The sequence below is a fragment of the Rhinoraja longicauda genome, chromosome 5 (assembly GCF_053455715.1).
Source record: "Rhinoraja longicauda isolate Sanriku21f chromosome 5, sRhiLon1.1, whole genome shotgun sequence".
NCBI classification, from domain to species: Eukaryota; Metazoa; Chordata; class Chondrichthyes; order Rajiformes; family Arhynchobatidae; genus Rhinoraja; species Rhinoraja longicauda.
In genome coordinates, this window is record NC_135957.1 from 45214055 (window position 1) to 45441626 (window position 227572).

General features: G+C 41.3%; 6 protein-coding genes and 3 long non-coding RNA genes across 12 annotated transcripts; 7 read left to right on the forward strand and 2 right to left on the reverse strand.

The window, feature by feature from the left end:
* Positions 1 to 2754: 2754 nt before the first annotated feature.
* Positions 2755 to 39932, forward strand: LOC144593598 (mitochondrial inner membrane protein Mpv17-like). Of its 4 annotated transcripts, XM_078399421.1 has the most exons (10): positions 2755 to 3004; positions 4446 to 4528; positions 19099 to 19214; positions 19985 to 20077; positions 23471 to 23566; positions 25665 to 25697; positions 26087 to 26139; positions 27513 to 33119; positions 36178 to 36368; positions 39365 to 39482. In XM_078399421.1, coding segments are annotated over exons 1-8 (546 nt in total). In that variant the 5' UTR covers positions 2755 to 3002; the 3' UTR covers positions 27583 to 33119; positions 36178 to 36368; positions 39365 to 39482. The 4 variants fall into 4 exon arrangements, with proteins under 4 accessions (XP_078255547.1, XP_078255546.1, XP_078255550.1 ...); XM_078399420.1 differs by having other exon boundaries at positions 27513 to 36368; XM_078399424.1 differs by lacking the exon at positions 19985 to 20077 and having other exon boundaries at positions 27513 to 36368.
* Positions 39933 to 48782: 8850 nt separating this feature from the next.
* LOC144593599 (uncharacterized) lies at positions 48783 to 53910 on the forward strand. The gene is made up of 4 exons (XR_013547271.1): positions 48783 to 48881; positions 50996 to 51028; positions 51418 to 51470; positions 52112 to 53910. It is a non-coding gene; the product is annotated as an uncharacterized LOC144593599 (long non-coding RNA).
* Positions 53911 to 70418: 16508 nt separating this feature from the next.
* LOC144593986 (UI-like) lies at positions 70419 to 71016 on the forward strand. The gene has a single exon (XM_078400130.1). The coding sequence runs from the start codon at positions 70419 to 70421 to the stop codon at positions 70917 to 70919; it is 501 nt and encodes a 166-aa protein (XP_078256256.1). The 3' UTR covers positions 70920 to 71016.
* An 8866-nt stretch (positions 71017 to 79882) lies between these two features.
* Positions 79883 to 85010, forward strand: LOC144593600 (uncharacterized). Its single transcript, XR_013547272.1, has 4 exons — positions 79883 to 79981; positions 82096 to 82128; positions 82518 to 82570; positions 83212 to 85010. It is a non-coding gene; the product is annotated as an uncharacterized LOC144593600 (long non-coding RNA).
* A 16508-nt stretch (positions 85011 to 101518) lies between these two features.
* LOC144593987 (UI-like) lies at positions 101519 to 102116 on the forward strand. Its single transcript, XM_078400131.1, has one exon. It carries the CDS (start codon positions 101519 to 101521, stop codon positions 102017 to 102019), a length of 501 nt encoding a protein of 166 aa, XP_078256257.1. The 3' UTR covers positions 102020 to 102116.
* Positions 102117 to 110982: 8866 nt separating this feature from the next.
* On the forward strand, positions 110983 to 114550 carry LOC144593988 (uncharacterized). Its single transcript, XR_013547313.1, has 4 exons — positions 110983 to 111081; positions 113196 to 113228; positions 113618 to 113670; positions 114312 to 114550. It is a non-coding gene; the product is annotated as an uncharacterized LOC144593988 (long non-coding RNA).
* Positions 114551 to 119540: 4990 nt separating this feature from the next.
* On the reverse strand, positions 119541 to 182736 carry trim54 (tripartite motif containing 54). Its single transcript, XM_078400133.1, has 9 exons — positions 182569 to 182736; positions 181729 to 181901; positions 177807 to 177978; positions 177497 to 177592; positions 144388 to 144621; positions 144251 to 144273; positions 142351 to 142475; positions 140672 to 140755; positions 119541 to 119618 (listed from the first exon to the last, which is right to left on the reverse strand). Exons 1-9 carry the CDS (start codon positions 182734 to 182736, stop codon positions 119608 to 119610), a joined length of 1086 nt encoding a protein of 361 aa, XP_078256259.1. The 3' UTR covers positions 119541 to 119607.
* uts1 (urotensin 1) lies at positions 132619 to 133216 on the forward strand. The gene has a single exon (XM_078400132.1). It carries the CDS (start codon positions 132619 to 132621, stop codon positions 133117 to 133119), a length of 501 nt encoding a protein of 166 aa, XP_078256258.1. The 3' UTR covers positions 133120 to 133216.
* An 11856-nt stretch (positions 182737 to 194592) lies between the features above and the next one.
* dnajc5ga (DnaJ (Hsp40) homolog, subfamily C, member 5 gamma a) lies at positions 194593 to 225959 on the reverse strand. The gene is made up of 6 exons (XM_078399425.1): positions 225841 to 225959; positions 212423 to 212544; positions 209322 to 209535; positions 207389 to 207551; positions 199644 to 199711; positions 194593 to 197106 (listed from the first exon to the last, which is right to left on the reverse strand). The coding sequence occupies exons 2-6, from the start codon at positions 212530 to 212532 to the stop codon at positions 197101 to 197103; spliced, it is 561 nt and encodes a 186-aa protein (XP_078255551.1). The 5' UTR covers positions 212533 to 212544; positions 225841 to 225959; the 3' UTR covers positions 194593 to 197100.
* Between the last annotated feature and the right edge of the window lie 1613 nt (positions 225960 to 227572).

Genomic DNA, 227572 nt, shown 5'->3' on the forward strand with positions numbered 1-227572 from the left:
TTAAGAGGGAGTTAGATGTGGCCCTTTTTGCTAAAGGGATCAGGGGGTATGGAGAGAAGGCAGGTACAGGCTACTGAGCTGGATGATCAGCCATGATCATATTGAAAGGCGGTGCAGGCTCGAAGGGCCGAATGGCCTACTCCTGCACCTATTTTCTATGTTTCTATGATCCTCACTCGTCCCTTCTTACTCCCTGCCCTATCCCCATGTACGTTCCCCTGTAAGGACCTATTCCTACACTTCCTCTCTCACTTTTATCCACATCCACCAGTAATCATGATGAGGTCTCCTTTACACTGGTGGGGCCAATAGTAAACTAGGTCACTGCTTTGTCAAACATTTGTACTCTGCCAAGACCTGCTGGAGCTCTGAGTTGCTAACCATTTAACCCCCTCCCATTCCCTTACTGAACTTTTTGTCCTTGAAACAGAATTGGAAGAGCAGCACCTTGTATTGCACTTGGGTAGGTTATAACCTAATGGTATGAAGACTGAATTTTCCAACTTCATAATCCCTACCCCACCCAACAACTCTCCCATCTCCTAGTCCTAAATGTCCTTTTATCTCTTCTTTCCCCTCGCTGTTCCCTTAAAAGCATATCTCTTCCTTGGCACAATTCCCTCTGACTTTGATAGACACAAAATGCTGGAGTTACTCAATGGGTCAGGCAGCATCTCTGGAGAAAAAGGATGGGTGTCGTTTTGGGTTGGATCCCTTCTTCCTGAACAAAAACCACCCTTTTTCTCCAGAGATTACTGCCTGACCCGCTGAGTTACTCTAACATTTTGTGTCTATCTTTAGTATAAACCAGCATCTGCAGTTCCTTGTTTCTTCATTCCCTCCGACTTTTTTGCTTTCTGAACACCTTTTGAAGATTGTGTAAGAAAATAACTGCAGATGCTGGTACAAATCGAAGGTATTTATTCACAAAATGCTGGAGTAACTCAGCAGGTCAGGCAGCATCTCAGGAGAGAAGGAATGGATGACGTTTCGGGGCGAGACCCTTCTTCAGACTTTTGAAGATTAATATTTTCACTCGTTGGTATCTACCCACCACCTGTTGGGGAGTCAAAGAGAGGCCTCACGGTTCCCAATCTGCATGGTCTCTTTTTAGTTCCTTGATGTCCTCTGGGGTCAGCAGTTTGACATTCAACTTCTACGTACCTTCAGGTCCTCCTGTAGGTAGCAAGAGTTCTAAATGGTTGGAGTCAAAGAAAAACACTGGCTTGATGTTAGTGGATCAGACCATGAAGGCCTTGAAGAGGAGCTTTGTTAGGGATCAGGCTGAGCTCTCTGGTCTTCGACGAGGTGATTGTGCTCTGAAGGTGACACCCAGTTTTGCATCGGACCATTTCCACCAGGAGTCTGCAGGTGCTGTTCATTCTGAAGCGTCCAGCGGCATCGATGATGCAGTTAAAAAAGTCACCAGCTTTGGATGTGACAGCACACACTCATATCTACCTTGATTGACGTCATTCAGTGGGACAAGCAGCATCTATGGAAAAATAATGGGTGATGTTTCAGGTCGAGACCCTTCAGACTGGAAATCAGCATCTGCAGTTCATTTCCGACACGTCTACCTTCCCCTTGGCTAGGTACTACAAGGCATTAACACGCCACGTAGTACTTTCGGCACTGCCCACGTTCAAATTATGCCAGTTTTATCTGCATTGTGGTCCTGGAGGTCAGATTTCTCCAACATCGTTCATTCTCGATTATCATGGACCCTCATATCCACATCGTTAGTGAACATAGATAGCACTGTTTCTGAGCTCAAATACTGCAAGAGATCACCCTCAGGAAACGGTCTATTATGGCAAAGCTGGTTAACCTGCTGCGTTCCTTCGGCACTTTGTGCCTTTTTCTTGTGAATGGGTGCTTGTTGGTCGGCATGGATATAGGCGTCTTCCCGTGAAGTATATTTGTAAGAACACTCTTGCACCGAGGGGCGTGTGAAACTGGATCCAAACACATTACAGTAATTTAAAAAAAACTAGGACATGCACTAGAAGATTAAAAAAATGCTAGGCTTGGTGTTGGTGAAAAGAGGGTTCTAAACTGGTAAATGTAGACGCAATAAACTGCTGATGTTGGTTTACAAAAAAAAACACGAAGTGCTGAAGGAGGTCAGAAGGTTAGGAACCAGATTTGTCAGAAGAGACCCTGCCTCCTGAGGGAGATTCCTCGCAGTACCTGAGCCTGGAAAAACAGGTACAATTCGGAAAGATTCTGACCCCAAAAGTCACCTATCCAGGTTCACCAGAAATGCTGTCCCACCCGCTGAGTCACTCTCGAACTTTGTGTCTTTTTTTCTATAAACTAACTCCTTTCCAGGGGCCTGTGCTGTTTAACTATCAGTTTTCAGGACTAGGCTGATTAAGTAATAAGTCTGAAGAAGGGTCTTGAGCCGAAATGTCACCCATTCCTTCTCTTCAGAGATGCTGCCTGTCCCGCTGAGCAGCTCCAGCACTTTGTGTCTATCTTAAATAAAACAATCCGATTCCCAATGGCGTGAGCAGTCGATGAAGACCATCACAGCAATGTAGTTGAACTGGGTTGCTAAAGCAACGCTGCAGTCCTCAGTTTAATGCAATTGAAGAAGGGACCCGCAATGTCTCCTGTCCACGTTCTCCTGAGATGCTGCCCGTCCCGCTGAGCAGCTACAGCACTTTGTGTGTTTTTAATGCAATTTGTTTAGCAGCTTATGGTCAAAGTAGCGGCGGAAGTGACGCGTGGGACATTTGCTACAGGATGTCGGGCTCCGGGTCGGGGCGGGCGCGTGCTCCGGGTCGGTCGGAGCGGCGCCGCTCGCTGAATGTTGCAGCTTCCACCGGCCGCTCCTGGTTATTGCCGACCGGCACCTCTGCTCTGCTCTGCCCGTCTTCAAACATCCCAAGGCCATTCGCCGGATTGGAAAGCTCCAGCGGAGAACAGCCCTGAAGGAACTTTAACTTCCATTTCTTCCACACACCCCCCTTCAATCTTACCTTAAAATTGGAACAATGTGAGGTTTTACTGTATTTTAAGAAAAATTAAATAGGGTATCCTATCCAACATTAAAAATGATATTTGGCCCAGTCAGTTGTTAAGCAGTTGAATTGGAAAGCGGTTATTCCAATGCTGTTTTTAAGGGGGTTGTGTAGTTGGATGCTGTTTCTCAAAATGAATCGGTGTTTGACGTAGATTCCATGAACGCTCAGTGTAATTTGGGTTAATTATAGTTTTCTTTCCATTGATGAAACCGTTTTTCCAATTGCTTTCAGTTATATAGGGTATGGACCATAAATATTTTGTGTAATGCCCATTTAAAAAAATATATATATCGTATGTTCGGTTTTAAAGAAAGCAACACCAGTTGGCGAAATGGATTTTCATAGAGAAATAGAATTTAAAGTGGGCGACGACCTTTGATCAGAACACGATGGACATTCCTAACTTTTCGTCACCCTGCAACTTTTATTCTCCACATGTTTGCCGGACCCGAATTTTAGCAGCGTTTTTTAAAGTTTTATTTTGGATTTCCAAAACTTGCAATTTGCGTTTTGGTAAAATGGACTTGAATGAAACATCTTGGAGTTGCTGTCCTTAGTTGATGATTTATGCTGTTTCCACGGAAACTTTCTAAGTAAAATCTGTTGAACCTTCATATTAATTTCAAAGACGCATCTCATAGATTTAGTGTTGATACTGGTCTTATAGATTTAGTGTTGATACTGGTGAGAAAACTACCTGCCATCAACAACTCTGGAGCTGCCCGAAATGTTTGATAAACTTAAACGTTCACCAAAAAATCATACATTATGTCATTTTCTATTCTTTGAACATGGAAGGTAGTTAGAATACAATTCAAGTTCTTCATTATTACAACAAAATAAGCAATTTGACATAAAGTTTTCTATTTCCTATTTACCATGGCTAATATCAGTGCGTCGGAAGTCCATAACATTTCCAATTTATATAATTATATCCATTTACTTATTCATAATCAGCATTACAATTAGAGGGGAAAAGTCACTCTATCTTAAAGTTGATTGCAACCATCTGTGTTTGCTTTTTTTCAGCTTTCTAATATCTACAGTATTTTGCTTTAAGGTAGAGGATTCAAATGTGGTGAAGTCACTGCCTTAATTTTGTTTTACCATATCGAGAAATCTAAATAAATGAAATCAGTACTTCCACATAGTTATGTCAAATGTAAAATATGCTGTAATTAGATTGGTAATGTTAACCTAAGAAATGCATTGCTATTGTTTGGAGATTTGTAATACTGCCCTGTATTTTGTGGTTCCATTGGAAAAGACACTTTTTTTAATATGAATTCAAAGCTGATTGAATTTTGTTGCTGTTGAGCACTCCCATGTGATATTGATGGTTATTTTAGGAAGAAATGTCTCTTTGTTATAGTGGACATGATATTGATATATATTTTCTTGTTTTCTACATAGGTTACAAGGACTAAAATTAGTATGGCGAACGTATCAACAATTGCTGACTAAACATCCCTGGAAAGTCCAAATACTGACTGCGGGTAATGTATTGTAATGAATGTTGGCCTAATTTCAGTTTCAGCAGAGTGATGCAAGATCTCATTGCGTGGTACAACACAATGGGCCCTGCAGCCCACCATGTCTATACTAATCATTATACTTCTTGATATTTGTCCCGTTTACCCACGTTTGACCCAATTCCTTATTGTCTTCAAGTACTTGCTAGATGCTGCTTAAGTGTTGTGAGAGCACTTCAGGAATCATTTTCAGATTCTAGCCATTCTCTGTAAAAAAAACTCCTCATCAGATCCTCGCAACATTATCTCGCATTAACTGTGCATTCTTACTTCAGATACACCCACCTTAGGAACAATATTCTTACCATCTTCCCAGTCTATTCTCATAATTTTGTATACCTCTATCAGAAAACCTCTTGGCCTTCTCTGCTCCAGGAAAGTCAAATACAGCCTATCCAATCTCTCTTCATACCAATCCAGGCAACATCCCAATGAATCTCCTCTGTACCCCTCTGGAATGGCACAATACCATCAGGTGTGACGTACCCAATATTTTATAAAAGTGTGGAAACACAAGAGACTGCAGATGCTATAATTTTGTGCAAAACGATAAACTGGCAGAGGAATTCAGCATACCAGACAATATCTGTGGAGGGCGATGTTTTGGTTTGGGACATATCTTCAGACTGATGGAATAGAGGAGAGAAAGCTGGGAGACAGAGGTGAGGTGAAGGAGTTGGGCAAGAACTAGCACAAGATAGGTGATTTGTGGTGAGGAAGTAGGTAGTGACCAAGACTAGCGAGGTGGTATAAGAAAATTACTGCAGATGCTGGTACAAATCGAAGGTATTTATTCACAAAATGCTGGAGTAACTCAGCAGGTCAGGCAGCATCTCAGGAGAGAAGGAATTCCTTCTCTCCTGAGATGCTGCCTGACCTGCTGAGTTACTCCAGCATTTTGTGAATAAAAGACTCTCCTCCCCTCCCCCCCACTCCATCTCCCTCAACCCCCCCTTATACTCCCTCCTTCCCTCCCTTCCCCTCCCTCCTTCCCTAGGAGATAGATTTAAACTTTAAAATGTGAATAACTTTAAAAATATAACACCGATTTCAATGGTGTTCCTTCTCTCCTGAGATGCTGCCTGACCTGCTGAGTTACTCCAGCATTTTGTGAATAAAAGACTAGTGAGGTGGATGCATAAGGCATGTGGAATCAGATAAGAAGGAAGATGGGGTGTGACATGAAGAATCAGAGGGAGAAATAGTGGGGGTGGAAGAGAATGGGGAGGGAGGACAGGGAAAAATGGAAAATGTGGTGCCCGGTGTAGGGAGAGGTGGAAGATGTGCAGATGGAGAAGGGGAAGGAACTGGGCAATTGGGGCAGGAGAATGGAAAGAAAGGTGTGCATGGAGGTGGGGGGGTTTACATGAAATTGGGGAATTCAATGTTCTTGCTGTTAGGTTGTAGGCTACCCAAACAGAATACAAGTACTGTTCTTCCAGTTTGCGTGTGCCCTCACTTTGGCAGCAGAGGAGGCAGTAGAAACGCTGGTTTGGAAATGGAAAGTGGAATTAAAATGGTCAGCATCCGGGCATTTATAAAGTTGTAACAGGACATCACAGTTCTTATACTCTTAAGCATCCTGTATGCTTTCACCACCCTATCTACATGTACTTCCACTTTGTAGGATCTATGGACTTTAACCCCAGTCGTGTTCATCTACACACCCTTACTATTTATTGCATGTTGGAAGTGGAAAACAAAAACTTAGTGAAAAGCAGTCATTTGAAGGATCTTTTCAGACTTCACCTTTTTAGTATAAAGCTTGCAGAAATCTGGTTCTGACATGCGAAAGGATTTGTTACTGTGCTTTCAGCTTTTAGTTGCAGATTTGAAAGTCAAATAAAACGGCTAATCTGCAGTGATTTCTGTAGCTCTACTATGTACTTCTACTTCTGTAGATCTACATTAAAATGTTTCTGATTTTCTGTGTATCTCAGTGTGACCTAGTTTCACACATTAACAGATTGCCAAGAAGATGAAAAAAGATTGAAACTTAACTACTCCATGTTCTCCAGAGATGTTGCCTGACCTGCTGAAGTACTCCAGCACTTTGTCTCCTTTCGTAAACCATCTGCAGTTTTTTGTTTCTACGAGTCAAACTCAGACTCGATACAAGCGTTGCACGCTTTTCAGAAAAGTAAGCTTCATGATCGTGGTTTTAGATGGAACTAGACCAAGTGGACCCGTTGGGCCCAAACCTCTCCTGCATTGGTGCAGGGCCCAAACCTCTCCTGCATTGGTGCAGCACCCTCCCCCCCACTCCATCTCCCTCAACCCCCCCTTATACTCCCTCCTTCCCTCCCTTCCCCTCTCTCCCTAGGAGATAGATTTAAACTTTAAAATGTGAATAACTTTAAAAATATAACACCGATTTCAATGAAACTTCTTCCATTAGCACCAAAGGGACAACAGTGAGTAAGGTGGGCTGTAGTTCAGGAACAAACAAACAAACAAACAAATGAGAGTTTTAGTATATAGATTATAATTAAACAGTTTCAGCAGGGACTAGAGGAAAACGTTACTTTCCTTAAAGGAATGGTAACGATTGCAATACTTCAGAAGAAGAATATGAGTGGATAAGACTGCTGTGACTTCTAATCTAATTTTCGTAACTGATGTGGATGTGTGGATTCACAAAAATCTGTGAAACATCAGAATAGAGTAACTGCCAAAAGTACATCTTGTTCTTGCTTTCTCAACAAAATTAGTCAATGTAATGGAAGTGAAAGGGAACAGCTCCCTCTGGGCATTCTAGATTATAGAATCATCTTTGGTTAAAATATTATTTTACTCACTCCCTATTCTTTACCTGCCTCAATGCTAACATTATTTTTTTATAAGTCAGAAATTCATGCAATCAAGGAAATGTAATGATGGAAAGCAAGGAGATGGCGGATGAATTAAACAGATGTTTTGCACTAGTATTTGCAATGTATAATACAAGTAGCTTCCCAGAAACATCTATAAAGTTGGAACATGAAACAAGATGCTGGTTTACACAAAATGACATAGTGCTTGAGTATCTCAGAGGATTACTCTCCCTATGTTGAGAATTGGAAAGGAGGGAGGAACTTGGGGAAAGCTACAATCATCGGTATAGTGGTCCTAAGCATGTTGTTGATGCTGCAGGCTGACAAGTCTCAGATCCTCGTAAACTTCATCTTAGGATCTTTTTAAAAAAGGTTCCCAATGAAACGGTTTAAATTTAAATTCCTAATGAAACGGTTTAAATTTAAATTTTCTAAAATACCCTAATTCTGGGAAGGCTCCATTTGATTGGAAAATAGCAATTAGAATTCCTTTGTTGAAAGAGGGAAATAGAGAGCAGGTAACTGGATTAGTTAGCTTGAACAAAACAAAGTGCTGGAGGAACTCAGCGAGTCAAGTTGCATCTTGGTAGCGAATAGACAGATGACGTTTTGGGTTTGGACCCTTCTTCAGGCCCAAAACCTAACCCGTCTATTCCCACCACAGATGCTGCTTGACCTGCTCAGTTCCTTCATTCCTTTTTGTCAAGATTTCAGCATCTGCAATTTCTTGTGCCTCCACATTTGTTAGCTTAATGTCTGTTACGGGGAAAATGTTAGAAACATTTATTAAAGATGTTATTGCAGGGCACTTGGGATGATTTAGGGTCATTGGGCAAAGTCAACATGTTTTTATGAAAAAATAATATTTGACCAGTTTAATGTTCTTTGATGTAATTGGCTGTAGATAAAGGGAAGTTGGCAAATGTACAGTTTGATCCAGAAAGACTCTGATCAGAGACTGCATCAAAGGTTGTCATAGAAAATAGAAACTCATAGTGTAGGAATTAACATATTGATGTGGGTAGAAGATTGGCACAGTAAACAGTAGGTTTAGATCTTTTTCTAGTTGGCGAGATGTAATAAGTGGTGTGCCGCAGGAAGTGGTGCTGTGACCTAATGTTATTTACAATTTGCATAAGTGACTTGGCTGAAGCACTGAAGGTATATTTGCTAAATTTGTTGATGCAAAGATAGGTAGAAAAGTTAGTTATGAAGAGGAAAAGAGGGAGACAGGTTAAGTGAGTGGACAAATATCTGACATGAAGTAAACTGAGGGCAAGAAATTTGGTAGGAGAAATAATACATGTTAGAATAGTGAGAGATTGGAGTAATTTGGTTGTTCCAGTGCATGATTAACCAAATTATTAGCGTTCAAGTAACAGGTAATTAGTAAGCATAGTCTTAACGTTGGCTGGGCAGGAGTGTAGAGCTATGATTACAATTGTATCTTCCTTAATCTTACTGAATGACAGCTGGCTTGAACAGCCTGGTAACTGACTGGCAAGCAGCCATTAATTAGAGACGGTGGAACTTGAAGGGAGGTACCAGCAGAAGATAGACAAGTGATTACAGAAATTATAAAAATATTGTATAATAAACCAATATCTTTAAGAATAGGTCTGTAAATAAAGAGTGAAGTTAAAAGCAGTTTAGGATCGAAATGTTCTGTGCGGACAGAAGGTAATTTCATGCACAAGCTGGTTTCCTATGAAAACAAGTATAAGTGCTTAATAAAATATAAATCCATCGGTCATCCTTATTACTAAATGGTCTGGGAGAATAATGTAGAAAGGATGGATCGGGTGGTTAAATTTTAAGGCATTGGGAAGGGTACAAAAGAGATTTACTAAAATGGTGTCAGTGGTGAGATGCCTGAGAATTGTGGAGAGATTAGAGATGCTGTGTTCTCCTTAAAGAAGGCAAAGTTAGATAGAGATGTGACAAATGAACACTTTTGATAAGGTACACACACTTGACACGAGTTGATAACCATAAGACACAATGGTCCTTTTCACCACACCAGCCTCTGCACCAGCATAATCCATTGGCTTACTGCAACTTGCCTGGCCCTCTGAGATTTTCAGCGGTTTTTCCCCTCTCATCAACCCCTTTCTGCTTTCCACAGGTACCACTCTCTCCATGACTCCCTGGTTTATTTGCTTACCCAGGCATTTTCCCCAACAACTGTAGGAGGTGTAACATCTGTCCCAGTACCACCTCCATCTAGACACTTAAACAGGCCTAACAGGCAAGACAAAATTCATCTGTACCTCCTCCAACCAGGGCTACTGCAGAGTGGGTGACCACTTTGCTAAGCACCCACATGAACATTGCATTCTCCAATTTCAGGTAACCTGACCTCTCCCCTCTTCTACTCAGCCCCTCCTACCCCTTTCTCCTACTCTACCCAGGTCCTCTCTCTCACAAACACCTCATTCCAATATCACCTAGCCCCCTTGCATCCAGTTCATTCCCCTCTCCATTCCCCAACTCCATATTCACTGTTCACTTCTATTCACCATCCTTCCCTCATTTGGTTCCACCCTTTCTTATCAGATTCCACCACCTTCAGTACTTTGGTACCTGCACATCGCCACCTACAACCTCCATCACCCTTTCCTCCCCACCATTTGTTAATCACCCCTCTTCACATGGATCCACCTATTGCTTTCCAGCTCTTGCCCCATTCCTCCCCATCGCCTCTATAAACTGGCTATTTCCCCTTGACTCTGCCCAGATGAAGGGTTTTAACCCAAAAGTTTCAACTGTCCATTTCCCGCACAGATGCTCCGTGGTCTGCTGTGTCCCTCGACAGATTTTTCTTCCAGATTGCTGCTATCTATAATAGATTGTGTCCTCTTGTTAATTTGTTTGTTAACACTAGAGGGCAAACCATCTCAAGTACTTTTGCTGAACAGATATTTCAACTTAAAACTGGGAACACTGCTAATTATTGGAATCAGCAATTAGAATCTGCAGATTGCATGGCATTTGAATCCATGCTTCATTGTGGACAGGTGTGTTGTTACATTAGATGTACTAGAGTGAATGATGAAATAAAAGGCATTCTTGAGTTATTGAACTATTGTCATTAAGTGTAGAATCATTCAGTAAACTTCATTTTTGGCTGTGGCTATGCAAAGTTTTATAGCTTAGCTGTCACTTTATTATCTCTTTGGTGGCAGGACGTGTGGTGGAACACAACATGATGTGGTAAAAATCCCCGTTATTCCACAGATCCTGTTGTAAAGGATTGCTCTAGGAAAACGGCACTCTGTAATTTTGTTCACTGGTCAGTGGAAGGCAGAGGGTGAAGACCACCAAACACAGATTCTGGACGAACAGCTGGGGAAAATTACCAGCTTACTGACATGGCAGTGGTTTCTGTGCTTTTCAATACCCAGCAAGAATCGTGTAATGGAGCATCATTGCCTTGCCGCAGAAAGTTTGCTGCACCTTGTCAGAGTGCTCCAATGAACCGGATTTCCATTGCAAATGATCCTGTGTCTATTTGAGAAAAGGCCTGGGCAAACTGTACTTCGCTTAATATCAGTAAAGCAAAGAGGACATGTTGGATGAAACAGCAGGTCATGTCTGTGAAGAGAAAATTACTTAAATTCGTAGTAATGTGTGCAAATATATTTTTTTTGTCATGCAAAGACATTTTCCCATCCCCCCACTTTTCTCCCACACTAAGAGGATACCAAGTTCAGGTCATGGCCTGTACTGAGTTAACTTTGACCGGGACAACAGTTGATGGGCCCAGCACAGTAAACAATAATCAACCTTCTTTTGAAAACATTCAATGTTTAACAGATTACGTGCGTACAGTTTCAGATGCCTTTGATTTCTTCTTTTTATTGTCACAGCCTGGGTAATAATTGCTATTATTGTCTCCCTTCTGGTGATTTAAGTTAAGCTTTGCACAAACTAGGAATCACATTTTAACCTGTCTCAATTTGGTTTCAGTTTTTTGTAATTCTCATCAGTTATGACATATTACTTAGAAACCATCACGGTGGGTTGGGAGGACTTTATTTGCTCTATGTTTTCCTTTTTATTGGTATTTTGATCTTGGTAATTTGAAATAAAATTAATTGTCATTGTTTGATTTGTTCAATTAGATTGGTTGAGCTTATAGGACTTGGTATTACAATCCCTACTGTAATCGGCACCTTCTTAATCTCTTGAGTGGGGGTAGGGGTAAAGACTTCATTGGGGTCATCAGATGGGCACCCTCCTTCCTTGGTGTTTCGTTGATAGGCCCACGACACCTCCAGAGAGCTCAATGGTGATACTTGACGTCCCAGGTGCGCTCCCCTCCATTTTTACCCCTGTTGCTGGTCATTTGCAGCCCAGTTGGAGTCTTTCCTCTTCAGCTATAGCCAGTTGCTGCTTCGCTCGGCAGCCTCTGACAGCGACCTGACAGCTTGCCGGAAGGCCTGTCCTCGGACTCCCATTCCCTTCAGGAGTCTGGTTGTTGACATGGCTACAAACCCTCTACCACCAACCTCTACAGGGAGCACCTGGGCATGCCAGCCGTGTTGTTTTGCCTCAATAGACAATAGACAATAGGTGCAGGAGTAGGCCATTCAGCCCTTCGAGCCAGCACCGCCATTCAATGCGATCATGGCTGATCACTCTCAATCAGTACCCCGTTCCTGCCTTCTCCCCATACCCCCTCACTCCGCTATCCTTAAGAGCTCTATCCAGCTCTCTCTTGAAAGCATCCAACGAACTGGCCTCCACTGCCTTCTGAGGCAGAGAATTCCACACCTTCACCACCCTCTGACTGAAAAAGTTCTTCCTCATCTCCGTTCTAAATGGCCTACCCCTTATTCTCAAACTGTGGCCCCTTGTTCTGGACTCCCCCAACATTGGGAACATGTTATCTGCCTCTAATGTGTCCAATCCCCTAATTATCTTATATGTTTCAATAAGATCCCCCCTCATCCTTCTAAATTCCAGTGTATACAAGCCCAATCGCTCCAGCCTTTCAACATACGACAGTCCCGCCATTCCGGGAATTAACCTAGTGAACCTACGCTGCAAGCCCTCCATAGCAAGAATATCCTTCCTCAAATTTGGAGACCAAAACTGCACACAGTACTCCAGGTGCGGTCTCACCAGGGCCCGGTACAACTGTAGAAGGACCTCTTTGCTCCTATACTCAACTCTTGTTACGAAGGCCAACATTCCATTGGCTTTCTTCACTGCCTGCTGTACCTGCATGCTTCCTTTCATTGACTGATGCACTAGGACACCCAGATCTCGTTGAACTCCCCCTCCTCCTAACTCGGCTGCTATGTCTGAATACTTCAGGCATTTTCATTCATGCGCCTCACCAACTGCAGCCTCCCAAGGCACAGTTAACTCCATGATGTACAGGGACTTCTGTAAGGTTGACCACAAGATCAGGTCCGGCCTGAGATTAGTTATGATGATCTCTGGTGGAAATATGCGCTTCTGATCTAGATCAGCCTGCCGGGCAGTGTCCAGGAGGGTCGATTCCTTTCTTGCAAATGGCTTCTCTGGAAGTTGTCCTGCTCTTACAAAATGGGTGGTTTTCAAGAAATCAGGCATTGGGGGAGGGAGGGCATTGGTGGTAGTTCTCCTTCCTTCCAAGGTAATCGCCAGCTGTCGCAGGACCTAATTGTACCTCCATGAGCAGCGGCCTTGTGAAAGACTGGTTTTGCAACCAGTGAGGATGTGCCTTAATGTTGCTGGGGTTTGGCAGAGAGAACATGATGGATCTTCTCCAAACCACTGGTTCAGGTTCTTGGGTGTGGGAAGAACATCGTAGGAGGCTCTGATGATGAAGCTAAGACAGCTTCCTTCCATCTCCCACAGATCCTTCCAGTTAAGCCTATGATGCTCCAGGTTTTCCCAGGTAGTCCACTGGCCCTGTTTGGACTGTGAGACTGCCTTTGCGCATCTCTCTGCCTCCTCTTGCTGACGGATCTCAGCAACTACCAACTTTCTTCTCTGGATGGATGTTGCCTTGTGCCATGTGGGTCGACTTGTCCCAAGTCCAATCCCACCTCTTCCCTGCTGCACCTGTCCTACAATGTCTCTGTGCCTGAGAGCAGATTTTGCTTGCTGAACAGCCTCCGATGGGGTCCACTTCCTCCCAGTTGCCAGTCTGGGAGCAGCCGCTCGTACCGCATCATCTTGAGACTCGGTCAGGGTCATGTCCAGCCTCACTTTGGTGCATTTGTATTCTTCTGTGAGGCTAGAGACAGGCAATTCCAGAGCGCTGTGTCCATACAAGCCAATATTGCTGAGGCAACGCGTGAGTCCAAGCCACTTCTTGACGTATGAACTGACTGTTCTCTCCAGCTTCTCGACTTTGGTGATGGGGACCTCGTAGACCGTCAGAGGCCACATCAGATGGGGGAGCAATCCAAACTGCAGGCACCACAGTTTCAGCTTGCCAGGAAGCATGGTCTTGTCTATGCTGGCAAGGCCTTTGATGGTTTCTTCCCTCAGTTGGTCACACTGGTGTGAGTCTTTGAGGCTTGCATTGTACCATCGCCCTAAACTCTTGACTGGCAGTTCTGACACCATCGGAATGGGTTTTTCATCAATGAGGAATCTGTGGTCTACGATTTTTCCTCTAATGACGGATATGCTTTGGGATTTGCTGGGTTTCAACTTCATCCGGGCCCATGTTATGTTCGCATGAAGCTTTTCCAACAGGCGCTTGGTACATGCAATGGTTGAGGTCAGGGTGGTCATGTCATCCATGTATGCATGAGGTGGCCGCTCCCAGACTGCAGCCGCTCTCCACCTACGACCCACTTGGAAGCTCGGATGATCACTTCCATCGCCATGGTGAAGGCTAGTGGGGAGATGGTGCAACCTGCCATTATTCCCACTTCCAATTAGATTCAGTGGTTTAGTTTGCCAAAACGTTTCAATGTGGAGCATATGTAATATTCACCCAACATTTGCAGCTTTGTGCTGCTGCAAGTAAGAATTTCATCATTACATTTCAGGACATATAAAAATAACAAATTTTGACTCTCGCTTGTCTTGACGGCTACAGAATGATGTATGTCAGGTACATATGTTAGGAGAGATTCATTGAATGATTAATGTTATAAAATGTCAGCACCATTTCACTGACAACATGCAGCTCTTGAGCCTGTGTTTACAGAAAGTTATATTTATACTTTTTTCATTTTTTGAATGAATAGTTTCCCAATGGTTCTAAATTTACCTTTCTTGTTAAATTTATTTGGGATTTACTCTTTGTGCACCATTTACTTTATTTTCTAAACATCTGAATTTATTCTTATTAATTTAGCTACTTGTATTAGTTATCTTTTCAGATGGACACACCAAATAAAAAACACTCCATTCATCATGTCCATTCCAGTTCAATTAGATTCTGGTGATTTAAAAAAGCCCAACATCACTGAGCCCATATCCCTTAATTTCAGTCTTTCAAAAACGCTATTGATCCCTGTCTTGAATATACAGCAATCCCTGTTTTTAATGGACCCTTTATTTTGGTTATAGTGGATGGACCTGCCAATGCCAACAACGACTCGCACAGCCAGCCGGCTACTTACAGACGTGGCTCGCAAAGTGCATCGGTGAACCCTTCTTCACCCACCTCACAGACCAATTGACGGGGCTCTTGTTGCGGCTCACGTTGTAGCCCCTAGGGATAGCATGTTCTTCGACGCTGCCATCGACAGGGCGTGTTTGATCACTGTGAGGATCCCTCCCCTTTCACCAGCTGCCGCTTCTTCCTGTTGGTCGTCGCTTTGTCCGTTTCCCCCCTCCACTGCCGCCGCCGCCTCCTTCCATTGCTCTGTCCACTCCGCCTCCTCTCCTTGAGTCGCCGACATCATCCACCTTGAAAGATGTCTGCGGAGGAGAAGAAGGCAGCGGTGGAAAAGGGTGCAGCAGAGTGAACAATGCAATAGGAGGAGGAGATGTTTGTGGAGCGGGGAGCATACAAAATCACAGGCGACAGAAAGAAGTGGCAGCAGGCATGAGGGGAGGCAGGTCCATGGTGACAGAGTGCATCTTGTCATTGGCAGTGGCCTGAAGAAAGTGCTGTCCCCAGGGGCTACAGCGTGAGCTGCAACAATAATTGCATCAACCGGACTGTGCAGTGGGTGACAAAGGGCTTGCTGGTGCAGACCAGTGGCATCGGTGCCTAGTTTTAAGGCAAAACAACACACAGTGCTAGAGTAACTCAGCAGACCGAATCAATCTGAAGAAGGGTCCCACCGTCTCCTATCCATGTTCTCTTGTGATACTGGCTGATCTGCTTAGTGTGTGGGTGTGTGTGTGTGGCGGTGGGGATGTGGGTGTGGGGGGGCGGGTGTGGGGGGGCTGTGCGCACGGTAGGGGGGATATTTCTGGGGGTGGGGTGTGGGGGGGGTTGTAGGTGTGGGGGGTTGTAGGTGTGGGTATGTTGAACTGGCATGGGGAATTAAGTCTAAGATGAGAACTTATCTCTTCTAGTACCTGAATTCATAGTGAATTTTACTTTGTGATTTTTGTACATCCATATTCTACAGCATGTCATCTCTTTTGAGATCTTTCCTCATTATTAAATAACAGGAAGATTTTCAAAGAAGGTTTCATGCACATGGATAAGTTAGATACTAAAGATTTGTCAGAACCTAATGCTTCAACCAATTGTAGGAGAAAGAGTAAGCAGCAGACAGACTTTTGTTATCGACTGCAGCTCCTTACAAAGGAAACAAAACTTGGTATTTGAAAGTTTTTGCCCATTAAATTTTCTTCAACTTTTTATTAGTGTTTATTTGTTCTGGAAATTGAATGCTATTTCATTATAGTCAAATCTCTCTTCATTTCTACAAGTTTTTAATAGATCAATCCATCTCTAAAAGAGCAACATGTGTTGGTTTCTGCCTCAGAAGGCAGTGGAGGCCAATTCTCTGAATGCATTCAAGAGAGAGCTAGATAGAGCTCTTAAGGTTAGCGGAGTCAGTGGGTATGGGGAGAAAGCAGGAACGGGGTACTGATTGAGAATGATCAGCCATTGATCACATTGAATGGCGGTGCTGGCTCAAAGGGCCGAATGGCCTCCACCTGGACCTATTGTCTAGTACGTACAGCAAGCTACAAACTATAAAGAGCTGATGATATTTTCTGCCATTCAGATGTAACTTATAACTAATAGAGTCTCCAATAAAACTGTGCCAGAATTGGCTGTAAAATATTCTGAATGTGACATCAGAAGCGACTAATGTCAAGATAAATTGGAAAATTTGTGTAAGTAGTCCAAGTCCAAATGTCAGATACTGGGACCACGGAAAAATAACACAAACATCTTTAAAACATAAGTAGCGCTGCTTCAAATCATAAATCATGTCAGAAATAAAAATAGTCAAATTTGTAATAAAATGAATGCTATTGCTGGAAACATTTGATAAGAAATCTTTTTAAGTTTAAAAAGTGGAAGATAATAAATTGTTCAAAGTATTTGATAATAAGGATGAGGCTAAATGTGGGGATTATTTTATTTTGTATTCAAAATAGCAAGGATAAATTAGTTCAGACAACTGAATAAAATTCATAATAATATCTTCAAACCTCATTTAGAGGTAGTTTTGCTGTAACATTTTTGAAAGATGAAGTTTTGTATACAATCAAACTCTTTAAACTTAATTTTGTAGCGTTACTGTGGCCTCTGGAATATAGAGAACTATTTCAGAAGATAACTTTCAGACATGTCAAGGTTCTGTTCGAGAGAATTGTACTAAATAAACGCAAATATCGTCCTACAGCCCATACAGGTGAGGCAAGAGTTCATCTGCACCTCTTCAAAACTGGTCTTGTGCTTTTGATGCTGTCATTGTGGCCTAATCTTGAATGGATGAGGCAACTGTTTTGCAGAACACCTCAGCTATGCCTACAACAGCTATCTCAAACTTCCAGTTGCACATCATAACTTTCCTTCCCACTCCCACACCAACTGTGTGTCTTTGGCCTTCCCCATTACCGTGGAGCCAGAAATTGGAAGAACAACATTTCATATTCTACTCTGGTGGCTTACAGCCCAATGATATGAACAATTAATTTTCCAATTTCAACCCACACCCCAGTGCCCTCCACCCACCCACACACGCACACCTTTCCACCTAGTGTTCCTCTCCTTTGTTCATCCTTCCCATTTCCTTTCCCCCCCCCTCCCCTGGTTCCCATCTGCTTCCACATATCTCCTATCTGCCTATATTCCCTCACTCTTCACTTGTCTATACTCTGGCAATCTTTCCTATTCCCCTTCAATCCTAATACAAAGTCGGGACTCAAAACATCGACTTGTGCCTTTTGCCTCCGCAGGTGCAGTTTGAACTGAGTTCTTCCAGTTTTCTGCCTTTTGATCTTTGTATCCCTGCAGGCTGAAAGTTTTGCCCATTTAGATTTTCTGCCTCCTAGATTGTTTTTTTGGTCCACTGACCTTTCAACCGGTATCACTGACACTGCTCCGAGATTCAACTACTTTACACTTAGTGACTCATTATGAATGGTTCAATGAACAATTCATGCTATGGAAATGAGTGTAATTGTTTGAAAATTCAAAAATATTAGCGCGAGGGAAAGAAAATGGTGCAGGGGAGTTAGAAATTGGTGGGATTGGAATGGTGAGATTTCTGTGGAGTTATCCAGGCAGATTGGACCGTTAGCTGGCACATTTCAGGTTTATGCTTTGTAGCGAATGGAAAGACTGCTAGGTGGGAGGTGAGTCATTTCCAAGAGGATATACAGCTTTTAAATTCCTGGATATACAGCTTTTAACTTGCTCTTGTAACCAAAATATTTAGGTAACTGGGTCAGTTGTGTTTCAAAGCAGTGTTGAACCCCGTGATGTTGCTGTTGATGGTAACACCATTGAATTTCAATGGAGATAGTTAGGCTTGTGCATTGGAGCTGGTTGTTGCCTGGCACTTGAATGATGTGGATGTTTATTGCCACAGCCCATTCTGAATGTTTCACATGACTTAGACACAAGAAGCTGGAGTGACTCAGCGGGACAGGCAGCATCTCTGGAGAGAAGCAATGGGTGACGTTTTGGGTCGAGACCCTTCTTCAGACTAGCATCTGCAGTTCCTTCTTACACGTTTCACAGGACTTGCTGCATGCAGCACAGCTGCTTCACTTTATTTGAAGTGTAATGGAAAAGCAGCACTTGAGACCGGAAGTGGGCCCTGTGGCCCTTCGATAATGTTCTACCATTCAGTAAAATCACATCCGATTTAAAATTGCAATCCCATATTCCCACTCCATTCCCTTGCCTCGTGTCTGGAAATTTAATCTATTTTAAGATTTAATCTATTTTAAGGGGCTGCACGGAGGTTCAATGGTAGAGTTGCTGCCGTACAGCGCCAGAGATTTGGGTTCAATCCTGACTACGGGTGCTGTCTTTAGAAAGTTTGTACGTTCTCCCCGTGACCACGTGGGTTTACCCCCGACGCTCCAGTTTCCTCCCACACTCCAAAAACGTACAAGTGTATAGGCTAATTAGCTTGGTATAATTGTAAATTGTCCCAAGTGTGTGTTGGAAAGTGTTAGTGTGCGGGGTGATCACTGGTCAGCACGGACTCCTGTTTCTGCGTTATATCTCTAAACTACACTTAAAGATATTAAACTAAATCCCACAAGAGGAAACACTTTCCACATCCATCCTGCCAATCAATTTAAAATTTTTTTTGATGCTCTTTGATTTTGTAGGTTGTACATGTGGTTTAAGTGATATCATTTCACAGCAACTGGTTGAACGGCGAGGTTTATCAGATCACAACATAAAGAGGACAATAAAGATGACTACTGTTGGATTAATTTATGTGGTAAGTCTACAAATTATGAGGTGAATGTTAAATTAGGGAATTAATAAAACACGTTTCTAGATTTACTTTGGGAAGTAATTTGATTGCAGAAGATAGAATATCACAAAGCCATTATCTCTGTAATTGGGATAAAGCGATCTCATCTGTTTTGGACTTGCATAACAAATAGAGAGCAATTTACAATTTTGCTGATTGTGCAAAGTTGGTGCCATGGCTAGTAATGTAAATGATAATGGAATGCAAAGAAACAGCAATAGATTATGTGAGGTGATGAAACTGATAAATCAACCACTGCCCATATGTGGGAGCATCCTGAATATTTTTCCATGTGGTGAAAGTTTAAGGGTGGCACATTGTGCAGCTGGCAGGGTTGCTGCCTCACAGCTCTAGAGACCCAGGCTGGCACCTGACCTCGAATGCTGCCCGTGAGGAGTTTACATATTCTCCCTGTCTCCGCGGGGATTCCTCCAGTTGTTCCAGTGGCTTGTAGCTTAATTTGACTATAAATTTCCTCACAGTGTGTAAGAAGTTGGTGAGAAATTGGAATAACTTAGAGTGTGAACAGGTGATCAATGGTTGGCTTGGACACGGTGGGCTGTAGAGCCGATTTCTATATGCTATGATATTTTAATTAAACTAAATTAAAAAGCTGGAGAAAATGGAGGTGTCGGTTGGCACAATGTACAAGTAGGTTACAAATCAATCAATCAGAAATGTTAATGGAAATTGCATTCCTTGGTAACTTTTGCTTGTTATGATCCTTTCCCCAGGGTCCTATTCTTTGCAAATGGTACAGGTATCTCGATCAACTGATAGTTGAAAAAACCAAAACTGCAATTTTTAAGAAAATGCTACTTGATCAGGTCAGTCTAAGAAAATTATTTGCCTGGAAAAAATACCCAAAGGTGAGAGGGGAAAGATTTAATAGGAACCTCAGGGGCAACTTTTTCACTAAGAGGATAGTGGGCATATAAAATGAGCTTCCAGTTAAGGCGGGTACAATAATATTTAAAAGACATTTGGACTGGTGCACAGATAGGAATGGCTTAGAGGGAAATAGGCCACATGCAGGCAAATGGAACTTGCTTAGAAGGGGTATCTTGGTCAGCTTGGACAAGTTGGGCTGAGTGGCCTGTTTCTGTGCTGTCGGCTATGATTCTAAAATGCCTTGCAGGAAGAAGTTAATCCATTGTTCCAAGATCCAGCAATATAAAAATAATATTTAAGAAAAATTTAGCACAAGAATCAGATACCTGATCTGACAAGTGAGATATTGGTCATTCTACCAGCTTTGGAGAAAAGGAGTTGAGGCAGAAAAAAATATACCAGGATGATCATCTGCAGAGAAAAAAATGAAGAGAGCTGTGTGAGCTAGCTTCAGTATTGCATATTGGTGATCACTGCAGACCTCCCAACCCTTCTGAATTTGGCAGAAAGTTTCCGCTTTCTTATTTCATTTCTACCATTCCGAATTCGCCTCACATTTTTCGCGAAACAAATGTCTTGCCCTGCCCCTCGCCCCGCCGCTCGCCCGGCCTCCAGCCACTCGCCTGGCCTCCAGCCACTCGCCTGGCCTGGTCTCGCTTCGCCGCATAGCGTGAGGCCCGTTGATGTTGAGAGGGGATGGGGTGGGTGAATGGGGGGGGGCAGGGGAGGGGAGTGAGGGTCGGGGGGAGGGGAGTTGGGTGGTGGGGCAGAGGAAGGGAGGGGGAGTGGGGGTAGCGGAGGAGGGGTGGGGGTGGAGTGGGGGGAGGGTAGTGTGGGGGGAAATGGACCGTTGTGATTTGCTGTTGACCACTGGAGCAAGTATGTCTTCAATGACATTAGGTACGTGCAGTTTTAAATGAAACTCTTTTTTCATAACTTCGTCATAGATTTTATGACCATTGTTCTTTTATTCAATACCAAGAGAATTGGGATGTGTAAGGAAAAAGCAAAATAGAAAAAACAAAACAATATTTTTTTTTCTGTGTTGTAAAAAGTATTTCTGTTCAATAACCTTTCTGTAAATAGCAGAGTACACTCATGATAGGCCTGACATTGTACATGTAGTCCAAGAACTACAGACTGTTGGAAATAATAGTCGTTTATCACATATGAATATAGCGCAACGCGTATGCGCATTTGGCGTGCATACTTTTATTTTGCTCAAAACTTACATTACGTGCCATATTATGAATTTTGATGTAAAATTCTGAATTTTTGACATCAAAATGATGAATTTGGAAAATCAAATGTTGGGAGGTCTGTCACTGAAACGGGGGAAGCCCACTCGTCCCCTCGAATTATTCAGTAAGATCATGGCTAATTTGATTTAAACCTCCTATCTGCCCACCCACTGACCCCTATGTTGCCCACCTCCCTCCAATCAGCTCCTTGTTTATCGAGTATCTATCCTCCTCTGGCTTAGAAATAACCAGACACTGCCTTCATTGCTCTTGGAGGAAAAGACTTCCAATTTCTCAAACCTCTATGAAACAGAGACACAAACCTTGGGTCTGAAATGGGCAACAGGGAGCCCTACTTTCAGATTCTCCCACTTCCATTTCAGAGGGGCTATCAAGCCCCTCATGATCTTTCAATTTTCAAAATTCCAGTAAATACAAGTCCAATGGAAGAAATTCACAAAAGGTTTATTACAATGTACTGACATCCTTCTTTAGGCAATAAGGCATTGCACACCACTCCAATGTGGTCGCAACAGTGCATTGTTTCACTGAAGCATTGACTCTTATTTTTGGATTCAATTGTCCGAGAAATAGATAAGATACTGTGAGATTTCCTAATTATTTGTTGTACCAACATAATTTTTGTGAATCATGCAGGAGGACTCCAGATTCCAACTTTTCTCAGAACATTGAAAAAAGCATATCTATGAGATGCTTTTCTTTATTTTACTTGCTAAAATTGACAATTTCACATTTGCCCAGATTATACTCTATTTAGCAGATCTTTGCCCAATCACCAACCTATCTATATCTGTTTGTAGTCAACTTCTCTCCTCTTCACAACTTAGTAGATAAATTTCCTGTTGACACACAGGAGGCTAAAAAGTAAGAATATCTCCAGTGCCTTAATCCAATTCATTTACATACAGTGCCTTCCATAATGTTTGGGCCAAAGACCCATCATTTATTTATTTGCCTCTGAACTCCACAATTTGAGATTTGTAATGAAAAAAGTCGCATGTGGTTAAAGTACACATTGTCAGATTTTAATAAAGTCCATTTTTATACAGTTTGGTTTCACCATTGAGAAATATCCCCACTTCAGCATATTCGACTTGCTCCTCCCCACGCCTGTCTGTTATTGCTAAACTTATGTATTGTACATTCGCTGGTTCCCCATTATTTTCAGCATTTTACTTCAAACAATCTCAATAAAATGGTCTTGCATGATTTCCCTTTCTCCAAGCTTTGAATTTACCTGATTATCTTACTTTGTTTTAAGTGCCTTGCTATAATGTTGAGGTTACCAATTTATCTTTTCAGTGAGGGAATCCCCTTCCTTTGGGATTCTTGTCTCTTAAAATATGGTATTTTCTCCTCTTGAGCAAAATGAGACTTTCTCCACGAAATATTGCATTTTTTGTCCTCGTCCAACATGTAACGCATTTTCAAAACCTCAGTAAACTTAATTTGAAGTTCATTTAAACTTTTCTAAGGAGGAATCCAGGAATTAAACCCCGGTTTTGCATTTAAAATGTGAGCTCCATGAATATACACTTATGCTGCCTTTGAGTTAAACATTTTAACTTTGCATTTTCATTTGTCTCTGTCAGGGCATGATGGATGTGATCACATGTATGTTCCTTTTATTCCAGGCATCAAAAAATGACATGCACTTTGCACAAGAATTGTCATATGATATACATTTAGTTGAAATGTTACTTTTATTGTGAAAAACTGATCTTTGCTCTCTTCCCGGCAGAGAAGTACAATCTCATTATTTTTTCACGTATCATAGACTTGAAGTTAGTAAACAAAAACCACAGTGCTAAAGGTTGTTTCACTTTTTTTCCTCAGGTTTTTATTCTTTTAATGATATTTTAAAATTAAATGCTTTATTTTCAAATAGTCCTTTTGAGGACATGATTAGCCAGATTGAGCACCAATACCAGTTCATTCATACATGAGTTGAAATGAGAAGTAACAACCTGGTAGTTGGCTCAAGGTTGCTTGACGTGTCAGGCCTATGTGGCCATTGCAAGTTTATAAATTATAGGATAATTTAAAAAATATTTTCTTTTGTTCCAGTTTGCGCTTGCGCCTTGTTTCTTGGCTGGTTTCATGGTAGTGACTGGGGTCCTGGGCGGGCTTTCACGGGAAAAAATATATTTGAAATTCGAGCAGGTGAGTAATATTAACTTGTATCCTTCAAAAGTTGAATTGATTTTAAATATTGATTCAAAACTGCAGACATCATCTAGTTTATTAGGTACATGAGAGGTAGGGTTCTGAGGGCTACGGGGAAGGCTAATTGGATACATTTTAAGTGATCTTCTGCTTTGGAATTTTGTGATTTGTTTTTGAACAGTCCAGAATTAAACAAAAAACATCAGAATGCCCATAAAGGGCCTGTCCCACTTTAGGCGATTTTAAGGCGACTGCCGGGTGTCGTGGGCACGATCGTGAGGAGTCTTCCAAGAATCGTAGTGGATCTCAGCGCGTCGCTGAGAAATCTTCCGGAGTGAAATTTCTCGGCGACACCTGGCTTGTCGCCAGGTAATGTTGCTTATTGCGGGCGCTGTTGCCAGGTTCTCTTAGATGCATTAAGAAGCCCATTATATTAAAATAAGTAAAGTCATTTCAAAATACCATAAAATGCTTGTGTTTAACCAATTTATTTACCGTCAGGACATTTGACAGGTAGATTGGAGGCGACAGTTTGACGGTCAGGTAAGCGTGGGAATTTTGCGATGTTTATGACCATCAGCCATTACATTTAAAGTGGGCTCCCAACCCAGATATGCAATCCAGAAACCAGATGTGCATCTCCCGTACATTTTCAAAGAATGCCCACACACTTTTCACAAAAATCCACTTAACCACTTTAAAAAAAATAAAAATTAATACAGCTATTAGAAAACTGGAAGTAAATCCAGTTTATGCCTTGTTACAGTGATGCTTGGTTTTTATGTAACCCATACATGATGTTATAATTCAAAACTCTCAAGTACTTACCGACTTGTCAGTGATTTCAGCGAAAATTAGGATGCCGGAGAAGCATTGACAGCGTGGGAATTTCGGGATGTTTTCAAAAACGCTGTAATCTCGACCTGACTCGGCATTGTCGTCGGGTAAAAGAAAAGTTTGGCGATCTGCTACGACTTTGACAGTCACCGGCAGTCGCCTTAAAATCGCCTAAAGTGGGACAGGCCCTTAATTCAACCCCACACAGGCATTAAAAAAAAGTTTTTTAATAAGAGTTCCTTCTGGTCTTCATTAAGATGGTAACTGATCTTTCTTTGCTGCGTATTCCCTTTTGATATATTTTTAGTTAACAAGAATCTATCTCAAATTTAAAGGTGACAATTGACCTTACATCAATAGCCATTTGTGGAAGTGCTCCATACTTGCATCACCCCCTGCATTGAGAGCTTACTCCACTCCTTGAAAACCTTAACCTTTTAAATTTTCTGTACCTGTCGTGCCCTTTCAATATGAACTAACACTCTTTAGATTGCGTTTTACCAGCTATATGCCACTTTGGAAACTTTTTTTCTACCTTTTTTTTAATTTAATGACCTCACATTTCCATATTTTTACCTAATTTGCTACAATTTTCCCATTCCCAATAATATCTCATTAATTATTCTGCTTCACTTTCTTTTATCCCCATTACTATGTTTATTAGTACACTAAGTAGCTGCAACCTCATCTCAGAAATGTTGTCGATGGCATTTCTGAGAAGTTATTGATGAGGTAAGGTTGTTGATCTTGTTTGCTTGGTGAAATAATAATCTGATGCCAGCACCTCACAGTAAGAAAGCAACAGTATTGTGCAAAAATACTTCTGGAGTGTCTTTTATCTTGGTGAAGTGCAATTTGGATTAAAAATCTTATCTTGCCAATTGTCACACATATTGAAAAAGATAAAGTTATGGCAATAGTGATTACATTGGCAGAATTAACAGGGAAGATTTTTTGTTGAAATCTGAGTAAATTTGCAATTTGAAAGATTAAAATTGCTTTCAAAATGCCATTTGGGGAAATAAGTATGGGAAGGATTTTTGCAACATGTACATTGTTTCAGTTTTCTGACAGCAACTTGGATTCTATTACAAGGATACTAAATTAATGTCAAATTTTACATTTATTTTTGCTTTTTTTATTTTTGCCTTTCAAAGTTGTGCAAAGATTCATACAATTTGATAATAGCTTTATAGTAACCAAAATTTGATCTTCAATGTTAGCAAATGACTTTAATTTTATCTGATCTCTTTTTCAGAATTATAAAACTACAATGATGTCAAACTATTGTGTAAGTAAAGAAATTCATTGCAAATAATCCATGGAGCATTCAAGTAGTTTTATTGTTAACTCATTGGAAAAGAGTTGAAATTTGCAACTTCGCTAGACTTGGTTGCTGCCTTTTATTGCTTAAATCTAGAATTCCAATACTGCTTGGAAAGTGTAGCAAGAAAGGGGGGTCAGAACTGACTATATTTTCCTATGAAATTCAGTTTTAGGGCTTCTGTTATTTGTACATGTATTTCAATTCAAAATTCTGGTGTGAAATTTAAAAGCTAAAATCCAAACATTAATTTTCATGGGCCTATCAACAACCAACATTACTTTGTTTTCATCAGTTAAACTTAAAGATTTTTTTACTTTTTTTATAAATGTTCTAAAAATTACTCTCTTTTAAAGATCTGGCCAGCTGCACAACTGCTGAATTTCTACTTTATATCACTGCAAAACAGGTAAAAACAAAAATGCTCATTGAATTTATTAATCAAAAAGATATCCATTAATTTCCATTATCACTGAGTCCCTGGTAGAAAGGATTGCAGGTGAGATTTCTTGTATTGCCTTAGTTTAGTTTAGTTAACAGATACAGCAAGGAAACAAGCCCTATGGCCTACCGGGTCTGCACCGACCAACGATCCCCGCACATTGACACTATCCTACACACTCGGGACAATTTACATTTATACCAAGCCAATTAGCCTACAAACCTGTACGTCTTTGGAGTGTGGGAAGAAACCGAAGATCTCGGAGAAAACCCATGCTGTTAAGGGGAGAACGTACAAACTCCGTGCAGACAGCACCCGTAGTCGGGATCAAACCCGGGTCTCCCATCTGCATGCGCTGTAAGTCAGCAACCTCCACCACTGTGCTGCCCAGTAAATCCACTTTAAACGGGTGGACATAGTCCACCTATTAATTAAGAATGTAGTCCACCTGCCTCTGAGTGCAATGCCAAACCCATAAAAAACAAATTGGAGTGAGTGAAGCCGCAAGAAATTCTTAGACATATGTGGGATAATACTTAACTCCTTATTGCATGCTGATACTCTGCACTTTATCCATTAACAAATGCATTAAGAACAAGAAGCACAAGAATTTGTGCATGTTATTTACCTAGATGTAAAATAATTTAAGAACAACTAGACCCATCAAACCTAATCTGAAATTCAATATCTGGGCTGAATATCTACACTAGCACGATCCTACCCTTAACCCCCATGTTCTCTGGTTCGCATGGTTGACCAAATGTTCCTCAGCTTAGTCTTGAAAAGAAAGATTAGTTTCCCTTGGGGATTAAAAAAAAATGTCATCTGATTATAGTTAACTAAATATAAACTGAAATAAATAATTAATATGAAATGAAACCTCAAGCTGCCTTGATTGTTCTTGCTTTTCACCAAGTTTATCTTCACCAGATGTGCCCATTGTATTCAATCCAATTTCCACGGGAGAAATCAGCCTGGTCCAAGAACTTTCTAATTGGAGACACTTTCATTTCCCAGGCCATCTTTTATCTTATCTGAACACAGTTTTTGCTTTTATTGGTTTATTATTATGTGTAAAGAAAAAAAAAATGTTTTTGTGTGCTTTCCCAATCAGACCACATAATAAGTACAAAAGATGGTGCAAAGAGAAAAATAACTTGAGGGGTGCAGTATGCAGTGCCACAGCATTATAGTATTATGGCTCCAGGGACAGAACAGATTTTTAAAAAGTGCAAGGCCTGCAATGAAGTGGACTGGGTGATTGGGATTACTTCTTTCATTTAAATTGAGAAATAAAAAAGGCATATAATCTGAATTGCTGTTTCTTTAATTTAATACAGGTTGGCAGTTGTTCAGATTGTTGCCCTGATGTGGAATACCTACCTATCCTGGATGGCAAATAGACCATGAAAGATTTACCCGAATCATCAATTAATTCCCACTTCAGTAGCAAAAGACTGAATTTTCTTAACCATTTGACACAATATTTTAATATGTTATCGCTGTAGAGGAAAGCTGCCATAATTGCGGAGAGTGTGTTGGGAAATTAACCTTTCATGGTATTTGGTTTGTTTGCATTGAATCGGCTATGTATTAGACTGAAATAGCAAATCCTCTTCCCAACTCAGTTCTTGAGTCTGTTAACTGTGGAAAAGGAAAAGATGGCAAACACTACTGTTAACTAAATCTCCTAGAAAAAAACGAGCAACAGTTTATCAGAACATCCATAAATATGTATAAGATTATTCTGGAGACCTAGTTTTAAATTAACTTTTATGATGGTGTATGTTTGCTACGTCAAGATATTTTTGAATGAATTTGTAACATTAATAAGAAATATCTTATTACCTTCTACAGTAGTCTGAATATGCTAAGTTCCTTGCCTCTCCGCCCCCATTCACGATTACAATTAAATGAGTACCCAATTGAAATTAAACCTTGAGGGATAAAACTGGAGTAAAATATAGGTTGAACACCGATTTTCCTGCAACTGGTTGTCCACCCATCCCTGTAATCCGGAAAAAATTACGAGAGCTCTGTTGAATTTCCATGATCGGCCACAGAAGGCATCGCGAAGGGCGTGTGCTCTTTCTGATCGTGTCCCTCTGTTGTGAAAGAATCAACTTCACTACTTCACAAAGACAATGCAGTAAAACCCTTGTTTTATAGACCCCCTTATAGCAGATGTCATATGTAGCGGTCAGACCTGCCAACCCATCCCCAGCCCGTTTGAGGCCCGACTTCCGGCCCCACTCCCAACTTGCAACATGCACCAGCGAGCCCCCCTTCTCCCACCAAAAAAACACAAAGTGCTGGAGTAGCTCAGTGGGTCAGGATCTCTGGAGAACACGGATAGGTGACATTGGGACCCTTTCCCAGACTGATTCAGTTAGCTGAGTTACCCCAGCACTTTGTCTGTTTCACTTTAAAACTAGGCGCTGAAACCGCTGGTCTGCACCAGCAAGCATTTCTTCACATGGTTGTTGGTGCGGCTCACATTGTGGCCCCTGGTCACAGAGCTTTCTTCAGATTGCCCCCACTGACAGGACGTGCTCGGTCAACGTGGGGCTCCCTCCCCTCTCGCCTGCTGTTGCTTCCATGGTGGAGTATGTCAGTGACTCTGGGGGAGTAGGTGCCATGGGGGAAGGGAGGGGATGCGGGAGGGCCAGTTGACCTGAACAAAGAGCTGTCCCCAGGAGCTATAATGTGAGCCAAAACAACAGCTGTCCCCCGGGGTGAACATGGGCTCGCTGGTGCACTTTGCGAGTCGGGAGCCGGGACTCTAAGCGGCCGGGGAGACGGTGGGAGCCAGGAATGGGTCGCCAGGTCATGACATTCAGATTCAGTTTTACATTTTATATTTATTTTATTTAAGTTTCTGGCACTCCACGGAGTTTTAGAGACACTGGAGGGGTGTCATTAGCAGGAGAGGGGTGCATTGTCCATTCATTATCACGTGACCTCTGTGGGTCCAGAAAAACGGATAATCTAGAAAGGCTCTGAAACCAAAGGTGCCAGAAAATCGGTGTTTAACCTGTAATGGATGGATTTGAAGTTGCCCCAAGTGTCAACCAGGCGAATATCAACTGAACAAATAGGAGAATAAAAAACATTGTGTAGTTTAAAATAAATTTTAACTTTTAATAAAATGAATTAAATATTTGGATTTTTTAAAAGACAAATTGCATTATAGCTGTTAGAAAATGTAAAATTGTTTCTCTTTTACTTTTTCGTAATCTTAGGAAAGAGTTAAATCACAGACCTTAAGGAGTGAGTGATTGGAGGGTGTGGGGGGATGCAGATGGAGCAGTTGTGCAGGAGTAGGTCTTTTGATCCTGACAGGGACAAACAGAGTTTGGGGAGATTAGATGAGGCACATGCCATGAAAAATCAGCCAACTGGGAAACAAATGGGAAATTGATGAAAGAATATGCTCTGCTGACTTGCATGTATTCAAGGGGTACAAATTAGCCTGGGGGACCTTTTGCAGAAGAAAGTGGCGTGCAAACTCACTTGGCTGCACCAAGAGGAGGCTGCGCGAAGAATTGGAAACTGGATCCTGTAAAGGTCTGGACCATATTAGCTAAGGGATGGAATCCCAACATTGGGTTGGGAATATCTGGTACGATAATGGCGATGCCTGTCAGAGGGCCTTTGACCAGACTCCAGACTGGTCTCATCTGTCTGATCAGGACCCACCAAAAGTGTTCTGGGTTAGACCCTCCAGTTTAAATTCCATTTGGAATATTTTGGAGGACCAAGAACCCAAGAACCATGATTGCTAGGAAAATAACCCATGTCACTGAAGGAGGTGATGGATGGGAAAATTACACTGTGTATAGAGATGATCATAGAGACTATAGTTCAAAAGCATTAATCATTTTGGCCAACAGATTCTGGCAAAAGCCACTGGAAACGTTATTGGCCTGACTTGCATTTGTGGGATACAGGGGTGAGGTCTGACTTGCTTTTCAGGAGGCTTGGAGTGTATGTATACGCTGGGCTCTCCCTCTTTTTTATGAGTGACATTCTGGGCTAGGACCCAATTCATTATAGGCAGTTCTGGTCTTAATATAACTTTTCCCGAACTGGTTTGGAATTTTGTTTCTAGTAGCGCCCAGTAGCTGTTTCCCCATCAGGGTATATCGCTGGGCTGTATCTGGCATTGTTCTAGTCCAGAACCCCAAGGCACACGGTTCCTGCCTTGTTTCTGCCATAAACTTCAAACTGCAATGTTTTCTCACACGAAAACTTGCAGTTCAAAAGGGATACCTTCTTGCCTGGGGGCTGGGGATAAAGCCTGTTCTAGTGCAATCTTAGCAGCCTTGAAGGCACTTGTTTGTTTTGGTCCACATTCAAACTCTGCCTTTTTCTGGGTGACAACTTATAATGGCTTTAATAGAAATGTTTAGATTTCTTAAATTACCAATGATTTGAAGTACAAGTAGAAAATGGAAAAATAATTGAAGAGGTATTTTGTTTATTTTAAAAGGCTTTCTATAAAGATGGATCAATTATTATTAAATTTGCAGATAATTAGTTTTTAATTGTATAATATAATAAGCATGATATACTACTCGGAAACATTCACTGGCTAGCTGAGGCTTGTAGATATGAGTAAAACTGATGCCCTGATTGATATTTCCTTTTTTTTTTGTCTGACAGTTATTGTACTGTTAGTTTGAAATTGATTCATTTTAGGAAGTGAAATTAGGACAATTTATTAAACATTACAAACATTAATTGTTACAGCGTGGCAAGCAAATTTAAAAGTTGAAAGATATCAAGCATGTTTTGAGCTGTAGGTAGACACAAAATGCTGGAGTAACTCAATGGGACAGGCAGCATCTCTGGAGAGGAGGAATGGGGACATGTCGGGTCGAGAAGGGGTCTCGACCCAAAACGTCACCCATTACTTCTCTCCAGATTTTGTGTCTACCTTCAATTTAAACGAGCATCTGCAGTTCTTTCCTACACATGTTTTGAGCTGTGATGTGCAGAAGATATTTTGGGGCGAATTGGTTATAAATTAAGATGCCATTGTAAAACATAACAGAACCTTCACAGTAAAAAAACAGATTGAATCATTCATTTCAACCAGACGGTAATATTTGAATTTGAAAACAACCGTGTCCTGGTGCAAGAATATAAATGAAATTTAAATTTACTTTTAGGATATATCCTGCATGACATCTTTGTACTGTGTTCCAATTAAATTTTGTTTTGTTATCATCCCACGTATCAAAGGTATGCCCTTTTACAGGTAATTGGGGTGGGAGAATAATCTTAATTGTCACTTAATTTTACTGATTTCCATCATTACATAGCAATAGTGACTTTTTTAAATTGTGGAAGGGAGGATATGATACTCTGTTAACATGATAATTTCAATGGATAATGGTAAGTAACTTGCACTGCTCCAGGTACAAGAAAATCTGAACTGAAAGCCGAGTGAATCTCAGAAAGACAACTATTCCTTGCTCGGTTTGACGAAGGTTCCCAACCGAAACATCATCCATCCACATTTTCCAGAGCTGCCTCACCCGCTTATTTATTCCACCACTTTGTGCCTTTTTTTGTAAACCATTGTCTGCAGTTCCTTATTTCTACATTCTTCACAAGTATTCTAATCTGGTTGTTTTCTTATAAAAGAAAACCTCCAATGATTCCAATATAAATAATTTTGAATGTATTTCTTTTTTTTTACTCATAGCAGACTTGTTGCTATTAGATTTTACAAAGACATTAACTGCTAAGCAGGAAGACTGCAAGCCACAAATATCTGGCAACCTTTGGTGTTTTTTTTAACCTTTAACAATGTCAGTTGGTATTGTTCAAGAGGATCACTTATATCCATCTACTGTGATGTCATCAATATGGTTGAGCAATGAACAAGCACATTGAAGAATTATCACAGAGAGCAAACCAGCAAAAGAAAACTCACTTTTTGTAAATAATGTTGGAACTATTTAATAGTGTGTGAAATTAACATTGGAGCCTACTCAAAAATAATGTAAATTCTTATTTATTTAATGGTTATTTTGAAATATGAAGAATTGCAATTCACATGCAGAAAATTCATTTCTTGGCCCAGAGAAAATGCCAAGCTTAATGCATAGCTTAAATGCTGCTAGCAGCCGATGTACCAACATGTAAATATTTCTGCTAATTTTATGGTCAGAATAGTCTAACTCCTAGAGTTCACTGGTTGATGAGAAGGCTCTGCAGATGGTTTGTGGGTACACCTTTGGAGGATCCAGGTATCACCGACAGCAGTTTATTTGGTTTCCATATTTAACTGTGGGTATGTTTACTCCAGAAAATTGCTGTCACTTTCACAGAATAATGACTACAAACAGTGTTAGTTTTGCTCTTATTACAGCTTCATTTCAGAAGTTAACTAGCCGTGTGGAAATGCTGATTTTAATCTGTACACAGTGATTCTGTCTATCAGAAAGCGAGTGTTAGTTCTTTTGGTGTTAAATGGTAATTTATATTATCAACTAAAACAAAAGATGTTGGCATTTTGGAAAAACCTTTTATAATTTAATTCTTGATACCATGGAACCTAAGCGCATTCTAGGAGCACTAGAAATAAAGACAGAAGTTGCTGGAAACATTCAACTGATCAGGCAGCATCTGTGGAAAGAGAAAGTATATGTCGGAAATGGGAAATAAACTGCGATTATTTAAAAAAATACAATCCCATTTCCACTAAACCTATACCGCAGTGTAAAACCTGACCACTTGGTGTACAAAATGATCACAATCATGTGACAACTGCTTCTTGAGCTTTTTGTAACTGGAAACAGTTTCCACCTGCTCTGTCTTGTGAGTAGAAATGAACATTGTACAATTATCAGGGAATATTCTACTCTGACCTATTGATGGAAGCAAAGTTATTGAAGAAACAGCTGAACACGATGAAGCATCTGCCTTCAAGCAAGGTACGTGTCAGCCAATGAAGTATTTACCTTGTACAATTAATCAGAAAGCAAATTAGTAATGTTGTTTACCTGCTGTCACTTGTGTTACGACTGACTGAACCATAAAGACACTTTTTATGTATGCAATGCCAATTTTACAGGTTTAGATATTCAGGTAATAAAAATGGCTATAAACTATGTTGCAGCAAATAGATCTGTCAGGAATTGTGTGATAAGAGATGACCTATCCACAGTGAGTGGTTCAGATTAACCTAACATACAAAATTGTAGTCTGTTAGTTATTGCTTCCAATAATATTATTGCAGAGGAAAGGATAACAAGTTATGCCACCGGCTGCTGTTGTAAGCAGGATTGGGAAGTTTCAAAGAGAGCAATATTTAAATATGGATAATTTACAAAAATATTTTCCAGTTGAGCTGATATATATACTTAAAGGGCCTGTCCCACTTAGGCGATTTTAAGGCGACTGCCGGCGACTAGGCTGTCGCTGGCACGATCGTGAGGAGTCTTCCAAGAATCGTGATCTCAGCGCGTCGCTGAGAAATCAACCGGAGTGAAATTTCTTGGCGACAGCTGGCTTGTCGCCAGGTATTGTTGCTTATTGCGGGCGCTGTCACATGCTGTCCCCAGGTTTGCTAGGTTCTCTTAGATGCATTTAGAAGCACATAATATTAAAATAAGTAAAGTCATTTCAAGATACCATAAAATGCTTGTGTTTAACCAATTTATTTACCGTCAGGACATTTGACAGGTAGATTGGAGGCGACAGTTTGACGGTCAGGTAAGCGTGGGAATTTTCACGATGTTTATGGCCATCAGCGATCACATTTAAAGTAGGCTCCCAACCCAGATATGCAACCCAGAAACCAGATATGCATCTCCCGTACATTATCAAAGAATGCCCACACACCTTTCACAAAAATCCATTTAACCACTTTTAAAATTAAATCTCTTAATACTTCTATTAGTAAACTGGAAGTCAATCCAGTTTATGCCTTGTACCGTGAAGCTTGGTTTTCAAGTAACCGGGGCAAGATGTTATATTTCAAAACTCTCAAGTACTTACCGACTTGTCAGTGATTTCAGCGAAAATTAGGACGCCGGAGAAGCATTGACAGCGTGGGAATTTTGCGATGTTTTTGAAGACAGTGTAATCTCGACCTGACTCGGCATTGTCGTGGTCATCGGGTAAAATAAAATGTTGGCGATCTGCTACGACTTTGACAGTCGCCTAAGTGGGACAGGCCCTTAAGTTACCAAATAAGTGAGGTGACAGGCATGAATTGACAGCTTAATCTGATGGGGGATTAAGTAATTTGAACATTTGTTTTTTTTTTAAATTACTGACTGAAAATATAGAAAAATCAGACTAGAAGGAGATGACTTTTAAAGCTATTGGTTCATTTCTTTTTCTGGATTTCACTCACAGTTCTCAATTAAGTTTACCTTAACTTGCTGATTAGTCTTTGGTGATGCTTTCAGCACCAGAATTATATATTCAAACCAATGTTTTAAACACAGCAGTGAACTTTGGGTATTTGTAGAACTTGTAGCAACCTAAAGAAATGCAGGAGAATGTTGCAATTTAGTTCATGTTACTCAAAGTGAGACTGCTATATATACACATTGTCTTTGGTTTTATAAATAAGTTAATGGTAAACTTTTGGTTTTACTAGGAGACGGAGTTAGGAGTAAAATTAAAGGATCCCTGAGAACTTGTATACAGCAGAATTCAAGCTGTATGAAACTTTATTATTGCATTGTTACCACTTTCTTTTATTCTCGTAAATTTCAACTATTAGTGAAACAACAGATTAAAAAAATAACTACCAGCACGTTATGTGATGTTAATTATAAACATGGGATAGATATAGGAAGAGGGTCAATCACTTGGAAACAGTTCAGTACCATAAATTAAAACGGGTAACATTAGATGAAGCATTTATCTGCAAGTTGCTAAGTTTAGAAGATTTTGAAGATCGAATTTGTTTATATTTGTTTGTTATTATTCGTATATACACGTATAATAGCAACTAGTCCAACATTTCATGGTTGTCGTTTAAATCAGTTTTATTTGATGTTAAAGATGCTTTTATTTATTTTTTTGGAATTTAGAAGGAATTCTAGGATTTTGATCAAGTGACTACAGGAAAGATGACATATTTCCAAGTTAGAATGGTGTAAGACTTGATGGGTGTGGAAGGTGTTCCTGTACACCTGCTGCCCTTGTCCTTGATAGTGCAGGCAATGGATTTGTTCCTGTGGTGTGTAAAGCTTGTGCCCATTTCTTATCAGAAGAGTCTCAACCCGAAATGTCACCGATTCCTTCTCTCCAGAGATGCTGCCTGGCCTGCGGAGTTACTCCAGCTTTTTGTGTCTTATCATTAATACACGGTCTATCTCACTGCTGAAGCCTTGAAGTGGAGACTTCAAATCTAGCATAAACTTTTAAATATCGTGAAGGCTTTTCTTTCAGATTGAATATGGAGTTATTCTTTCTGGTAGATTGCTTAATTACTTGTCATTGGAATTGCTGAATACAGGAAAACTGGCTTAGTTTGTTCATTTAGTCACCATCTTCCTCGCCCTTCTAACATTACCTCGCAGAAGCCATTCCCATTCAACACATCCCTACCCAACACATTGTCTCACAACCCATTCCAAAAAAACTCCTTCCTGCCATGTACATCACTTTAAACCCGCCCATCTCTCCCATACTATCTGATCACTTTCGACCCAAACCAACTGCCGAGCACCTACCTGACTGACATTCTAGCCCCATCTCTCAATGATGAATTAACTGGGCACACGGATCATAGTTTTACCCCCTGAGCCAGCTGGAGCTCGGTCCTGTTGTCATCAACAACGTGTAAAATACAGCTTTAAAAAAAAAATAGCAATGCAAGTTGAAGATCTCATTTGCCCATTAGTTGTAAATGCTAAAAATCGCATCACGTAAAACAGGTGAATTACTGTGGCACCAGCTGCGCGCCAGTATTTGTCCAGTTAAATTTTATTAGATGCGCCTTGGAGCGTGATGACTTTTACCGTGTTTTAGTGTTCCAGATAACCAACCATTGATGTTTTGTGGCACATCATCTGTGCATTTACAAGCAATGTCCGCAGTTACACTGACGTCAACTCAACTCCTTGGATCATGTATAAAGCTGGGGGCGATCCTGTGGACACTGGTAGTCAATGACCTAAAACCTCCAACTCTAGACCACTGACCAGCGCCAGGACGGGCAGGTGAGTGGCCAAACATTTTGCTCTCCTAACAGGAGCTGCTCCAATTCTAATCCGACTGAATTGCCACAATATCTAAAGGCAGGGGGTTGTTCAGTGTTTTGAGCTGATTCGCATTTACCCTGTGACTTCCAGTAAAGTGCAGGTACGTGGGCAAACATCGATTACGCTCCTGTAATCTGTGACAGTAGCTGCAACGAGACTGATCCACCTCAATTACTGGCACCTAGGCACCTCCTTGTCATCCACTCATCTAAAAGAGTGACTGATTTAAAAAAAAGGTTATTTAGCATGATATTGCTTATGTACTCGATGTTCTCTATTTATAGTTGTGAGTATAATTTGGACTGAGCACATTGTTCATATTTATATTGATATTTAAGTAAAAATAAAGGGAAGAAAATTGGGTAATAGAATCATTAGAGACTGACTCAGAATGGATTTCTAAAGATTATAGCTGTTTTAATAACTGTACTAGCAGTACATTTGAATTACAAAAGTTCAATTGATATTTAACTTAATTGTCTCAAATTTCTTTAGCATTAATATGCAACTTTAAATGTGCAGGGCTTGGATGATGAGGGAAATTGTGGCTTTGGTCAAGAGTAAGGAGGCTGCTTGGGACAGGTATAGGCAGCTGGGATTAAGTGTATCTCTGGAAGAGTTTCGGGAACTACAAAGCAAACTAAAAATGGAAATCACAGGGAAAAAGGGAGATAGCTCTGGCAGATAGTATTAAGGATAAAAGGGTAATTAGAGAGAGTGGGGCCTTTCAGGAATGAAATCAGTCATCTCTTGTGGAGACACGAGATTGGCAAGGACCTCAGTTTTTACCGTGGAGAAAGACAGGAGAACTGAGGAACTTGGGGCAGTCAATGGAAGTTATCTGAGAGCAGTCAGTGTTACGGTCGAAGAGATGCTGAAGGTCTTGACTTGCATGAAGGTAGATAGATCTCCTGGGCCAGATCAGATATATCCGCTGACACTGGGAAACTGGAGAGGAAATTGCAGAAGCCCTGGCTAAAATTTACGTTATAAAATGCAGGAGAGGTACTGGAAGACTGGAGGTTGGCAAATGTTGTGCCTTTATTCAAGAAGGGCTGCAAGGAAAATGCTGGGAACTATAGATCAGTGAGCTTAACATCTGTAGTTGGAAAGTTACTAGAGAGTATTCCGAAGGATAGGATATACACACATTTAAATGGACAAGGGCTGATTAGGGAGAGTCAGCGTGGATTTCTGCATGGGAGATCGTGTCTCACGAATCCAATTGAGTTTTTGAAGATGTGACCAAAAAGGTTGATGAGGGCAGAGCTGTACATGTATATATGGACTTCAGCAAAGCATTCGACAAGGTTTCAAATGCTCTGGAAGGTTCATGTGGGATCCAAGGAGAGGTAGCTGAATGGGTAGAAATTTGGCTTAATGGAAGGAAGCAGAGGTTGCTTCTCGGACTGGAGGTCTATGACCAGTGGTGTGCCTCAGGGTTTGGCGCTGGGCCCATTACTGTTTATTATCTATATCAATGATTTGGATGAGAATGTACATGGCAAGATTAGCAAGTTTGCAAATTATACAAAAGTGGATGGTATTGCAGATAAGGAAGATGAATGTCAAAAATTGCGGCATGATTTGGTCACCACATTATATAAAGGATGTGATAGCTTTGGAGAGGGTGCAGAGGAGATTCACCAGGATGCTGCCAGGGATGAAGGGCCTCGGCTATGAGGAGAGACTGAGCAGACTGGGGTTGTTTTCCCTGGAGCAGAGAAGGCTGAGAGGGGACATGATCGAGGTGTACAAGATCATGAGGGGCATAGATAAGGTAGATGGCGAGGAACTTCTTCCACTGGTGGAAGGTTCAACAACGAGGGGACATAGATACAGGGTAAGGGGAGGGAGGTTTCGGGGGGATGTGAGAAATAACTTTTTCACCCAGAGGGTGGTTGGAGTCTGGAACTCACTGCCTGGGGTGGTGGTGGAGGCGGGAACACTCACAACGTTTAAGAGGTATTTGGATGGGCACTTGAAATGCTACAACATTCAGGGCTACGGTCCAAATGCGGGAAAATGGGATTAAAATTAGACTGTGTTTGATAACGGGCGGCGCGGACACGATGGGCCGAAGGGCCTCTTTCTGTGCTGTAGGACTCTATGACTCTATGATCTTGATTGGTTGGCCAGGTGATGTAATTTAACATAGAGATATGTGATGTGTTGCATTTTGTAAAGTCTAACATGGGCAGGTCCTACACAGTGAATGGTAGAGCTCTGAGGAATGCTTCTAGAGCAGAGGAATCTAGGTACATTGTACCTTGAAGGTGATGTCACAGGTAGATAGGGTGGTGAAAAAGCACATTGGCTTTCATCAGTTAGTATTGAGCATAGAAGTTGAAAGGTCGGTAAGCTGCCATCTGCATCCAAGTGTCCATCATCAATGAATGTGCAGTGAGGTGGCCATCACCACAGCAATTCTGTGATAGAGCCCACTCCCACTGCTGTCAGCTGGGAAAAGCTATGAGTGATCTTAAGTTTTAAATGCATCTGGTATTCAGTGAGAGTTCAAAACTTGAATGATAAAGTTAAATCATTTTTTTTTCTTCAAGTTAATGAAGGGCACAGTAAACACAAAATGTTTAAAAGATCTTGCCCACAACTTTGACTCCTAAGTTTTGTATTCATGCACTATGTCTCTATTATGATGCAAATTCCCCAATATACAGTGAATACTGTATAAAGGAAGAGGTGCAACTTTTGTTTTTTCAAATTCACTTAAATTTGTCAGCTGGAATGATGTATACCATTAAAAATAGCACCTTTCTGTGATTAGCGGTAAAACCAAAGAGTTTACAAGGGGAATAACTCAATATAAATCACTTGTGGGGAAACCCTTACCAAGTGCTGCCATACCTTAGGAAGTCGGATTTTATTGTAACTCTTGGTGTTTGTTTTCAGATTTCCAGCCAGCATGACATCAACACCTTTGGTTTTCATTGCAGCCTGTTGTCTTCTGGTCACCCACATCTCTCTTGCTACGTGTCATGCTGCAGACCCGAGTATTGTCAACAGATTAGGTTCCAATGCCAGCGCAGATATTGATGAAGAAAATGATCAATTTCTTTCCCACATCCTGAGGGAGAAGTTACTCCAGGTTTTGGAACAGAATCCAAATAACATGCAGATTCACTCTCCAGTATCGTTGGATGGGATTCTGAATGAAATCCCTGATAAAGAAGCCAATCGCCTCCTGCAGGAACTTCTCCGAAACACAGAAACACCTGCGTCTACTCGAGAAGCAGGCCATGATATGGTGCCAGCTTTTGCTGAACGCTCAAAGAGATCTGAACCGGTCAATTCCTTGGATCTCACGTTTCACCTCTTGAGGGAAAGGATTAAGATGGCTAACAAAGACAAGCAACGGATGCAAGAAGAGAAAAATCGCAAAATTATGGACATTATTGGCAAGTGATGTACATGTAGAATCTAGCAGTGTATCTTGTCAAGTTAGACACTTAATTTTTTTCCCCAAAGATTCATCCAAATTCCCAAACCGCTAACCAAATCTGTCTTGTGTAAATTCAAAATATGTTCTATACAAAATTTATCAAATAAATAGAATATTCATGAAAATGTGCAGCATCAATTAGTTGTCATTTTCTAAAAGCATTATTTTGACTAACATATTTTCAAAGGCAAATGGCTATCTACTAAACAGACTAATCAAGAATTAGAGGGCATCGGTTGAAGGTGAGTGGAGAAAGATTTAAAAATAATCCGTGGGTAATTTTTTTGCACAGATGGTGGTATATATATGGAACAAGCTGTCAGGGGAAGTAGTTGAGGCATGTATAATAACAATATTTATGACATTTGGACAGGTAGGAAAGGTTGAGAGTAATGGTGACTACTTAAGCTATCTTTGAAATAAATATTTTAATAACATCTTTGAAATAAACTATCCATCGTCTTCATCCAACATAAGCATGTTGTTACAGTGGCTGAGTAGGTGTATCGGGCTTTTTCTCCAGGTCTTAACATAACATTCCAAAATTTGTTTTAAAAGGAATCTGACAGAACTTCTGAAAGACAAATAGAGTTGCAAAATAATTTGGTAAAGAAGCATGCTTGACCAAAGCAAGCGTACGGAGCAATTTGTACTAATGTTATCCAATATTACCTCTTCCAATTTCACTGGACACACAAGGAACTGCAGGTGGCGGTTTACAAAAATCCCCATAAAGTGCTGAGTAACTGGAAAACATGGATAGACGATGTTTCGGGTCGGGATCCTAATTCAGTTTGTGGTGGGGGTTAGGGGAATCTGAACGAGAGGAGGGGGCTTGACAAGGGCTAGGTGGCAAGTTAAAGGGGGATGCAGTGGAGTGTTAATTGGCAGATGGTTAGCCAAAGGGCCAGAGATGAAAAGACAAAAAGTGTGAGATAAGGAGCTAACAATAGAGAGGTGTGAATTGTGAATCCAGAAGAAGAAACATAGGTGGAAGGGAACAAATAGGCACAACTCCAGGCAGGGCATGAGGAGGAGAGGGGAAAACAGAGATGGGGGAGATTTGTTTGTAAGTTAGTTACCTAAAATTGGAGGTCAATGTTCATACCAATTATGTTATAAGCTACCCAAGGTGCTATACCTCCAGTTTGCATGTGGCCTCCCTCTAACAATGGAGGAGGACCAAGGCAGAAATGTCAATATGGAAATGGGAAGTGGTTTGCAATCAGTGAAATCAATTTCAATCTATTCCCTGCCACACAGAGATTCACAACCACAACAACATCTATGTCAACACTTCCTGACTTGCCGGTTAATCACCCAGCTGACAAGATTTATTAAATTTTACCTTAAAATAATATTTTCACATCTCAATTGCCCATTTCCTTTCCAAGAGCCCTACTGTCACCTCTCATATCATAACACCCACAACTCAACCCCTTTCTACTGTAAATAGAGTTTTAGTTAAGGTTTTTCAGTGTCCAAAAACTTAATTCCTCCAAAGAAAGTAAGGATGAAACAACTTGAGGAACTGCAATGAAGTATGATTCAAACACATTGTTGTCACCTTGGTAACTAATCTGATGTGTGGACAACAAAAGAATAAAATATAAAATTTGACTTAGTTAATACTGCATTCTTTAAAAATGTTTCATTAAGCAGAATTTTGTAAATCAAAGACTGGGTGAAATATTTTATGGGTATTTCAATACAGCTTTAAGTAGATTTGTACACATTGGCCTGTAACCACAAAAGCCATGAACATCATAGCAAAGGTTCTTAAATTGACGAATTACTGTACCTCTTTCATACTTTAAATGATGCATTGTTTAATTCCAGCACATATTTTCTTTGCTGGATTACACTCAAGTTGTTAAATTCAACATCTATAGAAATTGGTTAAAGAAAATAACAGGTTATGTTGAACTCTATAAACTTTTCATATGAATAGAATCTCTATCGGTTATAGAACTGAAGGAATATTAATTAGCTGGTACTACCATGAGCATTTCAACACAAGATATATTCACACTAGGTATACAGTACAAATCATGAAAGAATAAAATTATTTTAATAATATTTAATAATAAATGCATGAATAAAAGTGATTACAAGAGAGGAATCAAGATTATCACCAGGCCTGAAGAAGGGTCTCGACCCGAAATGTCACACATTCCTTCTCTCCCGAGATGCTGCCTATCCCGCTGTTAGTCCATTGTTTTGTGTCTACCTGTTATCACCCGATCTATCTTTAACCTTGTGCTTCTGTGAGTTTTATTATTGAGAAACAAAAATTCAAGCACTTTTTGGGGAGGATAACAAATATTTAAACAGCAAAACAATGTCAAAACTGACTTTACTTGCAAGTTAACTCCAAATTTAAGTGATGAACTATATGGCAAGCACTCACCTAAATGGTTTTAATCCGTGAAGCAGGCTCTACTCCAAGTGCAGCTCTAGTATGGTCTTAGTTATTGATTTGCAGATATTTTCACAATTAAAAATAATTTCACTTAATGATGCCAATTAAAAACAGATTCACTACAGTTCTCATAAGTTTTCTTTGAGCTGTGTACCGAGCATAAAAAATTGAGAGCTCATTGAGCCTGCTTAATATTTAATACCATGGTACTTTAGTACATTCTCCCCAATTTGGTGACAATATCAAAGATATAGAGTATATATATTCCTTCCTTTAATCCTGAACAGTCAACTTCCTAGTTCCACGTATGACCTCACCAAAGCCCTGTACAATTGCTGTAAGGCTTATTTTTGTATTGTGAACAGCAGTGCAACAATACATCTGATACCAAAAAATCTACATCACCATTCTCCCACTCTCCAACTTTGTCTCGATTTTTCTATCACATCATATAGTTTTGGAACATAGTCAAGGTTGTATCAATGGAATACTATGAAAAAAATTACTTCTAACTGGACTTAAAAATTACAATAAATTTAATGTGAAGAAATAATACCACTTATCTATGAATACAATTGCCTGAAAATTCTAATCTAACAAAATGCAAAAAAAAAACATATGTTGCATTTTATTTCCTTTAAGGGAGACTGAATATTGCCAAATTAATATTATCCTAAAGTTTATAGGAGTACTTAACATTTAATTTTTTTAGTTAAGCATTTAAGATTATTTGGTCTAATTGAGAAATCAGTGTTGTATTGATTACTTTACAATGCTATGATAGGCGAGCTAAAGAAAAGTGAATGTGATTTTGCAAACTTGTCTAATCATCACTATTCATTCAGTATCAAAACATGTGTGAACCTTATTTCCCATGCAAATCAAAAGTTTGCTTCATGGGTTTGGTCTTCAATCTCCTCAAGGGTGACTTCAGTATTGACCTAAGGGAAATAATAGAATTGTTATCTATCAATGAACTTTTGTTCTGGCTGAGAATCCAAAATCATCTTGGAACTTTTCCTTTAAAGTTAATAATTTTAGAATATGTTTTGATCAATCATGGTTAGAGAGATTGTTACAGTTATTTCATTTATTAACCTTTTTTAAAAAACTCACTCTAATGTAGATGAAGTCTTAAATGCACTGTTCAAAAATATCAGCATGGGCTATTATGCAAGGTGGCTCATGACTGACCCCTCTATTCATTTAATATTACAAAAAGGGAAATAAAACATAAGAAATTTGTTTCTTATTTAATGACCAGAGAATATTGTTATTTGAATTTTATGAGATATTCTTCCATTTTAGTATTTACAATAAAATCTCCATTGCTATTTTGTTTTAAATGTGTTTAACAGGGGTTCAGTGTCTTTATAAAATAACAAAGGTCAGTATAAAATAAATAGGACCAGTCAAGCTCAAGAAGAGACACCATGCTGCATCAAATGACATAACAAACATCTTACATATCCAGACCTTCTACCGACCATCCAAAATAAAGGTTTATGCAAGAGATACTTTTTACAATTCATTAAAAAATGCAGTTTCAACGTGTGTAAAAGTATACGATGAGCTGAATTATATGTAACTCAACTGTTTAAAAAGGGAACAAGGCAAAGAAAGTAAATTATAAGCCGCTTCGCCTGACTTCAGTCGTTGGTGAGATTCTAGAGTCCATTATCAAGGATGCGGTTTCGGGCTACTTGGAACCACATGATAAAATAGGTGGAAGTCAGCAAAGATCTTGCCTGGCATATCTGTTGGAATTCTTTGAGGAGGTAACAAGCAGGATAGACAAAGGAGAGTCAGAGAGAATATTGTTGGAATTTCACATCAGGCTGCTGGACAAGATAAGAGCCAGGGTACTAGCTTGGATAGAAGATTGATTGACTGGCAGAAGGCAAAGAATGGGAATAAAGGGGGCCTTGTCTGGTGAGCGCCCAGTGACTAGAGGGGTTCCACAGAGGTTGCTCTTGGGTCCGGTATTTTTCATGTAATGTGTTAATGATCTGGATGATGGAATTGATGGCTTTGCGGACAATATATGAAGATAGGTGGTGGGGCATATAATGTTGAGGAAGCAGGGAATCTGCAGAAGGACTTGGACAGGTTGCAAGAGTGGGCAAAAAAGTGGCAAATAGAACACAGTGTAGCAAGGCGCAAGGTCATGCACTTTGGTAGAAGAAATAAAGGTGAAGACTATTTTATAAATGGAGAGAGAATTCAGAAATTGGAGATGCAAAGGGACTTGGGAGTGCTGGTGCAGGATTCCCAAAAGGTTAATTTGCAGGTTGAGTCGTTAATAGGGAAGGCAAATGTAATGTTAGCATTCATTTTGAGGGGAGTAAAATATCATAAGTGATAGGAGCAGAATTAGGCCATATGGCCCGTCCAGTCAGTTCCGCCATTTAATCATGGCTGATCTATCTCTCCTCCTAACCCCATTCTTCTCCCCATAACCCCTGGCACCCGTACTAATCAAGAATCTATCTTTGCCTTGACTTGGCCTTCACAGCCTTCTGTGACAAAGAATTTCACAGATTCACCACCCTCTGACTAAAGAAATTCCTCCTCATCTCCTTCCTCGAGAAACATCTTCAATTCTGAGGCTATGATCTCTGGTCATAGACTCTCCCACCAGTGGAAACATCCACTCTATCCAAGCCTTTCACTATTCGAAAGCAAGGATGTAATGCTGAGACTTTATAAGGTGCTGGTCAAACCACATTTGGGATATTGTGAGCAGTTTGGGGCCCCATATTTGAGGAAGGATGTGTTGGTGTTAGAGAGGTTCCAGGAATAGTTTACAAGAATGATCCTGGGGATGATTGGATTAACGTATGAGGAGCATTCGATGGCTCTGGAATTGAGAAGGACGAGGAGGGATTGCATACTGAATAATGAAATGTCTATCTAGAATGGACTTGGAGGTCATTTTCAGTAGTAGAAGAATCTAGGACCAGAGGGCACAGATTCAAAATAAAAGGACATACTTTTAGATTGGAGATGAAGAGGAATTTCTTTAGCCAGAGTGTGGTGAATCTGTGGAATTCATTGCCATAGACGGCAGTGCCAGCCAAGTCATTAGGTATTTTGTAAAATGGAGATTGATAGGTTCTTAAGTATGGGGAGAAGGCACGAGAATGGGGTTGAGAAGGAAAAATAGATCAGTCATGGCGGAGAATACTCGATTGGCCGAATGGCCTAATTCTGCTCCTATGTTTTATGAACTTATGAACTCTGATGATGAATGAAACAGCCAGACTTACTTATTAAAACTTAAGTTGTGGGTGAGGGATGAATGAATTTGTCAGTTTCTCTCAACGACAAAATCACTTAAAAGACAATAAATTATTTTGCATCATAGATGCAGTTTTGTTGGTATTTTGTGATAAACAAGATCCACAAAAGAGCAATGAGACAAATTGATAACCAAAGTCTGTCAATGATCAGATTGGGTTGGTTTCTCGCCAAGCATGGCATTCTATACAGCATTCTCCCTGGAATAATTGCAGTAAATTGTATATTCAAATCTCATCACTACATCCTCAAAGGCCATTAAAAGTAGAACTACTGTAAAAGTACAGGTGCATAGTTCCTTGAAGGTTGAGTCGCAGGTAGATAAGGCGGTCAAAAAGGCTTTTGGCACATTGGCCTTCATTATTTTTGGGTGAAAAAAATAATTATGTGCATGGCACTGCCATTTTTCAGCATGCAAATCAAACAGTAATTTGTGGTGAGAAAGATATAACCCATGAAATAAGATTAACTTATTTTCTTTAATATTTCTGCTGCTGCATTGTTAGTTTTGAGAAAATGATAAGATATGGGGTATGGGTGGCACAGTGAGATAGCTAGTAGAGCAGTTCATAAGTGATAGGAGCAGAATTAGGCCATTTGGCCCATCAAGTCTACTTTGCCATTCAAGCATGGCTGATCCATCTTTCCCTCTCAACCCCATTCTCCCCACAACCCCTGACACCCGTATTAATTAAGAATTTATCAAGCTCTGCCTTAAAAATATCCATTGACAGCCTCCACAGTCTTCTGTGGCAACAGATCCCATAGATTCACCACCCTCTGAGCAAGTATGTCTTCAATGACATTAGGTACGTGCAGTTTTAAATGAAACTATTTTTTCATAACTTCGTCATAGATTTTATGACCATTGTTCTTTTATTCAATACCAAGAGAATTGGGATGTGTAAAGAAAAAGCAAAATAGAAAAAACAAAACAATATTTTTTTTTCTGTGTTGTAAAAAGTATTTCTGTTCAATAACCTTTCTATAAATAGCAGAGTATACTCATGATAGGCCTGACATTGTACATGTAGTCCAAGAACTACAGACTGTTGGAAATAATAGTCGTTTATCACATATGAATATAGCGCAACGCGTATGCGCATTTGGCGTGCATACTTTTATTTTGCTCAAAACATACATTACGTGCCATATTATGAATTTTGATGTAAAATTCTGAATTTTTGACATCAAAATGATGAATTTGGAAAATCAAATGTTGGGAGGTCTGTCACTGAAACGGGGGAAGCCCACTCGTCCCCTCGAATTATTCAGTAAGATCATAGCTAATTTGATTTAAACCTCCTATCTGCCCACCCACTGACCCCTATGTTGCCCACCTCCCTCCAATCAGCTCCTTGTTTATCGAGTATCTATCCTCCTCTGGCTTAGAAATAACCAGACACTGCCTTCATTGCTCTTGGAGGAAAAGACTTCCAATTTCTCAAACCTCTATGAAACAGAGACACAAACCTTGGGTCTGAAATGGGCAACAGGGAGCCCTACTTTCAGATTCCATTTTCAAAATTCCAGTAAATACAAGTCCAATGGAAGAAATTCACAAAAGGTTTATTACAATGTACTGACATCCTTCTTTAGGCAATAAGGCATTGCACACCACTCCAATGTGGTTGCAGCAGTGCATTGTTTCACTGAAGCATTGACTCTTATTTTTGGATTCAATTGTCCGAGAAATAGATAAGATACTGTGAGATTTCCTAATTATTTGTTGTACCAACATAGTTTTTGTGAATCATGCAGGAGGACCCCAGATTCCAACTTTTCTCAGAACATTAAAAAAAAGCATATCTATGAGATGCTTTTCTTTATTTTACTTGCTAAAATTGACAATTTCACATTTGCCCAGATTATACTCTATTTAGCAGATCTTTGCCCAATCACCAACCTATCTATATCTGTTTGTAGTCAACTTCTCTCCTCTTCACAACTTAGTAGATAAATTTCCTGTTGACACACAGGAGGCTAAAAAGTAAGAATATCTCCAGTGCCTTAATCCAATTCATTTACATACAGTGCCTTCCATAATGTTTGGGCCAAAGACCCATCATTTATTTATTTGCCTCTGAACTCCACAATTTGAGATTTGTAATGAAAAAAGTCGCATGTGGTTAAAGTACACATTGTCAGATTTTAATAAAGTCCATTTTTATACAGTTTGGTTTCACCATTGAGAAATATCCCCACTTCAGCATATTCGACTTGCTCCTCCCCATGCCTGTCTGTTATTGCTAAACTTATGTATTGTACATTCGCTGGTTCCCCATTATTTTCAGCATTTTACTTCAAACAATCTCAATAAAATGGTCTTGCATGATTTCCCTTTCTCCAAGCTTTGAATTTACCTGATTATCTTACTTTGTTTTAAGTGCCTTGCTATAATGTTGAGGTTACCAATTTATCTTTTCAGTGAGGGAATCCCCTTCCTTTGGGATTCTTGTCTCTTAAAATATGGTATTTTCTCCTCTTGAGCAAAATGAGACTTTCTCCACGAAATATTGCATTTTTTGTCCTCGTCCAACATGTAACGCATTTTCAAAACCTCAGTAAACTTAATTTGAAGTTCATTTTAACTTTTCTAAGGAGGAATCCAGGAATTAAACCCCGGTTTTGCATTTAAAATGTGAGCTCCATGAATATACACTTATGCTGCCTTTGAGATAAACATTTTAACTTTGCATTTTCATTTGTCTCTGTCAGGGCATGATGGATGTGATCACATGTATGTTCCTTTTATTCCAGGCATCAAAAAATGACATGCACTTTGCACAAGAATTGTCATATGATATACATTTAGTTGAAATGTTACTTTTATTGTGAAAAACTGATCTTTGCTCTCTTCCCGGCAGAGAAGTACAATCTCATTATTTTTTCACGTATCATAGACTTGAAGTTAGTAAACAAAAACCACAGTGCTAAAGGTTGTTTCACTTTTTTTCCTCAGGTTTTTATTCTTTTAATGATATTTTAAAATTAAATGCTTTATTTTCAAATAGTCCTTTTGAGGACATGATTAGCCAGATTGAGCACCAATACCAGTTCATTCATACATGAGTTGAAATGAGAAGTAACAACCTGGTAGTTGCCTCAAGGTTGCTTGACGTGTCAGGCCTATGTGGCCATTGCAAGTTTATAAATTATAGGATAATTTAAAAAATATTTTCTTTTGTTCCAGTTTGCGCTTGCGCCTTGTTTCTTGGCTGGTTTCATGGTAGTGACTGGGGTCCTGGGCGGGCTTTCACGGGAAAAAATATATTTGAAATTCGAGCAGGTGAGTAATATTAACTTGTATCCTTCAAAAGTTGAATTGATTTTAAATATTGATTCAAAACTGCAGACATCATCTAGTTTATTAGGTACATGAGAGGTAGGGTTCTGAGGGCTACGGGGAAGGCTAATTGGATACATTTTAAGTAATCTTCTGCTTTGGAATTTTGTGATTTGTTTTTGAACAGTCCAGAATTAAACAAAAAACATCAGAATGCCCATAAAGGGCCTGTCCCACATTAGGCGATTTTAAGGCGACTGCCGGGTGTCGTGGGCACGATCGTGAGGAGTCTTCCAAGAATCGTAGTGGATCTCAGCGCGTCGCTGAGAAATCTTCCGGAGTGAAATTTCTCGGCGACACCTGGCTTGTCGCCAGGTAATGTTGCTTATTGCGGGCGCTGTTGCCTGCTGTCCCCAGGTTTGCTAGGTTCTCTTAGATGCATTAAGAAGCCTATTATATTAAAATAAGTAAAGTCATTTCAAAATACCATAAAATGCTTGTGTTTAACCAATTTATTTACCGTCAGGACATTTGACAGGTAGATTGGAGGCGACAGTTTGACGGTCAGGTAAGCGTGGGAATTTTGCGATGTTTATGACCATCAGCCATTACATTTAAAGTGGGCTCCCAACCCAGATATGCAATCCAGAAACCAGATATGCATCTCCCGTACATTTTCAAAGAATGCCCACACACTTTTCACAAAAATCCACTTAACCACTTTAAAAACATTTTTTTTTAATACAGCTATTAGTAAACTGGAAGTAAATCCAGTTTATGCCTTGTTACAGTGATGCTTGGTTTTTATGTAACCCATACAAGATGTTATAATTCGAAACTCTCAAGTACTTACCGACTTGTCAGTGATTTCAGCGAAAATTAGGATGCCGGAGAAGCATTGACAGCGTGGGAATTTCGGGATGTTTTCAAAAACGCTGTAATCTCGACCTGACTCGGCATTGTCGTCGGGTAAAAGAAAAGTTTGGCGATCTGCTACGACTTTGACAGTCGCCGGCAGTCGCCTTAAAATCGCCTAAAGTGGGACAGGCCCTTAATTCAACCCCACACAGGCATTAAAAAAAAGTTTTTTAATAAGAGTTCCTTCTGGTCTTCATTAAGATGGTAACTGATCTTTCTTTGCTGCGTATTCTCTTTTGATATATTTTTAGTTAACAAGAATCTATCTCAAATTTAAAGGTGACAATTGACCTTACATCAATAGCCATTTGTGGAAGTGCTCCATACTTGCATCACCCCCTGCATTGAGAGCTTACTCCACTCCTTGAAAACCTTAACCTTTTAAATTTTCTGTACCTGTCGTGCCCTTTCAATATGAACTAACTCTTTAGACTGCGTTTTACCAGCTATATGCCACTTTGGAAACTTTTTTTCTACCATTTTTAAATTTAATGACCTCACATTTCCATATTTTTACCCAATTTGCTACAATTTTCCCATTCCCAATAATATCTCATTAATTATTCTGCTTCACTTTCTTTTATCCCCATTACTATGTTTATTAGTACACTAAGTAGCTGCAACCTCATCTCAGAAATGTTGTCGATGGCATTTCTGAGAAGTTATTGATGAGGTAAGGTTGTTGATCTTGTTTGCTTGGTGAAATAATAATCTGATGCCAGCACCTCACAGTAAGAAAGCAACAGTATTGTGCAAAAATACTTCTGGAGTGTCTTTTATCTTGGTGAAGTGCAATTTGGATTAAAAATCTTATCTTGCCAATTGTCACACATATTGAAAAAGATAAAGTTATGGCAATAGTGATTACATTGGCAGAATTAACAGGGAAGATTTTTTGTTGAAATCTGAGTAAATTTGCAATTTGAAAGATTAAAATTGCTTTCAAAATGCCATTTGGGGAAATAAGTATGGGAAGGATTTTTGCAACATGTACATTGTTTCAGTTTTCTGACAGCAACTTGGATTCTATTACAAGGATACTAAATTAATGTCAAATTTTACATTTATTTTTGCTTTTTTTATTTTTGCCTTTCAAAGTTGTGCAAAGATTCATACAATTTGATAATAGCTTTATAGTAACCAAAATTTGATCTTCAATGTTAGCAAATGACTTTAATTTTATCTGATCTCTTTTTCAGAATTATAAAACTACAATGATGTCAAACTATTGTGTAAGTAAAGAAATTCATTGCAAATAATCCATGGAGCATTCAAGTAGTTTTATTGTTAACTCATTGGAAAAGAGTTGAAATTTGCAACTTCGCTAGACTTGGTTGCTGCCATTTATTGCTTAAATCTAGAATTCCAATACTGCTTGGAAAGTGTAGCAAGAAAAGGGGGTCAGAACTGACTATATTTTCCTATGAAATTCAGTTTTAGGGCTTCTGTTATTTGTACATGTATTTCAATTCAAAATTCTGGTGTGAAATTTAAAAGCTAAAATCCAAACATTAATTTTCATGGGCCTATCAACAACCAACATTACTTTGTTTTCATCAGTTAAACTTAAAGATTTTTTTACTTTTTTTATAAATGTTCTAAAAATTACTCTCTTTTAAAGATCTGGCCAGCTGCACAACTGCTGAATTTCTACTTTATATCACTGCAAAACAGGTAAAAACAAAAATGCTCATTGAATCTCTGGTTCGCTTGGTTGACCAAATGTTCCTCAGCTTAGTCTTGAAAAGAAAGATTAGTTTCCCTTGGGGATTTCCCTTGGGGATTAAAAAAAAATGTCATCTGATTATAGTTAACTAAATATAAACTGAAATAAATAATTAATATGAAATGAAACTTCAAGCTGCCTTGATTGTTCTTGCTTTTCACCAAGTTTATCTTCACCAGATGTGCCCATTGTATTCAATCCAATTTCCACGGGAGAAATCAGCCTGGTCCAAGAACTTTCTAATTGGAGACACTTTCATTTCCCAGGCCATCTTTTATCTTATCTGAACACAGTTTTTGCTTTTATTGGTTTATTATTATGTGTAAAGAAAAAAAAAATGTTTTTGTGTGCTTTCCCAATCAGACCACATAATAAGTACAAAAGATGGTGCAAAGAGAAAAATAACTTGAGGGGTGCAGTATGCAGTGCCACAGCATTATAGTATTATGGCTCCAGGGACAGAACAGATGTTTAAAAAGTGCAAGGCCTGCAATGAAGTGGACTGGGTGATTGGGATTACGTCTTTCATTTAAATTGAGAAATAAAAAAGGCATATAATCTGAATTGCTGTTTCTTTAATTTAATACAGGTTGGCAGTTGTTCAGATTGTTGCCCTGATGTGGAATACCTACCTATCCTGGATGGCAAATAGACCATGAAAGATTTACCCGAATCATCAATTAATTCCCACTTCAGTAGCAAAAGACTGAATTTTCTTAACCATTTGACACAATGTTTTAATATGTTATCGCTGTAGAGGAAAGCTGCCATAATTGCGGAGAGTGTGTTGGGAAATTAACCTTTCATGGTATTTGGTTTGTTTGCATTGAATCGGCTATGTACTAGACTGAAATAGCAAATCCTCTTCCCAACTCAGTTCTTGAGTCTGTTAACTGTGGAAAAGGAAAAGATGGCAAACACTACTGTTAACTAAATCTCCTAGAAAAAAACGAGCAACAGTTTATCAGAACATCCATAAATATGTATAAGATTATTCTGGAGACCTAGTTTTAAATTAACTTTTATGATGGTGTATGTTTGCTACGTCAAGATATTTTTGAATGAATTTGTAACATTAATAAGAAATATCTTATTACCTTCTACAGTAGTCTGAATATGCTAAGTTCCTTGCCTCTCCGCCCCCATTCACGATTACAATTAAATGAGTACCCAATTGAAATTAAACCTTGAGGGATAAAACTGGAGTAAAATATAGGTTGAACACCGATTTTCCTGCAACTGGTTGTCCACCCATCCCTGTAATCCGGAAAAAATTACGAGAGCTCTGTTGAATTTCCATGATCGGCCACAGAAGGCATCGCGAAGGGCGTGTGCTCTTTCTGATCGTGTCCCTCTGTTGTGAAAGAATCAACTTCACTACTTCACAAAGACAATGCAGTAAAACCCTTGTTTTATAGACCCCCTTATAGCAGATGTCATATGTAGCGGTCAGACCTGCCAACCCATCCCCAGCCCGTTTGAGGCCCGACTTCCGGCCCCACTCCCAACTTGCAACATGCACCAGCGAGCCCCCCTTCTCCCACCAAAAAAACACAAAGTGCTGGAGTAGCTCAGTGGGTCAGGATCTCTGGAGAACACGGATAGGTGACATTGGGACCCTTTCCCAGACTGATTCAGTTAGCTGAGTTACCCCAGCACTTTGTCTGTTTCACTTTAAAACTAGGCGCTGAAACCGCTGGTCTGCACCAGCAAGCATTTCTTCACATGGTTGTTGGTGCGGCTCACATTGTGGCCCCTGGTCACAGAGCTTTCTTCAGATTGCCCCCACTGACAGGACGTGCTCGGTCAACGTGGGGCTCCCTCCCCTCTCGCCTGCTGTTGCTTCCATGGTGGAGTATGTCAGTGACTCTGGGGGAGTAGGTGCCATGGGGGAAGGGAGGGGATGCGGGAGGGCCAGTTGACCTGAACAAAGCGCTGTCCCCAGGAGCTATAATGTGAGCCAAAACAACAGCTGTCCCCCGGGGTGAACATGGGCTCGCTGGTGCACTTTGCGAGTCGGGAGCCGGGACTCTAAGCGGCCGGGGAGACGGTGGGAGCCAGGAATGGGTCGCCAGGTCATGACATTCAGATTCAGTTTTACATTTTATATTTATTTTATTTAAGTTTCTGGCACTCCACGGAGTTTTAGAGACACTGGAGGGGTGTCATTAGCAGGAGAGGGGTGCATTGTCCATTCATTATCACGTGACCTCTGTGGGTCCAGAAAAACGGATAATCTAGAAAGGCTCTGAAACCAAAGGTGCCAGAAAATCGGTGTTTAACCTGTAATGGATGGATTTGAAGTTGCCCCAAGTGTCAACCAGGCGAATATCAACTGAACAAATAGGAGAATAAAAAACATTGTGTAGTTTAAAATAAATTTTAACTTTTAATAAAATGAATTAAATATTTGGATTTTTTTAAAGACAAATTGCATTATAGCTGTTAGAAAATGTAAAATTGTTTCTCTTTTACTTTTTCGTAATCTTAGGAAAGAGTTAAATCACAGACCTTAAGGAGTGAGTGATTGGAGGGTGTGGGGGGATGCAGATGGAGCAGTTGTGCAGGAGTAGGTCTTTTGATCCTGACAGGGACAAACAGAGTTTGGGGAGATTAGATGAGGCACATGCCATGAAAAATCAGCCAACTGGGAAACAAATGGGAAATTGATGAAAGAATATGCTCTGCTGACTTGCATGTATTCAAGGGGTACAAATTAGCCTGGGGGACCTTTTGCAGAAGAAAGTGGCGTGCAAACTCACTTGGCTGCACCAAAAGGAGGCTGCGCGAAGAATTGGAAACTGGATCCTGTAAAGGTCTGGACCATATTAGCTAAGGGATGGAATCCCAACATTGGGTTGGGAATATCTGGTACGATAATGGCGATGCCTGTCAGAGGGCCTTTGACCAGACTCCAGACTGGTCTCATCTGTCTGATCAGGACCCACCAAAAGTGTTCTGGGTTAGACCCTCCAGTTTAAATTCCATTTGGAATATTTTGGAGGACCAAGAACCCAAGAACCATGATTGCTAGGAAAATAACCCATGTCACTGAAGGAGGTGATGGATGGGAAAATTACACTGTGTATAGAGATGATCATAGAGACTATAGTTCAAAAGCATTAATCATTTTGGCCAACAGATTCTGGCAAAAGCCACTGGAAACGTTATTGGCCTGACTTGCATTTGTGGGATACAGGGGTGAGGTCTGACTTGCTTTTCAGGAGGCTTGGAGTGTATGTATACGCTGGGCTCTCCCTCTTTTTTATGAGTGACATTCTGGGCTAGGACCCAATTCATTATAGGCAGTTCTGGTCTTAATATAACTTTTCCCGAACTGGTTTGGAATTTTGTTTCTAGTAGCGCCCAGTAGCTGTTTCCCCATCAGGGTATATCGCTGGGCTGTATCTGGCATTGTTCTAGTCCAGAACCCCAAGGCACACGGTTCCTGCCTTGTTTCTGCCATAAACTTCAAACTGCAATGTTTTCTCACACGAAAACTTGCAGTTCAAAAGGGATACCTTCTTGCCTGGGGGCTGGGGATAAAGCCTGTTCTAGTGCAATCTTAGCAGCCTTGAAGGCACTTGTTTGTTTTGGTCCACATTCAAACTCTGCCTTTTTCTGGGTGACAACTTATAATGGCTTTAATAGAAATGTTTAGATTTCTTAAATTACCAATGATTTGAAGTACAAGTAGAAAATGGAAAAATAATTGAAGAGGTATTTTGTTTATTTTAAAAGGCTTTCTATAAAGATGGATCAATTATTATTAAATTTGCAGATAATTAGTTTTTAATTGTATAATATAATAAGCATGATATACTACTCGGAAACATTCACTGGCTAGCTGAGGCTTGTAGATATGAGTAAAACTGATGCCCTGATTGATATTTCCTTTTTTTTTGTCTGACAGTTATTGTACTGTTAGTTTGAAATTGATTCATTTTAGGAAGTGAAATTAGGACAATTTATTAAACATTACAAACTTTACAAACATTAATTGTTACAGCGTGGCAAGCAAATTTAAAAGTTGAAAGATATCAAGCATGTTTTGAGCTGTAGGTAGACACAAAATGCTGGAGTAACTCAATGGGACAGGCAGCATCTCTGGAGAGGAGGAATGGGGACATGTCGGGTCGAGAAGGGGTCTCGACCCAAAACGTCACCCATTACTTCTCTCCAGATTTTGTGTCTACCTTCAATTTAAACGAGCATCTGCAGTTCTTTCCTACACATGTTTTGAGCTGTGATGTGCAGAAGATATTTTGGGGCGAATTGGTTATAAATTAAGATGCCATTGTAAAACATAACAGAACCTTCACAGTAAAAAAACAGATTGAATCATTCATTTCAACCAGACGGTAATATTTGAATTTGAAAACAACCGTGTCCTGGTGCAAGAATATAAATGAAATTTAAGTTTACTTTTAGGATATATCCTGCATGACATCTTTGTACTGTGTTCCAATTAAATTTTGTTTTGTTATCATCCCACGTATCAAAGGTATGCCCTTTTACAGGTAATTGGGGTGGGAGAATAATCTTAATTGTCACTTAATTTTACTGATTTCCATCATTACATAGCAATAGTGACTTTTTTAAATTGTGGAAGGGAGGATATGATACTCTGTTAACATGATAATTTCAATGGATAATGGTAAGTAACTTGCACTGCTCCAGGTACAAGAAAATCTGAACTGAAAGCCGAGTGAATCTCAGAAAGACAACTATTCCTTGCTCGGTTTGACGAAGGTTCCCAACCGAAACATCATCCATCCACATTTTCCAGAGCTGCCTCACCCGCTTATTTATTCCACCACTTTGTGCCTTTTTTTGTAAACCATTGTCTGCAGTTCCTTATTTCTACATTCTTCACAAGTATTCTAATCTGGTTGTTTTCTTATAAAAGAAAACCTCCAATGATTCCAATATAAATTATTTTGAATGTATTTCTTTTTTTTTACTCATAGCAGACTTGTTGCTATTAGATTTTACAAAGACATTAACTGCTAAGCAGGAAGACTGCAAGCCACAAATATCTGGCAACCTTTGGTGTTTTTTTTAACCTTTAACAATGTCAGTTGGTATTGTTCAAGAGGATCACTTATATCCATCTACTGTGATGTCATCAATATGGTTGAGCAATGAACAAGCACATTGAAGAATTATCACAGAGAGCAAACCAGCAAAAGAAAACTCACTTTTTGTAAATAATGTTGGAACTATTTAATAGTGTGTGAAATTAACATTGGAGCCTACTCAAAAATAATGTAAATTCTTATTTATTTAATGGTTATTTTGAAATATGAAGAATTGCAGTTCACATGCAGAAAATTCATTTCTTGGCCCAGAGAAAATGCCAAGCTTAATGCATAGCTTAAATGCTGCTAGCAGCCGATGTACCAACATGTAAATATTTCTGCTAATTTTATGGTCAGAATAGTCTAACTCCTAGAGTTCACTGGTTGATGAGAAGGCTCTGCAGATGGTTTGTGGGTACACCTTTGGAGGATCCAGGTATCACCGACAGCAGTTTATTTGATTTCCATATTTAACTGTGGGTATGTTTACTCCAGAAAATTGCTGTCACTTTCACAGAATAATGACTACAAACAGTGTTAGTTTTGCTCTTATTACAGCTTCATTTCAGAAGTTAACTAGCCGTGTGGAAATGCTGATTTTAATCTGTACACAGTGATTCTGTCTATCAGAAAGCGAGTGTTAGTTCTTTTGGTGTTAAATGGTAATTTATATTATCAACTAAAACAAAAGATGTTGGCATTTTGGAAAAACCTTTTATAATTTAATTCTTGATACCATGGAACCTAAGTGCATTCTAGGAGCACTAGAAATAAAGACAGAAGTTGCTGGAAACATTCAACTGATCAGGCAGCATCTGTGGAAAGAGAAAGTATATGTCGGAAATGGGAAATAAACTGCGATTATTTAAAAAAATACAATCCCATTTCCACTAAACCTATACCGCAGTGTAAAACCTGACCACTTGGTGTACAAAATGATCACAATCATGTGACAACTGCTTCTTGAGCTTTTTGTAACTGGAAACAGTTTCCACCTGCTCTGTCTTGTGAGTAGAAATGAACATTGTACAATTATCAGGGAATATTCTACTCCTCTGACCTATTGATGGAAGCAAAGTTATTGAAGAAACAGCTGAACACGATGAAGCATCTGCCTTCAAGCAAGGTACGTGTCAGCCAATGAAGTATTTACCTTGTACAATTAATCAGAAAGCAAATTAGTAATGTTGTTTACCTGCTGTCACTTGTGTTACGACTGACTGAACCATAAAGACACTTTTTATGTATGCAATGCCAATTTTACAGGTTTAGATATTCAGGTAATAAAAATGGCTATAAACTATGTTGCAGCAAATAGATCTGTCAGGAATTGTGTGATAAGAGATGACCTATCCACAGTGAGTGGTTCAGATTAACCTAACATACAAAATTGTAGTCTGTTAGTTATTGCTTCCAATAATATTATTGCAGAGGAAAGGATAACAAGTTATGCCACCGGCTGCTGTTGTAAGCAGGATTGGGAAGTTTCAAAGAGAGCAATATTTAAATATGGATAATTTACAAAAATATTTTCCAGTTGAGCTGATATATATACTTAAAGGGCCTGTCCCACTTAGGCGATTTTAAGGCGACTGCCGGCGACTAGGCTGTCGCTGGCACGATCGTGAGGAGTCTTCCAAGAATCGTAGTGGATCTCAGCGCGTCGCTGAGAAATCAACCGGAGTGAAATTTCTTGGCGACAGCTGGCTTGTCGCCAGGTATCGTTGCTTATTGCGGGCGCTGTCACATGCTGTCCCCAGGTTTGCTAGGTTCTCTTAGATGCATTTAGAAGCACATAATATTAAAATAAGTAAAGTCATTTCAAGATACCATAAAATGCTTGTGTTTAACCAATTTATTTACCGTCAGGACATTTGACAGGTAGATTGGAGGCGACAGTTTGACGGTCAGGTAAGCGTGGGAATTTTCACGATGTTTATGGCCATCAGCGATCACATTTAAAGTAGGCTCCCAACCCAGATATGCAACCCAGAAACCAGATATGCATCTCCCATACATTATCAAAGAATGCCCACACACCTTTCACAAAAATCCATTTAACCACTTTTAAAATTAAATCTCTTAATACTTCTATTAGTAAACTGGAAGTCAATCCAGTTTATGCCTTGTACCGTGAAGCTTGGTTTTCAAGTAACCGGGGCAAGATGTTATATTTCAAAACTCTCAAGTACTTACCGACTTGTCAGTGATTTCAGCGAAAATTAGGACGCCGGAGAAGCATTGACAGCGTGGGAATTTTGCGATGTTTTTGAAGACAGTGTAATCTCGACCTGACTCGGCATTGTCGTGGTCATCGGGTAAAATAAAATGTTGGCGATCTGCTACGACTTTGACAGTCGCCTAAGTGGGACAGGCCCTTAAGTTACCAAATAAGTGAGGTGACAGGCATGAATTGACAGCTTAATCTGATGGGGGATTAAGTAATTTGAACATTTGTTTTTTTTTTAAATTACTGACTGAAAATATAGAAAAATCAGACTAGAAGGAGATGACTTTTAAAGCTATTGGTTCATTTCTTTTTCTGGATTTCACTCACAGTTCTCAATTAAGTTTACCTTAACTTGCTGATTAGTCTTTGGTGATGCTTTCAGCACCAGAATTATATATTCAAACCAATGTTTTAAACACAGCAGTGAACTTTGGGTATTTGTAGCAACCTAAAGAAATGCAGGAGAATGTTGCAATTTAGTTCATGTTACTCAAAGTGAGACTGCTATATATACACATTGTCTTTGGTTTTATAAATAAGTTAATGGTAAACTTTTGGTTTTACTAGGAGACGTAGTTAGGAGTAAAATTAAAGGATCCCTGAGAACTTGTATACAGCAGAATTCAAGCTGTATGAAACTTTATTATTGCATTGTTACCACTTTCTTTTATTCTCGTAAATTTCAACTATTAGTGAAACAACAGATTAAAAAAATAACTACCAGCACGTTATGTGATGTTAATTATAAACATGGGATAGATATAGGAAGAGGGTCAATCACTTGGAAACAGTTCAGTACCATAAATTAAAACAGGTAACATTGGATGAAGCATTTATCTGCAAGTTGCTAAGTTTAGAAGATTTTGAAGATCGAATTTGTTTATATTTGTTTGTTATTATTCGTATATACACGTATAATAGCCACTAGTCCAACATTTTATGGTCGTCGTTTAAATCAGTTTTATTTGATGTTAAAGATGCTTTTATTTGTTTTTTTTGGAATTTAGAAGGAATTCTAGGATTTTGATCAAGTGACTACAGGAAAGATGACATATTTCCAAGTTAGAATGGTGTAAGACTTGATGGGTGTGGAAGGTGTTCCTGTACACCTGCTGCCCTTGTCCTTGATAGTGCAGGCAATGGATTTGTTCCTGTGGTGTGTAAAGCTTGTGCCCATTTCTTATCAGAAGAGTCTCAACCCGAAATGTCACCGATTCCTTCTCTCCAGAGATGCTGCCTGGCCTGCGGAGTTACTCCAGCTTTTTGTGTCTTATCATTAATACACGGTCTATCTCACTGCTGAAGCCTTGAAGTGGAGACTTCAAATCTAGCATAAACTTTTAAATATCGTGAAGGCTTTTCTTTCAGATTGAATATGGAGTTATTCTTTCTGGTAGATTGCTTAATTACTTGTCATTGGAATTGCTGAATACAGGAAAACTGGCTTAGTTTGTTCATTTAGTCACCATCTTCCTCGCCCTTCTAACCTTACCTCGCAGAAGCTATTCCCATTCAACACATCCCTACCCAACACATTGTCTCACAACCCATTCCAAAAAAACTCCTTCCTGCCATGTACATCACTTTAACCCCGCCCATCCCTCCCATACTATCTGATCACTTTCGACCCAAACCAACTGCCGAGCACCTACCTTGTTGTGATATTGCCTGGGACTACTTTGTGTATCCCAAGGACTACTTTGTTTGCATGTGCAGGAGTGCGTATATAAGAGGTTGGTGTGAGGGGAGGAGCCAGCGCTGCCGTTGCAGCTGCGGCTTGCCTGCAGTCCGTCTGTCTTTTGTGTTTTTTGTTATTTTTGTCTGAATTGTAGTTTAATATGATGTAGTGTTGTATGTTATGTTTTGAGGGGGGGGTGGGAGGGAACGGGAACTGTAACATTCTCTCTCCCGAACGGAGACGTGACCTTTGTTCTGTGTCGTGTCTCCGTTCCCGTTGCGGCCTACCACCGGCCATGCACCTGGGACCACCTGGGTCTCTGGTTCGCAGAGCCCGCGGTCCGGACTCACCACCTGCGGCGCTGGCTGCCTGCGGATGCTGCGGGAACGGCTGCGACTCGTCTCCGGAGGCTCCGGCGCGGGCCGCGTGGACGTCGGAAGCCCGCAGACCCCTGGATGGGGGCCGACATCGGGAGCTCCGGCAGCGGCAGAGGCAGCGTGTTCGCCCGCCCCGAATCGCGGGGCTTGGGTCGGCCCGCCGCGGACCTTTCACCATCCGGCGCGGCCTGAAATAGGCCGCGGACCTTTCACCGCCCAGCGGGGGCTTCAATATCGGGAGCCCCGACCGCCCTGACGTGGCAACGACAACAGCCTGACCGCGGGACAAGACGGCAGGGAAGAGAAAAAGACATTTTGGCCTTCCATCACAGTGAGGAGGGACTGGAGGAGACTCACTGTGATGGATGTTTCTTTTTGTTTGGTGTTAGTTGTGATTGTATGTGTTATTGCATTTTTATTGATTAATCTTATTGGTCTTATTGTTCAACTGCGGGTAATGTTTCATTTTACTACACATTTATGTGTATGTAACAAATAAACGACTATTGACTATTGATATTGACTCTGGATCCAGATGACCACGGAATAAACAGCCTGGAGTTGAGCTCCAGCATTGTAACCTTTTATACACGTGTACTTGTGGTCCGTCCAGAGTCACTAAAGGTACAACAGGTACCTGACCACGAAGTACAACATGGTGGCAGCGGTTTGGTGATTTGCCTAGAAAGGTAAAGAGAAACCCAAGCGGAAAAGGTTCACAAGTAAAAAAAAAAAATTTAAAAAAAAATTTAAATTTAAAAGATTTTTTTTTTGGTGAAAACTATACTACGAAAATAATTAAACTAGTGCCCTAGGGGAAAGAAACAGAAATAAAAAGTAGTTTCCAGCTCGTACGGGACGCTGGATTACCTCTCGACAGGGCCAACAGTGTATGTGCACTTACCTGATCTGTAGTCAGCGAGCGCTGAGCTGCCGACGGGACGTTGCAAGCTGCTGAGGGAGGTGTGTGAAGGCCCACACCGACGACGACACCGTCACCGACAGGGACCGGTGAGACCCGACATCGCGGGGGAGTGCAGAGTCCGGTGAGACCTGGCATCGCGGGGGAGTTCGGCGACCGGAGGGACCGACCACCCACGGAGGCGCGACGACCGGTAAGGCCGAGGCACTGCATCCTTACCCAGGCGCGGCGACCGGTGAGTCGGGAAGGCCCTGGGCCCGAGGCAGCGGCAGCACGCGTCGACTGAGCAGCAGCGGCCGGGAGCACCTGTGGGCGGGGCCAACGCGCACCGCAGCCGAGGCCCGATCGCAACGCGGTTACAGCAGCTGGGAGCTGCATCGTTGCGAGCCCATCGTTGCGGGCCCATCGTTGCGGGCCCATCGTTGCGGGCCCATCGTTGGAGCCCATAGTTGCGGGCCCATCGTTGCGAGCCCATCGTTGCGAGGCAGATCATCACAGTGGAGCAGCGACCTTCACCCATCTAGAGCCTACGCTACGCTGATCTACACGGCCAGTCTGCTTCTTGAAGAGAAGATTTGGACATTGCTTTGTGTGCTTATCTGTGTGTAATACTGCAAGATTACTGTTTGCATTTGATACTATGGTATATGTATGTTTATTTCTGTGAATGCATATAGTGCTATAGATTTGCTGATAGCAAGGGTTGGGGTCCTGTGATACGGTTGTTTTTGGTTTTATTTATAATTGTTCAAGTTACCGTGTTTCCGCCATATAGTGCAAATAATATGTCTCGGTTACCTGAAATGAACTGGCAAGTGCTGGACATCCCCACTGAGTTCTCCCTGTTCAAGGAAAGGTTGCAACTGTGCCTGGAAGACTTAGAAGTTGCATCGGAATCTAAGCAGGCCACGAAGATAAAAATCGCTTTGGGAGTGGAAGGCCTTCGTCGTTTGAATGCGTCAGGTCTGAGTGTGGAGGATCGGAGCAAACCGGAGTGCATATGGGCATTTTTTGAGGACCAGCTGAGGACGAAGGTAAATTTCAGGGTCCACAGGTTGGAGTTGATGCGGTATCGCCAGAAGCCGGGGGAGTTGCTTGCTCAGTTTGTGACCCGGTGTCGCGAAAAAAGCCTCCAGTGTGACTTCACTGAGCAGGAACTCACTGACAGAGTCATGGAGTTGGTAATCACGTCCACGCCCCATGAAGGTCTACAGCGAGAGCTTATACAGAAGCCTAAAGGTCACACCATTCCAGAGGTGCTTACGTTAGGCAGGCAGTATGAGGCCATTGCAGCGGGCAGACAGCGCATTGCAAATTTAGAGCCCGGGTCTAGCCATATTGATGCTGTCAAGACACGAGGGTCGACGAAACAGAAGTCGCAGGATGAGAGACAAAACCCTTGTGGCTACTGTGATTTGTTTCATAAGCCCAGGCAATGCCCGGCGTATCGCGACACATGCAAGAAGTGTGGCAAGAAAGGGCATTGGGCAAAATGCTGTAGGAATAAAGTGGATCCTGTGCGCCCATCTAAATGGTCCAGGGGCAAATACAAGCGAGTTGACGAGGTGCAGCAGCAGTCCCATGACGGTGATGCATCGTGCTGTGACAGTCAAGAGGAAGGATCGGATATGTATGTCCATAATATCACCATTTCAGGTATGGACAGGATGCCTCCAATGGGTGATGAGGCATTTGCGGTGTTGAACATCAAATGCCCGTCAATGAAGGGGCAACATCGACTGAAGGTGAAGATAGACACCGGGGCTGGAGGAAATACTCTTCCCCTTCGGATCATACGAGACATGTATCCCAATGACAAATACAAGCAGCACCTACGACCATGCAAAGTCCGTCTGACAGCATATAATGGGACGGAAATCATGTGTGTTGGCACTATATCCGTTTCGTGCCGATACCAAGGGTCGATGTGGTGTCCTCAGGAATTTTTTGTGGTAGACGTGGCAGGATCCGCTGTCATCGGCCTCCCAGGTATTAAGCAACTTCAGGTTGTCACGATACATGCTATGGGACCAGAGGAGCACCCATCAGATGCTCGGAAGGAGCAAGACAGTTTCAACTCGGTGGGGGACCTAATGAAGAGGTGGCCTAATCAGTTTGATCGGATTGGCAACTTCAAGGGGCCAGCCACCCTTCATCTCAAGGAGGAGGCCACATCACACATTGATGCGCCAAGGAAAGGTAGTATCCATCTCAAAGACAAGTTGCGGGCTGAGTTGGACAAAATGGAAGATGATGGAGTCATCCGAAAGGTAACTCACCATACGGACTGGTGCAGTTCAATAACCACCTCCGTTAAGAAGGATGGGTCAATCAGGGTATGCCTAGACCCGAAGCGTTTGAATGCAAGTCTCAAACGTTGCCCGCACAAGATCCAGACACTTGAGGAGATCAATCCGGCTTTTGCCAATGGGAAATTGTTCTCCAAACTCGATGCTAAAGCGGGTTATTGGTCTGTCCGACTTGATGAGGCTAGCCAGGAACTTACCACGTTCCGCACGCCTTTTGGCAGGTATTGCTATAGGAGGTTGCCTTTCGGTTTGTCGGTGAGTCAGGATATATTCCAGCAGCGTATGGACACGATCATAGAACAGGTTCCTGGATGCGTCTGCATTGCGGATGATATTGTCATAGTGGGATCCACAGCGCAAGAACATGATTATAATCTACAGAAGCTGTTAGAGGCAGCGTCCCGGGAAGGGCTAGCTTTCAACAGTGCTAAGTGCGTAGTGAAGGCTAACTCCATCAACTTCTTCGGGACAATGTATTCAGACACAGGCATTCGGCCAGATCTTGGTAAGGTGCAGGACATTCATAAGATGCCAACACCACAAGATAAGGAAGATTTACAACGGTTCCTGGGGATGATGAATTTTTTATCGCCCTACATCCCAAAGTATGCTGACCTGGTCGCCATTTTGAGGGATTTGTTGAAGAAAGATGTCCCATTCTTGTGGCAAGAAGACCACCAAACGGCGTTCTGTAACCTGAAGAGCTGCATACAGGGGGAATCTGTCCTCCAGTACTATCGCCCTGATGCTCCTGTCACCCTTGAGGTAGATGCGTCAATGAAAGGAGTGGGAGCATGCCTTTCGCAGGAAGGACGGCCTGTTGCGTACGCTTCGAAGGCACTGTCTTCATGCCAGTCCAACTACTCCAATATTGAACGCGAGACCCTTGCATTGGTTTTTGGCATCACAAGGTTTCATACATACCTATTTGGGCGGGATTTTAAGGTGCTGACTGATCACAAGCCTCTTGTCACTATCTGCGGCAAACCACTCACGAGTGCCCCACCCCGACTGCAGCGGTTGCTCATCAAGGTGCAAGGATACAACTTCACCATAGAGCACAGACCTGGGGCTGAGATGATCATTGCTGACACTCTCAGCAGGCTGCCCAATCCGGAGAAGACAGAGAGCATAGATCTCGATGTACATGTAGAGAGCATCTTCTTCGACAACATCGAGGACACGCTAGGTGTCGACTTGATACACTTCGGCAAACTCAAAAGGGTGGAGCTGCAGACAGAAACTTGTCGTGACCCTATACTGCATAGGGTTATGCAGTATGTCCATTCCGGATGGCCGGCGACCCTACAGGAGATACCTACCGACCTGCGGCCCTACTGGTTTTTTCGAGATGAGTTGGGCATGTCAAATGGGGCCATTTTCAAAGGACGGCAAGTAGTCATTCCTGAGTCGATGAGACAGGATGTATTGCAGCAACTTCATGTTGGCCACCAAGGCATTGAGAAGACGAGACTTCTAGCGAGACAAATGGTCTATTGGCCCAACATGAACCAACACATTGATGACCTTGTCCGAAGGTGTAGTCCGTGCCAGATGCACATGCCAGAGCAAATGAGGGAAACACTCATGCCACATGAGATACCAGTCACACCTTGGACCAAAATAGCAATGGACATGTTTGAAATTGACAACGTTCAATATCTTGTCATGGTGGATTACCATTCCAAGTTTCCGGTGGTCAACCGACTGACTAGCACCACGAGTGCCATGGTTGCTAATATGGTGACTGGAATGTTTGGTCTGCTAGGAGCACCGACGGAGATCATCTCCGACAATGGTCCACAATTTGTGGGTGAAGCTTTCCAGTCCATGTGCAAGCAATGGGGAATCACCCATACAACGTCGTCGCCTAGGTACCCTCAGTCGAATGGGCTGGCTGAGCGCATGGTACGAACGGTGAAGTCTGTTATCAAGAAGTCCTTGGCAACGAGACAGAGTGTAGCAGCAGCTTTACTCAACTTGCGCACTACACCGATTGATTCCAAGTTACCGTCACCGGCGGAGATGATGTTTGGAAGACAGATTCGGACGCCTCTCCCCACGAACCTTGACATGAACAAGGCATACGAAGGGCAGAGGACCTTTGAGCGACTTGAGGAGCGTAAGCAGAATATGAAGGCACAGTTTGACAGTTCGGTCAAGAGACATGACTTGTTGCCATTGCACGCTGGACAGAAGGTCCGGGTTCTGGATAAAGCGAATCAGGTCTGGGTTCCAGCAGAAGTGAGATCGGTCTGCGACGAACCCCAGTCAAGGTCTTACATTATTGAGACGCCGAATGGAAATCGGTTCAGGAGGAATCGAGTGCAGTTGAGAGATCTTCCACTGGAGAAGCCAGGGGTTGGTCCCCATTGTGTCCCCCCAGCCAGCGATAGGGTTGAGACCCAATGTGAAGCGGAGGAACGACCGGCCCGTAATGATGATGGGGATTATGTGACACGCTCGGGACGTGCCAGTAAGAAACCTGCACGTTACCGTTGATATTTGTTAATGTTTTATGGTGTTTCAAAAAAACGTTTGTGTTTAGAGTTTGTTGTTACATATATATATATATATATATATTTATTTTATAAGACAAGGGGGATGTTGTGATATTGCCTGGGACTACTTTGTGTATCCCAAGGACTACTTTGTTTGCATGTGCAGGAGTGCGTATATAAGAGGTTGGTGTGATTGGGTGGTCACTCTGGATCCAGATGACCACGGAATAAACAGCCTGGAGTTGAGCTCCAGCATTGTAACCTTTTATACACGTGTACTTGTGGTCCGTCCAGAGTCACTAAAGGTACAACAGGTACCGGACCACGAAGTACAACATACCTGACTGACCATTCTAGCCCCAGCACTCAGTGATGAATTAACTGGGCACACGGATCATAGTTTTACCCCCTGAGCCAGCTGGAGCTCGGTCCTGTTGTCATCAACAACGTGTAAAATACAGCTTTAAAAAAAAATAGCAATGCAAGTTGAAGATCTCATTTGCCCATTAGTTGTAAATGCTAAAAATCGCATCACGTAAAACAGGTGAATTACTGTGGCACCAGCTGCGCGCCAGTATTTGTCCAGTTAAATTTTATTAGATGCGCCTTGGAGCGTGATGTCTTTTACCGTGTTTTAGTGTTCCAGATAACCAACCATTGATGTTTTGTGGCACATCATCTGTGCATTTACAAGCAATGTCCGCAGTTACACTGACGTCAACTCAACTCCTTGGATCATGTATAAAGCTGGGGGTGATCCTGTGGACACTGGTAGTCAATAATCCAAAACCTCCAACTCTAGACCACTGACCAGCGCCAGGACGGGCAGGTGAGTGGCCAAACATTTTGCTCTCCTAACAGGAGCTGCTCCAATTCTAATCCGACTGAATTGCCACAATATCTAAAGGCAGGGGGTTGTTCAGTGTTTTGAGCTGATTCGCATTTACCCTGTGACTTCCAGTAAAGTGCAGGTACGTGGGCAAACATCGATTACACTCCTGTAATCTGTGACAGTAGCTGCAACGAGACTGATCCACCTCAATTACTGGCACCTAGGCACCTCCTTGTCATCCACTCATCTAAAAGAGTGACTGATTTTTAAAAAAAAGGCTATTTAGCATGATATTGCTTATGTACTCGATGTTCTCTATTTATAGAGGTTGTGAGTATAATTTGGACTGAGCACATTGTTCATATTTATATTGATATTTAAGTAAAAATAAAGGGAAGAAAATTGGGTAATAGAATCATTAGAGACTGACTCAGAATGGATTTCTAAAGATTATAGCTGTTTTAATAACTGTACTAGCAGTACATTTGAATTACAAAAGTTCAATTGATATTTAACTTAATTGTCTCAAATTTCTTTAGCATTAATATGCAACTTTAAATGTGCAGGGCTTGGATGATGAGGGAAATTGTGGCTTTGGTCAAGAGTAAGGAGGCTGCTTGGGACAGGTATAGGCAGCTGGGATTAAGTGTATCTCTGGAAGAGTTTCGGGAACTACAAAGCAAACTAAAAATGGAAATCACAGGGAAAAAGGGAGATTGCTCTGGCAGATAGTATTAAGGATAAAAGGGTAATTAGAGAGAGTGGAGCCTTTCAGGAATGAAATCAGTCATCTCTTGTGGAGACACAAGATTGGCAAGGACCTCAGTTTTTACCGTGGAGAAAGACAGGAGAACTGAGGAACTTGGGGCAGTCAATGGAAGTTATCTGAGAGCAGTCAGTGTTACGGTCGAAGAGATGCTGAAGGTCTTGACTTGCATGAAGGTAGATAGATCTCCTGGGCCAGATCAGATATATCCGCTGACACTGGGAAACTGGAGAGGAAATTGCAGAAGCCCTGGCTAAAATTTACGTTATTAAATGCAGGAGAGGTACTGGAAGACTGGAGGTTGGCAAATGTTGTGCCTTTATTCAAGAAGGGCTGCAAGGAAAATGCTGGGAACTATAGATCAGTGAGCTTAACATCTGTAGTTGGAAAGTTACTAGAGAGTATTCCGAAGGATAGGATATACACACATTTAAATGGACAAGGGCTGATTAGGGAGAGTCAGCGTGGATTTCTGCATGGGAGATCGTGTCTCACGAATCCAATTGAGTTTTTGAAGATGTGACCAAAAAGGTTGATGAGGGCAGAGCTGTACATGTATATATGGACTTCAGCAAAGCATTCGACAAGGTTTCAAATGCTCTGGAAGGTTCATGTGGGATCCAAGGAGAGGTAGCTGAATGGGTAGAAATTTGGCTTAATGGAAGGAAGCAGAGGTTGCTTCTCGGACTGGAGGTCTATGACCAGTGGTGTGCCTCAGGGTTTGGCGCTGGGCCCATTACTGTTTATCATCTATATCAATGATTTGGATGAGAATGTACATGGCAAGATTAGCAAGTTTGCAAATTATACAAAAGTGGATGGTATTGCAGATAAGGAAGATGAATGTCAAAAATTGCGGCATGATTTGGTCACCACATTATATAAAGGATGTGATAGCTTTGGAGAGGGTGCAGAGGAGATTCACCAGGATGCTGCCAGGGATGAAGGGCCTCGGCTATGAGGAGAGACTGAGCAGACTGGGGTTGTTTTCCCTGGAGCAGAGAAGGCTGAGAGGGGACATGATCGAGGTGTACAAGATCATGAGGGGCATAGATAAGGTAGATGGCGGGGAACTTCTTCCACTGGTGGAAGGTTCAACAACGAGGGGACATAGATACAGGGTAAGGGGAGGGAGGTTTCGGAGGGATGTGAGAAAGAACTTTTTCACCCAGAGGGTGGTTGGAGTCTGGAACTCACTGCCTGGGGTGGTGGTGGAGGCGGGAACACTCACAACGTTTAAGAGGCATTTGGATGGGCACTTGAAATGCTACAACATTCAGGGCTACGGTCCAAATGCGGAAAAATGGGATTAGAATTAGACTGTGTTTGATAACGGGCGGCGCGGACACGATGGGCCGAAGGGCCTCTTTCTGTGCTGTAGGACTCTATGACTCTATGATCTTGATTGGTTGGCCAGGTGATGTAATTTAACATAGAGATATGTGATGTGTTGCATTTTGTAAAGTCTAACATGGGCAGGTCCTACACAGTGAATGGTAGAGCTCTGAGGAGTGCTTCTAGAGCAGAGGAATCTAGGTACATTGTACCTTGAAGGTGATGTCACAGGTAGATAGGGTGGTGAAAAAGCACATTGGCTTTCATCAGTTAGTATTGAGCATAGAAGTTGAAAGGTCGGTAAGCTGCCATCTGCATCCAAGTGTCCATCATCAATGAATGTGCAGTGAGGTGGCCATCACCACAGCAATTCTGTGATAGAGCCCACTCCCACTGCTGTCAGCTGGGAAAAGCTATGAGTGATCTTAAGTTTTAAATGCATCTGGTATTCAGTGAGAGTTCAAAACTTGAATGATAAAGTTAAATCAAAAAAAAAATTCAAGTTAATGAAGGGCACAGTAAACACAAAATGTTTAAAAGATCATGCCCACAACTTTGACTCCTAAGTTTTGTATTCATGCACTATGTCTCTATTATGATGCAAATTCCCCAATATACAGTGAATACTGTATAAAGGAAGAGGTGCAACTTTTGTTTTTTGAAATTCACTTAAATTTGTCAGCTGGAATGATGTATACCATTAAAAATAGCACATTTCTGTGATTAGCGGTAAAACCAAAGAGTTTACAAGGGGAATAACTCAATATAAATCACTTGTGGGGAAACCCTTACCAAGTGCTGCCATACCTTAGGAAGTCGGATTTTATTGTAACTCTTGGTGTTTGTTTTCAGATTTCCAGCCAGCATGACATCAACACCTTTGGTTTTCATGGCAGCCTGTTGTCTTCTGGTCACCCACATCTCTCTTGCTACGTGTCGTGCTGCAGACCCGAGTATTGTCAACAGATTAGGTTCCAATGCCAGCGCAGATACTGATGAAGAAAATGATCAATTTCTTTCCTACATCCTGAGGGAGAAGTTACTCCAGGTTTTGGAACAGAATCCAAATAACATGCAGATTCACTCTCCAGTATCGTTGGATGGGATTCTGAATGAAATCCCTGATAAAGAAGCCAATCGCCTCCTGCAGGAACTTCTCCGAAACACAGAAACACCTGCGTCTACTCGAGAAGCAGGCCATGATATGGTGCCAGCTTTTGCTGAACTCTCAAAGAGATCTAAACCGCTCAATTCCTTGGATCTCACGTTTCACCTCTTGAGGGAAAGGATTAAGATGGCTAACAGAGACAAGCAACGGATGCAAGAAGAGAAAAATCGCAAAATTATGGACATTATTGGCAAGTGATGTACATGTAGAATCTAGCAGTGTATCTTGTCAAGTTAGACACTTAATTTTTTTCCCCAAAGATTCATCCAAATTCCCAAACCGCTAACCAAATCTGTCTTGTGTAAATTCAAAATATGTTCTATACAAAATTTATCAAATAAATAGAATATTCATGAAAATGTGCAGCATCAATTAGTTGTCATTTTCTAAAAGCATTATTTTGACTAACATATTTTCAAAGGCAAATGGCTATCTACTAAACAGACTAATCAAGAATTAGAGGGCATCGGTTGAAGGTGAGTGGAGAAAGATTTAAAAATAATCCGTGGGTAATTTTTTTGCACAGATGGTGGTATATATATGGAACAAGCTGTCAGGGGAAGTAGTTGAGGCATGTATAATAACAATATTTGACATTTGGACAGGTTGAGAGAGATTGGAAAAGGTCTTCATCAAGTAATGGTGACTACTTAAGCTATCTTTGAAATAAATATTTTAATAACATCTTTGAAATAAACTATCCATCGTCTTCATCCAACATAAGCATGTTGTTACAGTGGCTGAGTAGGTGTAAGGGGCTTTTTCTCCAGGTCTTAACATAGCATTCCAAAATTTGTTTTAAAAGGAATCTGACAGAACTTCTGAAAGACAAATAGAGTTGCAAAATAATTTGGTAAAGAAGCATGCTTGACCAAAGCAAGCGTATGGAGCAATTTGTACTAATGTTATCCAATATTACCTCTTCCAATTTCACTCTGGACACACAAGGAACTGCAGGTGGCGGTTTACAAAAATCCCCATAAAGTGCTGAGTAACTGGAAAACATGGATAGACGATGTTTCGGGTCGGGATCCTAATTCAGTTTGTGGTGGGGGTTAGGGGAATCTGAACGAGAGGAGAGGACTTGACAAGGGCTAGGTGGCAAGTTAAAGGGGGATGCAGTGGAGTGTTGATTGGCAGATGGTTAGCCAAAGGGCCAGAGATGAAAAGACAAAAAGTGTGAGATAAGGAGCTAACAATAGAGAGGTGTGAATTGTGAATCCAGAAGAAGAAACATAGGTGGAAGGGAACAAATAGGCACAACTCCAGGCAGGGCATGAGGAGGAGAGGGGAAAACAGAGATGGGGGAGATTTGTTTGTAAGTTAGTTACCTAAAATTGGAGGTCAATGTTCATACCAATTATGTTATAAGCTACCCAAGGTGCTATACCTCCAGTTTGCATGTGGCCTCCCTCTAACAATGGAGGAGGACCAAGGCAGAAATGTCAATATGGAAATGGGAAGTGGTTTGCAATCAGTGAAATCAATTTCAATCTATTCCCTGCCACACAGAGATTCACAACCACAACAACATCTATGTCAACACTTCCTGACTTGCCGGTTAATCACCCAGCTGACAAGATTTATTAAATTTTACCTTAAAATAATATTTTCACATCTCAATTGCCCATTTCCTTTCCAAGAGCCCTACTGTCACCTCTCATATCATAACACCCACAACTCAACCCCTTTCTACTGTAAATAGAGTTTTAGTTAAGGTTTTTCAGTGTCCAAAAACTTAATTCCTCCAAAGAAAGTAAGGATGAAACAACTTGAGGAACTGCAATGAAGTATGATTCAAACACATTGTTGTCACCTTGGTAACTAATCTGATGTGTGGACAACAAAAGAATAAAATATAAAATTTGACTTAGTTAATACTGCATTCTTTAAAAATGTTTCATTAAGCAGAATTTTGTAAATCAAAGACTGGGTGAAATATTTTATGGGTATTTCAATACAGCTTTAAGTAGATTTGTACACATTGGCCTGTAACCACAAAAGCCATGAACATCATAGCAAAGGTTCTTAAATTGATGAATTACTGTACCTCTTTCATACTTTAAATGATGCATTGTTTAATTCCAGCACATATTTTCTTTGCTGGATTACACTCAAGTTGTTAAATTCAACATCTATAGAAATTGGTTAAAGAAAATAACAGGTTATGTTGAACTCTATAAACTTTTCATATGAATAGAATCTCTATCGGTTATAGAACTGAAGGAATATTAATTAGCTGGTACTACCATGAGCATTTCAACACAAGATATATTCACACTAGGTATACAGTACAAATCATGAAAGAATAAAATTATTTTAATAATATTTAATAATAAATGCATGAATAAAAGTGATTACAAGAGAGGAATCAAGATTATCACCAGGCCTGAAGAAGGGTCTCGACCCGAAATGTCACACATTCCTTCTCTCCCGAGATGCTGCCTATCCCGCTGTTAGTCCATTGTTTTGTGTCTACCTGTTATCACCCGATCTATCTTTAACCTTGTGCTTCTGTGAGTTTTATTATTGAGAAACAAAAATTCAAGCACTTTTTGGGGAGGATAACAAATATTTAAACAGCAAAACAATGTCAAAACTGACTTTACTTGCAAGTTAACTCCAAATTTAAGTGATGAACTATATGGCAAGCACTCACCTAAATGGTTTTAATCCGTGAAGCAGGCTCTACTCCAAGTGCAGCTCTAGTATGGTCTTAGTTATTGATTTGCAGATATTTTCACAATTAAAAATAATTTCACTTAATGATGCCAATTAAAAACAGATTCACTACAGTTCTCATAAGTTTTCTTTGAGCTGTGTACCGAGCATAAAAAATTGAGAGCTCATTGAGCCTGCTTAATATTTAATACCATGGTACTTTAGTACATTCTCCCCAATTTGGTGACAATATCAAAGATATAGAGTATATATATTCCTTCCTTTAATCCTGAACAGTCAACTTCCTAGTTCCACGTATGACCTCACCAAAGCCCTGTACAATTGCTGTAAGGCTTATTTTTGTATTGTGAACAGCAGTGCAACAATACATCTGATACCAAAAAATCTACATCACCATTCTCCCACTCTCCAACTTTGTCTCGATTTTTCTATCACATCATATAGTTTTGGAACATAGTCAAGGTTGTATCAATGGAATACTATGAAAAAAATTACTTCTAACTGGACTTAAAAATTACAATAAATTTAATGTGAAGAAATAATACCACTTATCTATGAATACAATTGCCTGAAAATTCTAATCTAACAAAATGCAAAAAAAAAACATATGTTGCATTTTATTTCCTTTAAGGGAGACTGAATATTGCCAAATTAATATTATCCTAAAGTTTATAGGAGTACTTAACATTTAATTTTTTTAGTTAAGCATTTAAGATTATTTGGTCTAATTGAGAAATCAGTGTTGTATTGATTACTTTACAATGCTATGATAGGCGAGCTAAAGAAAAGTGAATGTGATTTTGCAAACTTGTCTAATCATCACTATTCATTCAGTATCAAAACATGTGTGAACCTTATTTCCCATGCAAATCAAAAGTTTGCTTCATGGGTTTGGTCTTCAATCTCCTCAAGGGTGACTTCAGTATTGACCTAAGGGAAATAATAGAATTGTTATCTATCAATGAACTTTTGTTCTGGCTGAGAATCCAAAATCATCTTGGAACTTTTCCTTTAAAGTTAATAATTTTAGAATATGTTTTGATCAATCATGGTTAGAGAGATTGTTACAGTTATTTCATTTATTAACCTTTTTTAAAAAACTCACTCTAATGTAGATGAAGTCTTAAATGCACTGTTCAAAAATATCAGCATGGGCTATTATGCAAGGTGGCTCATGACTGACCCCTCTATTCATTTAATATTACAAAAAGGGAAATAAAACATAAGAAATTTGTTTCTTATTTAATGACCAGAGAATATTGTTATTTGAATTTTATGAGATATTCTTCCATTTTAGTATTTACAATAAAATCTCCATTGCTATTTTGTTTTAAATGTGTTTAACAGGGGTTCAGTGTCTTTATAAAATAACAAAGGTCAGTATAAAATAAATAGGACCAGTCAAGCTCAAGAAGAGACACCATGCTGCATCAAATGACATAACAAACATCTTACATATCCAGACCTTCTACCGACCATCCAAAATAAAGGTTTATGCAAGAGATACTTTTTACAATTCATTAAAAAATGCAGTTTCAACGTGTGTAAAAGTATACGATGAGCTGAATTATATGTAACTCAACTGTTTAAAAAGGGAACAAGGCAAAGAAAGTAAATTATAAGCCGCTTCGCCTGACTTCAGTCGTTGGTGAGATTCTAGAGTCCATTATCAAGGATGCGGTTTCGGGCTACTTGGAACCACATGATAAAATAGGTGGAAGTCAGCAAAGATCTTGCCTGGCATATCTGTTGGAATTCTTTGAGGAGGTAACAAGCAGGATAGACAAAGGAGAGTCAGAGAGAATATTGTTGGAATTTCACATCAGGCTGCTGGACAAGATAAGAGCCAGGGTACTAGCTTGGATAGAAGATTGATTGACTGGCAGAAGGCAAAGAATGGGAATAAAGGGGGCCTTGTCTGGTGAGCGCCCAGTGACTAGAGGGGTTCCACAGAGGTTGCTCTTGGGTCCGGTATTTTTCATGTAATGTGTTAATGATCTGGATGATGGAATTGATGGCTTTGCGGACAATATATGAAGATAGGTGGTGGGGCATATAATGTTGAGGAAGCAGGGAATCTGCAGAAGGACTTGGACAGGTTGCAAGAGTGGGCAAAAAAGTGGCAAATAGAACACAGTGTAGCAAGGCGCAAGGTCATGCACTTTGGTAGAAGAAATAAAGGTGAAGACTATTTTATAAATGGAGAGAGAATTCAGAAATTGGAGATGCAAAGGGACTTGGGAGTGCTGGTGCAGGATTCCCAAAAGGTTAATTTGCAGGTTGAGTCGTTAATAGGGAAGGCAAATGTAATGTTAGCATTCATTTTGAGGGGAGTAAAATATCATAAGTGATAGGAGCAGAATTAGGCCATATGGCCCGTCCAGTCAGTTCCGCCATTTAATCATGGCTGATCTATCTCTCCTCCTAACCCCATTCTTCTCCCCATAACCCCTGGCACCCGTACTAATCAAGAATCTATCTTTGCCTTGACTTGGCCTTCACAGCCTTCTGTGACAAAGAATTTCACAGATTCACCACCCTCTGACTAAAGAAATTCCTCCTCATCTCCTTCCTCGAGAAACATCTTCAATTCTGAGGCTATGATCTCTGGTCATAGACTCTCCCACCAGTGGAAACATCCACTCTATCCAAGCCTTTCACTATTCGAAAGCAAGGATGTAATGCTGAGACTTTATAAGGTGCTGGTCAAACCACATTTGGGATATTGTGAGCAGTTTGGGGCCCCATATTTGAGGAAGGATGTGTTGGTGTTAGAGAGGTTCCAGGAATAGTTTACAAGAATGATCCTGGGGATGATTGGATTAACGTATGAGGAGCATTCGATGGCTCTGGAATTGAGAAGGACGAGGAGGGATTGCATACTGAATAATGAAATGTCTATCTAGAATGGACTTGGAGGTCATTTTCAGTAGTAGAAGAATCTAGGACCAGAGGGCACAGATTCAAAATAAAAGGACATACTTTTAGATTGGAGATGAAGAGGAATTTCTTTAGCCAGAGTGTGGTGAATCTGTGGAATTCATTGCCATAGACGGCAGTGCCAGCCAAGTCATTAGGTATTTTGTAAAATGGAGATTGATAGGTTCTTAAGTATGGGGAGAAGGCACGAGAATGGGGTTGAGAAGGAAAAATAGATCAGTCATGGCGGAGAATACTCGATTGGCCGAATGGCCTAATTCTGCTCCTATGTTTTATGAACTTATGAACTCTGATGATGAATGAAACAGCCAGACTTACTTATTAAAACTTAAGTTGTGGGTGAGGGATGAATGACTTTGTCAGTTTCTCTCAACGACAAAATCACTTAAAAGACAATAAATTATTTTGCATCATAGATGCAGTTTTGTTGGTATTTTGTGATAAACAAGATCCACAAAAGAGCAATGAGACAAATTGATAACCAAAGTCTGTCAATGATCAGATTGGGTTGGTTTCTCGCCAAGCATGGCATTCTATACAGCATTCTCCCTGGAATAATTGCAGTAAATTGTATATTCAAATCTCATCACTACATCCTCAAAGGCCATTAAAAGTAGAACTACTGTAAAAGTACAGGTGCATAGTTCCTTGAAGGTTGAGTCGCAGGTAGATAAGGCGGTCAAAAAGGCTTTTGGCACATTGGCCTTCATTATTTTTGGGTGAAAAAAATAATTATGTGCATGGCACTGCCATTTTTCAGCATGCAAATCAAACAGTAATTTGTGGTGAGAAAGATATAACCCATGAAATAAGATTAACTTATTTTCTTTAATATTTCTGCTGCTGCATTGTTAGTTTTGAGAAAATGATAAGATATGGGGTATGGGTGGCACAGTGAGATAGCTAGTAGAGCAGTTCATAAGTGATAGGAGCAGAATTAGGCCATTTGGCCCATCAAGTCTACTTTGCCATTCAAGCATGGCTGATCCATCTTTCCCTCTCAACCCCATTCTCCCCACAACCCCTGACACCCGTATTAATTAAGAATTTATCAAGCTCTGCCTTAAAAATATCCATTGACAGCCTCCACAGTCTTCTGTGGCAACAGATCCCATAGATTCACCACCCTCTGAGCAAGTATGTCTTCAATGACATTAGGTACGTGCAGTTTTAAATGAAACTATTTTTTCATAACTTCGTCATAGATTTTATGACCATTGTTCTTTTATTCAATACCAAGAGAATTGGGATGTGTAAAGAAAAAGCAAAATAGAAAAAACAAAACAATATTTTTTTTTCTGTGTTGTAAAAAGTATTTCTGTTCAATAACCTTTCTATAAATAGCAGAGTATACTCATGATAGGCCTGACATTGTACATGTAGTCCAAGAACTACAGACTGTTGGAAATAATAGTCGTTTATCACATATGAATATAGCGCAACGCGTATGCGCATTTGGCGTGCATACTTTTATTTTGCTCAAAACATACATTACGTGCCATATTATGAATTTTGATGTAAAATTCTGAATTTTTGACATCAAAATGATGAATTTGGAAAATCAAATGTTGGGAGGTCTGTCACTGAAACGGGGGAAGCCCACTCGTCCCCTCGAATTATTCAGTAAGATCATAGCTAATTTGATTTAAACCTCCTATCTGCCCACCCACTGACCCCTATGTTGCCCACCTCCCTCCAATCAGCTCCTTGTTTATCGAGTATCTATCCTCCTCTGGCTTAGAAATAACCAGACACTGCCTTCATTGCTCTTGGAGGAAAAGACTTCCAATTTCTCAAACCTCTATGAAACAGAGACACAAACCTTGGGTCTGAAATGGGCAACAGGGAGCCCTACTTTCAGATTCCATTTTCAAAATTCCAGTAAATACAAGTCCAATGGAAGAAATTCACAAAAGGTTTATTACAATGTACTGACATCCTTCTTTAGGCAATAAGGCATTGCACACCACTCCAATGTGGTTGCAGCAGTGCATTGTTTCACTGAAGCATTGACTCTTATTTTTGGATTCAATTGTCCGAGAAATAGATAAGATACTGTGAGATTTCCTAATTATTTGTTGTACCAACATAGTTTTTGTGAATCATGCAGGAGGACCCCAGATTCCAACTTTTCTCAGAACATTAAAAAAAAGCATATCTATGAGATGCTTTTCTTTATTTTACTTGCTAAAATTGACAATTTCACATTTGCCCAGATTATACTCTATTTAGCAGATCTTTGCCCAATCACCAACCTATCTATATCTGTTTGTAGTCAACTTCTCTCCTCTTCACAACTTAGTAGATAAATTTCCTGTTGACACACAGGAGGCTAAAAAGTAAGAATATCTCCAGTGCCTTAATCCAATTCATTTACATACAGTGCCTTCCATAATGTTTGGGCCAAAGACCCATCATTTATTTATTTGCCTCTGAACTCCACAATTTGAGATTTGTAATGAAAAAAGTCGCATGTGGTTAAAGTACACATTGTCAGATTTTAATAAAGTCCATTTTTATACAGTTTGGTTTCACCATTGAGAAATATCCCCACTTCAGCATATTCGACTTGCTCCTCCCCATGCCTGTCTGTTATTGCTAAACTTATGTATTGTACATTCGCTGGTTCCCCATTATTTTCAGCATTTTACTTCAAACAATCTCAATAAAATGGTCTTGCATGATTTCCCTTTCTCCAAGCTTTGAATTTACCTGATTATCTTACTTTGTTTTAAGTGCCTTGCTATAATGTTGAGGTTACCAATTTATCTTTTCAGTGAGGGAATCCCCTTCCTTTGGGATTCTTGTCTCTTAAAATATGGTATTTTCTCCTCTTGAGCAAAATGAGACTTTCTCCACGAAATATTGCATTTTTTGTCCTCGTCCAACATGTAACGCATTTTCAAAACCTCAGTAAACTTAATTTGAAGTTCATTTTAACTTTTCTAAGGAGGAATCCAGGAATTAAACCCCGGTTTTGCATTTAAAATGTGAGCTCCATGAATATACACTTATGCTGCCTTTGAGATAAACATTTTAACTTTGCATTTTCATTTGTCTCTGTCAGGGCATGATGGATGTGATCACATGTATGTTCCTTTTATTCCAGGCATCAAAAAATGACATGCACTTTGCACAAGAATTGTCATATGATATACATTTAGTTGAAATGTTACTTTTATTGTGAAAAACTGATCTTTGCTCTCTTCCCGGCAGAGAAGTACAATCTCATTATTTTTTCACGTATCATAGACTTGAAGTTAGTAAACAAAAACCACAGTGCTAAAGGTTGTTTCACTTTTTTTCCTCAGGTTTTTATTCTTTTAATGATATTTTAAAATTAAATGCTTTATTTTCAAATAGTCCTTTTGAGGACATGATTAGCCAGATTGAGCACCAATACCAGTTCATTCATACATGAGTTGAAATGAGAAGTAACAACCTGGTAGTTGCCTCAAGGTTGCTTGACGTGTCAGGCCTATGTGGCCATTGCAAGTTTATAAATTATAGGATAATTTAAAAAATATTTTCTTTTGTTCCAGTTTGCGCTTGCGCCTTGTTTCTTGGCTGGTTTCATGGTAGTGACTGGGGTCCTGGGCGGGCTTTCACGGGAAAAAATATATTTGAAATTCGAGCAGGTGAGTAATATTAACTTGTATCCTTCAAAAGTTGAATTGATTTTAAATATTGATTCAAAACTGCAGACATCATCTAGTTTATTAGGTACATGAGAGGTAGGGTTCTGAGGGCTACGGGGAAGGCTAATTGGATACATTTTAAGTAATCTTCTGCTTTGGAATTTTGTGATTTGTTTTTGAACAGTCCAGAATTAAACAAAAAACATCAGAATGCCCATAAAGGGCCTGTCCCACATTAGGCGATTTTAAGGCGACTGCCGGGTGTCGTGGGCACGATCGTGAGGAGTCTTCCAAGAATCGTAGTGGATCTCAGCGCGTCGCTGAGAAATCTTCCGGAGTGAAATTTCTCGGCGACACCTGGCTTGTCGCCAGGTAATGTTGCTTATTGCGGGCGCTGTTGCCTGCTGTCCCCAGGTTTGCTAGGTTCTCTTAGATGCATTAAGAAGCCTATTATATTAAAATAAGTAAAGTCATTTCAAAATACCATAAAATGCTTGTGTTTAACCAATTTATTTACCGTCAGGACATTTGACAGGTAGATTGGAGGCGACAGTTTGACGGTCAGGTAAGCGTGGGAATTTTGCGATGTTTATGACCATCAGCCATTACATTTAAAGTGGGCTCCCAACCCAGATATGCAATCCAGAAACCAGATATGCATCTCCCGTACATTTTCAAAGAATGCCCACACACTTTTCACAAAAATCCACTTAACCACTTTAAAAACATTTTTTTTTAATACAGCTATTAGTAAACTGGAAGTAAATCCAGTTTATGCCTTGTTACAGTGATGCTTGGTTTTTATGTAACCCATACAAGATGTTATAATTCAAAACTCTCAAGTACTTACCGACTTGTCAGTGATTTCAGCGAAAATTAGGATGCCGGAGAAGCATTGACAGCGTGGGAATTTCGGGATGTTTTCAAAAACGCTGTAATCTCGACCTGACTCGGCATTGTCGTCGGGTAAAAGAAAAGTTTGGCGATCTGCTACGACTTTGACAGTCGCCGGCAGTCGCCTTAAAATCGCCTAAAGTGGGACAGGCCCTTAATTCAACCCCACACAGGCATTAAAAAAAAGTTTTTTAATAAGAGTTCCTTCTGGTCTTCATTAAGATGGTAACTGATCTTTCTTTGCTGCGTATTCTCTTTTGATATATTTTTAGTTAACAAGAATCTATCTCAAATTTAAAGGTGACAATTGACCTTACATCAATAGCCATTTGTGGAAGTGCTCCATACTTGCATCACCTCCTGCATTGAGAGCTTACTCCACTCCTTGAAAACCTTAACCTTTTAAATTTTCTGTACCTGTCGTGCCCTTTCAATATGAACTAACTCTTTAGACTGCGTTTTACCAGCTATATGCCACTTTGGAAACTTTTTTTCTACCATTTTTAAATTTAATGACCTCACATTTCCATATTTTTACCCAATTTGCTACAATTTTCCCATTCCCAATAATATCTCATTAATTATTCTGCTTCACTTTCTTTTATCCCCATTACTATGTTTATTAGTACACTAAGTAGCTGCAACCTCATCTCAGAAATGTTGTCGATGGCATTTCTGAGAAGTTATTGATGAGGTAAGGTTGTTGATCTTGTTTGCTTGGTGAAATAATAATCTGATGCCAGCACCTCACAGTAAGAAAGCAACAGTATTGTGCAAAAATACTTCTGGAGTGTCTTTTATCTTGGTGAAGTGCAATTTGGATTAAAAATCTTATCTTGCCAATTGTCACACATATTGAAAAAGATAAAGTTATGGCAATAGTGATTACATTGGCAGAATTAACAGGGAAGATTTTTTGTTGAAATCTGAGTAAATTTGCAATTTGAAAGATTAAAATTGCTTTCAAAATGCCATTTGGGGAAATAAGTATGGGAAGGATTTTTGCAACATGTACATTGTTTCAGTTTTCTGACAGCAACTTGGATTCTATTACAAGGATACTAAATTAATGTCAAATTTTACATTTATTTTTGCTTTTTTTATTTTTGCCTTTCAAAGTTGTGCAAAGATTCATACAATTTGATAATAGCTTTATAGTAACCAAAATTTGATCTTCAATGTTAGCAAATGACTTTAATTTTATCTGATCTCTTTTTCAGAATTATAAAACTACAATGATGTCAAACTATTGTGTAAGTAAAGAAATTCATTGCAAATAATCCATGGAGCATTCAAGTAGTTTTATTGTTAACTCATTGGAAAAGAGTTGAAATTTGCAACTTCGCTAGACTTGGTTGCTGCCATTTATTGCTTAAATCTAGAATTCCAATACTGCTTGGAAAGTGTAGCAAGAAAAGGGGGTCAGAACTGACTATATTTTCCTATGAAATTCAGTTTTAGGGCTTCTGTTATTTGTACATGTATTTCAATTCAAAATTCTGGTGTGAAATTTAAAAGCTAAAATCCAAACATTAATTTTCATGGGCCTATCAACAACCAACATTACTTTGTTTTCATCAGTTAAACTTAAAGATTTTTTTACTTTTTTTATAAATGTTCTAAAAATTACTCTCTTTTAAAGATCTGGCCAGCTGCACAACTGCTGAATTTCTACTTTATATCACTGCAAAACAGGTAAAAACAAAAATGCTCATTGAATCTCTGGTTCGCTTGGTTGACCAAATGTTCCTCAGCTTAGTCTTGAAAAGAAAGATTAGTTTCCCTTGGGGATTTCCCTTGGGGATTAAAAAAAAATGTCATCTGATTATAGTTAACTAAATATAAACTGAAATAAATAATTAATATGAAATGAAACTTCAAGCTGCCTTGATTGTTCTTGCTTTTCACCAAGTTTATCTTCACCAGATGTGCCCATTGTATTCAATCCAATTTCCACGGGAGAAATCAGCCTGGTCCAAGAACTTTCTAATTGGAGACACTTTCATTTCCCAGGCCATCTTTTATCTTATCTGAACACAGTTTTTGCTTTTATTGGTTTATTATTATGTGTAAAGAAAAAAAAAATGTTTTTGTGTGCTTTCCCAATCAGACCACATAATAAGTACAAAAGATGGTGCAAAGAGAAAAATAACTTGAGGGGTGCAGTATGCAGTGCCACAGCATTATAGTATTATGGCTCCAGGGACAGAACAGATGTTTAAAAAGTGCAAGGCCTGCAATGAAGTGGACTGGGTGATTGGGATTACGTCTTTCATTTAAATTGAGAAATAAAAAAGGCATATAATCTGAATTGCTGTTTCTTTAATTTAATACAGGTTGGCAGTTGTTCAGATTGTTGCCCTGATGTGGAATACCTACCTATCCTGGATGGCAAATAGACCATGAAAGATTTACCCGAATCATCAATTAATTCCCACTTCAGTAGCAAAAGACTGAATTTTCTTAACCATTTGACACAATGTTTTAATATGTTATCGCTGTAGAGGAAAGCTGCCATAATTGCGGAGAGTGTGTTGGGAAATTAACCTTTCATGGTATTTGGTTTGTTTGCATTGAATCGGCTATGTACTAGACTGAAATAGCAAATCCTCTTCCCAACTCAGTTCTTGAGTCTGTTAACTGTGGAAAAGGAAAAGATGGCAAACACTACTGTTAACTAAATCTCCTAGAAAAAAACGAGCAACAGTTTATCAGAACATCCATAAATATGTATAAGATTATTCTGGAGACCTAGTTTTAAATTAACTTTTATGATGGTGTATGTTTGCTACGTCAAGATATTTTTGAATGAATTTGTAACATTAATAAGAAATATCTTATTACCTTCTACAGTAGTCTGAATATGCTAAGTTCCTTGCCTCTCCGCCCCCATTCACGATTACAATTAAATGAGTACCCAATTGAAATTAAACCTTGAGGGATAAAACTGGAGTAAAATATAGGTTGAACACCGATTTTCCTGCAACTGGTTGTCCACCCATCCCTGTAATCCGGAAAAAATTACGAGAGCTCTGTTGAATTTCCATGATCGGCCACAGAAGGCATCGCGAAGGGCGTGTGCTCTTTCTGATCGTGTCCCTCTGTTGTGAAAGAATCAACTTCACTACTTCACAAAGACAATGCAGTAAAACCCTTGTTTTATAGACCCCCTTATAGCAGATGTCATATGTAGCGGTCAGACCTGCCAACCCATCCCCAGCCCGTTTGAGGCCCGACTTCCGGCCCCACTCCCAACTTGCAACATGCACCAGCGAGCCCCCCTTCTCCCACCAAAAAAACACAAAGTGCTGGAGTAGCTCAGTGGGTCAGGATCTCTGGAGAACACGGATAGGTGACATTGGGACCCTTTCCCAGACTGATTCAGTTAGCTGAGTTACCCCAGCACTTTGTCTGTTTCACTTTAAAACTAGGCGCTGAAACCGCTGGTCTGCACCAGCAAGCATTTCTTCACATGGTTGTTGGTGCGGCTCACATTGTGGCCCCTGGTCACAGAGCTTTCTTCAGATTGCCCCCACTGACAGGACGTGCTCGGTCAACGTGGGGCTCCCTCCCCTCTCGCCTGCTGTTGCTTCCATGGTGGAGTATGTCAGTGACTCTGGGGGAGTAGGTGCCATGGGGGAAGGGAGGGGATGCGGGAGGGCCAGTTGACCTGAACAAAGCGCTGTCCCCAGGAGCTATAATGTGAGCCAAAACAACAGCTGTCCCCCGGGGTGAACATGGGCTCGCTGGTGCACTTTGCGAGTCGGGAGCCGGGACTCTAAGCGGCCGGGGAGACGGTGGGAGCCAGGAATGGGTCGCCAGGTCATGACATTCAGATTCAGTTTTACATTTTATATTTATTTTATTTAAGTTTCTGGCACTCCACGGAGTTTTAGAGACACTGGAGGGGTGTCATTAGCAGGAGAGGGGTGCATTGTCCATTCATTATCACGTGACCTCTGTGGGTCCAGAAAAACGGATAATCTAGAAAGGCTCTGAAACCAAAGGTGCCAGAAAATCGGTGTTTAACCTGTAATGGATGGATTTGAAGTTGCCCCAAGTGTCAACCAGGCGAATATCAACTGAACAAATAGGAGAATAAAAAACATTGTGTAGTTTAAAATAAATTTTAACTTTTAATAAAATGAATTAAATATTTGGATTTTTTTAAAGACAAATTGCATTATAGCTGTTAGAAAATGTAAAATTGTTTCTCTTTTACTTTTTCGTAATCTTAGGAAAGAGTTAAATCACAGACCTTAAGGAGTGAGTGATTGGAGGGTGTGGGGGGATGCAGATGGAGCAGTTGTGCAGGAGTAGGTCTTTTGATCCTGACAGGGACAAACAGAGTTTGGGGAGATTAGATGAGGCACATGCCATGAAAAATCAGCCAACTGGGAAACAAATGGGAAATTGATGAAAGAATATGCTCTGCTGACTTGCATGTATTCAAGGGGTACAAATTAGCCTGGGGGACCTTTTGCAGAAGAAAGTGGCGTGCAAACTCACTTGGCTGCACCAAAAGGAGGCTGCGCGAAGAATTGGAAACTGGATCCTGTAAAGGTCTGGACCATATTAGCTAAGGGATGGAATCCCAACATTGGGTTGGGAATATCTGGTACGATAATGGCGATGCCTGTCAGAGGGCCTTTGACCAGACTCCAGACTGGTCTCATCTGTCTGATCAGGACCCACCAAAAGTGTTCTGGGTTAGACCCTCCAGTTTAAATTCCATTTGGAATATTTTGGAGGACCAAGAACCCAAGAACCATGATTGCTAGGAAAATAACCCATGTCACTGAAGGAGGTGATGGATGGGAAAATTACACTGTGTATAGAGATGATCATAGAGACTATAGTTCAAAAGCATTAATCATTTTGGCCAACAGATTCTGGCAAAAGCCACTGGAAACGTTATTGGCCTGACTTGCATTTGTGGGATACAGGGGTGAGGTCTGACTTGCTTTTCAGGAGGCTTGGAGTGTATGTATACGCTGGGCTCTCCCTCTTTTTTATGAGTGACATTCTGGGCTAGGACCCAATTCATTATAGGCAGTTCTGGTCTTAATATAACTTTTCCCGAACTGGTTTGGAATTTTGTTTCTAGTAGCGCCCAGTAGCTGTTTCCCCATCAGGGTATATCGCTGGGCTGTATCTGGCATTGTTCTAGTCCAGAACCCCAAGGCACACGGTTCCTGCCTTGTTTCTGCCATAAACTTCAAACTGCAATGTTTTCTCACACGAAAACTTGCAGTTCAAAAGGGATACCTTCTTGCCTGGGGGCTGGGGATAAAGCCTGTTCTAGTGCAATCTTAGCAGCCTTGAAGGCACTTGTTTGTTTTGGTCCACATTCAAACTCTGCCTTTTTCTGGGTGACAACTTATAATGGCTTTAATAGAAATGTTTAGATTTCTTAAATTACCAATGATTTGAAGTACAAGTAGAAAATGGAAAAATAATTGAAGAGGTATTTTGTTTATTTTAAAAGGCTTTCTATAAAGATGGATCAATTATTATTAAATTTGCAGATAATTAGTTTTTAATTGTATAATATAATAAGCATGATATACTACTCGGAAACATTCACTGGCTAGCTGAGGCTTGTAGATATGAGTAAAACTGATGCCCTGATTGATATTTCCTTTTTTTTTGTCTGACAGTTATTGTACTGTTAGTTTGAAATTGATTCATTTTAGGAAGTGAAATTAGGACAATTTATTAAACATTACAAACTTTACAAACATTAATTGTTACAGCGTGGCAAGCAAATTTAAAAGTTGAAAGATATCAAGCATGTTTTGAGCTGTAGGTAGACACAAAATGCTGGAGTAACTCAATGGGACAGGCAGCATCTCTGGAGAGGAGGAATGGGGACATGTCGGGTCGAGAAGGGGTCTCGACCCAAAACGTCACCCATTACTTCTCTCCAGATTTTGTGTCTACCTTCAATTTAAACGAGCATCTGCAGTTCTTTCCTACACATGTTTTGAGCTGTGATGTGCAGAAGATATTTTGGGGCGAATTGGTTATAAATTAAGATGCCATTGTAAAACATAACAGAACCTTCACAGTAAAAAAACAGATTGAATCATTCATTTCAACCAGACGGTAATATTTGAATTTGAAAACAACCGTGTCCTGGTGCAAGAATATAAATGAAATTTAAGTTTACTTTTAGGATATATCCTGCATGACATCTTTGTACTGTGTTCCAATTAAATTTTGTTTTGTTATCATCCCACGTATCAAAGGTATGCCCTTTTACAGGTAATTGGGGTGGGAGAATAATCTTAATTGTCACTTAATTTTACTGATTTCCATCATTACATAGCAATAGTGACTTTTTTAAATTGTGGAAGGGAGGATATGATACTCTGTTAACATGATAATTTCAATGGATAATGGTAAGTAACTTGCACTGCTCCAGGTACAAGAAAATCTGAACTGAAAGCCGAGTGAATCTCAGAAAGACAACTATTCCTTGCTCGGTTTGACGAAGGTTCCCAACCGAAACATCATCCATCCACATTTTCCAGAGCTGCCTCACCCGCTTATTTATTCCACCACTTTGTGCCTTTTTTTGTAAACCATTGTCTGCAGTTCCTTATTTCTACATTCTTCACAAGTATTCTAATCTGGTTGTTTTCTTATAAAAGAAAACCTCCAATGATTCCAATATAAATTATTTTGAATGTATTTCTTTTTTTTTACTCATAGCAGACTTGTTGCTATTAGATTTTACAAAGACATTAACTGCTAAGCAGGAAGACTGCAAGCCACAAATATCTGGCAACCTTTGGTGTTTTTTTTAACCTTTAACAATGTCAGTTGGTATTGTTCAAGAGGATCACTTATATCCATCTACTGTGATGTCATCAATATGGTTGAGCAATGAACAAGCACATTGAAGAATTATCACAGAGAGCAAACCAGCAAAAGAAAACTCACTTTTTGTAAATAATGTTGGAACTATTTAATAGTGTGTGAAATTAACATTGGAGCCTACTCAAAAATAATGTAAATTCTTATTTATTTAATGGTTATTTTGAAATATGAAGAATTGCAGTTCACATGCAGAAAATTCATTTCTTGGCCCAGAGAAAATGCCAAGCTTAATGCATAGCTTAAATGCTGCTAGCAGCCGATGTACCAACATGTAAATATTTCTGCTAATTTTATGGTCAGAATAGTCTAACTCCTAGAGTTCACTGGTTGATGAGAAGGCTCTGCAGATGGTTTGTGGGTACACCTTTGGAGGATCCAGGTATCACCGACAGCAGTTTATTTGATTTCCATATTTAACTGTGGGTATGTTTACTCCAGAAAATTGCTGTCACTTTCACAGAATAATGACTACAAACAGTGTTAGTTTTGCTCTTATTACAGCTTCATTTCAGAAGTTAACTAGCCGTGTGGAAATGCTGATTTTAATCTGTACACAGTGATTCTGTCTATCAGAAAGCGAGTGTTAGTTCTTTTGGTGTTAAATGGTAATTTATATTATCAACTAAAACAAAAGATGTTGGCATTTTGGAAAAACCTTTTATAATTTAATTCTTGATACCATGGAACCTAAGTGCATTCTAGGAGCACTAGAAATAAAGACAGAAGTTGCTGGAAACATTCAACTGATCAGGCAGCATCTGTGGAAAGAGAAAGTATATGTCGGAAATGGGAAATAAACTGCGATTATTTAAAAAAATACAATCCCATTTCCACTAAACCTATACCGCAGTGTAAAACCTGACCACTTGGTGTACAAAATGATCACAATCATGTGACAACTGCTTCTTGAGCTTTTTGTAACTGGAAACAGTTTCCACCTGCTCTGTCTTGTGAGTAGAAATGAACATTGTACAATTATCAGGGAATATTCTACTCCTCTGACCTATTGATGGAAGCAAAGTTATTGAAGAAACAGCTGAACACGATGAAGCATCTGCCTTCAAGCAAGGTACGTGTCAGCCAATGAAGTATTTACCTTGTACAATTAATCAGAAAGCAAATTAGTAATGTTGTTTACCTGCTGTCACTTGTGTTACGACTGACTGAACCATAAAGACACTTTTTATGTATGCAATGCCAATTTTACAGGTTTAGATATTCAGGTAATAAAAATGGCTATAAACTATGTTGCAGCAAATAGATCTGTCAGGAATTGTGTGATAAGAGATGACCTATCCACAGTGAGTGGTTCAGATTAACCTAACATACAAAATTGTAGTCTGTTAGTTATTGCTTCCAATAATATTATTGCAGAGGAAAGGATAACAAGTTATGCCACCGGCTGCTGTTGTAAGCAGGATTGGGAAGTTTCAAAGAGAGCAATATTTAAATATGGATAATTTACAAAAATATTTTCCAGTTGAGCTGATATATATACTTAAAGGGCCTGTCCCACTTAGGCGATTTTAAGGCGACTGCCGGCGACTAGGCTGTCGCTGGCACGATCGTGAGGAGTCTTCCAAGAATCGTAGTGGATCTCAGCGCGTCGCTGAGAAATCAACCGGAGTGAAATTTCTTGGCGACAGCTGGCTTGTCGCCAGGTATCGTTGCTTATTGCGGGCGCTGTCACATGCTGTCCCCAGGTTTGCTAGGTTCTCTTAGATGCATTTAGAAGCACATAATATTAAAATAAGTAAAGTCATTTCAAGATACCATAAAATGCTTGTGTTTAACCAATTTATTTACCGTCAGGACATTTGACAGGTAGATTGGAGGCGACAGTTTGACGGTCAGGTAAGCGTGGGAATTTTCACGATGTTTATGGCCATCAGCGATCACATTTAAAGTAGGCTCCCAACCCAGATATGCAACCCAGAAACCAGATATGCATCTCCCATACATTATCAAAGAATGCCCACACACCTTTCACAAAAATCCATTTAACCACTTTTAAAATTAAATCTCTTAATACTTCTATTAGTAAACTGGAAGTCAATCCAGTTTATGCCTTGTACCGTGAAGCTTGGTTTTCAAGTAACCGGGGCAAGATGTTATATTTCAAAACTCTCAAGTACTTACCGACTTGTCAGTGATTTCAGCGAAAATTAGGACGCCGGAGAAGCATTGACAGCGTGGGAATTTTGCGATGTTTTTGAAGACAGTGTAATCTCGACCTGACTCGGCATTGTCGTGGTCATCGGGTAAAATAAAATGTTGGCGATCTGCTACGACTTTGACAGTCGCCTAAGTGGGACAGGCCCTTAAGTTACCAAATAAGTGAGGTGACAGGCATGAATTGACAGCTTAATCTGATGGGGGATTAAGTAATTTGAACATTTGTTTTTTTTTTAAATTACTGACTGAAAATATAGAAAAATCAGACTAGAAGGAGATGACTTTTAAAGCTATTGGTTCATTTCTTTTTCTGGATTTCACTCACAGTTCTCAATTAAGTTTACCTTAACTTGCTGATTAGTCTTTGGTGATGCTTTCAGCACCAGAATTATATATTCAAACCAATGTTTTAAACACAGCAGTGAACTTTGGGTATTTGTAGCAACCTAAAGAAATGCAGGAGAATGTTGCAATTTAGTTCATGTTACTCAAAGTGAGACTGCTATATATACACATTGTCTTTGGTTTTATAAATAAGTTAATGGTAAACTTTTGGTTTTACTAGGAGACGTAGTTAGGAGTAAAATTAAAGGATCCCTGAGAACTTGTATACAGCAGAATTCAAGCTGTATGAAACTTTATTATTGCATTGTTACCACTTTCTTTTATTCTCGTAAATTTCAACTATTAGTGAAACAACAGATTAAAAAAATAACTACCAGCACGTTATGTGATGTTAATTATAAACATGGGATAGATATAGGAAGAGGGTCAATCACTTGGAAACAGTTCAGTACCATAAATTAAAACAGGTAACATTGGATGAAGCATTTATCTGCAAGTTGCTAAGTTTAGAAGATTTTGAAGATCGAATTTGTTTATATTTGTTTGTTATTATTCGTATATACACGTATAATAGCCACTAGTCCAACATTTTATGGTCGTCGTTTAAATCAGTTTTATTTGATGTTAAAGATGCTTTTATTTGTTTTTTTTGGAATTTAGAAGGAATTCTAGGATTTTGATCAAGTGACTACAGGAAAGATGACATATTTCCAAGTTAGAATGGTGTAAGACTTGATGGGTGTGGAAGGTGTTCCTGTACACCTGCTGCCCTTGTCCTTGATAGTGCAGGCAATGGATTTGTTCCTGTGGTGTGTAAAGCTTGTGCCCATTTCTTATCAGAAGAGTCTCAACCCGAAATGTCACCGATTCCTTCTCTCCAGAGATGCTGCCTGGCCTGCGGAGTTACTCCAGCTTTTTGTGTCTTATCATTAATACACGGTCTATCTCACTGCTGAAGCCTTGAAGTGGAGACTTCAAATCTAGCATAAACTTTTAAATATCGTGAAGGCTTTTCTTTCAGATTGAATATGGAGTTATTCTTTCTGGTAGATTGCTTAATTACTTGTCATTGGAATTGCTGAATACAGGAAAACTGGCTTAGTTTGTTCATTTAGTCACCATCTTCCTCGCCCTTCTAACCTTACCTCGCAGAAGCTATTCCCATTCAACACATCCCTACCCAACACATTGTCTCACAACCCATTCCAAAAAAACTCCTTCCTGCCATGTACATCACTTTAACCCCGCCCATCCCTCCCATACTATCTGATCACTTTCGACCCAAACCAACTGCCGAGCACCTACCTTGTTGTGATATTGCCTGGGACTACTTTGTGTATCCCAAGGACTACTTTGTTTGCATGTGCAGGAGTGCGTATATAAGAGGTTGGTGTGAGGGGAGGAGCCAGCGCTGCCGTTGCAGCTGCGGCTTGCCTGCAGTCCGTCTGTCTTTTGTGTTTTTTGTTATTTTTGTCTGAATTGTAGTTTAATATGATGTAGTGTTGTATGTTATGTTTTGGGGGGGGGGTGGGAGGGAACGGGAACTGTAACATTCTCTCTCCCGAACGGAGACGTGACCTTTGTTCTGTGTCGTGTCTCCGTTCCCGTTGCGGCCTACCACCGGCCATGCACCTGGGACCACCTGGGTCTCTGGTTCGCAGAGCCCGCGGTCCGGACTCACCACCTGCGGCGCTGGCTGCCTGCGGATGCTGCGGGAACGGCTGCGACTCGTCTCCGGAGGCTCCGGCGCGGGCCGCGTGGACGTCGGAAGCCCGCAGACCCCTGGATGGGGGCCGACATCGGGAGCTCCGGCAGCGGCAGAGGCAGCGTGTTCGCCCGCCCCGAATCGCGGGGCTTGGGTCGGCCCGCCGCGGACCTTTCACCATCCGGCGCGGCCTGAAATAGGCCGCGGACCTTTCACCGCCCAGCGGGGGCTTCAATATCGGGAGCCCCGACCGCCCCGACGTGGCAACGACAACAGCCTGACCGCGGGACAAGACGGCAGGGAAGAGAAAAAGACATTTTGGCCTTCCATCACAGTGAGGAGGGACTGGAGGAGACTCACTGTGATGGATGTTTCTTTTTGTTTGGTGTTAGTTGTGATTGTATGTGTTATTGCATTTTTATTGATTAATCTTATTGGTCTTATTGTTCAACTGCGGGTAATGTTTCATTTTACTACACATTTATGTGTATGTAACAAATAAACGACTATTGACTATTGATATTGACTCTGGATCCAGATGACCACGGAATAAACAGCCTGGAGTTGAGCTCCAGCATTGTAACCTTTTATACACGTGTACTTGTGGTCCGTCCAGAGTCACTAAAGGTACAACAGGTACCTGACCACGAAGTACAACATGGTGGCAGCGGTTTGGTGATTTGCCTAGAAAGGTAAAGAGAAACCCAAGCGGAAAAGGTTCACAAGTAAAAAAAAAAAATTTTAAAAAAAATTTAAATTTAAAAGATTTTTTTTTTGGTGAAAACTATACTACGAAAATAATTAAACTAGTGCCCTAGGGGAAAGAAACAGAAATAAAAAGTAGTTTCCAGCTCGTACGGGACGCTGGATTACCTCTCGACAGGGCCAACAGTGTATGTGCACTTACCTGATCTGTAGTCAGCGAGCGCTGAGCTGCCGACGGGACGTTGCAAGCTGCTGAGGGAGGTGTGTGAAGGCCCACACCGACGACGACACCGTCACCGACAGGGACCGGTGAGACCCGACATCGCGGGGGAGTGCAGAGTCCGGTGAGACCTGGCATCGCGGGGGAGTTCGGCGACCGGAGGGACCGACCACCCACGGAGGCGCGACGACCGGTAAGGCCGAGGCACTGCATCCTTACCCAGGCGCGGCGACCGGTGAGTCGGGAAGGCCCTGGGCCCGAGGCAGCGGCAGCACGCGTCGACTGAGCAGCAGCGGCCGGGAGCACCTGTGGGCGGGGCCAACGCGCACCGCAGCCGAGGCCCGATCGCAACGCGGTTACAGCAGCTGGGAGCTGCATCGTTGCGAGCCCATCGTTGCGGGCCCATCGTTGCGGGCCCATCGTTGCGGGCCCATCGTTGGAGCCCATAGTTGCGGGCCCATCGTTGCGAGCCCATCGTTGCGAGGCAGATCATCACAGTGGAGCAGCGACCTTCACCCATCTAGAGCCTACGCTACGCTGATCTACACGGCCAGTCTGCTTCTTGAAGAGAAGATTTGGACATTGCTTTGTGTGCTTATCTGTGTGTAATACTGCAAGATTACTGTTTGCATTTGATACTATGGTATATGTATGTTTATTTCTGTGAATGCATATAGTGCTATAGATTTGCTGATAGCAAGGGTTGGGGTCCTGTGATACGGTTGTTTTTGGTTTTATTTATAATTGTTCAAGTTACCGTGTTTCCGCCATATAGTGCAAATAATATGTCTCGGTTACCTGAAATGAACTGGCAAGTGCTGGACATCCCCACTGAGTTCTCCCTGTTCAAGGAAAGGTTGCAACTGTGCCTGGAAGACTTAGAAGTTGCATCGGAATCTAAGCAGGCCACGAAGATAAAAATCGCTTTGGGAGTGGAAGGCCTTCGTCGTTTGAATGCGTCAGGTCTGAGTGTGGAGGATCGGAGCAAACCGGAGTGCATATGGGCATTTTTTGAGGACCAGCTGAGGACGAAGGTAAATTTCAGGGTCCACAGGTTGGAGTTGATGCGGTATCGCCAGAAGCCGGGGGAGTTGCTTGCTCAGTTTGTGACCCGGTGTCGCGAAAAAAGCCTCCAGTGTGACTTCACTGAGCAGGAACTCACTGACAGAGTCATGGAGTTGGTAATCACGTCCACGCCCCATGAAGGTCTACAGCGAGAGCTTATACAGAAGCCTAAAGGTCACACCATTCCAGAGGTGCTTACGTTAGGCAGGCAGTATGAGGCCATTGCAGCGGGCAGACAGCGCATTGCAAATTTAGAGCCCGGGTCTAGCCATATTGATGCTGTCAAGACACGAGGGTCGACGAAACAGAAGTCGCAGGATGAGAGACAAAACCCTTGTGGCTACTGTGATTTGTTTCATAAGCCCAGGCAATGCCCGGCGTATCGCGACACATGCAAGAAGTGTGGCAAGAAAGGGCATTGGGCAAAATGCTGTAGGAATAAAGTGGATCCTGTGCGCCCATCTAAATGGTCCAGGGGCAAATACAAGCGAGTTGACGAGGTGCAGCAGCAGTCCCATGACGGTGATGCATCGTGCTGTGACAGTCAAGAGGAAGGATCGGATATGTATGTCCATAATATCACCATTTCAGGTATGGACAGGATGCCTCCAATGGGTGATGAGGCATTTGCGGTGTTGAACATCAAATGCCCGTCAATGAAGGGGCAACATCGACTGAAGGTGAAGATAGACACCGGGGCTGGAGGAAATACTCTTCCCCTTCGGATCATACGAGACATGTATCCCAATGACAAATACAAGCAGCACCTACGACCATGCAAAGTCCGTCTGACAGCATATAATGGGACGGAAATCATGTGTGTTGGCACTATATCCGTTTCGTGCCGATACCAAGGGTCGATGTGGTGTCCTCAGGAATTTTTTGTGGTAGACGTGGCAGGATCCGCTGTCATCGGCCTCCCAGGTATTAAGCAACTTCAGGTTGTCACGATACATGCTATGGGACCAGAGGAGCACCCATCAGATGCTCGGAAGGAGCAAGACAGTTTCAACTCGGTGGGGGACCTAATGAAGAGGTGGCCTAATCAGTTTGATCGGATTGGCAACTTCAAGGGGCCAGCCACCCTTCATCTCAAGGAGGAGGCCACATCACACATTGATGCGCCAAGGAAAGGTAGTATCCATCTCAAAGACAAGTTGCGGGCTGAGTTGGACAAAATGGAAGATGATGGAGTCATCCGAAAGGTAACTCACCATACGGACTGGTGCAGTTCAATAACCACCTCCGTTAAGAAGGATGGGTCAATCAGGGTATGCCTAGACCCGAAGCGTTTGAATGCAAGTCTCAAACGTTGCCCGCACAAGATCCAGACACTTGAGGAGATCAATCCGGCTTTTGCCAATGGGAAATTGTTCTCCAAACTCGATGCTAAAGCGGGTTATTGGTCTGTCCGACTTGATGAGGCTAGCCAGGAACTTACCACGTTCCGCACGCCTTTTGGCAGGTATTGCTATAGGAGGTTGCCTTTCGGTTTGTCGGTGAGTCAGGATATATTCCAGCAGCGTATGGACACGATCATAGAACAGGTTCCTGGATGCGTCTGCATTGCGGATGATATTGTCATAGTGGGATCCACAGCGCAAGAACATGATTATAATCTACAGAAGCTGTTAGAGGCAGCGTCCCGGGAAGGGCTAGCTTTCAACAGTGCTAAGTGCGTAGTGAAGGCTAACTCCATCAACTTCTTCGGGACAATGTATTCAGACACAGGCATTCGGCCAGATCTTGGTAAGGTGCAGGACATTCATAAGATGCCAACACCACAAGATAAGGAAGATTTACAACGGTTCCTGGGGATGATGAATTTTTTATCGCCCTACATCCCAAAGTATGCTGACCTGGTCGCCATTTTGAGGGATTTGTTGAAGAAAGATGTCCCATTCTTGTGGCAAGAAGACCACCAAACGGCGTTCTGTAACCTGAAGAGCTGCATACAGGGGGAATCTGTCCTCCAGTACTATCGCCCTGATGCTCCTGTCACCCTTGAGGTAGATGCGTCAATGAAAGGAGTGGGAGCATGCCTTTCGCAGGAAGGACGGCCTGTTGCGTACGCTTCGAAGGCACTGTCTTCATGCCAGTCCAACTACTCCAATATTGAACGCGAGACCCTTGCATTGGTTTTTGGCATCACAAGGTTTCATACATACCTATTTGGGCGGGATTTTAAGGTGCTGACTGATCACAAGCCTCTTGTCACTATCTGCGGCAAACCACTCACGAGTGCCCCACCCCGACTGCAGCGGTTGCTCATCAAGGTGCAAGGATACAACTTCACCATAGAGCACAGACCTGGGGCTGAGATGATCATTGCTGACACTCTCAGCAGGCTGCCCAATCCGGAGAAGACAGAGAGCATAGATCTCGATGTACATGTAGAGAGCATCTTCTTCGACAACATCGAGGACACGCTAGGTGTCGACTTGATACACTTCGGCAAACTCAAAAGGGTGGAGCTGCAGACAGAAACTTGTCGTGACCCTATACTGCATAGGGTTATGCAGTATGTCCATTCCGGATGGCCGGCGACCCTACAGGAGATACCTACCGACCTGCGGCCCTACTGGTTTTTTCGAGATGAGTTGGGCATGTCAAATGGGGCCATTTTCAAAGGACGGCAAGTAGTCATTCCTGAGTCGATGAGACAGGATGTATTGCAGCAACTTCATGTTGGCCACCAAGGCATTGAGAAGACGAGACTTCTAGCGAGACAAATGGTCTATTGGCCCAACATGAACCAACACATTGATGACCTTGTCCGAAGGTGTAGTCCGTGCCAGATGCACATGCCAGAGCAAATGAGGGAAACACTCATGCCACATGAGATACCAGTCACACCTTGGACCAAAATAGCAATGGACATGTTTGAAATTGACAACGTTCAATATCTTGTCATGGTGGATTACCATTCCAAGTTTCCGGTGGTCAACCGACTGACTAGCACCACGAGTGCCATGGTTGCTAATATGGTGACTGGAATGTTTGGTCTGCTAGGAGCACCGACGGAGATCATCTCCGACAATGGTCCACAATTTGTGGGTGAAGCTTTCCAGTCCATGTGCAAGCAATGGGGAATCACCCATACAACGTCGTCGCCTAGGTACCCTCAGTCGAATGGGCTGGCTGAGCGCATGGTACGAACGGTGAAGTCTGTTATCAAGAAGTCCTTGGCAACGAGACAGAGTGTAGCAGCAGCTTTACTCAACTTGCGCACTACACCGATTGATTCCAAGTTACCGTCACCGGCGGAGATGATGTTTGGAAGACAGATTCGGACGCCTCTCCCCACGAACCTTGACATGAACAAGGCATACGAAGGGCAGAGGACCTTTGAGCGACTTGAGGAGCGTAAGCAGAATATGAAGGCACAGTTTGACAGTTCGGTCAAGAGACATGACTTGTTGCCATTGCACGCTGGACAGAAGGTCCGGGTTCTGGATAAAGCGAATCAGGTCTGGGTTCCAGCAGAAGTGAGATCGGTCTGCGACGAACCCCAGTCAAGGTCTTACATTATTGAGACGCCGAATGGAAATCGGTTCAGGAGGAATCGAGTGCAGTTGAGAGATCTTCCACTGGAGAAGCCAGGGGTTGGTCCCCATTGTGTCCCCCCAGCCAGCGATAGGGTTGAGACCCAATGTGAAGCGGAGGAACGACCGGCCCGTAATGATGATGGGGATTATGTGACACGCTCGGGACGTGCCAGTAAGAAACCTGCACGTTACCGTTGATATTTGTTAATGTTTTATGGTGTTTCAAAAAAACGTTTGTGTTTAGAGTTTGTTGTTACATATATATATATATATATATATTTATTTTATAAGACAAGGGGGATGTTGTGATATTGCCTGGGACTACTTTGTGTATCCCAAGGACTACTTTGTTTGCATGTGCAGGAGTGCGTATATAAGAGGTTGGTGTGATTGGGTGGTCACTCTGGATCCAGATGACCACGGAATAAACAGCCTGGAGTTGAGCTCCAGCATTGTAACCTTTTATACACGTGTACTTGTGGTCCGTCCAGAGTCACTAAAGGTACAACAGGTACCGGACCACGAAGTACAACATACCTGACTGACCATTCTAGCCCCAGCACTCAGTGATGAATTAACTGGGCACACGGATCATAGTTTTACCCCCTGAGCCAGCTGGAGCTCGGTCCTGTTGTCATCAACAACGTGTAAAATACAGCTTTAAAAAAAAATAGCAATGCAAGTTGAAGATCTCATTTGCCCATTAGTTGTAAATGCTAAAAATCGCATCACGTAAAACAGGTGAATTACTGTGGCACCAGCTGCGCGCCAGTATTTGTCCAGTTAAATTTTATTAGATGCGCCTTGGAGCGTGATGTCTTTTACCGTGTTTTAGTGTTCCAGATAACCAACCATTGATGTTTTGTGGCACATCATCTGTGCATTTACAAGCAATGTCCGCAGTTACACTGACGTCAACTCAACTCCTTGGATCATGTATAAAGCTGGGGGTGATCCTGTGGACACTGGTAGTCAATAATCCAAAACCTCCAACTCTAGACCACTGACCAGCGCCAGGACGGGCAGGTGAGTGGCCAAACATTTTGCTCTCCTAACAGGAGCTGCTCCAATTCTAATCCGACTGAATTGCCACAATATCTAAAGGCAGGGGGTTGTTCAGTGTTTTGAGCTGATTCGCATTTACCCTGTGACTTCCAGTAAAGTGCAGGTACGTGGGCAAACATCGATTACACTCCTGTAATCTGTGACAGTAGCTGCAACGAGACTGATCCACCTCAATTACTGGCACCTAGGCACCTCCTTGTCATCCACTCATCTAAAAGAGTGACTGATTTTTAAAAAAAAGGCTATTTAGCATGATATTGCTTATGTACTCGATGTTCTCTATTTATAGAGGTTGTGAGTATAATTTGGACTGAGCACATTGTTCATATTTATATTGATATTTAAGTAAAAATAAAGGGAAGAAAATTGGGTAATAGAATCATTAGAGACTGACTCAGAATGGATTTCTAAAGATTATAGCTGTTTTAATAACTGTACTAGCAGTACATTTGAATTACAAAAGTTCAATTGATATTTAACTTAATTGTCTCAAATTTCTTTAGCATTAATATGCAACTTTAAATGTGCAGGGCTTGGATGATGAGGGAAATTGTGGCTTTGGTCAAGAGTAAGGAGGCTGCTTGGGACAGGTATAGGCAGCTGGGATTAAGTGTATCTCTGGAAGAGTTTCGGGAACTACAAAGCAAACTAAAAATGGAAATCACAGGGAAAAAGGGAGATTGCTCTGGCAGATAGTATTAAGGATAAAAGGGTAATTAGAGAGAGTGGAGCCTTTCAGGAATGAAATCAGTCATCTCTTGTGGAGACACAAGATTGGCAAGGACCTCAGTTTTTACCGTGGAGAAAGACAGGAGAACTGAGGAACTTGGGGCAGTCAATGGAAGTTATCTGAGAGCAGTCAGTGTTACGGTCGAAGAGATGCTGAAGGTCTTGACTTGCATGAAGGTAGATAGATCTCCTGGGCCAGATCAGATATATCCGCTGACACTGGGAAACTGGAGAGGAAATTGCAGAAGCCCTGGCTAAAATTTACGTTATTAAATGCAGGAGAGGTACTGGAAGACTGGAGGTTGGCAAATGTTGTGCCTTTATTCAAGAAGGGCTGCAAGGAAAATGCTGGGAACTATAGATCAGTGAGCTTAACATCTGTAGTTGGAAAGTTACTAGAGAGTATTCCGAAGGATAGGATATACACACATTTAAATGGACAAGGGCTGATTAGGGAGAGTCAGCGTGGATTTCTGCATGGGAGATCGTGTCTCACGAATCCAATTGAGTTTTTGAAGATGTGACCAAAAAGGTTGATGAGGGCAGAGCTGTACATGTATATATGGACTTCAGCAAAGCATTCGACAAGGTTTCAAATGCTCTGGAAGGTTCATGTGGGATCCAAGGAGAGGTAGCTGAATGGGTAGAAATTTGGCTTAATGGAAGGAAGCAGAGGTTGCTTCTCGGACTGGAGGTCTATGACCAGTGGTGTGCCTCAGGGTTTGGCGCTGGGCCCATTACTGTTTATCATCTATATCAATGATTTGGATGAGAATGTACATGGCAAGATTAGCAAGTTTGCAAATTATACAAAAGTGGATGGTATTGCAGATAAGGAAGATGAATGTCAAAAATTGCGGCATGATTTGGTCACCACATTATATAAAGGATGTGATAGCTTTGGAGAGGGTGCAGAGGAGATTCACCAGGATGCTGCCAGGGATGAAGGGCCTCGGCTATGAGGAGAGACTGAGCAGACTGGGGTTGTTTTCCCTGGAGCAGAGAAGGCTGAGAGGGGACATGATCGAGGTGTACAAGATCATGAGGGGCATAGATAAGGTAGATGGCGGGGAACTTCTTCCACTGGTGGAAGGTTCAACAACGAGGGGACATAGATACAGGGTAAGGGGAGGGAGGTTTCGGAGGGATGTGAGAAAGAACTTTTTCACCCAGAGGGTGGTTGGAGTCTGGAACTCACTGCCTGGGGTGGTGGTGGAGGCGGGAACACTCACAACGTTTAAGAGGCATTTGGATGGGCACTTGAAATGCTACAACATTCAGGGCTACGGTCCAAATGCGGAAAAATGGGATTAGAATTAGACTGTGTTTGATAACGGGCGGCGCGGACACGATGGGCCGAAGGGCCTCTTTCTGTGCTGTAGGACTCTATGACTCTATGATCTTGATTGGTTGGCCAGGTGATGTAATTTAACATAGAGATATGTGATGTGTTGCATTTTGTAAAGTATAACATGGGCAGGTCCTACACCGTGAATGGTAGAGCTCTGAGGAGTGCTTCTAGAGCAGAGGAATCTAGGTACATTGTACCTTGAAGGTGATGTCACAGGTAGATAGGGTGGTGAAAAAGCACATTGGCTTTCATCAGTTAGTATTGAGCATAGAAGTTGAAAGGTCGGTAAGCTGCCATCTGCATCCAAGTGTCCATCATCAATGAATGTGCAGTGAGGTGGCCATCACCACAGCAATTCTGTGATAGAGCCCACTCCCACTGCTGTCAGCTGGGAAAAGCTATGAGTGATCTTAAGTTTTAAATGCATCTGGTATTCAGTGAGAGTTCAAAACTTGAATGATAAAGTTAAATCAAAAAAAAAATTCAAGTTAATGAAGGGCACAGTAAACACAAAATGTTTAAAAGATCATGCCCACAACTTTGACTCCTAAGTTTTGTATTCATGCACTATGTCTCTATTATGATGCAAATTCCCCAATATACAGTGAATACTGTATAAAGGAAGAGGTGCAACTTTTGTTTTTTGAAATTCACTTAAATTTGTCAGCTGGAATGATGTATACCATTAAAAATAGCACATTTCTGTGATTAGCGGTAAAACCAAAGAGTTTACAAGGGGAATAACTCAATATAAATCACTTGTGGGGAAACCCTTACCAAGTGCTGCCATACCTTAGGAAGTCGGATTTTATTGTAACTCTTGGTGTTTGTTTTCAGATTTCCAGCCAGCATGACATCAACACCTTTGGTTTTCATGGCAGCCTGTTGTCTTCTGGTCACCCACATCTCTCTTGCTACGTGTCGTGCTGCAGACCCGAGTATTGTCAACAGATTAGGTTCCAATGCCAGCGCAGATACTGATGAAGAAAATGATCAATTTCTTTCCTACATCCTGAGGGAGAAGTTACTCCAGGTTTTGGAACAGAATCCAAATAACATGCAGATTCACTCTCCAGTATCGTTGGATGGGATTCTGAATGAAATCCCTGATAAAGAAGCCAATCGCCTCCTGCAGGAACTTCTCCGAAACACAGAAACACCTGCGTCTACTCGAGAAGCAGGCCATGATATGGTGCCAGCTTTTGCTGAACTCTCAAAGAGATCTAAACCGCTCAATTCCTTGGATCTCACGTTTCACCTCTTGAGGGAAAGGATTAAGATGGCTAACAGAGACAAGCAACGGATGCAAGAAGAGAAAAATCGCAAAATTATGGACATTATTGGCAAGTGATGTACATGTAGAATCTAGCAGTGTATCTTGTCAAGTTAGACACTTAATTTTTTTCCCCAAAGATTCATCCAAATTCCCAAACCGCTAACCAAATCTGTCTTGTGTAAATTCAAAATATGTTCTATACAAAATTTATCAAATAAATAGAATATTCATGAAAATGTGCAGCATCAATTAGTTGTCATTTTCTAAAAGCATTATTTTGACTAACATATTTTCAAAGGCAAATGGCTATCTACTAAACAGACTAATCAAGAATTAGAGGGCATCGGTTGAAGGTGAGTGGAGAAAGATTTAAAAATAATCCGTGGGTAATTTTTTTGCACAGATGGTGGTATATATATGGAACAAGCTGTCAGGGGAAGTAGTTGAGGCATGTATAATAACAATATTTGACATTTGGACAGGTTGAGAGAGATTGGAAAAGGTCTTCATCAAGTAATGGTGACTACTTAAGCTATCTTTGAAATAAATATTTTAATAACATCTTTGAAATAAACTATCCATCGTCTTCATCCAACATAAGCATGTTGTTACAGTGGCTGAGTAGGTGTAAGGGGCTTTTTCTCCAGGTCTTAACATAGCATTCCAAAATTTGTTTTAAAAGGAATCTGACAGAACTTCTGAAAGACAAATAGAGTTGCAAAATAATTTGGTAAAGAAGCATGCTTGACCAAAGCAAGCGTATGGAGCAATTTGTACTAATGTTATCCAATATTACCTCTTCCAATTTCACTCTGGACACACAAGGAACTGCAGGTGGCGGTTTACAAAAATCCCCATAAAGTGCTGAGTAACTGGAAAACATGGATAGACGATGTTTCGGGTCGGGATCCTAATTCAGTTTGTGGTGGGGGTTAGGGGAATCTGAACGAGAGGAGAGGACTTGACAAGGGCTAGGTGGCAAGTTAAAGGGGGATGCAGTGGAGTGTTGATTGGCAGATGGTTAGCCAAAGGGCCAGAGATGAAAAGACAAAAAGTGTGAGATAAGGAGCTAACAATAGAGAGGTGTGAATTGTGAATCCAGAAGAAGAAACATAGGTGGAAGGGAACAAATAGGCACAACTCCAGGCAGGGCATGAGGAGGAGAGGGGAAAACAGAGATGGGGGAGATTTGTTTGTAAGTTAGTTACCTAAAATTGGAGGTCAATGTTCATACCAATTATGTTATAAGCTACCCAAGGTGCTATACCTCCAGTTTGCATGTGGCCTCCCTCTAACAATGGAGGAGGACCAAGGCAGAAATGTCAATATGGAAATGGGAAGTGGTTTGCAATCAGTGAAATCAATTTCAATCTATTCCCTGCCACACAGAGATTCACAACCACAACAACATCTATGTCAACACTTCCTGACTTGCCGGTTAATCACCCAGCTGACAAGATTTATTAAATTTTACCTTAAAATAATATTTTCACATCTCAATTGCCCATTTCCTTTCCAAGAGCCCTACTGTCACCTCTCATATCATAACACCCACAACTCAACCCCTTTCTACTGTAAATAGAGTTTTAGTTAAGGTTTTTCAGTGTCCAAAAACTTAATTCCTCCAAAGAAAGTAAGGATGAAACAACTTGAGGAACTGCAATGAAGTATGATTCAAACACATTGTTGTCACCTTGGTAACTAATCTGATGTGTGGACAACAAAAGAATAAAATATAAAATTTGACTTAGTTAATACTGCATTCTTTAAAAATGTTTCATTAAGCAGAATTTTGTAAATCAAAGACTGGGTGAAATATTTTATGGGTATTTCAATACAGCTTTAAGTAGATTTGTACACATTGGCCTGTAACCACAAAAGCCATGAACATCATAGCAAAGGTTCTTAAATTGATGAATTACTGTACCTCTTTCATACTTTAAATGATGCATTGTTTAATTCCAGCACATATTTTCTTTGCTGGATTACACTCAAGTTGTTAAATTCAACATCTATAGAAATTGGTTAAAGAAAATAACAGGTTATGTTGAACTCTATAAACTTTTCATATGAATAGAATCTCTATCGGTTATAGAACTGAAGGAATATTAATTAGCTGGTACTACCATGAGCATTTCAACACAAGATATATTCACACTAGGTATACAGTACAAATCATGAAAGAATAAAATTATTTTAATAATATTTAATAATAAATGCATGAATAAAAGTGATTACAAGAGAGGAATCAAGATTATCACCAGGCCTGAAGAAGGGTCTCGACCCGAAATGTCACACATTCCTTCTCTCCCGAGATGCTGCCTATCCCGCTGTTAGTCCATTGTTTTGTGTCTACCTGTTATCACCCGATCTATCTTTAACCTTGTGCTTCTGTGAGTTTTATTATTGAGAAACAAAAATTCAAGCACTTTTTGGGGAGGATAACAAATATTTAAACAGCAAAACAATGTCAAAACTGACTTTACTTGCAAGTTAACTCCAAATTTAAGTGATGAACTATATGGCAAGCACTCACCTAAATGGTTTTAATCCGTGAAGCAGGCTCTACTCCAAGTGCAGCTCTAGTATGGTCTTAGTTATTGATTTGCAGATATTTTCACAATTAAAAATAATTTCACTTAATGATGCCAATTAAAAACAGATTCACTACAGTTCTCATAAGTTTTCTTTGAGCTGTGTACCGAGCATAAAAAATTGAGAGCTCATTGAGCCTGCTTAATATTTAATACCATGGTACTTTAGTACATTCTCCCCAATTTGGTGACAATATCAAAGATATAGAGTATATATATTCCTTCCTTTAATCCTGAACAGTCAACTTCCTAGTTCCACGTATGACCTCACCAAAGCCCTGTACAATTGCTGTAAGGCTTATTTTTGTATTGTGAACAGCAGTGCAACAATACATCTGATACCAAAAAATCTACATCACCATTCTCCCACTCTCCAACTTTGTCTCGATTTTTCTATCACATCATATAGTTTTGGAACATAGTCAAGGTTGTATCAATGGAATACTATGAAAAAAATTACTTCTAACTGGACTTAAAAATTACAATAAATTTAATGTGAAGAAATAATACCACTTATCTATGAATACAATTGCCTGAAAATTCTAATCTAACAAAATGCAAAAAAAAAACATATGTTGCATTTTATTTCCTTTAAGGGAGACTGAATATTGCCAAATTAATATTATCCTAAAGTTTATAGGAGTACTTAACATTTAATTTTTTTAGTTAAGCATTTAAGATTATTTGGTCTAATTGAGAAATCAGTGTTGTATTGATTACTTTACAATGCTATGATAGGCGAGCTAAAGAAAAGTGAATGTGATTTTGCAAACTTGTCTAATCATCACTATTCATTCAGTATCAAAACATGTGTGAACCTTATTTCCCATGCAAATCAAAAGTTTGCTTCATGGGTTTGGTCTTCAATCTCCTCAAGGGTGACTTCAGTATTGACCTAAGGGAAATAATAGAATTGTTATCTATCAATGAACTTTTGTTCTGGCTGAGAATCCAAAATCATCTTGGAACTTTTCCTTTAAAGTTAATAATTTTAGAATATGTTTTGATCAATCATGGTTAGAGAGATTGTTACAGTTATTTCATTTATTAACCTTTTTTAAAAAACTCACTCTAATGTAGATGAAGTCTTAAATGCACTGTTCAAAAATATCAGCATGGGCTATTATGCAAGGTGGCTCATGACTGACCCCTCTATTCATTTAATATTACAAAAAGGGAAATAAAACATAAGAAATTTGTTTCTTATTTAATGACCAGAGAATATTGTTATTTGAATTTTATGAGATATTCTTCCATTTTAGTATTTACAATAAAATCTCCATTGCTATTTTGTTTTAAATGTGTTTAACAGGGGTTCAGTGTCTTTATAAAATAACAAAGGTCAGTATAAAATAAATAGGACCAGTCAAGCTCAAGAAGAGACACCATGCTGCATCAAATGACATAACAAACATCTTACATATCCAGACCTTCTACCGACCATCCAAAATAAAGGTTTATGCAAGAGATACTTTTTACAATTCATTAAAAAATGCAGTTTCAACGTGTGTAAAAGTATACGATGAGCTGAATTATATGTAACTCAACTGTTTAAAAAGGGAACAAGGCAAAGAAAGTAAATTATAAGCCGCTTCGCCTGACTTCAGTCGTTGGTGAGATTCTAGAGTCCATTATCAAGGATGCGGTTTCGGGCTACTTGGAACCACATGATAAAATAGGTGGAAGTCAGCAAAGATCTTGCCTGGCATATCTGTTGGAATTCTTTGAGGAGGTAACAAGCAGGATAGACAAAGGAGAGTCAGAGAGAATATTGTTGGAATTTCACATCAGGCTGCTGGACAAGATAAGAGCCAGGGTACTAGCTTGGATAGAAGATTGATTGACTGGCAGAAGGCAAAGAATGGGAATAAAGGGGGCCTTGTCTGGTGAGCGCCCAGTGACTAGAGGGGTTCCACAGAGGTTGCTCTTGGGTCCGGTATTTTTCATGTAATGTGTTAATGATCTGGATGATGGAATTGATGGCTTTGCGGACAATATATGAAGATAGGTGGTGGGGCATATAATGTTGAGGAAGCAGGGAATCTGCAGAAGGACTTGGACAGGTTGCAAGAGTGGGCAAAAAAGTGGCAAATAGAACACAGTGTAGCAAGGCGCAAGGTCATGCACTTTGGTAGAAGAAATAAAGGTGAAGACTATTTTATAAATGGAGAGAGAATTCAGAAATTGGAGATGCAAAGGGACTTGGGAGTGCTGGTGCAGGATTCCCAAAAGGTTAATTTGCAGGTTGAGTCGTTAATAGGGAAGGCAAATGTAATGTTAGCATTCATTTTGAGGGGAGTAAAATATCATAAGTGATAGGAGCAGAATTAGGCCATATGGCCCGTCCAGTCAGTTCCGCCATTTAATCATGGCTGATCTATCTCTCCTCCTAACCCCATTCTTCTCCCCATAACCCCTGGCACCCGTACTAATCAAGAATCTATCTTTGCCTTGACTTGGCCTTCACAGCCTTCTGTGACAAAGAATTTCACAGATTCACCACCCTCTGACTAAAGAAATTCCTCCTCATCTCCTTCCTCGAGAAACATCTTCAATTCTGAGGCTATGATCTCTGGTCATAGACTCTCCCACCAGTGGAAACATCCACTCTATCCAAGCCTTTCACTATTCGAAAGCAAGGATGTAATGCTGAGACTTTATAAGGTGCTGGTCAAACCACATTTGGGATATTGTGAGCAGTTTGGGGCCCCATATTTGAGGAAGGATGTGTTGGTGTTAGAGAGGTTCCAGGAATAGTTTACAAGAATGATCCTGGGGATGATTGGATTAACGTATGAGGAGCATTCGATGGCTCTGGAATTGAGAAGGACGAGGAGGGATTGCATACTGAATAATGAAATGTCTATCTAGAATGGACTTGGAGGTCATTTTCAGTAGTAGAAGAATCTAGGACCAGAGGGCACAGATTCAAAATAAAAGGACATACTTTTAGATTGGAGATGAAGAGGAATTTCTTTAGCCAGAGTGTGGTGAATCTGTGGAATTCATTGCCATAGACGGCAGTGCCAGCCAAGTCATTAGGTATTTTGTAAAATGGAGATTGATAGGTTCTTAAGTATGGGGAGAAGGCACGAGAATGGGGTTGAGAAGGAAAAATAGATCAGTCATGGCGGAGAATACTCGATTGGCCGAATGGCCTAATTCTGCTCCTATGTTTTATGAACTTATGAACTCTGATGATGAATGAAACAGCCAGACTTACTTATTAAAACTTAAGTTGTGGGTGAGGGATGAATGACTTTGTCAGTTTCTCTCAACGACAAAATCACTTAAAAGACAATAAATTATTTTGCATCATAGATGCAGTTTTGTTGGTATTTTGTGATAAACAAGATCCACAAAAGAGCAATGAGACAAATTGATAACCAAAGTCTGTCAATGATCAGATTGGGTTGGTTTCTCGCCAAGCATGGCATTCTATACAGCATTCTCCCTGGAATAATTGCAGTAAATTGTATATTCAAATCTCATCACTACATCCTCAAAGGCCATTAAAAGTAGAACTACTGTAAAAGTACAGGTGCATAGTTCCTTGAAGGTTGAGTCGCAGGTAGATAAGGCGGTCAAAAAGGCTTTTGGCACATTGGCCTTCATTATTTTTGGGTGAAAAAAATAATTATGTGCATGGCACTGCCATTTTTCAGCATGCAAATCAAACAGTAATTTGTGGTGAGAAAGATATAACCCATGAAATAAGATTAACTTATTTTCTTTAATATTTCTGCTGCTGCATTGTTAGTTTTGAGAAAATGATAAGATATGGGGTATGGGTGGCACAGTGAGATAGCTAGTAGAGCAGTTCATAAGTGATAGGAGCAGAATTAGGCCATTTGGCCCATCAAGTCTACTTTGCCATTCAAGCATGGCTGATCCATCTTTCCCTCTCAACCCCATTCTCCCCACAACCCCTGACACCCGTATTAATTAAGAATTTATCAAGCTCTGCCTTAAAAATATCCATTGACAGCCTCCACAGTCTTCTGTGGCAACAGATCCCATAGATTCACCACCCTCTGAGCAAGTATGTCTTCAATGACATTAGGTACGTGCAGTTTTAAATGAAACTATTTTTTCATAACTTCGTCATAGATTTTATGACCATTGTTCTTTTATTCAATACCAAGAGAATTGGGATGTGTAAAGAAAAAGCAAAATAGAAAAAACAAAACAATATTTTTTTTTCTGTGTTGTAAAAAGTATTTCTGTTCAATAACCTTTCTATAAATAGCAGAGTATACTCATGATAGGCCTGACATTGTACATGTAGTCCAAGAACTACAGACTGTTGGAAATAATAGTCGTTTATCACATATGAATATAGCGCAACGCGTATGCGCATTTGGCGTGCATACTTTTATTTTGCTCAAAACATACATTACGTGCCATATTATGAATTTTGATGTAAAATTCTGAATTTTTGACATCAAAATGATGAATTTGGAAAATCAAATGTTGGGAGGTCTGTCACTGAAACGGGGGAAGCCCACTCGTCCCCTCGAATTATTCAGTAAGATCATAGCTAATTTGATTTAAACCTCCTATCTGCCCACCCACTGACCCCTATGTTGCCCACCTCCCTCCAATCAGCTCCTTGTTTATCGAGTATCTATCCTCCTCTGGCTTAGAAATAACCAGACACTGCCTTCATTGCTCTTGGAGGAAAAGACTTCCAATTTCTCAAACCTCTATGAAACAGAGACACAAACCTTGGGTCTGAAATGGGCAACAGGGAGCCCTACTTTCAGATTCCATTTTCAAAATTCCAGTAAATACAAGTCCAATGGAAGAAATTCACAAAAGGTTTATTACAATGTACTGACATCCTTCTTTAGGCAATAAGGCATTGCACACCACTCCAATGTGGTTGCAGCAGTGCATTGTTTCACTGAAGCATTGACTCTTATTTTTGGATTCAATTGTCCGAGAAATAGATAAGATACTGTGAGATTTCCTAATTATTTGTTGTACCAACATAGTTTTTGTGAATCATGCAGGAGGACCCCAGATTCCAACTTTTCTCAGAACATTAAAAAAAAGCATATCTATGAGATGCTTTTCTTTATTTTACTTGCTAAAATTGACAATTTCACATTTGCCCAGATTATACTCTATTTAGCAGATCTTTGCCCAATCACCAACCTATCTATATCTGTTTGTAGTCAACTTCTCTCCTCTTCACAACTTAGTAGATAAATTTCCTGTTGACACACAGGAGGCTAAAAAGTAAGAATATCTCCAGTGCCTTAATCCAATTCATTTACATACAGTGCCTTCCATAATGTTTGGGCCAAAGACCCATCATTTATTTATTTGCCTCTGAACTCCACAATTTGAGATTTGTAATGAAAAAAGTCGCATGTGGTTAAAGTACACATTGTCAGATTTTAATAAAGTCCATTTTTATACAGTTTGGTTTCACCATTGAGAAATATCCCCACTTCAGCATATTCGACTTGCTCCTCCCCATGCCTGTCTGTTATTGCTAAACTTATGTATTGTACATTCGCTGGTTCCCCATTATTTTCAGCATTTTACTTCAAACAATCTCAATAAAATGGTCTTGCATGATTTCCCTTTCTCCAAGCTTTGAATTTACCTGATTATCTTACTTTGTTTTAAGTGCCTTGCTATAATGTTGAGGTTACCAATTTATCTTTTCAGTGAGGGAATCCCCTTCCTTTGGGATTCTTGTCTCTTAAAATATGGTATTTTCTCCTCTTGAGCAAAATGAGACTTTCTCCACGAAATATTGCATTTTTTGTCCTCGTCCAACATGTAACGCATTTTCAAAACCTCAGTAAACTTAATTTGAAGTTCATTTTAACTTTTCTAAGGAGGAATCCAGGAATTAAACCCCGGTTTTGCATTTAAAATGTGAGCTCCATGAATATACACTTATGCTGCCTTTGAGATAAACATTTTAACTTTGCATTTTCATTTGTCTCTGTCAGGGCATGATGGATGTGATCACATGTATGTTCCTTTTATTCCAGGCATCAAAAAATGACATGCACTTTGCACAAGAATTGTCATATGATATACATTTAGTTGAAATGTTACTTTTATTGTGAAAAACTGATCTTTGCTCTCTTCCCGGCAGAGAAGTACAATCTCATTATTTTTTCACGTATCATAGACTTGAAGTTAGTAAACAAAAACCACAGTGCTAAAGGTTGTTTCACTTTTTTTCCTCAGGTTTTTATTCTTTTAATGATATTTTAAAATTAAATGCTTTATTTTCAAATAGTCCTTTTGAGGACATGATTAGCCAGATTGAGCACCAATACCAGTTCATTCATACATGAGTTGAAATGAGAAGTAACAACCTGGTAGTTGCCTCAAGGTTGCTTGACGTGTCAGGCCTATGTGGCCATTGCAAGTTTATAAATTATAGGATAATTTAAAAAATATTTTCTTTTGTTCCAGTTTGCGCTTGCGCCTTGTTTCTTGGCTGGTTTCATGGTAGTGACTGGGGTCCTGGGCGGGCTTTCACGGGAAAAAATATATTTGAAATTCGAGCAGGTGAGTAATATTAACTTGTATCCTTCAAAAGTTGAATTGATTTTAAATATTGATTCAAAACTGCAGACATCATCTAGTTTATTAGGTACATGAGAGGTAGGGTTCTGAGGGCTACGGGGAAGGCTAATTGGATACATTTTAAGTAATCTTCTGCTTTGGAATTTTGTGATTTGTTTTTGAACAGTCCAGAATTAAACAAAAAACATCAGAATGCCCATAAAGGGCCTGTCCCACATTAGGCGATTTTAAGGCGACTGCCGGGTGTCGTGGGCACGATCGTGAGGAGTCTTCCAAGAATCGTAGTGGATCTCAGCGCGTCGCTGAGAAATCTTCCGGAGTGAAATTTCTCGGCGACACCTGGCTTGTCGCCAGGTAATGTTGCTTATTGCGGGCGCTGTTGCCTGCTGTCCCCAGGTTTGCTAGGTTCTCTTAGATGCATTAAGAAGCCTATTATATTAAAATAAGTAAAGTCATTTCAAAATACCATAAAATGCTTGTGTTTAACCAATTTATTTACCGTCAGGACATTTGACAGGTAGATTGGAGGCGACAGTTTGACGGTCAGGTAAGCGTGGGAATTTTGCGATGTTTATGACCATCAGCCATTACATTTAAAGTGGGCTCCCAACCCAGATATGCAATCCAGAAACCAGATATGCATCTCCCGTACATTTTCAAAGAATGCCCACACACTTTTCACAAAAATCCACTTAACCACTTTAAAAACATTTTTTTTTAATACAGCTATTAGTAAACTGGAAGTAAATCCAGTTTATGCCTTGTTACAGTGATGCTTGGTTTTTATGTAACCCATACAAGATGTTATAATTCAAAACTCTCAAGTACTTACCGACTTGTCAGTGATTTCAGCGAAAATTAGGATGCCGGAGAAGCATTGACAGCGTGGGAATTTCGGGATGTTTTCAAAAACGCTGTAATCTCGACCTGACTCGGCATTGTCGTCGGGTAAAAGAAAAGTTTGGCGATCTGCTACGACTTTGACAGTCGCCGGCAGTCGCCTTAAAATCGCCTAAAGTGGGACAGGCCCTTAATTCAACCCCACACAGGCATTAAAAAAAAGTTTTTTAATAAGAGTTCCTTCTGGTCTTCATTAAGATGGTAACTGATCTTTCTTTGCTGCGTATTCTCTTTTGATATATTTTTAGTTAACAAGAATCTATCTCAAATTTAAAGGTGACAATTGACCTTACATCAATAGCCATTTGTGGAAGTGCTCCATACTTGCATCACCCCCTGCATTGAGAGCTTACTCCACTCCTTGAAAACCTTAACCTTTTAAATTTTCTGTACCTGTCGTGCCCTTTCAATATGAACTAACTCTTTAGACTGCGTTTTACCAGCTATATGCCACTTTGGAAACTTTTTTTCTACCATTTTTAAATTTAATGACCTCACATTTCCATATTTTTACCCAATTTGCTACAATTTTCCCATTCCCAATAATATCTCATTAATTATTCTGCTTCACTTTCTTTTATCCCCATTACTATGTTTATTAGTACACTAAGTAGCTGCAACCTCATCTCAGAAATGTTGTCGATGGCATTTCTGAGAAGTTATTGATGAGGTAAGGTTGTTGATCTTGTTTGCTTGGTGAAATAATAATCTGATGCCAGCACCTCACAGTAAGAAAGCAACAGTATTGTGCAAAAATACTTCTGGAGTGTCTTTTATCTTGGTGAAGTGCAATTTGGATTAAAAATCTTATCTTGCCAATTGTCACACATATTGAAAAAGATAAAGTTATGGCAATAGTGATTACATTGGCAGAATTAACAGGGAAGATTTTTTGTTGAAATCTGAGTAAATTTGCAATTTGAAAGATTAAAATTGCTTTCAAAATGCCATTTGGGGAAATAAGTATGGGAAGGATTTTTGCAACATGTACATTGTTTCAGTTTTCTGACAGCAACTTGGATTCTATTACAAGGATACTAAATTAATGTCAAATTTTACATTTATTTTTGCTTTTTTTATTTTTGCCTTTCAAAGTTGTGCAAAGATTCATACAATTTGATAATAGCTTTATAGTAACCAAAATTTGATCTTCAATGTTAGCAAATGACTTTAATTTTATCTGATCTCTTTTTCAGAATTATAAAACTACAATGATGTCAAACTATTGTGTAAGTAAAGAAATTCATTGCAAATAATCCATGGAGCATTCAAGTAGTTTTATTGTTAACTCATTGGAAAAGAGTTGAAATTTGCAACTTCGCTAGACTTGGTTGCTGCCATTTATTGCTTAAATCTAGAATTCCAATACTGCTTGGAAAGTGTAGCAAGAAAAGGGGGTCAGAACTGACTATATTTTCCTATGAAATTCAGTTTTAGGGCTTCTGTTATTTGTACATGTATTTCAATTCAAAATTCTGGTGTGAAATTTAAAAGCTAAAATCCAAACATTAATTTTCATGGGCCTATCAACAACCAACATTACTTTGTTTTCATCAGTTAAACTTAAAGATTTTTTTACTTTTTTTATAAATGTTCTAAAAATTACTCTCTTTTAAAGATCTGGCCAGCTGCACAACTGCTGAATTTCTACTTTATATCACTGCAAAACAGGTAAAAACAAAAATGCTCATTGAATCTCTGGTTCGCTTGGTTGACCAAATGTTCCTCAGCTTAGTCTTGAAAAGAAAGATTAGTTTCCCTTGGGGATTTCCCTTGGGGATTAAAAAAAAATGTCATCTGATTATAGTTAACTAAATATAAACTGAAATAAATAATTAATATGAAATGAAACTTCAAGCTGCCTTGATTGTTCTTGCTTTTCACCAAGTTTATCTTCACCAGATGTGCCCATTGTATTCAATCCAATTTCCACGGGAGAAATCAGCCTGGTCCAAGAACTTTCTAATTGGAGACACTTTCATTTCCCAGGCCATCTTTTATCTTATCTGAACACAGTTTTTGCTTTTATTGGTTTATTATTATGTGTAAAGAAAAAAAAAATGTTTTTGTGTGCTTTCCCAATCAGACCACATAATAAGTACAAAAGATGGTGCAAAGAGAAAAATAACTTGAGGGGTGCAGTATGCAGTGCCACAGCATTATAGTATTATGGCTCCAGGGACAGAACAGATGTTTAAAAAGTGCAAGGCCTGCAATGAAGTGGACTGGGTGATTGGGATTACGTCTTTCATTTAAATTGAGAAATAAAAAAGGCATATAATCTGAATTGCTGTTTCTTTAATTTAATACAGGTTGGCAGTTGTTCAGATTGTTGCCCTGATGTGGAATACCTACCTATCCTGGATGGCAAATAGACCATGAAAGATTTACCCGAATCATCAATTAATTCCCACTTCAGTAGCAAAAGACTGAATTTTCTTAACCATTTGACACAATGTTTTAATATGTTATCGCTGTAGAGGAAAGCTGCCATAATTGCGGAGAGTGTGTTGGGAAATTAACCTTTCATGGTATTTGGTTTGTTTGCATTGAATCGGCTATGTACTAGACTGAAATAGCAAATCCTCTTCCCAACTCAGTTCTTGAGTCTGTTAACTGTGGAAAAGGAAAAGATGGCAAACACTACTGTTAATTAAATCTCCTAGAAAAAAACGAGCAACAGTTTATCAGAACATCCATAAATATGTATAAGATTATTCTGGAGACCTAGTTTTAAATTAACTTTTATGATGGTGTATGTTTGCTACGTCAAGATATTTTTGAATGAATTTGTAACATTAATAAGAAATATCTTATTACCTTCTACAGTAGTCTGAATATGCTAAGTTCCTTGCCTCTCCGCCCCCATTCACGATTACAATTAAATGAGTACCCAATTGAAATTAAACCTTGAGGGATAAAACTGGAGTAAAATATAGGTTGAACACCGATTTTCCTGCAACTGGTTGTCCACCCATCCCTGTAATCCGGAAAAAATTACGAGAGCTCTGTTGAATTTCCATGATCGGCCACAGAAGGCATCGCGAAGGGCGTGTGCTCTTTCTGATCGTGTCCCTCTGTTGTGAAAGAATCAACTTCACTACTTCACAAAGACAATGCAGTAAAACCCTTGTTTTATAGACCCCCTTATAGCAGATGTCATATGTAGCGGTCAGACCTGCCAACCCATCCCCAGCCCGTTTGAGGCCCGACTTCCGGCCCCACTCCCAACTTGCAACATGCACCAGCGAGCCCCCCTTCTCCCACCAAAAAAACACAAAGTGCTGGAGTAGCTCAGTGGGTCAGGATCTCTGGAGAACACGGATAGGTGACATTGGGACCCTTTCCCAGACTGATTCAGTTAGCTGAGTTACCCCAGCACTTTGTCTGTTTCACTTTAAAACTAGGCGCTGAAACCGCTGGTCTGCACCAGCAAGCATTTCTTCACATGGTTGTTGGTGCGGCTCACATTGTGGCCCCTGGTCACAGAGCTTTCTTCAGATTGCCCCCACTGACAGGACGTGCTCGGTCAACGTGGGGCTCCCTCCCCTCTCGCCTGCTGTTGCTTCCATGGTGGAGTATGTCAGTGACTCTGGGGGAGTAGGTGCCATGGGGGAAGGGAGGGGATGCGGGAGGGCCAGTTGACCTGAACAAAGCGCTGTCCCCAGGAGCTATAATGTGAGCCAAAACAACAGCTGTCCCCCGGGGTGAACATGGGCTCGCTGGTGCACTTTGCGAGTCGGGAGCCGGGACTCTAAGCGGCCGGGGAGACGGTGGGAGCCAGGAATGGGTCGCCAGGTCATGACATTCAGATTCAGTTTTACATTTTATATTTATTTTATTTAAGTTTCTGGCACTCCACGGAGTTTTAGAGACACTGGAGGGGTGTCATTAGCAGGAGAGGGGTGCATTGTCCATTCATTATCACGTGACCTCTGTGGGTCCAGAAAAACGGATAATCTAGAAAGGCTCTGAAACCAAAGGTGCCAGAAAATCGGTGTTTAACCTGTAATGGATGGATTTGAAGTTGCCCCAAGTGTCAACCAGGCGAATATCAACTGAACAAATAGGAGAATAAAAAACATTGTGTAGTTTAAAATAAATTTTAACTTTTAATAAAATGAATTAAATATTTGGATTTTTTTAAAGACAAATTGCATTATAGCTGTTAGAAAATGTAAAATTGTTTCTCTTTTACTTTTTCGTAATCTTAGGAAAGAGTTAAATCACAGACCTTAAGGAGTGAGTGATTGGAGGGTGTGGGGGGATGCAGATGGAGCAGTTGTGCAGGAGTAGGTCTTTTGATCCTGACAGGGACAAACAGAGTTTGGGGAGATTAGATGAGGCACATGCCATGAAAAATCAGCCAACTGGGAAACAAATGGGAAATTGATGAAAGAATATGCTCTGCTGACTTGCATGTATTCAAGGGGTACAAATTAGCCTGGGGGACCTTTTGCAGAAGAAAGTGGCGTGCAAACTCACTTGGCTGCACCAAAAGGAGGCTGCGCGAAGAATTGGAAACTGGATCCTGTAAAGGTCTGGACCATATTAGCTAAGGGATGGAATCCCAACATTGGGTTGGGAATATCTGGTACGATAATGGCGATGCCTGTCAGAGGGCCTTTGACCAGACTCCAGACTGGTCTCATCTGTCTGATCAGGACCCACCAAAAGTGTTCTGGGTTAGACCCTCCAGTTTAAATTCCATTTGGAATATTTTGGAGGACCAAGAACCCAAGAACCATGATTGCTAGGAAAATAACCCATGTCACTGAAGGAGGTGATGGATGGGAAAATTACACTGTGTATAGAGATGATCATAGAGACTATAGTTCAAAAGCATTAATCATTTTGGCCAACAGATTCTGGCAAAAGCCACTGGAAACGTTATTGGCCTGACTTGCATTTGTGGGATACAGGGGTGAGGTCTGACTTGCTTTTCAGGAGGCTTGGAGTGTATGTATACGCTGGGCTCTCCCTCTTTTTTATGAGTGACATTCTGGGCTAGGACCCAATTCATTATAGGCAGTTCTGGTCTTAATATAACTTTTCCCGAACTGGTTTGGAATTTTGTTTCTAGTAGCGCCCAGTAGCTGTTTCCCCATCAGGGTATATCGCTGGGCTGTATCTGGCATTGTTCTAGTCCAGAACCCCAAGGCACACGGTTCCTGCCTTGTTTCTGCCATAAACTTCAAACTGCAATGTTTTCTCACACGAAAACTTGCAGTTCAAAAGGGATACCTTCTTGCCTGGGGGCTGGGGATAAAGCCTGTTCTAGTGCAATCTTAGCAGCCTTGAAGGCACTTGTTTGTTTTGGTCCACATTCAAACTCTGCCTTTTTCTGGGTGACAACTTATAATGGCTTTAATAGAAATGTTTAGATTTCTTAAATTACCAATGATTTGAAGTACAAGTAGAAAATGGAAAAATAATTGAAGAGGTATTTTGTTTATTTTAAAAGGCTTTCTATAAAGATGGATCAATTATTATTAAATTTGCAGATAATTAGTTTTTAATTGTATAATATAATAAGCATGATATACTACTCGGAAACATTCACTGGCTAGCTGAGGCTTGTAGATATGAGTAAAACTGATGCCCTGATTGATATTTCCTTTTTTTTTGTCTGACAGTTATTGTACTGTTAGTTTGAAATTGATTCATTTTAGGAAGTGAAATTAGGACAATTTATTAAACATTACAAACTTTACAAACATTAATTGTTACAGCGTGGCAAGCAAATTTAAAAGTTGAAAGATATCAAGCATGTTTTGAGCTGTAGGTAGACACAAAATGCTGGAGTAACTCAATGGGACAGGCAGCATCTCTGGAGAGGAGGAATGGGGACATGTCGGGTCGAGAAGGGGTCTCGACCCAAAACGTCACCCATTACTTCTCTCCAGATTTTGTGTCTACCTTCAATTTAAACGAGCATCTGCAGTTCTTTCCTACACATGTTTTGAGCTGTGATGTGCAGAAGATATTTTGGGGCGAATTGGTTATAAATTAAGATGCCATTGTAAAACATAACAGAACCTTCACAGTAAAAAAACAGATTGAATCATTCATTTCAACCAGACGGTAATATTTGAATTTGAAAACAACCGTGTCCTGGTGCAAGAATATAAATGAAATTTAAGTTTACTTTTAGGATATATCCTGCATGACATCTTTGTACTGTGTTCCAATTAAATTTTGTTTTGTTATCATCCCACGTATCAAAGGTATGCCCTTTTACAGGTAATTGGGGTGGGAGAATAATCTTAATTGTCACTTAATTTTACTGATTTCCATCATTACATAGCAATAGTGACTTTTTTAAATTGTGGAAGGGAGGATATGATACTCTGTTAACATGATAATTTCAATGGATAATGGTAAGTAACTTGCACTGCTCCAGGTACAAGAAAATCTGAACTGAAAGCCGAGTGAATCTCAGAAAGACAACTATTCCTTGCTCGGTTTGACGAAGGTTCCCAACCGAAACATCATCCATCCACATTTTCCAGAGCTGCCTCACCCGCTTATTTATTCCACCACTTTGTGCCTTTTTTTGTAAACCATTGTCTGCAGTTCCTTATTTCTACATTCTTCACAAGTATTCTAATCTGGTTGTTTTCTTATAAAAGAAAACCTCCAATGATTCCAATATAAATTATTTTGAATGTATTTCTTTTTTTTTACTCATAGCAGACTTGTTGCTATTAGATTTTACAAAGACATTAACTGCTAAGCAGGAAGACTGCAAGCCACAAATATCTGGCAACCTTTGGTGTTTTTTTTAACCTTTAACAATGTCAGTTGGTATTGTTCAAGAGGATCACTTATATCCATCTACTGTGATGTCATCAATATGGTTGAGCAATGAACAAGCACATTGAAGAATTATCACAGAGAGCAAACCAGCAAAAGAAAACTCACTTTTTGTAAATAATGTTGGAACTATTTAATAGTGTGTGAAATTAACATTGGAGCCTACTCAAAAATAATGTAAATTCTTATTTATTTAATGGTTATTTTGAAATATGAAGAATTGCAGTTCACATGCAGAAAATTCATTTCTTGGCCCAGAGAAAATGCCAAGCTTAATGCATAGCTTAAATGCTGCTAGCAGCCGATGTACCAACATGTAAATATTTCTGCTAATTTTATGGTCAGAATAGTCTAACTCCTAGAGTTCACTGGTTGATGAGAAGGCTCTGCAGATGGTTTGTGGGTACACCTTTGGAGGATCCAGGTATCACCGACAGCAGTTTATTTGATTTCCATATTTAACTGTGGGTATGTTTACTCCAGAAAATTGCTGTCACTTTCACAGAATAATGACTACAAACAGTGTTAGTTTTGCTCTTATTACAGCTTCATTTCAGAAGTTAACTAGCCGTGTGGAAATGCTGATTTTAATCTGTACACAGTGATTCTGTCTATCAGAAAGCGAGTGTTAGTTCTTTTGGTGTTAAATGGTAATTTATATTATCAACTAAAACAAAAGATGTTGGCATTTTGGAAAAACCTTTTATAATTTAATTCTTGATACCATGGAACCTAAGTGCATTCTAGGAGCACTAGAAATAAAGACAGAAGTTGCTGGAAACATTCAACTGATCAGGCAGCATCTGTGGAAAGAGAAAGTATATGTCGGAAATGGGAAATAAACTGCGATTATTTAAAAAAATACAATCCCATTTCCACTAAACCTATACCGCAGTGTAAAACCTGACCACTTGGTGTACAAAATGATCACAATCATGTGACAACTGCTTCTTGAGCTTTTTGTAACTGGAAACAGTTTCCACCTGCTCTGTCTTGTGAGTAGAAATGAACATTGTACAATTATCAGGGAATATTCTACTCCTCTGACCTATTGATGGAAGCAAAGTTATTGAAGAAACAGCTGAACACGATGAAGCATCTGCCTTCAAGCAAGGTACGTGTCAGCCAATGAAGTATTTACCTTGTACAATTAATCAGAAAGCAAATTAGTAATGTTGTTTACCTGCTGTCACTTGTGTTACGACTGACTGAACCATAAAGACACTTTTTATGTATGCAATGCCAATTTTACAGGTTTAGATATTCAGGTAATAAAAATGGCTATAAACTATGTTGCAGCAAATAGATCTGTCAGGAATTGTGTGATAAGAGATGACCTATCCACAGTGAGTGGTTCAGATTAACCTAACATACAAAATTGTAGTCTGTTAGTTATTGCTTCCAATAATATTATTGCAGAGGAAAGGATAACAAGTTATGCCACCGGCTGCTGTTGTAAGCAGGATTGGGAAGTTTCAAAGAGAGCAATATTTAAATATGGATAATTTACAAAAATATTTTCCAGTTGAGCTGATATATATACTTAAAGGGCCTGTCCCACTTAGGCGATTTTAAGGCGACTGCCGGCGACTAGGCTGTCGCTGGCACGATCGTGAGGAGTCTTCCAAGAATCGTAGTGGATCTCAGCGCGTCGCTGAGAAATCAACCGGAGTGAAATTTCTTGGCGACAGCTGGCTTGTCGCCAGGTATCGTTGCTTATTGCGGGCGCTGTCACATGCTGTCCCCAGGTTTGCTAGGTTCTCTTAGATGCATTTAGAAGCACATAATATTAAAATAAGTAAAGTCATTTCAAGATACCATAAAATGCTTGTGTTTAACCAATTTATTTACCGTCAGGACATTTGACAGGTAGATTGGAGGCGACAGTTTGACGGTCAGGTAAGCGTGGGAATTTTCACGATGTTTATGGCCATCAGCGATCACATTTAAAGTAGGCTCCCAACCCAGATATGCAACCCAGAAACCAGATATGCATCTCCCATACATTATCAAAGAATGCCCACACACCTTTCACAAAAATCCATTTAACCACTTTTAAAATTAAATCTCTTAATACTTCTATTAGTAAACTGGAAGTCAATCCAGTTTATGCCTTGTACCGTGAAGCTTGGTTTTCAAGTAACCGGGGCAAGATGTTATATTTCAAAACTCTCAAGTACTTACCGACTTGTCAGTGATTTCAGCGAAAATTAGGACGCCGGAGAAGCATTGACAGCGTGGGAATTTTGCGATGTTTTTGAAGACAGTGTAATCTCGACCTGACTCGGCATTGTCGTGGTCATCGGGTAAAATAAAATGTTGGCGATCTGCTACGACTTTGACAGTCGCCTAAGTGGGACAGGCCCTTAAGTTACCAAATAAGTGAGGTGACAGGCATGAATTGACAGCTTAATCTGATGGGGGATTAAGTAATTTGAACATTTGTTTTTTTTTTAAATTACTGACTGAAAATATAGAAAAATCAGACTAGAAGGAGATGACTTTTAAAGCTATTGGTTCATTTCTTTTTCTGGATTTCACTCACAGTTCTCAATTAAGTTTACCTTAACTTGCTGATTAGTCTTTGGTGATGCTTTCAGCACCAGAATTATATATTCAAACCAATGTTTTAAACACAGCAGTGAACTTTGGGTATTTGTAGCAACCTAAAGAAATGCAGGAGAATGTTGCAATTTAGTTCATGTTACTCAAAGTGAGACTGCTATATATACACATTGTCTTTGGTTTTATAAATAAGTTAATGGTAAACTTTTGGTTTTACTAGGAGACGTAGTTAGGAGTAAAATTAAAGGATCCCTGAGAACTTGTATACAGCAGAATTCAAGCTGTATGAAACTTTATTATTGCATTGTTACCACTTTCTTTTATTCTCGTAAATTTCAACTATTAGTGAAACAACAGATTAAAAAAATAACTACCAGCACGTTATGTGATGTTAATTATAAACATGGGATAGATATAGGAAGAGGGTCAATCACTTGGAAACAGTTCAGTACCATAAATTAAAACAGGTAACATTGGATGAAGCATTTATCTGCAAGTTGCTAAGTTTAGAAGATTTTGAAGATCGAATTTGTTTATATTTGTTTGTTATTATTCGTATATACACGTATAATAGCCACTAGTCCAACATTTTATGGTCGTCGTTTAAATCAGTTTTATTTGATGTTAAAGATGCTTTTATTTGTTTTTTTTGGAATTTAGAAGGAATTCTAGGATTTTGATCAAGTGACTACAGGAAAGATGACATATTTCCAAGTTAGAATGGTGTAAGACTTGATGGGTGTGGAAGGTGTTCCTGTACACCTGCTGCCCTTGTCCTTGATAGTGCAGGCAATGGATTTGTTCCTGTGGTGTGTAAAGCTTGTGCCCATTTCTTATCAGAAGAGTCTCAACCCGAAATGTCACCGATTCCTTCTCTCCAGAGATGCTGCCTGGCCTGCGGAGTTACTCCAGCTTTTTGTGTCTTATCATTAATACACGGTCTATCTCACTGCTGAAGCCTTGAAGTGGAGACTTCAAATCTAGCATAAACTTTTAAATATCGTGAAGGCTTTTCTTTCAGATTGAATATGGAGTTATTCTTTCTGGTAGATTGCTTAATTACTTGTCATTGGAATTGCTGAATACAGGAAAACTGGCTTAGTTTGTTCATTTAGTCACCATCTTCCTCGCCCTTCTAACCTTACCTCGCAGAAGCTATTCCCATTCAACACATCCCTACCCAACACATTGTCTCACAACCCATTCCAAAAAAACTCCTTCCTGCCATGTACATCACTTTAACCCCGCCCATCCCTCCCATACTATCTGATCACTTTCGACCCAAACCAACTGCCGAGCACCTACCTTGTTGTGATATTGCCTGGGACTACTTTGTGTATCCCAAGGACTACTTTGTTTGCATGTGCAGGAGTGCGTATATAAGAGGTTGGTGTGAGGGGAGGAGCCAGCGCTGCCGTTGCAGCTGCGGCTTGCCTGCAGTCCGTCTGTCTTTTGTGTTTTTTGTTATTTTTGTCTGAATTGTAGTTTAATATGATGTAGTGTTGTATGTTATGTTTTGGGGGGGGGGTGGGAGGGAACGGGAACTGTAACATTCTCTCTCCCGAACGGAGACGTGACCTTTGTTCTGTGTCGTGTCTCCGTTCCCGTTGCGGCCTACCACCGGCCATGCACCTGGGACCACCTGGGTCTCTGGTTCGCAGAGCCCGCGGTCCGGACTCACCACCTGCGGCGCTGGCTGCCTGCGGATGCTGCGGGAACGGCTGCGACTCGTCTCCGGAGGCTCCGGCGCGGGCCGCGTGGACGTCGGAAGCCCGCAGACCCCTGGATGGGGGCCGACATCGGGAGCTCCGGCAGCGGCAGAGGCAGCGTGTTCGCCCGCCCCGAATCGCGGGGCTTGGGTCGGCCCGCCGCGGACCTTTCACCATCCGGCGCGGCCTGAAATAGGCCGCGGACCTTTCACCGCCCAGCGGGGGCTTCAATATCGGGAGCCCCGACCGCCCCGACGTGGCAACGACAACAGCCTGACCGCGGGACAAGACGGCAGGGAAGAGAAAAAGACATTTTGGCCTTCCATCACAGTGAGGAGGGACTGGAGGAGACTCACTGTGATGGATGTTTCTTTTTGTTTGGTGTTAGTTGTGATTGTATGTGTTATTGCATTTTTATTGATTAATCTTATTGGTCTTATTGTTCAACTGCGGGTAATGTTTCATTTTACTACACATTTATGTGTATGTAACAAATAAACGACTATTGACTATTGATATTGACTCTGGATCCAGATGACCACGGAATAAACAGCCTGGAGTTGAGCTCCAGCATTGTAACCTTTTATACACGTGTACTTGTGGTCCGTCCAGAGTCACTAAAGGTACAACAGGTACCTGACCACGAAGTACAACATGGTGGCAGCGGTTTGGTGATTTGCCTAGAAAGGTAAAGAGAAACCCAAGCGGAAAAGGTTCACAAGTAAAAAAAAAAAATTTAAAAAAAAATTTAAATTTAAAAGATTTTTTTTTTGGTGAAAACTATACTACGAAAATAATTAAACTAGTGCCCTAGGGGAAAGAAACAGAAATAAAAAGTAGTTTCCAGCTCGTACGGGACGCTGGATTACCTCTCGACAGGGCCAACAGTGTATGTGCACTTACCTGATCTGTAGTCAGCGAGCGCTGAGCTGCCGACGGGACGTTGCAAGCTGCTGAGGGAGGTGTGTGAAGGCCCACACCGACGACGACACCGTCACCGACAGGGACCGGTGAGACCCGACATCGCGGGGGAGTGCAGAGTCCGGTGAGACCTGGCATCGCGGGGGAGTTCGGCGACCGGAGGGACCGACCACCCACGGAGGCGCGACGACCGGTAAGGCCGAGGCACTGCATCCTTACCCAGGCGCGGCGACCGGTGAGTCGGGAAGGCCCTGGGCCCGAGGCAGCGGCAGCACGCGTCGACTGAGCAGCAGCGGCCGGGAGCACCTGTGGGCGGGGCCAACGCGCACCGCAGCCGAGGCCCGATCGCAACGCGGTTACAGCAGCTGGGAGCTGCATCGTTGCGAGCCCATCGTTGCGGGCCCATCGTTGCGGGCCCATCGTTGCGGGCCCATCGTTGGAGCCCATAGTTGCGGGCCCATCGTTGCGAGCCCATCGTTGCGAGGCAGATCATCACAGTGGAGCAGCGACCTTCACCCATCTAGAGCCTACGCTACGCTGATCTACACGGCCAGTCTGCTTCTTGAAGAGAAGATTTGGACATTGCTTTGTGTGCTTATCTGTGTGTAATACTGCAAGATTACTGTTTGCATTTGATACTATGGTATATGTATGTTTATTTCTGTGAATGCATATAGTGCTATAGATTTGCTGATAGCAAGGGTTGGGGTCCTGTGATACGGTTGTTTTTGGTTTTATTTATAATTGTTCAAGTTACCGTGTTTCCGCCATATAGTGCAAATAATATGTCTCGGTTACCTGAAATGAACTGGCAAGTGCTGGACATCCCCACTGAGTTCTCCCTGTTCAAGGAAAGGTTGCAACTGTGCCTGGAAGACTTAGAAGTTGCATCGGAATCTAAGCAGGCCACGAAGATAAAAATCGCTTTGGGAGTGGAAGGCCTTCGTCGTTTGAATGCGTCAGGTCTGAGTGTGGAGGATCGGAGCAAACCGGAGTGCATATGGGCATTTTTTGAGGACCAGCTGAGGACGAAGGTAAATTTCAGGGTCCACAGGTTGGAGTTGATGCGGTATCGCCAGAAGCCGGGGGAGTTGCTTGCTCAGTTTGTGACCCGGTGTCGCGAAAAAAGCCTCCAGTGTGACTTCACTGAGCAGGAACTCACTGACAGAGTCATGGAGTTGGTAATCACGTCCACGCCCCATGAAGGTCTACAGCGAGAGCTTATACAGAAGCCTAAAGGTCACACCATTCCAGAGGTGCTTACGTTAGGCAGGCAGTATGAGGCCATTGCAGCGGGCAGACAGCGCATTGCAAATTTAGAGCCCGGGTCTAGCCATATTGATGCTGTCAAGACACGAGGGTCGACGAAACAGAAGTCGCAGGATGAGAGACAAAACCCTTGTGGCTACTGTGATTTGTTTCATAAGCCCAGGCAATGCCCGGCGTATCGCGACACATGCAAGAAGTGTGGCAAGAAAGGGCATTGGGCAAAATGCTGTAGGAATAAAGTGGATCCTGTGCGCCCATCTAAATGGTCCAGGGGCAAATACAAGCGAGTTGACGAGGTGCAGCAGCAGTCCCATGACGGTGATGCATCGTGCTGTGACAGTCAAGAGGAAGGATCGGATATGTATGTCCATAATATCACCATTTCAGGTATGGACAGGATGCCTCCAATGGGTGATGAGGCATTTGCGGTGTTGAACATCAAATGCCCGTCAATGAAGGGGCAACATCGACTGAAGGTGAAGATAGACACCGGGGCTGGAGGAAATACTCTTCCCCTTCGGATCATACGAGACATGTATCCCAATGACAAATACAAGCAGCACCTACGACCATGCAAAGTCCGTCTGACAGCATATAATGGGACGGAAATCATGTGTGTTGGCACTATATCCGTTTCGTGCCGATACCAAGGGTCGATGTGGTGTCCTCAGGAATTTTTTGTGGTAGACGTGGCAGGATCCGCTGTCATCGGCCTCCCAGGTATTAAGCAACTTCAGGTTGTCACGATACATGCTATGGGACCAGAGGAGCACCCATCAGATGCTCGGAAGGAGCAAGACAGTTTCAACTCGGTGGGGGACCTAATGAAGAGGTGGCCTAATCAGTTTGATCGGATTGGCAACTTCAAGGGGCCAGCCACCCTTCATCTCAAGGAGGAGGCCACATCACACATTGATGCGCCAAGGAAAGGTAGTATCCATCTCAAAGACAAGTTGCGGGCTGAGTTGGACAAAATGGAAGATGATGGAGTCATCCGAAAGGTAACTCACCATACGGACTGGTGCAGTTCAATAACCACCTCCGTTAAGAAGGATGGGTCAATCAGGGTATGCCTAGACCCGAAGCGTTTGAATGCAAGTCTCAAACGTTGCCCGCACAAGATCCAGACACTTGAGGAGATCAATCCGGCTTTTGCCAATGGGAAATTGTTCTCCAAACTCGATGCTAAAGCGGGTTATTGGTCTGTCCGACTTGATGAGGCTAGCCAGGAACTTACCACGTTCCGCACGCCTTTTGGCAGGTATTGCTATAGGAGGTTGCCTTTCGGTTTGTCGGTGAGTCAGGATATATTCCAGCAGCGTATGGACACGATCATAGAACAGGTTCCTGGATGCGTCTGCATTGCGGATGATATTGTCATAGTGGGATCCACAGCGCAAGAACATGATTATAATCTACAGAAGCTGTTAGAGGCAGCGTCCCGGGAAGGGCTAGCTTTCAACAGTGCTAAGTGCGTAGTGAAGGCTAACTCCATCAACTTCTTCGGGACAATGTATTCAGACACAGGCATTCGGCCAGATCTTGGTAAGGTGCAGGACATTCATAAGATGCCAACACCACAAGATAAGGAAGATTTACAACGGTTCCTGGGGATGATGAATTTTTTATCGCCCTACATCCCAAAGTATGCTGACCTGGTCGCCATTTTGAGGGATTTGTTGAAGAAAGATGTCCCATTCTTGTGGCAAGAAGACCACCAAACGGCGTTCTGTAACCTGAAGAGCTGCATACAGGGGGAATCTGTCCTCCAGTACTATCGCCCTGATGCTCCTGTCACCCTTGAGGTAGATGCGTCAATGAAAGGAGTGGGAGCATGCCTTTCGCAGGAAGGACGGCCTGTTGCGTACGCTTCGAAGGCACTGTCTTCATGCCAGTCCAACTACTCCAATATTGAACGCGAGACCCTTGCATTGGTTTTTGGCATCACAAGGTTTCATACATACCTATTTGGGCGGGATTTTAAGGTGCTGACTGATCACAAGCCTCTTGTCACTATCTGCGGCAAACCACTCACGAGTGCCCCACCCCGACTGCAGCGGTTGCTCATCAAGGTGCAAGGATACAACTTCACCATAGAGCACAGACCTGGGGCTGAGATGATCATTGCTGACACTCTCAGCAGGCTGCCCAATCCGGAGAAGACAGAGAGCATAGATCTCGATGTACATGTAGAGAGCATCTTCTTCGACAACATCGAGGACACGCTAGGTGTCGACTTGATACACTTCGGCAAACTCAAAAGGGTGGAGCTGCAGACAGAAACTTGTCGTGACCCTATACTGCATAGGGTTATGCAGTATGTCCATTCCGGATGGCCGGCGACCCTACAGGAGATACCTACCGACCTGCGGCCCTACTGGTTTTTTCGAGATGAGTTGGGCATGTCAAATGGGGCCATTTTCAAAGGACGGCAAGTAGTCATTCCTGAGTCGATGAGACAGGATGTATTGCAGCAACTTCATGTTGGCCACCAAGGCATTGAGAAGACGAGACTTCTAGCGAGACAAATGGTCTATTGGCCCAACATGAACCAACACATTGATGACCTTGTCCGAAGGTGTAGTCCGTGCCAGATGCACATGCCAGAGCAAATGAGGGAAACACTCATGCCACATGAGATACCAGTCACACCTTGGACCAAAATAGCAATGGACATGTTTGAAATTGACAACGTTCAATATCTTGTCATGGTGGATTACCATTCCAAGTTTCCGGTGGTCAACCGACTGACTAGCACCACGAGTGCCATGGTTGCTAATATGGTGACTGGAATGTTTGGTCTGCTAGGAGCACCGACGGAGATCATCTCCGACAATGGTCCACAATTTGTGGGTGAAGCTTTCCAGTCCATGTGCAAGCAATGGGGAATCACCCATACAACGTCGTCGCCTAGGTACCCTCAGTCGAATGGGCTGGCTGAGCGCATGGTACGAACGGTGAAGTCTGTTATCAAGAAGTCCTTGGCAACGAGACAGAGTGTAGCAGCAGCTTTACTCAACTTGCGCACTACACCGATTGATTCCAAGTTACCGTCACCGGCGGAGATGATGTTTGGAAGACAGATTCGGACGCCTCTCCCCACGAACCTTGACATGAACAAGGCATACGAAGGGCAGAGGACCTTTGAGCGACTTGAGGAGCGTAAGCAGAATATGAAGGCACAGTTTGACAGTTCGGTCAAGAGACATGACTTGTTGCCATTGCACGCTGGACAGAAGGTCCGGGTTCTGGATAAAGCGAATCAGGTCTGGGTTCCAGCAGAAGTGAGATCGGTCTGCGACGAACCCCAGTCAAGGTCTTACATTATTGAGACGCCGAATGGAAATCGGTTCAGGAGGAATCGAGTGCAGTTGAGAGATCTTCCACTGGAGAAGCCAGGGGTTGGTCCCCATTGTGTCCCCCCAGCCAGCGATAGGGTTGAGACCCAATGTGAAGCGGAGGAACGACCGGCCCGTAATGATGATGGGGATTATGTGACACGCTCGGGACGTGCCAGTAAGAAACCTGCACGTTACCGTTGATATTTGTTAATGTTTTATGGTGTTTCAAAAAAACGTTTGTGTTTAGAGTTTGTTGTTACATATATATATATATATATATATTTATTTTATAAGACAAGGGGGATGTTGTGATATTGCCTGGGACTACTTTGTGTATCCCAAGGACTACTTTGTTTGCATGTGCAGGAGTGCGTATATAAGAGGTTGGTGTGATTGGGTGGTCACTCTGGATCCAGATGACCACGGAATAAACAGCCTGGAGTTGAGCTCCAGCATTGTAACCTTTTATACACGTGTACTTGTGGTCCGTCCAGAGTCACTAAAGGTACAACAGGTACCGGACCACGAAGTACAACATACCTGACTGACCATTCTAGCCCCAGCACTCAGTGATGAATTAACTGGGCACACGGATCATAGTTTTACCCCCTGAGCCAGCTGGAGCTCGGTCCTGTTGTCATCAACAACGTGTAAAATACAGCTTTAAAAAAAAATAGCAATGCAAGTTGAAGATCTCATTTGCCCATTAGTTGTAAATGCTAAAAATCGCATCACGTAAAACAGGTGAATTACTGTGGCACCAGCTGCGCGCCAGTATTTGTCCAGTTAAATTTTATTAGATGCGCCTTGGAGCGTGATGTCTTTTACCGTGTTTTAGTGTTCCAGATAACCAACCATTGATGTTTTGTGGCACATCATCTGTGCATTTACAAGCAATGTCCGCAGTTACACTGACGTCAACTCAACTCCTTGGATCATGTATAAAGCTGGGGGTGATCCTGTGGACACTGGTAGTCAATAATCCAAAACCTCCAACTCTAGACCACTGACCAGCGCCAGGACGGGCAGGTGAGTGGCCAAACATTTTGCTCTCCTAACAGGAGCTGCTCCAATTCTAATCCGACTGAATTGCCACAATATCTAAAGGCAGGGGGTTGTTCAGTGTTTTGAGCTGATTCGCATTTACCCTGTGACTTCCAGTAAAGTGCAGGTACGTGGGCAAACATCGATTACACTCCTGTAATCTGTGACAGTAGCTGCAACGAGACTGATCCACCTCAATTACTGGCACCTAGGCACCTCCTTGTCATCCACTCATCTAAAAGAGTGACTGATTTTTAAAAAAAAGGCTATTTAGCATGATATTGCTTATGTACTCGATGTTCTCTATTTATAGAGGTTGTGAGTATAATTTGGACTGAGCACATTGTTCATATTTATATTGATATTTAAGTAAAAATAAAGGGAAGAAAATTGGGTAATAGAATCATTAGAGACTGACTCAGAATGGATTTCTAAAGATTATAGCTGTTTTAATAACTGTACTAGCAGTACATTTGAATTACAAAAGTTCAATTGATATTTAACTTAATTGTCTCAAATTTCTTTAGCATTAATATGCAACTTTAAATGTGCAGGGCTTGGATGATGAGGGAAATTGTGGCTTTGGTCAAGAGTAAGGAGGCTGCTTGGGACAGGTATAGGCAGCTGGGATTAAGTGTATCTCTGGAAGAGTTTCGGGAACTACAAAGCAAACTAAAAATGGAAATCACAGGGAAAAAGGGAGATTGCTCTGGCAGATAGTATTAAGGATAAAAGGGTAATTAGAGAGAGTGGAGCCTTTCAGGAATGAAATCAGTCATCTCTTGTGGAGACACAAGATTGGCAAGGACCTCAGTTTTTACCGTGGAGAAAGACAGGAGAACTGAGGAACTTGGGGCAGTCAATGGAAGTTATCTGAGAGCAGTCAGTGTTACGGTCGAAGAGATGCTGAAGGTCTTGACTTGCATGAAGGTAGATAGATCTCCTGGGCCAGATCAGATATATCCGCTGACACTGGGAAACTGGAGAGGAAATTGCAGAAGCCCTGGCTAAAATTTACGTTATTAAATGCAGGAGAGGTACTGGAAGACTGGAGGTTGGCAAATGTTGTGCCTTTATTCAAGAAGGGCTGCAAGGAAAATGCTGGGAACTATAGATCAGTGAGCTTAACATCTGTAGTTGGAAAGTTACTAGAGAGTATTCCGAAGGATAGGATATACACACATTTAAATGGACAAGGGCTGATTAGGGAGAGTCAGCGTGGATTTCTGCATGGGAGATCGTGTCTCACGAATCCAATTGAGTTTTTGAAGATGTGACCAAAAAGGTTGATGAGGGCAGAGCTGTACATGTATATATGGACTTCAGCAAAGCATTCGACAAGGTTTCAAATGCTCTGGAAGGTTCATGTGGGATCCAAGGAGAGGTAGCTGAATGGGTAGAAATTTGGCTTAATGGAAGGAAGCAGAGGTTGCTTCTCGGACTGGAGGTCTATGACCAGTGGTGTGCCTCAGGGTTTGGCGCTGGGCCCATTACTGTTTATCATCTATATCAATGATTTGGATGAGAATGTACATGGCAAGATTAGCAAGTTTGCAAATTATACAAAAGTGGATGGTATTGCAGATAAGGAAGATGAATGTCAAAAATTGCGGCATGATTTGGTCACCACATTATATAAAGGATGTGATAGCTTTGGAGAGGGTGCAGAGGAGATTCACCAGGATGCTGCCAGGGATGAAGGGCCTCGGCTATGAGGAGAGACTGAGCAGACTGGGGTTGTTTTCCCTGGAGCAGAGAAGGCTGAGAGGGGACATGATCGAGGTGTACAAGATCATGAGGGGCATAGATAAGGTAGATGGCGGGGAACTTCTTCCACTGGTGGAAGGTTCAACAACGAGGGGACATAGATACAGGGTAAGGGGAGGGAGGTTTCGGAGGGATGTGAGAAAGAACTTTTTCACCCAGAGGGTGGTTGGAGTCTGGAACTCACTGCCTGGGGTGGTGGTGGAGGCGGGAACACTCACAACGTTTAAGAGGCATTTGGATGGGCACTTGAAATGCTACAACATTCAGGGCTACGGTCCAAATGCGGAAAAATGGGATTAGAATTAGACTGTGTTTGATAACGGGCGGCGCGGACACGATGGGCCGAAGGGCCTCTTTCTGTGCTGTAGGACTCTATGACTCTATGATCTTGATTGGTTGGCCAGGTGATGTAATTTAACATAGAGATATGTGATGTGTTGCATTTTGTAAAGTCTAACATGGGCAGGTCCTACACAGTGAATGGTAGAGCTCTGAGGAGTGCTTCTAGAGCAGAGGAATCTAGGTACATTGTACCTTGAAGGTGATGTCACAGGTAGATAGGGTGGTGAAAAAGCACATTGGCTTTCATCAGTTAGTATTGAGCATAGAAGTTGAAAGGTCGGTAAGCTGCCATCTGCATCCAAGTGTCCATCATCAATGAATGTGCAGTGAGGTGGCCATCACCACAGCAATTCTGTGATAGAGCCCACTCCCACTGCTGTCAGCTGGGAAAAGCTATGAGTGATCTTAAGTTTTAAATGCATCTGGTATTCAGTGAGAGTTCAAAACTTGAATGATAAAGTTAAATCAAAAAAAAAATTCAAGTTAATGAAGGGCACAGTAAACACAAAATGTTTAAAAGATCATGCCCACAACTTTGACTCCTAAGTTTTGTATTCATGCACTATGTCTCTATTATGATGCAAATTCCCCAATATACAGTGAATACTGTATAAAGGAAGAGGTGCAACTTTTGTTTTTTGAAATTCACTTAAATTTGTCAGCTGGAATGATGTATACCATTAAAAATAGCACATTTCTGTGATTAGCGGTAAAACCAAAGAGTTTACAAGGGGAATAACTCAATATAAATCACTTGTGGGGAAACCCTTACCAAGTGCTGCCATACCTTAGGAAGTCGGATTTTATTGTAACTCTTGGTGTTTGTTTTCAGATTTCCAGCCAGCATGACATCAACACCTTTGGTTTTCATGGCAGCCTGTTGTCTTCTGGTCACCCACATCTCTCTTGCTACGTGTCGTGCTGCAGACCCGAGTATTGTCAACAGATTAGGTTCCAATGCCAGCGCAGATACTGATGAAGAAAATGATCAATTTCTTTCCTACATCCTGAGGGAGAAGTTACTCCAGGTTTTGGAACAGAATCCAAATAACATGCAGATTCACTCTCCAGTATCGTTGGATGGGATTCTGAATGAAATCCCTGATAAAGAAGCCAATCGCCTCCTGCAGGAACTTCTCCGAAACACAGAAACACCTGCGTCTACTCGAGAAGCAGGCCATGATATGGTGCCAGCTTTTGCTGAACTCTCAAAGAGATCTAAACCGCTCAATTCCTTGGATCTCACGTTTCACCTCTTGAGGGAAAGGATTAAGATGGCTAACAGAGACAAGCAACGGATGCAAGAAGAGAAAAATCGCAAAATTATGGACATTATTGGCAAGTGATGTACATGTAGAATCTAGCAGTGTATCTTGTCAAGTTAGACACTTAATTTTTTTCCCCAAAGATTCATCCAAATTCCCAAACCGCTAACCAAATCTGTCTTGTGTAAATTCAAAATATGTTCTATACAAAATTTATCAAATAAATAGAATATTCATGAAAATGTGCAGCATCAATTAGTTGTCATTTTCTAAAAGCATTATTTTGACTAACATATTTTCAAAGGCAAATGGCTATCTACTAAACAGACTAATCAAGAATTAGAGGGCATCGGTTGAAGGTGAGTGGAGAAAGATTTAAAAATAATCCGTGGGTAATTTTTTTGCACAGATGGTGGTATATATATGGAACAAGCTGTCAGGGGAAGTAGTTGAGGCATGTATAATAACAATATTTGACATTTGGACAGGTTGAGAGAGATTGGAAAAGGTCTTCATCAAGTAATGGTGACTACTTAAGCTATCTTTGAAATAAATATTTTAATAACATCTTTGAAATAAACTATCCATCGTCTTCATCCAACATAAGCATGTTGTTACAGTGGCTGAGTAGGTGTAAGGGGCTTTTTCTCCAGGTCTTAACATAGCATTCCAAAATTTGTTTTAAAAGGAATCTGACAGAACTTCTGAAAGACAAATAGAGTTGCAAAATAATTTGGTAAAGAAGCATGCTTGACCAAAGCAAGCGTATGGAGCAATTTGTACTAATGTTATCCAATATTACCTCTTCCAATTTCACTCTGGACACACAAGGAACTGCAGGTGGCGGTTTACAAAAATCCCCATAAAGTGCTGAGTAACTGGAAAACATGGATAGACGATGTTTCGGGTCGGGATCCTAATTCAGTTTGTGGTGGGGGTTAGGGGAATCTGAACGAGAGGAGAGGACTTGACAAGGGCTAGGTGGCAAGTTAAAGGGGGATGCAGTGGAGTGTTGATTGGCAGATGGTTAGCCAAAGGGCCAGAGATGAAAAGACAAAAAGTGTGAGATAAGGAGCTAACAATAGAGAGGTGTGAATTGTGAATCCAGAAGAAGAAACATAGGTGGAAGGGAACAAATAGGCACAACTCCAGGCAGGGCATGAGGAGGAGAGGGGAAAACAGAGATGGGGGAGATTTGTTTGTAAGTTAGTTACCTAAAATTGGAGGTCAATGTTCATACCAATTATGTTATAAGCTACCCAAGGTGCTATACCTCCAGTTTGCATGTGGCCTCCCTCTAACAATGGAGGAGGACCAAGGCAGAAATGTCAATATGGAAATGGGAAGTGGTTTGCAATCAGTGAAATCAATTTCAATCTATTCCCTGCCACACAGAGATTCACAACCACAACAACATCTATGTCAACACTTCCTGACTTGCCGGTTAATCACCCAGCTGACAAGATTTATTAAATTTTACCTTAAAATAATATTTTCACATCTCAATTGCCCATTTCCTTTCCAAGAGCCCTACTGTCACCTCTCATATCATAACACCCACAACTCAACCCCTTTCTACTGTAAATAGAGTTTTAGTTAAGGTTTTTCAGTGTCCAAAAACTTAATTCCTCCAAAGAAAGTAAGGATGAAACAACTTGAGGAACTGCAATGAAGTATGATTCAAACACATTGTTGTCACCTTGGTAACTAATCTGATGTGTGGACAACAAAAGAATAAAATATAAAATTTGACTTAGTTAATACTGCATTCTTTAAAAATGTTTCATTAAGCAGAATTTTGTAAATCAAAGACTGGGTGAAATATTTTATGGGTATTTCAATACAGCTTTAAGTAGATTTGTACACATTGGCCTGTAACCACAAAAGCCATGAACATCATAGCAAAGGTTCTTAAATTGATGAATTACTGTACCTCTTTCATACTTTAAATGATGCATTGTTTAATTCCAGCACATATTTTCTTTGCTGGATTACACTCAAGTTGTTAAATTCAACATCTATAGAAATTGGTTAAAGAAAATAACAGGTTATGTTGAACTCTATAAACTTTTCATATGAATAGAATCTCTATCGGTTATAGAACTGAAGGAATATTAATTAGCTGGTACTACCATGAGCATTTCAACACAAGATATATTCACACTAGGTATACAGTACAAATCATGAAAGAATAAAATTATTTTAATAATATTTAATAATAAATGCATGAATAAAAGTGATTACAAGAGAGGAATCAAGATTATCACCAGGCCTGAAGAAGGGTCTCGACCCGAAATGTCACACATTCCTTCTCTCCCGAGATGCTGCCTATCCCGCTGTTAGTCCATTGTTTTGTGTCTACCTGTTATCACCCGATCTATCTTTAACCTTGTGCTTCTGTGAGTTTTATTATTGAGAAACAAAAATTCAAGCACTTTTTGGGGAGGATAACAAATATTTAAACAGCAAAACAATGTCAAAACTGACTTTACTTGCAAGTTAACTCCAAATTTAAGTGATGAACTATATGGCAAGCACTCACCTAAATGGTTTTAATCCGTGAAGCAGGCTCTACTCCAAGTGCAGCTCTAGTATGGTCTTAGTTATTGATTTGCAGATATTTTCACAATTAAAAATAATTTCACTTAATGATGCCAATTAAAAACAGATTCACTACAGTTCTCATAAGTTTTCTTTGAGCTGTGTACCGAGCATAAAAAATTGAGAGCTCATTGAGCCTGCTTAATATTTAATACCATGGTACTTTAGTACATTCTCCCCAATTTGGTGACAATATCAAAGATATAGAGTATATATATTCCTTCCTTTAATCCTGAACAGTCAACTTCCTAGTTCCACGTATGACCTCACCAAAGCCCTGTACAATTGCTGTAAGGCTTATTTTTGTATTGTGAACAGCAGTGCAACAATACATCTGATACCAAAAAATCTACATCACCATTCTCCCACTCTCCAACTTTGTCTCGATTTTTCTATCACATCATATAGTTTTGGAACATAGTCAAGGTTGTATCAATGGAATACTATGAAAAAAATTACTTCTAACTGGACTTAAAAATTACAATAAATTTAATGTGAAGAAATAATACCACTTATCTATGAATACAATTGCCTGAAAATTCTAATCTAACAAAATGCAAAAAAAAAACATATGTTGCATTTTATTTCCTTTAAGGGAGACTGAATATTGCCAAATTAATATTATCCTAAAGTTTATAGGAGTACTTAACATTTAATTTTTTTAGTTAAGCATTTAAGATTATTTGGTCTAATTGAGAAATCAGTGTTGTATTGATTACTTTACAATGCTATGATAGGCGAGCTAAAGAAAAGTGAATGTGATTTTGCAAACTTGTCTAATCATCACTATTCATTCAGTATCAAAACATGTGTGAACCTTATTTCCCATGCAAATCAAAAGTTTGCTTCATGGGTTTGGTCTTCAATCTCCTCAAGGGTGACTTCAGTATTGACCTAAGGGAAATAATAGAATTGTTATCTATCAATGAACTTTTGTTCTGGCTGAGAATCCAAAATCATCTTGGAACTTTTCCTTTAAAGTTAATAATTTTAGAATATGTTTTGATCAATCATGGTTAGAGAGATTGTTACAGTTATTTCATTTATTAACCTTTTTTAAAAAACTCACTCTAATGTAGATGAAGTCTTAAATGCACTGTTCAAAAATATCAGCATGGGCTATTATGCAAGGTGGCTCATGACTGACCCCTCTATTCATTTAATATTACAAAAAGGGAAATAAAACATAAGAAATTTGTTTCTTATTTAATGACCAGAGAATATTGTTATTTGAATTTTATGAGATATTCTTCCATTTTAGTATTTACAATAAAATCTCCATTGCTATTTTGTTTTAAATGTGTTTAACAGGGGTTCAGTGTCTTTATAAAATAACAAAGGTCAGTATAAAATAAATAGGACCAGTCAAGCTCAAGAAGAGACACCATGCTGCATCAAATGACATAACAAACATCTTACATATCCAGACCTTCTACCGACCATCCAAAATAAAGGTTTATGCAAGAGATACTTTTTACAATTCATTAAAAAATGCAGTTTCAACGTGTGTAAAAGTATACGATGAGCTGAATTATATGTAACTCAACTGTTTAAAAAGGGAACAAGGCAAAGAAAGTAAATTATAAGCCGCTTCGCCTGACTTCAGTCGTTGGTGAGATTCTAGAGTCCATTATCAAGGATGCGGTTTCGGGCTACTTGGAACCACATGATAAAATAGGTGGAAGTCAGCAAAGATCTTGCCTGGCATATCTGTTGGAATTCTTTGAGGAGGTAACAAGCAGGATAGACAAAGGAGAGTCAGAGAGAATATTGTTGGAATTTCACATCAGGCTGCTGGACAAGATAAGAGCCAGGGTACTAGCTTGGATAGAAGATTGATTGACTGGCAGAAGGCAAAGAATGGGAATAAAGGGGGCCTTGTCTGGTGAGCGCCCAGTGACTAGAGGGGTTCCACAGAGGTTGCTCTTGGGTCCGGTATTTTTCATGTAATGTGTTAATGATCTGGATGATGGAATTGATGGCTTTGCGGACAATATATGAAGATAGGTGGTGGGGCATATAATGTTGAGGAAGCAGGGAATCTGCAGAAGGACTTGGACAGGTTGCAAGAGTGGGCAAAAAAGTGGCAAATAGAACACAGTGTAGCAAGGCGCAAGGTCATGCACTTTGGTAGAAGAAATAAAGGTGAAGACTATTTTATAAATGGAGAGAGAATTCAGAAATTGGAGATGCAAAGGGACTTGGGAGTGCTGGTGCAGGATTCCCAAAAGGTTAATTTGCAGGTTGAGTCGTTAATAGGGAAGGCAAATGTAATGTTAGCATTCATTTTGAGGGGAGTAAAATATCATAAGTGATAGGAGCAGAATTAGGCCATATGGCCCGTCCAGTCAGTTCCGCCATTTAATCATGGCTGATCTATCTCTCCTCCTAACCCCATTCTTCTCCCCATAACCCCTGGCACCCGTACTAATCAAGAATCTATCTTTGCCTTGACTTGGCCTTCACAGCCTTCTGTGACAAAGAATTTCACAGATTCACCACCCTCTGACTAAAGAAATTCCTCCTCATCTCCTTCCTCGAGAAACATCTTCAATTCTGAGGCTATGATCTCTGGTCATAGACTCTCCCACCAGTGGAAACATCCACTCTATCCAAGCCTTTCACTATTCGAAAGCAAGGATGTAATGCTGAGACTTTATAAGGTGCTGGTCAAACCACATTTGGGATATTGTGAGCAGTTTGGGGCCCCATATTTGAGGAAGGATGTGTTGGTGTTAGAGAGGTTCCAGGAATAGTTTACAAGAATGATCCTGGGGATGATTGGATTAACGTATGAGGAGCATTCGATGGCTCTGGAATTGAGAAGGACGAGGAGGGATTGCATACTGAATAATGAAATGTCTATCTAGAATGGACTTGGAGGTCATTTTCAGTAGTAGAAGAATCTAGGACCAGAGGGCACAGATTCAAAATAAAAGGACATACTTTTAGATTGGAGATGAAGAGGAATTTCTTTAGCCAGAGTGTGGTGAATCTGTGGAATTCATTGCCATAGACGGCAGTGCCAGCCAAGTCATTAGGTATTTTGTAAAATGGAGATTGATAGGTTCTTAAGTATGGGGAGAAGGCACGAGAATGGGGTTGAGAAGGAAAAATAGATCAGTCATGGCGGAGAATACTCGATTGGCCGAATGGCCTAATTCTGCTCCTATGTTTTATGAACTTATGAACTCTGATGATGAATGAAACAGCCAGACTTACTTATTAAAACTTAAGTTGTGGGTGAGGGATGAATGACTTTGTCAGTTTCTCTCAACGACAAAATCACTTAAAAGACAATAAATTATTTTGCATCATAGATGCAGTTTTGTTGGTATTTTGTGATAAACAAGATCCACAAAAGAGCAATGAGACAAATTGATAACCAAAGTCTGTCAATGATCAGATTGGGTTGGTTTCTCGCCAAGCATGGCATTCTATACAGCATTCTCCCTGGAATAATTGCAGTAAATTGTATATTCAAATCTCATCACTACATCCTCAAAGGCCATTAAAAGTAGAACTACTGTAAAAGTACAGGTGCATAGTTCCTTGAAGGTTGAGTCGCAGGTAGATAAGGCGGTCAAAAAGGCTTTTGGCACATTGGCCTTCATTATTTTTGGGTGAAAAAAATAATTATGTGCATGGCACTGCCATTTTTCAGCATGCAAATCAAACAGTAATTTGTGGTGAGAAAGATATAACCCATGAAATAAGATTAACTTATTTTCTTTAATATTTCTGCTGCTGCATTGTTAGTTTTGAGAAAATGATAAGATATGGGGTATGGGTGGCACAGTGAGATAGCTAGTAGAGCAGTTCATAAGTGATAGGAGCAGAATTAGGCCATTTGGCCCATCAAGTCTACTTTGCCATTCAAGCATGGCTGATCCATCTTTCCCTCTCAACCCCATTCTCCCCACAACCCCTGACACCCGTATTAATTAAGAATTTATCAAGCTCTGCCTTAAAAATATCCATTGACAGCCTCCACAGTCTTCTGTGGCAACAGATCCCATAGATTCACCACCCTCTGACTAAAGAATTTCCTTCTCAACTCCTTCCTAAAGGTACATCTTTTTATTCTGAGGCTATGGCCTCTGGCCCTAGACTCTCCCATTAGAGGAAACATCCTCTCCACATTCACTCTATCCAGGCCCTTCACCATTTGGTAAGTTTCAATGAGGTCCCCCTCATCCTTCTGAACTTCGACAACCCAGCTGCTTGTGCGAGCGAGACTGCACACACAGTCAGTGCACAGACTTTTTCCAGTTGCTCCAGTTCCCTGCCACTTGCCGAAACTATGCAGCTAGGCAAATTAATAAGCTACAGTAAATTTCTCCAAGTGTAGATGTGGGAGTTGATGAGAATGTGAGGAGAATAAAAAAGTGTTAGGATTAATTAAATGAGGGCTTGGTTGTTGCAGATTTGGTGACCTGTTTCCATGCTGTTTAACTCTATGACTCTTAACCTTTCACTGAGATTCATGAACTGGTGTATTGCAAATTCATTATCTCTAAAATTTGTCATATTATGTCCAGCAATTATTGGAATGTTTCATTATTTGATTGTTAATGACTAATTCTCTAAGTGTCAGTTAAAGTAAGTTTTGTTTTGATTTCGGTCTCCTGGACCTGCTGTACAGCTCTGAACCTATGGCTCTATGACACTATGAGATTGAGGTGCTTCTGAGATTGCGGAGAACCTTTTCTTACTGAAAAGGTGTATGTACAACATTTGCACAGAGGCAAGAAGATCAATTTCACTAATAGGTGGGCAGCACTTGGACAGCATTATCATTGAGCCATTAAAATAAAGCCACATATAAATACACTCAACATTCTAGGAACACGTTGGGGTAGAAGCAGACATATTGACAGATCCAAAAATGATTTGATGGATGAAAGAAGGATGCTGAAAATACAGGGAAGAGGAACAAGTGCTTTTGTTGTAATATTGAGAAACATTAGTATTGGAAATGAAAATTATGACGAGAAAAAGAGCTCAGCAGCATTTAATTTTGATTGCTCACCAGCCACTATTGCAGTTTCCTCTTCAATCACACCACCTTCTATTTCTTCTTCATCTATCTCTTCCTCCTCATCTCCTTGGTACTCTACAAGAAGAAGACACATTCTTGACAGCGTCTTTATTTAGGTTAACATATGATGACCGTTTGACGGTTCTAGGCCTGTACTCGCTAGAGTTTAGAAGAATGTGGGGGGACTTAATTTAACCGTACAGAATAGTGAAAGGCTTGGATAGAGTGGATGTCGAGAGGATGTTTCCACTAGGGGAGAGTCTAGGACTAGAGGTCATAGCCTCAGAATTAAAGGACGTTCTTTTAGGAAGGAGATGAGGAGGAATTTCTTTAGTCCTCTGACATTTTCGCCACCTCCAACGGGATCCCACCACTAGTCACATCTTCCCATCTCCACACCTTTCTGCCTTCCGCAGAGACCATTCCCTCCACAACTCCCTAGTTAACTTATCCCTTCCCACCCAAACCACCCGCTCCCCAGGTACCTTCCCCTGCAATCGCAGGAGATGCAACACCTGTCCGTATACCTCCTCCCTCTACTCTGTGCAACAGACCTTTCAGGTTAGGCAGAGGTTCACGTGCACCTCTTCCAACCTCATCTACTGTATTCGTTGTTCAAGATGCAGACTCTTATACATCAGTGAGACCAAACGTAGACTGGGCAACCGTTTCGCTGAACACCTTCGCTCAGTCCATCTGGACCTACCTGATCCCCTGGTTGCTAAACACTTTATTTCTCCTTCCCAATTCCTCACTGACCTTTCTGTCCTAGGTCTCCTCCACTGTCAGAGTGAGGCCAAACGCAAAACAGAATCTGATATTTCTCTAACTTCAAGTAAACCTGGGATTCCCTCTCTCTCTATTCCTCTCCCACCCAAGTCGCACCAGCTTCTCGTTTTCACCAAACAGCTAACAATGGCCTGTTTCCTTTATCATCATTACTTTTATGCATATCTCACATTCATTGTTTTTTATTTCTCTATATCATCTATATCTCTCTTTTCCCTTTACCCTAACTAGTCTGCGGAAGGTTCTCGACCAGAAACGTCCCCCATTCCTTCACTCCAGAGATGCCTGCCTGAGTTACTCCAGCTTTTTGTGTCTATCTTCGTATCGTATCCTATCGTATTACAGCTGCTCTTTGTTACTGTGTTTAGCAGACAAGTCTCCCAGAAGTTAATGAACGGCCTTTTTTAAATTCTCTATTCAGGGATACTGACATTTATGGTACAAATGGGGAGTGTGGTAATACTAAATAACAGGAAACATAAGGTTAAAGATAACTCTGGGGAAAGTCAAAGATGAAAGCTGCAGAGACATTGATCAATGATGACTTATTTCAAATCCATAAGTAACCATTGTGTCATGAGAATATAAAATGTTGTATGTACTGTGAATCTTTGAAACACTTTGGGTTATTTCGGAGTGTTTTCAGTGCGCACTGTTGGGGCTTCAATAAACGGACTTGTTCGATAGACTCACCACTGATCTATGAGCTGTTTTATTTGGTGTCTGTGCCTGTCTGAGTAAAGCCAGATACAGGGTATGTGTGTAGCACAAAATTCACTCCTACATTCTTTGTCAGTATGTCCAGAATTTGTTGTTTTTATTTCAGGTTTCCAGCATCTGCATTTTTTGATTTATGCAAATCTAAAGCCCTTCCTTATTACCTGATTGAAAATTTATCCTTTGCAACATCTGTTCAGCCCTTCCAAAGTTGACCACAAAATGGTCCATGTTTTCATATCCAGGTTCTGTTCTCTCCATCTGGGCAGCTTTTGATGTATCAATAATTCTAAGAGAGTCATGACATTAACATTATTACAGAGAGATTGGCATATGCAGTGGTCTAAACGCCATTACACACAAGGTTCTTTATATGCATGCAACCTCTCAGTTAACTGGAGTTGAAGTAAAGAAATATTTAATTTTCATACTGATTTAAAAAATATATTATTACTTCATAATATTACTTGCAATATTAACAAGTAAAGCTCGAGAAGATGGTTGCAATTAAAAATTATAAATAAAACCAATTTTCAAAAGTAATGTGAATACTATTGATTTGCTTGTATTAACAATGCCAATTTGAAAATGGAGTTGGCATCCTACTGTAACCAAATTTTTAAATGTACAACTTCAATGTATAGTATCCTCTTAGAATACTATAAGAATCTTTTTTTTTTTTAAAACACAGACGCATGTAGCAGCAAAGTTTTGACAAGAATATTTCAAATCAAGTGTAAAACTGATACGAATTTAAATGTATGTAATTATGCATCATAATACCTGCTGGAGATGTTTTTATTGGAAAGCAACACTGCTGATCCAATGTTTGAGGAGTTAACCTTTCGATTGGACAGCCATTGATTATGTGAAGTGCCCAGTGCCTTGACTGCTATTGAATCTCAACCGTACAATATCTGTTTATACATCTTTTGGTACTGCAACACCTCATCTGATTGCGCAGATAACTAATTTAAAGTTCAATATTTGTGTACTTTCCTTATTTCCTTTTGTGAATACAATGTCTAATTGTAGGGGAATGTTAGCTATGTCAGAACATAGTTAATTTTTATTGTAACCTAAAATAATGAAGTTTCTTTTCATCCACATGCTACTTAACATCACTCACAAATTAGTTTCCATCTGAAGATTTGTGGATTTGGAGAAAAATGTTTGAATGCTGTAATTGGATTTAATTATGATGGATATTTTAAATACTCCCTTGGGCGCAACTTTGCAAAGTTTCTAAACACATATTGGAATATGCTATGCTGGCACACTAAATGGTGTTTATTCCATCAAGACAGAGCCAGCAGTGGTTTTAAATATGATTACTTTTGGAAGAGTATTTTAAGCAATATTTAAGCATATTATAAGTCAACATATAGTGACTTGATTACTTTCAGGACTGTGCCCGTGTCTTTTTCTGGACCCTCACGTTTGCAAATGTTCCCTTAAATTATGAGCAATGTTCAAAGGGAAGTGAAGTTCCAGCAAAATACATTTAGATAAATTATATGCCTCCCCTTTTTAGAATGCTACAATAAACATTGAGTATGCTCAGACATAATCACCATTACCATAGTCAGAAATCATATTAATTAGCAAAATAAATTAAATCATGGATAATTTCACTATTTCATAAAATGATCCTGATTTTGTATCAATGAAGAACCACACCTTTTTCACACACAGAAAATCTCTTATTGGTGATGTGCTGAGACACCAGCAACTCATTCCTCCACTCTCAACTATAAAAGCCGGCTACAGAAATGAAAGTGGCCTATATGAGGCAAATATCCATAGAGAGAGGCACTGCATGTGTGTAAACGTAAACCGGGAGAGGGAGAAAAGTCTGGAGATAACAAAAGCATGCAATGGGGTTCAGCAGAAACCCAAAACTGGGGTAAAGTCAGGCAATGTTATAGATGTAGAAATGGGCAGTCTGAGGGATAATATAGATAAATTATACAAAGACTGAAGAACACTTAGGATTCTTCATAAAAGGTCAGAGATTTCACAAAAATTGTGTTTCTAAATGCAATTCTTTTTTAAGTGACTTACTTTTTAATCAGTTGTTTTGTATTCTGTGAAGAGAAGAAATGCATAGAATGACTTGCATTGTAAATAACATTCCCTCACCGTAAAATATCCCCGCACAGTTTACCCTCTGGAAAACACAAAGCAAATGACAGACAGACCTGCAGGAACACTGCCATCTGGGGTTCCTCCATAGATTGCAAAGCAGTTTCTACCAGTTTGCTGGCTCCCTCTAGGTGATCTCCATGCTGCCTCATTGATGATCGGACATATTGCACTTTCTCCTCCTGTTCACGAGTAATAGATTGAAGCATTTCTTTTTTCCTCTCTTCAAGAATAGCATACAGAGCATCAAATTTTTCGCAAAGGAGTTGCTTTTGTCTTCTGCTGTTGTCCTGCAAAAATATGAAATTCTGTTTATGACATGCTTGGGACAGACTGGTAGAGTCAAAAAAATTGTTGTGGACAGGTAAGGTTTTAAATAAAAACAATATTATGGCGAGTCCGAAACTTGCTAGTTGTAGACGAAGTTTATTGCAGCCGCAATACACGAATACAGAATCAAAACAACAAGTTACAGGACAACCAATATAAACTTACTGTCTTCCTTGAAGACTTCGCCGAACTGGCTAAATCGGGCGCCAAACGAGCACCTGACATCGCTGGCCAATCAGCGATGTCGTTTGCTGGACCAATCCTCATGGTCGCGTTCCCACGTGACCTCGCTGGCCAATCCGAGGGTTCGACGACCTGGACCATTCTCTATGGTCGCTACATGACCCCCCCCAGAACCCGAGGTGTGGAACCTAGCAGGGAGCCGGATTTCGCGACCATAACGAGTACGGAGAGGGACAGCCTGAACCACAGGAGCCGGAGGTTCCGGACTTGGCGGAACAGCCGGAACGGGAGGTTCTGGAGGAACTACTGGAACGGGGGGTCCTGGAGGAACTGCCGAAACGGGGGGTCCTAGGGGAACTGCCGAAACTGGAGGTCCCGGAGGAACTGTCGGAATGGGGGTTTGTGGACTGGGCGGAACTAACGGAGGTCGGCCTCTTCTAGGGGTTTGACCGACCAGGACTGGTTGATCTGGGTCCAAATGGGCAGGTTTGAGCCGGGACACCGAGACGAGTTCACTCTTGCCGCCCATGTCTAAGGTGAAAGTAGCCGTTCCCTTACGTAAAACCCGAAACGGCCCTTGATAGACCCTCTGCAACGGGGCGCGATGGGCATCTTTACGCAAAAAAACAAACTCACAGTCCTTCAGGGAAGACGGTTCATGTACCATGGGACACCCATGACGTGAAGTCGGCACTGGAGCCAGGGAGCCCACCCGTTCCCGGAGAGCTGCTAACGCTGATGGGACTGTAGGGAGCAGGGCTGAAGTGTCCGGAAACAGATCTCCAGGTACTCGAAGGGTCGAGCCATATACCAGCTCTGCGGACGACGCACCGAGATCTGGCTTAGGAGCCGTCCGGATGCCCAACAGAACCCAAGGGAGTTGGTCTACCCAGTCTGGGCCTTCAAGCCTTGCACAAAGGGACGCCTTAAGTTGGCGGTGGAACCTTTCTACGAGTCCATTTGCCTGGGGGTGATATGCAGTTGTGGGTTGTAATTTGGACCCGTACAGTTCCGCCAGCGCGGCCCAGAGGGACGAAGTGAACTGTGGTCCTCTGTCAGTTGTAATAACTGCCGGGACCCCGAAACGAGCTACCCAGTGAAGGGCCAAAGTCCTAGCACAAGACGCTGACGAGATATCACACAATGGGAAAGCCTCTGGCCACCGGGTGAACCGATCCACCACCGTGAGGAGGTGGGTGTAGCCCCGGGAGGAAGGCAAAGGCCCGACCAAATCCACGTGGATGTGGAAAAAACGAAAAGCCGGGACTTCGAAATCCTGTACGGGGGGCTGGACGTGGCGCTGGACCTTAGCGGTCTGACAGGGCACGCAGGAACGTGCCCATCCCGCTACCTGTTTCCGCAGGCCATGCCAGACAAACCTCGCTGCCACCAAGGCAGAGGTGGAGCGGATGGACGGGTGTGCCAGCCCATGAATGGCATCGAAAACCCGGCGCTGAAGGGAGGGCGGTACTACCGGCCTGGGGCGAGGAAGAGAAACATCGCACCAGACTTTCGTGCCCTCCGACCCACAAGCTACCTGGGCCAACTTCAATCCCGAAGTGGTGGACTGGTACGTCGAAACGGTATCCGCCAGGAGCTGTGCCTCCGCGAGCTCCTGGGGATCCACTTCGCAGTCCACCGCCGAAATAGGGGGAAAAGCAGGTCTAGACAGGGCGTCAGCAACGGCATTCAGCTTACCCGCGATATGACGGACATCTGTGGTAAATTCTGAGATAGCAGTCAGGTGCCGCTGCTGGCGGGCCGACCATGGGTCAGACAATTTCAAAAAAGCAAATGTTAATGGCTTGTGGTCCGTAAATGCCACAAATGGGCGGCCCTCGAGGAAATACCTGAAATGACGGACAGCTAAATGGAGAGCTAGAAGCTCTCGGTCAAATGCGCTATATTTCAGCTCGGCCGAATTTAGTTGCCGGCTGAAAAACGCTAAAGGCTGCCAACGGCCACCAACCTGCTGCTCCAGAACCCCGCCCACCGCCACGTCAGAGGCGTCAACCGTCAGGGCCGTGGGGGCGGAGGGGCTCGGATGGACCAGCATGGTGGCGTCTGCCAAGGCTGCCGTAAAAGCCGACTCTGCGGTCGGGGACCACAACAACTCTACCGGATTACCTGCAAGGCATTGGAAAAGTGGGCGCAGGACTCGCGCCGCTGCCGGAACGAATCTATGGTAGAAATTAACCATGCCTACGAACTCCTGCAGCCCTTTTACTGTGGTAGGCCTGGGGAAAGCCCGGATAGCCTCCACCTTCTCTGGCAAAGGGACAGCGCCGGCAGGGGTAATTCTGTGTCCTAGAAAATCGAGAGCAGGCAGGCCGAATTGACATTTGGAGGGTTGAATAATGAGCCCGTGGTCTTGGAGCCACTGGAACACGGTCCGCAAATGGGCCTGGTGTTCTTGCACTGAGGGGCTGGCTACCAGGATGTCGTCTAAATAAATAAACACAAAGGGTAAACCCCTGCCCACGCGGTCCATCAGTCGCTGGAAAGCCTGTGCCGCGTTCTTTAAACCGAAAGGCATACGCAACCATTCAAACAACCCGAACGGAGTAATAGTTGCAGTTTTTTGTATGTCCTCCGGTCGCACCGGAATCTGATGGTATCCTCGCACCAAATCGATTTTGGAAAACACCACCGCTCCTTCCAGTCCAGATGAAAAGTCCTGTAGGTGCGGTATGGGGTAGCGATCAGCCGTGGTGACAGCATTGAGACGCCGATAATCGCCACATGGCCTCCACCCCCCAGATGCCTTGGAGACCATGTGTAACGGCGAGGCCCACGGGCTGTCAGACTGACGAACAATTCCCATTTCCTCCATCTTCCTGAACTCCGCCCGTGCCACCACCAGTTTGTCTGGCGGTAGTCTCCTGGCCCGAGCGAAAACGGGAGGGCCTTCAGTGCGGATGTGATGGACCACACCGTGCTTAGCTGAAGGTGCGTCAAAACGTTGGACGAGCAGCTCTGGGAACTCTGCCAGAATCGCAGCATACGAGTCGGGGGCCGCGACGACGGCCTGGACAGTAGGGCTGGGCGAGGAGGCGATTGCCGGAGCGACGTGCTCGTCTTCAGCAGCGGGTCGGAGGTCGTTACCGCGGACATCAGGAACCAGCGAAAAAGCCCAGAGAAAATCTGCGCCCAGGATCGCTTGTTTGACGTCGGCTATGATGAATGGCCATTCGTACGTGCGGAGGCCTAAAGCAAGGGACATCTTCCGTGTGCCGAAAGTGCGAATTGGGCTGCCGTTAACCGCGATGAGGGTGGGACCTGTCTTACCCGATCTGGTTTCGAGGTCGGTCGGCGGCACTATGCTGACGATGGCTCCGGTGTCTACCAAAAATTCTGTGTCCGTGAATCGATCATGGACATAGAGGCGCCGGTTCTGGCCAATCGTAACTGCCCCTATGTACGATCGGCCGAGGCATTTCCCGCGAAGGTACAAGGCAAACGACAGTTGCGGGATTCGTTACCCCATCGTAGGTGATAATAGCACCAGCCGCGCTTGTGCGGATCTTTTTGGCGGGCTTTCGGGGAATTGGCGGGAGACGTGGCGCCATCTTTCCGTCGCTGTGGCGTGGTCACCGATGTCGAGACTTTGTTGATGGAATCACTTGCCTTGTTTTTTCCCGCTATGAGCGCGTCCGCTTTCGCTGCATATGCTTCGGGGTCCTTAAAAGAACAATCCGTAAGCAGCAGTCGGACATCCTCGGGAAGTTTCTCGCGGAATGCCTGTTCAAACATCAGGCAATCCGTATGCTCACCGGCTAGCACCATCATTTCAGCCATGCGGACAGAAGGCAGTTGGTCTCCAAGCTCCGGTAGGTGCAGAAGTTTTGCCGCACCACCATGCTTATTTAACCCGAAGGTTCGCAGTAATGCCTTCTTCATGGTTTCGTATTTGTCTTCCGCAGGTGAATTTATGATAAACCGCATCATGCGCTTGGTTGTGTCCGGCGATAGAGCGCTGACGAGGTAGAAGTACTTCGTGGAATCGTCCGACACCTTCTTTATGTGGAATTGAGCCTCGGCCAATCCGAGGGTTCGACGACCTGGACCATTCTCTATGGTCGCTACAATATACCAGATATACTAGTTATCCTGATGCTTACATTGCATTCCCTTCCCAACCAAGATGCCCAACCCTTCCAGAAATAGTAGTGTATGTGCAACTCAAAAGCAGCTCTTCCGAACCCCATTTCTCATACTGGCTTGCACACAATACATACATTTTTACACTAACACTATCCTACACACTCTAGGGACAATTTACAATGTTTACCAAAGCTAATTATTAGCCTACAAACCTGTACATTTTTGGAGTGTGGGAGGAAACCGGAGTACCTGGAAGAAACTCACGCAGGTCACGGGGAGAATGTTCAAACCTGTACAGACAGCACCCATAGTCAGGATCGAACCCGGGTCTCTGGTACTGTCAGGCAGCAGCTATACTGCTGCACCACTGTGCCACCATTGTAATGTGTACTGTGGTAATGCAAGGATTAAAATAGGCTTTTCAGCCAACTGTCTTAATGCTGAGCAAGCAGGCTTGCTTAGCAAACCAATTGAGTGCTTAGGAAAATAATTGAGCTCACTTGGAAGAATGAGAAAATCATGATACCGCAGATCATGATTTATGATACAGTCACAAGGACATAAGACAAGATACGTTTCTTCTCAGAAACACCTGAGATTAGCTCAATAGTGGTCGAAGAGACCACTGTACCCATCACAAAGGTGGATACCTAATTTAAAAAAGATAGTTGACTGTCATTTGTAGAATAAGGTGCATGGTCTTATTGAGTATATAAGTACATGCTGCAAATGATCTCCATAGACTTTCCTTGGACCAGGATCTGTACCGGTACCAGGACCCACAGGTTCTCCAGTCCAGCCATTGCAAGTAGGAGTCCCTGATGGGTAGAAGGCCGTGAGACTTGTTGCGACCAGCCACTGCTCGTTTTGAAGACGCGACGAGCAGAAAGTGGTGAGATTTGTTGATCTATTAATTATTTTCCTGTATTTTACTATAATAAAAATGCACAAGGATTCAAGGCTGTAAAAAGTCATATGTGCACTTTAACACACAGATTCACATCAAAGTATCACTTTATGCCTGATAAACAAAAAGACAAAAAAATTTATGTATCCTAGTTTACCCATAAAAAGTAGGGGCATTTAGGGGCATGTTTCCTTACGGTAATTGGATCATAAATTTAAAAATAAAGTATCCCGTTCTTGAAATGTTTTATTTTGATGGTATTAAAGTTCAAGTCTGCATCATCTGAGAATTATTTTTTCCTCAAACACATTTTAGATTTATTGCACTTGATTAAATTACTAATAACTTTCTTAAAAATACAATGGTTATTGAATTTCAAATTCTATGACCTTAACCTGAAAATTGCCACAGTAATAAAATGCTTTCGCAGCTGCTAACTGTTGAACTAGCTGGGAAGTTCAACTTGAATCCAGCAAGATCAGAATGTTACATTTGATGTTCTTCCCGTTCTCTGTTTTGGCTCCCAAATAACAAACTGGGCAACAAGCTTGTGTAAGAAGGAACTGCAGTGCTGGTTTAGACAAGGTGGTGAAAAGGGCATATGGCTTGCCTGCTGTCATTGGATCGGACAATGAGCACAAGAGCTGACACATCATGTTACAGTGGTTTAAAGTGGCGAGTACATCTGGAGGATCTTATGTAGTTTTGGTCACCATACTATAGGAAGAAAGCAAGAGAGGATGCATAAAAGATTCACAAATATATTGCTGGGAGTGAAGGGCGTTAGTTACAAGATGAGACAGGATAGACTGGAACTGATTTCCCTCGTACCGAAGTAGGGCGAAGGGTGATTTTATAGAACTTTATAAGGTCATATGTGGCATCGATAAGATGAATGGTTACAGCCTCCCCCCCCCCCCCCCCCCCAAAGTAATTGAGTCTAAAACTAGTGGATGTGGGTTCAAGATGAGAGAGGAAAGATTTAAAGCGGATCCGAGGAGCAAGTTTTTCCATACAGAGGCTGGTGGATATATAGCTGCAAGCTGCCAGAGGAAGTGGTAGACGCAGGTACAATTACAATACAGGCGTATAGAACCAGGTGTCACAGTCTCAAAATAAGGGATAGGCCACTTAGAAATGAAATACATTTATCCCCTCAGGTTGGTGAATCTGCGGAATTCTCTGTCCCAGAGGCTCAGGTATTGCTTGTAGTCATATCAGTGATTGCTATGCCATGGATACAATAGAAATTCAGGGGATTTGTGGATCATGGTAAATGGGCCTTAACGTGTATGATCTTTTTGGAGGAGCAGGCCCAAAGGCCTACTGTAGTTCCTATTTCTTAATTTCCCATGTAAATCATGGGCCATAAAATTCAAACATAGACAATGATGTTTGAAATTTTAATTTGATGGTTTACAAATACAAGGGGAAAAATTACTTTGCCAAGTTTTGAATCTTGGTAGTATACAGAAATGGCAAAATGGGTCTACTTGGTCTATTCCATTGTTTCAAGTGCTTTGCACATGTATTATGCAAATATCACCCATTTATATCATACAGCTGTCACCTTTTAATTCTAATTTAATTCAAACAGGCCAGAAAAGATGGGAGGAACTAGGAACGGTTCCTTCTCCTCATAAAATGCTACTTAATTACTAAATCTGCTCAATAATAATCCAATAAAACCTATAAATAGGTTTAATTAATGATGTTGATCTGAGAGCTGCATTCGATTACAGACCAGATCCTGCCCCAAATCTATGGTAGCCAACACAGTAGTAAGCATTTCCTCTAAAAGTAAGAACATCTGGATACTTTACCACTATGGGCCACTTATATACAAACCATTGAGATTTGTAAGCCAAATATAAATTTAAAATTCCCACTTCCATAGTTAATCAACTGAAAGAAAATCTCTTTCGGATTTCAGATTTATATAATTCTAATGGGACAAAGATAAGTGCTGTTAGAAACTGAATTGCTTTGGCCTATCTCACCTTTGGCAAGATTTCCTGTTGTCAGCTCTCTGTCAAAAACTGTATAAAGTAATGTTCGGGAATCTAAGCCTACTGAAACTCATGTCATACACGAGTGGACTTGAATTTTGAGCTGTAAAACTGGACATGTTGAAGCAGCATCTGCCACTGACATCAGACAGCAAAAAAAATAGCTCAAATGGTCAATAAATAACTTGGAACTTACTTGTATCCACTGCCAACAATGCTATTGTCTGCCTGGTGCCATCATGACAAATGGCATGCTTCACCTGTGAGTTCATTTTTACATGGAGATAATTCATTATATATTTTCCAGGCAAGATGAAACTATTCAATGGGGTTATTAAATTACATGACTGTGCTTGCTTTCTACTGGAATCAGGATATTGTTTTCTGTTTTGATTTGCTTGTTTTGCAGTAAATGTTTCTCCCAAGCTCTGATTTGAAGGGAGCATTCCAATAACCATCTGAATTTGTGTTTCAGAGATGTCAGTGTCACAAAAGTGCTAGGTCAGTCCTCACAAACTGAGATCAACTTTTATATCTGGACAGATCTATTTTGGCCTGTTGTTAGCCAGTGGATGGGGGACATTACCTACATCAAGATCTCCCTTTATTTGTGTAAAACATGTATAGGTTTTTATTCTAACTTAACAATACTGACAACATAATGACTCACTAAAATATATTTGGACTTGTACATAGATAAGAAAGGTTTAGAGAGAAAAATAAGGACACCGACGTGGCACTGTCCACCCTACACGATGTGTTGTGTCGACACCAAAACAAGAACCCTGATGCGGCTGTGCTGGTGGCTGGAGACTTCAATAGGGGAAATCTCAAAAAGGTCATGCCCAACTTCTACCAACACATCACGTGTGTCACCAGGGGGGAAAGAACTTTGGACCACTGCTACACGCCGTTCAGGAAAGGCTACAAGGCCGTTTCTCTCCCTCCTTTTGGGAAATCTGACCACGCTGCCATTTTCCTGCTGCCGGAGTACAAACAGCGGATAGTACGGGAAGCGACAGTGACGAGGGATGTAAAGCGGTGGGCTGACCATTCAGAGGCCATGCTGCAGGATGCACTGAGCGAAATCGACTGGAACATGTTCCAAGCAAGTTCCAGAGACGTAAATTAGTTTGCGGAAGCGGTTACGGACTTCATTGCCACAATAGCCGATACCATCATCCCCACGGTAAGGGTCAGTATCTTCCCTAACCAAAAACCCTGGGTGGACAGGTCTATTCGCGTGGCCTTGAATGCTCGCACCGCTGCTTACAACTCCGGCCTGGCATCCGGCAACATGGACGACTACAAGGGAGAGTCCTACCGACTGCGAAGGGCAGTGAAGGATGCAAAAAAGAGGTACCGGGACAAGATGGAGGCACAGATGGAGCAGCAGGACACCAGGCGCCTTTGGCAGGGGCTACGGACTATAACTAGCTACAGGTCCAGCACCCCCTCAAACGGAAGTGCCGGCTCCTCCTTAGCTGATGACCTGAACTATTTTTACGGACGGTTTGAGACGGGTAACACCACCAGCTTGCCGTCTAAAAACAGCACCGAAGGGGCGCTGGCTAGCGAGGCTGGAGGGGGATCCACCGCCAGGGATGTGCACACATTCTCGGTGTCCGAGCATGAGGTGAGGTGGGCTCTGACGCGTGTGAACACGAGGAAAGCTGGAGGCCCAGATGGTATATCTGGGCGAGTACTAAAGTCTTGTGCTACTCAGCTTGCTCCAGTGCTCACCACAATATTCAACCTCTCCTTGCCAAAGTCCATGGTCCCTGCATGCTTCAAAAGATCCATCATTGTACCGGTGCCAAAGAATGCCTCTCCAGCGTGTTTAAATGACTACCGACCGGTGGCCCTCACCTCGGTTGTCATGAAATGCTTTGAGAGGCTAGTCAAGAAGCACATCTGCGCCCTCCTTCCTCGCAACATGGACCCACTACAGTTCGCATACCGTCCGAATAGGTCCACGGATGATGCGGTCTCCCAGGTTCTACACACCGCTCTCTCTCATCTGGACAGCCAGGGGGGCTATGTGAGGATGCTGTTCATTGACTTTAGTTCAGCATTCAACACAATAGTCCCCAGCAGACTGGTTGAGAAGCTGCTGGAACTGGGGCTTAGCACCCCTCTGTGTGCCTGGGTCCTGGACTTTCTCACTGCCAGGCCCCAAGTGGTCAGGATGGGGGAACACACATCTAGCTCCCTCACCCTGAACATAGGATCCCCCCAGGGCTGCGTCCTTAGCCCCCTACTGTACTCCCTGTACACACATGACTGTGGGGCCAGGTTCAGCTCAAACTCCATCATCAAGTTTGCTGATGACACTGTGGTGGTGGGCCGGATCTCCAACAACGATGAGAAGGCCTACCGGGAGGAGGTGGCTGATCTGGCACTCTGGTGTCAGGACAATAGCCTCCTCTTGAATGTCACTAAAACAAAGGAGCTGATTGTGGACTTCAGAAGGGCTAAACATCCAAGGACGTACACGCCACTCGAGATAAATGGGTCTATTGTGGATAGGGTGAGCAGTTTCAAATACTTGGGAGTCCGCATCGCAGAGGATCTGACGTGGGCAACGCACATTGCCGCACTGGTGGGTAAGGCAAAGCAGCGCCTTTACCACCTTAGACAACTGAGGAAATTCAGAGTGTCGCTGAGGATCCTTCATTGCTTCTACTCTGGGGCTGTAGAGAGCATCCTGTCCGGCAACATTACAGTCTGGTTTGGGAACAGCTCTGCCCAGGACAGGATGGCCCTGCAGAGAGTAGTGCGTTCGGCAGAACGCACCATGGGAACTACACTCGTCCCCCTGCAGGACCTATACATCAGGAGGTGCAGATCCAGAGCAAGCAAGATCATGAGGGACCCCTGCCACCCCAGTAACGGACTGTTCCAGATGCTACGATCAGGCAAACGACTCCGCTGTCACGCTGTGAAAACGGAGAGGATGAGACGGAGCTTCTTCCCACAGGCCATCAGGACTGTCAACTTTGATAACCCCAGAGACTAAATTTTTGTCGACACTTTTTGTGCTATGTTTAGTAACTTATTAACTTTATTTATATGCTGTAACTGTAATTATTTTTGTGCACAACCCGCAGGCATTGCCACTTTCATTTCACTGCACATCGAGTATGTGTATGTGACAAATAAATTTGACTTGACTTGACTTGCTGGAGTAACTCACTAGGTCAGGCAGCATCTCTGGTGAAGGTTCCAACCCGAAACATCCCCTCTCCATTTCTCCAGAGATGCTTCGTGTTGGGACCTTTCCTCCTCCAGAGATACTGCCGGACCGGCTGGCCACCGCTGATTTAATCCTACACCTTGTGCCTTTTTTTGTAAACCAACATCTGCAGATCCTAATTTCTCCAAGGTTTAGTGGGATATGGGCCTAATGCAGGCAGGTGAGACTAGCGAAGATAGGCCTATCTTGGTCAGCATGGACAAGTTGGGCAGAAGGACCAATTTCAGAGATGAATGATACTACGACACTAAAAGGCACGGAAAATGACTCAAAAATATTTTCCGTCATTTTAAGTACTCTGCGCAATATGAACATGCATTAAACAAATATCACCCATTTACATTACTGTTGTCCCCTTTTCGAAAATAGTGATTTAGAAACTACAATATTTACAAATTTAATTTCTTTACAAGTTTTCTTTCTGATCTTCTTAAAAAAGTTCTAAGGTTGGCAGTTAACTATTGCTTGACACAGGAAAGATGCTAACTCCTGACTCAATTCAGTAAAATCTTGTGTTGTGTACTCCAGTTTCTATTGGATCAAGTTCCAGTATATACACTCATGACCACATAACCTTTTGACATTTTCTTCTACCACTCTTAAAGAAATTGTTATGAGTAGGTCTATGCTTCTGATTCTACTTCCACAGGACATCTCCTCTCTTACAAATGCATCAACTACTTCTGACTATCAGTTTTATTGTTTGATGTTAGCACACAAATTAAACTTTGTTTCAAATACATTCTCCTGGCTTGAATCATAATTGCTACCCTAGCATCACCCTCAAAGATTTGGCAGGACTAAGGTTGATGGTGTGTCGGCAGGGCATCCGGAAACACCATTGTATAATTTAGCAAAAGTTAACTAATTTGTATCCCATTGTATAAGGGGTGTGGCTGTGTTCTGCAGCTCACCGGCAGTCTCTCTGTCTTTTTTTTGTTTTTTGTCTATTGTCATCGTTTAATGTACGTTTTGTTCTATTTTTAACTCTGTGTATGTGGGGGGGTGGTGGGGGGGGTTGGGGGAAACCTTTTTTCTAATCTCTTCCTCAACGGAGATGCGACCTTTACCGTGTCGTATCTCCGTTCGCGCTACGGCCTAACATCGTGGAGTCGGCGGCCTCCAGCTGGGATCGACCTTGAAGACTCCGGTCGCAGGGCCTGGACTTACCATCTCGGAGGCTTCGGCCGTGGGCCCTGCAGACCGCAACATCTGGAGTTCGCAGGTCCCTGGCTGGCGACCGGTTTTTGGGAGCTCCAGCCGTAGCAGCTTCGACCGCCCCGAAGCGCGAGGTACGATCGACCCGCTCGCAGGCCCTTCATCGCCCTGCGTGGCCTGGCCGCAGCACTTTCCATCGCCCGGTGGGGGCTCAGGACTTTCATCGGCCTGCTCGGCTCGGCCCTGGGACTTTCCATCGCCCAGTGGGGGCTCAGGACTTTCATCGGCCTGCTCGGCTCGGCCCTGGGACTTTCCATCGCCCGGTGGGGGCTTCAAAAAGTTGGGAGCCTCGATCACCTCGTGGCACCACGGGAGAAGAATGAGGAGGATAAGACTTTTCTTTGCCTTCCATCACAGTGAGGGTATGCCTGGAGCAATCGCTGTGATGGCTATTTGTGTAAAAATTGTATCTGTGTGTCCTGTGCTTTTTTTGTTGTCTACTGCCGGACCCTGACGTGAGAGGACGCTGGCGTTGTTTATTCGCCGCTTTTCCGTTAGGATAGTTTGTCTGTTTGTTTTTATGTTGATTGTTTTTGTAAAGCGCTTTGAGCACCCGATAAGGCGCTATATAAAATAAATGCTTATTATTATTATTATTATTATTATTATTATTGTTAAAACTGAACACTACAAATACTTCTCAATGCTTTTTTACCACATGGTGGATGATATGGCGAAATAAAAGTGAGTTTATTCCCCTTCTGTGCCATAAAGCTTTCAAATAGGGTGATGACTGAAACAGATGAGCACCATCCAATTCGGGGTAAGCCATCACATGAGAAAATGGATTGCAACCAAGAAGAACGTGGAAACAAGTGATAACGACAAATTCTGTGATATTTTTGCTGGCTTGGCTCTGCATCTTAAATGTTTTGTTGTTATCACTTGTTTCCACGTTCTTGGTTGCAATCCATTTGCATCTATTTTTAGCCCATAATAACCAGCTATTTTCTGTTAATATGCACATTAAAAAAATATATTATGTCTGTGCAGGTGTTTAAAATCTTAATATATATATTTTTTTAATTGATACCTGTGGTAATTGTACAAAGGAAAGCACAATGTTCGAAATCTAGTATTTTATCTACGGTAGCTTGAAAGATCTGCAGAGATACGAAGTAGTCTTGTGAATGAATAAGACCCAAATGTATACAAATTGCTGGCTCTTCTTATAGACATTGATGAAAAGATCCGACTCCTGCAGCCCTGTGTGGTCTTTGCACATCATCCTTTGGTCAACATCATTTTGTAATCATCACATAGTTAAGTAATTATCATTATCTCTGGCTACGGTCCCCAAGTGCCTGAAGTCGGCTGCCATAGTGCCAGTGCCGAAAAAAGCAAAGATCACCAACCTGAACGACTACCGTCCGGTTGCCCTAACTCCTATAATCATGAAGTGCTTTGAAAGGCTGGTCCTCTCACACATCAAATCCAGCATCCCTGCCTCACTGGACCCACATCAATTTGCATACAGGGCAAACAGATCCACAGAGGATGCCATCTCTCTGGCTCTTCACACTGTCCTGACTCACCTGGAGAGACAGGGCACGTACGCGAGGATGCTATTCATTGACTATAGCTCTGCCTTCAACACGGTCATCCCCACCAAGCTCATCACCAAACTCCACCAGCTAGGCCTCAGCTCGTCGTTATGTGACTGGATCCTGGACTTCCTGCTGGAACGACCACAGGCAGTGAGAATGGGCCCGCACCTGTCCTCCACTATCACCCCGAGTACCGGCACACCACAGGGCCGTGTTCTGAGCCCCATGCTCTACTCCCTATTCACACACGACTGTGTTCCTGCATTCGACACCAACACCATTGTCAAGTTTGCAGACGACATAACGGTGATCGGGCTGATCACCAACGGTGATGAAACAAAATACAGAGCGGAGGTGCAGAACCTGGCGGACTGGTGGTCGGATAACAACCTGTCCCTAAATACCACCAAGACCAAGGAGCTGATCATCAACTTCCGTAGGTCACACAATGGGGAATACGCCCCGATCTCTATCAACGGGGACAGTGTGGAGAGAGTGTCCAGCTTCAAGTTTCTGGGCACTCACATTTCGGAGGACCTAACATGGTCCAATAACACTGCTGCGCAGGTCAAGAAGGCACAGCAACGATTGTTCTACCTAAGAACACTGAAAAAGTCTGGTCTACCCCAACAGCTGCTGACGACCTTCTACCGCTACACCATAGAGAGCATCCTAACACATGGCATCCCTGTGTGGTACGTCAGCTGCACGGAGGCAGAGAGGAAAACTCTTCAGCGGGTAGTCCATAGAGCTCAGAAGACCATCGGAACACAGCTACCAGCCTTGGAGGGCATCTACAACACACGATGCCTCAGAAAAGTCACCAGCATCCACAAAGACTCTTCACACCCCTGCAACAGTCTGTTCGAACTTCTACCATCGGGCAGGCGATACAAGGCCTTCTACGCCCGCACCTCCAGACTCAGGAACAGCTTCATCCCCAGGGCCATAGCTGCTATGAACCGGTCCTGCTGAGCCGGATGGTCACATCGCACAGTGAACCGGCACAGATCTATTGCACTTTATTCTGTTTTAAAACTGTTCTAATTTGTCTCATTGGCTTGTTTAAATTAATACTGACTAGCTAATTAATTTATTGCATCATATGGGAGGCGCATTCCCAATCTCGTTGTACCGCTGTACAATGACAATAAAGATATATTGTATTGTATTATTGTATTGTAGTTAAGTCTGCCTCAGGTATCATTTTAATTGAAATTGCCAAGTCACACCAGATCATCATCACTCGAACCTCATTTTCTTTACAATTCTTCAACTCCACCTCCACTTGCTTCTTCAAACCATGAAACACAAGTCAAGGATTTTAGCAAATTGCTTCACTTGACTTGATAAGAATATGAGTTTATAACTTCTTACATACATTTGAGACATCTTTACATAATTTTTTATTAAATAATTCTGATTTTGAAAGATCCTGCCCTGCTTTGATTCTCTGAGTCACTCTTTGGCCATCAGTGTTGGTTTATTAATGTACTCGACTACCAACTTTTTAGATCTATTTATAGACTAATGTGGCTCACTAAACCCAAAAGGCTTCAATGCATTGCATGAATATGTTTTTAAGTTCACTGTACTCATTGGTGTCATTTGGCTGAACTGATTTAGTTACATATCGATCCTCATGAGTAAGCAATCTGCTGCCTTATCAATGCTCACTCAAGTGGATGCTAACTATTTTGCCATAGTTTTGGCCTGAAGTTATTTTCCTTTTTGTCATTATCATATTAGGTTCACAAGGTGTACATATTACACAAACCCAAATCATCATTGTTCTCATTTCATTACTGCCCAGAGTTCCTTATTGGGGCTTTTTTATTTGAAAACTTCCCTTCTGTAAAGAAATCACACTATTCACGTTTCCCTGGTTAACTACTATGGCTTTAGACTTGCATAACGAGAATAAGTCCCATTTCTGACAAATGAAGAACTTTGTCACTTTGAAATGACATCCATACTATGGCTTCTCTCAGCCCCCTTCTTTACACCTTATACACCCGTGACTGCGTGGCCAAGTCCAAATCCAACTCAATTTACAAATTCACGGACAACACCACCGTTGTGGGCTGTCAGATAATGATGAGACAGAGTACAGGAAGGAGATTGAGAACCTCATAACCTGGTGTCAAGACAACAATCTTTCTCTCAATGTCAGCAAGACAAAGGAGATAGTGATCGACTTCTGGAAGTGAAGCGGTACACATACCTCACTATACATTCATGGCGCCGAAGTAGAGATGGTTGAAAGCTTAAAGATCCTAGGAGTTAATATCACCAGCAACTTGTCCTGGACGAACCATATCAAAGCTATGGCCAGAAAAACACACCAATGCCTCTATTTCCTTGGAAGACTTAGGATGTTCAGCATGTCCCCAACAACTTCAATAGGTGCGCCGTAGAAAGCATTTCATCGGGATGCATCACAGCATAGTTTGGGAACAGCTCCATCCAAGACCGCAAAAAATCCAGAGAACTGTGGACACAGCCCCAACCATCATGCAAACTGACCTCCCTTCCATTGACTCCATCCACACTTCACGCTGCCTCGGCAAGGCCACCAGCATAATCAAGGATGAGTCTCACCTGTCACCCCCTCTTCTCCCCTCTCCCATCAGGCAAAAGGTGTAGAAGTGTGAAAACGCATATCTCCAGATTCAGGCACAGTTTCTTCCCAGCTGTTATCAGGCAACTGAACCATCCTATCACCAACTAGAGAGCAGTCCTGCACTACCATCTACCTCAATGGAGACCCTCGGACTAGCTTTAATTGGATTTTTTGGGACTTTATCTTGAACTAAACATTATACGACATGATTGTAATCATGTATAATCTTTCTGCTGACTGGATAGCATGCAACAAAAAAAAACTTTCACTGTACCAGGGTACACATGATTATAAACTAAACTACAATAAACAAACGAAACTTAGATCCTTAACAACAATTTGTCACAGCCTTGCTCATGTAATTCAGCTTTTGAACTATAGCCTTCACTACTGTTCTATGACTGCTGTCATAGTTGTTCATTTCTTCATCTCTCCCTTGTCCTTTCTTATACTCAATGTCTATTCATATTATCTTGGAAGACCCAGTTGGACAGGGTATTAATCAATAACCAGCAAAATCTTTACAAGTTGGGTCAAAGGGTCTGTTTCCATGCTCAATGATTCTATAACTGTTCTCCATACTTACCTTAAAGTCATCTAACATCTGGCTGTCTTTAGTGCTTGATGAAACTAATTCAAGATGCTTCTCAGAATGACTTTCAAGTGTTTCCCTATCCGTTGAATCCAGAGCATTTCAGAATATTTAAACTACTATAAATAATATAAGAACAGACTGACAATAGAGTTATTTTTGGATGTCACATTGTGACATAAACAGCCAGCAACACTGTTAAGATGCACGAGTTCAGGGATTGCAGTGCACAGAACCAGCTGCAGAGGGGGAAAGTCCAATTTAAATCTCAAAGATAAATTGGCTCAGAGAGATAAAGGTCTTAATGGCAGCATGGGAAACTATTTAATTTTCCTCAGTACTAAACCAAACAAAGAATATATTTTTCATAATGTCTAAAAGTTGTTGCAGTGTGATTGAGGAAAATGAAAAAAATGATGGCTATTTTTATGTCCTATTTCGTACTTTAACCAATTGTGATGTAAATCTGTATTCTTGTAGAATCACAACTGCTAATCCAGCAAGTGATGTAGCTCTGGTTTCACTGCTTTCCTTATTAAATCACCACAACTGTGACTGATGGTTTGGGGGGATCAGTTTCTTGTTTCTCCTAAGCATCAGCACCTTGTAAACACATTTCATTTTTACCCAAATCAATTATCATCATCTCTATTTTCCTCTTTTATTTTTAACACTTCTCAATTTCTATTGAGGAATTTGATTGAAGCTCTGCTTGAGGTTAATTAATAAAATCACATTTTTTATCATCAGCACAACTCATTTGCCTTCACAGAATTATGGATTTGTAATGTGCGTCTGTGTACTTCCAAACTTTACATTATTGTTGAACGCGTTTGTCAAATTCAAAAATGTCTTTAAAATTTCCACCACAGTGAAGCGCTAACTGGCATGTAAAATATCAAAAGTATTTGTAATACCCCTTTGATATTAAACTTGAAGTCCAACAGTCTGTGACACGGATGATAGGTAGAGAATATTGTCTAAGGCATACAGAATTAGGAAATTGAGAGATGAGGAATATGGGTACATTTACATAACATAGAAATAAGCCTTTTAGCACATCATGCTGAACATCAAGCACCCATTTACAGTAATTACATTTTATTCCGCCTACATTCCCCTCAACTCCTCCCAGATTCTACTACTCACCCATGGCGTCAGGGGCAATTTAATCTATGAAAATGAAAGTGAATGGAATGAGGGAGGAAACCAGAGCATCTCCAGAAGAAACAACTTGGACACAGGGAGAATTTGCAAACTGCACACTGACAGTAATTGAAGCCTTTAAGTGCACAGATTAAACCTGGGTCGCTGGAGCTGTGAAGCAAAAGTTCTACAAGCTGTGCCACTGCATCTCAGCTCCCAGATAATAAATAGAAAAGATCTTCATGGATTTTTTTCTCCGAGGGAGAGAGAAGTGAATAAATATAGTTATTTATGAACTAAGGGTAGAGGCACAAAATGTTGGACTTGTAAATAAGTAGTCAGTGCTGAACAAGATGTGGGGTTTAAAATTTCACACATTCTGGTTCTGATTGTGGGCGAATTCCGTGGTCGTGGGGCAGAGCTGACAGCTGGCCCTCATAAGGGTTTAGTTTTCCCAGTATTCTTTTGAAGGTAATAATAGCATCCTTCATGGATACCGAGAGAACCATGAGACACCTCTACTCTTGTTATGTTCACTTGATACTCACAGGTCTCTCCGAACTCCTCGACCCAGGTGTCTGCTCTAACTCCATTTACAAATTTGCAGACAACACCAACATAGTGGGTCGAATCTCAAACAATGATGAGACGGAGGACAGGAAGGAGATAGAAGGTTGAGTAACATGGTATGAAGACAACAACCTCTCTCTCAATGTCAGGAAGACGAAGGAGCTAGTCACCGACTTGAGGAATCAGGGTGGTGTATATGCCAAACTCACTATCAATGGTGCTGAAGTGGAGATAGTCGAGAGCTTCAAATTCCTTGGCTTAAATATCACCAAAAGTTTGTCCCAGTCCAATCACATTGAGACTACGACCAAAACATATCAACTCCTCTACTTCCTCAGAAGACTAAGGAAATTTGGCAAGTCTCCAACAACTCTTACCAACTTCTAAACTGCACCGAGACCATTCTACCAGGATGCAACACAACTTCATTTGGGAACTGCTCTACCCAAGACCGCACAAAGTTGCAGAGAGTTGTGGATGCACCCCTGTCCATCACAGAGACCAGTCATCTCTTCATAGACTCCATCTACACTTCATGCTGCCTCAGTCAAGTAGTCAACATAATCAAGGACTACTTACATCCCAATCATTCTCACATTTCCTCTCTCCCATCTGACAAAGACACAAACGTTTGAAAGTACATGCAACCAGACTCAGAAAGAGCTTCCTCCCCACTATTATCAGACCACTGAACAGACCTCTCATCAGCTAAGGGTGTATCCCGATCTCCCAACTTATCTCATTGCGGCGCTTGCACTGAAACGGTGTAGCACTAAATTCTGAAGCCTAGTTATTTCTTCTCTTTGAACTATCTGTTGTGTACGATTGTACTCACGTATAGAATGATTTGATTGGATGGCATGCAAAATAACATTTTTCGCTGTATCTCAGTATACGTGACAATAATAAACAAACATACCAATTGGTCATTCATTTTTTGATCGAAGAATTTCATGTGAAACGGTTAAGAGTGAACAAAACACCAAGAAACAAGTTGGTCCAATCTATTTTTGCCAATGTTTTGTGACATGGGAGATCAGGTTTCAGATTCCAGTCCTAGATTCTTGATCGTGTATGTGATATTAGACAAGCCACAAAACACAAGCCAAATTTAGTTTTAGTTATTAGAGATACAACATGGACACAGGCCTTTTGACCCACCAAGTCCACGCCGACCAGCGATCACCCATACACCAATTCTATCCAACACACTAGGGACAATTTTAACAGAAGCCAATTATCCGACAAACTTGCACATCTTTGGAATGTGGGGGAGTATCGGAGCATCCGGAGGAATTCATGCAGACAGGGAAAATGTGGAAACTTCGATCAGACAGCACCTATTGTTAGGATCGAACCAAGGTCCCTAGCGTTGAAAGGCAGCAGCTCTATCACTGTACTGCCCTTTATCATAGGCGAACGGGCAAAAAAACCCCAAGTGGCTTCACCACATCCCTCGTGATCAGATACATAATGATACCAACAATAATACACGGGTTATATGCAGAGCAGGACGGTTTTTGGACACAATTCTCCTATTACTTTTTGTTGTTTATGTTTTTTCTGAGAGCGTTACAGTCATGTGTTGCTCTATGTGCATTACATCATATTTATTTTTAATTGGTGCATGTGATGTAAACAAGACCAACAAGCAATGCCCATTTCTATTTGGCCTTGATGAAGTTTCTAGCAAGAAAATGAGATGGAATGAGATGGAAATTCAGGTTTAGGCCATTGTTATGCCGATTGACAATCAACAAAATCAAACAGGTTGAATTTTTGCAATGGTGGATTATCATAGCTCATTATTCAGAGAAATTAAAAGTATTAACGGGTATATAATGTTTCAACAAACACATGAGCTCTGTTACAAGATTCAGAGAACTACACTGCTCAAATGTTACAAGCTGACCAGGCTGTTAAAGCAACAATTTCAATCTTCTGTTGGCTGCAACCTCTGTGTGGATTGATATTTCATATAAATGAAAGGCACACCAAGCTTATTTACAAACTATCCTGTCAAACTGAATCCATTCTGGAAAAAATAGATACCATTAACTCCATTACTCATTTTAACAGAACATGGTTGCAATATCAGTGCAGCAGGCTGCACTCTGTTGTGATGGGCAATGTAATGGGTTTTATGTAAAGCAACATTTTTTGCTTCTATCAAAAATACAGGCCGTTTCTCAAACAATAAGCAATATTCCTCAGTGTCTACTGATTACATGTGCAAGCACATGATTACTTGTTTCTCTTTTAAACAGTGAAAAGTGAGAGGAAGTGAATAACATGGAGAGTATGTGGGTGTACTACAAAATCAGAGAAGAAATCAAGCCCAGCTTATGTCTTGTGCACTATCAACTGAAAAATAACAATATATTTTTCTGCACCATATTTCTTCTGGTTCACGATTACACTATGAAATTCCAGGCATATTGAAGTCATGAAAGAAGTGGCTGAAAGAATCTGTATAATCTGAAAATATCCATTTTATTCAAAATATGTTTGGTTTTGTTGGATGAAAGTGATGCATTTATGTGAGATTTCCTTCACTTTTAAACATGTTAACTTTGTTGCTTCACAGATGCCTTTCTGCAAGATTGCTTCTGTAATGTAATTCCTCTGTGAGGTCTACAGTTGCATGAAAACTATATAAGCACCAACGAGAACTAGGTTCTCTATGCATGGTGTGACCTCTCATGCATCTATTTTGGCCAGGTTCACATTATGAGCCATCTACCATTTGCAGTATTGGCAGACAAGAGGGAGTCATAGAATGATACAGTATGGAAACAGGCTCTTCGGCCCTACTTGCCCACACCGGCCAACGTATCCCAGCCAGACTAGTCCCACCTGCCCGTGTCTGGCCTATATCCCTCCAAACCTGTCCTATCCATGTATCTGTCCTTGCCTCAACTACCACCTCTGGCAGCTTGTTTCACACACCCACCACCTTTTGTGTGAAAAAGTTACCCCTCAGATTCCTATTAAATCTTTTCCTCTTCACCTTAAACCAATGTCCTCTGGTCCACGTATCTCCTACTCTGGGCAAGAAACTCTGCATCTACCCAATCTACCCGTTTATACATAGAAACATAGAAACTAGGTGCAGGAGGAGGCCCTTCGAACCAGCACCACCATTCATTGTGATCATGACTGATAGTCCCCAATCAATAACCCGTGCCTGCCTTCTTCCCATATCCCTTGATTCCACTAGCCCCTAGAGCTCTATCTAACTCTCTCTTAAATCCATCCAGTGATTTGGCTTCCACTGCCCTCTGTGGCAGAGAATTCCTCAAATTCACAACTCTCTGGGTGAAAAAGTTTTAAATGGCCTCCCCTTTATTCTAAGACTGTGGCCCCTGGTTCTGGACTCGCTCAAAACTTTGGGAACATTTTTCCTGCATCTAGCTTGTTCAGTCCTTTTATAATTTTATATGTTTCTATAAGATTCCCCTCTCATCCTTCTAAACTCCAGTGAATGCAAGCCTAGTCTTTTCAATCTTTCCTCATATGTCAGTCCCGCCATCCCAGGGATCAATCTTGTGAACCTACGCTGCATTGCCTCAATTACAAGGATGTCCTTCCTCAAATTAGGAGACCAAAACTGTACACAATACTCCAGATGTGGTCTTACCAGGGCCCTATACAACTGCAGAAGAACTCCTATACTGAAATCCTCTTGTTATGAAGGCCAACATTCCATTAGCTTTCTTCACTGCCTGCTGTACCTGCACGCCAACATTCAGTGACTGGTGTACAAGGACACCCAGGTCTCGCTGCACCTCCCCCTTACCTAACCTAACTCCATTGAGATAATAATCTGCCTTCTTGTTTCTGCCGCCAAAGTGGATAACCTCACATTTATCTATATTATATTGCATCTGCCATGCATCTGCCCCCTCACTCAACCTGTCCAGGTCACCCTGCAACCTCCTAACATCCTCTTCACAGTTTACACTGCCACCCAGCAAACTTGCTAGTGTTGCTTCTAATTCCCTCTTCCAAATCATTAATATATATGGTAAACAGTTGCGGCTCCAACACCGAGCCTTGCGGCACTCCACTCGCCACTGCCTGCCATTCTGAAAAGGATCCGTTTACTCCTACTCTTTGCTTCCTGTCTGCCAACCAATTTTCTATCCATGTCAACACCCTACCCCCAATACCATGTGCTCTAATTTTAGTCACCAATCTCCCGTGCGGGACCTTATCAAAGGCTTTCTGAAAGTCTAGATACACTACATCCACTGGCTCCCCTTCATCCATTTTACTTGTCATGTCCTCAAAAAATTCCAGAAGATTAGTCAAGCATGATTTCCCTTTCATAAATCCATGCTGACTTTTACTGCTATCCAAATGCACCGTTATTACCTCTTTAATAATTGACTCCAGCATCTTTCCCACCACCGAAGTCAGGCTAACTGGTCTGTAATTCCCCGTTTTCTCTCTCGCTCCTTTCTTGAAAAGTGGAATAACATTTAGATTTTTTTTAAAGATTTAGATTTAGAGATACAGAGCGGAAACAGGCCCTTCGGCCCACCGGGTCCGCACCGCCCAGCGATCCCCGCACATTAACACTATCCTACACACACTAGGGACAATTTTTTTTTTTGTAATTTTTTTTACATTTGCCCAGCCAATTAACCTACATACCTGTACGTCTTTGGAGTGTGGGAGGAAACCGAAGATCTCGGAGAAAACCCACGCAGGTCACGGGGAGAACGTACAAACTCCGTACAGGCGGCGCCCGTAGTCAGGATCGAACCTGAGTCTCCGGCGCTGCATTCGCTGTAAGGCAGCAACTCTACCGCTGCGCCACCGTGCCGCTCTCCAATAGCTATCCTCCAATCCACAGGAACTGATCCTGAATCTATTGAACATTGGAAAATGATCACCAATGCGTCCACTATTTCTAGAGCCACCTCCCTGAGGACCCTGGGATGCAGATAATCAGGCCCAGGGGATTTATCATCCTTCAGTCCCATTAGTCTACCCAATACTATTTCTCGCCTAATGAAAATTTCTTTCAGTTCCTCTACCCCCCCCCCCTAGATCCTCTGTCCTCCAGTACATCTGGGAGATTGTTTGTGTCTTCCTTAGTGAAGACAGATCCGAAATACCTGTTCAACTCTTCTGCCATTTCCTTGTTACCCATAATAATTTCACCCGTGTCTGCCTTCAAGGGACCCACATTTGACTTTGCTACTCTTTTTCTATTAACATATCTAAAGAAGCTTTTACTGTCCTTCTTTATATTCTTGGCCAGCTTCCCCTCGTACTTCATCTTTTCAGCCCTTATTGCCCGTTTTGTTACCTTCTGTTGTCCTATAAAATTTCCCCAATCCTCTGGCTTCATGCTACTCTTTGCTGTGTTATACATCTTTTCTTTTAGTTTTATTCCATCTCTAACTTCCCTTGTCAGCCACGGTTGCCTCCTACTCCCCTTAGAATCTTTCTTCCTTTTTTTTCCTTTTTGTCTGGTAACTCATCTGTTAATTTACCCATGCTTCGAATAGGCAGTAGCACAAATTATTTTCAAGGGCCTCCAAGTGGCAATGTAAACACAACAGAATCTTAGAAGCTTTTTAAAGAGCTCTTTGCATAGACAAAATTAGGATGGGTTTCCCCCACCACTATTGATAGATCTAAGATATAGAGAGAGGGACTGGATGCCATTCTCACCTTATAACCGTAGATTTCAATTTTAGATTAGTTTGGTTTAGAGATTCAGCATGGAAACAGGCCCTTTGGCCCACTCAATCCATGCTGACCATGAATCACCCATTCCCACATGTTCTATATTTTCCCACTTTCGCATCCACTCCAATAGCGGCAATATTAGAGGCCAATTAAACTACTAACTAAAAAAAACATCTACTAATATGCATGTTTTTGAGATGTGGTAGGAATCCAGAACAGCCAAAGGAAATTTACGTTGTTGCAGGGAGAACGAGCAGTCTCTGACACTGTGAGGCAGCAGCTCTATCAACTGCACCACTGTGCCGCCCCTGCATTTTGAGTAAATTGCTTAGAAAGAAAAATACTTATATTTGGGCAGGACCTTTCATGTCCAATTCAGAATGTACTGTGGGATTTTAACTCCAATTAAGTACTTTTAGCTGCCATCCCTATTATAATACAGACAACGCAGTAACCAAACAGCAGACTCACACAATAATAACCCAATAATCTGTTTCAGTAATTGGGTGATAAATTCAAATTTGTTGCACAGAATCTTTGAAATAGTGCTGTCATTTGAGTGAGACAATAAAGGATTGGATTCAAATTTGATACAAAACGTGGTGCCCTCTGCATTGCAGTGCTCCCCCAGCACCACCCTGAAGCACCAGCCTAGTTTTTTTTGTGTTCTAATCTTGCGTGGGACTTAAAATCAGAATTTTATAATTCAGTCTATAGTTCTGCCATATAACTGGGTGTTAACAACCGGTAAGAAAAATAATTGTGAGCAGAAATAACACAAATTGTAGTGGAGAGAGGGGGTAATATATACCTTAAAGCAAAAGGAGCAGCACAAAAATTAATTTAAAATATAATCAGTACAATTAATTAGACCAAAAGAAAGAAAATTAAGTAGAGGGTCACAACATTGAGAGCATTCTAATTACATCAAATAAAAAGGCAGACTATGCAAATAATTGAACAAAAGTAGAATTAATGCACAATGAAACTCAACAAAAACTTCTAAAGATTTTACCCCTCCATTTGCACAGATACTTCAACTTCCCACTAAAGTTCTGGTTAACCTCACCATTCAAGCACAGGACTCGAGTCTGCTGGTAGAACTCATTAATCCTTCAAAACTTGCTATGTACATTGAATATTTTCCTCTTAACATATGACCAGCCACACAATACCATTATTTTGTTTGTTTTTGTATATTGTTCGTCAGAGTCACGCAATGTGTTTCCTACACAGAGGGATTAATTGCACTAGTTGCATTTAACATCCTCTGATCGTTCAAATATTATTTAATCAAAGTTATAATTGTACTCACTGTTTGAAGAGGCAAATTGTTCTGGTGGAACAATCATGTGGCGCTGGTCAGACTGCATTTGGAGTATTGTGAGCAATCTTGGGCCCCATATCTGAGGAAGGATGTGCTGGTGCTGGAGATCGTCCAGAGATTTACGAAAATGATCCCAGGAATGAGTGGGTTAACATATAATGAGCGTTTGACAACACTGGGCCTCTACTCGCTTTAGTACAGAAGGATGGGGGGGGGGGGCTCATCGAAACTTACTGAACAGTGAAAGGCCTGGATAGAGTGGATGTGGGGAGGACGTTTCCACTAGCGAGAGAGTCTGGGACCAAAAGGTCATAGCCTCAGAATTGAAGGATGTTCCTTTGGGAAGGAGATGAGGAGGAATTTCTTTACTCAGAGGGTGGTGAATCTGTGGAATGCATTGCCACGGAAGGCTGTGGAGACCGTCAATAGATATTTTTAAGGCGGAGATAGATTCTTGATTAGTATGGGTGTCAGGGGATATGGGGAGAAGGGAGGAGAATGGGGTTGAGAGGGAAAGATAGATGAGCCATGATTAAATGGCAGAGTGGACTTGATGGCCAAATGGCCTAATTCTGCTCCTATCACTTATGACCTTATGATATTCTACTCCCCTCAAAATGAATGCTAACATTGCATTTGCCTTCCCTATTAACAACTCAACCTGCAAATTAACCTTTTGGGAATCCTGCACCAACACTGCCAAGTCCCTTTGCATTTCCAATTTCTGAATTCTCTCCCCATTTATAAAATAGTCTTCACCTTTATTTCTTCTACCAAAGTGCATGACCATACACTTTACTACGCTGTATTCCTAATACCACTTTTTTGCCCACTCTTGCAACCTGTCCAAGTCCATCTGTGGATTCCCTGCTTCCTCAACACTATATGCCCCACCACCTATCTTCTTATTATCCGCAAAGCCATCAATTCCATCATCCAGATCATTAACACATTACATGAAAAGTACCGGACCCAAGAGCAACCTCTGTGGAACACCACTGGTCACTGGGCGCTCACCAGACAAGGCGCCCTTTATTCCCATTCTTTGCCTTCTGCCATTCAGTCAATCTTCTATCCAAGCTAGTACCCTGGCTCTTATCTTGTTTAGCAGCCTGACATGAAATTCCAACAATCTCTCTGACTCTCCTTTGTCTATCCTGCTTGTTACCCCCTCAAAGAATTCCAACAGATATGCCAGGCAAGATCTTTGCTGACTTCCACCTATTTTATCATGTGGTTCCAAGTACCCCGAAACCGCATCCTTGATAATGGACTCTAGAATCTCACCAACGACTGAAGTCAGGCGAAGCGGCTTATAATTTACTTTCTTTGCCTTGTTCCCTTTTTAAACAGCTGAGTTACATATAATTCAGCTCATCATATACTTTTACACATGTTGAAGCTGCATCTTTAATGAATTGTAAAAAGTATCTCTTGCACACACCTTTATTTTGGATGGTCGGTAGAAGGTCTGGATATGTAAGATGTTTGTTAAGTCATTTGATGCAGCATGGTGTCTCTTCTTGAGCTTGACTGGTCCTATTTATTTTATACTGACCTTTGTTATTTTATAAAGACACTGAACCCCTGTTAAATACATTTGAAACAAAATAGCAATGGAGATTTTATTGTAAATACTAAAATGGAAGAATATCTCATAAGATTCAAATAACAAAATTCTCTGGTCAATAAATAAGAAATACATTTCTTGGATGTTTTATTTCCCTTTTTGGAACATTAACTGAATAGATGGGGCAGTCATGAGCCACCTTGCATAATAGCTCATGCTGATATTTTTGAACAGCCAACCAGTTCTCTATCCATGTCAATACCCTACCCCCAGTACCATGTGCTCTAGTTTTGCACACTAATCTCTTGTGTGGGACCTTGTCAAAGGCTTTTTGAAAGTCCAGATACACCACATCCACTGCTCTCCCTTATCCATTCTACTTGTTACATCCTCAAAAAACTCCAGAAGATTAGTCAAGCATGATTTCCCTTTCATAAATCCATGCTGACTGACCAATCCTGTCACTGCTTTCCAAATGTGCTGCCATAACATCTTTAATAATTGACTCAAGCATCTTCCCCACTACCATGTAAGGCTAACTGGTCTATAATTCTCAATTTTCTCTCTCCCTCCTTTCTTAAAAAGTGGAGTTACATTGGTTACCCTTCAGTCCACAGGAACTGATCCAGAGTTGAGAGAACATTGGAAAATGATCACCAATGCATCCATGATTTCCAGGGCCACCTCCTCGAGTACTCTGGGATGCAGACCATCAGGCCCTGGGTATTTTCTGTCTTCAGTCCCAACTGTTTACCTAACACCATTTCCTGACTAATGTGGATTCCCTTCAGTTCCTCCCTCCCACTAGATCCTCGGTCCCCTAGTATTTCAGGGCGATTGTTTGTGTCTTCCTTAGTGAAGACAGAACCAAAGCATGTTTAACTGTTCTGCCATTTCTTTGTTTCCTATTATAAATTCACCTGCTGTGATTGTAAGGACCTACGTTTGTCTTCACTAATCTTTTCCTTTTTACATATCTAAAGAAGCTTTGAGTTTTTATATTCCCCACAAGCTTTCTTTCATGCTCTTTCTTCCCCCTCTTAATTAACCATTTGGTCTCCTCTGTTGAGTTCTAAATTTCTCCCAGTCCTCCAGTTTGTTGCTTCCTCTGGCCAATTTATATGCCTCTTCCTTGGTATTAACACTATCCTTGATTTCCCTCATTAGCCATAGTTCAGCCACCTTCCCAGTTTTATTTTTTCGCCAGACAGGGATGAACAAATCCATGCAGTCTTTAAATCTTTGCCATTGCATCTCCACCGTCAACCCTTTAAGAATAATTTGCCAGTCTATCCTAGCCAATTCCAGTCTCAAATCTTCAAAGTTTCCTTTCTTCAAATTCGGGACGCTAGTCTCTGAATTAACCGTGTCACTCTCCATCCTAATGTAGAATTCCACCACATGATGGTCACGGTTGCCCAAGGGGCTCTGCACAACAAGATCGCTAACTAATCCTTCCTCATTATACAATAACCAGTCTAAAATGGCTTGCCCTCTAGTCGATTCTTCTACATATTGGTTTAAAAAACCATCCCATATACATTCCAGGAAATCCTCCTCCTCAGCGCTGCTACCAATTTGGTTGGCCCAATCTATATGTAGATTAGTCACCCAAGATAACTGCTGACCTTTGCTTCACGCATCCCTAATTTCCTGCTTGATGCTATCCCCAACCTCCCTACCACAGTTTGGTGGTCTCCAACAAGCGTTTTCTACCCTTGGCTCTTCGCAGTTCTACCCATACCGATTCTACAGCATTCAAGCTAATGTCTCTTCTTGCTATTGCATTAATCTCCTCTTTAACCAGCAATGCCACCCCACCTCCTCTTCCTTTCTGTCTATCCTTCCTGAATATCTAATACCCCTACATGTTTAGCTCCCAGCCTTGGTCACCCTGGAGCCATGTCTCCGTAATTCCAACCATACCATATTCCTTAACAACTAATTGCATTTCAATTCATCTATCTTATTACGAATACTCGCATGAAGGCGCAAAGTTTTTAGGTTTGTTTTTCTCATTTCCCTTCTACCTTTTGCTTCTGTCCTCCTTTTATGGCCCTCTGTTTCCTTGCATTGGTTCCCATCTCCCTGCCCTGTTAGTTTAAAGATGACTTTTCCTGCACTCTCTTTCCTGTTATCTGCACACATACACTTCTACGTTGTTGACTCCACCCCCCCCACTGTTTCGTTTAAACCCACCCATGTAGCACTAGCAAACCTGCCTGCCAGAATGTCGGTCCCCCTCCATTTAAGGTGCAACCCATCCCTTTTGTGCAGGTCACCCTTGCCCCAGAAGAGATTCCAGTGATCTAGAAATCTGAACCCCTGCCCTCTGCACCAACTCCTCAGCCACAAATTCAGATCCCCTATCTCCCTGTTCCTGCCCTCACTAACACGAGGTACTGGAAGCAACCCAGAGATAACCACTCTGGAAGTCCTTCTTTTCAGTCTCCTACCTAGTTCTCTATACTCGCATTGCAGAACCTCCTTCCTCTTCTTACCCATGTAATTTGTGCCTACATGCACAACTACTTCCGGCTGCTCATTAAATTTAAAAGAAATGGAAGGAACTTTTAGCTAGTCTTTAGCTTCCATTTCACTGCACAATATTTGGCAATTGAAATAACGAAAGGACAAATGTAAACAAGTACCTTGGGTGATGCACCTGTTTAGAAATGGTGGACTTTAACAGTATGTTGCATGATATGATCTTTAAGTGATATCGACAGAAGCGTGCAGTGAATCTTCCCATCATTAAAGGATGTAGATAAAGATTAGCTTCTCTAAACATAATGAGTTAATCTGTTTCATAATGTTTTGAATATATTCTGTAAAAAGTAGACCAATAGTACATACAGATCTAATTGATCTTATCATAGAATAAAATTGTTGTGCTGATATCTCAAAATCCAAAGGAATTACAGGGGATTTTCTAAACTTGATCTTTGACCAATGGCATTCCTACTTTAAGCCCAGACTAATTTGTCTTTAGTTTAATTTACTTTAGAGATACAGCGTGGAAACAGGACCTTTGGCCCACAGAGTCCGCTGCGACCAGCAATTTTCGCACATTAACACTATCCTACACACACTTGGGACAATTTTACATTTTATAGCAAGCCAATCAACTGACATATCTGTACGTTGGGAATGAGAGAAGAGAGAAAATTGATAGAAGCTGATTAAATTTGACTTAAGGGTGGTGCCAGTTTATCTGCTCTTTAAAGTGATGAGCTGAATGTTGAATATACCCATTTCATGTTTGCTGTGATAGTTACACAATGTATGCAACCATGAGCTAACAATTAATTTAATAAAATGGTTATGTTTGATCTTTGGATGAAGATCGAGATAATAGGCGTCGAAACAAAGGGGCAGGCGTGCAGCGGTAGAGTTACCACTTTACAGCACCAGATACCGAGGTTTGACCCTGACGACAGGTGTTGGCAGTATGGAATTTGTACATTCTCCCGTAACAGTGTGGGTTTTCTCCAAGTGCAAAGAGTAGCAATTGACAGGTCCTTTTCAGAATGGCAGGCAGTGACTGGTGGGGTGACGCAAGGCTCGGTGCTAGGACCCCAGTTATTTACAATATATATTAATGATTTAGACAAAGGAATTAAATGTGACATCTCCAAGTTTGCGGATGATATAAAGCTGGGTGACATTGTGAGCAGCGATGAGAATGTTATGAGGCTGCAGGGTGACTTGGATAGTTTGCGTGAGCAAGCAGATGCAATATAATGTGGATAAATGTGAGGTTATCCACTTTGGTGGCAAGAACAGGAGGCAGATTATTATCTGAATGGTGTCAGATTAGGAACGGGGGAGGTGCAACGAGACCTGGGTGTGCTTGTATATCAGTCACTGAAATGAAGCATGCAGGTAGAGCAGTCAGAGAAGAAAGCTAATGGCATGTTGGCCTTCATTGCGAGAGGATTTGAGTTCAGGAGCAAGGAGGTCCTACTGCAGTTGTACAGGGCCCTGGTGAGACCGCACCTGGAGTGTTGTGTGCAATTTTGGCCTGCTAATTTGAGGAAGGACATTCTTGTGGCGGCTCCCAAGGGTCGGGCCATACTACTACCGACCCCTCGGCACGGGAATGGACCAGTCCAGGGGGGCGGTCCGGTACCATGTATATAAGGACAAGGGTTTGGGCGCGAAGCCATTCCGGCAGACTCGACCCGTCTGATAACCGAGGAATAATAAAAACAGAACGTCCCAAAATACCCGGCTTCTCACCTTTATTTCGGGCCTCTTCCGACGCGCCACATTGGTGACCCCGACGGTCCATTCATGCTAGGATGGACAAACGATGGATAGCCGACCGTCCGTCCGGCTCGCAGGCCGACCAGGCCGCAGCTGTCGACGCGGTAGGCATCAAGCTCCCGACCTTCTAGACCACCCGGGCTCGCGTTTGGTTTTACCAAGCGGAGGCCCAGTTCCAGCTGCGATACATCAACAGCCACATGCGCTCGTGCGTTGGCCGCGCACTGGATTGCTCGCTTTGGGGTGCCGGTGGTCATCTCATCGGACCGGGGGCCACAGTTCACCTCCGAGCTGTGGTCGGCCATGGCCCACCTGTTGGGCGTGCGGCTACACCACACCACGGCCTATCACCCGCAGGCAAACGGCCTGGTGGAGAGGTTCCACCGGCAGCTGAAGACAGCGCTGAAGGCGCGACTCTCCGGCCCCGACTGGATGGACGAGCTACCATGGGTCTTGCTGGGCATCCGGACTGCGCCAAAGGAGGACCTGGCTTCATCCTCAGCGGAGCTCGTATACGGGTCCCCGCTCACGGTACCCGGGGAGTTCGTGCCCTCGTTGCCGGGGCGAGAGGAACCGCCCTCATCCACCCTACAGTGCCTCCGAGAGCGAGTTGGCAAGCTCGCACCCGTGCCGACGTCCCGCCATGGGACATTCCGCCCTTACATGCCATCGGCCCTCCGGGACTGCGCCTTTGTGTTCCTGCGCCGTGACGCCCACCGGACGCCACTCCAGAGGCCGTATGAGGGCCCGTACCGGGTGCTGGAGCACGGACAGACAACCTTTGTCTTGGACATGGGGGGCCGGCCGGAGGCCGTGCCAATTGACCGCCTGAAGCCGGCCCACTTAAACATTGACCAACCGGTGCGGGTTGTCCAGCCTCGGCCACGAGGTCGCCCACCCTTCCGGGACCCACCACCTGTCCCTCCAACTGTGCCTCCGCCGGGCCCTCTGTCGACCGATTACCGTACGCGGTCCGGTCGGGTTGTGCGACCACCAGTGCGTTTCGTGCCTCCGGTTCTGGGGGGGGGGGGGTCCTGTGGCGGCTCCCAAGGGTCGGGCCATACTACTACCGACCCCTCGGCACGGGAATGGACCAGTCCAGGGGGGCGGTCCGGTACCATGTCTATAAGGACAAGGTTTTGGGAGCAAAGCCATTCCGGCAGACTCGACCCGTCTGATAACCGAGGAATAATAAAACAGAACGTCCCGAAATACCCGGCTTCTCGCCTTTATTTCGGGCCTCTTCCGACGCACCACATTCTTGCTATTGAGGGAGTGCAACGTAGGTTCACCAGGTTAATTTCTGGGATGGCGTGACTGACATATGATGAAAGAATGGGTCGACTGGGCTTATATTCACTGGAAGTTAGAAGGATGGGAGGGGATCTTATAGAAACATATAAAATTCTTAAAGGATTGGACAGGCTGGATGCAGGAAAAATGTTCCTGATGTTGGGGGAGTCCAGAACACAGGGTCACAGTTTAAGAATAAGGGGTTGGCCATTTAGGACTGAGATGAGGAAAAATTTCATCACCCAGAGAGTTGTGAATCTGTGGAATTCTCTGCTACAGAAGGCAGTGGAGGCCAATTCACTGGATGTTTTCAAGAGGGGGTTAGATTTAGCTCTTGCAGCTCAAGGAATCAAGGAATATGGGGAAAAAGCAGGAACGGGGTACTGATTTTAGATGATCAGCCATGATCATATTGATTGACGGTGCTAGCTTGAAGGGCCGAATGGCCTACTCCTGCACCTATTTTTCTATGTTTCTATGAGTTAACTCAAACATTTTGAAATGTGGTTGCTTACCTCAATGGTTTTACAGATTTCTTCCAGCTGAGTAATAATTGCCTGGATTCTGTCATTGCCTGCCACCAGCATTGCTATTCCATCACTAAGCTCAGTCTGTGAAAAATAGGAACATGTATCAGACCAGGATAGACCTATTCCAGGTAGCCAAAATAGCATACTTGGTCCATACATTAAACATTTGCTCTGGCAACATTAACAACTGCTTTCAGTTAGTTTATTAAAATTTTATTTGAGATAAAGCAGCATTTTACTACACAAATAATTTGCCAGGATTTTCCTAAAGGACTCCAATATATAATCAATGTACCTTTTGACGCTTGTACACATTTTGCAGAGGTGCCACTTCACAATCTTTGTGAGCTCCAAAGACTTTGCACATTGAGCAGGTTGGTACCTCACAAGTTAGACAGTAAATATTAATCTTTTCATCTTCATGCTCTTCACACATTAACTGCTGGTCAGGCTTGGTGTGCAGAGGTCTGAAGGAGATTATTAATGCAATATATTAAAGTTAAAGTAAAATAAAGTATCACATCTGAGAACACTAAAAAAAACATGGTACTTTATTAAAAACCTGTTGATTTTTCCAAATGATTACCATCTCTACGTCTAGAGGATGCTGCCTCACCTCATAAAGTAAATACTCTCTCATCTCTACGCGTGCCTTCTCACCTCCATGAACCCATACTCATCCACCTCCGTCTCCTAGTAAATATACCACTTATTTCCTCAAAGCTCATATCCTTTCCTCCTCTCCCCTCACCCAAACCTCCACTCATACTCTATCATTCCAAGCCCTATTCACCTAACAATGCCAGAGTTCTAGCTCTGATCTTCTAGGGATGGAAAGTGATAATTTGGCTTCTTCCCTGCTGCTCCTCTACCAGAAGAAAAAAAGGTTTTGTCAAGGTCAAGTAGAAAGTGAAAGATTCAGATCCCCATTGTGTTATCTGGGGAGAGGTAAACAGATTCCAGGGGGGAGTGGGGGAGACAAGTGGTGGAATTAGAATTAATGTTAACATTAACTTCTGGGAATTTAAATACCACACATCTGGACATTTGTTCAAACAGTTAAGGAGAAATTTGGTATTTTTCTCCAATATTATTTGGCTGCTTTTGTCATTGTAATTGTAACTGATAAAGATGTTGAGATTAAGACAGATGCTGATGTGATGATTAGAGCTGAGAGATCAAGTAATGAAACTATCAAAAATACCTCCAATCAAAGCTAGCAACTATAAACCCAGGTCTGTTTAACAAAATTAGGGAAAATACTGAATGAAGCTTAGGGTGATGAAACAAATGTCCTTGAACTAGGTGAAAGGGTCCATTTCTGGCTCTGCTAATAGAGAAGGATTTATAAAATAACAGCCTACAAATGACTGGAAACAAAAGGTGGGAATAGTGACAAAACCTGGCACTACCTTTTTTCACAAAATAAAGTCAATATAGCAAGTGGTAGGAGTTTTGTTTAGTTCAGTATAGTAATGTCACATGTACTGAGGTACAGTGAAAAGCTTTTTGTTGCATGTATTCCAGTTAGCGAAAACACTATCCATGGTTACAATCAAGCAGCCCTCAGTGCACAGATACAGGATAAAGAGTATAATGTTTAGTGCAAGATAAAGTCCAGTAACATCCAATTGAAGAGAGTTTGGAGGTCTCCCATGTGACAGATGAGAGGTCAGGACCGCTCTCTATCGGTGAGAGGATGGTTCAGTTGCCTGCTAATAGCTGGGAAGGAACGGTCCCAGAATCTGTAGGTATGCATTTTCACATTTCTGTACCTCTTGCCTAATGGGTGAGAGAAGAGGGAGGACCGAGGTGAGACTTGATTGTGCTGGTGGCCTTGCCAAGGCAGTGTGAAGTGCAGATGGAGTCAACAGAAAGGAGGTTGGTGTGTGTGATGGTTGAGGCAAGGTCCACGACTCTCTGCAATTTCCTGCGGTCTTGGATGGCACTGTTCCCAAGCCATGCTGTGACAATAGTAGTGCAAAGTCAAAATAATGTCCCCAAGTCTATATTGTTTGGAGCCTATTTGAAGGTTGTAGTGTCCAATAGCTTGATGGTTGTAGGGAAGAAGCTGCTCCTGAACATTACAATTTTCAGACTCCTATACCTTCTTCCCAATGGCAGAAGCAAAATGAGAGCGTGGTCAGGGTGGTGTTGGTCTCCGATGATGTTGGCTGCCTTTTTGAGCCAGTGACTCTTGCCGATCCCTACCATGGTGGAGAGGTCAGAACCTGGGACGGACTGGACAGTGTTCAGCACTTTTTGGAATCTTCTTTGTTCCTGGGTGTTCAAGTTGCCAAACCAGGCCGTGGTGCAACTAGTCAATACGCTCTCTACTGTATACTTGTAGAAGTTCAAGAGAGTATTCATTGAAATACTGAATCTTCTCAAACGTCTGAGGAAGTAGAGGCATTGATGGGCTTTCTTTGTGCTGGGTCTAGGACAGATCTTCAGAGATATGCATGCACAGCAATTTGAAGCTGGAGTTCGAGTTGTTTACAGCTGAATACTGTGGTGAGTATGGAGTAAGTAGAGCAGGAGGCTGAGCATGCAACCTTGAGGTGCCTTTGTTGGCATCGAGGAGGAAATGTTGCTGCCAATTTGTACAGATTGTGGCCTGTTGATGAGGAAGTCAAGGATCCATTTGCAGATGGATGCTCAGAAACCCAGTTCTGTGAGTTTGGTAACCAGCTTAGAGATTATGGTGTTCAACGCTGAGCTGTAGTCTATGAACAACAATCTGATGTATGTGTTTTTATTGTCCAAGTGCTTTAGCGCAGAGTGGGGAGCCTGTGAGATTGCATCCTCTGTTGAGCTACTGTGGCAGCAGGCAAATTGTAGCGGGTCCAGGTTCTGTTGAGGAAAAAGTTGATATGTGCCATAACCAACCTCGCAATCCACTTCATCACCATGGACGTTTGTGCCACTGTCAGTAGTCATTGAGGCACGTCACTTTACTGTCAGTATTATTGATGCCTTTTTAAAGCAGATGAAAACGTCACACTTCAGTAATGAGAGGATGAAGATGTCCGCAAAAACTCCAGCCATTTTATCTGCACAGGTTTTAAGAACACGACCAGGTATAACATCAGGTCCAGGTGCTTACTGATGGTTCACTCTCCTGATGGATCTTCTTACATTGGCCTCTGTGACTGAGATCGTAATACCTACAGTATGTGCCTATGGGAGCCTGGGAAGGCACATCAGTGTTCGCAGTGAGCTCGCCTGGGCTTGAGCTGCTTCCTGATTTCACCTTGCAGGAAGTGATGGCATGTAAGCCCTGCCATTGCTGCCAAACACCTGCCTCATCCTCCAGTTTGGAGTGAAAGTCATTTTTAGCCTTTTTGATGACCAGGTTATATCTAGACGTTGTATAGCTCCGCTTTCCAGACTTGAATGCCCACCTCTCCCTTTTCCCGACGCCTCCGTTCTGGAAAGTGTTGGAGTTGCTCCCCGGGTGAGGCAGCATCTCTGGAGAACATGGATAAATAACATTTTGGGTTGGACCCTTCTTCAGACTGATTATAGCTGGGGGTAAAAGTTGGAAGAGAGCTGTCTGGATGGGACAAAGCCAGCCAAGTTATATGTGGACACAGGTGAGGTGAATTTTGACTGGCAAAATCAAATTTGAGATATGTGGACAAAGGACAGAAATGAAAAGGAGACAAAAGGTTATGAGATTAAGGAGAAAATCGTGGTGAACTGAGGTAGAGGAAGGGATTTAAGTAGAAGAGGATGCCAAGAAGGGGATATGGGGGTAGGATAGTGGGAGCAATGGGTGTGTATCCAATGGGGGGGGGGGGGGGGCACAGAGAAGAGAGGGAAGAGAAAAGAGGGGTGGGGTTTGTTGGTTAGTTACCTAAAATTGGAATTGAATTACTCCAACACAGTGTTTTTCTGCTCAAGACTCTAGCATCTGTAGTCTCTTGTGTCTATTATTTACTTAATTCTTGAATGCTTCTGGTGATTAAAATATTTTTTGATTTACCCCTCCCCCCACCTCAGCTGAGAAAACTATGGATGCAAGAATAACTATGAACTAACTAAGTATAATGAAAGAATGACTAAATACAGTTCTTGAGAGGTCAAATGATAAAACAGAAAGCAACCTCAAAAGAATAAAGCGAGGTTCATATAAATATAAATATTGCAAACTTTCATTAGAGCATATTCACTTTCTGCCAAACTGCCTCTATAAATAAAGTGCATTGCGTAACCTGGATGATTCTTGCTTGTAGATGTCAATGATATTTTCCACCAGGAGATTTCTCTGCAGGCCATAAACCCCATGGCGATCCAGCACTACCTCATGTCGGCAAGAAGGGCAGCGAAAGCGACCCCCTGAAGGCACTGTTACGGAACCCCTCGACTGCCAGAACGGATTGGAAGCCTGGGAATGAGATATCGAGTGAATGTGTCAGTCAACTCCAATAAACAATTTAGCAAGTTATTCAGCTGTTATTCTCAGATCATAGTTCCTTTCTCAATGTTTCTCTTTTTGTAGTTTTCTTCAGCTTATCTTTTCTTGATCAGCAATTCAGTTCAGCAGCAGTCATACTTTCCTTGAGAATATTTCCATTTATAAAAAAGCTGATCTGAACTTGTAGAAACAAGGAACTGCAGATGCTAGTGTACAAAAAAGGCACACAGTGCTGGAGTAACGCAGCCGGTCAGGCAGCATCTCTGGCGAATAGATAGGTGACGTTTCGAGTCGGGACCCTTCTTCAGACTTCTAGACTCGATTGTTATTTCTTCTACTCTGCCATATAACGACCTGACTTTTTGTTTTCTTTGGCACCTTTCCTTCCTTGATCCCTCAACTTGACACTTTTGCCATCTCAAACCTCGTGCATAAAACAAGCTTAAAAAAGGACAATGAAAGTCTTATCAGTAATATTGCTTGTGAGGGGCACATCTTGTTTGACCAAAGAGTTAACTTATTTCACTGAATATATGAATGATGAAAACAGGTGCAGCTAATCCTTCAATCCTTTGGAAAGAATCACAAATTAATAATGATAATTAAGCCACTTAATGGTAACAAATGAAACACTTACCTGGAAAACATCATTGGCACATTTTCTACATAAGTTGTGTTGGCATGGTAAAATTACTACTGGTTTTGTGAACATTTCCAGACAAATAGGACAAATAAGTTGTTTCTCCAAACTGTCCATTGTCTGTGCATCTCCGAGCATTGGTTTGAATCCCACTGCAAGGTTCATCCCCAAAAAGAGAGCCTCACTTATTCGGTCAAGTAGTAATTACGTTTCTTTCTCACTTCAGAGCTCTCCTTTTGTCCGACTTTCTCTCTTAACTCAAAGGCTAACTGATGGGCTACAGTTAAATTTAGAATAGCTTGTCAGAGGATCGTATCTCTTTTCTTTTAAGCAACAAGTCACATGACCCAACAGTTGTGGGCCCTGCATTCCTCACTCCATATTTATCTCATGAAATGTGAGACTGGGATGTGGAAGAGCCATTTGTTGAGCAGTTCTTTTCACTGTCAAGTGACCTTTACTCATGTGGTATGCTACATATCAGATATAACATTTTCAATCAATTTAAAAAACAAACTGAATCCATTCTAGCTAAATTTTACATTTAAATCATGCAACTAAAACAATGGTGAAGAGTCATTTCTCTTTATACATAATGTTTTAATTTAATGTAGTCTATTTACATAAAGTCACTTTATTCTATCTAATTTGTGATAAATTGGTTTACAATTTAGTTTTAGTTCCTGCATCTGTTACTCTCTGAAAGCAATCAATGTTGTGAAGCAAAGTAAGTAGTATTTGTTTAATGGGAATAGTGAATTTATTCTCATTAAATGAATACTTCTTACTTTGCTTCACAACATCGATTGTTTTCAGAGAGAATAACAGATGCAGGAATTAAAACTAAATTGTTAACTAACAGATGAGAAATTACTTCAGTCCAGAAAAATCCAAAATATATAATTGAAACTGGTCATATGGCTGTCAAATGAAACATGAAGGTATAATTGCAGAGTTATAATTCATAATTAATTTGCAAGGTGATGACAATCCAAAGTTCCTTATTAAAAAATAATTAATTGGCACATCTCTGTAGCTCACATGCAGTTAACAGTATTGAAACATCCCATCAACCTCAGAGACTTTTCTACTACCTTTAATCCAACGTTATCAGATGTTCTATCTTGCACTAAATGTTGTACCCTTCATCCTTTATATGTGGACAGCTTGATTGTATTCATGTATATTCTTTCCTTTGACAGGATAGCACATAAACAAGTTTTTCCATTGTACCTCAGTACACATGATAATAATAAACTAACCTAAGTAATAAACTAAACTAAAGAAAGACTTTAATGAAATGAAAATCTGCAATACCAAATTAAGAACAAGGGTGTTTCCAGTAAAGTCCGATCCAGTGGTTTACATTCTTTTCATTTCCTGTCTGCATCTATTAATTTCCCTAAATTAAGATGAATATGCTGATGAGTCATATTCCACCTAGGAGGAATGCCTAGCTCAGCTATGCTCACAGCAGTGAGCCTCATGTATTGCTACTGACATCTCTAACATGGCCAACACCAGGCATAGAATATAGAACAGTACAGCGCAGGAAAGGACCCTTCTCCCCACAATGTTTGTGCCATGCATGGTGCCAGATTAAACTGATCTCATGTGCCTGTACATGATCAATATCTCTCCATTCCCTCCACTTCCATGTACCTATCTAATAGCCTCTTAAACACCACTATCGGGCTCTGGAAAAAATATTTCCAACACTGTCTCTGCAAAATCCTTCAAATTGATTGGAAGGATTAACGAATTGATCTTGCATTGCTTGAAGGGAGCTTTAAACTCATTTTTGATTTTTTTCCTGCTCCCTGGTAATCCCCTCCCAAGAGAAAGCTCAGATATGGGTTCAGTTGCAGGGGTTTACCGTTGGGCATGCAAACCCCTGCAACTGAACACATATCTGAGCTTTGTCTTGGGAGGGGATTAGCAGGGAGCAGGAAAAAAAATCAAAAATGAGTTTAAAGCTTCCTTCAAGCAATGCAACATCTTCACTGACTTCTGGAAATATCAATACTACCTGGAGTGTACAGAAGCCCCATGTAACACTGACAAAATGATCTATGCACCTTCCCCATCAGCAAACTCCTGGCTCACGTATGTAAGAGTCTATGGTTCTCACATTGGCCTCATTAAATACCTCAGAATGCACAAAACTGAAATGGAAGAAGTCATCCTTGGTCCGCAGGGACTGCTTAAAAAGATGTCATGAAAATCCAACAATAAATGGAATTACAGTAGATTAGTGGGCAAAATTAGAGCACATGGTATTGGGGGTAGGGTACTGACATGGATAGAATAAGAAAATAACTGCAGATGCTGGTACAAATCGAAGGTATTTATTCACAAAATGCTGGAGTAACTCAGCAGGTCAGGCAGCCTCTCAGGAGAGAAGGAATGGGTGATGTTTCGGGTCGAGACCCTTCTTCAGACATGGATAGAAGATTGGTTGGCAGTCAGGAAGCAAAGAGCAGGGATTAACGGGTCCCTTTCAGAATGGCATGCAGTGACTGATGGGATGTCGCAAGGCTCGGTCCAGAAACCGCAGCTATTTACAATTAATGATTTAGATGAAGGGATTAAAAGTAACATTAGCAAGTCAGAGAGTTGCAAATCTGTGGAATTCTCTGCCTCAGAAGGCAGTGGAGGCTGATTCTCTGGATGCTTTCAAGAGAGAATTAGATAGAGCTCTTAAAAGATAGTGGAATCAAGGGATTTGGGGAGAAGGCAAGTACGGGGTACTGATTGTGGATGATCAGTCTGATCACAGTGAATGGCAGTGCTGGCTTGAAGGGCTGAATGGCCTACTCTTGCACCTATTGTCGATGGTCTATTGTTATCTCTAAAAATGGCAACAAACCATACATAGTAGACAGAGAGAGTAGACCGTACCGGATGAGGTAATGTGCCCTTCCCCCTCTCCTTGTGGTGAAAGTTCTTAGAATAAATACATTTGCTTGATCTAAGAATGGAGAAATGAATGATTGTCATGTTCCACAGCAGTATACTGGACAGGTGCAGTCAAATATAGAAAAATACATTTAGGTGACAGCAAAAGAATACCTACAAGGATAAGATTTTTGAAAATATATGAAAAAATCTTGGGTACAGATATATATTTTCAAGAACAAGGGATTGCGAGATGACATTTAGGCAGAAAATGCAGAATCATTTAATGTGGAATTCATTAGAGTTTTGTTTTATGTTTATTAATTTCATCCTTGTCCACGATTGGCTGTTTTCCTGGTTTTTGTCCATTTTAGTCAGTAGAGAAAGATGTGAATCCACCATCTGACTCAGCCACACTTTTACTTTGTGGGCAGTGCTCCTAGCTCGCTGGTGCTATCACATCTTAATCTCTTCCATTTTACCGTCACTTGAAGTATGATTTTTTTCATGACGTGTTTTTTTCTTCAATCACAAACCGTAGTAAATACATCTATAAAATCTTTAAAAATACAACTAGAAATGAAACGGCAATTCTTCAGTCAGTCTGGCAGCAAGTGAAGAAAAAACAGCTAATGTTGGAGATCCATTCCCATTCATTAAAGAAATAGAGATAAGACAAGGGTAAAATTGTGCAGCAATAGGGAGGGGAGATTGAACAAAAAGAAAGTTTGCTATACAGTGGAAGAGAAATTAAATGACCAGGTCATGGTGCGTGGTAAAATGTGAGCGATAGAGTAAATATTCTGGAAAAGATGTCATGCAATGTGATTTTCCATGTGGAGTGTAGAGTGAATGCCTAAAATCAGCAATAAAAATGGCAGATATAATATCATAGGAAACATAGGCAGGAGTAGACCATTTGGTCCTTCAAGCCTCCCTTTCAATGAGAATAGACAATAGGTGCAGGAGTAGGCCATTTGGCCCTTCGAGCCAGCACCGCCATTCAATGTGATCATGGCTGATCATTTACAATCAGTACCCCGTTCCTGCTTTCTCCCCATACCCCCTGACTCGGCTATCTTTAAGAGCTCTATCTAGCGCTCTCTTGAAAGCATCCAGAGAATTGGCCTCCACTGCCTTCTGAGGCAGAGAATTCCACAGATTTGCAACTTTCTGACTGAAAATGTTTTTCCTCATCTCCGTTCTAAATGGCCTACCCCTTATTCTTAAACTGTGGCCCCTGGTTCTAGTCTCCCACAACATGCCTATTTGTTTACTTCAGTACCATTTATCTGGACTCTGCACAACCACAGATTAATATCTACATATTAAATAATCTATATCTTTACTATACTCATTCACTGAGTCTTCATAGCCTCGTGGTTTGAAAAATCCAGGTCATTTATCACCCTTTGATTAAGGAAACAGCTTTTCATCTCCGATGAATTTTAAGACTAACTCCTGGTTCCAGATTTTCCAGCTGTCTCTGCATCTGCTCGATCAATAAGATCATTCACAAACATCTAAATTCAAAAAGAATACAAACCTATAAAGATACAAGAGACACAGGCTCGTAGATATTTGGTGGAACCAGATTGGCGGGGTGGGGGGAAAGCTGCAATGAATGATGGGCAGGGGAGTGTTGAGACAGTTGTGACCTCACTATAGACAGCCTCATTTACTTCTTCGTTTCAGATCAGACATTTTTTAAATTTCCCTTTAATTTCCTTATTTTGTCATTTCTTCAGTCTCAATCTTCAAAGGAGCATGTTTAGCTGTTTTTTTCATTCTATGTACCTACTGAAGGTCTTACAATCTGTTTATATGATTCTTACCTGCCTAGTTAAGTTGCTGTGCGTTTGGTAATCCCTTGGTCCTCTTTTGCTGAATTCTGGATTTTTCCTTCAGGCCTACTACAATTTTAATAATAGTATTTTATGTGACATCTTATAAAAGAGTTTCTAAAAGTCCAAGCTTACCTTCCAATCTGTAGCAACAGTTTTTCTTGGATCTTTTCTTGATATGTCAACTGGATCACATTTTCCATTGGGTTTCTTTGCCTTTGAGATCAATATTACTTTTAAACTAAATATTAGTTTGTTTAATTATGTTTTAATCATGTTTTAAGTTAAATTAAATTATGTTCTATTAAAATGCAATTAAATATAGTTTATCTACCATGTCTTCATAGATTGCTTATTTATATTTAAAACTCTGGTATTAGATTGAGCAAACATCACCAAATCATTCTTTAAACATGTTATGATTATATTTCAAGCACCCGCCAGGGGTGAGGGGAGGAAGCAGCACTAATACATTCATGAACGTACCTGTAAGAAGTGTGGGACCTGAGCTGGTCTTGTAAATGAATAGGAAAAGTTTCAATGGATACGAGTCAAACACAGGCAAATGGGACTTCCACAGGTGGGCACCTTGATCAAAATAGACAGGATGAATGGAAATGCCTGTTCCAATGCTGTATCACTATGACTGAAATAGAGAACTCCCCATGTATCTCTCAAAATGATAGGTTTGAGAACTATACAAGCCTAGAACTATACAGGTTCCTATGGTAAAGTTTTATTTGGTGGGAGTGTGTGTTTAATTGTTCAATGTACAGATTCTCCTACTCTCCATTCTGCAATCCTAAATCTTTCACAATTGTTTTCTTACTCTTGTTCGGTGCAACGCAAATAGAGATTAGCAATTGATGAAACAGAAAATGGGTCCAGAAGATGTAGGACCATTATCTGTAATTATTGGACTTAATTTTGAGGAATAAAACTGTATCGCTCTTGATTGTTCCTGGAGTTGCATTTGAACAATGTAGAAGGTTATGAAATTTTCTGATCACGTGCTAACAGAAAATTGGGAGCACATGATCAGAAGCTCAGTTATATGCATTGTAGGCCTAAAATGTTGGGTCCACTGCTGTTCATTGGGCAAGGGTTACTCCAATTGAACACTTGTCAATTCAGGCACAAATTCAATGGCAGTGAGTTCTGCAGATTAGTTTGTGCCTTTATTACATGACCAGAAGCAATAGGAGCAGAATTAGGCCATTCGGCACATCAGGTCTACTCCTGGATGATTGGAAATCTGATCATGGCTGATCTATTTTTTTTCCCTCTCACCCCATTCACCTGCCTTCTCCCCATAATGTTTGATGCCCTTACTAGTCAAGAATCTCTGTTTTAAAAATACTCAATCACTAGACCTTAACAGCCGCCTGTGGCAATGAATTCCAGATTCACCACCCTCTGGCTAAAGAAATGCCTCATCTCCATTCTAAAGGTACGTCCTTTTATCTGAGACTGTGCCCTCTGGTCCTAGCCTCTCCCACCACTGGAAATATCCTTTCCATATCCACTCTATCTAGGCCTCCAATCTCCCATCTTTCTGAAAAACATTACATTTTCACCTCAACTAAACTTCGTACTACAAACTGTCTTGGTTGCACTCGGGACTTCAGACTTTTGTTTCCTTTTGCACTATATTGAATATTTTATTCATTGAACTAATTTTGTTTGTTTATTATGTTATCGATTGATAATGTTTGTAAACCTGTTGTACATATAACAAGTAAACACTCTTGACTCTTAACTTTAAATGTTTAAGTTAGCACTAACCCATCTGCATATTGTCAATGTTCTTCCCAATCTCCAAGATATGAAACTTTCCCATCCACAATTTGCGCTTTTATCATGCATCAACATACATTTTTCTCGTACATGTTAATGTATATTGGCAAAATTAGCATTATTAATGTTTGACCCAAACCGAATTCAAACCTCCTCTGTAAAATTTCATCCCACCCTTTTTAGATCACCTTTGAGTATGTAGAACATCCCTTGCAGAAGATTTTCCAATCAGCTGAATCTTTTACCATAGCACATGGCAGTATACTAATCAAGCGCTTTTAACTATTACAAAAGCGATTGTGCTCCTTCTGTTCCACATCCTTTAGTCTCTCAGTAACAACTCTTCAATCCATGTTCTCCATAAATGTAACATTATCCACTTAGTTATGCCAGCACTTTATGTCTTTATTTGTAAATCAGCATCTGCATTTCTTTGTGTCCACAACGCTTCTTTCCCCATTTGTGGTCATCTACTTCCTTTTAAGCTTCACAATCCTTACATTCACTAAACGCTGGAGTATTTTCTCACAACATTTTAGAAAAAACAGTTCACTGACCCTCCAATTCATTCCCCTAACCAAGCAAAATATCTGTCAGCTCATCGTAAATAATGTAGACCTGAGCACGCAAATCAAAAGATAGGCATAAAGGTGGCAAGCTCACGATCATACCATTTTTAAATGATCCTAAATTCTACAAAATTCAATCTAATTCTCTCAGGCAAGTCTGGGACTCACCAAAAACAAGTGGAAAGGGTCATTTTGATGACCTAAAAGTAGTCTTTATCATCCTTTTCAACTTGGAAAATTTTCAAGCCATAACGCGACATACCAGCCAACATTTTATAAATTCACGTTTATTGTCAAGTATTGAGACAAAATTGTACAAAATATAATTCGATCACATTAAATTCAAACACAGCCCAGTCAAGATTAATATTGCAATGTCACAGTCCCCAATAAATTATAACTATCCCTTTATGTAGTAAATGAAAAATTACCCCAAGCTCCTGAATTATTAAATATAGGCCAAACTTAATGAGAGGGCATGTTTCTCATTTTGACAAAGACATATTACAAGTTAAGAGCATGATACATTCGATATAGAAAAAGTAAACAACTAGACAGTATCCTTTTCTGATAGCAATTGATGATCACCTGTCACTTTTTTCTTTAAAATTATACATAATTATGAAAGCATACTATGGAAATAAGCTTCATAGCAAAAGCTTCATTGCAATTTCTATGTTCTTCATTGCTATGTGGACATGGTAATTTTTTTGTTGATAATGTTGACTCATCTGAATTTTGATCTGTTGACCTATTTTTAAAGATTTCCATTTGGGAAAGTGCTTCACTGGTTTAATGCTGATTTAAGTGCAAACCCATTTGCTCTGTAACAGGTAAACCAGCTCCCAAGAGCTCTTTAGTAAGCATTAAAATCTGGCAGAAATATTATAAAAAATGTTAAGAAAAGGAAACTGTCAGTTTATGAATTACATGATTCCTAAGCATGTACCATTACTATTGCAAGCAGACAATATGAAATTTAAAAAATACTTTGAGTAACATGGACATGCCCATATACATTTAAAAATTCAAGAGGCAAACAGACTGATATTGCATAGCGTTACATTTGTAATTCAAAATTAAATTCATTTCTAAAAAATGAAAATTTCAAAATTGCATATACAAGTTTATTTATTGATTATGGCCAACCATTAGCAAATTGTGTGAAATTACTCAGAGCCAAGCCCCACAAATGCTATGCATATATCTAAACAGATTCTCCCATGGGCTTTGGAAAGGAAGATCATTTATTGTTACCAGTTATTTAAAGGACATATTTCTAGCTATGTTTATACATACATTCCTCACTTACTGTCCAAAATTTAGTACCCCAGACAATGGCTTCCTAGATGATTAATTGCACATCTTAGATTTGCAAACAGAAATTGCTGTAATTATTCATCAATCCAAGCAGCACCAATGAATAGAGAAACAGAGTTAACTTTTCAGATTAATTAGCTTTCACCGGACCTGGAAAAAGCTAATCAAATTCTAAGATTCAGAGAAAAGAGAACAGAGGAATAAACAAAAGGGAAGATCTGTGGCAGGGTTTGAGAAAGGAGAGGTTAAATGACAAAGGAGATGATGGTGCAAGGCAAGAGGGAATAGGATAAAAAATGAAACTAAAGATGGATCTAGAGCTGTTGAAAATGAAAACGGCAGAATTATTCTGATATTGATAATTAAATATTGGGTCCCGAAACAAAATATGCCTGATCAAAAAACAAGTTTGTTTTGAACTTGCATTATCCTTCTTTGAAACTGTGTAGTAGGCAGAAGTCAAAACGGCAGTGGGGTGGATAATTACGGTGACAAGTGACAAACAAGCTGCAACAATTTCATCCAAAATACATGTACCCAAGCTCCCAGACACGTTTGACTAATTTTTTATCCTTCCCCAATGTTCTGCAATGTTCCAATGAAGGTCAATAAACTGCACTTCATCTTTTGATCAAGTAAAATACTGCTCATGACTCAAAACTTTACGGCCAACAATGATCAGACATGCTCTCTCAACCTATGTTATGTTTCAAATGCTCATCACTGACTCCATTCGCCTTGCATCAATCCATTGATCATTTGATTACTCCTGTCTTCTAATCCACCAGACTATTTTTCTTCCCTGCATCTTAATACCATTTATCTCCAACTTTATCCAGTTTCGATGCGAGGGGATGATTGTGAAACACTAACCACTTCCTCCATATGTGTGGCTGGATCAGAGATTTTACAACATTTTTTGCTTTTATTTCAGATTTCCTGGATCTGTTTTTCTTTCTTTATCATACTCCAGTCCATCTTCTTCATTTTTTGGTGAATATAATGGTGATCAAGTTTCTAAAATTAACTGCTCATATAGAACATCAAAGGCAATAGGCTATAATTGGCAAATCCTATTTTGGGATGTTTTACATAATTGGTGAAATTATTTTTACATCATTTCAATATAGACTTCAGTTGTGGCTACAGAACAGTAAAAGCCCTGTTTGTTTTAAAATTACAATTCGCATGACCAAGAGGCAGTTCAATGCACATGTACCACTTATTTATGAGCAGTCCCGAGTCCAGTTGTTATAGGTTTTAAATGCTCAGTGGAAAGGATCCCAAAGTTGTAAAAATGTCACTGGACTTGTACCTCATCTTGCACACCCCTCCACCCCCATCGGTTACTGTCTTCTCTACTTGGAATGATGCGACTGCAACCTGGGAGAAGGGAAGTAGAGCGAGGATACAACTCTGGAATTGATGCATTCTAAATAGGGCCAAAATAATTTGTTATTTCAGTAAGCAGAAGTTAGATTATGCTTTGGAGTATGTTTGTGCCCTGAGAGAGCACCAGAATATTTTAACATGTTTTAATATTGGGCTCTGTTACAAAAACAGCCACATTGTTTCTTGAAAACACATTCCAAGTTGAGATTCAATTTGTGCCATAGACACCCGAAATAAAATGACTTTATGTGCGTAATCAAGGAGATATAGTTACCATCTTCCATGAATGATCCAGACATTTCCAACCAGGAACATTTTTCTTAAAAGAGTTCATTTATGAACTGTTCTACAGCCTCATTTTTTAAATATAGCAATTATTTCCACCAGCTGCTGATTTCATCTAACAAATTTAAAACCAATTGAGCTGAAAATTGTATAAAAACAAAAAATAAAGCTAATTTTAAGAGCATATCTTACAAATTAAAGTTTTATCGGATTTTAGGTTATACAATTTGCATGATTAAAATTTGCACGAGTTAAAAAAAATTAACCATGAAATGTGAAATTAAGGTAAATGTACTAAAATATTCTACTGGATGGACTACGAATTACACAGCTGTAAGAAGCTGTTTTCCTCTTTTGCTATAGTTGAAGATGATGAAAATTGGCAGGCATTTTTGGATTGATCTTTGAACTTTCTAACATAGATAAAGAATCCAAATAGACAAAAGGAACTGCAGATACTGGAATCTTGAACAAAACACAAAATGCTAGAAGATCTCAGCAGGTCAGGCATCTCTGTGGAGGGAGTAAGAAGGAACTGTAAATGCTAGTTTAAACTGAAGGTAGACACAAAAAGCTGGAATAATTCAGCGGGACAGGCAGCATCTCTGGAGAAAAGGAATGGGTGACATTTCGGGTCGAGACCCTTCTTTAAACTGGTTAGGGATAAGGGAAACGAGAGATAAAGAACAATGAATGAAAGATATGCAAAAAAGTAATGATGATAAAGGAAACAAGCCATTGTAAGCTGTTTGTAGGGTGAATATGAGAAGCTAGTGTGAATTGGGTGGGGGAGGGATAGAGAGAGAAGGAATGCCGGGGCTAGCTGAAGTGAGAGAATTCATACCACTGGGCTGTAAGGTGCCCAAGCGAGATATATGCTGTTCCTCCAATTTGCGTTTAGCCTCATTCTGACAATGGAGGAGACCGAGGTCAGAAAGGTCTGTGTAGGAATAGGGAAGAATTAGTGTCCAGCAACCGGGAGATCAGGTTGGTTCCTGCAGTACGACACAGCAGAGTCAGATGGAATGGACCTAATAGCATTTCAGTTCGGGACCTTTCTTCAGACTGATGATAGGCCCCGAACCAAAAAATCATATGTCCTTTCCCACCACAGATGCTGCCTGACCCGCAGAGATTTCCATCACTTCATGCTTTGCTAAATAATCCATGCATTCAAATTAAATTGTCATCATGCATCCAGGAAAGATAACATTTATAAAATTAAGTTTAAAGACAGTTAATTAATCTTGTTTAACACTTTTTGTTCCTCATGATACATGTTTTCTCATGCAAAACAAACCAACATTGTTTTGTTTTGATTTATTTAGCTAGAACAGTATGTATTTTAAAACTCTTAGTCGATTATTACTTTAACAATGTAATTTGTTTTAATCTGACATTATGAACTCTTTTAAGCCTTCAAGGTTACAACAACAATATTAACAGCAAAGAATGCATAAAGTGAAAAATATATGAAAATGTTGATCATCTGTAATAAGAGTTAATTTTGGTCATAAATTATCTAAATAAATATTCTATGTGCAATGCTTTAAAATAAAGTAGTACTAGGTATCTGCTAAAGTTTATAAATCCTCTGCTAGAACATTTGGACGTTCAGCCAAATCAAAACTGATAAATTAGAGCTTAATACCTAACCATCTAAACACTGACCTGTTTTAGCCATTTTTAAAGTAGAAAAAAAACACAGAAGATTTTACCCATGGTGGAGAAAATGTGCAGTAAACATAAGCCCTACAGAGAGTACTTGATTCTTTGTTTTGTAAGAAAATAACTGCAGATGCTGGTACAAATCGAAGGTATTTATTCACAAAATGCTGGAGTAACTCAGCAGGTCAGGCAGCATCTCAGGAGAGAAGGAATGGATGACGTTTCGGGTGAAGAGTCTCGACCCGAAACGTCACCCATTCCTTCTCTCCTGAGATGCTGCCTGACCTGTTGATTCTTTGTTTTAATACATTACAAATGGGCCAGAATGTATCAAGACTTTAGTTAAATTGGATTTATCTGTTGTTCAAGTTTAAATTTTCTGCAATGTGAAATACTTTTAATTGAAACTTGGATTAATTCAGTGATGTTATATCAAATGGGTACTAAATTGTTTTTGTTGGTAACTGCAATAATTTGATACAATAATAAACTGCAATTTTAAGAGCTTTTTCAATGATCTGTTAATAGCTTAACATAAAAATATTTTCATTGCTGAATTTTGACAGCTGTAAACATACACATTAAAATATGTGCACGGATCCTTTGTGTACAATAATGTTTAAACACAACAGAATAATCAATTTAAAAATTCATTCATTACATTATAAATGAAGCATTAATTAAATTTACATTTACCCAGATCAATAAAAATAGTTGCCAATTCTGACACTTTTCCAAATATGTTGTTTACATTGATTAATCTTTTACAATGCTTGTAAAAACATTTTAGTTGGCATGCACAATATGATTAAATCTAGTGACAGCTCAAAACTCATTTAACAAGACTCAATTGCAGAAACTATTAAAAAATATGATCAAAGTCTACAAGCAATGTAAAGATTTGTTTGTTTTCGACCAAAATTGAAGAAAGAAAACCAGTTTTACAGGTAAGAGAACATCCCATATGGAAGAGTAGTCGCCAATTCTAACGAAAATGAAGTGAACGCAAGGTTGAGGCTTTGGATGTAATTTATGTTCTGCATTTTAAACACCATAAATTACAGTGTTTTATTGTGTTTTTGAATGACCACTGTAGAAAAATTAAACAATCCAATAAATGTGCAGTTGTAATATTTATATAAATGGCATCCGTAAAATTTGGCCGTACTATAAAGTCAGTAAGTATACATGAAGTTAGTTTTTAAAAAAATCACATTGGAGTCAGTGGTCCATTAAATCAAATGTTCTCGCTCAGTTGCAGCCACGATGCATTACAGAAATTCACTTTCACCATTTGTGTTTGTGAATGAGTTTTTAAAATTGACCCTACAATGCAAACAAACTGGACACACCAAACAAAAATGAACAATGGATGACTTTTTAACAGATTATAAGGATTACACTGTAAAGTGTGAAATGGTTTTGCTCTACATTTTATCTAATTTATTGGGAACCATTAAAGAATCTTACTGCAAATTAACCAACAAATTCTATTTCTGGTGAAATTTGCAATTCTAAGATTGATTCGTTGCCAATGAAAAATGAATCCATATTGTCGCACCATAAAATCTATCTAGAAATATGGTGAAGGAAGTGAAATAATGACTTCCAGAAAATTCAAATCCTGACAATAGATAGCAGCACGAGATTCACAACTAAATATATTGCAAATCTGAAGATCAACATTAATCTTCTACACTTAAGTGACAAAATATTTTTGGTCAGACTACCTTTTTATAAGACATAGGAGTCAAATGGCAAACTTGCATTTTCAATTTAGCTGATACATGTGTACCCAGGGATTTGGGATTATAATACACAAAATGAACCTTTTCAAAGACATTTCTGATAACTGAATCCACTTAATTACCTATTTGGCACAAATTTCAATCACTAATAAAAGTGCTGTGCTGAACAGTATGATGAGGCCAAATATATGCTTTTAAGATGAATACAGCTTGACAGAGCCAGCAACCCGTAAAATGTAAAAAAATGTCATTAGGCTTTAATTCTTATAATTTATGCCTTTCAAACAAAAACATCTACCTGGTCAATTAAAGCTGCTGCACATTACACACCTGCTCCATATCTAAAAGTTTAAATGCCCTTAAACATTAAATTACTTTTAATTCAAAAGCAGAAATATAAAGACACACTTTTATTCCCAAATAAAATTTGATATAACTACTGTTTTATACACGTTGAACAAGACAAACTTTGGTGGTAAACATAGTAAAAGTGTACTCCAGCCAAAACTAGTTCATAAGTCTTACACTGAGCAGTGTTTTGCCAGCAGCTATTCATTATAAAGTCCAAAATCAGTGCAACGTGAAAATTCTTACCTTTTCTAATCACTTACAAATTCAGTGGAATGAAGTATAAAGTTATGATTTCTGTTCAAGACCTAACTACTTAAAAAAAAAAAGCGAAATGAGTCTGTTTAAAATGTGTTATTTCCCATAAGAATGATTCAGTTGCTCTGTAGTTGAATTTACCAACATAAATAGTGTACAAAAATTTACAAATGCATTGGTTGCATGTGAAGATCCTTTAGGAAACCATCATAATCTCAGTTACATTAAATCTCAGTTACATTCAATTAAAATTAGTCTTCTGAACCCTACTCAAATGTTTAGTTGAAACAAATCCTGGATCCTCCTTTTCTAGCCTCCTGCAGCCATATTTTTGGTCTGATAACAGCTGGGTTGATTAAGATTCCAATGATTCAGACTGTGGATGAATGATGAAGTTAACATTTACACCTGCATGGAAAAAAACAAAATTAGAAGTTTTTTCAATGCAATATTCCATGGCGTATAAAATAAATAAGCAGGCTGAAGATGGACTGAGCAAGATGGGGGGGAAGAAATGGAGTAAAGCTACGAGGATAGGATGTCTCAGGAACAATCCAATTGCATTTCAATGAGAGGTGACGTTTTGGAGAACAACTTATTCCCTTTCTTGGTGGTCACCGATATACTTTCTGCCCGTCACTTAAGTGTGACCACCTCATTACAACTCCTATCTATGACACTCTCATTCACCTGGGCAATCCTGAGGTCGTTCAGCACAGCTTCCGTTCATTCATGCAGTCAGTCAGGCATACTGTTTGTCCCTGATTGGCCTATTCTCTTCCAAGTGAGAGTAAATCCTATCCTGAAGAACCTTCTGCAATGGCTTCCCTACCACTGTCATGAGGCTCACGGGCCTATAGTTTACTGGATTATCTCTACTTCCGTTCTTAAACAAAGGAACAACATTAGCTACTCTTGAGTCGTCTGAGACCTAACCCATGGCTAGAGAAGATATAAATATTTTAGTTGTCCCCTGCAATTCCTCTCTTGCCTCTCACAATAACTTGGGATAGATTCCATTAGGCGCCTGTGACTTATCCATCTTAATGCTCTTCAAGAGCCTCAACACCATTTCAGTCTTGGTCTCAAACAGCCTGAGTATATTGGCATTCCTTACACTGATCTCCCCGTCTTCCTCCTTGGTGAATACAGATGCAAAGTACTCATCTTGTATCCTGCCTACATTCTAAGCATAAATTCACATCTTTATCATTGAGCAGTCCTACTTCTCCTGGTTATCCTCTTGTTTTTAATGTATGCTGAAGAGCCTTATTAATCTTTATTAATTTTATTAATCTGACTCACCAATGACAATTTCATAGCCCCTTTTGGGCTTTCCCATTGCCTGCATAGGGTTTTTTTCCTACTTGCTTTATATTCCTAAAAAGCCCCGTCTGATTTCATCTTTTGAAACCTTACATAGAATTCCTTCTTCTTCTGACCAAATTTACAACCTCTTTGGTCATGCAAGGTTCCATTACCTTACGATCCATGCCCTTCCTCCTTACCGGACATGCCAGCCCTGAAGTCTGATCGGCTGGCCTTTAAATGTCAGATGTGGATAACAACGCACCCAAATTACTCTCGCTAGCTCCTACCTAATGAAGCTGTAATCTGCCATCCCAATTTAGTACCTTTCCCGAAGGTCCATCTTATCCTTATTCATAACCATCTTAAACCTAATGTAATTATAATCACTGTTCCCAAAATAATCTTCCACTTAAAAATAAATGGAAGTATAGCACAGTGTTGCAGTGATAGAGTTGCTGCCTTAGTGCCAGAGACCCAGGTTTGATCCTGATTATGGGTGCTATCCGTACGTATTTTGTCCGTTCTCCCTGTGACCACGTGGGTTTTCTCTGGGTGATCTGGTTTCCTTCCATATTCCAAAGATGTTGCAGGTTTGTAGGTTAATTGGCTTCTGTAAATTGTCCCTAGTGTGTAGGATAGAGCTAGTGAACAGGTGATCGTGGACTCGGTGGGCCCAAGGACCTGATTCCACGCTCTATCTCTAGACATAAACATTGACGTTTCTCAGTACAACGTTCAGTATGGTCCCTTCTCGAGTTGGACTATCCACATACTGTTCCTGTAAAACCTCTTGTATACTCCTAACAAATTCTTCCCGTCTAAGCCTTTTGCACTAATCAATATTGCGAAGGTAAAGTCTTCCACTACAACAACCCTGTTTCTTTTGAATCTTTCCATAATCTGTCTACTTTCCTGTTCCTCTATCTGCCAATTGGAACACCTTTAGAACAATCCCATTAGAGTTATTGCAGCTGATTTTTTAGCTCTGTCCATATCACCTCTGTATTCGATCCCTCCTGATGTGGAGGATATTTAGATCTCATTGTTACCTGAACCCTTTCAGGTGTAAAAGACTGTCACAGAGAGTTTATCAGCATATAATAAACAGTTTACTTCAAGAAATAGAACACTTTACTGGATCTGAATTCAAGATTTAACAGTTTGTTTAAACCAAGGTCTAGTTGAGTTGAAGGACTCACACAAAGTATAACTTTAAGTGTACGCACGGAAAATGTTCATGAGTTAAAGAAATATAATTGCAGTAATGTGCTGTGAGAGGGCATCTTGCTTTTACATCAACTTAACTATTTTGATTGAGAGAAAATAGCAAAAATTATTCATAGCAAGTCTAGTCTGAAATCGATAAAAACCAACCCAATTTCTGATTGGAGGTCAAGGAAATATGCACTCTTGGCATTTGAGGGATCTGATGCATTCTTGATAAATGACATTAACAATGTACAGATTTTTGAGAATAAAACTGTCAATTAAACATGGTGTAACAGATACAGCATTTCAGTCACAAAATGATTAATAGGTTGGTAGCAAATGATACAATTTTTAAAGCATTGTTAGGATCTATGCAGTATTCACTAGCTTAGACATTCATAATGAAAAAACAAATTCTTTCACACCTGCCGTTCTTTATTTGCATTTTCAGATGGCGAATTAGCTGTTGGTTGAGTATTAACAACGTTTACCCCTAAAGAATAAAAAAACAATCTCAGAAAATTGCTCCTACTTCTGTTAATCAATGCATTTTAAATTATTGGTAAAACAACTGCATATCAATCCAATATTTAACAAAGGAACAAGTTATGAATGTACCCTTGGAGACGAACTTTCAAGAAAATTAATTCCCGAAAGTTACCTAAATTTACTGCTCACCTTGGACAAAGTGTGGCACTGTTTTCAGATAACCACCATTATAAAACATGCATCAGCAATGATCAGCACAAGCAAGTTCTGCCAAGCTTTAGGTAATTCAAATAAGACTGCGAATGTCCAGAATACTTAAATACTCATCATGAGAAATCTAATATAGTATTTGATATGCCAAAGAGTACTAGGATGTTCCAAGAATGAATGTAAGAATGTTCAAGTCTAAGACTTCTTCAGTCTAGCTTTGCATGAGCAGCAATCCGGGACTAACTTCAGTTTGAACAATTGATTACAATTCCAATTGATGGCACAAGAATGTGCAGATTTGGGAAACTGAAGCAAAAAACAGAGTTGCTGGAGGAACTCAATGGGTCAGGACATTTAGGATTTGTTCCCTTCATAAAGACTGAAAGAGTAGGGGGGAAGTAGTCAGTATAAAGAGGTGGAGGGAGGTGTAGGGCAAGAGCTAGCAAGTTATATGTGGAGACGGGCGAGGACGGTTTACTGCAGATTACAGATAAGGTAGAAAGGGAAGGGTGGAGAGAGGACAGAAGCTGGAAAGTGATATGTGAGAAGTGATTTGTTCTCCACATCACCTTTCAGTCTCTGTTGCTATCTCCACCCTTCCCTCCCCCACCTGACTATTATCTGTTAATCAAACCTTCTTCACGTTAGATTGATCAATTGGTCAATACTGCCACAATGGGCCAAAAGGCCTACCCCTGTGCTATAATTTTCTATGTTGTATGTTTTCTAAAATTGCCATCAGTCTTAAGACTGACCTGGAGGAATAAATTACACACTGTTACTCTCTGCTACATCACCGACTTTGTACTTATCCTGCCACCATCCGTTTAGCTGGCAAGGCATGTTATGAATACTTGATATTTGCAAACATTTTTCGAAGAACCTTAAACACATTATTCTCACTGCACCAAAATCTTTTTATTTCAATAAGCTATCAAATTTAAAAATTGCCTTAAACAAATCAATACTAACTTTCATTTACTAGCTTATTCCAAAACGTCAAAAAAATTATACTAGAATACCCATCATCATTGATATGATGTAATAAAAAGGAACTGCACATGCTGGTTTATATCAAAGATAAATACAAAATGGTGGAGTAACTCTGTCAGTCAGGCAGCATATCTGGAGAAAAGGAATATGTGGTGTTTCGGGTCGAGACACTTCTTCAACTGAGAGCCGGGGAGAGGGAAACTAGAGATATGAAAAGGTACAAAGAACAAATGAAAGTTATGCAAGGAACAATGCAAAGCCAGCCAGATGATCAAGGAAGTGCAGTCCACAATGGCCCATTGCTAGCTGTGGAGGTGATAACGAGTAGATACAAACAGTTAAACTAAGCAGAGCGACAGTGAAACTAGTGGGATCACTAGGATGGGGGAGGGACTGAGAGAGAGGGGGAATGCGAGGGTTACATGAAGTTAGAGAAATTAATATTCATACCGAAGATAGACACAAAACACTGGAGTAACTCAGTGGGACAAGCAGTATCTCTGGAGAGAATGAATGGGTGACGTTTCGGGTCGAGACCCTTCTTCAGACCGTTGGATTGTAAGCTGCGTAAGAGAAATATGAAGTGCTGTTCCTCCAATTTGTGTTTGGCCTCACTCTGACAGCAGAGCCCAGAACAGAAAGGCCAGTATGGGAATGGGAAGGGGAGTTAGTGTTTGATAACCAGTAGATAACGTAGGCCAAGGCAGCCTGAGCGAAGGTGTTCAGCAAAACAATCATCCTGTCTGCGCTTGGACATGCTGATATATAGGAATCTACACCTAGAACAGCGGATACAGTAGATGAGATTGTAGGAGGCGCGTGCACCTTTGCCTCACCTGATTGGATGCTCAGGGTATCTGGATGGAGTCGAGGAAGGGGGTATAGGGACAGGTGTTACATCTCCTGCAGATGCAGTGGAAAGAGCAGGTAGCTTCTCTGGAGATAATGGATAGGTGACGTTTTGGGTCAGGACCCTTCAGACTGATTACTGTAGGAAGAGGTGGGGGGGGGGGGAACTAGAAGTAAAGAAAAAAAAGGACAAATTGGGGCAGAAACAGATGACCTCAGGCAAGGAGGTTCCTTGATAGGCTGACTGTTGGCTAGGGACAGTTATGAGCCCAAGAAGGATAATTGTTGCAAACTGTGGAAAAGGTTAACTGACTTTTACTGGAGGAGGAAAGGGACAAGAGGGAATAAGGGGGAGGGAAGGGGGTGGGGGAGGGAGGTATTTATAGAAGTTACCTAAAATTGGAGAATTCAACGTCCATTCCGCTGAGTAGCAAGCTACTCAAGTAAAATATGAGGTGCTGTTGCTCCAATTTGAGTGCGGCCTCGCTCTGGCAATGGAGGAGGCCTATGACAGACACCCATTCTCTCTACTACAATCAGTCTGAAGAAGGATCCCAACCCAAAAAGTCAACTATCCATTTTCTCCAGAAATGCTGCCTGACCACTGAGATACTCCATCATTTTGTGTCTATCTACCATTGATACCCTTACTGATCTGCTATAGAGTTTAACACACTCTTCTTAAGGTCAGTTTAGAACTTCATGATGAGCATGTTTAAAATGAATGGATATTGAAATAATGAATTGCCCAAACTTTGAAGATTGCAGTTCTAACCAGGATTTTTGCTCATACACTTTACCAATATATTAGCTTAGTTAATGCCATGGTCTGAGGGCAATTCAGAGCACCGAAACATTTAGTTAGCAATCAAAATATTCCTCAAAAATCTTTTCCCTGCTCTTTCCAGCTTATTGACATTCCTGCCGTAGCAGGAAGACTAAAATAGAACACTATATTCCAAATGGGGCCAAAATAAAGTCTTGTACAACTGTAAAATAATGTCCCAATGTCTATACTCAATATACCTTGATTAATGAAGGGCTTGGTATTAAAAGACGTCTTCACCACCTAATCTACCTGTGGCACCACTTTCAAGAAAATATGTGCCTGTACTCCGAGAACCTTCTGCTCAACAATGCTCCCAATTTACTGTAAAGGTCTTGCCCTGGTTTCACTTCCCAAAATGGAACATCACACAATTGTTTGCATTAAAATTCATTGGTCATTCCCAGGCCACTTGTTCAGTTGATCAACATCCAGCTGTGATTTTCAATAACCACCTTCACTGTCTGTGATACTACCTACTTCAGTGTCATCTTATTAATCATTCCTAGTTACTTCTCATCAAAATAATTGATACAAACCACAAGCAGCAACAGACCTACACCAATCCCTGAGGCACACCACTAGTCACAGGCCTCCTGTTAAAAAAAAGCCTTCCATTACCACCCTCAGCTTCTTTCAGCGAAGCCAAATCTGTATCTCGTGATCCCATGAACCATAGATCCTGTGATCTAACCTCCCACAGGAGGCTACCATGATTGCCTTGCTAAAGTCTATTTAGACAACCTATACAGCTTTGCCCACGTCAACCTTATGTTACTTCTTCAAAAAAAACAATCACATTCATCAGGCAATCTACCATGTATAAAACCATGGTGACTATCCCTAATCAACCCATCTAATCTAATGCATATATAACTTATCCCTCAGAATCCTCTCCAGTAACTTATCTGCTGCATAGGTTAGGCTCACTGGTCGAGAGTTCTGCGACTTTTCCTTGTAGCCCCTCTCAAATCGACACCCAACATTAGCCACCATCCAGTCATACACTATTTGAAACATGTCTAATGATGATTCATATATCTCAGTCAGGGCTCCAACAATTTTTTCTTCAGTTTCTCACAGCATTGCTGGATATATCTGTTCAGGTCCAGGAGATTTATCTACCCTCATACACCTTAGGAAGTCCAGCACCTTCACAACCATAACATAGTCTGGCCTCAAGACATCTTAAGTTCCCTAGCCTTCACATTTTTCTCCACAGTAAAAACAAAGAGATACTCATTGAAGACTTTGCCCATCTTCTGTGGCTCCACAAAGACGAACATTTTGGTTTCTGAGGGGTTCTATTCTTTCTCTAGTTCCCGTCGTTCCCTTAAGATACTCAGTCTCTTTGGACTCTCAAGGAGCTATCTCTTGCCCCCTTTCTGCATCCCAATTTCCTTCTTAAGCATACTCCTCAATTCCCTAAACTCCTCCAGGGATACATGATCCCAGCTGCCCAGACCTGGCCCACGCTATTTTTTTCCACGATCAGAGCTTCATTTTCCCCCATCATCCAGGATTCCTTTGTCCCACGTGACTTGCCCTTCACTCTAATTGGAACCAACTTGCCTTGATCTTTCACCATCACTCTTAAATGCATTCCACTTTCTGGACGTTCCTTTGCCCACAAACATCCTACTCCAATCAACTTTAGCAAGTTCCTGTAGAGTCAGTCTTACAGTGTGGAAACAGTCCCTTCGGCCAAACTTGCCCACATCGGCCAACGTCTACACTCGTCCCACCTACCTGCGTTTGGCCCATTTCACTCTAAACCTGTCTTATCTATGTACCTGTCTAAATGTTTCTTAAACGTTGCGACACTACCTGCCCCAAATTCTTAAACATTGCGATAGAACCTGCCCCAAATACCTCCTCTGACAGCTTGTTTCCATACACCTACCGCCTTTGCGTGAAAAATCTACCCCTCAGATTCTCAGAGGAGGTGAAAATCGAGAACCAGAGGACATAGGTTTACAGTAGGGGGGGGGGGGGGGGGGGGGGGAAAGATTTATAGATAGGGGTAACTTTTTTTTTACACAAAGGGCGGTGGGTGTATGGAATGAGCTGCCGAAGGAGATAATTCAATTTGTACCAGCATCTGCAGTTATTTTTCTATACGAGCTGCCGAAGGAGATAATTGAGGCAGGTACTATCAATGTTTAAGAAACGCTTAGACAGGTACATGGATAGGATAAGTTTCGGGCATGTGGGGCCAACACACGCAGGTGGGACTAGTCTGGATGTGGCATGTTGGTCGGCATGGGCAAATTGAGCCGAAGAGCCTGTTTCCATGCTGTATGACTATGCTCCTCAAACCCCTATGCTCCAAGCACATACCTGATCACAGCATGATATCTAATTCATGCCTCCTTTTTCCTGACCAGAGCCATAATTTCTCTCCTCTTCCATGGTTCCTACCTGCCTTGGTCTTCACTAACACAAACATGCACACCTTGAACTCTTACAATAACACTTTTAAAAACATGCCACTTTCCAGACATCTTTTTGTTACAAGCAATTTACTCCCATCAACATTTGCAACTTCCTATACCAAAGATGGTCTGTTCCCAATTTAAATCTTTGATTTGTGAGGCAGTCCTTATCCATAAAGATTTTAAAGCTAATAGATTGTGGTCGTTGGTTCCAAAAGGCTCACCCACTGATAAATTCATTCCACCCCCACACGCTTCCCCTCTCCTTCCACCCATATCCTTTCCTCCTGCTTTACATTCAGTCCTCTTCTTTCCATTTCTGATACCTTTCCTTTCCACCACTAGATGTTGTCAATGACTCCACCCATCTGCCAATCACCTTCCCCCCTTTACTGGTACCCACATATCACTTGCCAGGCTTTGTGTCAATCCACCTCTTTTCCAACTTTCTCCCTCCTACTTGCATCAGTCTGAAGTCGGACCCCAACCCAAAATGTCCTATATCCTTTCCCTCCATAGATGCTGCCTGGTCCACCGTTCTTGTTTTTTGCATGTTCTAGCAGTTTGTTCATAACAATCAAAAGAGTCATAACTTCAGTTAAATGACATATTAATTCATGTTTAGGATATTCAATAACAATTACGTTAAATTTTAGCGATTTTGATCCAAGGAAGTGTACATTATTTATTTCCTCATAATTCAATAGAACACTTTAGGTACAGTACATCATTTAAACAGACCAATCAATCCAATGGAGATCAAAATGATAAAACATTATCCAAGTATCATAATGAAAATTGGTACACGCTTTGGCAACATAATTCTGTCTGATTCAAGTGGAATCAAAACCTTGCACCCAAAATCAAATTTACTCCCATTATTATAATTATTCCTTCGGCATTGTTTTGATAACTTTAGCCTTGCATGGTAAAAAAAACATATTCCATGAAACAATTTGTTTTCTTTTGGCCCCATCACTAAAATTATGGTTAAATCAGTAGTGGCAATTATTTGATACTGTCTCCTATTTTCAGCTCTAAATGGCACATGTGTGTCTCACCTTATGTAGCAGTCATTAAATGGATTTGAACATTAAAAAAGTTTAAAACAATAGCATGTTTTTGAAAAATTATGAAATTTAATTTGCACAAATCTGAGAGATTCAATAAGTAATGAAAACATCCAATCATAAATAGGCGGAACAACATCTATGGCAGGGTGGAAGAATTGCTGTTCAAACATATTACCCAGTACATTAAAAATTTGTTGAAATGTATGAAAATTCCTCAGTTTAAGGGAAATTTGAGGTAGAATCTTATTTCAATTACCTTATCTCTCTCTCTCTGTACAATGCTTACACTGGATGTCAAAGACGAGGCAAGACAAAGGAGCATTAAGAAAAATTCCAAAATAGTTCCAACAGTGGATTTCAAATCCCCTTGACATTTTATTCCATAAATGGGAGTGATCAAACATTTCTTCAACCGGGGATTTTCAGATAGCAATTGAACAACTCTCCTTGATTCATTATTTTTAATTGCTCCAGAAATATCTAATCCCAAAGTATTAGTTTATTCCTTCTTAAATCAAAGTTGGTCCTCAATGTGCAGGATAAGGTGGCAAGTGATAAAGAATTTAAATCTAATTTTCCTTCATAGTTTACTCAAAAATATACTGAAGCTAAAACAAGTTTGAAAGGATTGTAAAGCTCCTGCTAAAATAGTAAGTTTGTACATTTAATACAAATTACTAAAGAGTATAATTTAACAATTTGACCATGTTCTTATTACTTAGTTGCAAAGCATTGGAAAAATATAAGCAAAATGGAAAATGAGAACATTACACCCAAAGATGGCAATGTCTCACAAAATGTGAATCTATTTTTACTTTTAACAGCAGCACATGAACATGTACAGTGAACATGCAACGCCTTCATTTAGCTTAACATTGTGCTTCAGAATAAAACCAAATCACAATCAGAGCAAAAAGCATTATGATGTGCTGTACAACTTCAACTATTTTATCAGCTTAAATTTCAAATTTGGAATTTAATTATAAATAAACTGAAAAATCTCAACATTAGGTAAAGGCAAATAAAAACATTCAATGGATCTAAACCATCTGTACCATTTAAACTATACAGCAGTGCATACGTGCAAAATGACCATGTTCATCATAACAACCATGGAAGTGACAAAGTACTACTCTATCATTTCTGATACAAAATATGTCCTTCTGAATAAAGTAATTTACCCAGTTTCAAAAGTTAACTGTTGTAATTTCCATCATCAATCACCACAACCAAGTTAACAACTTACAAATGTTCTTGATTGGTAATTGAAATAGATTCCATCTGCATTGACTTACCATCATCACCAGTGTGTTCTGCTTTAATCTGTGCTTCCAAATCTTCAGGATTTATAATATCATAATCTTCCATTTCACCTGATGGTTTACATTTTCCACAACAGAAGCAACAACAACAGCAACAGCAGCACCCAGTGAGTAGGCCACAGCATATAAATAGAGCCTGCCGCACAAAGAAAAAAACCCAATTTACATCCAGCAATCCAAGGAAATTGCCTTATTCTTATTTAAAATCCACATAGAATTTACTGACATAAATGAGCTCATTTGACCAAATCTTATCCACGCCATTCAATTAAATACCAAAATGTAGATAAAAAAGTGCAGAAGGCATTGTCACATTAGACTTCTGACTACGAAGTTTAAAGGTGAATTCTAATCAAAGCATTCCAATTTCATAATTTGCAAAAAACAAGGAACAATCAAATTGAACATAAAAAAGGGGGTCATAAAAATGGAATGTCTTAGAAGGAAAGCATCATATTGAGAGCAGGTGCAGCAAGGTTGGAGAAATTGGGAGTCGGGGGTTGGGTCTTTGCAAGCGGCAGGGTGGGAGGAGGTGTTATCCAGATAACCCTATCAGTTGATAGTCTACATCCTGTGATGGAGACAGAGATTGAGAAAGGGTAGAGAAGTGTCAATGATAGTCCAGGTAAATTTGATGGTAGGGTGGAAGTTAGTAAAGTTGATGAAATCACGATTGCCGTATGGTGCAGGAGGCAGCCCTGATGCAAGCATCAATGTAGGGGAGCAAGAGGCAAGTGATGGTGCCAGCTGCGTTCAGAACAAGGACTGTTGAACATAAACATCAAAAAGGCAGACACAGCTAAGGTCCACATGAGTGCTCATGGCTACATGCTTTTGAGAGGAATCAAAAGAGAAGTTATTGAGGGCGAGGACAAATTCCGAAAGACAGAAGAAAGCATTAGTGTTGTGGAACTATCTGGGTCTCGGTTTAAGGAAGAACCGGAGGGTTCAGAGACCTTCCTGGTGGGGAATGAAGGTGTAAAAGGGACTGGATGTCCAGAGTAAAGATGAGGCAATGGGGGCCAAGGAAGTGAAGAAATGAAAAGATGAAAAGTTTGGAAAGGGAACTGGCAGGGAACTATTGGTAGCCATATCACCATCTATATTATGAGGCAGATTAGCTTAACAACTAGGCAAGAGGCTCAACCACTTAGGGCAGACGACCTCTCAGCGACAGGGGCAGAGTGGATAAAACTACTGAATACCCTCAAAATAGGATGGAAACATTTCAAATTAGATTCAAAAACCTAGCAAGGGATTGGGAGAGTTCATAATTTATAGGAGCATAACTAGGCCATTCGGTTCATTAAGTCTATTCCGCTATTCAATCATGGCTGATCTATCTTTCCTTCTCAACCCCACTCTCCCGTCTTCTTACCATAACACCCTTACAAATGAAGAATATGTCAATCTGTGTCTTAAAATACCCAATGACGGCTCCACAGCAGTCTATGGCAATGAATTCCACAGATTCCACCCTCTAACTAAGAAGTTCCTCCTCATCTCCTTTATAAAAGGCACGTCCTTTTATTCTGAGGCTATGGCCTCTGGTCCTAGCCTCTCCCACCAGTGGAAACATCCTCTGCATATCCACTTTATCCATGACTTTCACTATTCAGTAGGTATCAATGAGGTCCCTCTCATCCTTCTAAACTCCAGCAAATACAGGCCCAGTGCCGTCAAACGCTCATCATATGTTAACTCAATCATTCTCGTAAACCTCCTCTGGATCCTCTCCAACGCTGTCACATCCTTCCTCAGATATGGGGAGTGAAGGTAATGATGGAAATAACGACAAAAAATAGGTTGACAGAGTATAGACGAATGAAGAAATCTATAACCACCATTGGATGAGGGATAGATGGTTTTCTAATATAAACATAAAACATTAAGAACATTAACCCACCTTAAACCAACATTTGTTCATCAAAAAGTAGTATTTGACACTCTCCTCTCCAAACTGCTCAGCCACATATAGTCCAAATGAGCCATACTCATCATAGATGCGTTTCTTATTGTCATCGTTCAGAATAGCATTGGCATTGTTTATTTCTTTAAACTTTTCTGATGCATCAGGGTTGTCTGGATTTTTGTCTGGGTGATACTTGAGAGCGAGTTTTCTAATTGGAAAACAAATGTTAAACTTCAAAACTAAAATCTGGTCACAATAGTGCTACATCTGAAAGTTGGCGTGCAGGGACAGCAGCCAGTGAAGAAAGCTAATGGCATGTTGGCCTTCATAACGAGAGGATTTCAGTATAGGAGTAAAGAGGTTCTTCTGCAGTTGTATAGGACCCTGGTAAGACCACATCGGGAGTATTGTGTACAGTTTTGGTCTCCTAATTTGAGGAAGGACATCTTTGTAATTGAGGTAGTGCAGCATAGGTTCACGAGATTGATCCCTGGGATGGCGGGACTGTCATATGAGGAAAGATTGAAAAGACTAGGCTTGTATTCACTGGAGTTTAGAAGGATGAGAGGGGATCTTATAGAGACATATAAAATTATAAAAGGATTGGACAAGCTAGATGCAGGAAAAATGTTCCCAATGTTGGGGGAGTCCAGAACCAGGGGCCACAGTCTTAGAATAAAGGGGAGGCCATTTAAAACTGAGGTGAGAAGGAACTTTTTCACCTAGAGTTGTGAATTTGTGAAATTCTCTGCCACAGAGGGCAGCGGAGGCCAAATCACTGGATGAATTTGAGAGAGTTAGATAGAGCTCTGGGGGCTAGTGGAATCAAGGGATATGGGGAGACGTTGGGCACAGGTTACTGATTGTGGATGATTAGCCATGATCATAATGAATGGTGGTGCGGGCTCGAAGGGCTGAATGACCTATTTTCTATATTTCTATCTAAAGCCAACTAGACTTAAACTAGCCTCTTTAAATCAAATAAAACTGCAATCAGGAACATCAATACCATTTCATCATTGGAATAGACATAAGGTTTCTAGGCAGTTTTCAAAGAGAATATGGAAGGTCGTCCAGTATCCAGTTCAACACTCATGCATGCCACACCTTAAAAAGATCATCTTGTTATTTGCTTCAATGCGAGCAAAACAAGTTATTTTACAACCAAAGTGAAACCTTTCAGAGGTGTTTTGGTGAAGCAAAATAAATTACACTACTTGCCATAATGTTGGTGTTCTGTGAGCATTAACATCATGATAAGTTGATTAATTTATGTAAAATGCAGAAAGGTGACCTGCAGTTCAGGTAGCATGCCTGGCCATAATTCCCATAGCATGCTCAATGTACAAAGTCTCAGCGCATTAAGTTAAACACTGCTGGATGCTGTCTTTGAAGAACTGTGTGTTCTGCTATGCAGCAATTTGTCTCGGAAAGTTTCCTCTCGTGTGCAATATTGAGAATACATCTCTGAGGCATAGTGTGGTGAATAAGATGGCAAATGTTGGAATCTGACATTTAATTTTTAACCAATAGGTAATTTCAGCTGCACAAGCCGAGATGCAATGACTGTCCATTAGACAGGAGACACTGAAACTTATTAAACCAAGGTTCCTTAAACTATAATATTAGCAGAAATGCACAGATGTGGGCATCAGAGGATAGGTTTAACACAATGCCCACTGATGCCAAAGAAAGACAAGGAGTGCACAAGATAGGTGTTAGGATTGAGGCATAGGAATATAAGCAGGCATGAGAAAGAGCTTAACAGCCCTACTGCCACCTATAACAGAACCTGCAAAGGGGCAGAGATCAAAACCACACGTGTTGGGAGGGGGGGAGGGGGGGAGGGGGGGGGGGGGGGGGGGGGGAGCCGAAAGAGATGCAGTGAAAGAATGAAGGGATGGTGAAATAAATATCCAAAATGGAAGAACATTAGTGACCTGAAGGAAGAAATCCTGTAAATGTGGGGTTGGAAGAAAGGGGGATTGGTGCACTTGCTTAAACTGCTATCGGTGTTCAAAACCTTGTTTACATGGTACTCAGGGCATCCACAGAATCGTAAAGTCTAAACATAAAAAACCTTGCCGAAGTTAGATATCAGAAATAGAAAGCAAAAATTGCTGGAAACAGTCCAGCGGGTCAGACAGTTTCAGACAGGAAAGAGGAACAATTAACGTTTCAGATCAAAGACCCTTTATCAAACTTGCGAAAGAGAAAAAAAAGTTATTTTAAGTTACAGAGAAAGTGGAAGAGTAACAAATAAGTTAAAGGGATCATTTCTGTGGGAACAAGGCCATGATTGTCATGGGGATAAGTCATAGAGGTAATCCAGTTCCATGGTTAAGAGGGCAATTAGAGAGAAAATGAACAAAAGCTATGAAGTGAGGGGAGTTGGTGAACATGATGCAAAAAACAAATCAAAAAGGAAAAGGAATATAAATGGTGCAAAATGCAGGGCTGTGGAACACGCCAAGCATTTTAGCCTGTGCTAATGGCGAGAGTAGAACTGAGTCAACATTGCAGATGGATGATTTGCAGCAGAAATAAGCAGTTCTGATGCAGAAAGCAAGTTGCTCAAAATTGTAGAATAAGGTAGACTCCAGAAGGCCCTGAATGACAATGACAATGATGTGCATTCCTCAAGCGAATGTTGGTGAGAATGGGAACTAAAATGGAGAAGCAGCAGACAACAGGGATCACCGAGCCACCTGTGTAGTATGAATGTGGGGGCTCTGCAATGCAATCAGCATTTGTTTTCACCAATGCAGAAGAGGCTATATCATGAGTATTGTATGCAGGAAGCAAGATTGCAAGAACTGAATCACGGCTTCATCTGGAAGGACTGTTTAGATCCCCGATAAGGGGGGGGAGGTAGAGGACAAATGTTTCATATCCTGTAGTTTCAGGAGAAAAGTGCCACAAGGGATAGGTCTAACTGCATCTCTTGATCCACCATAAAGCATGCTCTATTTTTAAATTTTGAATTCTGATATTCTAAACTAATCCATTGGACTAATTTTACAGTTATTGGAAAATTCTGAGAATTAATAGATCTCAAACTATAATGCACAATATAATTGAATTATATTTCATACCTGTATGCTTTTTTGATCTCCTCTGGTGTAGCTCCTTTCTCCAATCCTAGTGCCTTATATAAACTTTCGCCCGTTCGGGACATCGTTCGCTGAAGTCGTGGTGTTGCCATGTTGCCAGGTACCTTGAAGACATAAGTAGATTTCTGCTCAACATGAAGTTAGCCGTTTCTTTTCCCCCCAACCAGCATATTTTCTGAAGAAAATGTACATTGCTCATTTTCTAGAATCAGAATTGTCCAACTAAACAAAAATGACCATGAACCAAAAACTGAACAGTAACTATATCCACAATTTACTGATACACTAAAAAGACTATTACATAAAAAAATAAAATTAAAAAAATGGCAGTTCAGTGCGAATTTCTGGCCAGTTTTAGGTGTTAGAACCATTATTTTCTGCAAGGCAGGGTGAGGTGATTTCAAAGGGTGGGCACGGTGGCGCAGCGGTAGAGTTACTGCCTTACAGCGCCAGAGACCCGAGTTCGATCCCGACTACGGGTGCTGTCTGTACGGAGTTTGTACGTTCAAGTCAAGTCAAGTCAAGTTTATTTGTCACATGCACATGCACAATGTGCAGTGAAATGAAAGTGGCAATGCCTGCGGATTGTGCACAAAAAAGAATTACAGTTACAGTATATAAATAAAGTTAATACGGTTAATACAGAGAAGACAAAATTTAGTCCCTGGAGTTATAAAAGTTAAAAGTCCTGATGGCCTGTGGGAAGAAACTCCGTCTCATCCTCTCCGTTTTCACAGTGTGACAGCGGAGGCGCTTGCCTGACAGTAGCATCAGGAACAGTCTGTTGCTGGGGTGGCGGGGTCCCTCATAATCTTGCTTGCTCTCGATCTACACCTCCTGATGTATAGGTCCTGCAGGGGGGCGAGTGCAGTTCCCATGGTGCATTCTGCCGAACGCACTACAGTCTGCAGGGCCATCCTGTCCTGGGCAGAGCTGTTCCCAAATCAGACTGTAATGTTGCCGGACAGGATGTTCTCTACAGCCTCAGAGTAGAAGCAATGAAGGATCCTCAGAGACACTCTGAATTTCCTCAGCTGTCTAAGGTGGTAAAGGCAGTAGACAATAGGTGCAGGAGGAGGCCATTCGGCCCTTCGAGCCAGCACCACCATTCAATGTGATCATGGCTGATCATTCTCAATCAGTACCCCGTTCCTGCCTTCTCCCCATACCCCTTGACTCCGCTATCCTTAAGAGCTCTATCCAGCTCTCTCTTGAATGCATTCAGAGAATTGGCCTCCACTGCCTTCTGAGGCAGAGAATTCCACAGATTCACAACTCTCTGACTGAAAAACTTTTTCCTCATCTCAGTTCTAAATGGCCTACCCCTTATTCTTAAACTGTGGCCCCTTGTTCTGGACTCCCCCAACATTGGGAACATGTTTCCTGCCTCTAACGTGTCCAACCCCTTCATAATCTTATACGTTTCGATAAGATCTCCTCTCATCCTTCTAATTTCCAGTGTATACAAGCCTAGTCGCTCCAGTCTTTCAACATATGAAAGTCCCGCCATTCCGGGAATTAACCTAGTAAACCTACGCTGCATGCCCTCAATAGCAAGAATATCCTTCCTCAAATTTGGAGACCAAAACTGCACACAGTATTCCAGGTGCGGTCTCACTAGGGCCCTGTACAACTGCAGAAGGACCTCTTTGCTCCTATACTCAACTCCTCTTGTTATGAAGGTCAACATTCCATTGGCTTTCTTCACTGCCTGCTGTACCTGCATGCTTCCTTTCAGTGACTGATGCACTAGGACACCCAGATCTCGTTGTACGTCCCCTGTTCCTAACTTGACACCATTCAGATAATACTCTGCCTTCCTATTCTTAACACCAAAGTGGATAACCTCACACTTATCCACATTAAACTGCATCTGCCATGCATCCGCCCACTCACACAACCTGTCCAAGTCACCCTGCAACCTCATAGCATCTTCCTCACAGTTCACACTACCACCCAGCTTTGTATCATCTGCAAATTTGCTAATGGTACTTTTAATCCCTTCATCCAAGTCATTAATGTATATTGTAAATAGCTGCGGTCCCAGCACCGAGCCTTGCGGTACTGCACTAGTTACTGCCTGCCATTCTGAAAGGGACCCATTTATCCCCACTCTTTGCTTTCTGTCTGTCAACCAATTTTCTATCCATGTCAGTACCCTACCTCCAATACCATGTGCTCTAATTTTGCCCACTAATCTCCTATGTGGAACCTTGTCAAAGGGTTTCTGAAAGTCAAGGTACACCACATCCACCGCAATGTGCGTTGCCCATGTCAGATCCTCTTTGATGTGGACTCCCAAGTATTTAAAACTGCTCACCCTATCCACAATAGACCCATTTATCTCCAGTGGCGTGTACGACCTTGGATGTTGAGCCCTTCTAAAGTCCACAATCAGCTCCTTAGTTTTTTTGACATTCAAGAGGAGGCTATTGTCCTGACACCAGAGTGCCAGATCAGCCACCTCCTCCCGGTAGGCCTTCTCATCATTGTCGGAGATCCGGCCCACCACCACAGTGTCATTAGCTGAACCTGGCCACACAGTCATGTGTGTACAGGGAGTACAGTAGGGGGCTAAGGATGCAACCCTGGGGGGATCCTATGTTCAGGGTGAGGGGGCTAGATGTGTGTTCCCCCATCCTGACCACTTGGGGCCTGGCGGTGATATAGTTCAGGACCCCACGTTCTCCCCGCGACTGCGTGAGATTTCTCCGAGATCTTCACTTTCCTCCCACACTCCAAAGACGTACAGGTTTGTAGGTTAATTGGCTTGGTGTATGTGTAAAATTGTCCCCAGTGTGTGTAGGATAGTGTGGGGATCGCTGGTTGGTGTGGACTCGGTGGGCCAAGGGGCCTGTTTCCACTCTATCTCTAAACTAAATTAAACTAAACATATCACTAGTAAAATGGATTAAAATCTAGTTTTACAGGTCGTGTTAACTGTTTACTATTTTATTCCATTTCTTATTCATCGAGGCAATTAGACATTTTAAATGGACGAAACTTTGGAAACCCACACAAAGAGCTTGTTGGCCTTGAGATTCTTTACCCACTTGTCTGTATTTTCATTTCCCGCGAGACGATTTAACTAACAAATCTACACTGAATTCAATTACTTACTCCCATTATTTTTCTATAGTGCAGGCTTAGGTATCATTCATCAAACATCCAATGTCAATTTCTTTAAAAAACAGTACAAATCAGGCAGCATGGATAAACAATGTTTCAGGTCGGAATCCATATTCAGATTGTAGAGGGGTGAAAAGCTGGAAAAAAGGCGAGGGCAGGACAAAGTTTGGAAAGTGATAGGTGGACACAGGTGATGGGGTTTTTTTGTGGCAGACAATTGGACAAAAGGCCAAAGATGAAAAGACCAAAGGTGTGAAATAAGGATAGAATAGGCACGAAATATGGAGCCGGGGAGAGAATATAGGTGGAAGGAGACAGGAGGAAGTGGGGTAGAGACAGAGGAGACAGGAGAAATGGGTGACATCCAGGTAGAGCAGAGGGAAGAGAGGGGAAGGAGAGGGGGGTAAAGAAAAGGAGTACTTGTAGGTCAGCTGGATGCACACCCATTTCTCCCTTTCCACTTCTCCTCACGTCCCGCCCCCCCTTCCTCTCCACCTAGATTTATTCCTCTGGCTTCACACTTTGTACCCCCTCTTCTATCCTTATCGCCTGCTTTTTATCTTTTCATGTCTATCCTTTATCCAACCATCTGCCAATCAAACCCCCACCCCCATTACGTACCCACCTATCATTTAATGACTTTATCCCACACCGACCTCCTTTCCAGCTTTCTCCCTCCCATTATGACAGTCTGAAGAAGGGTCCAGACCTGAAAAGTCACCTATTAATGTTCTCCAGAGATGCTGCCCGACTCACAAGTTACACCAGTACTTTGTGTCTTTTTTGTTGTAAACTAGCATCTGCAGTTCCTTGTGTCCCCAATTTAAACTAATCCCATCTGCCTGCACTTGGTTCATATTCCTCCAGTTCACCCATCTGTCCAAAGGCCTCTTAAACATTGCTATTGAATTTGCTTCCACTACCCCCCCCCCACCCGGCAATGTATTGCAGACACCCACTTTCTCTGTAAGAGAAAACTTACCTTAAATCCCCCATAAAAACATTTCCTTTCTCACCGTAAACCTATGATCTCGAGTATTTGACATTTCCATCTGAGAAAAAGATCCACCCACGTGAACCTCTAGTGAGGGTGGAAAGGCACTATGAGTACAACCACTGGATAAAGTATCACATGATAATGTGGCCATTAATTTATAAGATCCCCAAATATCCCCACTGTAGGGAACACAAATATGAAAAATCTTAATAACTCCTACCATTTTTTGCAAACCTACATCTGAATAAAAAAACAAACATTTGCTAAGTAGCCTGCGGAATAGAAATCAAGCTGATTTTTAAAACATCTTGTGTCCACTTATTGGTTATTTTCCCCAGTTATGATTTGAAATCCGACAGTGCGGCTGAACAAAGCGTGGAGCCATTCGTTTCTCTGCCTTGAAAAACCTAGGAAGATTCATCTACTTCGCCAGCAACCCTGCTCCTGGGGCCAAAAGCTCACTATTAGCTTCAAAGGATCACATTAGAGTTAGTTGATCACTATCTAACCTCTTTACAGTATGTCTGCATCTTACAAACACATTTTCTTTGCATTTTCATAGTATTTTTTGTAACATAAATGCACAATTCTGCACAGATGCAACCTCTGACGTAGTGAAGTATTAATTCTCATGAAATGTTTAGTAAGCCTCTTGTGCAATATGGTCTGAATACCACGGGAGTTAAGTACTAACGTCAAACAGAAATTTACTGCAGCCTATCCCGAGCTATGCATTAGTAATCATTTAATAAGTTTTAATAAAACATTCAGCCCATTCAATAATTAGAGTCACTATCCAAATCAACTTTCTTTAGAATAATATTTATGTAGGATATGGCAATTAGGGGAAAGTCATTGAAAGGAAAAGAGTACAAAAAAGATGTATTATCATGTCATAGGTTGCAGTATGTTGAAAGGGAGAAAATGTATCACAATTATTATCAAAGATGATAACTTAAGACTTTGTATGATTGGTCCAATATCTTGAGAGAGTTGAATACCTATAAGAAAATTCAAAAAGACAAATGTGGAAACAAATGAGCAGTTATATTATTTAAAGTCTGGAAAACAAAGCAATACCAAAATTGGGTCAGGGATGCGACGATGACCCAACAAAATGCATTCACAATACATTGAAATGAAAAAGACTGCAAACAATATTTGCATTAAGCAAATATACACAATTAGGAAACAGGTAGTTTCTGGTGTTATGTTGCCGAGCTTAGGCTGTGCAGGTTGGTACAAAAATCTAATAGCTGTAGGACAGTAACTGTTCCTGAAAATGGTGGTGCGGAACCTTTGTACTGCCCGATGGTAGCAGTGAGAAGAGGGTATGGGTTGGGATCCTTGATGAAAGATGCTGCCCTCCTGTAGATACTTTCAATGGTAGGGAGCATGATGGACCGAGCAGGCATTGGAGCTGTGTTTGCAGCTTCTTCCAATCCTATGCGTTGGAATTCCTCCGTCTACGCCGCATCTGCGCCCGGGATGAGGTGTTTCACACTAGGGCATCAGAGATGTCCTTATTCTTCAGGAAACGGGGCTTCCCCTCTTCCATTATAGATGAGGCTCTCACTAGGGTCTCTTCTACATCCCGCAGCTCCACTCTTGCTCCCCCTCCCCCCACTCGCAACAAGGACAGGATCCCCCTCGTTCTCACCTTCAACCCCACCAGCCAGCGGATCCAACAAATCATCCGCCAACATTTCCGTCACCTACAACGGGACCCCACCACTGGCCCATCCCCTCCCCTCTATCCATTCCGCACAGACCGTTCCCTCCGTAACTCCCTGGTCCACTCGTCTCTTCCTACCCAAACCAACCCATCCCCGGGCACTTTCCCCTGCAACCGCACGAGATGCAACACCTGTCCCTTTAGCCCCCCCTCCCTCAACTCCATCCAAGGACCCAAACAGTCTTTCCAGGTGAGACTGAGGTTCACCTGCACCTCCTCCAACCTCATCTATTGCATCCGCTGCTCTAGATGTCAACTTATTTACATCGGCGAAACCAAGTGCAGGCTCGGCGATCGCTTCGCTCAACACCTGCGCTCGGTCCGCATTGGCCAAGCTGGTCTCCCGGTGGCCGAGCACTTCAACTCTCCCTCCCATTCCCTGTCTGACATGAGCCTCCTCCAGTGCCATAGTGAGGCCCAACGGAAATTGGAGGAACAGCACCTCATATTTCACCTGGGCAGCTTGCTGCCCAGTGGTATGAACATCGACTTCTCCTACTTTAGATAGTTCCTCTGTCCCCCTCTTCCCCTCCCTCCTTCCCAGATCTCCCTCTATCTTCCTGTCTCCACCTATATCCTTCCTTTGCCCGCCCCCCTGACATCAGTCTGAAGAAGGGTCTCGACCCGAAACGTCACCCATTCCTTCTCTCCTGAGATGCTACCTGACCTGCTGAGTTACTCCAGCATTTTGTGAATAAATACCTTTGATTTGTACCAGCATCTGCAGTTATTTTCTTATACATCAGGAAATGATATTCGACTAGTCAGGATATTTTCTATAAAATATTTTCTGCCTCTACAGAAGTTTGTTAATAGTTGGTGACATGCCAATTGCCTTTAAACTTCGAAGCAGAGGCGCTGGGATGCCTGGTTTGTGGTTAAATCTGTAGATGGGCCCAGGATAAATCACACGAGATGTTGACTCCCAGGAATTTGAAGTTGATAACTGTGTCCAGCACGGATCCACCAATGAAATCTGTCACATGGTGGAGTGATCGGCAAGTTTATTGATGGCTTTGGAGCTGTGTTTAGCCACATAGTCATGGGTGTAAAGAACGTAGAGCAGATAGCCAAATTGTTGTTACCAATCTGCACTGATTGAAGTCTATTGATGAGGAAGTCAAGGAATTGGGGAGAACAGAAGCCCAGGTCTTGTAGCTTGGTTTGGAGGGGATGGTGGTGTTGAACACTGAACTGTAGTCAATAAATAGCAGTCTGATATATGTGTTCCAGTTATTCAGATGGTCCAAAACAGAGTGGTGAGCCAGTGACACAGCACCTGTTGCAGGTGGTTCTATTGGCCACCATTACAAGAATGCCCCTTTGAAGCAGTTGAGTACCTAGGAATGCAGAAGCGAGAGGTTGCAGCAGTCCTTGAATATTCCAGCCAGTTGGTATGCATATGTCTTTAGAACTTTACCAGATACACAGCTGGAGCCAGATGCTTTGCATAGATTCACCCTCTTGAAGGATGCTCAACCTCAGAGGAGATAGCAGGGTCACCATGAGCTTTGGGGACTTGTGCAGATATGTCATTGTTGTCTCTTTTGAAGTGGGCATAAAATCATAGAGCTCATCCCAAAGTGAAGTGATATTGCAACTAATACTACTCAATTTCACCTCTTTGGATGTGATAGTAAGCAAGTTTTGTTACAGCTGTCAAGCATCTGTCTGCGACTAGCTTAGTCCAAAGTTGAATGTAATGGGGTATGGTCGGCTTCACTGGTATTGGTCTTTGGCAGAGTTAATTAGTCCCATTTCCATAGAATCACAAGTTCTCTCTCCAACTGTTTACTCCCTTTTGAAATTGATGATTTCCATCTGCTTCCATCACACTCAGTGCATCCCAGGTTACAGTAAACTGAAGTTGAACCCCCTTATCAATTTGCTGTCCAAAGTCAAAATATCCTTTCCTCTCACCTGATTCTCTAACAATTACCTTGCCTTGGCTTTGTGCAAATGCAAATATTTCTCTTCCCTCCTCCATCAAGGCCATCATAATTGTGAACGATCAAATCTTACAATACACCAGCTAAACACAGTAAATACTAGAAATTTCAAGCAAGAACGGAAAGTGGTGGAAACATTAAAAATGTCCTGTGGAGAAAACATTTCTAACACACCCAAAACATTATTGCAAATACTTTTCAACTCCCCACTGATAATGTTGGTAATTGAGGAATTTTGTTATTCTTTTCAACTTTTTAGTTACCTCGAAACATTTTAAAGGCAAGAATGGCACCGGCTATTGTATCACCTTCTAGATATGTTGTAGAAGATGCTTCCTTCTTCTACAAACACAAGGACATCTGCAAGGACCCTTGCACTTCAAAATACTGGAGAGGCATCACCAACTGTATGCACAAAAATCTTCAAATCCTCCAGTCAGCCTGACACGAGACAACATGCCTGACACGAGACAACCAAGAAAGATACTATATCCCAAACTCTCATGGGAACATATTATCAAGCAGTAGAGGACTCATGAATGTTCTCAAAAACTCATTTTTTTTAAATGCATTGTTCCCACAATGGGAAACTCCTGGGCACATCCACTCAAAATAGGGAAGATGCATCCATTGAGAAAACCAACATCATGAGCATACATAGGTCTAAAGGGAATGGCAGAGGGAGTGCCAACACACAAAGCTCCCACCCCATCAGATACCTATGGCAGAGTTTGCAGGTCCCACATTGACCCCTTCATTCATATCGGAAGCAGAATGAAAATAAGTAATCCGTGAACCACCGACAAAGGCATTAAGCATCATAATGTATATGCACATTTCACCGGCCTGTTTATGACTTCTTCTAATCTGTTACTACTAATCTGTGTATTCATTACATTAAAGTTTATCAAACAAATTACAGATTATATATAGGCAAATCAACAGTGTTTTCAGCGTAACTGACTCTTAAAGGGCGTGTCCCACTTAGGCGATTTTAAGGCGACTGCCGGCGACTAGACTGTCGCCGAACGTCGTTTGCATGATCGTGAGGTCTTCAAAGAATCGTAGCAGATCTCGTCGCGTTGCTGTGAAATTTTCCAGATAGAAATTTCTCGGTGACAGTTGGCTTGTCGCTAGGTATCGTAGCTTATTGTGGGCGCTGTCGCATGCTGTCCCTAGGTTTGCTAGGTTGTCGCAGATGCATTTAGAAGCACGTAATATTAAATTAAGAAAAGGCATTTGAAGATACCATAAAATACTTGTGTTTAACTAATTTATTTACCATCAGGACATTTGACAGGTAGATTGGAGGCAACAGTTTGACGGTCAGGTAAACGTGGGAATTTCGCAATGTTTATGGCCATCAGCGATTACTTTTAAAGTAGGCTCCCAACCCAGATATGCAACCCAGAAACCCGATATGCATCTCCCGTACATTTTCAAAGAATGCCCACACTCCGCACAAAAATTCATTTAACCACGTTTAAAATTAAATTTCTTAATACTGCTATTAGTAAACTGGAAGTCAATCCAGTTTATGGCTTGTTACCGTGAAGCTTGGTTTTCAAGTAACCCGGGCAAGATGTTATATTTCAAAACTCTCAAGTAATTACAGACTTGTCAGTGATTTCAGCGAAAATTAGGATGCCGGAGAAGCATTGATAAGCGTGGTAATTTCACAATGTTTCCGAAGACGGTGTAATCCCTTAGCCAGGTGCCAGTTTCACACAATAAGTAACTTGTATCGACCTGACTTGGCATTGTCGTGGTCATTGTCGTAGGGTAAAAGAAAATTTTGCCGATCTGCTACGACTTTGACAGTCACCGGCAGTCGCCTAAAAAAATCGCCTAAGTGGGACAGGCCCTTAACTCTTGCCAGTAAACTGATTACATACCACATTTCCCACATCAAAAGCAACTCTGATCCGAGTAAGGTTATGATTTCTAGACTTTCCCCAGAAATTTAGCATAATATCCAAGCTCTTAAAAAGTAGCATATTTTGGTGTTCAAGGAATAGTTAGCCCAATACCCATTAGAGATGGCATGTCAATATTTTAAAGAGGAAAGATGATTTCCCCCACTGTGACAACTCATATTTATCTCAACCTGTATTACCAAAGCAGCTTAGCCAGTCATCACATTATTGTTTACAGGATTTTGCTATGTCCCACAGCCACCACATTACCTCCATTATAACACAGACAATGCTTCTTTGGCTGTAAAGGACATTTGGATGTTGAGGCATGAAAGGTGCACATATAACTGTCATTTTTGCAACACTAACTACCCTATGAGCCATATAATCAAACTACCAAATTCAAACCTACAAGCTGTACTGCATTTCTTTCATTTATTCCCTCCTCTGCCTCCCATTAAACTAACAGTTTAGTGTTAGGCCATAGTTAATTCATTTTGTTTACATTAGCTAAATTGGAAAGAAGATTAGTAACGATTAACTGGATGATCTTAACAGCAGCTGTACAGTTGCATTAGACCAGCTTTACTCTATCACACAATTAAACAGGTACACCCAATATTGCACCCACCTTGCATTTTGAAACATTTTGGGCTGTCACAAACTCAACTGAAATTACTCGAAATAGAAACAGAGAAATATAGAAAATAGGTGCAGGAGTAGGCCATGCGGCCTTTTGAGCCAGCACCGCCATTCAATATGATCATGGCTGATCATCTAAAATCAATTCCTGCTTTTTCTCCATATCCCTTGATTCCATTAGCCTTAAGAGCTAAATCTAACTCTCTTGAAAACATCCAGTGAATTGGCCTCCACTGCCTTCTGTGTCAGAGAATTCCACAGATTCACAACTCTGTGGAAAAAGTTTTTCCTCATCTCAGTCCTAAATGGCCGACCCGTTATTCTTAAACTATGACCCCTGGTCCTGGACTCCCCCAACATCGGTAACATTTTTCCTGCATCCAGCCTGTCCAATCCCTTAAGAATTGTATATGTTTCTATAAGATCCCCTCTCAGCCGACCTATTCTTTCATCATATGTTAGTCCTTGCGCTACACTCCCTCAATAGCAAAAATGTCCTTCCTCAAATTAAGAGACCAAAACTGCACACAATACCCCAGGTGTGGTCTCACCAGGGCCCTGTACAACTGCAGTAGGACCTCCTTGCTCCTCTACTCAAATCCTCTCGCTATGAAGGCTAACATGCCATTTGCTTTCTTCACTGCCTGCTTTACCTGCATGCTTACTTTCAGTGACTGATGTACAAGGACAACCAGGTTTCGTTGCACCTCCCCTTTTCCGAATCTGACACCATTCAGATAATAATCTGCCTTCCTGTTCTTGGAACCAGTGGATAATCTCACATTTATCCACATTATACTGCATCTGCCCACTCACCCAACCTATCCAAGTCACCCTGCAGCCTCATAGCATCCTCGTTGCAGCTCACACTGTCACCCTGCTTAGTGTCATCCACAAAATAGGAGATGTTACATTTAATTCCTTCATCTAAATCGTTAATATATATTGTAAATAACTGGGGTCCCAGCATTGAGCCTTGCGACACTCCACTAGAGACTGCCTGCGATTCGGAAAAGGACCTGTTAATTCCGACTCTTTGCTTCCTGTCTGCCAACCAGTTTTCTATCCATGTCAGTACCCTACCCCCAATACCATGCGTTTCATTTTGCATACTAATCTCTTGTGTGGGACCTTGTCAAAGGCTTTTTGAAAGTCCAGATACACCACATCTACTGACTCTCCCTTATCCATTCTACTTGTTACATCCTCAAAAAATTCCAGATTAGTCAAGCCTGATTTCCCCTTCATAAATCCATGCTGATTTTGACCGATCCTGTCACTGCTTTCCAAACATGCTGCTATTACATCTTTAATAATTGACTCAAGCATCTACCCCACTACCGATGCAAGGCTAACTGGTCTATAATTTACAGACACAGAAACATGCATGGCACCCCAGTTGATAGTCTTTCACCAGAATTGGAAAAGGTTAGAAAGTGGAAGGGGTGAAGAGAAGGCTTAATTTTATTATTGTTATGTGGACTGAGGTACAGTGAAGAGCTTTTTTTTGCATGCTATCTAAACAGATCAGTAATACCATACATAAACACAATCAAGTCAAACTCAACTTCAATCGAGTAAAGTGAGATACAGAGAGCAGAATATAGTTCTCAGCAATCCAGCACATCAGTTTCATAGACAAACTCCAATGTCCATGATGGGGCAGAGGTAAATCTGACAATTCCCTGGCTTCTTTAAGGCAAGTTCAGAAGCCTGATAACATAATTGTCTCGGTGAGATGAAAGAGGGGGGTTAGAGAGAAGGCAGAAAAGCTCGACAGAAATTATGGGACACAAAACAATGCAATTCAGCAGATAAGAAATAATGTTGGAAAAAAGACAGTAGGTATGAAGGGAGGAAAATAGTTAGACCTTGATGACCAGAATTGGCCAATTGTGATACATACTGCATTGGTTGGTTAACTAAAGTCGTTGTATTCACTGTTAAACCCTGTGGGCTAGTTGAAAAGCAAGACATTCTTCTTCAAGCTTATATTTGGGGCTTTTTGGAAATGTGTGGAAGGCCCAAAAAAGTCAGCGAGGGAGTGGAGAATTAATTTAACATGGTTGGCAAGATTCATCCTTGCAAATTAAATGGAAATATTCAACAATGGTCATCCATTTAATTCTGCCAGTGTAGAGAAGACCACCTCGTGAGCACCAATGCAAGATAACTGAATTGCTGCTTCACCCGAAAGAAATGTTTGAGTCCCTGGACGGCGGAAAATGAGGAAGTGAAACTGTAGTGTTCCATTTCCTGTTCTTGTATGGGGAGGTGACATGAGAAGGACGGTAGATGGGAGGAATGGCAGAGCAAAAACCAAGGAATTATTGAGAAGGCTGTTATTTTAGAATAGGTGGACTGGGATGGTGGGGGCAAATGTGTTCTAATAGCAGAATCACATTTAAAAGTGGAAGAAATGACCAAGAATGATACATTAAATGTGGAGAGGGAAATGAAAAAAAATCCAATTCTATTCTTCATCTGGGTGGAAGGCACAAATGTAACATGCAGAAAATTGAATGACTACAGATGAAACCCTATCAACCGTAATTGAATATAAATCATGGTTAAGAAAGAGGAAGAAATCTCAAAAGCCTTGCCGTGGAAAATAATAGGACAGAAGCAGAGAAATCCAGGAGATGCAAACAGAGAACAGAAGATAAATGAACGTTTCAAGATTCTAGTAGATGATGGCAATTAACACTAACAGCGAATCTTGTTTAAAGCCAGCACTACTCAACCCTTCTTCCGGGAAGGCGCTTTCCCAACTCCCCAATCACTCCTCCTCACCCAAAGAGGTGCTGCAACACCTCTCCTCGGTCTTGCCCAGAAAGTTTCCCCCTTCTCAGTGCCAACCACTTGATTTCACATCCTGCCTGCTCTGCTCTGCCGAGGGCCACAAGGAAGCCTCCTGCGCGCTTTCAAGTTGGCGGCCTCCCCGCTTAATGGGGATGTAAACTCCAACCAACCCGTTTTCCGGTCGCAGCTCAATGTCCGTTCCGGTCGCCGGCTCCGAACACACTTCTTACCTGCGTCTGAGCACGGGAAAGCTGTCCGGGCTGGCGGCGACAGGCAGCTCCACTCGGCCCCTCACTTGTACTGATCCTCCGGTTGCTGCTGCTGTCCCTCTGCTCGCGGCGCCGCCGACAGCGCGCCGGCAGGAAGTGACGCAAGGATCAGGTGGTTCACCCGGGCAACGGCCGCCGCCGCCCACAAATCATCAGCGAAAGGAAGGGCGACACCGAAGCGGGGTAGTGTGAGCCCCCAATGGGCGACACCGAAGCGGGGTAGTGTGAGCCCCCAATGGGCGACACCGAAGCGGGGTAGTGTGAGCCCCCAATGGACGTGCAAGGGGACACCGAAGCGGGGCAGTGTGAGCCCTCAATGAGCGACACCGAAGCGGGGCAGTGTGAGCCCTCAATGGACGGGCACCGAAGCGGGGCAGTGTGAGCCCCCAATGGACGGGCACCGAAGCGGGGCAGTGTGAGCCCCCAATGGACGGGCACCGAAGCGGGGCAGTGTGAGCCCTCAATGGGGGGGCACCGAAGCGGGGCAGTGTGAGCCCTCAATGGGGGGGCAAGGGGATACCGAAACGGGGCAGTGTGAGCCCTCAATGGGCGACACCGAAGAGGGGCAGTGTGAGTCCTCAATGGACGGGCAAGGAGACACAAACATTGACCGCATCCCAGTCGTAGCTGGATGATTACACCCCAGCGGATTGAACATTGTCTTCTCTAACTTCAAGTAACCCTTGCATTCCCTCTCTCTCCATCCCTCTCCCTTCCCAGTTCTCCGACCGGTCTGACTGTCCTCCTGATGACATTTCATCTGTTTGCTTTAGTTGTCATCTTCTTCTAGCTAACAATGGTGTTTTCTATATTTGCCTCGATCTTGTGTAGGAACGAACTGCAGATGCTGATTTAAACCGAAGATGGGCACAAAATGCTGGAGTAACTCAGCGGGACAGGCAGCATCTCTGGAGAGAAGGAACGTTTCGGATCTGAAGAAGGGTCTCGACCCGAAATGTCATCTAACTTTCAAGAGAGTTAGATTTAGCTCTTAGGGCTAAAGGAATCAAGGGATATGGAGAAAAAGCAGGAACGGGGTACTGATTTTAGATGATCAGCCATGGTCATATTGAATGGCGGTGCTGATTCAGGGGCCGAATGGCCTACGTCTGCACCTATTTTTCTATGTTTCTATTCATTCTCTCCAGAGATGCTGTCTGTCCCGAGTTACTCCAGCATTTTGTGTCTATCTTGGATGACAGACATCCAGTAGCGAGCTGGATGAGATGTGAACCGCTCGAACTGTTGAGCTCCGGACCAGGAGTGGGATCACCGGAGATCTACTTGCTGCTGGCAAACACACAGTGCTCTGATTCCGTCCCTAATTTTTTCGTTTTATACTATTAATATTCTACCATTCGGTATGAATAAGGGTCGCGGCCCGAAATTTCGTCTGTCAATTTCCCTCCACTCACGCTACCTGACCCGCTGAGTTTATCCGGCACTTTGTGTTTTCTCAGGATTCCAGCAGCTCCAGTTCCTTGTGTCTCCATAAAGTAATCTCGTCGATAGATCTGTATTTGAATGCAGCACCACTAGATTTGGTCAGAGTTGCGGAAGGGACATGTAAATAGTCCCCCGTGTGTCGGTGAGTAGTAGATTCGGGGGGTGGGGGGGAATTGATAGAGCTTTCCGGAGAACAAAATCATTAGTGTAAAATCATTAGTTTACATTAGTGTAAATGCTGGAGTAA

Excerpts from the sequence above, each read along its gene's own strand:
- LOC144593987 (XM_078400131.1), top strand. The coding sequence starts at position 101,519 with ATGACATCAACACCTTTGGTTTTCATGGCAGCCTGTTGTCTTCTGGTC.
- uts1 (XM_078400132.1), top strand. The coding sequence starts at position 132,619 with ATGACATCAACACCTTTGGTTTTCATGGCAGCCTGTTGTCTTCTGGTC.
- LOC144593598 (XM_078399420.1), top strand. Across the intron at positions 4,529-19,098 it reads AGTCCAAATACTGACTGCGG|GTTGTACATGTGGTTTAAGT; the intron begins GTAATGTATTGT and ends TTGATTTTGTAG. Across the intron at positions 19,215-19,984 it reads CTGTTGGATTAATTTATGTG|GGTCCTATTCTTTGCAAATG; the intron begins GTAAGTCTACAA and ends TCCTTTCCCCAG.
- LOC144593986 (XM_078400130.1), top strand. The coding sequence starts at position 70,419 with ATGACATCAACACCTTTGGTTTTCATGGCAGCCTGTTGTCTTCTGGTC.
- trim54 (XM_078400133.1), bottom strand. The coding sequence starts at position 182,736 with ATGAACCTTGCAGTGGGATTCAAACCAATGCTCGGAGATGCACAGACA. Across the intron at positions 181,902-182,568 it reads GTGCCAATGATGTTTTCCAG|GCTTCCAATCCGTTCTGGCA; the intron begins GTAAGTGTTTCA and ends TCTCATTCCCAG. Across the intron at positions 177,593-177,806 it reads ATGTGTACAAGCGTCAAAAG|ACTGAGCTTAGTGATGGAAT; the intron begins GTACATTGATTA and ends TATTTTTCACAG.
- dnajc5ga (XM_078399425.1), bottom strand. The coding sequence starts at position 212,532 with ATGGCAACACCACGACTTCAGCGAACGATGTCCCGAACGGGCGAAAGT. Across the intron at positions 209,536-212,422 it reads GAGATCAAAAAAGCATACAG|AAAACTCGCTCTCAAGTATC; the intron begins GTATGAAATATA and ends TTTTCCAATTAG. Across the intron at positions 207,552-209,321 it reads TGAACAAATGTTGGTTTAAG|GCTCTATTTATATGCTGTGG; the intron begins GTGGGTTAATGT and ends TTTGTGCGGCAG.